Here is a 288,358-nt window from a genome sequence, read left to right on the forward strand (position 1 = left end):
GCCCCAAACCAGAAATCCCATAATGCCCCAAACCAGAAATCTTGGTCCTATGTCTACTCTAAAATGCATCTTCAACCCAGTTCTCAGCTAATCCACCACCTAGTTCAGACTGCCATCGTCTCTCATCTGGATCACCAGGGGACGCACTAAAACCGACGACCCTGATGGGTGAAGAAACAATCTCACAGTGTCGTCCACAACCTGGCTGACTGGGATGATACCTTTTTTTTTTTTTTTTAAATAATGTTTTATTGTGTTTTTGGTGAAAGTTTACACAGGAAATTAGGTTCCCATTTGACAATTTCGGTACAAAATTTTCAGTGATATTAGTTACTTTTTTCACAATGTGTCAACATTCTATTTAATTGCATTCTAGTTGTCCCCGCCCCCTCATCTTCTCATCTTTGCTTTTGAGTGATTGTTGACCTTTTGGTTTCATATAGATGGTTCTTTAATGGAGCACAGCACTTCTGGGTAATAGCCTTCACTTTGTGTGCCACTCTGTTATTTCACTAAAAGGTGACATAAGGGGTTAGTTTTGGTTCAAGGTTTAAAGGGTATCTTAGGGTGATAGTCTCAGGGAGTCCTCTAGTCTCAACTGGTCCAGTATATCTCGACTTTTTTGAGAATCTAAACTCTGTTCCATCTACTGTGGCCCTGATCAGAACAGTCAGTAGTAGTAGCTGGGCACCATGTAGTTCTTCCGGACTCAGGGTAAATGAAGTCTGTATTAGCCCTGTACTTTCGTTTTTTCTCTGGGACTTTGGTTTCTTACTTTCTCTTTTGCTCCTGATGAGTACAGTCCAATAGTTGTGTCTTAGATGGCTGCTGGCAAGCTTTTAAGACCCCAGACGGTACTCACCTCACTAGGATGCAGGACACGAACTTTGTGAACTATATTATGCCAGGTGACTGAGTTGTCCCAAGCCTTCAAACTCAGAAAACCAGTCTCGCGAAGTGTTTGGTTATGTCTGAGAAGTATCTATAACTGTATCCTCTGTGAATATATATGCATACATGCACATATAGATACTTCTATCAGTGCACACACATGTACACATCTGTACCTACCCATACACATATATGCCTATACACTTATATATGTGACCGTAGACTCATTTTTTGGTTATTGTTGGTGTTATTGCCAAATTACAGCATAAACATCTTTTTCTTTCGAGCATTTCTTAGGGACATCATTTACATTGGTCAAGCTGTGTGGAATGATAACTTTTGCAGAGGTCACTTTTCACATTCTAATTAGCCATCATGCTCACCCAGTTTGAAAGATAAGTCTGCATTTTTTAGCTCTGAAGGCTTCTCAGTGTGTCCCTGGAATGAGCAAGCCTGGCTTTATACTCAGCTGATACCCAGGTGGGACAATATCATGAAAGTCTCATAGATTCACGGAGACAGAAAGTACCACTAGGAAGGAATCGCTTTCATCCTCTGCCCCCACAGGCACCTCTTCCCAGGGAGAAATTTTGAAAGAACTTCCTTAATGATTTCAGGGTGAACATCCTGTTAGAAAATTCTGCCTGAACAGAAATCGATTTTGAAGGGTACACCTAATGCACACAAACTCTAGCTCACACACTCAGGATCACTCAAACATTCCAAACTTAACATTAATGACATTTGACTTTTCTACCACGTTTTAGGACACTGGCCACGACTCTCCAAGATGGTACCCTTTGACTGGATGGGTGCCCAAAGTGGAACTGATGATGCGTAGCACGGGGCAGCACACAGAGCTCTGACAAATTTATTCCTACAGAAGCTGAGGGACTAGTGTGTCACACATTCAAAGGAGAGCCTGCGTCTTGGATTCCGTTCCACTAAGGAGAGGGCAATGCCTAAACTCACACAATACCTTCGAAGAGTTCACAGCATTAGTAGAATCAGGGTCTATGCATCCATACAGATGGAAAAAAAAAATTATTCAATACAACCAAAAAGCATGACCTGAGCATAAGAAATACAGCAATGAACAAGACAGACAGGATCCCCGTTTTCTGGAAGCTTCCATCCTGAGGGACGAGACAGCCATCAAACAGATAAATGAACAAGACAATGTTCTACAGAGCTAAGTGAAGTCAATGAAACAAGGCAATTTGATGAAAAGAGCCGGGCAAAGGTTATATCTTGATTGGGGTATTGCTACACAGGTGTATACATTTGACAAAATTCTTCAGACTGTACACTTAATATATGTGCGTCTCATTGTATATAAATTTGTCTTTTAAAAATTCCTTTAAATAATGAAAAGAGGAATCAGGATGGCCTCTTTGCAGAAGAAGCACTTGCGCTGAGGCCTGAAAAATGAGAACGAGCTAGAGTTAGGCGTGTAAGAGCTGATTATTCTTCCTGCAAAACTGCTGCAAGAAGAGGGGGCTATGCATTCAAAGGGCCCAAGGTGGGAACATGCTGAGGGTGCAGGGAGGCAGGTGTGAACAAAGGGAGAAAAAGGGAAGGTGTAGGGGAGGAGGTTGAGGTGGTAGGCAGGGGTCACTGATGAGGGCTTTGAAGGCTGTGTAGTTCTAAATTCATTCTAAGTGCAACTGGAAGCCACTGGGAGACCACATGGAGGAAACATAGGGCTCTCCCACTTGATCAGCCCCAGAGCCAGCTCCAGGCAGGGTCTAGAGAAGAGAGGCTACCTAGGGCTGGTGAAAAAAGTGGCCTGGGAAGCAGGTGGGCAATGGGACCAAGTTATCCAGGGAGGACATTGTGGAAGACACAGCAGGGAGGGCAGGACCTAGAAGGGTTAGGAAGATCTGGGGTCACTAGAAGGACCCCAAGGCCTGGGGTGTTCAGCAAGTGGGTACCAACACATGACCCACCCCACCCCCACCCCAAAATGACCCCTGGGAACACTGCTGCAAAGTGAGTAAGGAAAAGAAGGACAAGTCCAAGTGTCATCAGCAGGAAGGACACTGCCCAGTCACTGGCCCGAGCTCCTTAAATACTCCTTCCTAGAAGTCCACAGGTGGGCCAAGGAAGCTGGGCACTCCCACGAGCAGAATGGCTGGCTGGTCTACACAGTGCATAAGGTAAGCCCTCAGTCTGCAGGGCAAAGGGTTCTATAATATGGACGGGTGGCTGAAAACTTAGCAGTGTGTTCCCAAAATGCCTCTGCTCTCGTTATTTCTATCTGGCCAATACTTTTGGGTTGGAGAACAAAGGGAATAAACTCATTGTTAGCAAAGGCACCCCTAAACACCCAATGGCCTGGACTCCCTAGAGAAGAAATAGTCAAGTTGAATATCTGAGGTGGGGCCATCCTGCCCAATCAGAGAATGGAGACAACTTCAAACAAAGTGAGAAAATGTGGCGCAAATCACTTGGGTAGGGAGCAAGAAAACGGAAGGGCAATTTCAGGGTGTCATTAAGGCTTGCACAGAGTAGGGCTTGGCCATCTAAATAACCAACTGGCCCCTCCCCTGGGACACGCAGTCTTTCCAGAGATGAAAACGCCCTTTCTTGTCTCTCTGTGTTTGGAATCCTAATTGTTTCCAGTGTTAATGAATGGCAGGAGAATAGAACTAAAGTTTCGCCAGTTCACTAACTGCTTGAGGAATTACCCACAGCTATTTTTTTTTTTTATATTGTGGCAGGAGTCCTAGTGGCACAGTGGTTAAAAGCTCAGCTGCTAATCAAAAGGTTGGCACTTTGAATCCACCAGCCACTCCTTGGAAACCCTGTAGGGCAGTTCCACTCTCTCCTATAGGGTCGCTGAGTCTGAATCAACTCAAGGGCAACGGGTTTGGGGTTTTTTTTTTTTTTTTTTTTGCTTTTATGGTGGCATTGAGATGGCTTAGAAAAGAAGAATGACATTGGGAACAATTTTAGTTACCTTTGTGTCTCATGACTGGACAATGTTCCAGCCTTCCATTGTTATGGATTTTCTTGCCTGTTAAACAAGGTCACCCAAATGATCAGGGCGTTCCTTTTTGTCTAACTTTACTTTTCTAAACTAGTTCAGCTCTTCCCTAATGTGGTAGGCTGAAAAATGCTCCCCAAAGACATCAGATCCTAATCCCTGGAACCTGTAAATATTACCTTACATGGAAAAAGAGTCTTTATAGGTATTTTTTTTTTTTTTTTGGATCTTGAGATGAACCCTTTCATGTATGAATTAAATTTTTTTTTTAATTTTTGTTGATACCATGTGTTTTCATTAACGGAAGGCATGCTGAATCAAGGAACATTTCTGAAATTTTGTTTTGAAATATGCATTTGATACATATTATTGGGGTGTGTGTGTCTCTCTGGACTCTGGGTGTAGGTATACAGGACACACTTGTCACACTGGACTCTGGCGGGTAGGATTATTTGGGACCCATACTGCATCAATGTCTAGATCCCTTGACAGGTGCATACAATGTATGGTGCATGAAAATGCAGTATTCGCGTGAACGAGGAATCATCGTGAGAAACGCCACTTCCGAATAACGCAAATGAACCTGATATAGACTTACAAAGCTTATCTCGCTGTACAAAAGCCAAAAAGATACAAAAGTTTTGCACAATCACACTCCTAGGATGCAACACCTCATACAATACCCTGTAAAAACAATAATTTTCAGCACACACATTTTTCTCTCATTTTAAACAGTTACAGGTCCCCACCTGCTGGCCACACGTATTGGCAGTGGTACAGTAAACCCATCGCCATCGAGTGGATTCCAACTTACAGCGATCCTATGGTAGCTTCCTAATAATCCTGAAAGGTGGAAAAGGTAGGTAGGTAGTGTATGTCCCACTGTTCATGAAAGAGATTTATCCTGGATTATCCAGGTGGTTCCTAAATGCAATCACAAGTATCCTTACAAGAGAGAGACAGAGGGAGATTTTACTACAGATAGAGAGGGGCAGGCAACTTGATCATGGAAGCAGAGATTAGAGTGATGCAGCCACAAGCCAATGAATGATGGCAGCAACCAGAAGCTGGAAGAGGCCTGCACAGTGTGGAAACAATTTACTAAAAGAAGCAATTAGACCTTTTGGTCCTGGTTCCAAAGCCCCACCAGTAGTTGACTTTTACAGGGATTGGCTGGGGGCCTGCCAAGTGACAGATAAAAGCCCTAGAAAACAGCAGCTCAGATGGGGCTTCCTGATCAAGGAAAGTCAGGAGAGGAGCTTGTCCTAGGGACATGGGACCCTGTGCTATGAACCTCCCAGACTGTGTAAACCTACAACAGTGATGGAGGCAGCAGCTGCAAAGGTACCAGAAGAAGCAGAGACAATGAGCAGACCCAGAAGAAGTGGTGAGGATGAGCAGACCCAGACTGTGCAAGCAAAGTGTAAAGACCTGCATAATACAGGTTGTTAACAGGTCTTCCTCCAATCCTGATGCCCCATTTTTCTTCATATAGTCCAGCTTCTTGTATTATTTGCTCGGCATACGGATTGAATAGGTATGGTGAAAAGGTGACGCACAGCTTTCCTGACTTTAAGCCATGCAATATCCCCTTGTTCTGTACGAACGACTACCTCTTGGTCTATGTACAGGTTCCTCACGAGCACAATTAAGTGTTTTGGAAGTCCCATTCTTCGAAATGTTTTCCATAATTTATCATGATCCACACAGTGGAATGCCTTTGTATAGTCAATAAAACACAGGTAAACATCCTCCTGGTATTCTCTGCTTTCAGCCAGGACCCATCTGACACCAGCAATGAAATCCCTGGTTCCATGTTCTCTTCTGAATCTGGCTTGAATTTCTGGAAGTCCCCTGTTGATCTACTGCTGCAGCTGCTTTTGAAAGATCTTCAGTAAAAATTTACTTGCCTGTGACATTAATGATATTGTTAGATAATTTCGGCATTCGGTTGGATCACCTTTCTTGGGAATAGGCATAAATATGGATCTCTTCCAGTCGGTTGGCCAGGTAGCTGCCTTCCAATTTCTTGGCATAGTTGAGTGAGCACTTCCCCCACTGCAACTATTTGTTGAAACATCTCAATTGATATTCTGTCAATTCTGGAGCCTTGTTTTTGGCCAATGCCTTCAGAGCAGCTTGGACTTCTTCCTTCAGTACCATCGGTTCCTAATCATATGCTGCCTCCTGAACTTGTTGGACGTTGACCAATTCTTTTTGGTATAATGACTCTGTGTATTCCTTCCATCTTCTTTTGATGCTCCTCACATCATTTCATATTTCCCCCATAGAATCCTTCACTATTGCAACTCAAGGCTTGAATTTTTTCTTCAGTTCTTTCAGCTTGACAAACCCTGGTAGCATAGTGGTTAAGAGCTATGGCTGCTAACCAAAAGGTCAGTAGTTTGAATCCACCAGGTGCTCCTTGGAACCTCTATGGGGCACTTCTATTCTGTCTTATAGGGTCGCTCTGAGTCGGAATCCACTCGACAGCAACAGGTATTTTTTTTTTTTAGTAGTATTTAGGAATTCCAGAGCCATTCATGATCATTTTAATTGTTTACCACGTTTAAATGCATGGGATCATGTTTCATTGTTTTGAGTTGTTTGGATTCATTTAGAATCTCTTAGAATTGTTTGGTGAGGTGGTTCTCAAACTCAGCTGCACACAGGAATTGTAGGAGGGCGGGGGAGCTGGGGAAACAGTGTTAAAAATTCTGCTGCCAGAGCCACAACTCAGAAGAATGAAATCAGAAGCTCTTGGTACGGGGCCAGGCATCAGTGTTTTTAAAACCACCCTCAGGTGACTGCAACGTGCAGCCGAGCTTGCGAACCATTGCAGTAGGATCATTCAGAACAGCTCTACTGATCGGAAGGAAACCCTGGTGGCGTAGTGGTTAGAGCTGCTAACCAAAAGGTAGGCAGTTCGAATCCACCAGGCACTCCTTGGAAACTCTATGGGGCAGTTCTACTCTGTCCCATAGGGTTGCTATGAGTCGGAATCGACTCGACGGCACTGGGTTTGGTTTTTTTTTTTTTTTTTGGTTTAGGGTTGTTTATTTCGACTTAGTGTGCCTCTCCGGGGAGGGCACTGGTAGGCACCTAAGAGTTAATTATTTTTAAATCCAGTGTACTCAATCATGATCTGAGTCAGCCCAGAAATAATCCTCAGTGCCACCAGCCCTGGACATCTTCCTCCCTAAACCCCTCGGAGAGAGTGAGTTTCTCCTCTTAGAGTGTTCCTGAGCTCCCGGCTCAGGCCTCCAGGTGCAGAGGTGGGACTGGGAGCAGCCTGTGTCCATGTGCCCTGGAGGGCGAGGCAAGGCACGCATTTATCTAGAGTCCACACAAAGGGTTTGGTTAGCCAATGGAATGTTGCATCTGAAACCCAGTTCTTAATAAAGAAAACTTCAGAATCTAAGCAACGGAAAGTAGAACAGTGTGACAGAATATTCTGGCTAACTTCAGGCTGCCAGAATTTGTGATTCGTGTTTTTTCTTCTTTGAAAGCCTTTGCTTGTCCAATTTCTGAAAGGGGTATTGAGAGTACAATTACAAAGTGGTTTCGTTTCCAGGGTGACTGAGCCTAAGTGTAGGGAACTCCCCAATTTCTTATGTGGGCACTCCATCCCTCAGGCTCCTGTACCACTCACATGCTCAGGGTAGCTGGTTTTCTCAAAGGCACTAGAACTATTGATGTGATCCTTCTGTCCTGGGGGGGCGGGGGGAGGAGTGCCCATTTGTGAGAGCATGTATATATATAGTTATATCTCTTAACATTCGTTGTCATCTAGTGGGTTCCGACTCAGTACAGTTTTACATACACAAATATATGGCTCACGACTGTGGGGACTGCATTTCAATTGTGGATTGAACCTTCGATCACAACAGGGATTCTGAAGTATGGTGCTAGGAAAAACTAACCCCAGCATGGAAGCAGGTACCTAGCTGGCTTTAATCTTCTAGCCATTGTTTGTTTGGTTTGGGAGTTTTTTGACCCTTTATTTTTTGGACTTATTAACCAGGGAGTTTTTTTTTTTTTTTAATTAAAAAGCCAGTGTAACAGAAGCATGAAGAAAACGTAATTCCACCACTCTAAGGCAACTGTTTTCGTAGGTTTTTACATGTAGGCTGCAATCATGTTATACATGCTATTTTATTCACTTTACATAATAATATTTTCCATGTTTCCATGTAAATTTTATATTTATACTTTCAATGGCTAAATAATATTCCGTTATGGTTACTGATTTTATTTGACCTGTACCATTACTGGAGTCCTGGCGGCATGGTGGCTAAGAGCTTGGCTGCTAACCAAAAGGTCAGCAGTTCAAATCCACCAGCTGCTGCTTGGAAACCCTATGGGGCAGTTCTACTCTGTCCTATAGGGTCGCTGAGTGGGAACGTACTCAACAGCAATGGGTTTTTTGTACCATTATTACAGAAGGAAGAAAGAAAGAAAAACACCCTGCTTGGCTTTTTATTAGGATTACTTGACTCCATAAATCAATTTGGGAAGAACTGCTATTTTTCCAATCCATAAACATGGTATATCTTTGCATTTTTAATTTCATTTTCTACTATTTTGTGGCTGGTACATGGATATACCACAGATTTTTATACATTAAGGTTGTTTTCAAGCAACCTCGCAAAATTCACATATTTCTAATAATTTATAGATTCTTCTGACCAGTTTTAACTCACACTTTACTTGTTGGTTCCTTTTTCCTGGGTCAAACGTATTGTCATTTGTTTGTTTTGTAGTTTGTTCTTTTTCCTTATGTAGCACAAGAGTTTTTGGACAAACTACTTTGATTTTTTTAGTCTATTTTTTATTATTATTATTTTTTATTGTGGTGAAATATATGTAACTTGAAACTTTAACCATTTTTAAGGGTACAATTCAGTGGTATTAATTACATTCACCATGTTCCACAGCCATCACCCCTACCTGTTCCCAAAACCTTTCATCACCCCAAAACAGCAACTCTGCATCCATTGAGCAATAACTCTCTCCCATTCATCCCTCCCCCCTCCAACCCCTGGGAAGCTCTCGTCTACTTTCTGTCTCTGCAATTTGCCTCTTCTAGATGTTTCATGTAAGTGCAATCATACAATATCTGGCCTTTTGTACTTGGCTTATTTCACTTAGCATGTTCTCAAGGTTCATCCATGTTGTAGCATGTATCAGAACTGTATTACTTTTTATGGCTGAATAATATTCCATTCTATGTATGTACAGCATTCTGTTTATTCTTTCATCTGTGGGTTGACAGTTGGGTTGTTTCCACCTTTGGGGTGCTGTGAATCACGCTGCTATGAACATTGGCATACACATGTCTGTTTGAGTTGTCTGTTTGAGTCTTCTTTTTCGATGAGTTTGGGCCTATACTTAGGAGTGGAATTGCTGGGTCATACGGTTATCGTGTTTGACTTTTTGAGGAATCACAAAACTGTTTTCCACAGTGGCTGCACAATTTGACATCCCTACCAGCACTGCAGAGGCGTAACTAGGGTGTGGCAGGTATTGCACTGGCCCTGGGCAGGTGGTGCCGCTGAGCAGTTTCTATTAACCCAGTACAGCCAGTGGCGTAGCTACGAAAAATGGCACCTGTGGCAAGCACTGAAATTGGGCCCCTGTCCCAGCCATCTGACAACTCTCTTTCAGATAACTTTACCGTGATATCAGCTGAAAAACACAAGTCAAGCTCGTTAATCTTTTAATAAACACATTACCATGCCTGAGGAAGGACATTGGGACTTACCAGGCTAATAAAAACTGCTCAGTTGCACCACACGCCCAGGGCCAGTGCAATACTCTAGATATGCCACTGAGTGCTTGAACTGATTTTCTGACATCTGGCATTATAACCAAAATTTGATTAAGGAATTTTTAGCTGAACAATGCATTAGAAAACCAGTTGCCATCATGTCAGCTCTGACTCATGGTAACCCCATGTGTGTCAGAGTAGAACTGTGCTTTATAAGATTTTCAATGGCTGATTTTTCAGAAGTAAGCTGGCAGGCCTTTCTTCCAAGGCACCTCTGGGTGGACCCTAAACCTCCAACCTTTTGGTTATCAGCCAAGCACGTTAACTGTTTGCACCAACCAGGGACCCCTAACAATATATTACATTTCTGTAAATGTGTCCATTACTTTTAGGACTTCATTGTTAAGCCTTTCCTTGGGGTCATTTTGAACTCAAGGCTTTTTATAGCCCCAGACATACAGCTAGTCATTATGCATAGGAGTTCTCATCAGCAATTTTTGTTCCTCAAAATTACACCCCAGACATCTCTAAGACATCACTGCTTTCTGCTACCAAGGCATACTCAGTAGTCCATTGTGTTGTTTCTGCCCCAAGGTTTGGTGGCTGCTACCTTCCCGGGACCTGGGTTTCTCTCAGTGGAAGATACTGTAAGAGACCTAAAACCAGGTGCCGTTGACCCTAGAAGGTTCTGTGGAGCATGGACCGGGAGGTGCCAGCAGCAGCCCAGAGGGCTGGCGATCAGCAGGAGGTGTTCAAAGTCACCAGTTAATGCCAGTGCATCCAAGTTTAAAACTCCACTAAGAAAAATGCATTTCACTGTAATGCAGGAATGTTTAAATCAGGTTTATCAAAACATGGATATATCAAATATCCATATTATATTTTGTATTCTACCAAAACATGCATTTGAATTTCAGTTTTATCCTAAGTTTAAGCTTAAAACTTAAATGCCAATTTATGGCTTCTTATTAAAACCTCATATAAAAATTATGATCAGCTGTTTCTTGACCACTGTGTAAAGGGACCATATTTATCATCTGTGCTGGGACATTTTGAGAACCAAAGGGGGTGCTTGGTGGTACAGTGGTTAAGAGTTTGGCTGTTAAACAAAAAGGTTGGCAGTTCCAATTTATCAGCTGCTCCTTGGAAACCGTATGGGGCAGTTCTACTCTGTCCTACAGGGTTGCTGTGAGTCGGAAGTGACTTGATGGCAACCGGTTTGGTTTTCGAATTAATAATTACACTAAGACAACGGGCATAAACTGGAACTGTCTCAAGCAAACTGGGACTTATGGTCCATTCCAATGGGCCTGTAGTTTTAAAACTGCTAAAGTTAGCTTATATACTTGAATCGAAGTAGTAATTTTTACTTTGGGTAGTTTTAAAATAAAAATAGCAATGCCAATTTTACCCAAGTCCAATTTTCAGTACAAGAGTTTGCTTGTGTCTAAGCAAGCCAGCAACCTACTCAAATATATTCAAAACTTCACAGTAAAGCCTTGTGCTCACAGCAGACTACATTCAGTAATAACTTCGTTACCTAAATAGACACCGCCAGATTATTTCATAAAATCTGTGTCTCCGTAAAGCAAGCCAAGAACGATCTGCTCCTTTGCTGGAAGGCTATGAGTATCCGTTGGGTGAAAGTTGCTGTTAGCTCGGTGCGTTGGCCCCTGACTCATGACAAGTCCATGCACAGTGGAATGAAACGCTGCCTGGGCCTGGGCTATCCCCATGATCTGTTGTGGACCTGACCATTGTGATCCATGGGGTTTTCATTGGCCGGGTCTCCTATGTGGAAGACAGAAATTCTACCACTGCCCCCTGAGTGATATTAAGAAAAAACAAAAACATTGCTGTCAAGTCGATTCCGACTCATAGTGATCGTATAGGACAGAGGACAGCTGCCCCATAAGGTTTCCAAGGAGGTAAATCTTTATGGAAACAGGATGCCACATCGTTCTCCCGCGGAAACATTGTTGGATTTGAACCACCGACTTGTTAATTAGCAGCCAAGTGCTTTAACCAATGCACCAGCAGGGCTCCTGGGTGATATTGGGTGCTCTAATTTCTGTAAGATTTACTGCCTGATTTGGGGCCCCAGGCTGACTGTTTTTTGGTCTACATTGCCTACATCCCTGTGATGTGCAGCCAGAGAAGCCTCACTGTCTAGAAGCATTAACTGCCTGTTCATGTGTTTCACCCAACTTAACGCAACAACAGAAAAAGCCAGAGCTTGGAGTAAAAACTCTTAATACAGGAAACTGAAAGAACACTCAAAAGGGAACAGTGATTTATTCAAATTTTGCTCTGTTTTTTTTGTTTTTGCTAATTTACAAGCACTGTTTTGGGGATTCTTTTCTTGGTTGCCCCCTTTTTCTAGAGGCCAAATTATGTTGGTCATTTATTCCTGCTCCACAACCAGGTATTTGAGGAAGACGACCATCAATCTCATTCAAGCTTTGTGAACCAACCACATAACCCTTCCCCATTCCGTAGGATGGGTCTTGGAAGCAGCTACGAGGGCCCTTAAATCTGGGACTACTGGGCAGCTGCCTCCGACACAGGCAAGCCCAGGTCCCCATGTCAATGCAGGGTGGCTCAGTCATTTTACAGGTGAGGAAACCAAGTCCTTGAAAAAGGTTCAGTGAGATGGTCCCAGGCTCATAAGCAGCCAGGGTGGAGTCAGGACGAAAATCCACTGAACGCTAGTTTCCAGCACTTTCCACCAGAACTCACTAACTCCACCAGGGACACAACTTCCTATTTGGAATATTACAGCCAGGTGTGAGCCTGCTGTGTCTAAGCCTGTTCAAAGAAGCTCGGGGGGAAGAAAAGCAACTGATCTCTTGGATGTCCCTTCACATCCCTGTCCCCAACCTTACAACCACCCTCTTACAATACATAGCTCCTTATCCAGTGGACACACACAAACCCATCGACAGAGGGACTTCTCTCTGAAAAGTGCTTTATTTCAATTACATCTAAGACATGTGCATTAAAACATATCAAAATATTACAAAAATTCATGGCTCCCTATGGAGACCTCGTCAAATTACGTTAAGGTGCCTAAAAGCATCAGTTTACAAGTTCAGAACCAAACATTGAACCAGGTCATGTACCATTGCTGAAAGGCTAGTGATGGTTAAGAACACTTCACAAAACTAAAGGAAGTGGGGAAACCCTTAAGAAACACTAGAATTACACCCAGAAACCATCAGCCAAGGAAAGACGTCTGCCTGCAGCCTGGCTGGCAGTCTTTGGGGGACACTCCAAGGGCAAACTGAGAGCTACCCCTTCACAGCTTGTCCGTCTCTTATGCATGGTTAAGACACAGAGTGCTATAACCTCCCGTGACAGGGCAAACACTTTCACAGCTGAAGGAAGAGGTGCCACATTTGTTTTTATTTTTACCTCTTTAGATCATTTTTATCTCATCTGAATCAAGGAAGGCTTTGTGCGAAACATTTTAAGTAGAGACTTGAAAATGCTTGCTGCCCCATCAGCAAAGTTTAAGGTGATCCTTCTGTCTCCTATCGCTACCCCATGTCACGGGTTGGCCGCCATGAGACACTGAAATCCCCTTGTCCATACAGAAATTTCTGAGATGCATGTATGACACCATGTTCTCTGGGCTATGGAGCCTCAGAAGAAAATTCTACTTTTTTATTTAATTTTTTTAGGACAGCTTCTCTTTTCTCAAGAGAACTCGTTGCCCTTCTGGGTCTATTTTTCCTTCTACCCCCTAACACTCTGAAATAACCACTCAACTCCACAAAAGAGAATTCTTGCCAACATGTTTTTGCACTGAGAACAGATTCTTTTTGTAATTATATGTCAAAGTTTTATCTACACTGACGATAAAACGTCATCATCTGAAGATTTATAGGACAGAGTATTGGTTTCTTTTTAGTAGCAAGGAGACCAAACTCAACCCATGGCTGTCGAGTCGACTCTGAGTCATCACGATCCCATAGAGTTTCCAAGGCTGTAAATCACTATGGAAGCAGACTGCCATCTATTTTCTCCCACAGAGCAGCTGGTGGCTTTGAACTGCCTATCTTTCAGTTAGCAGTCAATTGCTATAACCACTGTGCCACAAGGGCTCCTTGTAGGGAGGAGGGAAGGGTGAAAATCTCTCTCCTTGAAGCATCAGCAAGTCTCTACTTCAAAACTCTGGCACATTTCACTTGGAGGGGTAGCTAATCTTCTGAGATCCTCTCACCTCAACTCAAAGTCATCCAGCCTGGGGACCACTGCGGACAAGACTAAGCACACGAGGGCATGTCGAGTTTGTGCTTTTTAATTTCTCACCCAACTACCCTTTCCTCCACCTCCCACTTAACTCATATTAACTTTTCCACTAATGTGATCACCGTGAACGTGACCTTGTGCTTAATTCCACCACCACCAGGGAAGACTGAGCCCCTTGCCACCAAGGTGTACTCGAGTTTTCCTTCATTTGATCACAAACCTTGTAACATAAGCCTCCGGAGAAAGAAAGCCAGATGTGGCTAGTCTGTTTTCACGAGTTAGGAAAAACCCTATAAATCGGCCTTTTGTGCTTGTCACAATTTCAGGTCCATTGCACATCATTACATAAACCTTCACAAATCAGTCGGCATTCAAAGCTGCATGGCCATGTGATACCAGTGAGAAAATCTGGCTCCACGTGGAGGTAAAGCATTTCTGTTTCATCTGCTATTTAAGAGAACTTTTCCAGAATTCCTGAGCAAGATATCAGGACTTGAGAAATGATCTCTAAACAGGGCAGGTGGAAGTGGAAAGGAGAGGCCTGAATTAGAAGGAAGCGTGTTGTGTAAGGAGTGATCTGCCCTCAGGTCCACACCCTGGTCCCCCATCTTTACAAAGCAAGTCTACCTCAAGAACGCTTTCTCGGAAAGCGATCTGGTGCACTTGACATTTTGCAACATTTCTGTATTTAACACCATCACAGTTACTAGTGCAAATTAAAGAGGATTTTTATAAACTAGAAATAGACACCCAATAAAAGTTACTGGTTAGTCACTTGATTTGTGAAAATTCTTCCCCCAGTCCCCTAAAGAGATATTATTGGGGCCAACAAAGGCTTTGCAAGTTCACTGTAAATGCAAAACTCAGGAGTTGGGTTTGCATTCACAAAACTGCCCTTTCCCATCTGTAACTTGGGAAGCTGTCCCCACCCCTTTTTTTATTTGTTTGCTTAGCCTGGCTCTGTGCATTTGACAGAAGCCCTCTGAGGTGTATAATTGAGAACAATCACCTCTGGGTTTCCACTCCACGCCCCACAGGGCTGATAGAGCTATCCCCTTAGGGGAGGTAGGCCAGCTAAGAAAGCCCTGGAAAGATGTCAGGTGGTGGCATGCCACCATTTCCAAAGTCAACAATAAGACCACAGCTATGAGCCTTCCAAAAAGGCTATGGAGAAGGTCACAGAGGAGGGCAGGACGGTGCCTAGGGAAGGAACGGCTCTGCTGCAAAGGCCCACCTTCCTTTAAAGCACCAACCCGTGGCTCTCCATCCCCCAACTGCCCAGTGCTCCAAACTTTCCTTGAAGATGAGGTGGAGGAGATGAGGAGCACTCCCACTCTTATGCAGCTCAGACCTGCCTGCTGCTAGGAGCTCCTGGTTTTGCTGGGTTGACCTCGACAGCCAGGACCCCTGCCCCAAACATCTCTCGGTCTTTCCTCAAACTGTATCTGCCACACTGGCCCACAGTTAGTTGTGTGGCAATCTCTCTGATCAGGGCTCCAGGGGACAGACTCTGTACCCGCCTATCTTCCAAGTGGTGTCTGCTCTGACCCTCTCTACACACCTTCACAGGGAAGCCCAAAGAGCACCCCCTTGTGTCACATTCAGTCAGTAGCAGGACAGGTCCTCCTTCTTGAAGTCCATCTCCACACACAAGGGCGGGGGTGAGCTGCAAGAATCCAGAGGTTGGAAAGAATAAAGTCTTCACTTCAAACATGGCCATAGTTCAAGTGCAGAAGATTCTAGATGATGTGAAGATGGGCTGGGCTCGCAGCCACCTGTCATTTCTGCCACGAGCCTCCACACGTCCTTTTGGACCTATGGAGTGGACTCAGAAACTTCTTGGCCACCACCTCAGAGCAAGGCTGGGTTCTGGCCAGGCTACCCAGTCAGCATCATGTGCAAACCAGTGAGGCTCTGACTCCACAAGACCTTCCCTTCAGCTCAAGGAAGCATCAAGGCAATGGGGTTTGTGGCTTGACATGCAGAGAGAAATTCTCAGGCTTCCTCCTATCTTCTAGGGGTAGCCATGGGGACAAGGATGGAGGCAGATTCTTCTTTCTAAGCATCCACACAGAACATTCCACATAGTGTTCTTGTTTAACATGAGCAAAGTTTCCAGTGTAAGAAACTGTGGGTTTATTGCATCTACCCCACCAGTGGTTTATCTTTTTCTTTCATTAAACCTGCCCCCAAGGGTATATGGCTGGTATTTTATTAATTTCCAGGAATCTTGCATTCAGTGATCCGTCTAGGCATAGAGGGAGAATCCCTACTAGCACACAAATACCCCACCTAAGCTTGCCAAGCCCCTTCCCCTTCTAAACATGGGCAGGAAAGTGTGGCTGTTCCCTGGCACTTGAGGTGAGAAAACCCTTCAGCCTAAAACCCCTCAGGTCAGGAACCCCTCTTTCCTGCCCATGAGGAGCACATCCGGCAGCCTCACAGCACTTGTGCTGGCTGCTCGGACTATAATTACATGTGAAAAGTATCAGGTAGGCACATGTCTGTGGACACACACACATACACACACACTAGGTCCTCCCTAGAACAAAAATCAAAATCCCTGTGAGTGAAAGAAAGGAGACCGGGGATCCAAGGACACGGATTTGTCTGCTCACTGCTCCATCTCACTCCGGGTAGCAAATGCGGGCTTGGAGGGAGCTGGAGAAGTTGCATTTCAATGTTTCAGTGGAAAGAAAGCTTCTGGCTTCCTGTGGGTCTACTCATGTAAATACCGGTCCCTGTGGGGTCTGGATCCCCTCTTTCTCATGGCTCAGATAGTTTCTGGGGTCTCGGCTATCTCCTCCAGCCTCTGACGAATCATTAGCCGGAGCACGGTGTACCTGGGGACAGAGAAACAGCTTGTGGTGGACATAGTCAGCAGCACACACCTCCTCTGGATCCCTCCCTGACACCCAGGCGACACTACGGGCCAGCTCTCCTGTCCCTTTGCTTCTGTCTTTGACCCACTCTTGAATCACTCTGTTGCTTGTTCATTTCCACAACAGGATGAGAGGAAATACAGAGGCCAAAGGCAAACTAGATTATTTCACTGTGGTTAGAACATCTGGCAAAAGGAGGATGAGAAGGTCAAATACCAACAACAACATTGGCAGTAAGGTTTCCATTAATGGAGTGCTTCCTGTGCCCGGGGAAGCAATAGTCATAGTGCTTTATACGCACGTCCCTGGGTGGTACAAACAGTTAATGCCTTCAACTGCTAACCCAAAGGTTGGCAGTTCAAGTCTACCCAGAGGCACCTCGGAAAAAAGGCCTGATGATCTACTTCTGAAAAATCAGCCATTGAAAACCCTACGGAACACAGTTCTACTCTGACGCATGTGGGGTTGACATGAGTTGGAATTGACTCAACAGCAACTCGTTGAATCATATGATGTCACCATTTTTGTAGGACAGAAAAAAAATGGTCAACTATTGGCAATTTCATATGGTCCAACCTATAAAATCACACCCAAACCAGTCGCTGTCAAGCATGAAAGGGGGAAAATAAGACATCTGTATGTCCCACATCAAAATGGGAAGGTGAGATGAAAAGCAGAGAGACCAAGACACTTCGGCCTCACATCCCCATCTGAGATTCAGGTTTGTCAATAGGCAGCCCCTGAAAAAGGTCCCTAAGGCCCAGGCCCACGCAGCACCGCGGCAAGGCACCTGCACAGAGACCCCTTTATTGAGGCCCCAGGAGAAGCCCAACCAGCTGCCCTGGAGGCCACGCTTACTTGCGCATTAGCTTCTTCACTTCCCGATCTTCTTCCTCTTGGAGCTTCTGAATGAAGCTTTTAAGGACAGGCATCTCGAACTTTATGTACTGGGCCACCTGGGGAGGGAGAAGAGGCCTGGGTGAATGCCCCCTCCCAGCACTAGCCCAAATCCTTTAGCCTCCTCTCTCATGCCAGGGCACAAAGCCTCAGGGAATCTACTGCCCCTCTAATCCAGGGTTTCCTAAAAGGCAGGACCCGAGCCTCGTTCTTCTTGAGGCTGGCATAGAGTCTTCAATGAAGATGGCTTCATTTACATGACACCATCTCGTACCTCCTCATTTTTCATCTTATGTCCCCAATCCTCTCAATTCAGTGATGCAGAGGAAGACAGAAACCTGTGATATTTAATAAGCCTCTCTGCTACTCTAAGGGAATTTAGGGAACCATGGGCTCAGAATGATGGTTTGTGTCTCGAGTCTCAAACAGGCATCCAAATGTGAATTTGCTTCTGAGAGGTTGTGGGAGTGGCTCTCTGGTGCACTAAACTTACACAACTGCCCCCCACCAAAATCCTCACCCTACTCTAGATCAACTCCCCTCCATGGGAGGAAGATCTTTCCCAGCCCTGCTGAAATTGGGCTTGGCTATTAGACATGCTTTGGCCAATGGGATGTGTGTGGACATGACATACCCCAATTCCATGCAAATGAGCTTGCATGGTTTGGCTTGGTTTCTTCCACTCCACCATCCACCATGAGAAGCATACCCTAGTCAAGTAGCCACTTACCCTTAAACCTGGGTCTCTGAATGAACCCAACCTATGGCCAAGAGCAGAGCCACTGCAACCAGCACGCAGAAACATGAGTAAAAAAATTAATGGTTTCTACTGGAAGCTAGTAAGATCTGGGGATGTTTGTTACTGCAGCAAAAGCGGACTAATACATAAGATAAGGTAGAATTACTGCTAGCTTCTTGAAGTTGCTAAGAGATAGTTTGCAGAAATTTCTCAGCCCTCTTACTATACTAAAGAAAGGTTCAGGAAATTTATTCCTTCTATGGAAATCACTTTCTGCCTAAGCATTCCTTCAATTCTCATAGGATGTACCCTCAACCTGGCCTCTGTCTTCATACTACTGGCCCATGGCAATTACTGCTTCAAGAAAACCAAGTATTGAGGAATTGCAGCTAAAGGAAGGCATGGTATTACTCAGCCACAAAGGGAAATGAAGTCCTGACACAGGCCGCAACGTGGATAAACCTTGAAAACATTAGCTGAGTGAAATGAGTCACAAAAGGACAAATACTGTAAGCTTTCACTTATATGAGATATGCAAATATATAGAAACCAAATATTATTAGTGGAATAATTTCATAAAGGATAACGAGAATGGTTGGACAACTTGAAGAATGTAATCAATGTCACTGAATTATACATACAGAAATTATTGAACTGGCAAGTGTTTTGTTGTATATATTTTCACTACAATAAAAAGGGGTGGGGAGGGCATGGACCTTGGCCAAAAAGTCATGCTACACCCTAGTTGCTGGAAACCCAACCTAACGCCCATCCTCCTGAGGACAGACCACCTGACTGAAAGGGAACTTACATCATAGGTGACTTCCTCCACCTGGTCCTTCTCCATGAGGAACACTTTGGAGACCTGCTCACATGGGCCCTGGAGGATTCGGGCAATCAGCGGGTAGTCGGTGTTCTTCAGCTTCTGTTTCTCTGGAACCACAATACAGCCAGGAGCGGCCCTGAGCTTGGCCCTAGGTCTTTCTCACCTTAAGTAATGGTTAACCCAGGGGCCCAAAGGGACCAGGTGCCTTAGAAGATGCAGCCACAAGTGTCAGGAGACTGGTTTCCATAATATTCAACAAGTGTTGTTAAAAGCAACGTCCCACCACTCTTCCCCGCAACATACTGCCAACCTCCAACCCATTGGGAGGTGCTGCTTTGGAGGAATTGCTTTTATCTGTCTCTCGAGAAAAGCCAGCTCCTTTTTAAATAGTCACTCAGGTTTTGGGGTATGATTACTGACCATACATAGGGTCCCCCAGTGGACACATCCAGCAAGCCCACCAGCCTTGGAGGCAAACAACATTTGGAAGTTTCCAAAACCCAAACAACAAGCAAATAAGGCTGAGGTATTTTCTTAACTTGCTATTTTGAGTTAATTAAAATTTGTAAAGTACACCGTGTCCTTCAGACTTACCACCGCTGGTATGGACAACGTACAAAGCAAACTCCTCCGGAGAATTCTCGATCTGAATTAGGAGCAAAAGATATTTGTTCACATGTGTCAGCATCCTAACTGTGACCAATTCCCTCTTCTTTAACATTTCAACGTAAAATAGATTTCAGGCTCTTTTGGGGGGCGGGCTACTTATTTACAGCTCTTAGAAATGATAAGGAAATTGGGCAGGCAGAGAACTTTATCGATAATAATAGATGATAATAGCTCATATTTGTTGCTACCTGCCAGGCACAGTCTGACATACTTAATGTGGTTGAATTCATATGATGCAATATGAATTTTTTCCAGTGAGGAAGTAGAAGCACAAGGAGGTTATATAACTTGCACCACTCACCCAAACGAGGTGATGGAACAGGGATTTGAACCCACGCAATCTGACCAAGAGCTTATGCTCTTAGGCCACAGGCCACACGGGTTTCCATTAAAAACAGAAAATACCTGGTCCCTGAAAGAATTATAAGAAGCTTGCAGAAAACATACAAAGTAGCAGGACTTTAAAAGCTCTCATGCACTAAAACGTATGTATCTATTTAAACATCATTTTTCAAAGTAGATTCCCTGGCTATGGTGCAGACCATCTGCGCAGTGAGCCCAAGACAGTCTTCGAGCCCCAGGGTCCTTTGTTGTTAATTGCCCTCGGAGTCGATTCCAACTCATGGCGACCCCATGTGTGCCGAGTAGAACTGCTCCATAGGGTTTATTTATTTATTTGTATTGTGTTTTAGGTGAAATTTCACAGAGCAAATTAGTGTCTCATTCAACAAACTGCACTCAAGTGTTCCATGACATTGACTGCCATCCCCACACTGTGTCAGCACTCTCCTCGTTTCCACCCTGGGTTCCCCGTTTCCCTTCCTCCGGTTTCCCTTACCCCTTCCTGCCTTCTCGTCTTTACTTTTGGCCAAATGTTGCCCTTTTGGTCTCGTATAATTGTTCTAACGAGCATGTTCTTTTCAGATGTTAGTGTTTATTTTATGGGCCTGTCTATTGCTTGGCTGGTATGTGGTTTCTGGGAACGGCTGCAGTTCCAAGTCAGAGGGGTGTCTTAGGGCCAGAGTCTCTATCAGTTCCTTCAGTCTCTATCAGGCCAGTAAGTCCGGTCTCTTTTTATGAATTTGATTTTTTGTTCTACACTTTTCCCCCGCTCTGTCTGGGAACCCCTATTGTGATTTCAGTCAGAGTTGGCCACAGGGTTTTCAAGGCTGTGACTTTTCAGAAGCAGGTCACCAGGCCTGTCTTCCAAGGAGCCTCTGGGTGGCTGGAATCACCAACCTTTTGTCTAGTAGTCAAGGGCTTAACCAGTCGCACCACCCAGGGACTCCTAGGAGTCCTTAAGTCCCTGAGGGAGAATACCTCTCCAACTTTAGTGGGCATGAAACCAAAAAAAACCAAACCCAGTGCCATCGAGTTGATTCTGACTCATAGCGACCCTATAGGACAGAGTGGAACTGCCTGTAGAGTTTTCAAGGAGTGCCTGGCGGATTTGAACTGCCGACCCTTTGGTTAGCAGCCGTAGCACTTAACCACTACACCACCAGGGTTTCCTAGTGGGCATCAGATCCTGTTAAAACAGAATTCCCTGGCCTTACCCTCAGGGGTTCTGACTCAGCAGGTCTGGGTGGGGCCTGAGAATCTGCTTTTCTAACAAGCATCCAGATGAGGTCAATGCTGCAGGTCAGGGCGCCCGGCCTTGAGTAGTGAGAATCTGAACAACCCAGACCCTCTGCCTGGGGGCCCCTCACCCACACTCTCCACAGCCTCCCCCACTACCCTGCTGGGCCCCCCGAGGCACACAAGCGACCACCTGTGGCCGATAACACAGGGCACTTGCCTTAAATTTGTTGAGCAGCAGCTTCAGGACCTGTGGGGTGGTCATGGTGCTATTGATGCGGACGTTGGTGACGGAGCCGTAGGCCGGGGTGAACACCGATGTCTGTCAACAAAGTGGTCCAGTTCAGGTGGAAGGGGGACAGGAGGGGATGCTAGAACCTAGTGTTCCTACCCTGTACCTGACCAGAGTCACTCAGCAAGTGCCCGGTAGCATGTTAGCTGGGCCTGGAAAATCGGGGTAAGGAGCGCAGTGGCAACGTCCTCAAAATGTGCTCCTGGGAGCTCCGCGCTGCTGACAATCTGGCCAACATCAGACTCTGACATAAACAAAGTCATCAGCATCGCCTAACCCAGGAGCTCACGTCCCTATGGAAGCTCGAGGGGTTTGAGCTCTCTGAGTGGCTGAGTTGGGGGTGGGGGTAGGAACAGATAAAATAAAATGCTCACAAGGACCCCTCCACTGTGCCTTCAAAATGAGAAGGTCTCTGAGCACTCTCCCCAGTACTTCTAGGGCAGGATTTGTATGAAGCAGTAGCACGAGAGGAGGGGTTGGCTAGCTTGGGGTGGTGGGTGCTCTGATACCCCCAGGTCTAAGTTCCAGCAGCTCTGCATTGGGGCAGCCCTTAGCTCACAGGAAAGTCAGCTCACACCCCAAGCTTGAGGCCAAGGGCACAGGAAGAAGATTGACGTGGTGACCCCGACAAGATGTTTATGGGGCTTTCAAAGCTGCAGCAGGGACCACTTTGTCCAGCCCCCTGAATTCACCCACTTTGAGGCAATGCCTATGGGGGCTGCCCAGGTAGGGGGTCTTTGATCCTCCACAGAGCCAGCAAAGCCTACAGCCCACTGACATGACCAAAGACTGCATAGCAAGCACTTGGCTCCCTGAGCGTCCCACCAGGGACCCTGTGCCTGCAGCCCTGGGGTACCAGCTGCCCAGAAAGGGGCCCCCTCTCTTCTCTACCTTATGGTTGTAGAAATGGCCATTGATGGAGAAACGGTGGCGTCTGATTCGGCGCTGGTCGCTGGGCGTCCTCACATTCCCGCGACGACGCACACCAACATCACTCCGGGTGCGCATCAGCTGCGGGGTATCTTCCTGCAGGGGTTTCAGACCCCTGGCCTCTAAGAGGGAAGAGGGAAAGGAGTCCTGTTGGCCAGACCTGGAACATGATAGCCTTGCATGCGGCCTCCTTTCTGTGGGCAAAGCCACAGCACCCACACTCAACCTGAGCAGGCAGTGTCCTCCACAAGCAAGGTCGGGAAATGGTGCCAGGACCCTGTTTCCAAATACACTTGGTTTTTCCTGAGCCAGCTTTGTCCGGGAGCCTAACAAGCTTTAAAAGTAGGCCTTGGACGCTGCAGGCAGCTGGACCCGCTGGGGCACAATTTCTGAGTCGACTGAAGCCCTGAGTCTCTGGGGACCCCTTCTCAGAAGGCTGGTCCTGGGAAAGGAGTGGTCTCTGCTGGTAGTGGGGCCCAGTGGCCACACAGGTGGGCATGGACAAGTCTGCTGGGAGGAAGTGCCAGAAATGGGTAATGAATGCTGACTGCTGCACACCTGTTGCCCTGGACACACCTGTGTCTGGCCCTCCAGCCACCTCTTCCTCCCTGAGCTCACCTGGAGCAACACTGCCTTCCTTGCCAAGTGAAGGGTGCTGGGATCACAGATACCTGATGTTATAGATTGAATGTGTCCTCCCAAAATATGTGTCAACTTGGCTAGGCCATGATTCCCGGTATTGTGTGGTTGTCCACCATTTTGTGATCTGATGTGATTATCCTATGTGTTATAAATCCTAACCTCTATGATGTTAATGGGAGCCCTGGTGGTGAAGTGGTTAAGAGTTAGAGCTGCTAACCAAAAGGTCAGCAGTTTGAATCCACCAGTTGCTCTTTGGAAACCCTATGGGGAAGCTCTACTCTGTCCTGTAGGGTGGCTATGAGTCAAATTTGACTCGAAGGCAACAGTTATGATGTTAAGGATGCAGGATTATAAGCAGTTATGTTAATGAGGCAAGAAGCAATATACAGGGTTAGGTTGTAGCTTGAGTCAATCTCTTTTGACACAGAAAAGAGAGAATCGAGCAGGGAGAACAGGGACCTCATTACTACCAAGCAATAAGAACCAGGAGTGGTGCATGTCCTTTGGACCCAGGGTACTTGTGCTGAGAAAGCTCCTAGACCCGGGGAAGATTGATGACAAGGACCTTCCCCCAGAGCCGAGAGAGAGAGAATGCCTTCCCCTGAAGCTGGTGCACTGAATTCGGACTTCTATCCTTTAGACTGAGAGGGAGTAAATCTCTGTTTGTTAAAGCCATCCACCTGTGGTACTTCAGTTATAACCCAGTCAACTTCAGTTATAGCGGCACTAAATAACTAAGACCCCCATTGACCTTGTTGCAGTTAAGTCGATTCCAACTAATAGCAACCCTATGGGACAGAGCAGAACTGCCCCACAGGGTTTCTAAGGAGTGGCTGGTAGATTTGAACTGCCAACCTTCTGGTTAGCATCCGAGTTCTTAGCCATTGCACCACCAGGACTCCAGATGATTAATACACCTGGGAAACCCAAAGCCACCTCTAGGGGGTGGCATCTCCTGCTGCAGAGACCCCTCCCCATAGCACCACTCTGTGCAGCTCCACCCTAACTCACCCAGGCAGGGACACCACCCCAGTCCTGGGCCAACTGTAGCCAAGAGCCCTCTCCCCCAGGAGAGAGCAGCCCTTCACCTAGACATCAACTCTGGAGAGCGGCCACTGGGCAAGAGACTCTTGGAGGACTTCTCCAGCCTTTGCCCCAGGGGGTCAAAAGTGAGAAGGCATCAGCCCAAAGCCAAGAGGGCTGGGAGTGGCCCCAGCTCTCCAGGGTGCCATCGAGTGTGCATAAGGGCATCTCATAGGATCTAACCTTGGGGATGCGGAAGGTCCCAGAAAACCCACAGATCCCTCATGGATGCCTGAAGCCTCAACACTAAGAAGGCGCTCCATCAATCCAGACACTGTCCTGTCCCTCATCATTCACTCCCATGAAGTCCAAACATTCTGAGGGACCCTCTTCATCCCACTACTTTCCCAGCCTCCAGGCTTGGTAACCTGAGAGCAGCTGAGGGGAAGGAGGAGGAATAGTGCGGTATGGGGAGAGGGGGCTGGGCCAGGGATGGAAAGGGCGGAAAACCCCTTCACACACAAGGCGGGATGGCCTCCTTCTGTCTACCCAGCAGAACTGATTCCCAGGCCAGCAGAAAATGGTCCTGGGTGATGATGTGGGTGAAGGAAGGGAAGGGGCAATTTGCTACAGGTGGGTGGGTACAGAACATAGGTGGCCAGAGGTGTTTCTCACCCTCCACTCCCCTCCAACAGCCTAAGGGACCTCCATGCAAACTCCTTTGCTCCTCAACATGAGATCAACCTTTGCTCTGAACCTACCCTCTCACCACTGCCCCCCAAAAAACCATATTTTACAAAACAGTATTTGACAAGGATGCCCTTTATCACCGCTCTTATTCAACATTGTGCTGGAAGTCCTAGCCAGAGCAATTAGGCTAGATAAAGAAATGAAGGGCATCCAGATTGGCAAGGAAGAAGTAAAAGTATCTCTATCTGCAGATGACATGATCTTACACACAGAAAACCCTAAGGAATCCTCCAGAAAACTACTGAAACTAATAAGAGAGTTCAGCAGAGCATCAAGATACAAGAAAAAAACACAAAAATCCGTTGGATTCCTCTACACCAACAAAAAGAACATCGAAGCGGAAATCAACAAATCAATGCCATTTACAGTAGCCCCCAAGAGGATAAAATACTTAGGAATAAATCTTACCAGAGATGTAAAAGACTTATACAAAGAAAACTACAGTACACTTCTGCAAGAAACCAAAAGAGACTTATGTAAGTGGAAGAACGTACCTTGCTCATGGATAGGAAGACTTAACATTATAAAAATGTCTATCTTCCAAAAGCAAAGAAGTTTCCGGGATAAACTGAATGCTTCAGAGGTCAGCAGAGCAAGGGCGGGGGTTTGGGGACTATGGCTTAAGGGGACTTCTAAGTCAATTGGCAAAATAATTCTATTATGAAAACATTCTGCATTCCACTTTGAAATGTGGCATCTGGGGTCTTAAATGCTAACAAGCGGCCATCTAAGATGCATCAATTGGTCTCAACCTACCTGGATCAAAGAAGAATGAAGAACACCAAGGTCACACGATAACTATGAGCCCAAGAGACAGAAAGGGCCACATGAACCAGAGATTTACATCATCCTGAGACCAGAAGAACTAGATGGTGCCCGGCCACAACCGATGACTGCCCTGACTGGGAGCACAACAGAGAACCCCTGAGGGAGCAGGAGATCAGTGGGATGCAGACCCCAAATTCTCATAAAAAGACCAGACTTAATGGTCTCACTGAGACTAGAGGAATCCCAGCGGTCATGGTTCCCAAACCTTCTGTTGGCCCAGGACAGGAACCATTCCCAAAGACAGCTCATCAGACATGGAAGGGACTGGACAATGGGTTGGAGAGAGATGCTGACGAAGAGTGAGCTACTTGTATCAGGTGGACACTTGAGACTGTGTTGGCTTCTCCTGTCTGGAGGGGAGATAGGAGGGTAGAGAGGGTTAGAAACTGGCAAAATTGTCATGAAAGGAGAGACTGAAAGGAGGGAGCGGGCTGACTCATTAGGGGGAGAATAAGTGGGAGTATGGAGTAAGATGTATATAAGCTTATATGTGAGAGGCTGACTTGATTTGTAAACTTTCACTTAAAGCACAATAAAAATTATTAAAAAAAAAAATGTCTAGTCTACCAGAAGCAATCTATACATTTAATGCAATTCCGATCCAAATCCCAAGGGCATTCTTTAATGAGATGGAGAAACAAATCACCAATTTCATATGGAAGGGAAAGAGGACCCAGATAAATAAGGCATTACTGAAAAAGAAGAACAAAGTGGGAGGCCTTACTCTACCTGATTTTAGAATCTATTATACCATCACAGTAGTCTAAACAGCCTGGTACTGGTACAACAACAGATACATGGACCAATGGAACAGAATTGAGAATCCAGACATAAATCCATCCACATATGAGCAGCTGATATTTGACAAGGGCCCCAAAACAGTTAAATGGGGAAAAGACAGTCTTTTTAACAAATGGTGCTGGCATAACTGGATATCCATCTGCAAAAAAATGAAACAAGACCCATACCTCACTCCATGCACAAAAACTAACTCAAAATGGATCAAAGACCTAAATATAAAATCTAAAACGGTAACGATCCTGGAAGAAAAAATAGGGACAACATTAGGAGCCCTAATACATGGCATAAACAGTATACAAAACATTATAAAGAATGCAGAAGAAAAACTAGATAACTGGGAGCTCCTAAAAATCAAGCACTTATGCTCATCCAAAGACTTCACCAAAAGAGTAAAAAGACTACCTACAGACCGGGAAAAAAGTTTTTAACTGTGACTTCTGATCAGTGCCTGATCTCTAAAATCTACATGATACAGCAAAAACTCAACTACAAAAAGACAAATAACCCAATTAAAAAATGGGCAAAAGATATGAACAGACACTTCACTAAAAAGACATTCAGGCAGCTAACAGATACATGAGGAAATGTTCACAATCATTAGCCATTAGAGAAATGCAGATCAAAACTACAATGAGATTTCATCTCACTCCAACAAGGCTGGCAGTAATCCAAAAAACACAAAATAATAAATGTTGGAGAGATTGTGGAGAGATTAGAACACTTATACACTGCTGGTGGGAATGCCAAATGGTACATCCACTTTGGAAATCGATTTGGCACTTCCTTAAAAAGTTAGAAATAGAACTACCATACTATCCAGCAATCCCACTCCTTCGAATATATCCTACAGAAAAAAGAGCCTTTACAGAAACAGATATATGCACACCCATGTTTATTTCAGCACTGTTTACAATAGCAAAAACATGGAAGCAACCAAGGTGCCCATCAATGGATGAATGGATAAATAAATTATGGTATATTCACACAATGGAATAGTACGCATCGATAAAGAACAGTGAGGAATCTGTGAAACATTTCATAACATGGAGGAACCTGGAAGGCATTATGCTGAGTGAAATTAGTCAGTTGCAAAAGGACAAATATTGTATAAGACCACTATTATAAGAACTTGAGAAACAGTTTAAACTGAGAAGAAAATATTCTTTGATGGCTATGAGAAGGCAGAGGGACGGATGGTGCGAGACGGGTATTCACTAATTAGATAGTAGATAAGAACTACTTAGGTGACCAGAAAGACAACACACAATACAAGCGAGGTACAAACAACTGGACCAAACCAAAAGCAAAGAAAAAAAGAAGTTTCCTGAATAAACTGAATGCTTCGAAGGGCAGCGTAGCAGGGGCAGGGGTCTGGGGGCCATGGTTTCAGGGGACATCTAAGTCAATTGGCATAATAAAATCTATTAAGAAAATGTTCTGCATCCCACTTTGAAGAGTGGCATCTGGGGTCTTAAACGCTAGCAAGCAGCCATCTAAGATGCATCAATCAGTCTAAACCCACCTGGATCAAAGGAGAATGAAGAACATCAAGGACACAAGGTGATTACGAGCCCAAGAGACCGAAAGGGCCACATGAACCAGTGACTACATCATCCTGAGACCAGAAGAACTAGATGGTGCCTGGCTACAACCGATGACTACCCTGACAGGGAACACAACAGAGAACCCCTGAGGGAGCCGGAGAGCAGTGGGATGCAGATCCCAAATTCTCTTAAGACCAGATTTAATGGTCTGACTGAGACTGGAAGGACCCCGGTGGTCATGGCCCCCAGTGGTCATGACCCCCAGACCTTCTGTTGCCCAGGACAGGAACCATTCCCGAAGCCAGTTCTTCAGACATGGATTGGACTGGAAAATGGGTTGGAGAGGGATGCTGGTGAGGAGTGAGCTTCTTGGATCGGGTGGACACTTGAGACTGTGTTGGCATCTCCTGCCTGGAGGGGAGATGAGAGGGTGGAGGGGGTTAGAAGCTGGCGAAAAGGACACGAAAAGAGAGAGTCAAGGGAGAGAGCAGGCTGTCTCATTGTAGGGGAGAGTAATTGGGAGTGTGTAGCAAGGTGTATATGGGTTTTTGTGTGAGAGACTGACTTGATTTGTAAATTTTCACTTAAAAAAAAAATTTTTTTTTTTTACAGTAAAAATTATCTAAAAAAAATGGTATTTGCTGCTGAGGAGAAAACTATAATGTATAATTTACTGAAAGGCAATACAGTGAGGAGGTTAAGAGCACAGACTTCAGAGCCAGATTCCTGGGTTCGAATTCCAGTTCCATCGTTGTCATATACACTTACCTCTCTGCCTCAGTTTGCTCAGCTGTGAAATGGGGCTAATAATAGCACCTGCCTCATAGGATTTTTGTTAGGGGTTACATGAGTTAATACTTGAAGAGCACTTAGAACAGTGCCTGGCCTGGACCAGCATCATATAAAGGCTTGCTACTATTAGAAAGAAGTGGAAGGAGCAAACAGGGACTATTTCACAGAACTATCAATGCCCAAAGCCTCAGATCTAGGAATTCCACTTGAAAGACTCCTACAGACACTGACAGCTGTGTGAAATACATGTGTCCCAGGCCACTGACTGCAACTTTGTCATAGCAAATGACTGGAAACAACTTAAACGTCTATCAACAGGGAGTCACTAAATTGCTCATGGTTTTCCAAACAATTGACTGTAAAGAATGAGGACATTCTTTTGGTTATATATATTTTTACCACTGTTAAAAAAAAAAATCGCTGTGTAAAATGCTACCACTTGGCTATATACATACAATGAAATATTATAGTCATAAAGAGAAATGAAGTCTGGATACGTACTACCACACGGATGAAACTTGAAGTCGAATACAAAAGGACAAATATTGTCTGATTCCACTTATATGAAATATCCAGAATAGGCAAATACACAAAGACAAAAGTTTATTAGTGGTTACTGGGGCTAAAGAGAGGCGAGGATGAGGAGTTAACGATTAATGGGTTCTGAGTTTCTGTTGGAGGTGATGAAACCTTTTTGGAAATGGTTGCACGGTGATGGTTGCGCAACATGGTGAATGAAATTAATGTCACTGAATTGTACACTTACAATGATTAAAATGGCAATTTTTTGTTATATATATTTTACAATAATTTTTTTAAATGCTACCACTTGTATAAAAATGGAAGAAAAGAAACTACACTCAACCACCAAAATATGTTGGTGTTCTACAAGTACCACAGCCTTCACCAGGCTGAGTCCAGCGCAACTAGATGGTGCCCGACTACCACCACAAGCTGCTCTGCCAGGAATCATAATAGAGAGTCCCAGACAGAGCTAGAGAAAAATGTAGAACAAAATTCTAACTCACACGCACACAAAAAAGACCAGATTTACTGGTCTGACAGAGACTGGAGAAACCCCAAGAGTATGTCGCCTGGATACCCTTATAGCTCAGTAATGAAGTCACTCCTGAAGTCCACCCTTCAGCCAAAGATTAGACAGGCCCATAAAACAAAACAAGACTAAGTAGGCACACCAGCCTAGGGACAAGGACAAGAAGGCAGGAGGAGACAAGAAAGCTGGTAATGAGGAACCTAAGGTTGAGAAGAGGAGACTGTTGACACGTCATGGGGCTGGCAACCAGTGCCACAAAACGATATGCATATTAATTGTTTAATGAGAAACTAGTTTGCTCTGTAAACCTTCATCTAAAAACCGAAATCAAAACCCAGTGCCATCGAGTCGATTCCGACTCACAGCGACCCTATAGGACAGAGCAGAACTGCCCCATAGAGTTTCCAAGGAGCGCCTGGCGGATTTGACCTGCCAACCCTTTGGTTCGCAGCTGTAGCACTTAACCACTATGCCACCAGGGTTTCCAAGTACAATTGAAAAAAAAATACATTGGTGTTCTATCAAACACAACTACAAATGCACAAACAACAGAAGACAAATTAGACAACTGGGATCTCCTAAAACTTAAATACTTATGCTCATCAAAAGACTTTACCAAAAGAATAAAAAGAGAACCTACATACTGGAAAAAGTATCTTTGGCAACAACATATCTGATAAGGGTCTAATCTTTAAAATATGCAGAAAACTTCAACAACTCAACAACGAAGAGACAAACAATTCAGTCAAAAAACAGACAAAGAACATGAACAGACGCTTCACCAAAGAGGACATTCAGGTGGGCAACAAATACATGAAAAGATGCTCACGATCATTAGCCATTCCAAACCAAACCAAACCCAGTGCCATCGAGTCAATTCCGACTCATAGCAACCCTAGAGGATAGAGTAGAACCTCCCCATAGAGTTTCCAAGGAGCGCCTGGCGGATTCAAACTGCTGACCCTTTTGTTAGCAGCCGTAGCACTTAACCACTATGCCACCAGGGTTTCTCATTAGCCATTAGAGAGACGTAAATCAAAACTACAGTGAGATACCATCTCATCTCTGCAAAAATGACACTGACCAAAAAAACAGAAAACAACAAATGCTGGCGTGGTTGTGGGGAGATTGGAACTCTTACGCACTGCTGGTGGGATTATAAAATGATACTACCACTTTGAAAAACAGTATGGCACTTCCTCAAAAAGCTAGAAATAGAAATACCGTATGATCCAGCAATCCCACTCCTAGGTATATATCCTAGAGATAGAAGAGCAGTGATATGAATAGACATATGCACACCTATGTTCACTGCAGTATTATTCACAATAGCAAAAAGATGGAAACAACCTAAGTGTGCATCAACGGATGAATGGGTAAACAAATTGTGGTACATACATACAGTGGAATACTACACAACTATGAAGAATAATGAGGAGTCTGTGAAACATCTTACGACATGGATGAATCTGGATAGCACTACGCTGAATGAAATAAGTTAATCACGAAAGGACAAATATTGTATGGTCTCATTTTTGTAAAAAGTCAAGAACACGTACACACACAGGAAGCAACATTCTTCGATGGTTACCAGGGACAGGACAGGGAGGAAGGGGGAGGAACTTCCTAGACAGTAGACACATGTTATTTTTGGTGATGGAAAAGCCACTACCCAATACAGGCGAAGCCTGAACAACTCGACCAAGGTAAATGAAGACACTAAGAAGTACGCAAGAATGGGGATAATTTAGGTAAATGCTAGAACACATACAATTTTGCAACAGTAATAACAACCAAAACATACATGTGGTTACATAGGTAGATGTGTGTACATATGTGTATAGGAAGGCATATGTGAGTACATGTACACGCATGTAGAGGTGTATCCATCCAATAAATTTATTGCTGTCAAGTCAATTCCAGTTCATAGCGACCCTGTAGGACAGAGTGGAACTGCACCATAGGGTTTCCAAGGCTGTAAATCTTTATGGAAGCAGAGACCACCACATCTTTCTCCCATGGTGCAGCTGGTGGGTTCGAACCACTGACCTCCTAGTTAGCAGCCAAGCACTTAATCTCTGTGCCACCACGGCTTCTGGTTTATCTGTAGGCATATGTATATACATGTTTGTGTGTGCTGCATATATATTCATAAACATAAAATAAAGCACACAGCGGGCATAGTTACGGAGACCTTCTAGACATATCCAAACACCTCGTGGGATTGGTTTACTGGTTTAAAAGGCTTGGGACCATAGTCTCGTGGGACAACTCGGTCAATTGGAATAACATGGATCATAAAGATAATGTTCTACATTCTAGGTGAGTATCACTGGGGTCTTAAAAGCTTGCAAACAGCCATCTAAGATACAACGATAGGTCTCTACTCATCTGGAGCAAAAGAGAATGAAGGAAACCAAAGTCTCAAAGCAGAAACTAATCCACAAGACTAACAGCCACACAAAGCGTGGCCTCATCCAGCCTGAGGCCACAAGACTACCTACCACTACTGACCATTGTGACCAAGGACACAATAGAAGGTTCCAAATAGAATGGGAGGAAAATGTAGACAAAACTCAAATTCCTAAAAAAGGCCAGACATACTAGACCGATAGAGACTAGAGAAACCCCTGAGACTATCATCTTAAGCCACCCTTTGAACTTGAAACTGAAGCTACTCCTGGAGGTCACCTTCCAACCAAATAACAGAAAGGCTTATAAGACAAACAATATCACCCCTGAGTACTGTGCTGTGTAAACTTTCACCCAAAACACAGTAAAATTTCATTTTTTTTTTTGTTTAAAAGATACGTTGGTGTGTATTTGTGTGTATTGCGGAGAGTATCTTGGGAAAGAGACACTCTAGAAACCCGATGGCGGGTGAAGGAGGTGAGAGACTTTGAATTTTTTCCTTGCAATACTTTTTGAATCTTGAACCATGTGAATTTTATTTTTTAAAAAAATCAATTACATTTCATAATACTTAACACATCTGTCTTCACACAGCCCCAAACCAAAGGCTCCCCCACCCACCCCCCACACACTACCTGTGGGGCTCAGCGTCTGGTCACTCTCGGGTGGCTCGTCCGCATCGGAGATCTGGATGTTGGGCATGGTGAGGGGCTTCAGGATGGTGCTGGGAACAGAAAACAACCAAAGGGGAGGCCAGCTCAGCCCCTACAGGGTCACGGCTCCCCCTTCACACTGAAGCACGTGGCTTGTGCCTAGGCTGGGTACCAGCCCACACCAGGCGATGAAAGATGCGGTGGGCTGGGCTGAGCATCCTATGAGGCTGGCCCGGCTCCCAGGCTGAGCACGGAGGGTGGAGTTCAGGGGGCTCTGGAGAGAGAAGATGCTCTTTTCCAGCATCTGTGACAACATAAGCACTCAATTCATCAAACTCAGTATACAGAACCCCAAAGAACAAAGCCCATGTGTTGCCCATGCTGACTTTCAGAGCACGTACGGGCTCCATAACTTATTTGAAAAACCCTAATAATGGCCATTTGTTCCTTGGCATAGGATGCCAGCTCAGATTCATTTCTTTTGGAGGAAAACGCAGAAAGTGCTTCTGGCATCTAGAGGAAATGTGCAAAGTACCAGGTTGGCTGCTATGAGGGTCAGGCAGTCTTGGAAGGGACGCTCATGACACTGTTCTCAGAGGTTCAGGGACAGAGTCCTCTGCCAGGCAGAGAAAGGACCACATGGAGGCAGTCTGAGTCAAGATGTGCAAATACCTCCTCAAAGCCAAAAAGAACAATGGGGGAAGCCCAGAGAAACACACCCAATGTCAACATAGGACTTGGCCAGACAGGAAAACCCATATTTGATCAATTAAGATCATCCTATGGTGAGAAGCCACCACCCATCTGTCAGCTTGTTGTACTGTGGTGGCTTGTGTATTGCTGTGATGCTGGAACCTATGCCACTGGTATTGCAAACACCAGCAGGGGTCACCCATGGTGGACAGGTCTCAGCACAGCTTCCAGACTAAGACAGACTAGGAAGAAAGGCCTAGTGATCTAATTTTTGGTACTTCTGATAATTAGCCAATGAAAACCTTGTGGGTCACAGCAGAATATTGTCTAACATGCTTGCTTTGGATACATCATAAGGAGGGGTCAATTGCTACAGAAAGACATCATGTTTAGTGATGCAGAGTGCCAGTGAGGGCATGGGAGACGCTCAGTGAATTGGCGTTATGGATTGAATTGTGTCTTTCAAAAATATGTGTTGTAAATTCTAACATCTATGCCTGTGGTAGGTAACCCTGGTAGCCTAGCAGTTAAGTGCTACAGCTGCTAACCAAGAGGTCGGTAGTTCAAATCCGCCAGGCGCTCCTTGCAAACTCTATGGGGCAGTTCTACTCTGTCCTATGGGGTTGCTATGAGTCGGAATCGACTCGACAGCAGTGAGTTGTTTTTTTTTTTTTTTTTTTATGCCTGCGGTTATAATCCCACTTGGGAATGAGTTGTCTCTGTTATGTTAATAAGATAGGATTAGTGTAGGGTGTATCTTGAGTCAATCTCTTACAAAATATAAAAAAAGCAGATTAGACAATCAGGGACAGGGGGAAGAGAGATGTCAAGCCACAAGAAGATCACCCAGGAGCAGAAGCTCAAAGAGACAAGCACTTTTCTCCGGAGCCAACTGAGAGAGGGCCTTCCCCTAAAGTTGGCACTCTAAGTAAGCCCTGGTGGAGCAGTGGTTAAGAGATTGGCAGCTAACCAAAAGGTCAGCTGTTCGAATCCACCAGCCACTCCATGGAAACGCTTTGGGAGAATCGACTCAATGGTAACTGGCTTGGTTTAAGAAGCTCTGGTGGTACAGTGGTTAAGATCTTGGGCTGCTAACCAAAAGGTCAGCAGTTCGAATCCACCAGCCAGCTCCTTGGAAACCCTATGGTGCAGTTCTACTCTGAATTGCCTCCATGACAATGGGGTTACAGGAAGCCTCTTAAACTCTGAAAAAAAAAAATTTCTGTTTGTTAAAGCTACCTGTTTGTGGTCTTTCTGTTACAGCAGCACTAGAGAACTAAGACAGACGGATAAGCACAAGAGCCACACGGATGGACTCAAACACGTGGGTGATTTTGAGGATGATACAGGACCCGGCAACGTTTCATTCTGTTGTACGTGAAGTCGCTGCGAGTCAGAGCAGACTGGAGAGCAGCTAACGACACCAAGTCAGAAGAGCACGTGTTGACCGGAACACAGTTGAGACAGGCCTCGTGTTAGCTGCCTGGCTGACAGTTTTAAGGGAGACAATTAAAACAGAAAATCTGAAGGGACATATCGCAGTAGAACTTGTAGACTTCTGAGCCTCAGAACAGAACTGGTCATCACCACCCAGGCATTCGCTTTATTGAACCTGGCATCCGGGATGAAATTACTGTTCAGTCAAAGTATTTGGAGGTTTCAAGAGCCAACAAAGACCAGCTTGATGCCACAGGGAAAGGAAAAGAAATAATTATGCAGAGCGAAGGACCCCTTGACAGGCTCAATCAAAGGGCATATGGCCAGAACAGAATTAAAAAATTAAAAAAAAAAACAAAACTCACTTGGGGAACAGAATGTAATCTGGTCTGGGGTCGGAGTAGGGCCGTGGAAAGGGTTTGGCTCATTTGAAATCAAATACAGTGAAAGTATAGAAAGCAAAAGGAAAGAGTGTGAAATTCAGCAAAGCAAGGTGAAACCAAAGAACCTTGACCCTACGTCCCAGTGCCTAAGGGGCTGGGCAAGGACTTTTCTCCTGAAGTTGCCTTGGACGGAAACCAGATCAGCTCCAGGACTTGGCCGCACTGTAGGCTTCTCTCCACATCAGAGAAAGCGATTTGGCTGTGGAGTTCAACAAAACGTTTGATGGGGCCAACAGCGAGGGTTTGGTTCTCATTTAAAATAGCAAAAACATCCCTGTGATTTTGGCCAAGAGATAGGCTCCCTCCACCCAGGTCCTGGCACCAAAGCAGTCAGCACCAGCAACATTAGCACGTTTCAGGCTTGGTCCTAAACACTAACACCCCAGGAAGACATACAATGGGTGTGCCTTGTAGACACACTTGGCTACTGCGTTTGGCTGAGAAAAGAGGGGAGGGCCAGGCTCAGTCTCCATGGACATTCCAGTGGGGACCGGGAGGAGGGGCCTCCCAGGCTCCTGAACATCACCTGGTCCAAGTGCAGCCTGAAAAGAGCAGATGCCTGGCTGACCTCGGCTGGCTGACTCAGACAGGATCTGGCATTCCTTTTCCCCTTCCAGATGCCTCCAAGACAAGGAGAGCTTCGGTTGAAGCGTTCAAGTCCTAAACATTTCCAGAATGGGGCTGTTCTATAAGGAACCAGTTCTATGAGTGTCCCAGTGGGCAAGATGCTGGGGCACCAGGTGTCCTATTAGAAATCTGCAGCTTGGGCTTAGCTGGCCCTTAGCGACAGCCGTGAGACTCCGGAACTCTCCATGAGGGCGGACACTCAGCTCACCCAGGCCTTGGCGCTTCCTCTCTCTGCCTCAGCAACTCCTCTCCTCATTGTGACTCTCCCTCAGTGTCGGAGACACACCACTGTCTGCCCCTTTCTCCCCATCCCAAGCCCCAGGCAGGTGGCAGAGGAGGCGGTGGAACAGAGGCCGGGCCCGGGGCTAGCTGGAAGAAGGTGGTGTTTATCAGCTTGAGAGCACACAGAACCATCCCTCCTCCAACAGTGATCCCCAGACACCCCAGCCCCATCCTTCTCACTCACCCCTGAGCCCCCAGGTTGCAGCCAGAGTGCCAGGAAGAGGAGGAGGGTGGGGGGCGGATCCGCTCATGGTCATCCTGCATCTGCAGACGGATGGGCCGGCGCAGCCCCCAGGAGATGTTCAGCAGCCCCTCCACGATGAATTCATCTTCCTCCTGCCCACAAAGCAATTGGTGCCAAGAGCCCAGAAAAGTCCCCCAGAGGTCAGCGCCACAGCTGGGGACAACTGGCAGCAACCTGGATGTGTCCTAGCTTGGCAGCCTGAGTGACACTCCCCAGTTCCAGGACATACTCTTTTTGTCTCTTTCTTCAGAACAAAAGTTGCCATGAGATGCACATTTACTTGTGCAAATTTAAAAAAAAAAAGAATTTTTTTTTTTTGTTTTTATACTGCCTTTAAAGAAAGCAGGACATATCTTCTAAAATAAGTCAGACTAGCCTTGCCAACAGAAGCCAGAATTGAATTCTTGAGTTTACTATTTCTCCCTCCCCTTCTATAGAAGGTGACATGTCTTTAGCTAGGATGTATGTTTAGCCATCTGACCCATACAATGAAGGCAGATTTAAAGCAGCATTTCCCCCAATTTACTCTGCACGGCACTCACACCTCTAACAGATCAACTGTTACCTTGAAAAAGGTGCCATGAGTGATCATGAGTTGGGAGATGTTGCGATAAACATCATTAATCAGCTGTCTTTCCAGCAGGACTTCCCAGAGTCTATAATAAGCTAACGTGCTATATTATGACTCTCCAAGGGGTGAATAAATCCTGCGAGAGTTCCAAATTTATACTCAAAGGTTATTGACTGATACGAAGCTAAGTGTGAAATCCTCCTAAGGGCATTTACAGGTTCTATCCCCAAAGAAATGGACCTCATTTATGATCATAAAACCCTTCCATCATGGAGCATTCTGACTTGTTCTATAGGACACACTCAAGGAAAGCTGTTTAGGGACCACAGTCTTGCTCATGATCCAGCCACAAATTAACAGAATGTTTGAGAGCTGGGCCTTTCTGCCCATGCTTTATGGGCAGCATCCACAGGTGTCTCACCTGGGCCATGACTACATCTTCAAGGTAAGCCCAATGGGTGAAGATGACAGCTGTCCACTTAGCAACTACCCTGAGTCCCAGGATCATCCTGAGAGAGAGAGAGTGGGAAAGAAATCAGGGCAGGAGAGGACTGGAGCAACTTTAGGACATTTTGGGATCTTGGGGACAAAGACATCATTTATCCACAGGCTATTTACGTGGTCTTCCAGCTAGATAATGCTGACATCACTACTTTATATTACATGAACATAGGACAGAATTTAACCCAAAGTAGGACCTGGCCTAAGTGGAGTGGTTTGAGGGGCATAAAAAAGGCTACTGTATCCCAAACACTATCCCCAACCAGCCTGCAGTTAGTTGAAATTCCACCATTTGATATCTGTTTCTATAGATTAAATCTCCATGGCTTGATAAGCTGAAAATGTGCTTAGAAAGGTATTACACATGCCTTCTTATCAGTCAAGAACACTTGAGTATAAATTACTCTACTGGGCTCCTTTATAACTTGCCATCTATCTGATAACAGGCTCTACAGAAATGGATACAGGATGAGTAAGCTTAGATTCTAGATGGGGGCTGGGGAAAGACAGATGGATAACAAAGGCAACTCCAAAGAAGGCTGCAGTGCGGGGGAAAAACTAAGAATTGCTATCCAGAGCTTACAAAACTTGGCCAGGCCACTGAAGCTATCTGACTTAGGCCCAGATGTGTAAATATAGAGGACTGGGCAGGGTTCCTGGGTTGCCCAAGAAGAGGAAGCCTACTTTGGAGTCATCTGAAAGGGTCCTTTCATGACAGTCTCCCTTTGCGGGATGCCCCCTCTGAGGCTGGTGTTCCTGGCCCAGCACACAGCCACACATGTGTCTCTGGAGCAGAAAAGCTCATCCCTTTTAGAACAAAGCATGGCCTGGGGTTCCCTTCCACAGAAGCCCAGGAACGCCCTCTAACATCCTAAATGAGAGGCCACTCACTGTGGCAGGAGGGGCAGGGGTATCCTGGGATCTCAGGACCCCCTCATACCCAGGACACACAGAGACAAAGAATGGGTTGGCCCACCAGGGAAGGAGCCACACAGACTGCCCTGCCTGGGGCCTCCTTACCTCTCGGTGTCTCAGCTGCAAATTCTGGCCTTCATAGTACAAGTTGTAGGTCTTCAGGTGCAGGAGGAGTTCATTTCTTGGGGGAAAAATACAAGTGGTGTAACATTCTTGGCTGAAGCCACTTATACTGCAGTTGTGGCCTCTTGTTCTCACTTTCAACCTGGACTTTAGTCACTCCACTTGGATGTTTGTGGATGAACACGTGTGTACATGTGCACACACACACGCAGAGTTCTACGACCACTACCCCAGCACCATCTTCCCCCAGGACCAGGGTCAAGAGTAATTACCACTCTGGAACAGACTGAGCTTAAGGAGGAGCTCTAAAAAACCAAGGCAGGCCTCGTCTGCTGACAAAGGCTGGAAGCCCTGACAACATTCCCATGCCCAAGTTAAACAAGCAGGCAGTGTTAATAAGTCACAGGAGCACAGAGGCAAGCACAAGCCAAAGCCCTGTCTCCCCCCAGCCTTACTCCCTCGTACATGCTGTGAGTTAGGACTATCATTACAGGCCTTTACAAGACTCAGAAATTTCCAGACTTTTCCAAAGGTTAAAAGGGTTAGGTCTGGGCCCCACTGACTTATGCCTCATAGACATGACCTTATCATGTGTTCAAAAACTTGCAAACTCCCATCAACAATGGAATAGATAAATAGAGGGAGGTATAGTCACACAAGGAAACCCTGCTGGCATAGTGGTTAAGAGCTACGGCTGCTACCCAAAAGGTTGGCAGTTCAAATCCATCAGGTGCTCCTTGGAAACCCTATGGGGCAGTTCTACTCTGTCCTGTAGGGTCACTATGAGTTGGAATCGACTTGACAGCAACGGGTGGGCTTGGGCATAGTCACACAAAGGGGCCCTGGTGGATCAGTGGTTAAAGCATTCGGCTGCTAACTGCAAGGTCAGCTGTTCAAACTCACCAGCCGCTCTGCGAGAGGAAGATGTGGCAGTCTGCTTCTGTAAAGATTTACTTACTGCCTTGGAAGCCCTATAGGGGAAGTTCTACTCAGCCCTCCAGGGTCACGATGAGTTGAAATTGACTCAGTGGCAATGGGTTTTGTTTTGGTATAGTCATACAATTGAATATTATACCATGATGAGAATATGAACAACTACAACTACACACAACATTGACGAACCCCAAAGATATTATGTTGAGTGAAAGAAGCCAGACACAAGAGCACAAACTGCATGAGTCCGTTTGTATAAAGTTGGACATTCAGGATGTTAGAATGTAGGATGTAGTTCACTTGGGCGGTAATGACCAGAGGTGAGCATGAGGGGGTTCTGGGCCTTGGTAATATTCTACTCTTGATCTAGGTGCTGGTTACACAGGTGGGTTCAGTTTGTGGAAATTCAGAAAAACTTACAAGCTGCCCCTGAAGCCTGGTATCAGGCCTCCTTAGCTGTCAACTACTGGTTCCCAGGTGGGCAGCCAGGGAGCACAGCTCTCCAGGAGATGGTAAGAGATGGATTTCACACATCCTCGCCAAACCCCACCCCACAGGGACACCCTGCCCCAGCCAGGACTCCCCCAAAGACACCACAGACAGGACACGAGCAGCCACCAGCCACCTCTTCCTCCAGGAAGCCCTCCAGGACCCCTCCTCTTTCAAGGTCCCAAGGGTGACATGTCTTACAGCACCCAGTTCCCCTTCACTTCACTCTCTATGGCCAGGCTCTGGGGGCTAGTTTTATCTGTAGCAGTGCCTTGCTGATGCTTTCACTAGCCCGAACCCATCTGCTTAGCTCCTCCCCTCACACAGAAGCCCCAGCTTTCTGACGTACAGAGAAGCCACCTGTCCTGCTGCCATCCACCCACAACGTGCCCAACACAGGACTGGCCCCTGGGGACACAACACTCAAGCATAAAGTCTTACTTGGAAATGTATTTATCTTGTCCGCAAGGGACTAGGGACGTTTGGCAGCTGTAGTCCATTCTTTCTTTCTCTTTTCATCAGAAGGATCAGCCTATATTTGAAAGGAGGAAACAGAGGTTAGCATCAGGTTATGTCCTTATGTACTCAGTGGAACTTGGAGACAGGCATGGGGCTGTGGGGGAACAAAATCGGACAACATGGCTCTCTGTCCCCCTCAAGCCACACTTGGGCTGCCCATGCTGACCCACGGCTGGCGAGACAGCAACCTGCTGGCCACTGCCCCTGGCTGCACAGCCTCTGAGAGCAGCCACCTAAGAGAGAGAGGATAACCCAGGACAGTCAGATGACAAGCAGGGGCAGTCCAAGAACAAATGCTTCAGTCCAGGGAGGCTTTCTGGAGGAAGTGACCTCTACACTGAGGCCTGAGGATGAGATGGAGCTGGCAAAGGGGAGCACAATGCTCCAGGCAGAAGGAACATGCCCTCCTGGAGCTGCACAAGATGGAATGGCGAGTGGAGGCAGCAACCACATTCAGACATTTCAAATTTATCTGGAGGGTCCTGAGGTGCCACGGAGGGATCTAGAGGGGAGGGGTGTGATCTGGCTTGAATTCTGGAAAGATTAACTCACCCTCCTCCCCATTTTGTGGAGAATGGATTGGGGAAGAGAACAGAAGTGGGGAGATAGTTCACAGGAAAATAAATACAAATAGTTGAGAAACCTAAGAAAACATGTTCGACCTCCCTCGTTACAATTTTTTGCTTACCGGACTGGTACAAATTCAGCAGTCTAGTGGCCTCAAATGTGGGAATCCTCCAGGGCTCAGTCACTTTCTACCTGTTGGGTGGTCATACCAATGCTACAGCTATAAACCCAATGTATCTGCTGACGTTGCCTGATCTTTATTTCATAAGCCTGACTTCTCCTCGCCTTTTTTCTTACTTTTACACTTCTTAGGGAAAGAGTGTTAGAAAAATGGTTAGGCAGCCTACCACATTGTTGATTTGAAATTACAGGTAACTGATTCTAGAACCCAATCTCTCCTTTGTCTGCCTCAAGGACATCTGCGTCTCTCTTCACAACTTCGCAACCATCACTACAAATCGCTGGCTACCTCCAGCCAGCTGGAAAAAAAAAAAAACAAGCTAAATTTATATACACTACAGCAAACAGCAGAGCTAACAAAGAGCTGGAAATTTAGAATTGAGTCTGCTATTCCTTAAACATGGCATTGGTCCTCACACAAGGAAGGGTCAGAGGAAGATTGTTTATGGGGCTGGGATGTGAATTCAATTGGATATTTCCTCTGAGGGTGCCTGCCAATATCTCCGGCCTTGGAGAGAGGGATACTCTCAGCTGGCTGGCCGCAACTCCTCCACCTTCTCTGTTATTATTTAGAAATTTATGGAGCACTCCTGGATTCCAAAACGCCTTGTAAGAATCTTTTACAAGCATTGGTTCCCACAACACCTTGCAAATACACACTGGTCCTTACCATCTTTGTAGAAAGGAAAGCAAGGCAGGCAGGAGGAAGGGGCTTCCCACACCAGCCAGCATCTTAGGCACAGAACTGAAGCAGCTCTTATCACACAGAGAAAGAAAGAGAGCAGGGAAGAAAGGGAAGATTTTACACAAATAATTTTTAACACAGAGCCACTTTTTGAGAGTCTAAAAAATATTTATGTCTACTAAACTCCCTCTACCAGTCTCCTACTGCCATCTTGTCAACTCCATTCGCGGCAACCCTGTGTGTGTCAAGAGGAGAACCGTGTTCCATAGGGTTTTCGATGGCTGATTTTGGGGAAGCAGACTGCCAGCCCCATCTTCTGAAGTGCCACTGAGTGGACTCGAACCACCAACCTTTTGTTTAGCAGCTGAGTGTGTTAACTGTATCACCAGGGACTCTGAAACTCCATCTATGAACATGGTTATTTACCCCTCAAGAATTCTAAATTAGTACAACTTCTTTTTAGGAAAACCACTTTAAAACATAAAATGGATATTGATTGTCTACTAACTACAGAGGATGTCTGTTAGAATGTTCCAAGTAAATATTGTTGGGCTTGCCAAGGCGGGACACAAGCTTCCCAGGCCCCAGTCATGTTGGAGGCCTGTTTGGGTCACCAGCCAGCCAGCCCTCCCTACTGGCACTGGCTTTAGGCTTTGGTAGAATGTTCTGGGTTCTCCTCAGCACCACTAAATGCCTGGGCGATGCCACCCAATTTGCCAGTGGAACCTAGCAGGTCCCATGTGGAGACCCAACTATTACTTCCTGCCTGCTTCAAAGGCAACTTGGGAGTAAGCCCTTCCCAGCCACACAGAACTTTCTAGGCCTGGTTTTCATGTTCTGTGTGTTCAGGCCCCTCCCCAGGCCCAAGCAAACTCAAAGGTTCCTTAGGCCCTGACCTAAAACTTACTTCTCCTACGAACTGTCTCCACTACCCTTGGGCAGTATCAGTGGACATGCCCTCATACCTCAGCCTGCCCTGCCTAACAGTACTGATCACCACACAGAAATCATCTGTCTGGTATCTGTTCCCCATCCCGGACTCAGAGCTTCCTCTCCCTGGGCCCCTAGCTCCCAGACTGTGGCTCTCTCCTGCAAATATACCATCACCACTGTTACCTCCTCAAGGGAAGGAGTAGATTCAAGAGCCAGCCCACAGAAAGCTAACTGTTGTCTTAGAACAGGGGCCCCTAGAAACAGAGCTGGAACGAGGATTCCAGTGCACAGAGGGAGGCTCTCTGGAGTCAGCTGTAAGGGAGTGAGGGAGGCAGGATAGCAGGAGAAGGAGCTACAGAAGTTCGTGGGTTCAGCTAAAATCTAGATTCAACCTGATCACATGGGGGTCTCTGTAGTATGAATGCACCACAGAGCTGTCCTATGTCAGTCAGTCCCTGGGTGGTACAAACGGTTAACATGTTCAGCTACTAACCAAAAGGTTGGTGCTTTGAGTCCACCCAGAGGCTCCTCAGAAGAAAGGCCTGGCAACCTACTTCCAAAAAATCAGCTATCGAAAACCTATGGAACACAGTTCTACTCTGACACACAGGGGATTGCCATGAGTTGGAATCAACTCCACAGCAAATGTTTGGGGGTTTGTTTTTGATCAGTCAGCCAATGACTGAGAAGTAGGTGGTAACCTTTGAAGCATTTCCCAACACTCACAGCCAGGATGGATAAAGGAGATCTGGGTGGGTCCCAGCAGCATCTGCTACACGTGCCCACTCGTTTGGACTTGAAGCAGCTGCTGCTTCTGCTAACCTTCTTCCAGCTGGGAGGAAGCAGCTGCCCACGCAGGAGCTGCCAGTGCTGTGCGAGGCTGGACTCCCAACCCCTATGCCCGTCAGGATTCTGGAGCCGCTGCTCAAAGGGTCCTTTCCTCTTTTCACAGCCCCCCACTCACAGGTGCTTCCAGCCCCCACAGGCAGCCTCCCCAGAATAAATGAGAGGACGCCCAAACCCTAGAAATTTTCAGACTTAGTTTCCCACGAGGAGAGCAAACACAAAGTCCTGGACAGCTCTAAGAGTTGGAAAACGCCTGCACAGTTCTCTCCCAAAACAGCAGAATTCCCTCTGCTCTAAGCTCTTGGTTCCCCCAAACGCCAGTGCTCTCATTCCCTGTTGTCAGGTTAACCTGGTCTCAGGGCATCCTAGGACGCTGGCTCATCCCTACAGTCTTCCTTCCAGCCAAAAGACAAGCTTCATTCATCTTATTTATCTACTAGAAAGACCCCAGAGAAGGGGGGCAAGTGCAGAACAGAAAGGTGGGCAGCCCTGGGGATAAGGTCCAGGGTGGATGAAGATTCTCCCTCAGTAGTTTTTTATTGGTTCCTGGTTGGATAGCAGGAGACAGACTCCACACTACTGCTCACCTAAGAGGAGGGACGGGGGAACCGGTAATTTATTGAGCCCAGGCAGCTCTAGCTGAGGGGGAAGACAGGAGGGGACAAGCTCAGGGCTTTCCATGGAGAATGCCCAAAGTGGCAGAGCCAGTGAGAGGGCCAGGCCTCAGCTTAAACCAAGGGAAGTGGGGGAAGGATGAGCAGCCGGCCTTGAGACACAGGACATCTCAGAGGCTCTCAACCCTGGATGCTACTTAGAATCTCCCTGAGCAGGGGTGGGGCAGGAACACTAAAAATCCTGATGCCCAGGCTGCAAGCTAGACCAATTACATCAGACCCTATGGGCAGGGCCCAGCCATCATTTCTCCTTTTTTTAATTGTACTTTAGATGAAGGTTTACAGAGCAAACTACTTTCTTATTAATTAATACACATATTGTTTTGTGACACTGGTTGCCAATCCCACGACATGTCAATACTCTCCCCTTCTCAACCTTGGATTCTCCATTACCGTCTTTCCTGTCCCCTCCTGCCTTCTCGTCCTTGCCCCTGGGCTGGTGTGCCCATTTAGTCTCGTTTTGTTTTATGGGCCTGTCTAATCTTTGGCTGAAGGGTAAACCTCAGGAGTGACCTCATTACTGAGCTATAAGGGTGTCCGAGGGCCATACTCTCAGGGATTCTCCTGTCTCAGTCAGACCGGTAAGTGTGTGTGTGCCTGTGTGTGTCTGTGTGTGTGTGTGTGCGTGTGTGTGTATGTGTGTGTTAGAATTTTGTTCTACATTTTTCTCCAGCTGTCTAGGACCCTTTACTGCGATCCCTGTCAGAACAGCCAGTGGTAGTATGCTGGACTCAGTCTGGTGGAGGCTGTGGTAATTGTGGTCCATTAATCCTTTGGACTAATCTTTCACTTATGTCTCTGGTTTTCCTCATTCTCCCTTGCTCCTGACTGAGTGAGACCAGTGGAGTGTCTAAGATGGCCACTCACAAGCTTTTAAGACCCCAGACGCTACTCACCAAAGCAGGATATAGAACATTTTCTTTATAAACTATGTTATGCCAGTTGAGATAGATGTCACCCGAGACCATGGTTCCCAGCCCTCACCCTAGTAATTCAGTCCCTCAGGGAGTCTGGGTGTGTTTATGGAGCTTCCATGACCTTGCCTTGTACAAGAATGCTGGCTTCCCCAGTACTATGTACTGTCTCACTCTCACCGAAGTTACCACTTACCTATTGTCTATTTAACGTTTTCCTTCCGGATCCCTCCCCTCCCTGTAATCATCAAAGATTGTTTCTTTTTGTGTGTAAACCTTTTCATGAGTTTTTATAGTAGTGGTTTCATACAATATTTGTCCTTTTGTGATTGACTTATTTCACTCAGCATGATACCCTCTGGATTCATCCGTGTTGTGAGATGCTTCACAGATTCTTCATTGTTCTTTATCGTTGCAGAGTATTCCATTGTGTGTACGTACCACAGCTTGTTCATCCATTCATCTGTTGATGGGCACCTAGGTTGTTTCCATCTCATTGCTATTGTGAACAATGCTGCAATGAACATGGGTGTACATATGTCTATTCCTGTAACGACTCTTATTTCTCTAGGATATAATCCTAGGAGTGGGATTTCTGGATCATATGGTATTTCTATTTCTAGCTTGTTAAGGAAGCGCCATATCGTTTTCCAAAATGGCTGTACCATTTTGCATTCCCACCAGCAGTGCATAAGAGTTCCAATCCCCCCGCAGCCTCTCCAATATTTGTTATTTTCTGTTTTTTTTTTTTTTTTTTTTGACTTGTGCCAGTAATGTCGGGGTGAGATGGTATCTCACTGTGGTTTTGATCTGCATTTCTGTAATGGCTAGTGATTGCAAGCATTTCCTCATGTATCTGTTAGCCGCCTGAATGTCTTCTTTGGTGATGAGTCTGTTCATAGCCTTTGCCTATTTTTTAATTGGATTATCCATCAGCATTTGTAAAGCCTCCCCAGGTCATGCCAATGCACAGCCAGGGCTGAGAAGGCTGTGAAGGATGGTAAGGATAGAGCTGTGTAGACTGAGGGCCCCACCAAATGCATCTCCGAGCAGCCTTTCAAGAATGGAAGAAATAGAATTTTCTAAAAGCAAACTAAGTTGGGTACTTAGTGCCCCTCCCCATTACTTTGGCAATTCAAACCCACCCAGAGGTGTCTCAGAAGAAAGGGCTGGCAGCCTGCTTCTGGAAGGTCACAGCCATGAAAACCCTATGAGGGGGTAAGTAGTTCTACTCTGAAACACCTAGGGTCACCATGAGTCGATGGCAATGGGTTTGGCTTTTTTTCCCCCATTTCTGGTATTTCAAAGGGGGAAGGGGACAGTACAGAGTGTCCCAGAGGCCCAGTGTCGGCAGGCACAGAGCTGATGCAAAGTGCCACCTCTCACAAACCACACCACACCACAGAAGCCAGGAAGCCGGCCCTGGGCCCCAGGCCTGACGCAAGGGAAACACTTGCTGGAGGCCTGCAGCTTCTCCTTTCTGGGCCCCTCCCCACCTCTTCTCTGAACTCCTCCCTCTGAGGACAATCCGGGTCCCCAGGTTGGAGGAAAAAGTTATCTGACAAGGCACTTCATACTACACTGCTAAAGATTGACGTGCTAAGTCCTGTACCTTCAGGTCCCTGGTACTGAAGCAGGAAGACGCATCGATGGCAAACAGGAAACCCCAGCCCTATTGCACCATGCGAGGAAGGAGACTTGAGCTGCGAGCTGGGGCCCTGCCAAGATCTGGAGATTACAAGACAGTCCACAAATTCGGGTTGCCTCGGAAGGAAACAAACATATTTCGCTTCCACCTCCACACTTCGTTCAATACAAGGCCTGTTTATGGCCAGGCCTGCGTACCCTATGGGACTGACACTCCCCTCCCAGAACTTACTCCCTTTTCCCACCCAGGTGTTCAGCTCCTGGTGATTCAGTCACTCTGCCCAGGAGAGGGCCCAGCACCAAATACCATCTCAGGGGGAATTAAGGTCAAGCGTCCTGGAGGAGTTTACTCCACTTCCTCAGCTTTATGTTATACCGCGAATAAAAGGCTTTGCCCCCCACGCACCTCCAAAGAATTTTAACACCAGAGAAGAGGGCGAGGAAGGTATTTGGGAGGACAGAAAAATCTCTAGTTGACTTGCCTGGTCTGAGGAGGGACAAGACTCACCTGCAGGCAGGTAGAAAAGGGCTTCCAAAACCAAAAACTAAATCCATTGCCGTGGAGTCAATTCCAGCTCATAGCAACCTTGTGGGACAGAGCAGAACTGCCCCATAAGGCTTCCGAGGAGCAGCTGGTGGATTCAAACTGCTGACCTTTTGGTTAGCAGCCAAGCTCTTAACCACTGTGTCACCTGGGCTCCAGAAGAGGGCTTAGCTCAAGAGAACTGGCAGAAGACTAGACACAGAAGGCTCCTGACAGCTGTTGCCCCCACAAATCAGAAACAGAATGGTCAGGGAGTCTTCTGTGCTGATGGGAGCTCAGCCACTAACCAGCTGCTGCCGAGTCGATTCTGACTTATGGTGACTTCATGTGTGTCATGGGAGAACTGTGCTCCACAGGGCTTTCAACGGCTGCATTTTTGGAAGTAGACCACCAGGCCTTTCTTCCAAGGTGCCTCTGGGTGGACTCATACTTCCAACCTTTCAGCCAGCAGCTAACACCATTAGCCATTTGTACCACCCAAAAACCATGCAAAGAAAGACACCTTATTATCCCATTTGCGAATGCGGCAACTGAGGCACAAAGAAGCTAAATAACTTGTCCAAAGACACAGAGACAGGAAGGCGAAGACTGGGGTTCAAGCCCAGGACTGTCTGGCTGCAAAACAGAAGCTCCTAAACCCTATTCATTACAGTGCCTTTTTTGTGTGTGTGTGTTTCAGATGAAGCTACAGCTCCTCTTGAGGTGAAGGGAAAGAAAGGGCTTTCAGCTACAAATCAGCTGATCTGGCCATATTCTGGAGCAGTGGTTCTCACCCTATAGCTGGAATTAGAATCCCCTAGAGAAGTGGGAGGGGGAATCCACTCTCTAGATAGTAGACATTTGTCATTTTTGGTGACCGGAAAGGTAACACTGAATAAGGGTGAAGTGTACACAGCTGGATCAAGGGAAACAGTGTCACTAAAAAGTATAAAAGAAAAAAAGGCCTGCTGGTAATTGCTATGGCATATATAATTTTGAAACAACAGCAAAAATAACCAAAAAAAAAAAAAAAATGTGTGGGTACATATGTATGCATGTAGGCATACATGTGCATAAAAACAAAAAAAAACATTGCCATCAAGTCGATTCCGACTCATAGCAACCCTACAGGACAGAGGAACTGGCCCATAGGGTTTTCAAGGGTGTCTGGTGGATTGGAACTGCGGACCCTTTGTTTACCAGCTGAGCTGTTAACCACTGTGCCACCAGGGCTCCATACATGGGTATAGTTATGTACATACATGTGTATATATACATATGTGCATTTGTAACTATATACAGCCCTGGTGGCATAGTGGTTAAGAGCTCAGCTTCTGACCAAAAGGTCGGCAATTCATATCCACCAGCTGCTCCTTGGAAACCCTATGGAACAGTTCTCTGTGCTCTAGGGTATCTATGAATTGGAATCGACTTGATGGCACCTAACAACAACAACAATGTAACTGGATGCACATATATTCATATATATAATAAATCACACAGTGGGCACAATTACGGAGACTCCTTAGACACCCTGTGGGACTGGATTTCTAGATCTCAAGGATTAGGACTATAGTCTCATGGGACATCTTGATCAATTGGCATAATATAGTTCATGAAGTTATGTTCTACATCCTAGTCTGGTGAGTAGTGTCTGAGGTCTTAAAAGCTTACAAGCAGCCATCTAAGACACAACTATTGGCCTCTACTCGTTCAGAGCAAAAGAGAAAGAAGGAAACCAAAGATTCAAGGAAGAAACTAGTCTACAGGACAAATAATCTGCACAAACCATGGCCTCACCTACCCTGAGATCAGAAGAGCTAGATAGTGCCCAGCGACCACTACCAACCATTCTAATCAGACCCACAATAGATGAATCCTGATAGAATGGGAGGAAAATGTGGAAGAGAAAACCTCAAATTCCAAAAACAGAAGCCAGACCTACTGGACTGGTTGAGACTGGAGGACTCCCCAAAACTATTGCCCTGAGATGTTCTTCAAACCTTGAACCAAAGCTAACCCCTGAGATCCACTTGTAGCTAAACAGGAAATTGGCTCAGAATATAATGAACATCACCCTTAAAGTACTACGTTTCTTTAAAAAATTACCTATAGGAGACCAAACGGTCAACAATTACTTTAAAACAAAGATAAGAATGTAAGGGGGCCAGGGAAACTAGATTAATGAAAATGGAACAATCAGAATGGAAATAATGAGAATGTTCACGCATTGTGAAGAATGTAACCAACGTCACCGAACAACTTGTGTGGAAGTCGTTGAATGGGAACCCAAACTTCCGTGTAAATCTTCACCAAAAACACAATAAAATACTATTAAAAAAAAAAAAAAAAAACGGAATCCCCTGGAGATCTCATTAAAATTCCCGTTCCACCCCCTCCACCCCCTCCCCCGCCCCTGAGTTTCTGATTCAGTATTTCTGGGGTGGAGTCTGAGAATTTGCATTTCTAACGAGCTCCCAGGGGATGTAATTGCTGCTAGTAGCCAGGCTCTGTATGTTTTTATCTGTTTCTCATAAGAACTCCAGCGAACTACCAAACCCATTGCTGCTGAGTGCATTCTGACTCATAGCAACCCCACAGGACAAAATAGAACTGCCCCATAGGGCTTCCAAGGCTGTAATCTTTACGGAAGCAGACTGCCATACCTTTCTCCCTTGGAGCGGCTGGTGAGTTTGAACCACCAACCTTTCAGTTAGCAGCCAAACGCTTAACCACTGCACCACCAGGGCTCCTTAAGAACCCCATAGGAAAAAAAAAAAAAAAGAGGAGGCTTTATTTCCACCATTTTTACAGATGAGGAAAAAGAAGGTCAGAGAGGTTAGGTGAATTGTCCCAGGTCACACAGCTAAGCCACAGGGCTCCTGAGATGAAGCTCAGTGCTCCTTCTGTGTTGCCCAGCTAAGAGCTGGACACGCAGCCCTCGGTACAGGGAGAGGTGAGCACATGGGAACTCCAGTTTCTCTGTGGGTTGGCAGTCCTAAGGGAGGGAAGTAAGTGGGTGACAATCTGTAGGAAAAGCAGACCCTACAGGGGACCAAGGATAGAAACCCAGAGCACACAGGCCCTTGCCTAGGGACCTGGTCACTTGCAATGTCACAGAGCCATGACCCTCAGCCACATCTCACCCTCTGTCAAAAAGAATGAATTACCCCTCACATACTCACAGGCCCACAAGCCGCTTCCCCAGAAAAATCTTTGGAGCCTGAAAAACCAAGGCACGAGACCCTCCTGATAAGTTAGCTCGCTCGCATCCCAGGAGATGGCCCCTGCCTAGGCTCACTCAGATGAGGAACTGAGAGCCAGCAGGTCGTCAGCCTAGAGTCCCCGAAGTAGGCCGGTCTGGGAAGCCCCTGCTCTCTCACTGCCAACTGGGTCCCAGCCCAGCCCTTCCACAACGCCTTCCCGCACACAAGTCTGAATTCCTGACTGTAAGCAGGGAAGATGGGAGGAAATCCTCCCGGGATTCCCGCCTGAGGAACCTGCCTTCCCTCTCAGCCAGCAGGCTGGTGGCCAAGTCAGCACTGAGAAGGCCACCCCTGGGATTCGCCCAGTCACCTCCTAGGCCCCACGAGCAAGCGGCTTGTTTCCAAGGAAGTCCTACCAGTGTCCACAAGCTTTTGGCCTTTTGGATGGAGGTTTGAAGGAAGCCTTTAATCTCTTAGCAGAGAACCAGGGTGTTGGAACGGGGCAAAAAAAGGCATCAAGGAAGTAAAAACTGCAGAGGGACAGCTGTGTGTGTGTGTGAGTGAGTGTGTAGGTGTGTGTGAGTGTGTGTGAATGCGAGTGTGAGTGAACGTGTGTGTTAGTGAATGCATGTGTGGATGTATAGGTGTGCATGTGAGTGGGTATGTGTACGTGTAGAGGTTAGACTCTGGCTCAGAGAAACCAGAGGCCCACCCTACAAGATCTGTGGACTCCCAGGGAGGGGCCTGGTCATGTCTGCCTCTCTGAAGCAGCACGTCTATCACCTTCAACTAGAGGGGCCCAGCCAAGATACACCCCTTCATAGGCTAAAATTCAACAAAGTGAGAAACTTTCTGAGACTGGGTGGACCCAATGGCACCCAATGGGAGAAGAGGAACTTGTTGGAAGCAATACTGGCCCCAATAAAACAAATAAAGCTGAATGTCCCTGTCATGGATTGAATTGTGTCCTCCCAAAAAACGTGTGTATCAACTTGGCTGGGCCATGATTCCCAGTATTGTGTGCTTTTCCTGTATGTTGTAAATCTTGCCTCTTATGCTGCTAATGAGGGAGGATAAGCAGCAGTTGTGTTAGCGAGGCAGGACTCAGACTACAAGATTGGATTGTGTCTTGAGGCAATCTCTTGAGATATAAAAAAGAAAGAAGTGAGCAGAGAGACAGGGGGAACTCATACCACCAAGAAGGCGGTGTGAGGAGCAGAGCGCATCCTTTGGACCTGGGGTCCCTGCGTGGGGGAAGACTGATGAGAAGGCCAACAGAGAGAGAAAGCCTTCCCCTGGAGCTGACACCCTGAATTTGGACTTTTAGCCTATTTTACTGCGAAGAAATAAATTTTGCTTTCTTACAGCCATCCACTTGTGGTATTTCTGTTATAGTAGCACTAGACGACTGAGACAGTCCCTAACCTGCATTTCTCAAAGCCGAGGGATAACATAGGGTAGTTTTAATGTCCTACCTGAGGAAGGGAGATGGATTAAACAAATTAAGCTCCTCCTGTCTGATAATTACGGGATATAAGTGGAGCTCCCTGCCCAGCCCACCCCCCGGGAGGGCATAAGCATCACCCCATGCTTCCACTCTCCCACCTGTGGGTTAGGATCTCAGCGCTTCAGAGATTACAGACTAATCCATGCAGGTAAGGAGGGGCTGCCTCCAGCCCCTCATTTCCTATAACCCCAGGTTTCTTGCTAGCCACACTTCCTGTTTATTGAGTGGTTTCCAAGTCACAGGCCTCTCTGAGACTCATCTCTGACCTCACATCCCCTTCCTACAGGGAACCCCAGCACTTCTTCCTTTTTTGGCGCTATAGGCTACGAGTCTGGTTTGGTCTGCAGAGATCCTGGGGTTTCCTCCACTAGGTACCTAGGGCCCAGGTTAGAAACCCAAAGTCCAGCAGTGCTGGCCTCCTCCCCACCCAGAGCTGAGCAGTACTTGAGAAGCAGCAAGGAGGCACAGTGAGTGAAGGAAAGATCTAGCACATGCTGAGTCCCGCCCCCCCTCTATGGCAGCTGTTGCGTGGGTATCTTGCATCCACCCCATTTAATCCTTATTAACACACTCAGCAATGTGTCAGGGGAAATTCACCTCACACAGCAGATCTCAGACCCTTCGTAGTGCCAGGAGAGACGCCACAGACGGGGGTTTTCAGAACATTTGCAGGAGGCTGAGGGGAAGGTCCCCATAATACCACGTCCACACCCTCTGCTGTGCCTGCCCTGCTACCCGCTGACTCACCCTAAAGAAAAGTCAGCACCATGAAAAACAGAACTTCTCCTTAATGGTTTTCAAAGGCCCGTCCTAGAAAATCATCTTTACACTTCCCTTTTTAACTGCCTAGGATTCAAAGGGCAACCTCCCACTGGGCAGATGGGAAACTGAGGCACAACCGGGAACACAGACCTCCCCAAGAGCAAGTCTGTCTCTCCCACATCTCACCAGCTCTCTCACTCGTTAGACTACTGGGCAGCCCTTCAGGGAGCTCATGAGGAATTTCCGGCATTTGCCACAGAACAAGGTGTCCCAGAGAAAAGCCACTTCACCCACTCCTGTGACCCCTGGAAGAGAGCCCGGCAACCTGGTTTCCTGGTTCTGGATCCTACAGTTTTGTGGCCTCCTTTCACCTCAGAGGAAACCTGAAGTACGCACCACTTTCCCTGCCTCCCACCCCACTGACAAGGGCCACATTACCACTCCACATACATTCCAGTAATCAACTTTCAGATCCTACACGAAGCTTCAGGAAGAGGACACCAATTATCTGAGGCTACCGCCCATCTCCCCCAGAGGACTTGGGGTCCCTGGGTCCTCACCAGCTGAAAGTCATTCTGCCCCTCCCCGCCACCCGCCAGACAGATCCTGTCGGTTGACAAGGCCTGAACCGCTGCACACATGGCTGCCATGGGATTTAGGAGGCAGAGTCAAACTCAGGGTTTGGAAAACTCAAAGATTGCTTAACATCGAAAGGCTGAGGTTCTCTTTCTCAACTGCTTCCAAAAAGCTGGTCTCAGCAACCCCACTTCAGCCTGGACTTGGATCTGACTCACTGGAGAGCAGCTGTTAGGTCAGAGGCTCAGGGGACCACACCCGCCCTCCCAAGCCCACCACCACAAGCTGAAAACCTGGAATGAGACAATTCAGCAGTAGGGGGCCTAGAGCCCAAAGCCCAGCTGCCAGCAGCCAGCAGGCCACAACTCTGGTCACCTCTGAGGCCAGCAGGGCTGCACTTCTCAACTCTTGACTGCCTGCCTCTGTCCTGCCGGGCTGACATATAGGTCAAATCTAGACCCCTGCCCCAGGTGATGGCAGCATGGGCAGGAAGGATGGCCAGGACCTTATGGCCTGGCCTTGGAGGCCCTGGGTGGTACAAACACTTAAGGCACTCAGCTGCTAATCAAAAGGTTGGAGATTCAAGCCCACCCAGAGGCATCTCAGAAGAAAGCCGGCAATCAACTTCCAAAAAATCACCCACAGAAATCCTGTGGACATTGAGTTTCTGTTAATGGTGGTGGAATAATCTGGAAAAGGATAGCATCGTTGCATAACGTGAAGAATGTAATCAATGTCACTGAATTACTCGGGTAGAAATTGTTGAGATGGTACATGTTTTGTTGTGTATATTTTCACCACAATAAAAAAAAAAAAAAAGCCCCTATGAACCACAGTTCTACTCTGACACACATGGGGTCACCATGAGTCAGCGTCAACTCAGTGGCAACTGGTTTTTTTGTGGCCTGGCTTCAAAGGACACCACCAAAGGCCAAATATCACAACTCTCTCCCCGGGTTTTCTCTTTTCATTTCAAGTAAAACAAACATTTTAAAGATACAGAGAAGAAAAACAGTTGACATGGAAATCTTCCCAAATTCCACTAACCTACAGACAATCACTATGAACATTTTCCATACATCCTTCCAGCTGCAAACACAAATTGGTAAACATCTTTTACAAAAACCGAACACTGCTTGGTAAGCTGCTTTTCAGAAAGACTTTGCTTTTTTTCATGTTAATAAATACACTTCTATATTCTCACATTTTTTGTAGCCGCATGCTATTCCGATGTATAAAAAAACCAAACCAAACCCGTTGCCCTGGAGTCGATTCTGACTCATAGCGACCCCATTGTGACAGAGGAAAACTGCTCCATAAGATTTTCTTGGCTGTGATCTTTAAGGAAGAAGGGTGCCAGACCCTTCTTCCTCAGTGCCACTAGGGGGTTCAAAACACCAACCTCTGAGTTAGTGAGAGAAGCTGAGAGAAAATCCTTTCCTCCACCCAGGAACCTTATTATAGATATACCATAAATAATCAGTTTACTATTGTCAGGCATTAGGCTGTCTTCATTTTTATACATAATGCTGCAAGGGCTATCTCTGTACAGATATTTTTCTACACTTGTCCAATTAGATCCTGAGGATAAGAATTCCTATGGGTGGAATTGCTGAGTTAGGGATTCTCGGGAGAATTTTCAACACAATATTACCAGTAAAACTGTACCAGCGATACTGAGTCCTTTATCCACATGGACCTTTCTTGAATTGCACTTGCGTATCTATGATGTTGGAAACTCTGGTGGCATAGTGGTTAAGTGCTACGGCTGCTAACCAAAGGGTCAGCAGTTTGAATCCGCCAGGTGCTCCTTGGAAACTCTATGGGACAGTTCTACTCTGTCCTATAGCATCGCTATGAGTCAGAATCGACTCGACGGCACTGGGTTTGGTTTTTTGGTTTGGTTTATCTATGATGTTGCATAGTGGTCCAGAAAGATGGGGCGGTCCTCTCTTAAGAAACCAACCTTCTCTCCCCTCCAAGCCTCCTCTAGGAACAAACCATGCCCAGCCATAAAGTCAAACAGTAGTACACAAGGGAGGCAGAATTACACTGGGTCAGTGTCTACTGAACTCCCTGGAACAGCAAAATTCTAGGATAGCCCAGTGCTGGGTATCCCAAGGAGATCAGAAGTGTGGACACAGGAAAGGTTTTCTCTTGTTAAAAGTTCTGTTCTGTGCATGGCCGAAAGGAAGACTCCAAGAACCCTTCCTAAAAGACCAAGGATGTTAGAGCTAGGAAAGATCTGTGGAGTCATCTGATCCCTTGCCTTGAAGATGGGGAAACTGAGGGCCAGGATGACTCACACCATAAACATTTCAATACTTATTGAATGGACTCCAGAAGTGCCTCATCTACAGTGATTCAGCCAGCTCAGAACAAAGCTTGAATCCACCCAAGTCTTGAACACCTAATGCAACATTTATTCTCCCCCATGCACAAAATTAGAATTTGAGATCATTCGGATCACATCCTTAGCTCAATCATGGCGAGATGTATGTTGGAGCTGGCTCTGCTGGCTCTCAAGGGCTGATGGTACACATCTCTTCCCAACTCCGTGTTCAGTGATGCCATGTTGAAAACCTGAAGTCAGCCATGGAAGGAATATTTACACCACGGGAATTGGCATATACAGCAGGGCTTTTCCCCTGGAGAGCCAGTTGTTAAGCATTTACCAGGACATCACTGGTCACAACCTAGGTATGAAAACCAGATTGCAGGTGGCCTCAGTTTCCTCACCTATAGAACACCCAAGGACAGCCTCTCTCTCCATAGTGTTATAATTCTCCATGCTCTGTCCTAAATACACACTCCCAAATCCATCATAGCTCTCTTCTATGTTAATCCATGAGCCAGCCTATGTTTTCCCAAGTGCTTGCTGTGTGCCAGGCCCCCGTCCAAGCACATATGTTAGCTCATTTGATCTTTACAATATCGCTATGAGATAGAGATTCCAATTTCCATCATACAGTCAGAGAAACTGAGGCTCAGAAAGTTTAAATGGCTTACCTGACTCAGGCTGGCATCCCCCAGAAGTAGACCCTGAGACAAGAGTCCAGTAAAAGTGGGAATACTGGGAGGGGAGGAGGTAAGTGAGGCAGGGGAGGGAAGGCAGCCAATGAAGGGTACAAGTTACTACTCTGGGAAACTGGGTCTCAGTCCTGCTAAAGAATTCTGAAAGACAGCTTAGGACATGCCCCAAAGTTATCCCAAAGAGAGAGGTAAGGGAGCTGGGGTATTTATACACCAATTCCATGAGGCCAAGGGAACACGCACAGATGTCTACAGCATCTATTCCAAAGCCCAAATCCATTGCCGTCGAGTCGATTCTGACTCATAGGTACCCTAAACGACACAGTAGAACTGCTCCAAAGGGTTTCCAAGGCTGTAATCTTTACAGAAGCAGACTGGCACATCTTTCTCCCATGGAGCAGCTAGTGGGTTTGAACCGCCAACCTTTCAGTTAGCAGCCGACTCCTTAACCACTGCACCACCACACTGCCCAATACCATACAGTCAGAAAATGGTAAAATGAAATTTAAACTCCAAAGCCAATACTCTTTTCACTACACTTATAGAAATGAGCAGTTAATCAAACAATTACTTAACTGAGTGCCAGCTACAGGTAAAGCATCATGCTGGTGAAATGAACTTTTTGCCAAATCACTTTGCATTGACGCGACTGAAAAAAGGACAAGCTATTTTTTTCTCATTTTTTATCAGTAGAAGGAACAGGAAAAGCCCTTCTACATGGCTTTGCCCATCACACAGCAATTAGCCAAATGCCCTTCCCAGCCCCCTTGCTCTGTAAGAGATCTCTCTCTTGTTCAGCCACTGTTGCCTTGGGCACGAGTTTCACAGCCCCAGGCTGTCATCCTGAACTGCTGCACCAACCTGTGATTACAGGCTCCAGAGGCTCCCATCCAAGGAATGGTCAAAAAATACCCACTGGCTGCTCAGCCAGCTGAGTCTGGAGGATGTCCCTGTTTACGGAGCCCTGCTTCCTCTGTGTCTCTGACCCCCACCCCCAACCTCAAACAGCCACATCCTCAAAGGGAACCCAAAAGCAGGCTAAATAAACAGACCCAGCAATCACGGGGCTGTGGGAACTCACCCTACCTAAGTACTTATTTTAAATTCTTATGGGGAGGTGTTTAAATAGGACAGTGTGTCATTGGGGTAAAGAGCTGAACTGTGTTGTGAAGAGTGGTGGGAGGGGCAGGGAGATGGCAGGAGGGGCTGCTGCCCTAGTTTATAGATCCAGCTGCCGCACTCTGGGCACCTTAGGCTTGAAGAGAGAGACTAGACGGCTTGTTCCATCCCAAGCACAGTGCTGACATCTGCCCTGTTTCTCACTCTAGGGGACAGGAGAAGAAACACAGCAAGTCCTGGAACTGCTCTTGAGATCACCAATCCGTCTTCCAGCCTCTCTGCAGGAGTCTGGCAACCTTCCACACACCCCCTCTCCTAGCCAGCAAGGATACTTCCTGCCAAATATCCCCAAAGAGGTCAGAAAGCAGTAATCAGGCCAAGGTCCTTTTGCACTTTGGTGACCAGGCCACTTTGTGGTATGCCCTACAGTTCAGCCCTGAGGCAGCAGCGGTGCCTCACCGGGCCATTCATACACAGCTCACACACACCAAGCAGACACAAAGCCTCGTTCCAGTGCACCAGGAAATAGAACAAAGATATCAAAGCAAAACTAGTGGGCCACGACCAAGGTAGGCCAGGGCGTCTGAGACTGGTGAGGAGAGCTGAGGAACTGAAAACAAGGTATAGGATCATCTACCATCCTCAACTGACTCCTAAGATAACACAACTGGGGAGACAGCCTGGACCTCCAAACAGAAACCGTGCAGAGATGCAGAGAGGTGGGCTATGGAGCCTCAGGGACAGACTAGAACCATCCTCAGGAAAGTTCGGATGATGCCAGCTGGAGATACAACAGGTGCAGGTACGGCACATGCCCCGGCCCACCCAGTAGGATGCAAAGGCATGCCCCCAACTTCCCCTGGAGAAGTGCCCAAGTGGGGGCTCGCATCCCCTGACCTCCTCTCAGCCAGGCTCCTCAAAGCTGTCCCTCAAGACAGAAAGGGCCACATAACCCAGAGACTCCATCAGCCTGAGACCAGAAGAACTAGATAGTGCCCAGCTACCACCAAATGGCAGGGAACACAACAGAGAATCCCTGATGGAACAGGAGAAAAGTGGAATGCAGACCTCAAATTCTAGTAAAAAGACCAGACTTAACGGTCTGACTGAGATTGGAGGGACCCCAGAGGCCATGGCCCCCGGACTCTCTGTTAGCCCAAAATTAAAACCATTCTCGAAGCCAACTCTTCAGACAAAGATTAGACTGGACTGTAAGACATAAAATGATACTGGTGAGGAGTGTGCTTCTTAGCACAAGTAGACACATGAGACTATGTGGGCAGCTCCTGTCTAGAGGCAAGTTGAGAAGGCAGAGGGGGACAGGAGCTAGCTGAATGGACACAGGAAATACAGGGTGGAGAGAAGGAGTGTGCTGTCACATTGTAGGGAGAGCAACGAGGGTCACATAACAATGTGCATAAAAGTTTTTGTATGAGAAACTGACTTGAATTGTAAACTTTCACTTAAAGCACAATAAAAAATAAAAAGTTTTAAAAAGCTGCCCCTCATCATTCTAACCAGCTTTTTCACCAGCTTAAAAATGAGGGCAGAGGAGCACTTGTGAGATGTGGGAGCTGAACCCCCAAGGATTATCCCGTGTCCCCCAGTACTTCACCTCTGCTCTCCCATCTGATGAAGGAGGAACAGGACTCACTGTCCAGCCTCCCCAGCACAGGGAATCCCAAACCGGACTAGCCGCCACTCTCAGGTACTAGGCAGGCTCTACGCTGTGTCTCATCCTTTTCTCCCAGGACAAGATCTACCCCTCTTTCCAAAACTACCCACCTCTGTGAACCCAGCCGCCTCTTCAGGCCCTCTTCTACCCACCCGAGCCAGCCCCCCTGGCCTGCCACAGCTCCCTGGCATAGGCTGACTTATGAAAAGACAGCTGGGGCCCACACTCATGCCCCCCACTCCAGGGTCTAACCCCAAACGGCTGACTCCACACTTAGTCCTTGGAACACTGCATTTGGTGACAAGTTTTTTTTAAAAAATCGACTCTCTTAAACCAATGTGTTTTAGCCATGAGAAGTTTCATTAATTCTTTAACCACCGGAAGAAAAAGTTTCCAGCAGGTAGAGTGGATTGATAAGTAAAATAGTAAATCCAACTTCAGTTTCCTCATCCTGGGGCTTCTGTCTCCAGCTGTTTAAAAGAATCATGGTTTCTAATTGTCTTCTCCCATTTCACCAAGATCAACTGTGGCAAGAACTCCAGGACAGATTGTTATTTGTCAGTTCATTCATTCATACATGCACTCCTCAAATGTAAGAACTTACTGTGAATCTGGCCCGTGTAGACCGGCCTCTGCCCTCTGGGAGCACGCGATTAAGGACCCGGATTCCGGACACCTGGGAATAGAGCGTTGAGAAGCCTTGCTCAGCTCCTGTCGTCAAGGCGGTGTAGAGGTGCTACAGACGACCCAGGGACCCACGGAGCGCCCCAGAGGTGGACCGGGACCCTTGGCCTCTCTGTTAGGCCGCCCGCCTCTCTGTTGTCCCCGGGGTCTCTTGACTGAGGAGCTGAGTGCAAACTGGGACTCGAAACGGAGAGCACAATTGGCTGGGAGCCTCCAAGGCACCTGTCTGGTTCGGGGCGCCCAGCCCGGACAAGAGATGAGCAAAGCCAAGGTCCCAAAGACACACCAGCTCCGGGGGCGGGATCCGAGACTGCAAAGGGGAAGTGGCGCGAGGGCCAAGGCCCCCGCGCCCGCTGCGCCCTACTTAAGGCACAGGGAGTCGTGGGCGCGCTGCCTCCCCGCGCCGGGGGCTGGACCCCGTCTCTGGGGAACCGTCCTTCCTGCGGGGGTGGTTTGGGGTCGGGCTCCCTGCGGCAGTCGGGCCTGCCCGTCGCTACACCTGCCGCCCGATCCACGTGGCCAGGGAGTCCCAGGGACCCCGGGGGTGGGTTTGGGGCGCCTTTCTGCCGCTGCCCTTGGCGCGGAGAGAAAGAAGGACCCCCAGGGGGCCGGGGAGGAGGACCGGCTTGGAATCGCAACTTTCTGCCGCCAGAAGACAGGCTGGCCCGGGCTCCGCGGCTCTGCGGCCCCCGGGAACCCCCCGCGGCTGGGGGAGGAAGGAGGTGACCAGGGGCTGGAGAGGATTGAGGGGCTGGCCCGGACGCGACAGGGGCCACCGCGGGAAAACTTTCGGCTGGGGGAGGGGGGAGCGGAGGAGACGACCGCTCCGTGCCCGGCACCTTGCGCCCCGCGTCCCGCACCCCATCGCTGGCGCCCCGCGCGGCGCTCGCCTGCGTCCCGGGCCGGCTGCATTGCGCTCGCCGCGGGGACCGTGGAATCGCAAAGTGGGGGGCGCCGCGCCGAGGGCGGCTCCGGCCGGCTCCGGGGTCAGCGCTCGGGGGGCCCCGCTCCATGCGGCCGCGTGACTGGGGGGTCGGGCGCCCCGCCCCTCCTCGCCCTCTCTCCCGCCCCTCTGCCTTTATCTAGCCCTACCGGCTCCGGCCGTCTCGGCTCCTCTCGGCTTTCTCTCGCTCTCCATCTCTCCCCACCCCTCTCTTTCTTCCTCTTCTCCCCTCCCTGTCGGGGGCGGAGCTTTTCCCCTCCCTCCCAGACAATGCCGTGGCTTCGCAGCCCCTTCCCCGCCCGCGAGTCGGGGCCACCGCTGCGAGTGCCTCTTCCGGGCTGGGGGAAGGGGAGGAGTGCAGGGGTGGGGAGGACGAGCCGGCTGCCCTCAGCCCGTTCACCGCGGCCCTCCCCGGGCTGGGTGGCGCCTTGGCCGAGCCCCACGGCTCGCCCCGCGCTGTGACAGCCACTCCCGGGGGTAACCACACTGTCTGGCGGAGCCCACCTCGAGCGCCTCTTTTTCTCCAGGCAGAAGATGTGGGATTTTTTTCTAACACCCAAGCTGATTCCAAAAAGCATTTGAGCTGGGCAGGGACTAAGTAGGCCCCTGCGACTTGGCGGGCTGGCAGACGTGACAGCAATGTGAAGAAGGGCAAGTTTCTTTGTCCACCTCTCACCTCCCCCTGTTCTCCACCCCTGGACCTCCGGGGGCTCTCAGTGCACAGGAAGCCCCTGAGCACCTGCGGCCCGCCTGTCCCCTTCCTTTTGTCAGAATTCTACCCCCCCCCCCCAACACACACCATACCTCCTGCCATGCGGAGTCCTCCCGAAGCCTGTCGAAGGGGCAGGGGGCCCAAAGGTTAATGAATGAGTGGCCAACCCAAGGGTAGAGCTGGACCAGCTCATCCCGCCTAGAGCCAAACATTCTTTACTAAATTCGTTGTTTGGATTTTGGAATGTGTCTCCCTTAGAAACAATGTTATAAATGGTAATCTGCTTCTCAGGCCAGCCACTAAAGCCTGTTAAACCCAAAAAGCAGCTGTGCCCTGGCGCTGAAAACTGTGTCAGCTACCCCAAACAAGGAGGCCACTGATCAGCACTTTTTATGGGGGAAAAAAATTATCTTCTGGTTCGTTCCCAAAGCTCTCCCATTAATTGCTGGAACCCACTATCCTGTAAGAGTTAAGCTTCTTTCCCTTGCAGGTAACGGGAGTCCCCTCAGGGGGGGTATATTCCAAGGACCTTGGGGTTTCTCAATAACCGTGGTGTTGAAACTGCAGGGAGAACTCAGATAATAGACAAAACCAGAGCCTGAAGGGGTTTCTGTAACCCAGGAAGTCTTGCCTTTCCTGCACCCAGGCCCTTGACAACAAGTGGTGATCACTTCCATTACTGGTACTGGAAGCTCTGCTGTTAAAGAGAGCATCCAGGTTCAGATATCATATATCTGATGAGAATAACCAAAGTATATATAAAACTTCAACAACTTAACAACAAGAAGACAAATAACCCAATTATAAAATGAGCAAAGGACTTGAACAGACATTTCACCAAAGAGGACATTCAAATGGCCACCAAACACATGAAGAGATGGTCAGCGTCAGAGATGCAAATCAAAACCACAATGAGATGACATTTCACTCCCACCAGGATGTCTAAGACATATTTAAAAAAATAATAATAATAACAAATGTTGGCAAGAATGTGGGGAAATTGGAATCCTTATCCATTGTTGGAAGGAATGCAAAATGATACAGCTGTTGCGGAAAACAGCGTGGCAGCTCCTCAAAAAACTGAAAATAAAATTACCGGATGACCCAGCAGTTCACTCCTAGGTATATACCGAAAAGGCTTGAAAGCAGAGATGCAAACAGATACTTGTACAACAATGGTCATTGCAGCACTATTCACAATATCCAAAAAGTAGAAACAACCTAAATGCCCATCAACAGATGAATGGATAAACAAAATGTGGTACATACATCCAACGGAATACTACTCAGCCAATAGAAGAAACTGTCTTGATACATGCTACAATATGGATGATGCTTGAACACATTGTACTGAGTGAAATAAGTCAGTCACAAAAACACAAGAAAAGGCAAAAGTCTGAAGACTAAAGTTTGTTAGTGGTTACCGATGGCAGGAGGGACGGGGAAAGCAGGGGTTAATGGTGTTGGAAAAATCGCATGATTAAGGGTAAGGTTGCACTGCCAATTATTGTAATTGCTGTCAATAAGTTGTATACCTGTAAAAGCTGAATTTTCAAAAGTTGTGTAGTAGACATATGTCTTAGTTATTTAGTGCTGCTGTAACAGAAATACCACAAGTAGATGGCTTTAAAAAAGAGAAGTTTATTCTCTCACTGTCTAGTAGCTACAAGTCCAAATTCAGGGTATCAGCTCCAGGGGAAGGCTTTCTCTCTCTTATAGGCTGTGGAGGAAGGTCCTTGTGATGCATCAGTCTTCCCTTGGTCTGGGAGCATCTCGGTGCAAGAACCTCAAGTCCAAAGGAGCCGCTCTGCTCCTGGCACTGCTTTCTTGGTGGTATGAGGTCCCCAACTCTCCTCTTGCTTCCCTTTCCTTTTATCTCTTGAGAGATAAAAGGTGGTGCAGGCCACACCTCAGGGAAACTCCCATTATATTGGATCAGGAAGGTGACCTGAGTAAGGGTGGTGTTACAATCCCACCCTAACCTTCTCAACATAAAATTATAATCACAAAATGGAGGACAACCACACAATACTGGGAATCATGGCCTAACCAAGTTGATACACACGTTTTTGGAGAAACATAATTCAATCCATGACAACATATTTACAACAATAACAAAAAAAAGAGTAGCTGCTAAGGTTGCTTGTGCACAACCAGACACCTCATGATATTTGGTTCCTTGGTCTGGAGGTTCAGGGTCATGTTTCATGGGACATCCAGTAAATTGGCCTAATAACATGTTAATGCTTCTGTTCTACTTCCTAGTTCATCATGTAGTGTCTGATGTCTTGAAAAAGCTTGCAAGTGGCCATCCAAATCATGACCATTGGTCTCTATTTGCCTAGAGTTACAGAGCAAGAAAGAGAGTCAGGAATAGGAGGAAGATATGGAATGTGTGGCTAATTGCTTCCATGAATAACTGCCTCCTTTGCCACGAGACCAGAAAAATTGGTTGGTGCCCGGCTACCATTACTGAACATTATGGTCAAAGATTCTATAGAACAATCCTGATCAAAAGGGGCAAAATGCGGAACAGAATTTCAGATTCTTATAGACTCCAGACTTTCTGGAGCCAAGGTGGCTGGTTGAACCCCTGAAACTATTACCCTGAGGTAACCTTTAAAACTTAAACTCCCAATGACAACAAAAAATTAAATAAACAGAAAAAGATGGGGGGGGCGTACTTAAACCAAAAAACTCCCATGAAATCTTCTTAAAACCAAACAATAGCTTAACTAGTAAAAAATGTCTGTCTTGAGCATTGTGCTCTTTTAAAAACTATCTATATAGGTCAAAGTGACAACAGCAACTGGAAAGATTAGATAGGAAACTTAGGGGTGTCTTAGGCTGGGTTCTTTAAAGAAGCAAGACCAGTAAAGCCTATAAATATATATGTTGTTGCGTTAGGTGCCATCGAGTTGGTTCAAACTCATAGCAACCCTGTGTACAACAGAACAAAACACTGCCCGGTTCTGCATCACCCTCACAGTAGTTGTTACGCTTGAGCCCATTGTTGCAGCCACTGTGTCAGTTCATCTTCTTGAGGATATTCCCCTTTTTCACAGACCCTCTATTCTACCAAGCATGATGTCCTTCTCCAGAGACTGGCCCCTCCTGATAATATGTCCGAAGTACATGACACCAAATCCCGCCATCCTTACTTCTAAGGAGCATTCTGGCTGTACTTCTTCCAAGACAGATTTGTTTATTCTTCTGGTGGTTCATGGTATATTCAATATTCTTCACCAACAACACAATTCATAGGCAGCAACTTTTTGGTCTTCCTTAGTCATTGTCCGGCTTTCCAATGCGTATGAGGCAATCCAAAACACCATAGCTTGGGGCAGGCACACTTTAGTCCTTAAAGTGACATCTTTGCTTTTTAACACTTTAAGGAGATCTTTTGCAGCAGATTTGCCCAATAGTGCATCTTTTGATTTCTTGACTGCCACTTCCATGGGTCTTAATTGTGGATCCAAGTAAAATGAAATTCTTGGCAACTTCAATATTTTCTCCATTTATCGTGATGTTGCTTATTGGTTCAGTTGTGAGGATTTTTGTTTTCTTTATGTTGAGGTGTAGCCCATACTGAAGGCTGTGGTCTTTGATCTTCATCAGTAAGTGCTTCAAATCCTCTTCACTTTCAGCAAGGAAGGTTGTGTCATCACCATATGGCAGGCTGTAAATGAGTCTTCCTCCTATTCTGATGTCTTGTTCTTCTCCAATTAGTCCGGTTTCTCAGATTATTTGCTCAGCATACAGAATGAACAAGTATGGTGAAAGGACACACCCTGACACACATCTTTCCTGTCTTTAAACCATGCACAACCCTTGTTGTGTTCGAACTACTTACTGCCTCTCGTTCTAAGTACAGGTTCCTCATGAGCATGAGTAAGTATTCTGGAATTCCCATTCTTTGCAATGTTACGGATAATTTGTTATGATCCACACAGTCAAATGCCTTTGCACAGTCAATAAAACACAGGTAAACATCCTTCTGGTATTCTCTGCTTTTAGCCAAGATCCACCTGATGTCAGCAATGATATCCCTGGTTCCACGCCCTCTTCGGAATCTGGCTTGAATTTCTGGCAGTTCCTTGTCCGTGCACTGCTGCAACCACTTTTGAACGATCTCTTTGCAGACTTTTACTTGTGTATATTTTTTTTTTATGATATTAATGATATTGTTCAATAATTTCTGCATTCTGTTGGGTCACCTTTCTTTGGAATGGGTACAAAAATGGGTTGGCCAGGTAGCTGTCATGCGAATTTCTTGTCATAGACAAGTGAGCACTTCCAGCACTGCATTTGTTTGTTGAAGCATCTCAGTTGGTATTCCACCCATTCCTGGAGCTTTGTTTTTCACCACTGCCTTCAGTGCAGCTTGGACCTCTTCCCTCACTACCATTGGTTCTTGATCATATGCTACCTCCTGAAATGGTTGAATGTTGGTACAGTGACTCTGTGTATTCCTTCCATCTTCTTTTGATGTTTCCTGCCTCGTTTAGTATTTTCCCTGTAGAATCTTTCAAAATTGCAACTCAAGGCTTGGATTTTTTTCTTTACTTCTTTCAGCTTGAGAAATGCGGAGTGTGTTCTTCCCTTTTGGTTTTCTAATTCCAGGTCTTTGCACATGTCATTATAATACTTTGTCTTCTCGAGCAGACCTTTGAAATCTTGTGTTCAGCTCTTTTACTTCATTTCTTCCTTTCACTTCAGCTACTCTATGTTCAAGAGCAACTTCCAGAGTCTCTTCTGACATCCATTTTGGTTTTTTCTTTCTTTCCTTTCTTTTTAATGACCTCGTGGTTTCTTCATGTATGATGTCCTTGATGTCATTCCACAACTCATCTGGTCTTCAGTCATTAGTGCTCAATGTGTCAAATTTATTTTTGAGTTGGTCTCTAAATTCAGATGGGATATACTCAAGGTTGTACTTTGACTCTCATGGACTTGTTCTCATTTTCAGCTTCAACTTGAATTTGCATATGAGCAATCGATGGTCTTTTCCACAGCTGGCCCCTGGCCTTGTTCTGACTGGTGATACTGAGCTTTTCCATCATCTATTTCCAAGATGCAGTCGGTTTGATTCCTGAGTATTCCATCTGGCAAGGTCCACGTGTTTAGTCGCCATTTACGTTGTTGAAATAAAGTATTTGCAACGAAGAAGTTGTTGGTCTTGTAAAATTCTACCATGCGATCTCCAGAGTCGTTTCTGTCACCAAGGCCATCTTTTCCAGCTACCAATGCTTCTTCTTTGTTTCCCACTTTCACATTTCAATCACCAGTATTATCAATGCATGTTGATTGCATGTTTAATCAATTTCAGACTGAAGAAGGTAAAAATCTTCAATTTCTTCATCTTTGGCCTTAGTTGTTTGGTGCATAAATTCAAATAATAGTCGTATCAACCAGTCTTCCTTGTAGGCATGTGGATATCATCCTATGACTGACAACATTGTACTTCAGGATAGATCTCGAAATGTTCTTTTTGATGATGAACGTGACTACATTTCTCTTCAATTTGTCATTTCCAGCATAGTACACTATAAGATTGTCTGATTCAAAATAGCCAATACCAGTCCATTTCAGCTCACTAATGCCTAAGAAATTGGTGTTTATGTGCTCCATTTCATTTCTGACGATTTCCAGTCTTCCTAGATTCATAATTCATACATTTCCCATTCCGATTATTAATGGATGTTTTCAGTTGGTTTTTCTCTTTATGAGTCATGCCACATCAGCAAATGAAGGTCCCAGAAGCTTCACTCCATCCATGTCACTAAGATTGACTCTACTTTGGGAAGGCAACTCTTCACCAGTCTTAATTGAGCGCCTTTCAATCTGAGGGGCTCATCTTCCAGTACTATATCAGGCAATGTTTCACTGCTAGGCATAAGCTTTTCACTGGCTAGTTTTTTTTCAGAAGTAGACCGCCAGGTCCTTCTTCCTAGTTGGTCTTAGCCTAGAAGCTCAGCCGAAACCTGTCCACCATGGGTGACCCTGCTGTTATTTGAAACACCAGTGGCATAGCTTCCAGCATCACAGCAACATGAAAGCCACCACAGTATAACAAACTGACAGGAGAATGGAGGTGGAATCCAAATATATAATTATAAAGCTTCCCAAAGACAATAAAACTTGAACTTATAGATTGAGCTTATGTCCCAAGGGAAGGGAGGGGGAATATATATATATATATATTTCAAGTTTTTCCCCAGAATGTAAATTCTATGAGGTGTGAGGACAGGGTTGTTTGTTCTTTTTGTTTATTTCCGTATTTCCAATCCTTAAAATAAAGCCTGGTATCTGGGAGGTCCCTGATAAGCACTTGTTGAATGAATTGCTGAATGAACAGGCCAACCCACACCGACATACTCTATTAATGTTGTGTTGTTGTTGTTAGATGCCATCAAGTCAGTTACAACTCATAGCGACCCCAAGTACAACAGAAAGAAACACTGCCTGGTCCTGCGCCATCCTCACAATTGTTGTTATCCTTGAGCCCATTGTTGTAGCCACTGTGTCAATCCATCTCATTGAGGGTCTTCCTCTTTTTTGTTGACCCTCTACTTTACCAAGCATGATGTCCTTCTCCAGGGACTGATCTCTCCTAATAACATGTCCAAAGTATGTGAGACGTAGTTTCGCCATCCATACTTTTAAGGAACATTCTGGTTGTACTTCTTCCAAGGCAGATTTGTTCATTCTTTTGCCAATCCATGGTATATTCAATATTCTTCACCAACACCCCAATTCAAAGGCATAAATACTTCTTTGGTCTTCCTTATTCATTGTACAACTTCTGCATGCATATGAGGCGATGGAAAACATCATGACTTAGGTCAGGTGCACCTTAGTCTTCAAGGTGACATCTTTGCTTTTCAACACTTTGAAGAGGTCTTTTGCAGCAGATTTGCCCAATACAATGTATCTTCTGATCTCTTGACTGCTGCTTCCATGCATGTTGATTGTGGGTCCAAGTAAAATGAAATCCTTGACAACTTCAGCATTTCCTCCTTTTAACATGATGCTGCTTATTGGTCCAGTCGTGAGGATTTTTGTTTTCTTTCCGTCGAGGTGTAATCCATACTGAGGGCTGTAGTGTTTGATCTCCATCAGTAAGTGCTTCAAGTCCTCTTCACTTCCAGCAACCAATGTTGTGCATCTGCATATCGCAGGCTGTTAATGAGTCTTCCTCCAATCCTGATGCCCCGTTCTTCTTCATATAATCCAGCTTCTCCAATTATCTGCTCAGCATACAGATTGAATAAGTATGGTGAAAGGGTACAACCCTGACACACTCCTTTCCTGACTTTAAACCATGCAGAATTCCATTGTTCTATTTGAACAACTGCCTCTTGGTCTATGTACAGGTTCTTCATGAGTGCAATTAAGTGTTCTGAAATTCCCATTCTTCACAATGTTATCCATAATTTGTTACGATCCACACAGTGGAATGCCTTTGCATAGTCAATAAAACACGGGTAAACATCTTTCTTGTATTCTCTCCTTTCAACCAGGATCCATCTAACATCAGGAATGATAGCCTTCATTCCATGTTTTCTTTTGAATCTGGCTTGAATTTCTGGCTGTTCCCTGTTGATCTACCACTGCAACTATTTTCGAATTATCTTCAGCAAAATTTTATTTGCGTGTGATATTAATGATATTGTTGGATGATTTCCACATTTGGTTGGATCACTTTTCTTTAGAATAGGCATAAATGGGGATCTCTTCCCTGTGGTTGGCTAGGTAGCTGTCTTCCAAATTTCTTGGCATAGGTGAGTGAGCACCTCCAGCGCTGCTTCCATTTGTTGAAACATCTCAATTGTTATTACATCAATTCCTGGAACCTTGTTTTTCACCCATGTCTTCAGTGCCTCTTGGATTTCTTCCTTCAGTACCATTGGTTCTTGATCAGATGCTACTAGATAGTCCACGTACTGGGAATAGAAGTAAATTTAAATTTTCGAAGAGTATTTTTTTGGGGAGTTTTTATCCACTAGATGGTGGTTTTCAGGCTGGGGTGGTGCCTGCATCTTTGGTGGTCTTGGAACTTGAGCAGCACTTAGGGTATTTAGTGCATTGGGACCAAAGATAATCAGCAAACTGCAAAGTACTCAGTTGTCTTGCACAAAGAAGACTTGTCTCATACAAACACCCACAGCATGTGTGGAGAAATAAAGCATTAGAACTAATAATAGTAATAACCAACCAAAATGTAATGGAGGAAAGGAGAGAGGTGGGAAGAAGTGGAAGTACACTACAGAGATTAAATTGATACTGTTTTAAGAAATTGAGGATTCAATAAATTTTACAACATTGAGAGTGCTCTTTGTATTATTTGAATTATTTTTTGTAATGTGCGTATATTAACTAGCCAAAACCAAAAAAGAAAGAAAGAAGATCCTGTGGGCTGGGGGAGGGTGAGGTGAGCCGGTGGTGAAACAAGTCAGATGCTGGTGGGGATTTCTGAGAAGGTGCCCAGCATGCTGTCCCCTCTCTGGGAATCTGTCTGGAAGGATGGGGTTGAATAGCGGGGTCCTCATATTTTAGATGAGTTTGGGATCTGAAAGTGGAGAACTGTGCCCAGTTCCCACCAGGCACCTAGAATAACCAGGTATCTGTGGCATGGGGGTTGCCTGGGGCACCTTTAGAAATGGAGTGACTGAGGGAGATCCCGAGAGTTTATGGGAGCTGCAATGGGGGAGTGTGTAGGAGAGCAGCCAACATTTCTACAGCTCAGAGAAGGGCATGAGAGCCAGATGGGAGAAAGCTGGGAGACTTCAGGGTATCCCATGTCTGGAACAAGAGGACTCATGAGAAGACAGTGGTCGTGGCCATGCCAGGAACCACTGGGCACTCAGACATCTCAGAGGAGCCAGGGTGGAAGGATGCTGCACCCAGAACCAGCATAACAACAACCCAGGACCAGATACTTCCACACCTTCCCCCAAATGCCCAGACGTTACACAAAACCCACAGCCCTCCCCAAAGCTGAGATGAGACCCAGTGAGCAATTGTGGAGTGGGCCAGAAAGGGAAATTTCAGAATTAACTGGGCTTTAACCCCAAATGACCAAGTTTGCCAGAAATTGACCACTATGCCTTCAACTACTAGCAGAGTAGGGGGTTGAAGCAAGGCTTTAAGTTGCATTAAAAAAAAAAAAAAATACAGATCTTTACTTCATTTGGCCTGAAATTCCAGTGAGCCAAGGAGACAAATGCTTTAAATCTTTGCTACTCAGCATGTGGCCCATGGACCAGCAGCATCGACATCCCCGGGGTCTGGTTATAAATGCAGAATCCAGCCTCAGGCTATGCGCAATTTTAATAAGATGGCCAGGTGACCCGTGTGCACATTATAGGTGAACACGCCCTGCTTTGTTAGCTATGGTTTCAGGTGCTACGTGGAGGCACGTAGGAAACCAGGGCGAGGTGTATATGGGGAGACCATATGAAGGAGGTGACATCTGGGCCAGGGTCTTGAAGGGTGAGCAGGAGTTCCTCAGATGGGGAAGTACATTCATTCCAGGCAGCGGCAACAGCACGCTCAAAGCCATAAGCCTGGCTAGGTCAGAGAACAGCGTGCGGTCCAGTGTGGCCGGAAGAGAAGGTGGGGGGTGAGAGGTGATTTTATGTTCCACTCAGGCAGCCAAGAAACAAAATTCAAGATGAGTGGAGGTCCCTGTTTCCTGGGGCGTTTCAGAGACACAGCACTCCATTCCCTGATGTGAATGTCATCCAACTGGGAGGTTGGCGGGGCGCCACCACACCTCTTGCGGAGACACAGAACCAGGTGGAGCCGAGCCAGCAGGGAGAAGTTTCTTGGAAGGCAGACGAGCTTCCTGGGCCAAGAAATCTTAGGAAGGAGCCCAGGAGGGGCGAACAGGACAGCCCTGCCAGCAGGACCGGCCCACCGTCCTCTCTCACTCAGCTTGCCCACAAGACACTCCAACCCTCGGCCCAAGCTGGCTAATCTCTGCAATTGAAAGCCAACTTTCAGGGCTTCATGACTCTAAGACCTTGACCAACACCTCCTTCCTGCCCTTGACCCACGCCACCCTCCTTCATGCGCAGATACAAACCATTCCCGTGTTCTCTCCCACACATCAAATTGCTCTTCTACAGAGATTTCCCAGGCCCAGCAAGCAGCCCCACGCCTTCCTGCTCTGCCCCTGATTGAGAACAGGCCTAGGCTGTCCAGGCCCTCCAACAAGCTTAACCTCTTCCTCCCCACACCCGGGCAATCAGGGGAGGAGTGGGAAGAATGCAGCTAAGTGACTAGACAGTATAATTACCAATGTCCAGCCCCCTGCCTGTGGTTCTGAGGAAAGTACGACAACAGTGACCAGGTGAGCAGGGAGGAGGGAGAGGGCACACGACCAGATGGAAGAGGCCAGGTCATGCCTGGTATTGTAGGCTACAGTGGGGAGTTTAGGTTTTGTTCATATTTCAATGGGTGGCCCTTGAGGAATGGCTTCATTATAGGGATTCGATCTTCTGCCATTGTGGGAGAAGCTGGTGAGGTATTGCTTGCAGGAGGACCATTGGAAGATCAGAAAAAATCACAAACCAGGGAGGTGATGATGAAATCTATGGAAAACCGTTGCCTCTGCATCCAGTGATAAGCCTCAGTCAGCAGGGCAGGTGATTGAGAAGAAACGCTGGACACAAAGTGGGGGAAAGCAAAGACAGCCAGAACCCCCAAGGACAGACTGGATCCTGCTTCTGTCTTTCTGTGTCTGGAGGAGAAGCTGGGGCCCTAGGTTCAAAGGTACACAAGGAGGGGTTTCAGGGTGAGGAGGAGGAGCTGGGGTCGGGGACAGGGGTGGCTGCAGTGGCACCTAGACTCTGTACCCACCCTCCTAATGTAGCAGTTACTGCTGTTTTATGTCCCTTTTCACATCTTGCAGACGTTTCCCTTGTGGCCACAACCCTGGCTTGGATCTGTTCGGGGAAGGGAATTCTGGGAAATGTAACTCCAGCTTCGCTTGGGTGACACGCTGCCATGGAGTCCAAAACAGGCCTGGATGTAGCATAAATTGAGGGTTCTATTGTCATGATTGAAGATGCCCTGGTGATGCAGTGGTTGAGCACTCACCTGCTAACCAAAAGGTCCAAGGTTCAAACCCCCCACCTACTCCACAGGAGAAAGACGTAGCAGTCTGCTTCTGTAAAGACTTACAGCCTCGCAAACCCTATGGGGCAGTTCTTCTCTGTGCTATAGGTCATTATGAGTTGGAACCCACTCAAGGGCAATGGGTCACTGTCACGACTTACTACTCTCTGGCTTACTCTTGATGCTCTGCCCATCCCAAAGTGCTTGTTTCTCTCCCTGCGCTCTCTTGCCATGGCTTTGCTCACAGGGTCTCTCAACCCTTTTCCCTCCCACCCAGGGCTGCCACACACAGACGTGAAAGTCAGTTCCCCAACTGCCCCATGCACTGCTCTCTTCTATATTGTTCTTATCCATACAAGCTATCAGCTTCTGTCGTTCAATTTTCACGCTGGATCTCAGCTACTCTGAACCTTTTTCCCAACATCTTATCATGAAAAACGTCAAATATACAGAGAATGTGCAAATTGTGCAGTGAATGTCCGTATGCCCACCATCTTGATTCCACCAGGAACTTTTTCTGTATTTGCTTCATCACATCGATCCACTTATTTTTTTTTATGCATTTCAGATAAATTGTAGGTGTCCACATATTTCTCCCCTTACTCGTCAGCATACATGTTATTAGCTAGAGCTCAGTATTTGTTTACAGTTTGAGTTTTTTAATTCGTTTTTAAGTAAAATTCCAGCTTCTCTTTAAGTCCCACCACAGGGTCAGTTGTTCCAGGAAATCATCTTGCCTTCTCCCAGCCTGGGTCTGTGTTCCTCCTCCGTGCTCCCCAAAATTTTACTCTGTGCCTTATGCTACATCATTGCTAGTAACAGTGTCATAAGTGCCCATGTGTCTGGCCCCGCACCCCACAATGACACCATAGGTACCCACAGGAGAAGCATGGAGCATGGGTGGGAACAGAGTTGTGAGGCCCACTCTGGGGGGTGTCATGACCCAGCCAGAGCCTGAGGGCTCCACAGAGGCAGGAAAGGGGCCTGGTCTGCACAGGCCAGGTACCTCCACCCAGAATGACCATGCACACTTGCACACACAGAAGGGGCGGCATCCCTGGGCCCAGCTGTGCTTCCCTGCTTCTCAGAAGGGAGTTCTCACCTCCTTACACCTTCTTTCTCATCCATCCCTAGAGCTTCATTCAGCTCTCTTTTCCTTCCAGGGAGAGTTCACCCAGCCTTCAAGTGATTTCACAGGCAGGCGTTGGGTCTCTCCAACAGCTTTGTGGGTATTTCAGGAATGGGCCAGTCTTCTATTTTTTTAGCATTTTCCTCTACTTCCTTGTTCCTCAGGGTGTGGTCAGTGGACCAGCTGCACCAGAGCACCTAGGAATTGGTAAGAAATGCAGAGCCTGGGCTCCACCCCAACCCCAGACCTGCTAAATCCAAATCTGCATTTTAACAGGGTCCCCAGGTAATTCAGGTCATCATTGAAAAGTGCTGCACTAGAATTCCTCAGAACAGAGAATCTGGAAACAGACCACATTGTTGTGTGCTCTTGAGTTGTTTCCAACTCATAGCAACCCTATAGGACAGAGTAGAACTGTCCCAAAGGGTTTCCTAGGTTGTAATCTTTATAGGGGCAGATTGACAGGTCTTTTCTCTTGGGAGCGGATGGTAGGTTTGAAATGCTGACCTTTTGGTTAGCAGCAGAGTGCTTAACCATTGTGCCACCAGGGCTAATTTAGTATATGATAAAGATGATATTTCAATGGATGAGGCAAAGAATGGACTAGTCAGTAAATACTGTTAGAACAATGGGCTATCCATGTCAGAGCCGGGTGGAGCATACAGGCCTCACAGTTCACTAAAGAATGATTGCAAACTGGTCAAACATTTAGAAATATCAAGAGATGCTGATAAGTTGTCTGCTTAAATGCATCAAATCTCCCTCCACTCACAGCAACACCTTCAAGCCCTGAGCCAAGTCACTGTGGGGACTGAAGAGGGCTGTGGCAGGCCATCCTCCCACCTGGGCTGGATAAGAGACTAGCGACCAGCCTAGGAGGGCCCCAGGGTAAAGATGTGGATCCCATGGAGACCCCAGTCCCCCATCTTGTTTTCAACCTGTGCCCTAAGGAACTCCCACATGGAGTTGAGCATATGTTGAGCAGTTAAGCAAGGGGGGCCAGGAGCAAAGACAAACTGATTCTCTATCCACCTGCAATTTGGTCCCTCAGGGAGTTAGGATGAGTCTGTGAGCTTTCTTGACGTTGCCTTGGACAAGTTGTGCTGGCTTCCCCAGTATCGTGTACTGTCTTACCCTTCACCAAAGTTACCACTTAGCTATTGTCTATTTAGTGTTTTTCCCTCCCCATTCCTTCCCTCCTTTGTAACCATCAAAGGTTGTTTCTTTTTATCTGTAAACCTTTTCATGAGTTTTTAAAGTAGTGGTCTCATACAATGTTTGTCCTTTTGTGATTGACTTATTTCACTCAGCATAATGCCTTCCAGATTCATCCATGTTGAGATGCTTCACAGATTCATCACGGTTCTTTATCGTTGTGTAATACTCCATTGTGTATACGTACCATAGTTTTTTTTATCCGCTCATCTATTGATGGGCATCTAGGTTTTTCCATCTTTTTGCTATTGTGAACAATGCTGCAGTGAAAATGGGTGTACATATGTCTAGTCATGTGACAGCCCTTATTTCTCTAGGGTATATTTCTAGGAGTGAGATTGCTGGATCCTATAGTATTTCTATTTCTAGCTTTCTAAGGAAGTGTCATATTGTTTCCCAGAATTGTTGTATCATTTTGCATTCCCACCAGTAGTGCATAAGAGTTCCGATCTCTCTGCAGCCTCTCCAACATTTGTTATTTTCTGTTTTTTAACCAGGGTGAGATGGTAACTCATTGTGGTTTTGATTCCCATTTCTCTAATGGCTAGCAATCACAAGCATTTCCTTACGTGTCTCTGAGCTGCTTTAATGTTTTCTTCAGTGAAATGTCTCTTCATTTCCTTTGCCCATTTTTTAATTGGATTATTTGCTTATTGTGTGTAGAGGTGTTGGATTTTCTTGTAGATTTTAGAGATTAGACCTTTGTAGGATTTGTAATAGCCAAACATTTTCTCCCGGTCTGTGAATTCTTTTTACTTTTTGGGTTTTTTTTTTTTAATTGTATTTTAGATGAAGCCTTACAGAACAAACTAGCTTCTCATTAAACAGTTGTTACCCATATTGTTTTATGACATTGGTTAACAACCCCACGTCAACACTCTCCCTTCTCGACCTTGGTTCCCTATTACCAACTTTCCTGTCCCCTCCTACTTTCTAGTCTTTCCCCTGGGCCGGTGTGCCTCTTTAGTCTCATTTTGTTTTATGGGCCTAATTTTTGGCTGAAGGGTAAACCTCAGGAGAGACTTCATTACTGAGTTAAAGGCCATCTGGGGGCCATACTCGGGGTTTCTCCAGTCTCCATAGACCAGTATTTGGTGAAGTCTTTTGATGAGCATAATTGTTTAATTTTTAAAAGATCCTAGTTGTCTAGCTGTTTAGCTTATCTTCTGGAGTTTGTGTGTTGTTAGTTATGATTTGTATCCTGTTAATGCTGTGTATTAGGGCCTCTAGTGTTGACCCTATTTTTTTTTCTGTGATCTTTATAGTTTTTGGCTTCATATTTAGATCCTTGGTCCATTTTGAATTAGTTTTTGTATGAGGCCTATTTCATTTTTTTGCAGATGGACATCCAGTTTTGCCAGCACCATTTGTTAAAAAGAGTGTCTTTTCCCCATTTGATGGACTTTGGGCCCTTGTCGAAGATCAGGTGACTGTAGGTAGACGGATTTACATCTGGGTTCTCAATTCTGTTCCATGGGTCAATGTGTCTGTTGTTGTACCAGTACCAGGCTGTTTTGACTAGAGTAACTGTATAGTAGTTCTGAAGTCAGGTAGTGCTAGTCCTCCTACTTTATTTTTCTTCTTCAGTAGCGCTTTACTTATCTGGGGCTTTTTCCCTTTCCATATACAATTAATGATTAGTTTTTCCATCTCTTTAAAGAATGTTGTTGGCATCTGGATTGGGATTGTATTGTATTTGTAAATTGCTTTGGGTAGAATTGTCATTTCACAATGTTGAGTCTACCTATCCATGAGCATGGTATGTTTTTCCATTTATGTAGATCTCTTTTGGCAAAATTCGAATCCTTAAAAAAGCCTAAACAACGGGACCAGTTGAGATCAGAGGACTCCCTGAGACTATCACCCTGAGATACTCTTTAAACCTTGAGCTGAAACTATTCCCTGACATTATCTTTTAACAAAACAACAAAGTGGCACAGAAAATAAAGGATATTACCCGTAAGTATGGTATTCTACTAAAAAAACATTATATGAGACCAAAGGGTCAATATTTACTCTAAAGAAAAGATGAGAATATAGGGGGCAGGGAAACTAGAGAACTGGAAATGAAACAATCAGAACACAAAGAGAATGTTAACACATTGTGAAAAATGTAACCAATGTCATTGAACAACTTGTATAGAAATTGTCAAAAGGGAATCTAATTTACTGTGTAAACTTTCACCACAAACACAATAAAATATTATTGGAAAAAAACCAGACACTACAACAGGAAAAAGAATCAAACTGGTATTAGGCTTTTAATCTGCAACAAGGAAGCTAAAAGACAGTGAAGAAAATGTACTGATTAAAACAAAACAGCAACCCAAGAATCTTCTACTTGACTAAGATATCACTAAGATACTCAAGGGTAGGAGAGGAATCAGAGACTACAGAATGCACGTACTGTATCTACTGTAGGAAAGCTCTCAAGAAAGTATTCTGCCCAGAGCCAAATAACTCAGAAGACAGGGTTCAAGTTGAAACCAAAAAATCCACTCCTGTTGATTCACGGTGACCCTACAGGACAGAGTAGAACTGCCCCATAGGATTTCCAATGAGTGGCTGGCGGATTTGAACTGCTGACCTTTTGATTAGCAGCCTAGCTCACTGTAGCTCTTAACCACTGTGCCACCAGGGTCCCTTCAAGTTGACAGAGGGTGGAAAAAAAAAGGAAACAGTGGTGAGCAACGGTTCTTTCAAAATGTATACTGTTAAATCTAACGGAATAATGATTAAAAAAAATACTCACTGCCATTGAGTTGATTCTGACTCACAGTGACTCCGTATGTTAGAGTAGAATTGTGCTCCATAGGTTTTCCTTGGCTGTAACCTTTACAGAAACAGAGTAACAGGCCTTTCGTTCCTGGCACTGATGGGTAGGTTCTAACTACCAACTTTGAGGTTAGTAGTCGAGTGCTTAAGAGCCATTGTGCATGGTTAAGCATGCGGACACTCATGCTGTGTTAAGTGAAAAAAAGTACATTGCAGACTGTAGTATGCTACCATACAATTTCAGTAAAAATAAATAAGCAAACACAACCCTTGTATTTGTGTATTTATGGTGGTGTATGCGGAAACAACTCTATGGCACTAGTTTTTTTTTTTTTTTTTATGCAACTGGTATATACAAATGCTCGCTGAACAAAACATTGTGAAAGAATACACCACATCAATTACAATGGTTATTGCATGAGGGGTGGGACTGGTGGGGTGGAGGGGCCTGATGGGAGGTCAGTTTTCACTTTTCACATTGTTGTATTGATTGCATCGTTGCACCTGTCACAATATTACATGTATTACTTTTGTAATTTCAAAACATCAATAGAGGGAAGAAAATCCTAAAAAACTCAATGGTTTTCTTTTTCTCTCATTGTTCCTCCCTGAATATCTGGTTCCAAATGTAGCTCAGTACCCCACCTGCCACCCCATTCTGTCCACCAGACAGGTGTTTGAGTCCCATTCGTGGATGAAATTGAGGTTACCTCCTACAAAAGTCCTGAGTGCTGGTCAAATTCAAGGAATATGTCTGTCTCTTTGGGTCTTTGAATATTCTGGGCCACTTTGACAAAGATTTGGCTAGTCCAGAGGACAAAGAGGAACTAGTGATGGGGGCCCTCCTACTCCACAGATTGGCCTACCCAAGTCAGCTCTGGCCTGGCCAATTCTTCCTGTTAAAGGACACACACCATGAATGTGGCTCCATAAACATATCTGTCTGTGCTTGCAAGACCTAAAGAGGAAGTAAGGAGAAACGGAATCTAATTTGTTGCGGCTCTACATCTCAACCCCTGTAACCTTTTCTACAATTCTGAGACAAGATTCTTTCCATTTTATAGAGAAGAACACAAGATCAAAGTTCAAGTAACACGTCCAAGGCAATATAGCTGGTCAATTGTCTCCAGCATCCTTCTATATAATACCCAATGTGTTTTGTTTTTTTTTTATTTCATCTTTTTACTTTCAATTTTTGTGTGTCCTTCAACAGTGCTTCTCAGCGTATCTGTGGTGAAGGGCCAGTTGTTTTTTTCCCCAATCCGGCACAAACTAAGACCTGTAAATATGAAAAATGAATAAAAGACATGCAAAATATAAGCTCTGATATTTAATAGATTCAAAAGACATAAAATGACTATCAAATTGCTTAGAAATTTTGTAAAGTTTTATAAAGTTTCTAAGACGCTTCTTATCAATTTCTAAATGTATCTTATAGCCTTCAATTGCAGACGTGCCAGGGAACACAGACCACATTTTTGTGCACCAGGGTTGTAACAACATATACCCAGTTTTGTTCTCTGACAGTCTATCATTCAACTGGCAAATTTAGTCCATTTACAGTTTTTGGTATTTGGGTGTGTTTCTAGCTCTCACATCTTTAAGTCACCTCTCCCCCAATCACCGTTGTGTTGGTATGGCCTCAAATTATAATTCAAGGTCATTGTGGAAATTTTTTTTTTCCTTTGGTCCTCACTACTTTTTAATGACTAGGTTTACTAAGGTACTTACTTGCTCACCTTCACCCTCAGTTACCTCCTATAGCAAGTCCTGGATTTGTTCCTCTTTATATTTAAGCACTTCATCCAAAAGTATCTTAAATGTGGGCCTTCGGCTGGCAAACTTTCTGAAACCAGGTATGCCCCTGAGTATTTTTAACCTAGGAGTTGGGATCGACTGAACAGCAACAGGTTTGGTTTTTTGGTTTTGGTACATTTGCATAAGTTGGTGAGACAGACAATTCTAAGTTCAAATGTCTTTTCCTTCAGTCCTTAGAAAATGTTACTCCACAAACAGGGTTGCTGCTGGAAAATCTGGTGTCCCTGTGATTCCAGCCCTGCAGGCTTTAGTTCTCTCCGGAAGCTTTCAGAATCTTTGTTGCTTTAAATTTCACTATCCAGCAGAGAAAATGAAAGAACTGTGTTACAGATGTGTATTAGTATAACAGGGAGCCTGGTGGCACAGTGGTTAAAGCACTCAGCTGCTAACCAAAAGTCGGCAGTTCAAACTCACCAGCCACTCCACAGAAGAAAGATGTGGCAATCTGCTTTTGTAAAGACGTACAGCCTTGGAAACCCTATGGGGCAGTTCTATTCTGTCCTACAGAGTCTCTAATTGACTCAACCGCCATGGGTCTGGTTTTTGTTTGGATTAACGAATTAACAACACTGAGTGAAAAACCACCATATACTTTTATATAATGCTTAAGCCATGTAGAACTAAATAGTACATTGTTTATGGGTGCATAAATATGGCAAAACTGTGAGGAAAACCAAGGAAATGATAAACCCAAAGCCCGGGCTTGTGGCTTTCTCTTAGGGAGGGTGGGGACGCACTAGGAGAGGAGCCCATGGGGTCGCTGAAGTACTGGGAATGTGCTGTTCGAGCTGGGGGGGGGGGCGTGGGCATGAGTGCCCTTTTTATTATTGTCATTGTCAGCTGCTGTTGAGTTGGTCCCGATTCATGGTGACCCCACACACAGTGGGACAGACCACTGTGAGCCATAGGGTTTTCATTGGCCGATTTTTGGAAGCAGATCACCAGGCCTTTGTTCCTAGTCCCTCTTAGTCTGGAAGTTCCATTGAAACCTTCTCAGCATCACAGTAAAACACACAAGCTTCCACTGATGGATGGGTGATGGCTGCACATGAGGTGCACTGGCCAGGTATCACACATAGAAGGTGAGAATTCTACCACTGAACCACCAAAGCCTCATTATTATTTTTAATACCTCACAAATATCCTTCTACATGCATTAAATATTTTATAATTTCAAGTGAAACAGTCCACCTATGACTGGTCCCCAGCAGCAGCTCCCAGGCAGGATCCAGGTTACTGGAGGTGGCAGACTGTATGCCCTACAGGAATAGCTACGCTAGTCACTCGCTTCCCAGATGGCCAGAGAAGAACCGAGGCTGGGGATGGGAACAGGGTAGCTCTCAATTTGCTCTACATTGGAAACTACATTGCAGCCCCTCTGGACCCATCTTTATGTTCCACCCAGGAGTCCCTCCACTGACTCAACTGGGTCGTGTCCCCAGCTGCCCGAAGGAGCCGCTCTGAGCCCTTTCCTGCTGCCCACAGCTCAGCCTGGCCCAGGCTGCCCTGGGGCCCTCTGCTTCCACCACATGGACAGAACAGCCTTTCTGGTCACGCTCCTCAAAACGCCTCCAGCTTCCAGATGTTGCTTACGTGAGACTCTAAACTTCATCCCCACGTCCAGCATGTTGCGTTCTCTAACTCTGTAACATCTCTGAGGTCTCAGTTCCCCCTGTGCATCCTCTCGAGGCCCCCATCCATCACTGGTTCTCGAAGAGTGAGCACTGATGAAACTAGTGCTCCCGTTTCCATCCTCCAAGTCTTCCTGGTGCCTGACAGTGGTAACACCTGCAAACTTGTGGGGCTGGATTTTTATTGGTCAATTTCCCTCCCCTAGGTAATGACCTCTAACTTCATTTATTACAATTCTCTTGAAGACCAGCCAAAAGAAGGAGGCCTGTGAACAGCAAAACTGTGTCCAGGAGAGCTTTTATTTGTACGGAACGGTTTTAAAAATACAGAATAAAATAGCTTTGTCTCTACTATTATTCACAACATCTGGTCCAAATATTATTACATATTTTTAAAATACTTAAACGTTTAATGAAGCCATGTTAGAAAAACAATATGAAAATTCTTTTTAAAAACTCCATAAAAGAATTACACATCTCAAAAAACAAACCCATCCCAAATACCCTCGGTATGCAAAACAAAAAACAAAACAAAAAAAACCCACAAAACAACAAAAACAAAACAAAACTAAATCAAAATCCCAGAAAGGCATATAGCCAAAGTCAGCCACAAAAACACAAGGAAAACATAGGCATCCCTACTGTTTTAAGAACAGTCAGAAATTTATTAGTGTGTCAAACAAAGGTCACAAGCGAACAAAAAAATGTATTAATTGGAACTGTCAGTAAGATGGCAACACTGGTAAGGATACCCTAAGTGCCTGAAAACACACACAGCAATTCTAAGGATGCTGGATGGCGCTGATGTTGAGGGGTGAAGAGGCACAGTCAGGCACAACCTAAAAGGGCAGGAATGTTTGTGAGGCTGCTGAAAAAGGATCCCCAGTGCTAACATGCTTTATGGGGTCATGGGCGGAAGCTGAACGCTGGCAAAACCGGGCGGCCTTCCTGTACTACTCTGGTTGTGACTAAGGATGGGGTGGAGGGTAGGAGATGTCCTATTCTCTGTGTCCAAAGCGTAAGGACAGAGGGCACAACCTACATGTGAAACCCAAGGTTCTTCTCTAAAACCAACAGGCCATTCCCCCGGAGAAGCAAGCTCTGTGGATGTTAGGAACATGTGCTATACACCACCACCACCAACAGGGGTCATAGCTGGCTGTGCACACCGGGCATCTGGCAATAGCTGGGAAAGCAAGCCCGGTGCGGCCACAGCTGCCTGCAGCCGTGTGTACACCCAGCACAGCAGCCTACAGGACACAGAAAGGTTCTGGAATGAAGCCACCACCATTGCTCCTTATTCATCTTCCATCTGGCCTGGCCACCTGTGTGGCATAAACATTACTGAAGATTACACTTGCCAACTTGACGTCTAAGTTGCTAGGACCAATATTTCAGCAGGGACACGAGTTAAAGACATAACAACTTAGCTCTTGGTAATAAAATAGACGTATGGGTAAATAAAGTATACACACATACTAGAGATTCATCAATGGAGAAATTCTATCATCACATGACATTGTCATGAAAATTATATCATTCCCCCCCTGGAAAACTGTGACTATAATCCTGGGCAGAAATGTTATTTTACTATATGGAAATACTGCAATATTCATGCATAAACCAAGTCGTCATCGTGAAAGTCAGTATTCTATAGTATAAAGCGAATCCTGGGTGTGAATTTGTCACCATGAAAAAGGGAAACCTTCGGGGCCTACCCACGATGCTTCACTCTAGCTGGCTTGTTAAAACCTCTTGCCTTGATCGATCACAGAAACCTTGCTGCAAGATGACATTTGAAACCCTCTTAAGAAAGACTCAATATAAATTTTATACCAGTGATTGTTCAGTTGAACTCCCTAGTGAGAATGAAAACTATTTACAAAGACTGGAGCCACTTCCCATTATTCTGTGAATCATGTTAGACAAATATTTACCAAAACCAGCGGTGGGGTCTCCTCCGCCCTCCCACCGTGACCATGGCTGCATCTCCTGCTCAAATAAACAGTTTCTACGGCAGGAGCGCCAACTCAAGTGCTTTCATTCGGGGGCCTGGCAGGTGACCTGTGAAGATGGTGGGTAGGTGGTTACTGTGGAAATTGGAGACTGAATGCCCTGCCCAAGGACATTCCAATTCAATATATTTTGGAACACTCTATTGGCCAAACAAAGCATGGCCGGTATGTGAACCAGAGAAGCAGACCAGCACAGGAAGGGTAGTGTTACAGGCACAGATCACGCATGTCCTCCGCTCCCCTCAAACCTCCCCTTTAGGGGTCTGCTGAAACCCAAGAAACACATGGCTATTTTTTTTTTTTTTTTTCCAGTTATAGACTTTCCTTCTCCAGAATATTCACTAGAATTAGGGGCCACTTCCTAAAATGGCTTGTGTGTGTTGCACGTGCATGACTTATTATTTATTATAAGACTCCAATCTCTCAAGCAAAGGTAAGTTTCACAGGCTGTGCAGAAAGTACCAGACTCAATGATGGTATCTAGTCAGGCTGCCTTCTTCCCTCCCTTCCTTCTGTCCTCTCCCCTTCTTGGACAGAGAATCAAATGTTTGCCCTGATGGATCAATCAACCAGAGGGGTGAAACCTGCTTCCTAATAGTAGGGGAGGATGCAGGGCTTCCCTTCACATTAACATATCCCCTCAGGCCAGCAGCTTGGAAATCTCCCAATAAAACCCGGTCTAAAGAGCATGGGTTTCTGAATGTCTGAAGCATGTAACCAAGTTACCCAATGGGAGGCAAGATGCCCGTTAAGCTGAGTTGAAGAAAACTTGTCTCTGAGTTACTAGGGGTGGGGGGACTTTTACTTGGCTATTTGGCCCTTCTGCTCACCTAGAGAGCTAGAAGACAACAAATTTCTGGGAAGTTTAACAGTTTTCCCCATTTTTCAGAGCAGAGAAATTGGAGATATAAAGCAGACTACAGATAGTAAGAACTGAGACCAACTCAATACAAGAGGGCTGTCGGCCTCAAGGGCTTACCACGTTTGAAGGATGAAAAACGGTTAACCAATGTGCTTCTATGTTTACTTTGTGTCAAATACACATCTTAAAAAAAAAAAAAACAGTACAAAATTAAATGTAATTTAGAATCTATGTTCTTTACTTAACCTGCAATAAGATCTTGGCCAAACAACACAGTGCCACTGAGGTGTTCTTGCGTAATAAACCTCAAAGCTCAAAATTACCAGGACGTGGAGCAGGGGGCGGGGGGGAGTCTGTAGTGATACAAAGGCATCTGAAGGTGGTAAGGCCAAGCCAGCCTCAGATGGCAAGAAGTTCACCATGTCAACGCAAGGGTGACGAGGGCCAGACCCATGTTCTTGGCGCCAGGCAGGAATGCCCATTGCCATCTGAAGCTCAACCAGGTCAGTGACCACTTAAGTCGTACAGCTCCGTGAAGTGAGATCATTACTTTATGTCTCAGGCTTTTCCTCAACCGAAAACTTCCAATCAAATTAATCAGAAGTCTTCATTCTCGCTCCCCCCAGAAAGAATTTAGTGTTATTAATAAGAATTCTTCTTAACAGAAAGAGCCAGCCAGCCACTTTTTTTACCGCCTTCTGCAATAACTTAAAACATGAAAGGCAGCATTTGGCCAGGGAATGTAACCTTCCCCTCTGCCAAATACAGTGGACGTGCAACGTGGCAACCCACAGAAATATGCCTTAAGTCATGACCGCCAGGAATGACTGCCAACAGAAGAGCTTTCACTGGAGTAGGGAATCTACCAGATGACACACCATTCAATATGGCGGCTCTGTTTGATACCTGCCCCAGCTTCCCTTCTTCACAAAACAAATTCACGTATACCTTGACCCACGTTTTCTGGGCTCTGGTCCAGTAGTCAGTTTTGATAAATAGATTAGGCATTACAGTATTTACACTTTCATGGTATCAAGCAATACAAAACACAACCACAATAATGGTTACTGGCTTTCAAAAGCCATTACAACAAGCTTCCCTGATGGTGTCCACAGCTTTACAAATGCTGGTTCTTTTCTTAAAAGGGGTAGGGTTGGGGGACAAGTAATAGGGATGCAGGGTAAGAGGGTCACATGGAAAAACACTGATTTCAAAAATCTGCTATAGTCAATGACATTAAATAGGAATAAAATCTTGTAACTATAGGCGCGCGCAACGATAACTAACATCCACATGACAGCAGAGCCAAGACTCCCGCGAACATCTGACTGGTGCATTTGTGCGGCACACTATACCTGTCACACCAGCCAGTGGTGATAAATGCCAGACAGGGTATCTCAGCTACTAGTAAAGAACAGGCCAACAGGGAGTGTGCTGGTCCAGCCTGGGGCAGGGTGGCAGGAAGAAAGAACAGATGACAATCAGATAGTACTTAAAGGTACTTTCCCTTCCTCTCCAATCCTCCGGATAGACTGCCATTCTAATAATAACACAAGCCTTCCCTGTGTACAGACTGTGGCAAAGGGTGGCCACGTCACTGTTTCCAGTGGGGTGAGTATCCTCCCCCTACAGGAGTATCGGGAAATAGAGTCACAACTGACCAGTCAGCTGTGACAGTGCAAGCACACCTGCTCCTCGGCCACAAGAGGTGTCTGCAGGCACAGGCTGGGGTGAAGACTTGCAAAAATCAAATAAAAAGGAAATAGGTCCAAGTGTGTTCAGGACAGAGAGCCACCGGACCCTGGGGACGGCTGCAGGAAAGCGAGTGCTCAGTGCAGCACAGGCCCTAAACTCGACGCCACCCTCCTTAGGAAGGGGACTGAAAAGGAATCACCACGGATCTCCAACATCCCCTAGCACAGGAGAACTGGGACGTCAAGTTCAGTGACCAAGTGACTATGGCCAGCCATGGACGCTCTCAAAAGGCAATGGGTCAAGGGCTTAATTTAAATAAGGACATAGGCGAGACACCATATTAGACACGATCACCACCTACAACAGAAAAGCTATTTGTAATCAGTCTTAGCTCCAGGTGCAGAATGTAAATGCAGATATACAAACATATTATTTTACTGTTTGTTGCTCAGCAAGAACTATAGAGATGTGCCTCACTGCGGCTGGCCACCGAGCACTCCAAGGCTATACTGTGGCCTGCGAGTCTTCATCTGAATTCCGGCTGTTCCCACTCTTCCTGAGGCCTTTCCACGTGTAGCCCACAAAGGTCGGGCTGATGGGCAAGTAACTGAAGCATCGGTATTTTTTAATAATGTTCATGCCAAATGGCAAATCGTAGGACTCCATGCCTTCGAGCGACTTGTTCCCTTTGCCTATGCCCTTCTTCCATTTCCTGATCCCTCTTTCCTCTGGAGTACCTGTCATGCACACACACAAACCAAACAGAATAACAGAATGTGCAGTTTACCAGCTGACAAAGAACAAGACTCTCCGACATGTTCTTCCACAGTCAGACCTGCCTGGTGACAGCGAAGAAAACCCAAGGAGTTGATGGCACTCAGCTGCCCAACTGTCCCAACCAGAAATCTAGGAACCACTAGCCTGCCTTGTTCCACACTTTAACGGCCTCCTGGTGGCTTTCCTCCTCTGTGTCCTTCCATGGGACCCATATTCTGTACTTTCACTGTTGAGGGCTGGCCTAGGCCAGGTCATTCCTTTCCTGGGGCATCGTGTCAGCCTCCTAACTGGTTGTCCAGTCTGTCCACCTTATCCCCACCCCGCAAATTTTTAACACTGTGCAAAAAATATGCAAATCTGACCTTGCAAAATGCAGCCAAGTCTTTGCTACACCACACAACGCCTTCATCATAGGCCATGCACACTGAGGGTGTTACACTGCTTTGGGGTGTGTGTGTGTGTGTGTGTGTGTGTACACCTGGGTACCCTCCACTTGTTCTGCTCGTGTGTGTGTGTGTGTGTGTGCATACATACTTGGGTACCCCCTCCACTTGTTCTGCTCCTGTGTGTGTGTGTACCCTCCCCTTGTTCTGCTCGTGTGTGTGTGTGTGTGTGTACACACTTGGGTACCCCCACCACTTGTTCTGCTCCTGTGTGTGCGTGTGTGTGTGTGTGTGTGTACACTTGGGTACCCTCCACTTGTTCTGCTCCTCTGTGTGTGTGTGTGTGTGTGTGTGTGTGTGTGTACCCTCCACTTGTTCTGCTCCTGTGAGGGTGGCCTTCCACTGGACTCAGACTCCTGACTACTTGGCACCATGACAGGGGGGTCGGGCAGGAATGCTGGGCACACAAGAGTTGGCAACTCCTAGGCTTCCTCTCACAGCCCCTCCCAGTCAGAGAGGTGTGCTGGATCTGACCTGGCTACACGGGTGCTATGGATTGCATGGTGTCACCCCAAAACATGTCCTGAAGTCCTGGCCTCTGTACTTGTGATGTGATTCTGTTTGGAAACAGAATTTTTCTCTGGTTATGTTAATGCGATTGTGCCAGAGCTGAGTGGTCCTAAACCTAATCACTTCTGTGCTATAAAAAGGGCAGAACAGACACAGAGGCACACACAGGGGAAGACGGAGGGCATGCGAGGGCCTGTCTACAGGCAAAGGAATGCCAAGGACTGCTGGCAGACCCCAGAAACTAGGAGAGGGACCACAGAAGGAACGGACACGGCCAAGACCCTGATTTGAGAAATTAAATGTTTATTCTTTAAAGCCACCGACTGTGGCATCTCTGTGACTGCAGCACCAGGAATCTAAGAGTCCAGCACACCTGACAATATACGTCTGTGCCTGAGCCCAGTGATGAACTAGGTTTTGTGGTGGTGTTTAGGGCACACGTTACTTTCTTGCATCTAAGCTATGTTCACCCATTGGTGTCTGCGTAATAAAAGCTGACTTTTTACTTTCCATCTGTCAGACTCCTGAGCCTCCTTCTCAATTAGTTCCGGCTTAGAAGAGAAAGGGGGCATTGCTTAGGGACTCTTAAATCTAACACCTTCCACCTATTCACACATGTGACATCTTCCATCTGAAGTGTTCACCCCAGCTTGCCCCAGCAAGCTCTTGTCTGAAAGTTTTGCGGGTGAGTTGTTTCAAGGGGAAAATCTCAATCAAACCTTCAAGCCTAAGATTAAGCTTCACCTTTCTTGGGGGAACTGCTCCCACCCTGAGGGCACGTCATCTACTAGCATCTTATAAGGTACTTCACAGCCTCCTCTACAGACTGGGGAGGCCTGAAGGCAGGCCCACATCTCCTTGGTCCACCACTCAGTGCCGGGCACAGAATGCAAGCAGCCAAGAAACAGGGTCCTGAGCTGCCTTTGTCTACCACCCTCCAATGCCTTTTAGTCTTGAGGTTGCCTGGGGGCCTGCCTCAGGAATGACTCACTCAGAGGGTAGACTCCCCAAGGGGCGGAATGCCTCAGGGTGTTAGAGAAGCGATAAGAGTGTTGAACAAGCAGAGGAAAGTAAAATGGCCAGGCTCAGGGCTCAGGTCCTGCAGGCCAGCAGGCCCCCCTGCAGTGCGTGTGAGGCATCCCAACGCCTCTTCACCCTGCACGAGAAATTTACTTGTTTTAACAAGAACTTGGCAAAGAGGAAAAACATACCAACTTATTAGCAAAAAAAAAAAAAAAATTTCATAAAGCGGTTGGGAGTATAATCTCAACCCCTTTAGAAGACAGTTTTAGTCGGTGGATGATTTAATTGATTTACTCCTCCTGTTCTACACTTTCATTTGGCTAAACAGTAACTCACATTATGTAATAAGCATGTTTGGTATCTGCCACATACCTGGGATGGTGTTATCCAAAATAAAAGCCACGCAGCCTCCTACAAACATAGCGGTTGTGAGAAGAACATTCAACACTTGATCAATCCCTGTTATCCCTAGAAATGGAAAACAGTGGTACAGGGTCACTGCACAGCAGCCGGGGGTGCCCACCCCGCCAGTCACTGCCCGCAGCATAAGCTTCCCAGTTCTGTGCGTGTAGATAAGCTACTGCCGTAAATGTCTGAAGCCACGCTGATGACTTGCAACACGATTGAAAGATGTCTCTGTAAGGAAAAGTCCTAACAACAGTGGACACAAGATAAACCTAATAGGGTGAAATTCCCCCTATAATGAATGAACTTTGAAGTCATTAGGGGTGTTGTTCACATACTAAAATAATCCAAAGTAAAAGATGGCTGTTGTAAGGCTAAGAGAAAACCATAAAGTGAATAATGAAATAACAAAAAATATTTTGTTTGACAGTTTATAAAGAAAATGTTCTACATTCTACTGTGGTGAGTAGCGTCTGACTTCTTAAAAGCCTGTGAGCAGCCATCTAGGATATTCTACTGGTCTCACCCCTTCAGGAGCAAGGAAGAATGAAGAAACCTAAAGGTACAAGAGAACGATTAGTCCAAAGGACTAATGGACCACATCTACCATGGCCTCCACCAGACTGAATCCAGTACAACTAGATGGTGCTCGGTTACCACTACCAACTGCTCTGACGGGGATCACAATAGAGGGTCCTGGACAGAGCTGGAGAAAAAAGTAGAAAAAAATTTTAACTCAGAAAGACAGACCAGACTTGCTGACCTGACAGAGACTGGAGAAACTTAGAGTACGGCCCCCGTACACCCTATCACAGCTCAGTAATGAAGTCACTCCTCAGGTTCACCCTTCAGCCAAAGATTGGACATGCCCCCAAAACAAAACTAAAGGGACACACCAGACCAGGGGGCAAGGACTAGAAGGCAGGGAGGGACAGGAAAGCTGGTAATGGGAAACCTAAGGTCAAGAAGGGGGAATGCTGACATGTTGTGGGGTTGTTAGCCAATGTCGTAAAACAATATGTGTACTAACTTTTTAAAGAGAAACTAGTTTGTTCTGTAAACCTTCATCTAAAGTACAATAAAAAAAAAAAAAAATTTCACAAGTTTAAAAAAAATTCATTTGTGGTATCTGCATCAATCAAAGCTTTTCATTATTCTGGGTTAGTATTTTTTAGCTACTTTTAATTAGGAGAAAATGGATTTATAAAGACTTCCCCATATGAATGTGATATAATAAAATTTAAAAAGCAGCAAGTAAAAAAAAAAAAGGCAAGACTGTCCTTGTTATTGGGAAATTTGCGCACTTTCTATGTTTAAAACGTAATGATCCCCCATTCTGCACGTGCTCAACATGCAGTAGCTACTATTCCGTAGGACGGTTCTTCCTTGTTCATTCTCCACGACACTGGGGAACTAAAACTAATGAAAAAGCTAAACAGGCTAATCTGGATTGCTCTTAGCTGTACTCCCAATAGAAAAACATGAATTTCAAGAAATTACACATTTAAATACAGCATCACTTTGAGAAACCCAAAGGTTTTCAAAGAGGCATTTTCCCAAAGAGATTAAAAAAAAAAAAAAAAAACACCCCAGCGCCGTCGAGTCGATTCCGACTCGCAGAGATCCTCTAGGACAGAGTAGAACTGCCCCATAGAGTTTCCAAGGAGCGCCTGGCAGATTAGTACTGCCGACCTTTTGGTTAGCGGCCGTAGCACTTAACCACTACGCCACCAGAGTTTCCCCCAAAGAGATGGTCCTGGTAAAAAGTGGCCGTAACATCCACCTCAGCTCCACACACCTGCCAGTTGCGTGGACGCGAACAGGGCTTGTAGATAAAACTGCGGTAAAGTGACACGTACAAGAAATACCCGGGACAGGGTTTGTCAAGACAATTTCTGAAGCTTCGTGTCCTCTTCAACTAGTGCAGAGTTCTTTGTGAATCAGTGACTATGGCTCCAGCTCCCCTTAGGATTTGAGGCCTGTTTTCCATACCTGTGACGAGAGGGTTCTGTCTGAGGTAACTTGGAAGGACTAGTCCAAAGAAGATTGAAAATCCAAGCACAAAGAGGTTCCGAGAAGAATTTAAATCGATGAACTGCAGGTTAGAGAGCCCGACAGCTGTGATCATCCCTGGAGAGAAAAACACGAGACCACAAAGCTCCTCTGAGCTGACTACTGCCTGCCGCCGAGTCCTCCTGGCTGTGGAAGGCAGACTCCCGACAGTGTCCTTTCTCGTCCCCTCAGGAACAAGCTGGGGACCAGTGCAGTGACAGAGGGGAGGGGTAGGCGTGGTGGGAATGTAACTACCCTAGGTCTCTGTTCCAAGTGGTCTTTGGCCCGTGCACTATTTGGGTTTACACAGGGGCAAAAAGACCATACCAAGTTTTTTTAGATCAGGCAGAAAACAAGGACATTGATTCCCCTTAAAACCTCTACACAAACTTTTCGATTGAGCTGAGAAGCCCACCCTAAAATGTGATGTATGCCCCTGATTTCTACAACTGATTGACAAAGAGATCAAATCTAGAGTCACATCGTAAAAAAACGGCCAGCTTTCAATGGCCCACTCAGAGGGAGAGATTATTCTCATTGTTGGTTCTACTTTGACCATAAATTCAACTTAAGAGGGTAATGTAGGTTTTAGTTTTAGAAAGCATATTCTTTTCTATTTTAGAATAGAAATGTCTTGTTGCTTTCGATCTTAAAAATTGTTGGTTGTTAGTCGCCACTGAGCCCATTCTGACCACCCCATGTGCAGAGCAGAACTGTGTTCCACAGGCTGTGACTGTTTGGAAGCAGATTGCCAGGCCTGTCTCTGAGGTGGGTTTGAACCACCAATATTTCAGCTAGGAGTCAAGCACTTAGCCATTAATGCCACCCAGGGACTCCCTTATTAGAAATTAAAAAAAAAAGAAAAAAAAAAAACGGTTGCCATCGAGTCTGTTCTGACTCACAGCAACCCTATAGGGCAAAGTAGAACTATCCCATAGGGTTTCCAAGGCTGTAACCTTTACGGAAGCAGACTGCCACATCTTTCTCCCACAGAGGGGCTGGGGGTTCGAACTGCTGACCTTTTGGTTAGCAGCCAAGCGCTTAACCACTGTGCCACCAGGGGTCCTTCGATTAAAAATTTCCAAATGTAAAAGAAAGAAAAGGAGCCTGGAGAGGGAAGCCTGGTATCAAGGAAATAAAGTTTTACCAAAGAGGGTGCAGAAGAGGGCGCCAAGCACAGGGTCAGGAAGGGACGCGAAGAGGGCACTGAACTTTCCCACCATGCCCAGGGCCAGCATCAGGGCCGCCCCGTACTGGATCACCCGGCGACTGCCAACCTGGAAGACACAAGCAGAGGGCAGAGAAGGTGTTCACTGGGGGTCTTCCAGCAACGGGAACTTCCACACTGGCCCCCACGGCACTACACAGAGGAGCCGGCTCCCAGGGAGGGTGACCGTCCTCAGACAAAAGCTGTTGTTGGCAGCCGCTAAGTTGGGTAAGTCCATGCAGAACGGGATCAGACCATTGTGATCTGCAGGGTTTTCACTGGCTGATTTTCAGAAGCAGATCACCAGACCTTTCTTCCTAGTCCATTTTAGTCTGGAAGCTCTGCTGAAACCTGTTCAGTGTCATAGCAACACGCGAGCCTCCGCTGACAGGTGGTGGCTGTGCACGAGGGGCATTGCCCAGGAATGGAATTTGGGTCTCCCACACGAACGGTAAGAATCCTACCAGTGAGCCACCAAAATCTAATTATTCTTAACATTTTTAGTTAGCAGGGATCAGTCTTACTTTATAATGAGAGTCAATCTCAACACATAATTACCATAAATCACTATGACGATACCCAGAGTAAAAAGATTCTGCCCATCTTTCTTCATTCCCCTCCCTTCTTTCTCCTCTGAAGCTGCCTCTCTGCTCACTTTGGTCGTGGCCCCAGAGCTTGGCCTTTGTGTCCCCATGCCCTGGGCAGTGCCACCCAGGCCTCCCAGATGGACCTGCTCCTGTATTCAGGTTTCCAGAGGCCTCACACCTCGGCCGGGAAAGCCTCTGGCATCTCTATTGCAGAATGCAAAAGCTACACTTTTCTCATCGTTCACAAGGGAACCCATCCAAAGCACTTCAGCCTCAGCCCCACCTTCCCCTTCCCCGCACCCTAAGTCAATGCTCCAAGATGGCCGGGGAACCTCCTCTCCTAAGTTTAAGTCTTCATGGTCTCTTGCCCATGAGAGGAGGCCAAGAGTAGGGGCCAGAGTGCAGAATTCATGAGTCGGCTCCTGGTTCATGTCTGCTCCACTTCTAGCTGTGTGACCAGGGCAAGTTGCCAAGGCTCTCTGGGCTTCAGGAGGCTCATCTCTAAAATGGATTAACTGCATGGTTTTGCTTTGAAGATTAAATGAGACGATGTGTGTACAATTATTTGAACAGCCTGGCAAACACTACGCTACCTGATAGCCTCCCACGTGGGCTTGCAGCTTCTGGCCTCTCCTCCACACACCTGTCCTGGACAGGCATCTTCCCATCAGTCCTATGGCTCTGGCCACAGATCGGGGAACCCCCAGTCTTCAGAGACTTTTCTGCTCTAAGTTCCACTTCCCTACGTCAAGGCAGCTGTGTACATGGGCTTGATGGTAGCCTTTCTCTCATCTAGCCAGGCTTGGGTGTCAGGGTGATGCAGCACCGATTCCAGGGTTGACACCCCAGGGCTGATACTGTACCCTTGAATAGATGCAGCCTTTGCCACCGGGAAGCAGCTCCAATGGGACTCAGAAGGAAGAACAATTAGCTCATTAAGGGTGCTGGCAGGCTGCCTTTTCAGAATAAGTCAGCACCATTCACATTTTAATAAAGATAATTGTTTCCCAAACCACCTGGGTCACATTTTAGATGGAAACCTGAAGGAGCAACACTTACTGCTCCCTCTGGTGGCCCTGGTTAAGTTACTTGGTGAAGTGTTTTAAAGGAGGGCAGAAAGGGACTGGGCTTGTTAAAGGTTTTTCCCCAAGAGCCTCTCCACCTACAATTTTTGTTGTTAGCTGCCATCGACTTGGCCCCCAACTCCTGGTGACATCACGCACAGCTAAACTCAATGTGTTGCCCTGTCCTGCACCGTCCCCATGATTGGTTGCAGATCGGACCACTGTGATCCACAGGGCTTTCACTGGCTGATTTTTTTGTGTGTGAAAGTGTACACACCAAAAAGGGTTCCCACTCAACAACTTCTACATATAACTAACGTTCAAGGACACCAGTTACATCTTTTTCCCCTCTTATTATTATCGACGGCAATGGTTAACAGGGTGGATTATTGCACAGAGTCTATTTGTATGTTTTTACAAAAGTAGAATAACCACAACAACAACACTAATCTACGGTGGCTGATGTGGTCAGTGCCCCATCCGGATTTCCTGGGATCTCATCATCACTTTTCTGTTTTAATTTTGTTGTTGTTGAGGACACACACAGCAAACATATACCAATTCCACGGTTTCTACATGTACAGTTCAGTGCAAGAATTCTCACCCTCCTTTTCCGAGTTGTTCCTCCCCCATTAACATAAACTCACTGCCCCCTAAGGTTCCTATCTAATCTTTCCAGTTGCCGTTGTCACTTTGATTTCATATAGATAGTTCTTCAAAGGGCATAAATGCTTAAAACAGACATTTTTACTAGTTCAGACAAACTACTGCTTGGTTTTCAGAAGACTCCAGGGGATATTTTTGGTTTAAGTTTTAAAAGTATCTCAGGGCAATATTTTCAGGGGTTCATTCAGCCTCCATGGCTTCAGAAAGTCTGAAGTCGCTGAGAACATGACATTCTGTTCTACATTTTCCCCCTTTTGACCAGGATTCTTCTACAGAATCTTTGATCAAAATGTTCAGTAATGGTAGCTGGGCACCATTCAGTTCTTCTGGTTTCGTGGCAGAGGAGGCAGTGAGCCAGATTCCCTGTCTTCCTCCTATCCCTGGCTCTCCTTCTTCCTCTCCTCTCCGGGCAAACAGAGAGCAATTCTCACGTCTTGGATGCCGCTTTCGTTGGCTGATTTTTGGGAGCTGACCATCAGGCCTTTGTCCCTGGTCTGCCTTAGTCCAGAAGCTCCGCTAAAGCCTGTTTAGCATCACAGCAACATGTAAGTTATCACCAACCGGACAGTAAGCTGGGGGCACATAAGGGGCGCTGGCTGGGAACCAAACCCGAGTCTCCTGCATGAAGGTGGAGCTCTACCACTGAACCGCCAAGGCCTACGACAACATTTGAACTAGTACATATGACTTGGGATTAGTTCCAGGGAGTGGCCCTGCCAATTCCTGGGAAACCAACCAACAAGGCAGGCAAGCAGTGCATGAGTGGGCCGCCCACAGGGATCCACAGTCGAGACGAGCCAAACTTGGCATCTGGTCTCTTTTCATCTGGTTATAGAACCTGGAAGTCCGCGGATTTACTTTCAGAACGTCTTTGACTCATACAGCCACAAAGGTGGGGAACCAAGTAAAACATGATGTATTGTGCAATGTACAACGCCGGTACGCCGAGCTGTATTCCTCAGCGTTCTAGCCCACGGTACCACGTGGCCTAAGGCAACTGGGCTATAAAGTTTATTTGCTAGTAATATATTTGACGAGGCTTGGGAGCAGGCTCCTTCTATGGAAGCTGGATTTGGGGGTGGGGCAGTCCCAGGTCTGTGTGTCTGAGGTTGGGGTGGGGTGGGGAGGAGAGGCTGGTGGGTAGGACTCTGACCCCAGGCGCCTGCTTCAGACTGAGTGATTCACTTTGACTTGTTTTATCCACTAGACTCCCACAACAGATTTCATTTGAAAGAGGGATTCTAATGCTAAGAATTAAAAACCATGTTAACTCTTTAATGTAGGACTGACTGTTTTCTGCAGAGGATAGAATCACCTCTTATCTAGAACCAGTGGCATCTCCTAACAGGTCTCTCTTTCTCCCTCCCCTGCCTTTCCCCATGGTCCACTCCTGTCACAGCAGTCAAAATGATCCTTAAAAAAAAAATCAGATCACTTCCCAGACACTGGTTCCACTCAGCCCCTCTGGTGGCCCGCAGGCCGTGTGACCTGTCCTCAGTCCCCTCGTAGGCCTCGTCTGCTCTGCCTCACTCCTCGCGCTCTCTCTCTGCCCCCACCACACTGGCCTCCTTGTTGTCCTTCAATATGCCAGGCCCACTCCCGTGTCAGGGGTATGCCCTGGCTGCTCTTCCCTAGGGCTCCCTCCCTGGCCTCCTTCAGGCCTCTGCTCAATGTCCTCTCTTGACCAGACCTCCCTATGTGACCCTCACCACCCTCCTCTGTCAACCCCTGTCCCACTCTGTTTCCTTCATAGTATGCGTCACCATCTGACCCGCTGTATCTGTGCTGTTTGTCATCCCCTGCTAGAACGCAAGCTCCATGAAGATAAGGTTATTTTTCTTTTTTATTCACTAATTAAGCCAAGTACTTGCAAGAGCAGCCTGGCCTGACGGCGGTGGTTAATAAATTTCAGGGACAGGGAGCATTTGGGTACCTCCCTACCCAGGCCAGCCAAGGGAAAAGAGACCTCCCAATTTGGCATTCTAAAACCCCTCAGAGGAAAACAGGAGATGGGGAGAAGACCTCAGAATCAGAGACCCTTCCTTTTAGAACTCACAGTGGTCAGACCAATCAAGGCAGTGGACACCTAGAGGCCCAACCATGTAATTAGAAAAATAATTCTACCTTTGTAATTCCCAACACTCCAATGTTGGGACTGGATGAAGTCGAGCCATTCCCAGTACCAAATACGCCATCAAGAACACAGGAGAGGCCCTCCACAAAAATCCCCCTAAAATGTAAAGAAATAGGAGGAAAGAGAAACATTCACTCAGTGGAGCAAACACTGAAATATGCTGTAAATGCTTTAATCAAAACTGTGGCCCATGGGCCTACAGACTCAGCATCCCTGGGAGGAGAGAGAAATGCAGACTCTCAGGCCCCAGCCAGACCTGCTGAATCAGAACCTGCATTTTTACAGGACCCCCGCCCACCGCCACCGCCACCGCCAAGCTCATTCGACCTTGAGAAGCCCCTCTCTAAATCATACATTAGAGACAGGTGTTTTAAAATCATTCCAAATTAAAAGAAAGAATTTTAGCCAGAAAACGGAGCCATCTGTTGGGATCTAAGACAAACACGTGAGTCGGACACCACTTGGTAAGAATGGGTGGGTGGTGGTAAGACGAACACGGGTGTCTACTGAAATAAGACACATTGGTTTGATTCCTTCACTATTAAAGTCTACTTTCATCAGAGAGGAAATGTTTTATAGTTCCACAAACACGAACACTTTTAAAGACTCAATATATAAGCAACTTCATCAGATGCAATAGCTCCATTAGAGACAGATATAAAGTCTAGGGCCCAAACCCCCTAACAGAACCAGGGCAGCCCACGCTAAGAAGCCAGGCCCGTCAGATCTTATCCCACACAACCCGTTTTGGAGGTGCAGCAGCTGGTAGGGAGACTGGGGGTGATCTGGGCCACTTTCTCTGTAACTTCCATAGGGTCTAATTCACTCCCAGCATTCAGGAGCTAAAGACGAGGTGTGTTGGGAGTATAAACCCCACAGGTCATAAACCTCTTGATTCTGCAGAGTTTGTTCATCCCTGCTCTTCCTGCCATATCTGTATGAACTGCAACTGTGAACCGATTATACAGCACCCAACCCTAACAACAGCTGGGAAAACAGGACCAGAGAAAACCAAAGTGGGCATATCCACCACTTGCTGTCAAGTTGACTCTGACTCGTGGCAACCCCACACGTGTCAGAGTAGAACTGTGTTCCATAGGGTTTTCAATGGCTGATTTTTGGGGGAGTAGATAGCCAGGCCTTTCTTCCGAGGTGCCGCTGGGTGGACTCGCATCGCCAACATTTCAGTTAGGGGCTGAGCGTGTTAACTGTTTGCGCCACCCAGGGACTCCAAAGCGGGCATATCATGTCACAATAACAGAAAACTAAGGCAAGAACAATGGCTATATCTGGCATTTATGAGTTGAAGGTTTAAGTGGCCTCGCAGAGAGTTCCCTATTTAATTGTTATTGCAAGGAAAGAAGGGTAGGAATACCGCTCTGTTTTAAGTATGAGAAAAGTGAGACCAGAGTAAGAGAAGTGACTTGTCCCAAGACAAACAGCCACTATACTGCCCTGATGCTTTGTGGTTTTCATGCTGAAACTCATAGCGTCTTCTCCGAGATGATGTGAACCACAGAACAAAGCAATGCAGCCCTGCGCCAATGAGGAGCTCCTTCCTTCTGGAACGTACCTGTTGATGGCATGGATGGGAGGCGGCGGGGCACAGGACAGCCGCGCGCAGGCGTAGTAATCACCGATAGACTCGATGATGCTGGCGACGACCGCGCTGAGCATCCCGATGACGCCGGCGGCAGAGATGGTGGGCAGGCCCCACTGAACTGAGAAAGGGAAGCAACACCAGGTCCTCGTTACTTTTCTGAGAGAGGCAGGCAAGGGTTACCAAGACGTCAAGAAGGGTCATTCGCTGCGTCAGCCAGCTGGCTCCACAGAAGCTCGCGGAGACTATCTTTAAACCTCAGCCCTCAACGCACCAGGCGCCTGGGAATGGTTATTGAGGCAGATGAAGGGGCCGTAATGAGGGTTAATCTGCTGTGCCTACCGAACAAAAAGAGATTGCTTGGCAGCTGCTTCTCTACCTGCTCCAAAGTCACCCTGGGTGCCTACTAAGTTACAATTAAACATGGCTTGCTGCTGCGGTGGGACAGAAAATTGTGTGAGAGGGCTGATAGCCTTGCTCTGCATGGGATGGAAGCAAGTGAAAAATCATTTAAAAAAAAAAACAAAAAAAAAACCCAGCTACGTTTAAATCTCAACATTTAGCAAGGTGCCTAGATGCACGAGCCTTCTCTAATGTAACGCAGTACTTTTTTTAAGTATATGATATTATGGACAATGAAACAGTTTCATTTAAGAAAGCAAACAGAAGGTCTCTGGCCTTATTTTGATAATCCGGGTTTATGTGATTCTTCATTAAATTTTTTTTCCCTTTAAAAGTACATCCATTTTGGCATAGAAAGCCGAAAAACTCACTGAATAAAAACAGCAGGAGGAAATTTCACTGTTACAATGAGGAGAGAGAAGTACCTGTACCTTCTTTCTTTGAATTATTATTTACACGACACCACTAAGTATCAAACGTGGTGGCAAAGAGAAAGATGGATAAAACATACTCTCTCATGCAAGAGCCAACTTTAAATTAGGACATACTGAAATACCTAGTAAGAGTGTAATGGTTAAAGTTCAAATACAGGCAACCCAGGTTACGTCCCAAGAGAGCAGAGGTTATGAATTCAGGAATAGCTGAAGTCAGTGCCTGTGGCTGGAATCTCCAGGGAAGGGTTCGAGGAGGAAGTAGAAATGGAGCTGCCCCTTGAAGGACGAAGGATGGGGAGGGTCTGGAGAGGAGGAGCTAAGTAGAGAGGGAGTCCTGGGTGGCCACCGGCCTGGGGCAGGAGCAGATGGGCAGGGCCAGGGGCAGAGGGAAGGGTGCTATCAGCAGAAGGTGCCAGCTCCGCAGGGGGAGGCAGAGGCCCATGCAGGTGAGGTGGGAGGCAGGTTTAGGAAAGGCCTGATGAGCCCTGAGAGGGGCTTGGCCTTTGCCTCACAGGGAACAGGAAGCAACCACGGGTTTGGGAAGAGACAGATGACATTCAAAGTAAGATGTGCAGAGATGCCTGGTATGTGTCTGAAGGTAGAACTGTTCCTGCCAGGGGCTATTTTGCCAAGTGGGAGCAGTCTGAGGACGAGGAGGCAGCCCTCTGTCAGTGGTGCAGGCCCCCAGCAAGGGGTGAGCAGGCTCTGTGATCACCAGCAACGTGCTTATTCAACATCTTAACTCCAGGTTGATTTGAATGGCCCTTTCTAGTTCAGATGTCTTCCTTATCAAGCACCATTCTGTATTTTCTAAATAACCTTTTATATTGTTACCTTGTAGCACTGTGGTTACATTTTACTGAGTTGATTTTGTTTAAAAAACAAAAAACATTGCCGTCGAGTAGATTCGGACTCATAGTGACCCTACAGGACAGAGTAGAACTGCCCCCATAGAGTTTCCAAGGGGCGCCTGGTGGATTTATACTGCCGACCTTTTGGTTAGCAGCTGTAGCACTTAACCACTATGCCACCAGGGTTTCCTGATTTTGTTAAGGGTCCTTTTTATTCTGTTTTGCCACTTATTATTTTTCATAAATTGCCTTTTATTTTCTGTCTCCTTACTCACGTAGGAAACCCCGGTGGCGCAGTAGATAAGTGCTACAGCTGCTAACCAAAGGGTCCACAGTTCGAATCCACCAGGCGCTCCCTGGAAACTCTATGGGGCAGTTCTACTCTGTCCTTAGGGTCGCTATGAGTTGGAATTGACTCGACGGCACTGGGTTTGGTTTTTTTTTTTTTTTAACTCATGTAATTTTCTTATCTGTAGCTCTTAATTTTGATGTTTGAAATCTTTACCCCAAAGACTTCCACATTTTAAATTTATAATCTTAATATCTGACCCCTTTTCCAACACATTTTTCATTTTATTTTACTGTGCTTTAGGTGAAAATTTACAGAACAAATTAGTTTCTCATTCAAACATTTATACACAAATTGTTCCATGACATTGATTCCCATCCCCGCAATGTGTCAGCACTCTCCCCGCTCTCACCCTATCTTGCCTCTTCCAACACATATTTTTTTACTAAATCTTTTGGCTTCCAACCTTTTACCTTAAAACTGTTACTTCATCTCTCATTTTAATGTGAACTTTTAATTCATTTTTGTTCAATTACAGCAGGGTTTCTCAACCTCAGCACGACTGATCTCTTGCTCCAGCCATCTACATTGTCAAAAACCAACCAGGTAATTCTTAGCACACTACAGGCTAAGAACCACTGCTCTAGATATCTGAAAACCCGTCTCTGGATTAAGGCAAATCCATAGAGACTACACAAGCCCACACCCTTTTGGCTCTCAGGAGGCAGCGTTTTATCAAGTGGAGCTTTGGTGGTACCTCAGCTGGAGGCATTAAGCGTGTCCTGGCCTAAGGCTGCCGCCACCACATCCGCTAGCTATGCCTCCTCCCAGTCAGTCCCGTGAGGCCCCTGGGGGAAGTGTCTCTGGTCTCAGTCACATGAACAGTTGCTTCTCCTGACCACCCACCATGTCCCTATCTGTGCTCAGAGCCCCTGCTGCTAACTCTACAGGCTCAGAAGCCCAGCCTGCACATTTGCATGAGGCATCCTCCTACCTGCCCTCCTGCTGTGCCTCCCTCACTTCCTCCTTGATTTAGTTCTTGTCTCATTTTTTTTATGATGATAAAACACACACAACACAAAACTTGCTGTTTTAACCATTTTCAAGCGTGCAACCCCCTGGCATCAATTGCACTCATAATACTGTTCAGCCATCGCCTGACTTGTTTCCAGAACTGTTCCGCTACCTCAAACAGAATCCTCTCATTTTATCTCGAGTTACATGTTGATGAGCCACCTTAAATCCTTTTTTGGAAAAAAAGGACAGGGGTACATAAATTCGTACTTAGACCACACAATCAGATGAGAACGTTATTTTGGGAAGTCCGAACTTTTTTAAAGCTTTTAAGTGTGTCAGGACCAGGAGGAACAACTGCCAACATCCCCATCATTCAATACATTCAGTCATTCTCTGACCCCACCTTAACTTTCCTGCCTTTTCCCACTCTTCCTCCTCGTCATTATAAAACGTGAAAACATGACTGCTAAACTGGGGAATACACTGGCAGGACCTGACGGAACACAGGCTTCAGTTCTAACAACCCCAAACGCTGGGAACAAGGTCCCCAAGGTCCCCAAGAGAACAACCAAGCACTGGGTTCACGCGAGACACTTTGGGGTTGGGATCTAGAAAGTGACATATGTGAATCCAGGTGACACCTCACCTGGAGATCTTATTCCTCTCCCCCAAGAGTTACCCAACACTTATGTTATAACTTAAGCTCCATCTTCGGCCCATTTGTGAATATCATTTTACCTCTGACAGGTGTGGCCTAATAAAAGAAAGATTATGGCTGCCCATTAAAAGATTATATAAATTTCATCATGCCTGAGCAGTCTGGCTTGCTAATCTCCAGGTCCCTCCCACTTGAGCCTTTCACTTTGGTGGCTCGGGTACCATGCAGTTCTAGCCTTGCCTTTCTAAGCAGCTATCTGCAAATGCTGGCCACCAGTGGTCAACCTTGGCAAGAGATCCCTTGTCCAGGATTCCACCCTAGCGGAGCCGAAAGAGCTCCCTAGTTAGTCTGAGAGGGGGCTGGTGAGTGAGTCTGTGTTACTCCCTGCCCCGCAGGAAAGGGCGTCCCTTTTCTCCTGTCTCATCCTCTAATGACCAGGATGGTGAGACCTTCGGCCAACCTCCAAGCCCTCTGAGTTGGGCCCTCCTGGCCACGAGAATACTCACATGGGTACGGGACCTTGAACCATGGGGCTACCAGAAGCACGCCCTGCCTGGCATCCGTGCGAGCGTAGAAGCCGTACTTTGTGCTGTCGGGAGGGAAGACATCTGTCACCGTGAAGATGAAGCAGAGCAGCCAGGACACGAGGATGGCCAGGATTATCTGAGGTAGTCAAGGAGAAAAGCACAGTCAGGCCGACAGGGCTAGTGGTTATTGGCAAAACACACGCCTTCATGCGATCGGACCATCCCACAACCCACCACCATCAGTACCATGCAGAAAAAACCAGTGACGGAGTTGCTGCAAGCTGTTCCTTGAAGGGAATCACATCTAAAGAGAGCAGCTTCACTTCATGCAGTTTACACAGGTAAATTTACTTTAACCCTTTCAAAGCTTGGCTGGTAAAATAAGAGTAACAGACACCATGTCACCAAAGACACAGGGAGTCAAATCTCACTTAGTCCCTGGGACAACGTTCCCTTTCGTAGACACTGCTAAGGGGATGTGCTCCGCTTTCAGGATGGGAATCTTCCCGATTGTGAGCCCAGGACGGTTTGGCTGGTCATTAGTACACCTTGATGTCCCCACACAGATATGGTCCCTCTAAGAGGGCCTGCTTAAAACCCTCCCTTCATGTAACACTCCACATGTGAACCAAAGGCAATTCTTGTCAGCTGAAGAGCAGTCGACAACTCACAGGGAACATTTTGAAAAGCTGTAGCTTGTATGCTGTCCATCCTTTCTTGGATTTGTAGATTGGGAGAGGGAATTTAACATTTCTTGCATATTGAGAAAACAGTAATACCAGGAAAATTGTCCTGGGAAGAGAAAGAAAATAAATTAGGTTAAAGGGTGCATGTCTGTGTTTTAAAATAATACTGAAAGTTTCCATGGCAAAATTGTTCGTTGACTTAAAATGCCGCGTAGGGTCGCTATGAGTCGGAATCAACTCGACGGCAGTGGGTTTTAGTTCTCTTAACTGCTGTTTGGAAAATCATCTTTTAGAAATACCGTCTTGGGGAAAATGTTAGAACTCTTTTACCTAGCATTTCGTGACACCGAAATGAAAATACAAGATCAATGTTCTGGTTAAATTTTCCTAAAGAGAGTAAGAAATCGCTAAGAATGTAGACACTGATGGGAAAAGCTTATGCTATACTAAGGGAAAAAGACAAGATACCAGATCCAACATGCTGCACCGTATAATTACAACTTTAAGAGAAACAAACCAGGGAATCACAAACACGCACACACACAGGGGACAAGGACATGATCTAAAATGCTCCCAAGGACTGGCTTCAAGTGGTGATAGGATCTATGATCATTTTTCTACTTTTTTACATTTTCTGGTTTACCTACAATGAGCATAATTACTTGGAAAAAGCACAAAGTAAAGCACCCATATCTAAGAAGCCGACGTACAGCAGAATTCAGGATTAATAACATTCTCGGGAGGTGTCTGTGGCAGACATCACGCTCAGGCCTTCACGTACATCATCTCAGCCTTAGGCAGGAACGTCTACAGTCATCCCCAGATGACAGAGACAAAGGTCGTGGTCCAAGACCTCAGGGCTAGCAGTTTACAGAGGGGGCTGAGCTCAGGGTCTCGCTCTAAAGCCTAAGCTACTTCCTTTGGTGCACTCGTCATAAAGGGGGTGCCTGGACTGACCGTCCCCCTTCTAACCCCCGGCATTGAGCGCTACGCAAGGCAGTGGTAGCCGGCACTCCCTGCAGTGTGACCTGACTCCTCCTCACCCACCTGGTGCCCCGCATGGCTGCCAGGTGTGGAAGCACTTTCAGCTCCTGGGTGGCTTTACTTGTCACCAAAATAATCAAGGCGCACAGCCACACGTCTGATTACCCAACCACGTGCTAATCATCCACACAGACTCCCTCTTTCGCTTACAACCTGAGGTATAGTTGGCAGAAAGAGTGGGTTCTCAGGCAAAGCTGAGCTTAATTGTTCCTGGGCACAGTTCCAATCGCTGAGAGGGATTATTAGGTCCGTTGACAGCCGATTAAGTGCAGCCTGAATGTCACGTTACTAATGAGGTACAGACCATGCGTGGCCTGGCAGGAGAGCTGATATGTGTTCTCTACGGGCCAGCCACCCACTCAGGCACTTCAGGGACCTGGTGACCTGTGGTCTGTGTCCTACACAAAGCCACTTGGCCAGTACCAATTCAAGAGGCTGAAAATACACAAGGTGCCCTACTTATTTCATTTCTCTGGAAGACTGAAATTCAATGAAAAGTGATGGGGCATCAAAGAACACTAAAACTAGGGTATTTTAAACTTAGACCCACATAAAATCATGTTCAAAAAAAAGCTACTTATCTCAAAATGAACACCACAAGATCCAAAAAAGCCCGTCTGTTATTTTTGTTATCGTTATTTTAAGCGACACACCCCCACCCCACACCGTTAACACCTGCACTGCCACTATTCACTTTTCAACGTACATTTAAAAAGCAATGGGGAAAGCTATCTACAGACACAATGCAATCCCGATCCAAATTCCAGTGGCATTCTTTAATAAGATGGAGAAACAAATCACCAACTTCATATGGAAAGGAAAGAGGCCCCAGGTAAGTAAAGCATTACTGAAGAACAACAAAGCGGGAGGTCCCGCACTACCTGATTTTAGAACGTATTATACTGCCACGGTAGTCAGAACAGCCTGGTACTGGTACGACAACAGATACATAAACCATGGGAACAGAATTGAGAATCCAGACATAAATTCATTCACTTATGAGTAGGTGATAGTTGACAAAGGCCCAAAGTCTGTTAATTGGGGAAAAGACAGTCTCCTTAACAAATGGTGTTGGCATATGTGGATACCCATCCACAAAAAAATGAAACAAGACCCACACCTCACACCATGCACAAATACTAACTCAAAATCGATCAAAGACCTACCTATAAATCTAAAATGATAAAGATCATGGAAGGAAAAAATAGGGACAACACTAGGAGCTCTAACACATGACATAAACAGAATACAAAACATTACTAATAATACCCAATCACTGGAAGAAAAACTAGATAACTGGGAGCTCCTAAAAATCAAACACACTCATCAAAAGAGTAAAAAGACAACCTACAGACTCAGAAAAAAATTTTGGTACAACATACCTGATCAGGGTCTAATCTCTAAAATCTAAAAGATACTGCAAAACCTCAGCAACAAAATGACAAATAACCCAACTAAAAAATGGGCAAAGGATATGAACAGGCACTTCACCAAAGAAGACGTTCAGGCAGCTAGCAGATACATGAAGAAATGCTCATGATCATTAGCCATTAGAGAAATGTTAATCAAAACTACAATGAGATACAACCTCACACCAACAAGGCTAGCATTAATCCAAAAAACACAAAATAATAAACGTTGGAGAGGTTGTGGAGAGACCAGAACACTTAAATTGCTGGTGGGAATGTAAAATAGTACGACCGCTTTGGAAATCTATTTGGCGCTTCCTTATAAAGCTAGAAATTGAAGTACCATATGATCCAGCAATCCCATTCCTTGGAATATATCCTAGAAAAGTAAGAGCCATCACACGAATAGACATATGCATACCTATGTTCATTGCAGTACTGAAACAACCTAGGTACCCATCAACAGACGAATGGATAAACAAAAGTTGTGGTATAGTCATATAATGGAATACCACATAATGATAAAGAACAATGATGAATCCGAGAAATATCTCATAACATGGATGAATACGGAAGGCATTATGCTGTGCAAAATTAGTCAGTTGCAAGAGGACAAATATTATATAAGACCACTTTTACAAGAACTCAAGAAAAGGTTAAACGCAGAAGAAAACATTCTTTAATGGTTATGTGGAGGGGAGGGAATAGGGTATTCACTAACTAGATAGTAAAAAAAAAAAAAAAAGAATTACCTTAGGTGAAGGGAAGGATAACACACAATACAGGGGAAATCAGCACAACTGGACTAAACCAAAACCTAAGAGGTTTCCTGAATATAATCAAACACTTTGAGGGACAGAGTAGCAGGGGCAAGGGTCTGGGAGCCATGGTTTCAAGGGACATCTAGGTCAATGGGCATAACAAACTTTATTAAGAAAAAGTTTTGCATCCCATTTTGGTGAGTGCTGTCTGGGGTCTTAAAGGAGAAGGAAAATATGAGCCCAAGAGACGGAAAGGGCCACATGAACCAGAGATTTCATCAGGCTGAGACCAGAAGAACTAGATGGTGCCCAGCTACCACCAATGACTGCCCTGACAGAGAACACGACAGAGAGTCCCTGACAGAGCAGGAGAAAAGTAAGGTGCAGAACTCAAATTCGAGTAAAAAGACCAGACTTAATGATCTGACTGAGACTGGAGGGACCCTGGAAGACATGGCCCCCCGATTCTCTGTTAGCCCAGAACTGAAACCATTCCTAAAGCCAACTCTTCAGACAAAGATTAGACTGGACTACAAGACATAAAACGATACTTGTGAAGAGAGTGCTATTTAGCTCGAGAAGACACATGAGGGAAACCCTGGTGGCGCAGTGGTTAAGTGCTATAACTGCTAACCAAAGGGTCAGCAGTTCAAATCCACCAGGTGCTCCTTGGAAACTATATGGGGCAGTTCTCTACCCTATAGGGTTGCTATGAGTTGGAATCGACTCAACGGCAATGGGTTTGGTTTTTTTTTTTTGTTTCAGATACATGAGACTAAACGGGCAGCTCCTCTCTGGAGGCGAGATGAGAAGGCAAAAAGGGACAGGAGCTGGTGAATGGACACGGCAAATCCGGAGTAGAAAGGAGGAGTATGCTGTCACATTGCAGGGAGAGCAACTAGGGTCACATAACAATGTGTGTGTTAATTTTTATATGAGAAACTAACTGGAACTGCAAACTTTCACTTAAAGCACAATTAAAAAAAAAAAAAAAGGGATGGAGTATGTGACATTCTAGAAAAGGCAAAACTATAGTGAACATAAAAAGATCTGAGGTTATCAGGGTTCCAGGAGAAGGGAGGGAGGGATGGACAGGTATACCAAGGGGATTTTAGGGAAGTGAAAAGTTATTCTGTTGGATGCTGTAATGGTGGACACATGAGATTAGTCATTTGTCAAAATCCATAGGGGTGTATGACTCAAAGAGTCAGTCTTAATATAAACTGTGGTCTTTAGTTAATAATAACGCATCGCTATTAGTCCATCAATTATAACAAATTACCATGCTAATATAAGATGTTACTAATAGGGGAAACTATATGGGGGAGAAGACTCATATGGGACCTCTATATACTTTCTGCTCAATTCTTCTGCAAACCCGTAACTGCTCGAAAAAATAAAGTCTATTAATTATTTTTTAAAAAAGGGTGGGGGCGGGGGGATACAGAACTTGAAGCAGAACACCCAGGTCTCAAGCCCAAATCTGGCAAGTCAAAGAAGTGAATTAGGTAGATGAACACTCTGTTTTCTTCCCGCTCCAAAACCTGTACACACTTCTATTTTTATACTCGAATACACCTGTGAGTCAGGCAGGGCAGGCGCCTCCCTTATAAGAAGCAGGAGCAGAAGATGAGGGGCGCCCTCAGTGAGACCGACACGACAGCTGCAACAATGAGCTCGAATACACCAGTAATCCCGAAGATAGCACGGGAGGGCCTGGGGGAGCTCTGTTCTGTTATTCTATAGGGTCGTCCTGAGTGGAACCCGGCTTAAAGGCAACTAGTGACAACTGGTTACTTGTATTCCCTTTTTGTTAAATGGCTGCTTAGGCTATGTCCTTGGTTCATCTGGGAGAATTTCTCTTTTTAAAATTAATTAGCAAAAACCAGAAAACCCCAACCCATTGCCATCAAGTCAATTCCAACTCATGACGACCCCACAGAACAGAGTGGAACTGCCCCATAAGGTTTCCAAACAGTGGCTGGAGGATCTGAACTGCTGACCTTCTAGTTAGCAGCCAGACTCTTAACCACTGCACCACCAGGGGCTGTCTTTATAAATCAGGGTCATCACCTTTACTGCGGAACTTGCTGTAAATATTTTCCCAGATTTCATTAGTAATTTAGTTTTGTTGTTTTTTTTTTTTTTATGAGTTTTAAATGTGTCAGTAGTAAAATCTATTAACGTCTTTATCTGCTTTAAGAAAGACCTTCCCTGCCTTACGATTAAATAAATATTTTTCCAGGTTTTCTTCCAGTGCATTTATGGTTTTATTTTCTGTATTTAAGTCTTTAATTCAACTGAAAGTTAAGCTGATTTAAGCTAGGAATCTAATCTCTTCCCAAATATCCCATTTTTTCTTATGTAACTCTTCCAATATCTATTCCTGTCCCAGAACCACAGTATTACTTATGAATAAGCTCTGGGCATGTCTTTTAATTCCTGTAAGGACAGGTCACCATTCCCTTCTTGCCGACCTTTCTGCTATCGATCCCTATTACTGTATTTGCTGGTCGTATGCACCGACTAGCACATCCAGAACAATGGTAAATGACACCGGTGATCATAAACATGCCTATCTCGGTTCCTGATTTCAACAGGCAGGCCAGATCTAAGTCTTTGGCCGTTAAGGAATGAGGCGTTTTAAAATCTCATTCATGAAAGACCCTTCTATTTCTACCTTATTGGAAGTCTGCATCAGGGATACAGGTTGAACTTGATCAAATGCCTTTCTGGAAAACTGTCATCATGATTGCAATGAATAAAAACTTAAAAATCTACTACGATCCTACAATAGATTTTATTAATAAATTTTCTCAAATTTAAACATTCTTGAATTCCTGGAACAAGACCTACGTATTTTTCTTTTATTGCATTATGTGTAGCAACGTTTTCCCAAACCATGTTCCAAAGACCACTCTTCCAAGATACAGTCACAGATGTGGTGCTAAGAAAAATAAGTATGGGCAGGGCTAGATACGAAGGCCCTTTTCTGGGCAGAGTTTTTTGCATACTTGCATTTTAAAAGGCTGTCCTAGAATAGAGAAAGATGCCGAGCTTCAGCATGTTGCTACCTGCACACATCTGAGCTCAGAACTCTTCACGAGAGGTAGCCAATGAGCACCTATCAGGCCGGAGTTTCACACAGCCCAGGAAGGAAAGGTCCACAGTTCTCCCTTTTGTATTAACTCTGTATTGGCTGGGATGTTTTCCTTCTTTCTCAGTGCTCTAGAACAGGAGAAAACAGTGCAGGAATCCTCTCTTCTTTGAAATTTTAATGCACTTATTCTTTGAGTTGGAATCGACTGGACGGCATTGTTGTTTTTTTTTTATTTATTTAACTAATTGGTCCCAGGGCTTCTTTTAGGGATAAAAGTCCTTTGGCAAGGTTTTTGACTTTTCCTGTGGTCATGGGTTTGCTTGCACCTCCTGCTCCTTCCCTCCCATATTCACAACAGGCTTCCTGGGCACTTATGTTGTAACGGTTGACGAGCGCCAAGCTGACGTTCCAAGTACCCAAGAGGAGTTTTTGGAACCTAGGAAACAGGAGAGCAGAAATGAAAAGCTCAACGGAAGGAATAACAGATAAACCTGAGGAAAACTCCCATGAAATAGGAAAAAAGACAAAGAGATGGAAAAGAGAAGAGGAAATTAGAGGAAGAGTCTAGGGGAAGTTCTAGAAAGAGAGAAGGAACAGAGGAAGGCATCCATGTAATAAGCCAGGATCAGTCTGAATGTCTGACTTTCCAGAGAGAAAGAGCCCCAAGTGCCCAGGCCAAGAGCTAAAAACAGGCCCCCAACAGGGAGAGGGAGAGGTTTCAGGCACCAGGATGAGAAGACCTAGAAACTTCTAGATTTCTAGCACGTGTCTCACTGGAATTCCAGGAGAGGATGGAGGAAGAGGCCTTGAAGGGATAACAACTAAGCATTTTACAGAACTGAGAAATGACTAGAAGAAAGAAAAGCTGGAGACAGGAAGCGATGGCCAAGGGTAAGGCTTTATGAGAGTGGTGGGAGTGAAGGCCCAAAGAGGTGAAGAGATTCAGGATTTATTTTGGAAGTAGAACAGCGATGGGTTGTACGTAAGGAACAAGAGAAAGGGAAGAATCGAGGGCAACTCTAGGGTTTCTGGCTTAAGTAACTTAGTGTGTGGTCGTGCCATTTACTGAAAGAGAAGACAGGAGACAGAAACTGTTTAGAGAGCAGGAGGGAATCTCAAGTTTGGGGCTTTTTTCCTTTGAACTTTGAAGTTGCCTTGGAAATAGGAAGTAGGGAAGGCAGGTAGGGGTTATACCTTTGAGTACGGGGTACACCTGGGCCCACAGGTCTGGGCTCTCATTTTAAATGTGGAAATCACTACCATAAAAGATACTGTTGATGCTGTGGACTGAATGAGATCTCCTGGAGGCAAAGGACATGGAACGCAGGAGGGCCACGGTCAAGTTTTAAGAGCACCAACATTTACAGGGCAGGCTGAGGAGGACTCTTTTGGAAAACCATTCATTTTATTGTTTTTTATTTGTTTTTTTAACTTGGGGGCAAGGAGTATAGATTTGACTCTTTTTAAATCCTGCCTGGATCTGTGGTTTGTCCTGTCTATGTGGGCATACTTTCTCTTTTCATCTTGATTAGCCTTGCCGGGAGTTTGTCTATGTTGGTTTTTAGCAAAAGATCAGCTTTCGGATTTATCACCTCTGTTTGTTTCATATTTTCTGTATCTTTATTAATTCTTTCTCCCAGCTTTCACTAGGTTCATTTTTATCCGTTTGTTTTGCTGCTGGAGGTAAATTCTACATGCACTTTATGAATTTTCTCAGTTAACAACTCTGACGGTTCTGTACGTATAATTGACGCTGTTACTGTCGTCATTTTCTAAAGGATCAGCAATTGAAGTTTCAATTTCCTCTCAAAGAGCTATTTCTAACGGTGTTTTTTAGCTTCTATGCGGTTTGGATTTTTCCTCATCCTTTTGTGCTGGTTTCCAATTTTATTGCGTTGTGGTAAATACAAACTTCTCCTTTTTGGAATTTATTGCAATTCACTGAACCAGCAGTCTTTACGCCATCTAGGCCCCATGCTGGTAAGGAGAATTTTTTTTTTTTTAACCAACTTTTGGTGAAATATGAAAAAGAAGAACAACCTTGGATGTTTTCACATACCTTACTCTAATTTGTAATGATACATGAATTATGGCTATGCTATGCTTCACTTCATTTGTACGCCATGTCCTAACACACAGAGGCAGGACTGAAGGTCGTAAAAGTTAGGCTCCAGTCAGACCACTTGGGTTCTGAAACCCATTCCAACCACTTACCAGCTGTGTGACACTGGGCAAGTAACTCTGCATCGCTGTGTCTCGATTTCTCTAGGTGTTCAATGGGAATAACTAACAGTAGGACCTAACTTAATTTATACTATGTGCAATGAGTGCTACACAGAATAATGGGCTCAACAAATGCCACCCGTTTTAAATTATTGTAGAATATTTCACAAAGCAAAACAGAAACAACTGGAAAGCCTCTTAGGTTATCCCTTGTTTTAGAAATTTTACCAATTCAAAACTAATTTCTTATTTTAGAAATCCCAGAACCTTAGAACCACTTTCCTGTGATATGAACAAGTCTTACAGGACAGAGTAGAACTGCCCTATAGGGTTTCCAAGGAGCGGCTGGTGGATTTGAACCGTCAACCTTTTGGTTAGCAGGTGTAGCTCACTGTAACTCTTAACCACTGCACCACCAGGGCTCCTACATATACCCTAGAGACACACAAAGAGAATGTGAGTTCACACAGAATTCTGGGGCTTTAATAACTAGCCTTACAATTTTCTCCAAGTCCTGTATTTCTTTAGTAATACAAAAAACAGGCATTGCTTTGGGAGGTAGATGACCTGTTTAATGGACTAACTAGCCACTTCTGGCAGGAACCACAGTCTCCTTGGGATACGCAGAGCTCTGCCTGGCCATGGGTAGCTAAGCTGCCTTCGAGGCCAACAGACCTCTGTGCCATCTGTCTCTGGCCAGTCTGGAAGCATTTTTAGTTTCATCTTAAGGATCCAGCTTATCTGATTTTCAACTTCTGTGAGACTTGGCATGACCCCAAGGATCCAGAGCTAATGGTGCCAGCTTCTTGCCCTGCTCCCAAAGTTTGAGGCCTGATGGCCTCCCCTCTTACGCATCACTCCATGGCACTTCCCAACCTCTAGGTCTGAAAAACTATTCCCTGGCATGACACGAACAGTCTTACAGAAAAAACAAAATCTCCTGAAGTCAGAGTGAACACACGTGAGGATGTTCACAGAGGCTGCCCCTCAGTGGTGAGGTGAATTATGGATTTTTACCATTCACTTTTGAGTCAGATTGTGGGGCCAAGTGGAAGTCACACAGTGGTGGCCCATGTAGAGTGGGTTCTAAATCTAATCACTTCTGAGTTATAAAGAGAACAGATCAAACCTAGAGAAGCAGCAGGCACAGAGGGAAGACAGATACTATCTGACCATGGAAGCAGATTCATCTACAAGCCCAGGGCCTCCAGAATTGCCAGCTACTCAAAGTTAAAACAGGCAAAGAAGGATATCCCCCCTAGAGCCACGCCCTGAATTTGGACTTCTAGCCTCCTGAACTGTGAGAAAATTAATTTCTGCTCTTTAAAGACACCCACTTGTGGTATTTCTGCTACAGTGGCGCTAGGTAATTAAAATACCTCTTGACTCCGCTCTGCCCAATCCTTGTTTCAAAATAATTAAGCAGTTCTTCTCCTTTTAGCTAGTCCATAAAACTGAGAAGAAACGTTCCCACTGAATATTCGAACAAAAGGAATGTCCACTTCCTATCTGATTTTCTCTGACAATGTCGATAAGATAATAAAAATAACAAAAAGTCAGAGGGGTTTAAGTGGGGGACACTCACAGCATGGCAATGCCCCAGTGCTTCCCAGCTCGCTCTCCCGCTGCCTGGAAACCCGAGAGGCCAATGAGGGCCACCGTGGGCGTGATGGTCAGTGGACCGATGTACTTCAGCAGAGCCCCGGGCAGGCCTAGGAAGCCGATGACCACCTCTATCAGTGAGGACATGATGATGGCCCCTTGGATCTGGAACAAGAGATGGCAGAGATGCGAGGGTAAGCTGCTTGTCCATCAAACCCGCCAAGTGTCACCTGCAACCACAACTGAGAATTCTTCAGACCAACAAGTTATTATATTAACAGGTATGACACAGCTAGAAAATTCCCTGGGACCCCCCTACCCCGCCAAGAGATTTCAGTGCGGATAACTAAGGCCTCACTAACCAAAGTGTGACGTATCACAGAAATAGGGACAAAACATAAAGCCTACTAGCCTCTTCCATGGATAGAAATGGCCCAGATATAATATATAAAATTCCCACTTAAGATAGCGTAACATTGTAGAAACCGCCCTAGAGAAATGCTGTAGTACAGGGACTCCTGACTCTAAAGTGTGCACTCCCGCAGCGCATTTATCAGAGAACGTTCCCGACAAAAATTCTAGAGGAACGTTTCTTAAGTAAGTTTGGAAGATATGGGTGAGCCACCAGCTTGTGCTTCTTGTCTAGGACAGTCACACGCTGTTCTGCTCCAGTGTACTTGAACAGACAGACAGCTTTAAGTCTTTCAACAGATAAAGGCAAACGGAGGCCAGAACGGACAATTCTGCTGCCCGTCGACAGCCCCGTCACTCTTTCCCTGTGACTGGTGAGTCCTCAGCTAATTACGGTGAAGGGGATAAGAGACAGGTTGTGGGTGCTGAGGCGGAAAGGAGAGAAAGGAGGAGTAAAGAGAAGGTGAGAAACCATATTAGCTGGTTGCACAAAGCAGTCCCAGATCCTCTGTTTTGTAGTGCGTATGGGTAGTGATATGAGGTATGTGGGTAAAACTTATCTAAACTTAAGTTTAACAGCAGAAATAAATGTTTCAGTGCTGAGAAAAGAAAAGAAGGCTTAGTAAAAGCCGCTGGGATTGCTGGGCCACAACCAACCCTGAAGCTGAGGAGAAACACAAAGCCGCGAGCAGAACAAAACTTGTCTTTTACCTCTCGTATCCGCGGATACCACACGTGCTCTGTGTGTAACAGCTCCGTTCCATTGGCAACTGAAATATCTTGAAAACAAAAACAGAAACAAGATTGTTCTTGGTGGGGCACGGTATTTCACAGGACATCCTCATTTTACCCTTTAGCAAGAATTTCCTCCCTGTTTTAAGCATACGTGTATAAACGCCCATCCCTACAATTCACATTATAACAGTACGGCTTACCATACTGAAAGGGAGACCCCCAACGCTAACTTAACCAAATGTCTTCATCGACAGAGAGCTCCCCACCTCGTCAAAAGCTGACTGAAGTGCTGATGCAGGTTACGCGTACCAGCCTCACACAAAAAAACCAACCTTGGCGAGCAACTAACTGAAATGCTCTATGAGCTAGGTTGCCTGACTAAGGTTTTAAAAACCGAGATAAAACAAAGGGCCTTTTCCAGTTCCTAAATCAAGTAAATGGTCACAGAGTTAACCCCTAGGAGCAAGGAAGGAAATGAAGTCTGGAAAATTTTGCTCCTAGAAACCTAAAAATGTTATGGTCTTTTGTTAACTGCAACAGGTTGGGCTCTGATTTTCTCAAATCCCCTATCTTTTTCTGACCTTACTGGGTTACTTAAGGATCTCTGCAATCACTAAGGGGGATGGGGGTTGGGGTGGGGTGTGATGAAAGTCATTTGCAGAAAACCAAAGTAGCCAGATCCTTAAAAAGCAAAGATGTTTCAGAGAAGGGATGCTGACGCAGCAAAGAGAGTGATTACTGGTGGTTCATAAAATCCACTGGAAGAAAGAGGCAGAAAAAAAATAGCACAAATATTTCTCTATTCCATTCCCGTATTTGTCAATTTTGTTAGCATAGAGAACCAAGGTCATTTCTGGTCCTTGCTTGCTCTAGGGCTAGAGATGAACGAGTGGATAGAAAGACAGAAAGAGAAACAATCCACAGGTTGGAGAGTTTTTAAGCTGTTTGTTGGTTTGTGTGTTCTGTGCCTAATTCCAGAAAGGATTTAATGCTGCCAAGAGCAGCCCATCCAGGCCTCCCTTTTAGCACCTGCACTAAAGGACCCCAATGACATATGTGGAAATAACTGCAATTACCTGTGGTGTTACATTTCCATTTATCTAAAGACAGGATGGCTCGAGCAGGGGCCAAAAATGCAAAAGCACTGGCCTGAAACAGGGGTAACCTAAAAGAAACGAGACCAAAACCATGATCACGGCATCGGGAACTACCGAGGTAGTTCACTATTTGACAGCTTAACAGTCTTTTCCATAGATACAGAGCACATGAGTAAATGCAGGCACACCTGGAGAAAGAGCCCCATCTGCAAAGACCTGCACCGAGCAGCCGCCCGCTGGCTTCTGGGCCTCCCCCCTGCTCCTCTCCTCCCAGGCCACTCCAGGGTGGGCACCGGAAAGCCCTGCAGTCACTGCTGGCACCCCAAGACCAGCCCCTGCTTCCACCGCCTTTCATCTTTGGGGTGGGAGACGTTGGCCTTCTGGGCTCCCCTCTTGCCTGGGGAGCTTGCAAGCTCCTTATTAAACACCAGTGTATACCACCCGCCTCCTTTTCCCTTTCAAAGTCTTATTGGTTATCATGGGAAAAAGCCTGTCTCCCCATCTGCTGTTTCATTTCTTAAGCAAAAATCTGCCCTTGTTACGGAGGGTAAACATTAAAATCACATTAGCGATCTGTATCTACAGGGGAAAAGGAAAGCTGCAAGTTACAAAGCGATAGTAGGTACAATAAGTATTTCCCGTGATTGTAAAAAAATACTCAAAGGTGCTCTAACGCTTTTATTAAAGGCCCGGCAAGCTTGCAGATGCTCCATTACATTTCCTGCCGACATTCTCAAACTAAACAGAGACCCTCAAATGCCACCATTCAATTATCATTCAGATACTGCATACTGACTTAAGAACACTTTAATTACTCACATTCTAAAGGCTTTGCCATTATTTATTGGAAGGTACAGCATTTCAGTTATAGTTGTGTTAAGGTGGCTTTATGGGTGAATATGTGAACCCAATCGCTATCTTTCATGTTATTTTGAGGTAAAATCTAAAACTGCCTCCTCATGTTTGCCAGGCTGGGAGCTCCTAGACATTCAGACGCCCCGAGCAGCCTTGTCGGCATCGTGGCCAGTGGGATGGGAACCCAGCAACCTCCCCTCTGAGCTCTCAGGCAGCAGGCCCTGCCTGCGGTGATGCAAGAACTGGACCGAGGGGCAAGGAGCCACCTCCCACGTTCGGCGCCCAGCACACGTCATTCTGAGCCAGACATGGGTCAGGCTTCTTTGTTAACAGATGCTCTCCCAGCCATTCTAATCATGCAATGAAATCAATTGGGAGCGGGAAGGATGCTGGCTTTCCAGACACAGAGACAGGCCACACAGTGCAAACCAGATGCACTACTGAAGACTACTCCCAAGGGCAGGCCCTCTACCAATTGTCCACTTACAATTACCTACCGGAGGCGCCCAGAACATGGTGCCATCATAAGCAAAAGTGGAGGTCACCTGGAGTGGGACTGTACATCGGAGGGAAAACACCATTTGATTGACAAAAATTCCTTCAACGCAGTTTTCATGAATGTACTAGAAGGGTAAAGGGAGGGCAGCGTACGATTAGGTACGCTCCATGGTCCAAATAGCATCTGTGTTACTATGGCTTCAGATTTCAAGCAATGCATCCTAGGACGATGCAAGACAATCTGCTCGTACTTAGAGACCTTTCTTTTCCCTGAGGGACATTACTGCATTGATAACTCACTGGATGTGGGAAAAGTAAAGATGGCTCTGGGTTCCACACCTGCTGACATGAATTATTCTTGACCTTGGCCTGAACCTGAATGGCCCTGAGGCGCTTCATAGTTGAGTATTTTATGGCTCAACTATGACCAGAGGTACCAACAGCACTGCTACAAAGAAGCCCACTCACTCTCAAGACACTGGGACCCTAGGTTCCTTGAAAGTGGGTGGTAACTGAAGATTCCCACGTGTCCTGTCCCCATCAACTCTCCTAAGGTGATCTGGGAAAGCCTAACGTGTAGCACAACCACCTGCCAGCACCTGGAATTCCCAGCAGTGAGTGTGCTCTCTGTAACTGGCAGGGTCAAATCAGTGGCTTGACTGAAATATTCTTAGGGAAAGTTGTGACAAGAGCATAAGACCACTTTAATAAAATGGGAACTTCCCTACGTCAGAATCATTGAAGCCGATTTTCTTGAGAAAAAGAGGGAGGGTGATAAAGCACTTCAGAGCCATATCTGATAACGTGGCTTTTTCAGGCACTTCCCAGCGTGAAGCTCATCAACCCTGCAACTCTTTCCTACGTTCTGGTAGCACAACACCCACCTCAGTGCCTCACAGGCCTCCAGCACGCACTCCTGAATGTGGCCCTCTAAACCTCAGGCATGTGGGTCTCCCAGAGTACAAGACTATCTGGTCTTTTACTTATTTTTACTGACGTCTGGAAAGGAAGCATATTAAACTATGCCTTCCTTTACACCAGGGGTTGGCAAACTGGCCCATGGGCCAAATCTGCTGCCTATTTTTATAAAGTTTTATTGAAATGCAGTGTACTTGCTTATTTTCATATTGCCTATGGTGGTTTTCATGGTACTTCAGCAAAGGTGAGTAGTCTTGACAGAAAGAAATTGTATGGCTTACAAAGTCTAGAATATTTACTACTGGACCTTTACAGACAATGTGTGCTTATCTCTACAGGAAAAATATATTTTAAATTTGTGAGGAGGGGGTGAATCTTTGCAGGTAGCAATTTTTTTTTAAGTTAATAGTGTCACTAGATAGTAATAACATAAATCTGAGTATACAGGTAACTCTGTCATTCCTGACACGAGTACATGCCAGGCTCCAAAGTACTATGTTCTACAGTCTGTTGAATTCTTTTCTCTGTGTGGTTAGCAATTTGATGTATAGTTAGTTTCACTTATTTCTGTTTACATAAAATTGTAGAGTATGCTTTTCTTCGTCCTTTTAGATTTTTTTAATATGTAGAATGGTTGTGCAGCTCAAAAATAAAATCATATAAAAAGATATACATCAGAAAAGCCTTGTTCCCATCCCTATCTCCTCTATCCCACTGTCCACATACCTACCATAGTTAACTACTTTCATGAGTTTCTAACTTATCCTTCTTGTTTCTTCTTTTTGCACAATAAAAGAATATACCATATACTTTTTTACAACTTGGTCTTTCAATACATCCTGGAACTTACTCTGTATCAGTTCACAGAGCTCCTCCTCATTCTTTTTCAGGGCTACCTGGGACTCCGCTGTGTGATGTACCATTCCAGCAGTTTCCTATGGATGGACATTTAGGCTGGGTCCTACATTTTGCCATAATAAATTACACCGCAGTCAATAACCTTGAGTATGCTGTTGTTAGGTGCTGTCGAGTCAATTCTGAATCATAGCGACCCCATGTACGATGGAATGAAACACGGCCTGGTCCTGCTTCATCCTCACAATTGTTTTGAGTCCACTGTTGCAGCCACTGTGTCAATTCATCTCGTTGAGGGTCTTCCTCTTTTTCCCTGGCCCTCTATTTTACCAAGCATGATGTCCTTCTCCAGGGACTGATCCCTCCTGATAACACGTCCAAAGTATGTGAGACGAAGTCTCGCCAGCCTTTCTTCTATGGAACATTCTGGCTGTACTTCTTCCAAGACAGATGTGTTCATTCTTCTGGCAGTCCATGGTATGTTCATATTCTTCGCCAACACCATAGTTCAAAGGCATAAATTCTTCTTTGGTCTTCCTCATTCACTGTCCAGCTTTCACATGCATATGAGGCAACTGAAAACACCATGGCTTGGGTCAGCTGCACCTTAGTCCTTAAAGTGACACCTTTGCTTTTTAACACTTTAAAGAGATCTTTTGCAGCAGATTTGCCCAATGCAATGCGTCCTATGATTTCTTGACTGCTGCTTCTATGGGTGTTGACTGTGGATCCAAGTAGAATGAAATCCTTGACAACTTCAGTATTTTCTCCATTTATCATGATGTTGCTTACTGGTCTAGCTGTGAGGATTTTTATTTTCTTTATGTTGAGATGTAACCCATACTGAAGGCTGTAGTCCTTGATCTTCATCAGTAAGTGCTTCAAGTTCTCTTTGCTTTCAGCAAGAAAGGTTCTGTCACCTATATAACACAAGCAGGTTGTCAATGAGTCTTCCTCCAATCCTGATGCCCCGTTCTTCTTCATATAGTCCAGCTTCTTGGATTATTTGCTCAGCATACAGATTGAATAGGTATAGCGAAAGGATACAACTCTGGCGCACGCCTTTTCTGACTTTAAACCACACAGTATCCCCTTGTTGTGCTCAAACAACTGCCTCTTGGTCTATGTACAGGTTCCTCAGGAGCACAATTAAGTGTTCTAGAATTTCCATTCTTCATAATTGGTTGAGATCACACGGTCAAATGCCTTTGCTTAGTCAATATAACACAGGTAAACATCTTTCTAGTATTCTCTGCTTTCAGCCAAGATCCATCAGGCATCAGCAATGATATCCCTGGTTCTTCGTTCTCTTCTGAATCTGGCTTGAATTTCTGGCAGTTCCCTATCAATGTACTGCTGCAACCATTTTTTAATTATCTTCAGTAAAATTTATATTAATATGGCATTAATGACATCATTCGATAATTTCCACATTCGGTCAGATCAGCTTTCTTTGGAATGGGAATAAATATGGTGCTCTTCCAGTCAATTGGCCAGGAAGCTGTCTTCCAAATTGCTAGTGCACTTTCAGCACTGCATCCGTTTGCCGAAACATCTCAACCGGTAGACCGTGAATTCCTGGAGCCTTGTTTTTCGCCAATACCTTCAGTAAAGCCTGGACTTCTTCCTTCAATACCATCGGTTATTGATCAGAAAAAACTTTTAATATAGTATTTTGCCTTTGTAGGGGTGTATCTTCAGGGTAAATGTCTAAAAGGTGGATTAACTAACTGGTAAATGGCTATGTACTCTTTAAATAAAATTCCCCTCCGTGAGGCTGAACCATTTTTGCTCCTACCAGCAATGTATGAGATGCCTGTCCTTCCAAGGCCTTGCCAACAGTGTGGCTTGTTGAGATTTTTATTTTTTGCCCATCCGTCAAAGGTGAGAAATGGTACCTTAGGGAAGCTTTGGTTTGCATTTCTCTTTTAAGTCAATTTGATGCTTTATGCTTAAGAGTCGTGTGATGGCTTTGGATGAGATATCTGTTTATGTTTTTTGCCCCCCCCCCCTTTTTTTTTTACAAGCTTTTTGTTTTTTACTTCGATTTTAAGAGTTCTGCATATACTAGAGAGATGAGGACTTTATCTGTAATATGTCACAAATACTTTCTCCAGTTTGTTATTTTTCTTTTTTTATGGTACAGTACAGAAATTCTGAGGGGCTAGCTGGAAACAATTTTGGTAACTGCTAACCTTCTCAAAATTTTAACTACTTCATGTCAAGGGTTTATTAAATACATATAAGGTAAAATTTGCCACTTTAATAGCTTTTAGGTACAATTCAGTGGCATTAATTATATTCACAATGTTGTGCTATCATCACCATTATCTACGTCCAAGACTTTTTCATCACCCCAAACAGAAACTCTATTAAGCAATACCTCTCCATCCCTCCCACCCCGCAGCCTGGTAACCTCTATTTTCTGTCTCTATGCATTTACCTAGCCTACATATTTTATGTAAATGAATACACAAACTATTTGTACTTCTGTGCCTGTGGTAGCCTAATATACTTTTATTAAAGATCTAGCTAGGCACAAAGGGGGATTAGGGGAACTCTTTAGGGTGTAGCAACACTCTATATCTTGATTTGTGGTGGTGGTTACATGACTGTATACAAGGTAAAAACTCCTCAGTGTACATTTAAAATAGGAAAACAGGTGGATTTTACTGCATGTCAATTATACCTCAATAGACATGACTTTAAAAATTATGTTTGCAGAGAGTCTTCCTAAGGGAGGGAAAGATGACAGTCACAATATATTCCTTAGAAGCCAGAGTTACACCAAGTAGTTATAAAGCTCCCAAACGTTTAAAAAAAAAGAAGAGAGGACAAAAAAGCTTTCTTCCCAGTGTTTGGTGGCACCCTCTAGCCTCTACTCCTGTAGTATTACTCCATCCACGCAGAGCTTTTGCGTGGGCAATCACCTGCCAAAACAGGAAGGAAAAACCATGAGGGAGAGTGAGGAGCAGTGGGGCCCTGAGGGAGAGAACGAGCATCCAGGGGCCAATGGGAAACACTGAGCAGGCGGGCTCTGACCCCCAGAAGGAAAAGGTACAGAGAGCTGAAATCATTAAACCCACCCTAAGAGGAGGACAAAGTCATCTCCTAGTCCCTTGAAGTATCAGAAATACTAGCAAACAGAGAAAAGAACATATTAACTGAAGGGAGAGAACACCCAGAAAAGCTAGAGCTGAATGAGCAAACTTGGGCAGTCCCAGCCTTGGCGACGGCTCTCTGCTAGGAGGTGGGGGCTGAATGAGGCAGCCATACCATTTTCTCATGGCCTCTGGGACCAATTCAGGGGCTGGGAGGCCCATCCTGGCTAGGTCCTGCTGGCAATATGGCTGAGAGGCACACCAGCCCCCTGCCACATTCATCAGGCGAATGCTGCCTGTTGGTCTTCCCAGTCTTGGTCCATGATGTCCTCCCCCTGCCTCGCCAGAACCTATGTGTGTCCTCTCCTTCCCTTCCTTCAGGCTAAGAGTCACTACAGTAATGACACTAACAGGCGAGTGTGGGCAGGTGCCAAGCACTGCCTCATTCGGCACTCAACAACAATGTTATTATTACTCCTGTTTTACAGACGAGAGAGTGGGGCTTAGAGAGACTAGGACACTTGCCCAATGTCACATGGCTAGTAACTGCGGAAAGGGAGGTGACACTGCCTCTGGGCCCAAGGCTCCCCTCTGCAGCTGGCAATGCTTCCTCTTCCAAGTTCATATTCTCACTGGTCTAGCACTTTAATGTACTACTTAAAACTCTTTGAGTTAAATGGGCAGTAATTTTTTTTACTTGGAGAAAAAAAACCTGTAAGCTGCCATAAAGTGCTCGCTTGACAGGATAGAACCTGAAAGACTTGACATCCCTGACACCGGCATTTTGGCAAAAGCGTTCACCCTGAATCAAGCACGCCGCTGGCCCTGTCTTCCAGTTTACAGCGGGGAAAGGGGACTGCAGAACTAATTAAACGACATCATGAGGACACAGTCAGACAAATCCAGACCATGGGACACTTGACGAGACAACTGTCCTCCCCTCTTTAAAAGGTAACGACATGGGGAGAGAAAACAGGTGTGTGGCACTGTTTATTACTAAGACGCCAAAGAGACACAACAAACCAGGTGCACCTTCATGCATGAACTTGACTGGATCCTGTCAGGGAGACTGCAGGGGAGAACCATAAGAGACATTTTGGGGACAATCGGGGAAACGGAGTAAGAACTGCCTATCAGGTGGGATATGGAATGACTATTCATTTTGTGGGATATGAAAAATAGCACTATGGTTACACAGGAAACCGTCTTCATTCCTAGGAGAGTACTCATGGCTGAACCATCATGATGTCTGCAACTCTTTTAAAGCAGTTCAAAAGTAACCCAAAAACTATACAAACACACCCCATACACAAATACACAAAGAGAATGAGACTCTGAGGGAAAATTCCAATCCCTCCCTCAAAACCTACTCACAGCATCGCCCCATTCTTCTAGGTTTTATTAGTCGTTGTCAGCTCAGAGCCCTAGGCTTGAGACTGTGGTGTGTCCTGGAATTGTCCCCTGTACTCAGTGAGCACATGCTGTGTACAAGGTCCCCTTACAGGGCCCAAGAACCCAATGAGGTTGAAGACAGCAGTGCTTTCTCTCATGCTCAAAGCAGCAATCTGGTTAGATAGACCAGGCTCATGGACCAGGCTAAGATGGACTCCCTTGGCCAAAATCCCACCTTTTCTCAGCCCAGGAATGTCCTGTGTGCATACAGCAGGCCTCTAAAAGGCAGGAGATGCTTTTCAGGGAGGGGCCACCCCACTGCAAAGGTCAGAGTGATGTCTCCCAGAGGCACCTGGGCAAGAGGCTAGAGGTAGCCCCCCAAGCACAGTGGGACTCTCCTCCTGCCACACCCCTGGGAAGGTCAGCAATAGGGTCCTAGAGGGCCCTCATTCACACCCAGGCCTGGACGACATGTGGGCTACGTGGCTGACTACAGGGACCCTGCGAGCATGGAGGTGCCAGGAAGATGCAGGCTCCGTTGGAAACACCCACCAGCAGCCAAGGTGGCGCATCAGGCAGGAAGCTGTCCATGCAGCCAAGGCTGTGTGACTGCTCTGGAGGATGACACAGGTCCGCACAGCATCAGGGTTGGGGACTCCCGGAATAATCCCACCCTGATCTTTCAGGATTGTACAGGCTTTGTGCTAATTCCTGGAACACGCTGTGACTGACAAGTAGCTGTGACTGACATTTCAGAAATCAGCCAGAACAAGGAGACCGGCCATCTCCTCCGTGACCGCCCCTCAAACCCCCACAGGACACCAGCACGGCATCCTGATGGCCCAACCCTCTACACTGTGCGGTGTATACTCGCTCCACTGTCACCTGTGTGCCCCACCATGCCACATCCTCCTCACTGGGCACTTGATACACACACGGTTCACTGAATGTGTGTGGGGTGGAGCCAGCATGCTGTTATTCCTTCGCCCCAGGTTAAGAGCACGGACACCAGTCGAAACCACAGAAAACCCATTTTCCAAGATGAACCACACACCAATGCCCCTCAGCCTCCACCTTATCCCCCGAGAACCACCCCCAGCAGCACACCTGCCCTGATGTGGTTATCAGACGTGGCACCTGCCTCCTCACTTACAACTAGGCAAATAGCTATATGTTATGGAAGGAAGTGAGGAATGGGGCCCACTGCTCCTCACACCACCCACTAAAAGGATTGGGTGGGGCTTTCCTAACGCCTCCCACAAACCAGAGCAAGGAAAGCTGCTTTCACTGACCCTCATGGGCACAGTGCATACAGACACACATACATGAACGTGCATGTACACACGACACCCACCACATGCTTGAGGTAGCCACCGCTCTCCGTTTCGGGTCCCTGAGCCATCCTATGAGGCGTGTCAGATCCTGTTCCTATTCTTCCTCAGCTCAGCCGCTCTTAAGCAGGGGGGAGGCAGGGTGAGCTACACTGGCCCGAGCTATTCTACCAGGTCTTGTGCCCCAACAATGGGCAGGAGTGTCCTGAATGGGCGCCCTCCCAAGGCCTAAGGCACTCACCAGAAGTTCCAAAATGCTCCCTATCAGGTCACCCTTGGGCAACGAGGTCACCACTGCCTTGGCTCAGCTCAGCCAACTGTGGCCTCATTTGAGACCAGGGTAGGGCCACATACGATGCGTATTTCACAGCAACAAAGGCAAATTTCATTCCCTCTTCAGATCAACCACTTTCCACAACTATAGCCACTGCCCAGACTCACAAATGGGTTGTCTCTACCAGAAGGTAACTCTCCTGAGTCAGCCAACAAATGCTTTTCAATCCACTCTAGACTTGCAATACAGAACCTTAGACACCACATCAAAGGAGCGAGATGTCAACTGCTGACTCTACCTGGCTCTGAGACAGCGAACCAAGGCCTCCTTGGAACGGATGTCCTTCCCCTGGCAGGCCAATGCCATCCCCATCCCCTGTCAGGCGAGGGACGCTCCTCCCTTCTGAGGCTAGGGGCCTGCTCGGTTGTGGTGTTACAGGCAGCCTAGCGGGGGCCAGGGGTGAGAACTTCAGGGGCCAGGAGCTTGCCGGCCCCCATGGCCTTTGGTCCCCAGGGCTTCTTTCCATCAGCAGGTCTCTGAGTGACCTCCATCCCTATGACATTGCCTATACTGCCAACCACACACCCAACGCTGTTCACAGCTCTCCCAGTATTCTCTCATTCACCAAAATATGAATAACCCTTTCTGAGGTCCCTGAGGATTCTGACTCATTGAAACACAGTCCATGATTTCAAAGACTGTATTCTGTGCTGTCTCTCTTGTCTCCACAGCCCGCAGCAAGGAAGGCAAAGCGCCCACTCGGACTGCCCCGAATGGAGCAAGAAACCCAACTCTCAAGCTGATCTGTCACGGTGGGCTCGACCCCGGGCAGAGCCCAGGGATAAAGTAAGAGGCTGCCTGGAAAGAGGGAAGAAGATGGGAAAAGTAAGTGTGCTGCAGGAGAAAGGCCACTTCTACTCCTGCCTCTGAGGCCCCATGCCCATGTAAGCTGGGGGCTGGGGGTGCAAAGGGGAACAAGCCAAAATGCTGGCAACGAGGGGCGATCATGATCCAGGGGAAGAAACACGCACAAAAGCAAAAGGTGACAAATGAGGTTAAGAGCCACATTAGAAGACGGTACACAAGACGCACATATGGGGACGCACGGGAGAGAAGAGCGAAGGCTTCGGGGCAGTGCGGGAGGCCTCACAGAGCAGGGAAGGTGGGTGGAAAGTGGAAGACAGAAGGTGGAGCAGGAAGGCACGTTCAGGGCAAGTGAGCTCAGGGGTGGGTTCAGGGAAGGTGGAAGGCAGGGTCAGTGGACAGTAAAGTGCGGCAGAGAGCAAGGGGGCAGAATAGATGACTGGAGCTTCCTGGTCTTTAAACAGGAGTAGAGCTCCAGCCTGGCCAGTGCAGAGACAAGATGGCACTGGGGGAGGGACATAAAGGAGGGCCAAGAAAGGAGCCTTGGAGACAGGAAAGCCAACTGGGACCCTGGTGGCACAGTCCAGGTCTGAACTAACAGAATGGGGGTGGGACTGGGGGCTGGGAAGAGACGTGGAGGCAATGTGACCCGCCAGCTGGTGGGATGGAAAGAGTTGAGAGTGAATCTCAGTGTCCACCTGGCACAGCTGGGCAGGGGTGGTGCCATTCACCAAGAGAAGGAGCAGGAGGAGGGAGGGAGAGAGTCGCCACGAGGAGCCCCCCCCACACACATTCCAGTCGGGCCTGCCGAGCAGCCCCCAGTGTACGGCATCTGTGAGCTGAGCACTACTCCATGCCTGGTGGTGGTTTAGCACCCCAAATGAGTACCCCAATCTCACCTGCATCCAAATGTTGTCTGTAACAAGGTTGTGATTCCCACGCAGAAGAAGATGGTCCCGATGAGTTGGCTGGTGGCCCACTGGTCATACCCCACACACATGGCATCAGCCAGCAGGAAAGGCACCGCGATCGTGCCACTGAAGCAGGTCAGGTAGTGCTGTGGGCGAGAGGAGAGACAGGGGAGAGTCAACAAGCCCTCCCTCAGCGTTTCTGATTTTATCCTAACTTTGCTCCCCCACCGTCTTTAAAACATAGCCCACGTGAAGCAGCTCTTTTCTAGGTATACACTCACATCATGTGCCAAACCGTGTATTTTTTCTTTCTTTTCAGCATTTCGCCTCTTCATTATGTTTTCTTGCCTTATTACGCAATCAAGTTTCTAAAAGAGAACCAGGTAACCCAGGCACAACAAGCAGCATTCCTTCTTGGCTTAGTCTTAGTAGAAAAGGCTTAAATAGTCTACCAAGAAGCTCTTTACTGTGTATTTTGACAGTCTTTATAGTGTTTGGGAATCCCCAGGCGGTGCAAACAGTTAACGCGCTTGGCCACTAATCAAAAGGTTGGAGGTTCAAGTCTCCTCAGAGATGCCTCAGAAGGTCTGCCGATCTACTTCCGAAAAATCAGCCATTGAAAGCCCTAAGGAGCACAGTTATACTCTGACAAACTGATACAGACAGAGTCACCAGAAGTCGAAATCAACCTGATGCCAACTGGGAACCGGTTATAGTGTTTAGATAGCTTCTCTCCGTCTCTAAGAGAATAGGATAATGGAAGAATTCAAAATAGGAGCTCTGGAGTTAAGGCTGCCTGTATCCCAATCCAAACTCTGTTGCTTTCAAGTTCCTTCAAGTATCTCGGGCAAAATACTCAAGATGCCTATCTCTGCGTGCCTCAGCTTCCTTAGCTGTAAAGAGAAATAACAAGAGCGCCTCACCCTGTATGGACATTAGGAGGTTTAAATGAATTGTTGTACCTAAAGTTGCACGGAACAGCGCCAGCACAAAGGAAGCGGCCAACACAAGCTCTGGTGACCTTTTCCTTATATGATTCTTTCTAGGAGTGTTTTCTTATTGTTTTTCAAATGCTTTTTCAGCCTTAATTGCTAAAACCGTATGACCTCTCTCCTCTAATTGTTAACGTGAACGGTGTTGCACCAAGCTAGTCTGGCATTCCTGAAACAAACCCTACCCAGTCACGCCCTGCTTTTCTTCTAGGATTTGATTTGCTAACATTTTATGCAGAATTTGGCATCTATATATTCCTAAAAGAATTGGTCCTTTTTTTTTTTTTTTTTTTAATATTTTCACATCTGGGGATAAAGTTATACCAGCTTCATTGTATGAGGAGTTTTCCGTCTTTTTCTACGGTCTGAGATTGTGGACAAACACACAATTTGTCTGTTCCAACCAGGGAGGGGTGAAGGGGAAACAGTAGGTGTGGCGATCCTCCAGAAAGAACCCCATCCCTCTTTTCCCATGGGGACCTCCCTCTCCCTATTCCTCGTGGCCCTGGTAGGATGGTCTTGGCACTCACTGCTACCCTACCAGAAGCCTGGTCATTCAGTTCTTACATTCTGCAAACTTCCTGCCTTTCTTCCCAATGGCTCCCTGTTGCAGCCAGCCTAAACATGCTGCTTGCAGACCATGATATCAACACAAATAGGCTATTTCATGGGGCTCAGAACGATCCTGCTCAGCACTTCTCAGAGCTGCTCACAAGTCAATGTACATGGTATGTTGTCAAGAAGGACATGACCCATGCAGGGTTTCCCGATCTATTTGACCACAGAAGACTTCTTCCAGAAACATCTATAATAGAAGCATCTCAAAAAGTGTGCTTTCTGAACATGGTTCAGGATACTCAGCCCAAGGTAAGTTATCCTGCAAGGCTGCACCGCTGTTTTGGCAGACTCCTCCAGGTTACCAAGTACTCTGACACCGAGAGAAGAGGGGGCAGGAAATTCAACCAAAGCATCGGCTGTCAGCAGGTAGAGCCCCACCTCCCGGAGTGAATCCACCAGTCTCAGCCACATCTGGCCAATGACCCTGACTTTGAGCATCTGAGATACCTTAGAGTCAGGTGATCACTCAAACTTGAGAAATGAAGGATGGAAAAGTCAGACCTCAGGACACAATCCAAGCTAAAACCACGAAAGCAAATACAGCCAGAGGTGTGCATCTGAGAAAAAACCAACCGCCTTGTCCTCTTTCTCCAAACACCCCACTCTAACCCTGTGGGAGGGGACAGGCTGCAGAGAGAGATGACGGGCATGGCAGAGACACGGTCCTGCCTCCACCGTCACCTCTGCCTGACCCCTCACCACCCTCCCAGTGTTCCTGCTTGGCTCCCCCTGAAAGCTGCAGCAGAGAAAGCAGCCACCAGCACAGCAAAGTTTCCCTGCCTTTAAAAAATAAGACTAAAACCTCTCATTTATATTGCACCCTTAAAAAACAACCAAAATGTCCTATTTACATTCTGGCTACCATGGCACTTTTCACTGCCACCCATATTAGATGGCAGAGCTTTCCATGACTGTGAACGGGATTCAATAAATCCAGGTATTGCTTGTCGGGGGGATGGAAACCACCCATTCATTGCCTCCTCTTCTTTCTAGTCTTGTCCTCCTTCTCTCCTCCCTTCTTCCTACAGCTCCGCTCTTCTATCCTTCCTGTCGCTCCACTTCTCCTATTTATTCCCTGAACATTTTTCTTCTTTCCTTCCCCTGTTAACCTTCTCTTGCTCTTTTCTTCCTTCCACTATTGGAAAACGGATGCTAATCACTCCCATTCATCATTCTTAAAATACCAATGTATGATAAAGTCTCTGAAAAATAAAAATCAAAGTTGAATTAAACAAAACAGCCTGTAGAGCATTCGAGCACCTTACCTGTAACCCCAGGAAGATACACAAGTACCAGGGAGGAACGTCTTCTATGGTGTAAATCATGTCCGATCTCGGGGGGTCTAAGCTGCCGGTGCTGTCCAGGGTCTCCGCCAGAGAGCTCTGTGAGCAAGAGAGAAAGACAGTTACTCAGTAAAGCCGAGTCAGCTCAGGAGACCTCTGTCCTGGCCCTCTCCTGTAAAATTAAGCCTTGAATACCTCTGGAGTCCCTGGAAGGTGCATACGGTTAACATGCTCAACTGCTAACCAAGAGGCTGGAAGTTTGAGTTCACCCAGAGGTACATTTGAAGAAAGGCCTGGCAATCCGCCTCTGAAAAATCAGCCACTAAAAACCCTACGGAGCACAGCTCTACTGTGATACACGTGGGACCACCAAGAGTCAGAGTCAACTCGGTAGCAACTGGTTTTGTTTTGTTTTTTACCTTTGATGTAATGTTCAAAAACACTCAGTATCCCTTGGCATTGACTCCTCTCTGACAGCAACCCAGGGGCTCCAAAGGCAGGCCACAGGGGCCAGCTTGGCACGCGCAGTCCTGGGTAGAGCCCCAGATGGAGAGATGTTATTAAATGCCAACCACTTACAAACAGGAGAGCACGGGTCTGTCCCTCTACCCCACCATCCACTGCAAGGAGACAGGACCCTTCTACCTGAATAAAGTCCTACACCCTCCTATCAAAACACCACTGCCCGGACAACAATTTTGAGTGAGAAGAATAAAATTTAAAAGTCTACAAACATGATGATTCAAGTTTTGTTTAAAAAACAGAGGCCAGAATTGTATTTATAGTTCAGGTGACAATTTTTACTTTCTCCTTCTTCCCTCACCATTTTTTGTGTGTGTGTGTGATTTAGGTGAAAGTTTACCAACAAATTAGTTTCTCATTCAAAAATTTATATACAAATGGTTTCATGGCATGGGCTGCAATCCTGCATTGCGTCAGCACTCTTTCCCTTTCCCTTTCCATCCCAAGTTCACCATGTCCATCCGTCCAGTTTTCCTGTCCCCTCCTACCTTCCTGTCCCCTCCTACCTCTTTGTTCCTGGGCAGGTGTTGTCCACTCGATCTTGCATACTTGACTGATCTAAGAAGCACGATCCTCACGTGTTATTGTTTATCTTATAGGGCTGCCTAATCTTTGGCAGAAAGGTGAACTTCAGGAAATGGCTTCAAGACTGAGTTAGAAGGGTGCCCAGAGGCCATACATAGTCCCAGGGGTTCCTCCAGTCTGTCAGACTAATGATTTTTTTAAAAATGTTCAAACCATGTCAAAATCATCAGGAAGACCAGAACGCTTTAGGTTTTAGCCTAGACATTTCTGGTCAGCTTCAGCATCACTTTCGCTGTTTTTTTTTGTTGTGTTAAGGTGTTCCTTTGCAGCAACCCCATGTGTTTGAGAGTTGAACTGGCTGTAGTCCTTACAGGCCTGTTTATTCCCCAGTGCTGCTGGGTGGGTTCGAACTGCCAACCTTTAGGTTACCAGCAGAGTGCAAGCCGTTTGTGCCATCCAGGGACCTTTCAGCCTAACTTCTCAACTCAGCATCTGAGCCAAGAAGAAAACTCAAGGGAACCCCAAGTGTCCAGCTTAGCCTCACAACCACTCCGGTTCTAAAACCCTAGGAAAAAGTTCTTGCATTCCTCAGAATCTGAGACATGTGTCTTTTTAAAATCTTTTATAACTTAGAGGTCAGTGAAAAAGAGCAAGACCCTCAAAGAGATGGATTAACACAGTGGCTGCACCAACGGGCTCAAGGATAGCAAAGGCTATCCATGAGGATGGCGCAGGACCGGGCAGCGTTTCGCTCTGTTGTACACAGGGTCACTATGAGTTGGAACCTAACAACAGGAAACAAAATTAAAGATATTCCACAAAAACAATAAAGATGATGACATCCTGACCCCTGACCGTAACTAGGCCAGTATCTGCCCTCTCATCTGATGGACGTGATGTGTAGGAAGATGCTGCTCCATATGTTTGTCACTTAATTGTCAAAGCACAGGTCACTCCATTTTCAATGCATAGGGAACTGGGATTTGGGGGCCAAATACCCTTAAACAAAGAAGTGATGTAGTTTAGTCTCACCTTAAAGTCTAAAAGTAAATATCTAATATAAGCTGACATTTGAACTAATCCAAATGTGGGCTGAATATGACCTTTTGGAGAGAACCTTTCTTCCACTCAAACCATGATATTCACAGGTTTGCAATGCTGAATGGGTTAAAAAGGATTATACGTGTCCTTCAAAAAGGTTGGCAGAAACAGTGGAGAAAGTACGTCTGTGAGTGAGGAATTCAATACATGGTGCCTGTTTTGCTGACATACATCTATGGATGTTAAGTTCACCACACAAAGGACAATTCAACACCGTCACGTTGTATCACAGATCAGCAGCGTGTCTGCTCAGGGAGAAAGATCTGAAGACAGTACAGAAATGCTATGATTAGTGACCTGCTACAATAACGTTATAAGGCAACATTACAGTATTCAAACAGCGTTAAGACAGTGAGTTTTAACTATAAAGTCGATGCACAGAATGGAAAAGACTTTGTATCTGTCCTTTGTCAGCCTGGACAGGCTGAGATTAAGGTGTGCATACATACACACATGTGCACACACACATACCTGGAATTACTGCAAATGCCCACAGGTAGTATTAAAATGACACAGAGTAGTGAGCTGTGTGGTTGGGAAGATCAAGAAGCCTGTCAGAAAAATGCTGCCCTGCCCATCTTCGAGGTGGAAGGGATGCGGGTGTGGCGATGGAACCGTGGTTGGCACCACGTTGAGCCATTGCTGCATGAACTATACAAGCCACTTTCCAACAGAAAAAGATGCAAAAACAAAAACCTCCAAACATCAAGATTCCTTTAAAAGATGACTGCATTAACAGTTTAATAACGTCATTTAAAAAAGAGTTCTCCATCTTATGTGATGGTCTGACATAATCTAAAACAACAGCAAATTACTTGCCCTTCAAAGATTAAAGCAAACCCAGAACTCAGCTCTCTGTTTGGAGACTTCTTCTAATCTAATAACCCTTCTGATTATTTCTATGGCTATTTATCTAGTCTGGCATTTCTGGGGCCAGTTTTAGTCTTTTTTTCTTTCATGAAATCATTTCATCTAGAGCAGAAATCCGCAAACTTTTTTTGTAGAGCCATATGGTAAATATTTTAGGCTTCGCAAGCCATACGGTTCTGTCACAGCTACTCAACTCTGCCATCCTAGATTGAAAGCAGCCACTGCAATATGTGGCTGTGTTCCAATAAAACTTTATTTACAAAAACATGCAGTAAGCCAGACTTGGCTTGTAGGTTGTAGTTTGCCAACCCCTGCTGTAGAGTTTCAAACTGATTATCATCAAGCTGCATGTAATACTCTCTTGGATATTGTATCTCCCTTCAAACTGCTAATGTACATTTTGGCAACTCTTTATACTATTTTCAGGTCCTTAAATCTGAAATTATTTCATAATAAAAAATTTAAACATTTTAAAAAATTATATTGTGACAACTTTGTTCACTTAACATATTAGCAAAACTCTTAACGTTTGATAACACATTTTCTGCACAGATGTGGAGAAACAGGTACTCCTGTACCTCCAAGTTGGAGAACAAACTGGTACAATCCCACAGAGGACAATTTGATAATATCTATATAAATCACATATGCATATGCCATTTCCTCCAGCAATTCTATTTCTACGGATTTATTCTAGATTTGTAACTATGTGTGTGGGAAAGGACCTACATATAAAGTCATTCACTATAGCACTGATAGTAGCAAAAAAATGCAAAATAACAACGCAATGCCCATCAGTGGGATACTGGTTAAAGTAATTATGGGGCATCCACACAATGGGCCCCCATGCAGCTTTTAAAAAATATTAATAAAAAGAAGAATGAATCTCTTTATGTAGCAATGGGGAAAGATCTCAAGATATATTGATAACTGAAAAAAATGACGATACAGAAAAGTGTGTATAATCTTTGTAGAAGGTAGAGAGAGCAGAAAGGAGACTATACATTCAAAGTCCCTTTTATATGCATCAACAGCCCCTGGAAAGAAATCCAACAAGCTAATAGCAGTGATTACCTTTTTCTTTCTTTTTGCAATGGGGGAGGTTGGGACTGCATGATAGGCAGGGAGGAAGACAGGCTTAATTATGCATATTCCATATGTTTTGATTTTTTAAATCATGAGACTATATTATCCATTCAAGAAATTAAGTAAAATTAATTTAATTTTTAAAAATAAAAAGAATCTCAAAAATATTTCTTGAGCTGGTGAGGTGTACATTCTGAATGTTGTTGTTAGGTGCCTTCGAGTTGGTTCTGACTCACAGCAACCCTACTTAAAACAGAAGGAAACACTACCGGTCCTGCGCCATCCTCACAATCACTGCTGTTTGAGCCCACTGTTGCAGCCACTGTGTCAATCCATCTCATCGAAGGCCTTCCTCTTTTTTGCTAACCCTCTACGTTACCAAGCATGACGTCCTTCTCCACGGACTGGTCCCTCCTGATAGCATGTCCAAAGTACGTGAGACGAAGTCTCGCCACCCTCGCTTCTAAGGAACATTCTGCCTTCACTTCTTCCAACACACATCACGTATGGGGGAACTAAACAAGTTGTAGCATAATGGGTGCATGTATGTGCGTGCGTGCGTGCATATGCTCGCACGTGTGCAGGCATGGAGAGTATATGAAAGATACATACCAGACTGCCAGTCACTGGAGGCAATCTGGTGAGAATGGTGAGGGTAGATTTTAAACTTTTTCTTTATATATTTTTGGCCTATTTATTATTAAGCAAAATGTTCAAAAGAACTTTATTTTTCCAGAATGGTTAGTACTCCCAACAAAAGGCCACTTAAAAATGAATTAAAGGGGGAAAAAGGTTTCTAACTTAAAACACGGATTGCAAAGTTATGAAGATTTATGTTTAGCAAACCTTGTGATAATAGTAACTGTGCGGCTTCAACACGGGACAGCAAAAGACTCCAGTGGTCAGCAGCGTGGGATATTCAAGTGGAGACTCTTTATAGCTAGTTCCCATACAACTATTTTCACATTATAGCAATCTCTGCTTCCTAACAGCCTCATGCTTTTTTTTTTTTCTTTTTAACTGCAGTGAAAACATACATACGAAAACATTTGCCAATAAAACAACTTCCATGTTTACAATTCCAGCCTCACGCTGCTTTACACTCTCCGTTGTTTATTCCTGGGGTATGTTGTTATGGCCCCATTTTACAGATGAGGAGTTGGAGACTCGGAGAAGTTGAATGGCTCGCCCAGGACCTGAACACAAGCAGGCTGACCCCAAGGGCTGCACTCTCTATCATCATGGTATAGACATGACTCTCACAAAGAAACAGAGATACTTTTTAATTACATGAAACAAACGATCTTCTGAAATTGTGATTAGTCATGATTTTCAGTACCAGCGCAACCATTTCAAGCACTTCTGCAAACGAATTTTGTGAGATACTGTAAAACAATACTGACATTTCAATGACAGCATCTAAGCCGTTCACTTGGTTATTTAATTTACTTTGTTAAAATACCCTCACTATTAAGTTCAATGGAAACCCTGGTGGTGTAGTGGTTAAGTGCTACAGCTGCTAATTAAAAGGTCAGCAGTTCAAATCCACCAGGCGCTTCCTGGCAACTCTACCAGGCAGTGCTACTCTGTCCTATAGGGTCGCTATGAGTTGGAATTGACTTGACGGCAATGGGTTTTGGATGAGGTTCAATTCCCTGTAACATTTCTAATTTAAGAATTCCAGTGATGCTGAGGTCAGGGCTCAGAATGAACGGGGTGTGGGTCACCTTATGAATTCAGGATTCGAAGCATTATCCTTCTGGTCCTTCCAGGAATAAACCCCTTTGGGGAAATTCTAAGATGGGTACCTTGTAGCTAATGTCACATTAAGTAGCATTTACCACAACGGGCATTCCAGAGTATTAACAGAACCCAGAAAAGCCAATTTGGTAATAAAATAAGCAGATTACAAGTACGAAGATGGAAGAGCTCACTGTAATTAGGGAAACAAGCATGAGGAGGGAGGACATAGTACTTCTAGCTCCCAGTCTTGTCTCTGAATGCCCCGTTCTTATGTCACAGTCAGGCAGTGTGGGAGTGAGCCTCTCTTTCAATGTCATCTGAAAAGCAAGACCCCAAAGAGCAGTATCCTCTGGTGTGAAGTTTCCTTTGCACAAATTCAAGACAGGACAGGACCTAAAAAATTCATTTTCTCTCATCTTTAAAACAGGGGTAGTGATAGCAATTTTCTAATCTGGTCGTTGTGAGGACTAAATGTGACAGACAGCACAAGGAATTGAGCCCAAGGTCTGGTGTATAACCACCACTCAACACACGCAGCTCTTCTCATTATACTCCTCATTTCACAGGTAAGAAAATGGCCAGGAAAAAATGAAGCTATTTTATCTCATTAGTATTTGAGGAAAACACAAATGAATCAATGTCAAGACAATGAGGTAATTTTTCACCCAAGCAGGTAAACACACGCCCAGTCTAAAGGGGCTAGACATCTTCTCCTGCAACCACGTCATTATCTGTAAAAGGTACATCCACAGAGGTTAAAAAGCCCCAAAGTGTTAACGCGCCTTACTACCAAGGCAGGAGACAGCCATCATTTCCTGGGCAACAGAGCAGGAAGTTGGTACCCTAGACATTCTTGTGACCCCGTGATTAAAGACCTAGTACCCAAGAGCCAGGTGTGGTCCTGACAAGTGTGTGGAGAAAAGCTTTGCTCCCAAGTGTGCCATGTGAACACTGAGACGCCATCAGGCCATGCGGGGCCCACATCCCATGGTGTGGAGCCAGGCAGTGTGAGGGTCACAGGCAAACTGAAGGCTTCTTACCAGTCCACATGTCAGCCCTCTGCTGCTCTGTGTCTCCGTGCTCTGCAGGGCAGCTTGGAACCTAACACTGCAGAAGTATCGGGATCTCAGCGTGAGTCTACTTTCATTAGCCTACCCCAAATTTACAACAGCGTCAAGCAACGGGAAAAAAACAGCAATATTGGTCAAGAGAGCCAAAATTAATTTCCATCTCCCAGTCTAGAAATGTAGTTTAAAACAACAACAAAAACAAAACACTACCACTACCACTACCACCACCACACACACACACACACACACACACACAAAACAATTTATCCAAACAGTGGTTCAAGAATATAATGTCTCATTATACAGTAATACCTGTGAAAGCCAGAACCTGCCTAAGGTGGAAACCTGTCAGAGAAGGAAAACGCAAAAATATTTTCCACTGAAACGAGCAATAGAAAAGTGGTAAGACTGCACCCCATCAAAGGTGGAAAACTTGTGAGGCCCAGAAAAACAAGGCAGTTTTGCTGAGTTCCAGCTCTCACAGGTTTTACTTTTTAAGTTGTTTAATTAGTAAACTTTCACAGTGAAAATAAAATTTATTTTAAAGGTTTATCAATTGAAACTGCAATGAAATTCAGGGGTTTTAGAGTTGCAGTGCCATCTGGAAATGTCATATTATCAAACTCTCCCTGGATGTCAGGCACAGTGGCAGATACAAAGAAAACAAGGCATCTGACCCCTTTTGAGCAGCTCTGGTTTCATGAATATGGCCACAAAGACTGACCCTTCAAAGACATGGGGTGGGGCAACAAAAATTTCCCCCCACCTCAGTGTGTGATTTCCACTGCTTTGGTCAAAGAGTCTTGTCCGAGCATTTTCATAATCTAAATAAACTACTTACTAGTTTCCTTCTTTGTCTTATTTACTGCACATCTATATATATCAGGCACAGTGCTAGGAACTTCATAGATATTATTGCATTTAATCCTTAAAACAACCCTGAGATAGATGCTTTTATTTTTATTCCCATTTTACAGATGAGGAAACTGATGCCCTCGGAGCTTAAGTATCAGGATCTGAGTCATATCTGCACCCAGACCTCACTTTAGACCTCAAGCTCTTAACCACTTACCTCTGGGGCCCCGGGGGCTGAGGATTTTTTTAATATCTAGATAATTCTACCGACAAGGTTTGTACCTTAATTGCCATTGAGGTAGTTAGAAACTAGTGACTTCTATTCATCGCTCCTTCTGCTATTCATTATTATTCTATTATTCACTAGCAGAGAACACACCCATACACACACCCACTCAGGAGGGGAGAGACTAAGCCCATGTAAGGCAGCAGCCTGGGGTGGCAGGCGGGGCAGTGATGGGAGGGAGTACCTTTTCTGCAATGCCGTTTTCTGTAGTGTAGATTGCCATGAGCTCGGTGTCTTCGTTGTCCTGTTCACCGCTGGATGTGGCACCTCCATTTATCACCACCTGAAAAGAAACATCCCATTTACAGTCTGTCTCAACACACACCACTCTGTGTATAGAAACATTGTTTTTCCCCAAAAGCCCTTGTCAGCTCTATGTTCCGGAGCTGTGAAGCTCCCTTCTACTTCCCTTTGGCCTTGCCCCCGCCCCAGCCTACCCCACCCTCAAAGGGAGGGAAACACGCCCCCTTCTGCCCACAGTTCTGTGCCACCAGGGCTGCAGCTAGGAACCGGAACACACATAGTAGAAGGTTCTGGAGCCCAGGGGGAAATGAAACAAGCTTTTACTGAAGGGACAGGGGGATTCAGCAGAGGGAAGCCAGGCTCTAGGAGGCGTGGGTCCCACGGGGACTGTTCCTGTCTGATCTGCACATCGCTCATGTGTTACATGCCGGGAACTACTAAATGTTATATAAAGATGAAGAGGGCTAGTCAAAATACTCATCTATTTTACTGGTATTTTTTTGCTCTGGTTTGTGGGTTTTGGTTTGTGAAATTAGTCATTTTAATGATCTCCTTTTACAAAAACATGAAATTTAATTTTAAAAATCAAATGTTAAAATCTTTTCTTCAGGAAAGGCATGGAGTTTTTGCTTTTTTTTTTTTTTTTTAAGAGAAAAGGATGGAAATTGCTGTTGACAGTAACAAAACTTCACATTTTTGAACCTCTAAATATTAGTTTAACTGGGAAATAAAACATGCCTTGGTCAGCTTTCTAGACTTAATAAAAGACTGGTTTCTTTTCTGCTATTAATAGCATCACAGATAACAGAGGGGAATCTTGGCAACAGTCATCTCAGGAAATTGATCAAGTTTTTGTAAAAATAACAGCAGATTATTTATAAACACTTTTGGGAACAAGATGTCCTTCCCTCCTCCTTTCAGCCCCAAAACTATTTGAGACCAAACTCACGGCTTTAAATTCTCCTAAACTGTTATTGTATAATCACTCAATCCGCTACAAAAGCAGGTTTTGTCTTCTCTGCCTAAATGCGCCCAGCTCGTTACTTGCTGACTGTCTCTAACACGCAGGGCTGATTAGTGGTGGAGTGGGCGAATGTGTCTGTTGGTCAATAAATGTCTCATTTTTCTTGTTCAAGTGCATCATTTCTGCTAAGCTAAAATAATGATGCTGAAGTCCTTGTTTCGAGACAGTCATCCTGAGATTGTTGAACATGTAGGATGCAGGAGTGACATGAGCAACAGCCTACAAGTATCATATGGAATGTCAGGCCCACAGCAATGCCAGGTTTGAACTGACAGCTCAATTACGTTGATACCAAACAGAAGTTACACTGAATCTCCTGCTTACTGACACCTGTAAGGTGAAGATTACAGGCATCTGTGAAACCCCGGTCTCTGATTCAAGGGTCCAAAACTCTATCACCTATTTAGGATGTGGTGTAACCAGGGCTTCAAACCAGTTGTTTCCAGTTAGACCCCCTGCTGAGATCTTGCCTTTCCACCAGAGATATACTGGATCACGATCTACATTTTAACAAGATTCCCAGGTTTACACGCACACAGGCATTAACAGGGAGAATTACACTTTCCATGAGTATCGCTGGAACCTTTTCCTGACCCTCACCACATTTTCCCATGTGACAACTCCAGCTCCCTCCCGGCCGGTTATGAGAGTTGGGGAGAGGGGACCCCTTTGACCTGGACCTCTTTGGACAGTTTGTTCCTGACCTCTATGAATACAGCCACAACGATGATTCTTAAGGAGACGGGATGGTACAAAATAAGATTCTTCCCCACCTCAGTGTGATTTCCAAAGTTTTGGTCAAAGAGCCTTGTCGAAGTATTTTCACCTTTTAACTACTTAGTTTCTTCTTGCTCACACATCTGTTTGCACATCTCTTTTGCTCTGCTGCAGGTACCATGTTAATCATTTTACACATAGTACTTAATTTAATCCTAGCAACACTCCTAAGATAGACACTAGTTTTACTTTCATTTTCACTTGAGGAAACTGATGCCCAGGGCCCTTACATAATTCTGGATCATATTTGCACCCAGACCTCAAGCTCTTAACCACTTTCCTCTCGGATTCTGGCTGAGGCTTTTAACATATCTCGATAACCACCAAGGTGGTCCTCCCAACCCTCTGTGGCTCAAATACTCCTACAGGTCCTTGAAGAAGCCTAACAGAGCAGTCAGGTATACTAGTTTCTTAGAAAATTTATATTGTCCCCCAGAATGGGTGATATCCTGTACAGCAGCCGATGGCGTTAGCCCCCGTTATGGAGGTACCACTTGCCTGAACATTATCCCTGTTCTCTGGTTTAAAGAGGACATAGTGGAGATGGAAAAAGGGAAGAAGGCGGGCCAAACGTTTATTAATTACCCACTGTGTACACAATCGGTATTGATGTACATGATCTCCTCAACGTCTCAAACACCCCCAGATCCAGACAAGAAAGCTGAGGCTCCAAGGTCAAATCCAAGAACAGGGTATCTCACAGGCAGCAGGGGGTAAACTAAGATTTACCTTTGAGCTCAAGCCCATGGTCTTCCCTCAACAGGAAGCTGCTCTTGATAGAACCAGATATCACTCTACCCTGGGGGCCGTCGGCAAGGACAGGCACACACCTGGCGGCAGCGCTACAGGTTCTACCTCTAATCCCTCAAACAGGGGATTATCCACAACTGTTGACTTCTAATAGCCTGTACCCCATTCAAAGACAGCTGACCTGGTGTCTTTGATCAGTACAGCTCAACAGAGAAAAAGGGGGTGGGTGGGGAAGAACAGACACTTCACGGAGGAAAAATTCTAAGTTGCCAAGGAGCATGGGGGAAAAAAGTTTTTACCTCACTAAAATTCAAAGCTTAAGCAGTGTTTAACTTATCGCTCATCAATTTGTCAATTTTTAAAGTTTTTACCTCACTAAAATTCAAAGCTTAAGCAGTGTTTCACTTATCACTCATCAATTTGTCAATTTTTAAAAGCTAGCAGCTAGTGTTTGTGGGGGTACAGTCTCCCACATCGCTGCTGAGAGTATAAACTATTGCAATTAAGTTAAAATACAAAAGGTTAGCATTTATTACAGCAAAAACTTAGAAACAACCCAAGCTCCCACTGTAAGTGGAAATTCTAAATCCATGATTTGCTATTATGCCTTAATTACAAGTTACATCTTCAATGACATGAGATATGCCAAGACATGAAATGATGTTTTAAAAAACCATGCCAGTTGCCACTGAGTCAGTTCCGACTCATGGTGACCCCAAGTGTTACACGGAAGCAACGCGCCATATGGTTTTCTTGGTTGTAATCTTTACGGAAGCAGATCGCCAGGGCTTTCTTCCATGGAGCTGATCGGTGGGTTCAAATCACTAACCTTGAGGTTAGTGGTTGAGCGCAAACTGTGCCACCAAAGGAATTTCTAAAGTGCCGTGTGTGTGTGTGTCTGTGTGTGTGTGTGTCTGTCTGTGTGTAAAAAGAACACCCAATTATTCGTTTCAAATCTCTGGAAAGAAAGACATCAAAATATTAACATTTTTTTTTTCCTGGCTGATGGGATTTTAAATGAACTATGTTTTCCTCTTATATTGGTCTGTATTTTCTACAGTGAACATATTTTTCTTATCAAGAAATTTATATGAGTACTAAAATGACAGAAAATAAAGATATGTAGACTAAAAAAGGATACAAGAGCATCAGTTTTCTTACTACTTCCATTCACTCTGACAACACATTTTTATACCATGAAGCCTGAGGAGAAATATGGATGCTTTAAAACATGTAAAATGTAAAAGGGGAGGGTTAATTATTGTCGTGCAATGTTCAATATCGTATCTTCCACCTCCAGTACTTTATCAAATCCTGACAGGAAATTAGCTGTTTCTCCAACAAAATGATGGGCTTAGATTATGGTAAAGAAATCAATCTGAAATACCTTGTATCTAACCATTAAAACTGCCTACCTGGCTTAGATGAATAAAGGGTGGAAGTGAATGAGGAACTTAGAGGCAGGGGGTTTGGCATGTGTAAAGATTTAGAGGAAAAAGAAATCATAAGTAGTCCAGGAAATGCAAGAGACATTGGCAGGAATAACAATCAAGGATTGGAAAGGAACAAAGTTGGGAAACAGTGAAACTACATGGAAGCTATCTCAGTGACCCAAACAAGAAGTAATAATGACCCAAAAGCAGTGGCAGGAAGGATGAAGGCAGTTAAGAGAGCTGATGGTGGACTGTATGGGGAAGGGAAGGTAGGCAGCTCAGTCAGCTACTTCTCCTACATGCCCCACCCTGTCTGGTATAGTTTGGAACACAAAGAAACATTTAGAAAGAGTAGAATAGAAAAGAGGCCCTTTTAAGGCCCTTCTCAGGACCAAAATTCTATGCCTCTAGGTGGTCCAAATGGTTAAGCGCTTGACTACTACCCAAAAGGTTGGTGGTTCAAACATACCCAGAGGTGCTTTAGAAGACAGGCCTGGCAATCTGCTTCTGAAAAGTCACAGCCTTCAAAACCCTATGGAGCAATTCTATTCTGCACACACGGAGTCGCCGTGGGTCAGAACTGATTTGAAAGGAATTAACAATGAGCCTCACGCAAAAGAGACAATTAGTCAAAATGATGATAAACCATCAGCTTGTACAAAATTTTGTAAACCTGCCAGAGTAAATGACTGGAGCAAGCCTGCTATTCAGTCCTCCTTTGCTCCAAGTTGTGCGTTCCCCAACTATCAGATGAGCATCTTGCATTACTAACATCTTCTATTTCATCTAAAATTAGCAAAACTCCTTAAAAATAAACTGCCATATAGAAATTATCTGAAACCTCAAAACCAGACCAGATAATTTAGTTTTTAAGAGCACCAAAAACTCTAGAAAGAAAGAAGAGGTAAGGAAAAGAATTTCCTACCATGCATAAAAACGTTCATTTCCACCCTACCTTTTAGATGTTCTCAGTTCAAACATATTGCCATATTTCTTCTCTGTCATTTTTTCAAACTTGTACACATTTTAAGCTGAAAACGTTATCTGTTTGATCTGTTAAGAGTACCCCTTCCTCTAAACCATGGCCACAAGGCAGTAGAGTACAATTCTTTTCTTACGGAAAGAGGGGAATTAAACCAATTCTCCAAGCTGATTCAAGGAAACCTACAAACGTACTCTCTACACTCCCTCCATCCCTTTTCAGAATGACACCCTGTCAATCCCAAGATGTAATTATTTTTACAGAAAGAACATTTTCCAAGACAATTATCACCATTCAACTGAGACTTTGGGTTTTAAGACCTAATAACTCCAAACTCTCTCCTTAGGAGCGTGCAAGAAGAAACCCCACGGCACCTGGTATTAAAGTCTAAACAATGAGGTGTATTCTAGTCTTCCTTGCTAAGTTTTTAAAATAGCACAGTTTGCGCGCGCACACACACACAAACTCCTGCCTTCTTTTCATTGTTGAAAACAGGCATATACAAATCCACCATCACAGGGTCAGGGGGCTTAGAGGAATCAAAGCTGCCACGATTGATGCTTTCACCCACGACTGCCAAGGCCATTTCTCCTAACAGAAAATTAAAGAGATGAGACATAAAGGAAGGAGAGGGGAAGAAAAGAAAAGCGATGGAAAAGAAAGAAGAGAAAGAGTAAAGGCCAAGAAAAGATCAGCATCAGTCTCCCCGGCTGTTCTCTCCCGCTCTTCGGGCTTCCTTAGTCCACAAGCTCTGGGCATCTCCTGGCTCCGCACTGCTCGCCTCCTGCCCACTCAACACACCCATCTGGCCACAGCCCCGCAGGGCTTGGATCTCCTTCCGTGTCCTCCGAGTCTCCTTCCGGTGAGCTCCTCTACCCTACCTTTAGAGCTCCGCCTTGCCCGGCCCGCCTCCAGCTGCCCTGCCCCCTCCCCTTTTGGCTCCTCTCAAACCTCTTTCTCCCCATAGTTTCCTGTGCTGGGAGCAGGGGCGTCTTTCTCTAAATTATGTGCCTTTATCTGCATTTCTCTTTATAGACTTTCTCACAATCAGTCACCTTTTATGAACTAGTTAATGTTTAAACTTTCCTTCCTTCACCTACAATTTGAAATACAGGGACAATGTCTTTACGGATTGCTGACAAAATATCCAAAATGTTCGTGGTGAACAGGGAAAGCTCTCCATGTCTCTGGTTTACTGGATTATAAAAGTAGTCAAATCCAGCATAAAGGTAAACTGAGGAAGAGGAAAAGGCATTCCTAGTAACTTCACGGAACAGGAGGGAGGAGCCACAACCGTTTTCTGATCAAGTCTATAACCCATCCAATTAAAAAATAATCGTCTTTTACATGCTTCACTGTACTTTCCGAACTTCCTACTAGGACTATGTATTACTGTTGTAATGGAGAAGATATATAAGGCTTTTCAAAAAGTTTCTCCTACAGAGCTAAAAATGCTTTTGGCTACTTAATATTCTTGAATTCAATTGTCATTAATGCTGTTGTTGTAGTTAGGTGCTGTCCAGTCGGTTCCAACTCACAGCGACCCCAAGTGCAACAGAACGAAACACTACTCGGTCCTGCGCCATTCTCACCATCACTGCCATGTTTGAGCTCACTGTTTCTGCCACTGCGCCAATCTATCGCATTGAGGGTCTTACTCTTTTTCCCTATCACTGTACTTTATTAAGGAAACCCTGGTGGAGTAGTGGTTAAGTGCTATGGCTGCTAACCAAAGGGTCGGCAGTTCGAATCCGCCAGGTGCTCCTTGGAAACTCTATGGGGCAGTTCTACTCTGTGAGTCGGAACTGACTTGATGGCACTGGGGTTGGTTTTTTTTTTTTTTTTTTGGTTTGTACTTTTATCAAGCATGACTGATGTCCTTCTCCAGGGACTGATCCCTCCTGATAACATGTCCAAAGCAGGGGAGACAAAGTCTTACCATCCTTGCTACCAGGGAGACCTCTGGCTGTACTTCTTCCAAGACAGACTTGTTCCTTCTTCTGGCAGTCCATGGTATATTCAATATTCTTCACCAACACCATAATGCAAAGACATCAATTCTTCTTTGGTCTTCCTTCTTCATTGTCCAGCTTTCACATGCATATAAGGTGACTGAAAACACCATGGCTTGGGTCAGGCGCACCTTAGTCCTCAAAGTGACATCATTGCCTTTAAAAACTTTAAAGAGGTCTCTTACAGCAGATCTGCACAAGGCAATGCGTCATTTGATTTCCTGACTGCTGCTTCTAGGGGCGTTGATTGTGAATCCAAGCAAAATGAAATCCTTGACAACTTCAACATTGTGTCATTAATATGGCCATATAATTTATAATCCAAACCAGGGCCCTCGTAAGAGTAAAGGGGAACTATGTTCATAAATATGCAGGACCAACAGGCATCAACTGGGACTGCCCTAAGCAAACCCACAGGCAGAGTTCCTTTAGTTATAATGCCTGTGTTTGACATTTTTTAAACTTCTTCCTAACTAGTTAATTAGGAAACTCTTTTCTGTGCTAGAAGCTGCCAGTGTAAATGGTGCTCAGATTTTGGCCAGCTCCTTCTCAGGAATAAAATGGGAAGACCTGCTCCCAAATGATTCCAGATTCTCTGCCTTTGGCTGGTAGAAGACAAAAAGGGGGAAAGGACTTCACAGACGCAAAGCAATCAGTACTTTTCTGACTATACACGAACACACAGCACCATGAGAGAGCAGAATCTTCAGTTCTATAGTCCATCAATTCATTACTTCTGCACCAATTTTTTTTTTTAAATACACCTTGTTTTTTGTTTGTTTTCTTATTCCAACATAACTTTGTTCAGCACCATACACCTAGGTACCCAATCCCGACACCTTCAAGTCATTCCTGACTTCTCTTCATACCTCACCATCCACATCAATCCAACACCAAGTCTGGTCAGATTTACCTCTTTACAACCCCCTCAGGCTGTCCACTCTTCGTCTACTTGTTTTTCCTACTTAATTCCCCCCAGGGATCCCAATTCCCACAGGACTCTGACCTCACCAGGCCTGCCAAACCCTAGACCCGACTGCCTGTTCACCATGTTGTCCTCACTGCCTTCCCTACTCCACACAGAGTCATTACAATCACTTTTGCCAAACTTTCAACCCCTTTGCCCTTTGATACTCTGCTGGCAAATGCCCAACCAGCCCTCGTTAAATGGTAGATGCTTATTCCTCATCTAACCTGCTCTCACAAGGCTTTCTTTACTTGCTGCCCTGGTTCCCCGCTCCTACCTCATTAGCCACTCCTCTTGGTCCCCTTTGCTGGTCCTTCCTCAGCCTCCAGACCACTAAACACTGCAGCTCCTCAAAGCTGAGCCCTCAGATCTCCCATCAAAGTCCATGGCTTTGAATACCATCTCTTTGCTGCAAACTCCCAATGGAAAGTTCTAGCCCAGACTTTCTCCCTGAGTGCCACAATCTCAATTTCCTACCCAGTGTCTCCACCTGGATGTCTACACAGCCAACACCAAACTCTTGACTCCCCTCGAACCCAACTTGCTCATCCCAGTCTTCCTCCATCTCAGGACTTGGTAAATCCATCTTTCCAAAATCTCAGAAAAACGCCTAAACTTACCCTTGTCTCTTCTTTTGCTCCCACCTCCACCTGGTCCATCAGCACATCCAGTCAGCTCTCCTTCAGCGCAGACCACTTCTCACCACCTCTATACCAGCAGCACCCTGGCCTGAGCCACCAACATGTCACCCTAGACTATGGCTGACAACTCCTAACTGGTCTCTGGCTTCCCCTCTTCAGTCTGCTCCCCTACTCAGCAGCCTAAAGGATCCTTTTAAAACTAGGCACAGCACGTCACTCCTCTGCTCAAAGCTCTCCAACAGCTTTTCATCCAACCCAGGAAAATCCAAAACCCTTACCAGGGCCCATACCAAAAACCTGTTGCCATCAAGTCGATTCCAACTCATGATGACCCTATAGGACAGAGTAGAACTGCCCCATAGAGTTTCCAAGGAGGACCTGGTAGATTCAAACTGCCAACCTTTTGGTCAGCTGCCGTAGTACTTAACCACTATGCCACCAGGGTTTCCACCAGGACCCAGGAGGCCTACATAATCTCTTTTGACAACTCCCGCCCCACCCCATCTGACACACTGCTGCCTCTTTTCATTTCCTCAGATACACAGGCACACTCCCACCTGCTGCCCACACAACATCCTAACAGGCTTCCTTCAACTTCTGCAGGCCTCTGCTCAAACCCGACCTTCTCAGTGCCAAATTCAGGCTAGTAAGTTAGTTTTCTCTGGACGCCCTTCCACGTTCAGATGATATGATAGCTCCTGACATAAGAGAACTGGGAGCAAACACGTGATTTGTTCCTGGCTGTACATCCCCGCTGATGTTCTCTGGGTATGGCAGTTCTTCAAGACTTCTTGTTATATTTTTCTAGTTTTAATTTCTTGCCACGCTGCATTCACCCCTATGACACATTTCTCGCTGCCTTTAAAAGCGCACACATTTGCCTAACAAGATTCCCACGGGATAGGGGAGAAGTCTTTTGCTATGTTCCTCCTATTTAACATCAACTCTGGTCATATGGTTTAACTTCTATGACTCCCAGACCTGCACATGTCTGTAGTCTCCTGTTCTTACTCTGACCTATTTGATATTCTTGCTCTATGTGTGGACTTATTCTTTCTTTTAATTATTGCAACGAGTGCTTGTTTTATTTTGTTCAAAAAAACTCATTCTCTTTCACCTAAGTTAAAAATCCACACTTATTAATAATATCTTACCAATTGAGTCAATTCCAACCTGTGCGACACTTACTGAGCCCAGGGGGCCCAAGAGAATCTCTAATGATAAGATACCTCCCACATCTCTCTCAGCTGCCCACTCAGCCCACTTGAACCGAAACTAATCCCTGAGGTCACCTTGTAGCTACACAACAAGCTGGCTCACAAAATCATGAACATCACCCATAAGTACTGTGTTCCTTTAAAAAATGGCCTATGTAAGGCCAAACAGTCTTTAAAATAAAGATGAAAATGTAAGGTGGCAGGGAAACTAGATTAATGGAAACTGAACAACCAGAGCAGAAATAATGAGAATATTCACGCGTGGTGAAGAATGAAACCAATGTCATTCAACAACTTGTGTAGAAACTGAACGATGCCCTAAACTACTGTGTAAACCTTCACTGAAAACACAATAAATTATTATTTTAAAAAAAACCTCCTGGGCATCTCTTCGACCAGTTTTGCCTCCATTCTTACTGCCCACTTGAGTTCAGACCTCTGGTGCCTTCTAGGTCCCTCTAACTCTCCCTGTCCTAACCTTCCCCTACTCCAACCAATCACCCTAAAAAAGAATCAAGGGGCCTCCCATGGGCTCCCACCGTACCTCGTAGGAACCCCCACTGCAGCACTTACCCTGCAGTGCTGGAATCACCTGACCACCGCTTCCGGCTTACTTTCTCCTTGAGGGCAGAGAGTAAGTTGTGAAGTTTTATGCACTGATCCTGACACAGCATGTGCTCATAAGTATCTGCTAAACGGTGACACAACAGGTATCTGTTCTCCCTTCTTTTACCTGTACCCTATGCCAGTTCATGCTCTACACTATTCCCAGATCACTCTTCACTGTTCCTAAAGCATGACCTCCCGGGATTTTCCCCTGGTCAAAACCCTTAAAGAGCTTTTAACTGACAGAACAGAAACTTCTAGACTTAGCACCATCATTCAAGAACCATGTAGGATCTAGGCTCTCTGAGCACTGTTCTAAAATCATCCCCACACCCCTCCTGCCAAGCAGAACTTTGCTGCCTCTGACCTGGCTCAGGCCAATGATCCTTTCACTGTCCTCTCCATCATCTTGACAGCTTCCAATGAGGTCCATTTCAGCCGCCACTGCCCCTGGGACCCAGCATCACTGAAAGCCCTCTCCCCACCTCTCCACTCCAGCCTCCACCCACACTTCTCTCTTTCTACAGCAGAATCAATTTTATATGGGACACATATTTCAAAGTCAGTAAAAATCACCTATATTTAAAATTACCTTTGAAAATCCTTTAGGAGTACCATCCTACAATCCAAAATACCCTTTGCCGATATATTGTAAGAAGAAGGAAAAAAATCACCCACACTCAAAGAGATGCACGCACTTACACTGGCTAAAGGGAAATAGAGACCCACCCTGCTCCTGCTGGGACATTAGCTAGAGCAATTAAATCACATGGACTTCAGGGCTAGTTGCCTCCATGAACTATAGCCTCCACTGCCATGAGACCAGGAAAACTGGATGGTGCCCACCTATCGTTATTGAACGTTTTGATCAGGGACTCAATAGATGTATCCTGATCAAAAAGGGAAAAAATTGTGGAACAGAATTTTAAATTTCTTATAGAACCCAGACTTACTAGACCCATTGAGGTTGGTGGAACTCCAGAATCTACTGCCCTGAGAAAATTTTTGAACTTTGAACCAAAACTCTCCCCTGAAGTCATCTTCAAACTAAACAACAGTTTAGATGAATTAGTAAAGAATGTTTGCCTTGAGCACTACATTCTTTTAAAGAATTATCTATATGAGATCAAACTGACAGCAATAACTCTAAAAACATACATGAGTGGTTTATGGGGCGGTGAGTCTAAGTCAATGGTGGTGAGATAATATGGGGAGAGATATGGACAATGTAATACAACGTGAAGAATGTAACCAGTGTCATTGAACTGTACACGTAGAAATTGTTGAACGGGTCTATGATCAGCTGTATATATTTTCACCAAAAATTAAAAGAAGAGTTGAGAGCAAAATACAGTCATTTCCAGATGTACAAAGACTAAGACAATAACCACCCATAGATCCTCAACGTCTTTTAGCAAGAAAAGTGAACTAAAAAGGGAAGGATAAGATGTAAGAACCAAGATGAATATAAAAATTGATAGTATATGTTGGGGACTTTCAATGCTGATTGTAAAAAAAATCACAATTTTGATGCTAAAATGGATAAACTGAAAACTCTGTAGGTAATAATGACAGGATAGGTGGGTAGCTGAAGCATACTTAAGTTCTTGTTGATAATGAGTAATATGCCTGGTCCTGTAAGGCAAAGAAAAGCCACCCTAGAGACAAGTCAATACCCATTTGTGGAACGTCTGTTTTCACTCTTCAAAGCTGATCTAATTGAGATTATACACACTTGAAAAACAGACGAGTGAATAAACTATACTGTCTCTTCCGCTAGAAAATCTGTGTTGGCCTAAGCCTTCAATATTTAAAGAAAATCCTGTTTCAAAATTTCTCTTTACAGGGAAAAACAATCGCAATGCCAGCTGTAAAATTAGTTGAAGGCTTCTCTGTGATTTAAGGTAAAAATCGCAACATGAAGGAAAGTAAAGTCAACCACTGTCCTTGAAGATGCCCTGGTTCACATCTTTCTTATTAAGCAATGCCACAGTAAAGCAAATTCCGAAACCATGCTTTAAGGAATTCTAGAGTGGGATTCTTACCAATAACCTCATTTCCAGGAGAAAAACACCAGGAAGCAAGTTCCCTCTCCTTAAAGAGGCTCTTTTGTTTTTTTCTTTTGGAAACCAACACTTTAGGTAACTTTATACACATCAAATCATAATCCTACATCTGGAAAAAATATTATTATTGAATATAATGAATGTATGCAATCCACCTTATCTGACTGATACCACTTATTCAGATAAACTACCTCTACCTTGGATGCTGCTGCCATAACACAAACCATGGGCATTTGGGTTAAACAGTACAAGTCATTCTTCCTCATTTCTCTGCAACACAAGTCTAAAGTTGGGTTACATCTTTAGGGCATATTTTTGGAGACAAAATTAAGCCTTCAACATTCTCTGAACTACAGTAAGCACCTGGCCAGTTTTAAAACGTTAACAGCAGTACACGCTTCCTTCCTGGAGTTAATCCCAGCAGATGACCCCAGGCTGGGGCTAAAACCAAGGAGTCAGGAGCTCAGCCAGCCAGGATCTCAAAGGTTCCCTCTCATGGGAAAAGCATTTGGTTTTCAAATGCCTTAACCTTTACTGAAAACACAAGTATTAAAGCTAATCCTATGTTGATTCAATACAGAAACGACTTTAGAGGAAGCCAGGGAATATTATTACCGGAAGAGTAAAGAAAGCAGGGTGCTTTGCTTCGTCTTCATATTTGCCTTCTGTTGAACTTCCAGCCTCCATTGACTTGGACGTGGTGTTCTTACCAATACCCATCATTAAGAGAAAAGAAGTGGTTTTGCGTAGCCGTTGGACTGGGATGGCTGGAAGTGAAGGCCTATTCAAGCCAGGAGCCCAGGAGTCAGAGTCGGCTCTTCCAGTGCCGGGGGCACCCAATTCTCAGGCCAGGCTGAGCCCTGCAAGCGCCATCGTTTAGCACCTAAAAAGAAAAAGTGCAGCCAAATTACCTCAAAGTTCACAAACAACACAGGACACAGGTGTCGCACTTGCTGTACAGAGGAAGCCCTGTTATAAGTTATACTCGAAACACCCAAAAACATATTACTTAATTACATTTTTCATGTATGTACCCCACTTCATTTACAGTTTCCCCCTGATTCTGAATTGGCCCCCTGATTACAGTTTCCCCCTGATTCTGAATTGGAATCATCAAAACTATCAGAATACTAGGGAGAAAAAAATAGCAAAGGTATTTCTTTGACATGCGTGTGGTATACATCTTAGAGGCCAACACTATCCAACAGAGCTTTCTGCAACGGATGCAAAGCTCCTACATCAGCACAGTCAATATGGGCATCATTAGCCACATGTGGAACTGGATTTTTTTATTGCATTTAATTGTAATTAATTTAAATTTTAATAGCCACATGTGGTTAGTAGCTACCTTATTGGACAGTGAAGATATAACCAATTTACCATGATGGGATGAATACCAAAATAACTGAAGTCTCTACATGGGTGCAACTAAGCAGAAGGCACACAAAAGCATAAACAAGAGACAAAATCAACCCAGAATTAAATGGCCATACAGAATTTCAGGAAGGTGCAAGAAGAGCTTTACACGGGCTAGAATGCATGAGGAAAAAAGGGTCAAAACATTTGATACCAATCGAATGACAATATAAACCTAAAGAAGAAATCTAACAACAAAAAAGGGGGGAGAGGGAGGTAAGGTAGCCAAGAGAGAGAAGTGGTGGGGGTGTGTAATCAACACTACTAGGCCCAAGATCCACCACCTGTCTGTCAGTTTGTCTTACCGTGGTAGCTTGCCTGTTGTATGATGCTGGAAGCTGTGCCACCGGCATTATAAATACCAACAGAGTAACCCACAGTGGACAGGTTTCAGTAGAGCTTCCAGACTAAGACAGACTAGGAAGGCTTGGTGATCTACTTCTGAAAATTAGCCAATGAAAACCATACGGATCACAACAGAATATTATCTGATATAGTGCTAGGAAGATAAACCCCCTAGGTTGGAAGGCACTCAAAACACACAGTGGCTGCACCAATGGCCTTTACCATACCAACGGTCATGTATTGAATTATGTCCCCCCAAAAAGGTGTGTATCAATTGGGCTGGGCCATGATCCCCAGTATTGTGTGATTTTCCCGTATGTTATAAATCCTACCTCTATGATGTTAATGAGGGAGGATGTACGGCAGTCGTGTTAGTGAGGCAGGACTCAGTCTAGGAGATTAGATTGTGTCTTGAGGCAACCTCTTGAGCTATAAAAAGGAGAAGTGAGCAGAGAGACAGGGGGACCTCATACCACCAAGGAAGCAGTGCCAGAGCCAAACACATCCTTTGTACCCAGGGTCCTTGCGCAGAGAAGCTCATAGTCAGAGGCAAGACTGATGAGAAGGCCAACTGAGAGAGAGCCTTCCCCTGGAGCTGATGCCCTGAATTTGGACTTTTAGCCTACCTTACTGCGAAGAAATAAACTTCTCTTTATTAAAGCCATTCACTTGTGGTATTTCTGTTATAGCAGCACTAGATGACTCAGACACCAACGCTCATGAAAACGGTATAGGACTGGGCAATATTTCATCCTGTTTACAAAATTAACAAACACAGAGGGGATGAAGACAAAAGAAAGTACAGGGTAGTGATGGGGAAAGGCTTCAGGCAGAGGGCTACCACGGCCCAGGAAGGGGTCCAACCACCCTTTGTCAGTAAGGCAGAACTCTAGGGACAAAAACAGCAAAGTTATTTCTCTGACATGCATATGGTATATATTTTATAGCCCACCACTATCCAACAGAACTTTCTGCGGTGATCAAAATGTTCTACATCTGCACTGGCCAATATGGTCAGCACTAGCCACATGTGGCTACTGAGCACTTGAAATGAAAGGGTAGGAAGAAGAGGGCAGGCAATGGATGTTGAACAAAGAATGTACCCTTGGAAGTTGGTCGGTAAAAAGTCCCAAAATGACAGAGCATTCCACACCCAAGTAGATGAAGAAAGTCTCAAGGCCAGAAACTGCGCACTAGCCTGAGATACGGCATTTCATTCCCATAGGCTGGCCTTGCTGTGGGTAAATGCCAAGGTCTAGAGGCAAAAATGCAAAAGATAAAAGGGAAGGGCAGAGTTATTTTAGGGTCTGTGGTAGAATCTGTGTTAAAACCAAGAGGAAAATCACCTAGGGAACCGGGCACCGGATCCTGGGGTTAAATTTGCCAACCCCCGGCCCCCTCCACCTCTCTCCCTTGGTTACCATTCCGAAAACCCCATTGTGCTGCATGGAACTGCTCCACAGGGTTTTCAAGGCTGTGACCTTTCAGAAGCGGATCCCCAGGCCTGTCATCCACAGCGCCTCCGGGTAGGTTTGAACCGCCAACCTTTCACCTAGTCACGGAGCACCACTCAAGGATGACTCCTCTCTCCCTACCCTTTGCAAAGAGAGGAGAGTAATGCAAGGCCACTCACTATCTTTATTCTTAAAAAACAACAACTAAAAAAGTAAATCTGTCCATTTTATCGTCTCATAGTCACTAATATAGTCCAGTAGGAAAGATATTAAAAGGTCTAAAAGGAAATACTTGACATACAAGTTCTGCATAACCAGGAATTTCCAAGAAGGCCAAGAAAGGGCTCCTAGGTCTGCAGTGCCATGAGAACATGACAAAGGGGAAGAAGGGACTGAGGGGGAAAGAGCACGTTTCACCAACAATGAAAAGGATGATGGCGAGAAGGACTGTAGTAACAGCAGTTTTCTATTTAAGTGAGGGCTGAGCGTCAGGCTCATCTCTGACCTCTGATCATATAACTGGCAATTACTTCTCACTAGTAAGCATAATATTGCTTGATTCCCACACTACCCCTACAGAACGGGGAACTGAGCTTCAGAAAGTAACATGCCAAAGGACACACCGCTCTAGGAGGAGGAGCAGGGTTCAAACTGGAATGAGTACTTCAATCTTGCCCTGACTCTGTTGATATAAGCAAGACATAATGCTCTCCCCTAACTTATTATAGTCCTGGCCAGCTGGCCTTTAAGCTCTGTCTCCGCGTGACTCTTGCTGTGTGGTTTCTGCCTTCCTTGTGATTTTGAAGGAAGCTCCTAGGGGCAGACAACTGCCTGGGCTCCTTGTCCAGGGGTGAGACCCATCATGCTCAGATCTGGGACTCCCAAATCTATACACTGCCCCGCCACGGCTACTCCATAGCACAGGTCACCATCATCGTCATCACTGTCACCACGACAGCCTTTTTTCTTTTTCCTTTTTTTGGTTAAAAACTTTTTACTTTCAAGGCAAAGCATTTTAGGCAAAGACCACAACATTTTACAATGCTGGAGTTGTGAAGTTATCTATTGAAATATGTAGGGAGTTCCCCAAGGACAAAAATGAACTCCGAATGAATCGTACAAAGCCAGGCAGAATGTGGGTTTGGCTTGTTTGTGTAATGCTTCAATATTTTTCAAAAACACAAACTGTAGATTTCACCATCTCCGTCATATTTGATTGGTAAAAAAAAAAAAAATTTTTCCTAAAATTATCTGGCCAACATCCATTCTCGGGCAGGTCTTTTGTACACCGGTCACATGTATATAGGGATGATTTTCCAATCACGGGATAAAAGCCTTAACAAGAATTTGGCAATCAGCGGTCGTAAGTGGGGTTGGTCCACCCAGAGCTGCCTCCAAAGATTTCTTGTTTGCATCTATGAAAATAATTGTAAATAATAACTCCTTTAAGTTCCCTGGAAACCTTAGTGGCATAGTGGTTGAGAACTATGGCTGCTAACCAAAAGGTCAGCGGTTCGAATCCACCAGGCGCGCCTTGGAAACTCTATGTGGGCAGTTCCACTCTGTCCTATAGGGACAGAATCGGCTCGGTGGCAACGGTTTTTTTTTTTTTTTTAAGTTCCCTAGTCAAGCCCTGGTGACCCAGCCGTTAAATGCTACAGCTGCTAACCAAAACATCAGCAGTTCAAATCCACCAGCCGCTCTTTAGAACTCCTACGGGGCAGTTTCCTCTGTCCTGTAAGGTTGCTATGAGTCAGAATGCACTCGATGGCAACAAGTTTTTGGTGTTTTGGTTACTTCTCTAGTGAGAAAGCTTTTACTGAAGTGCCCTTAAAAGGTACCTAAAGGTACCTCAATGACTCAGCTCAGCATATTCTCAAAGGATTTATACACCTCGTAACAGTTCAGGGATTTAAGAATGATATGACCCAGGTACTTTTCTCCTCCGGTCATAATGCAATAAAACAATGTGGAAGAGCGGAATTTTCCTGGCACTTACAACGAGTGCCCAATTCATACCTAGCAGACAGAAGAACTAACTCCGTTTTCAAATTCTTTCAGAACAAAACTGGATTCTGTGCATTCAAGATCTGTTTTCCAAAAAAAAAAAAAAAGGCAAAAGTAAAAATACTAGTTAATGCAATTTAAAGGCTAGCAGTTGTTTGTGTAAATTCCATTTTGATGACCTTTTCTCTAGACATATACATGAGTATGCACAGGGCTACGATGACAGTGGCAGTTCCTAGACCTGTAGCTTTTCTTTCCTCTTTTAACAAGTTTTTCTTGCCCATTAGGTGAAAGTTTACAGACCAAATTAGCTTCCCGTTCAACAGTTTGGACATAAAGCGTTCCATGACACTGGTTGTACTCCCCACAATGTGCCCGCGCTCTCCCCATTTCCATCCTAGGTTCCCCACTTCCCTTCATCCTGATTTTCCACCCCTTCCTGCCTTCTCATCTTTGTTGTCCTCTGGATTGTGTATAATTGATTGTTCTAAGGAGAACATCCCTCTCCGGTGTTACTGTTTGTTTTAGGGGCCTGTCTATGGTTTGGCGGAAAGGTAGTCTCCAGGAATGGCTTCAGTTCCGGGTCAGAAGGGTGTCTTAGGGCCATATTCTTGGGAGTTCCTCTAGTCTCCGTCAGACCAGTAAGTCTGGACTTTTTCGTGAATTAGATCTTTTGTTCTACAATTTTTCTCCCGCTCTGTCCGGTGCCCTCTTTCGCAAACCCAGTCAGAGTGGTGGGTGATAAGGGCCTCTGAACTCATTTCTTGTCGTATCCTGACAGTTCTGAAGAGTTGTCCATATTGCAACCAGCAGAAACGGTCAACAGAGACTACCGTGCTCTTTGATAGACTCCTAATCATCCTTACAATGACATCCAGGTTCCTTAACAAGGCTGAAAGGTGACTGAACCTACCCCAGCCTCCCTTCCTACTCTTTCTAAACCCCTACGGTGTTGTCATTTCCTGTCTTTCCAGTCCTTGAAAGTACTGAGCCTTCTTCTAGTCCCCACATCTTTGTATGGGCTGTCCCTCCAAAACAGACACCCTTCCCCTCACCCTCTTCCATTGGGTAACTTCCATTCACGATTCCTCCGCATCATCACCCTCATCACTTGTCTGAGGCCAGGAAGACGGTTACAACACACTGACATAGCGCCTGCCTGTCTGTCCCCAGCCAGACAGCTGCAGAAACAACAGGCAGTATGCAGAGGCTCACCACTGGGTCCCCAGCATCTGGTGTTGGCACACAGATCAAAGCCTCCCCAATATTTCTGGAATGAATAACGTCAAAAGAAAAGGCACCTGCTATAATGCGGTCGTGATTTTTACTTTTAAAACTCTTACTCAATTAGGAAAAGGTTGCTTTTCCCTTGACTTGAAGAGTATCAATCAGAAATTAACAGTCAACATCAAACAACTGATAGACACTTCAATGTCAAGGACAAGTCGGCAAAGCCAGTGTCACTGCTCTCAACGGTACTGACAGAGAAAGATGAAGAAAGTATCTGAAAGGAAAAACCAGATTATAATTATACCAAAAGATAGGAAAATCCGAGAGGATCTATTAGATTGTTAGTTACAAAACACAAGAGCAAAACTCTTTAGACAGCAACTGACTCAGACATTTGTTAAGCACCTTCTCCATTGGGTGTGAGACCGGCTTTCCCAAATACCAGCAGTAAGCGTTTAGACTAGAAGCTGGCAGACTCCTGCTCAGGATGCCGTATAGTCCCCAGTTAAGAACAGTTTTAAAAGATTATGAACAACACCAACAATGAAGAAGAACATGTGACAGAGACCATCTGCCCGCAAAATCTAAAATATTTACAGAAAAAGTTTGCTGACCCCTACAGACAATAAGATGAAGAAATCATGTTTAAAATGGTAGTAACGACATTGAATACTTAAGAATAAATTTACCAAAAAATATGTGACCTATATGAAGAAAACTATAAATTTTTACTGAGGAACATAAAAAATATTTGAATAACCAGACTGTATTTGAATAAACAGACTATATTCCTGGATGGGAAAGCCACTATAAGGATATTCACGTTCCTACAAACACAATCTATATAAATTTAATAAAAATCACTTAATTCCCCAGGGGGGCTAAGCTTGATTCAGTGATGCTGAAAAGTCCTCTGGGAGACTAATAAAAAATAAACCCAAACCACTGATGTCAAGTCGATTCCAACTCATAGTGACCCTACAGGACTGAGCAGAAACTGCCCCATAGGGTTTCCAAGGAGTAGGAGATAGATTCAAACTGCTGACCTTTTAGTTGGCAGCTGAGTGACCCTATAGGACAGAGGAGAACTGCCCCATAGGGTTTCCAAGGAGTAGCTGATAGATTCAAACTGCTGACCTTTTGGTTAGCAGCTGAGCTATTAACCACTGCACCATCAGGGCTCCAATAAAAATACCCCCTAAAAAATGCCAACAATAAGAAGTACCCCCCAAAAGATACCCACAAATATTTGAAAAGAGAGTAAGAGGAGTGTGCTGTGCAGGACAGATACCCTACCTGACACAGTATCTGTACTGAACATGTCAATATGGTACCAAAGCAAACAGCAGACAACAGAAACCCCCAAACGGACGAACACATGGAGATGCAGCATGGTGGCACCTCAAATCACAGGATAATACGTGGATTATTCAATACAAGATGCAAGACAGTTGGTTCACTATTAAGCAGTAAATTTCAGAAAAAGTAAGACATAAGGCTAAAAAAAAAAAGAAAGAAAAACTGCTAAAGGTTATATGATTATAGGGTGGGGACTTTTTTCTTGGTATATCATTAAAAATGAAAGAGAAAGTGGCTGATAATTTTACAATATAGAATATTTTTAGACTTTCGAACGGAGAAAAATCACACAAACAGGCAAAATACAATAGACATAAGATAATGTGTTCGTATCTCTACTATTTGAAAGAACACTTACAAATCAATAAAAAGAAGACAAAATCCTCAATATAAAAATGGGCAAAAAATGAGCTTCTAATCCCAATAAACCCAACCCAGTGCCGTCGAGTCGACCGACTCTAATCCCAATACAAATGGCAAATAAGTGTTCAACCTCGTTTGAAACCAAAGAAAAGTACGTTGAAACGAGGTATCATTTTTCACCTACGCCAGTTATTTTTAACACCCTTATTTGTAAGGGGGTGAATAGGCAAAACCATGAACTCCTAATAAAAAAACCAATCCCCTAATAGGAAGGCAGCTTGGCTATACATATCAAAAGAGTTATAAATATTCATACCACTTCAAATGTTTATCCTGAGGAAACTCTACTTCCAGGAATTCATTCTAAGGTAATAATTAGGACACACAAAGATTTAGCGAAAAAATGTGTAGCTTGGCATTGTTAATAAGAGCAAAAATCAGAAATCATTCAATGTCCAATGTCAGGGGATTAAATGACAAAACTGTGATACGTCCATACACAATGGAATACCACGTAGTTATTAAAAAGATGGCACCGAAATATTTATTAACAGGGAAAGATGTTTACCATATGTTATGTAAAAAAGCAGGTTTAAAAATAGCAGGTACACCAACCCAGGGGCAAGGATGAGAAGACAGGAGGGGACAGGAAAGCTGAGCCAATGCAAACAGGGAATCCCAAGGTCGAGAAGGGGAGAGTGTTGACAGGCCGCGGGGTTGGCAACCAACGTCACAGAACAATATGTGTTATTAATTGTTTAATGAGAAACTAATTTGCTCTGTAAACTTCACCTAAAGCACAATTAAAAAAAAAAAAAAGAATGTACAATAAGAAACAGCACGCTCCAAAAGCAACAACAATATGCAATAAGCAAAAACAGTGAGCACAGCGCAGATCCACTCGCCTTGTAAGTACGGGTGCACGTACACAAACACAGGCTAACGTTAGCAAGGTGTTCGGCACTGGGAAAACGAATGACCTATCTCTTCTTTTTACTCCTCTGTGTTCTCTAAAACGATTAACATAACAACAAAGATGCCTTCTTTCTCCCCCATGAGCCTGAATACAGCCACATCATGGGCTCTTGCCTAGCTCACAATCAAATCCAGGGGAGTGGCCTGGCTCCCCTCACCATATCTATCTTCTCCCTCTTAACATGAAACCAAAGGAATTCGGTCCTTTCTGTTGAGAGGTCAGGACACAGTTCTAGAGTCAAGTTCTCGTGTCTAATTTTTTTTGCGGGGGGGCGCAGAAGAGTGGAGAAAGGCTGAGGTTCTGTCTATTACACATAGAAAGCAAATGGGAAAACGGACAGTACAGGACTGCACCAGTAATGAAGAGGGTCTCAGAGAAATGCCCCTCCACTTGGACTCCAGTGGAACTACCGAAGAAAATGGAAAACACTGACGCCTGGGCACCCCACCCCAAGAGTCTGATCTAATAGGTCAGGGGTATGGCCTCAGCATCTGGATTTTTAAAAGCTGCCCTGCAGTCAGGCTTAAAAATCACCTTCTCAGAGCAAGAAGAAATCATCATAACCTCAAAAAACAAAACAAAGCAAAAAAAAAAAAAAAAAACACAGGTCAACCTCAAAATCAACTAGTGGAAAACCACAATGTGGGAAATTTTGTTTTGGTTGGGTCGAGAAGCGACATATTCAGGTCTTTAACAAATCTTTTCATTCGATAAGGACTAAACCACTAGCTCCCTGGCCCCTAATAATCGTGAACAAATGCAGAATAACAGCTTTTAATTGGTATTAATTTCATCTGCTATTCAGCCAGCCATCATTTCTTTTGAGCGTAATTTTTTCCTTGACCTTTATCCCCCTGTCCGTGATTCAACGTCAACCACTGTGGCTCAGCATGGCCACCTGACTTCAAGTGTAGTACTAACCAGACAGAGTTTAAGGGCTGTACTGCTCCTGGAATTAAATACCAAAACCTTCCATATTTCTTGGAAGAGTAACCAAATCCCAGGGAAACATACTCTCCTGTCACTGGCACCCAGCACAGTCCCTAGCATGTGCCATCTGAAGTGTTCAGTAGCTAGATGAATTAACCACAGAGAGTTCTCCTGAAGGGCAGAATCCCCGTATCTAATTAACCTTTCAATTCCCAGACCTTAGCATAGAAAAGATTTTCAAGAAACGTTAACACAACACACACTGACCTCAAAATATACGGCACTAAATACTACAGTGAAACCACAAATACATGGCAAATTCATCATTTCATCCAGACAAAAACATGTGCAGTTGCTCAAAGCTATACAAGAAGAACTGTTATCAGGTGCCGTCAAGTTGGTTCCGACTCACAGCAACCCTACGTACAACAGAACAAAACACTACCCCATCCTGCGCCATTCTCACAATCGTTGTTATGCTTGAGCCCACTGTTGCAGCAACTGTGCCAATCCATCTCGTTAAGGGTCTTCCTCTTTTTCACTGACCCTCTACCAAGCATGATGTGCTTCACCAGGGACTGGTCCCTCCTGATAACAGGTCCAAAACGTGAGACAAAGTCTTGCCACCTTCTCTACCATGGAGCACTCTGGCTGTACTTCTTCCAAGACAGATTTGTTCGATCTTTTGGCAGTTCATGGTCTATTCAATATCCTTCGCCAACACCATAATTCAAAGGCATCAATTCTTCCATCTTCCTTATTCATTGTCCTGCTTTCACACGCACACAAGGCGACTGAAAACACCATGACTTGAGTCAGGCGTGCCTTAGTCTCCAAGGTGACATCTTTGCTTTTTAATACTTTAAATAGGTCTTTTGCAGCAGATTTGCCCAATGCAACGCGTCCTTTGACTTCTTGACTGCTGCTTACATGGATGTTAATTGTGGATCCAAGCAAAACGAAATCCTTGACAACTTCAATCTTTTCCCCATTCATCATGATGTTGCTTTTTGGTCCACTTGTGAGGATTTTTGTTTTATATTGAGGTGCAATCCATACTGAAGGTTGCAGTCTTTGATCTTCATCAGTAAGTGCTTCAAGTCCTCCTCACTTTCAGCAAGCAAGGTTGTGTTATCTGCGTAACACAGGTTGTTAATGAGTCTTCCACCGATCCTGATGCCTCGCTCTTCATATAGTCCAGCTTCTCGTATTATTTGCTCAGCATACAGACTGAGTAAGTATGATGAAAGGATACAACCCTGATGCACACCTTTCCTGACTTTAAACCATAAGGTGTCCCTTTGTTCTGTTCAAACAACTGCCTCTTGATCTATGTACAGGTTCCTCATGAGCACAATTAATTGTTCTGGAATTCCCATTCTTCCCAATGTTATCCATAATTTTTTATGATTCATACAATCAAATGCCTTTGCATAGTCAATAAAACACAGGTAAACATCTTTTTAGTATTCTCTGTTTTCAGCCAGGATCCTTTAGATGTCAGCAATGATATCTCTCATTCCACGCCCTCTTCTGAATCTGCCCTGAATTTCTGGCAGTTCCCTGTGGATGTACTGCTGCGACCGTTTTTGAATTATCTTCAGCATAACTTTACTTGCGTATGATATTAATGATATTGTTTGATAATTTTCCCATTCTGCTGGATCATCTCTCTTTGTAACATGCACAAATGTGGATCTCTTCCACAGAAAAGGCCACATGAATCAGCGACTACATCATCTTGAGACCAGAAGAACGAGATGGTGCCCGGATACAACTGATGACTGCCCTGACAGAGAACACAACAGAGAACCCACGAAGGAGCAGAAGAGCAGTGGGATGCAGACCCCAAATTCTCCTAAGACCAGACTTAATGGCCTGACTGAGACTAGAAGGACCCCGGTGGTCATGGCCCCCAGACTTTCTGTTGCCCCAGGACAGGAACCATTCCCGAAGCCAACTCTTCAGACATGGATTGGACTGGACAATGGGTAGGAGAGGGATGCTGGTGAGGAGTGAGCTTCTTGGATCAGGTGGACACTTGAGACTATGTTGGCATCTCCTGCCTGGAGGGGAGATGAGAGGTTGGAGGGGGCTAGAAGCTGGTGAAATGGACACAAAAAGAGAGAGTGGAGGGAGAGGGCAGGCTGTCTCATTAGGGGGAGAGTAATTGGGAGTATGTAGCAAGGTGTATATGGGTTTTTGTGTGAGAGACTGACTTGATTTGTAAGCTTTCACTTAAAGCACAATAAAAATCATTAAAAAAAAGAGGAACAATGCAGAGCAGAATTTCAAATTCTCACATAATCCAGAATTTCTGGACCCATGGGGGCTGTTTGAATCCCAGAAACTACTGTTCTAAAATAATCTTTAAACCTTAAACCAAGAATATCCCAAGTCTTCTTAAAACCAAACAGTAACTTTTCTTAATTAGTGAAGAATGTCTGCTTTAAGCATTATGCTCTTTTAAGAACTATCTGTATGGGATCAAATAGACAACAGCAACTAGAAAGATTAGATAGAAACTTAGGGGCTAGTGAGTTAATGGAGAAGAAACAACTCAGAAAAGGATGTAATCAATGGCACTGAATTGTACACATAGAGACTATGGAATTGGTGCACGTTCTGCTGTGTATATTCTCAACGACAATAAAATAAATTTTTTTTTTTTTTTAAACCCAGTGGTCCATATGCTGAAGAATCACTTGGGATGATTCTTTAAATTGCAGGTTTCTTCCATAAAATACTTGTAGACGAATATTCAAAACTGTTTTGTTCATAACAGCTCAAAACTGGGAACAAACCACACACACAGGTCTGTCAGCACACGTATGCATAAACGCTGCTGAATCCACACAGAGGACTGCTACTCAGCAGTTAAAGAGAAGGAAGCAACTACTGATGCACACGACAACATGGATCAGTCGCACAGGTATTATGTGAGTCAAAGAAGGCAGACACAGGACATGTTGTATGATTCCCTTTATGTGCAATTTGAGAACAGGCAGAAGGAATCTATAGTTACAGGAAGTAGGTCAGTGGTTACCGATGACACAGCTGGCGGCAGGGAGGGGCTCCAAGGAAGATGAGGGTACCTTTGGGGTGACAGAAATGCTCTTGTCTCTCTCTCTTTTTTTTTTTTTTTTTTTGGTATTTTTTTCCTTATTTTTTTTTTTTTTTTTTTTTGAGAATATACACAGCAAAACATACACCAATTCAACAGCTCCTACAAGTTAGTGACACTGACTACACTGTCCAAGTTGTACAACCTTTCTCACCCTCCTTTTCTGAATTGTTTCTCCCTCATTAACATAAACTCACTACCCCTGAGGTTCCTATCTAATCTTCCAAGTTTTTGTTGTCAATTTGATCCCAAGTAGATTATTCTTAAAAGAGCATAATGCTCAAGGCAGACCTTTTTACTAATTAAGCAAAATGAACGCTGGGTCTTAAGATGACTTTAGGGGACATTTTTGGCTTAAGGTTTAAAGATTATCTCAGGGCAATAGTTTCAGGGGTTCCTCTACCCTCCATGGCTCCAGAAAGTCTAGAATCCATGAGAATCTTTAATTCCGTACTGCATTTTCCCCCTTTAGATCAGGATTCTTCTACGGAATCTTTGATCAAAATGCTCAGTAATGGTAGCCGGGTACACATCTAGTTCTTCTGGTCTCATGGCAGAGGAGACAGTTACTCATGGCGGCAACTGGCCACACATTCCGTATCTTCTTCCTATTCCTGACTCTCCTTCTTCCTCTGTTGCTCCAGGTGAATAAGCACCAATTGCCGTGTCTTAGACGGGCGCCAGTAAACTTTTAAGGCCCCAGACACTACACAATGAACGAGGAGGCAGAACAAAAGCGCTAAATACATTATTAGGCCAATTAACTAGTATGTTCCATGAAACCATGACCCTAAACCTCCAAGCCAAGGAACCAAATCCCATGAGGTGTTTGGTTGTATATAAGAGGACTCAGCAGCTTTTCTTTCCATAGCTCTGTGTGTGTGTGTGTGTATCACACAACATTTGCCATTCAATTTTTTACAACTTACTGACAGCAATTACAATAATCAGCCATACAACCCTACCCTTACTCAATGCAATTTCAGAAATGTCCTAATCTTGATTGTGATTCTGGTGGCTCCATTTGTATGTATATTCATTTATTGGATGTTTAAGTAATAACTCCATCAAGCAGATTTTGAAAGAATTTTAAAACGTCTGTAATCCCACCAATTTAAGTCATCTTCCCCCCGCCCCCCCCCCCCCCCGATTTCTTTCAGTAGACCTGTGCTGGGACCTGAATATCCACACTTCTAACAAATCCACAAGTGTTCTAATGACAGTGGTCCTCACCCACACCTTGGGCAGGCAACCTGGGGTGGGATAAAGCTACCTTCTCCATTTGTATAAACCTATCTAGACAGGTAAGAGTATGTCTAAGAAGGAAGACTTGGGATAAGGAAACTGAAAAACTCAACTTGCCAGCTCAGGTTCAGTCCTTACCTAGGTACAAACAAGAGCTTTCAGAGCCAGCCAGGCTCAATGATAAAGCACATTTTTAAAAGCCAATCCGTGGCTCTCTGCTTTAATCCCATCATTAGGGGATTAAAATTGAACTGTGGCTGCTCCATTAAATTCTGTAAATGCTAACATTTGACCTAAATGCTTTCAATCTGAAGTTTAAAAAAAAAAAAAGATTATTGGAACAGATGTCCTCAACTTGTAGATGATCAACTCCTTTTAAATTAAATGATTTTAAACGGTTACCTACTTAATACATAGAGTTCTACTTCAGGGAGTTTACAATTCTGACACTGATCCTAGCCACAATTATCCTATTAATGACAACAAGCAGCAATGAATGAACCTACAAGTAGCGGTTACTGTTTAATATTGTGATGACAGCTATGCTCAGAGGATGTGACTGAAAAAAACTCAATCATCCTCTAGCTTTCTCCAAAACACTTCAAAAAAAACTTGCTCTTACATTTCAAACTTTGTCAAACCCCACGGTGGGCTATGAAATTGACTTAGTGGATCTTGACCAGAATTTTTAAAACAATGAAATTAACAGAATGAAAAATTTCAGACTTTATGTCACAAGATAAGGGTAAGACAGAGTTTCAAAGTAAAATCCTTTTCCTGTCAATCAAAAAAGTCTGAACATCACTAGCAATGTAACTAAAGCTCTGCCTAGTGACAGAACGGCATAGTCCAAGTACCCAATATAAATCAGATTGTTTGCTGAGCTTAAACAAACACGTCCACAGAAATAATTTGCCAAGGTAGTACACGACCATGACACTGGTAACAAAAAATCATAGTACCTCCTTCGTCACTGCAGTGGGGAAAGTATCCAGAATTATGGCCTCTGAATGACTTTCTCTATAAAATTAATTATAACAATCTTCTGCAAATGGTTTGCTCTCAGCTACTAACCAAAAGGCTGGTGGTTTGAACCCACCCAGCAGCACTAGTCTGCTTCCACAAAGATTACAGGCAAGAAAACCCAATGGAGCTCAGTTCCAACTCAAGGGGCTGCTATGAGTCGGAATGGACACGGTAGCAACAGGTTTACCAGCGCCCTAAACCAAACTACTTCCATCAACTGCAACTGAGAAAATGTACCTTCCACCCCAAGGAACTGTGTCAGCCTTCTCTCACTGTCTTGATTTGTCTACTTGTTCTCTTAAGGAAAAAAAAAAAAAGAAGAAGAAGAAGAAGAAGCTGGGTAAAACCTGGATTTCTGAAGGGAAACACAGGCTCAGCTGCCAGGCTGCACTTCAGGACCCACCTGCAGAGAATCCCAAAAGGAATGATTCCTTAGAGGCCACGCCCCCAGGACGCACCAGGGACCAGGAAATACTAAGCCATGTTCTGAAGGTGGATGAAAAGGGAGAATGTGGCCAGGAACTACCTAATAATGAAGCCGCGAGTCCTCACACAAAGTCACTGGATGAGAACCGCAGATTTTCCTGGAACATGGATGGGGTGAGGTAGGTCGGGAGAGCATCCCTAATTGAAGCAAATATTTTATGGAGCATAAAGAAAAAATTCACAACAAGAGACACAATGAAAGAGTAGAATAAGGCACATGCCCTGCTGCAGGAGATCTCCAACTGCACCGGGGGTCCTAACGGCTCGCTCTGCCGACAGACTGGGCACACACCTGCGAAGCTCGGGAACTTACCTGTGAAGCTCGGCCTGGGGAGCTCTAGCACAGAACAAGCTCTAGCCCAAACTACATTCTAAATCCGAAAAAAGCTCTTAAAACCAGCCTGAGGCAGACTGTTTTGCTGACATCCATGTGCACACTACCCTGAGCCATGAAAAGTGCCAGTCATTTTATTCGGATGACAAAGCGGCTGCCATCCAAGCAAGTCACCAGACTGACTCCTTCAACTGCCTGGTTAGGGGTGGAAGAGCCACTGTACAGTTAAATGTTAAAGCAGATGACGTTGTTTGTGTGGGGATTTTAAGATACAAAGTCACTAGTGATTGTTACTTTTCTGACTCACAGTTGTAGGCATGGATGCTACAACACTACTCTGCCTGGTACCTTCCAGTAGAAATTTCTCCTCTAAACTTTATTAAATGAAATCATGGTAAGTCTTTCTTAAGACTCGTTATCCTCACTCATCCCTCCCCTGCCCCAGGCATTGTCCACACTGGCTTGTAGCTGCTTTATCTGAGCTCAGAAACCTCCTCCTCCAGGGAGCATTCCTGGGTTAGGCAAGGCTGTCCCTCTTCTGTTTCCATGGCACACAGCTTCCTTGTCCAGCTCCCCTACCAGGCTGAGATAGGGGCAGGGATGAAGTGTGCACCATATAAAAGCACTCAGTATGTGGTGAAAACTTGAATATTTTTCCACAGGCCAGTCAATCATATACCCAGAAACAAATCCTAACCCCTGCGCTCCAGATGCATTTGGGGAAATTTCATGGCTAGGACAGAAAAGGGCAGCAATGGGAAGAAATGCAGCAAAAAGTATAGTCTGTGGGCCTGAGTCCAAATGTAAACATAAACTTGGGGAAACTAAAGCAGTGTCAAGATGAGTTTCACCACATTTCTACTATGGGGCTTAAGAGTGTTGCTTTTTTTCTTAAACACTATTAAATGTATTAATTACCAGTAATTATAAGAGCCACTGAAAAGCTAATTTTATATGGAATTGCAATGACAAGATAAACGTGTAGAATTGACAGCCTATCAAGTACGACATGTTGTTTTTGTTAGCTGCTGTCAAGTTGGCCCCCAAATCATGGGAAACCCTTGCACAATGGAACAAAACACTGCCTGGTCCTGTACCATCCCCACGGTTAGTTGCAGTTCGGACTACTGTAATCCACAGGGTTTCCGGTTAGCTGACTTTCAGAAGGGAATTGCCAGGCCTTTCTTCCTACTTTGTCTTAGTCTAGAGGCTCCACTGAAATCTGTTCAGCATCATAGCAACACACAAGCTGACAGACGGATGGCTGTGCATGAGACGCACTGGCAGGGAATCAGACTTGGGTCTTCCACGTGGAAGGGGAGAGCTACCAGTGAACCTACCAGCGAACCACCACTGCCTTCTCACGCCCAAAATATATGCATCATTTCAGGGAAGCCTTACAAAAAATTCGGGAGGGGTTGTTATTATCTCCATTTCACAGATGAGAAAACTGAGGCACAGACGAAGGGGTTAGTTTACCCCTGTGCAAGAGCAAAGGGCCAAAGGGACAGGCACAATGCCACTTTTGGACTGACTAAGGGAACAGGCCCTAAAGATGAGCAGCCAGAAAAGGCTTGAGAGGCCACGTCTGAAGGAGCACTGGGGAGGCTGAGGAACTGGTCAGAGAGAGTAAGGAAAGCCTGGAGTTGCAGTCAGAGAATTCCAAGAAAAAGGCTTTCCCCTCTTCCGTGTTTCCCAGTGGCCTTTGTCAGTTGATGATTTTCCCCCTTTCCAGTCCACAACCAACCTGGGCCACTAAGGTAACTTCCAGAGGATGGCTCTGCCCTGCTAGCCCTGTACTACCGTGCCCTGCCCAGGTGCCTGCCTAGGTGCCCGCCCAGAGCACCAGCTCTCCCTCCATCCTCCTTTCCCTGGACATCCGATGACTCGGCCTTCTCTCCTCTAGGAGGGACACTCAGTCACCTCTGGCTCCCACCTATAGTGGAGAAGCATTTCAAATAACCATCTCCATCACCCCAAGCTCAATGTACGATTATTAGCACTCTCTCTGAATTACTCTTCGGACCACACCGTTCCTCTTTGGAAGGTTCTCAATCTTTCCTTCTGCCCCATGTGCCAGGACCAAGTTTTCCTCCTTCACCTGCAAAGAGAGGTCTAGCTCCACTTTCTCCTTATTTCCTAACTACCCATGGTACCTGCCCCATTTGGCTGGACTTCAGTACACTACTTAGTTCTCTCAGCCACCTACTTTCTTACTGTCATCCAGAAGAAATTACATTTGCAAATCTCTCGTGAAATATCCTTTTTCTCCTCACCCAGCTGCCCCATAATCCAATCTACCAAGAGTTGCTTCCCCTCCTTCCTGCATTTATACCAATATGCAGCAGGTTTCTACCTGGTCAACTCTCCCAAAATAAGGAAAAGAGCACACCTGAAATTCTGCCTCCCCTGTTGGATTACCTGATGGCTGAATAGCTGGTTTGCCCAAGCTGCAATGCAATTACCTGGGGTGGGGACACTGTGATCTGAGTAGTAACTGCAAAGCTTTTCTTGGACCTTCAATAAAAAGGAGTCTTTAAACAGGCCATGCCTGTGTCTTACAAAAAAATTTTTTTCTGCAAAGGAGCGAGCTCCTCCCAAGTGCTCATAAAAAACATGTCCACGAAACACAGCAGCTGAATAGTCACCTAGGATCCTACGCACAGCTCTACCGCTGTTTTGTTTGTTTTTGTTTTTGGTGTCTGAACCAGGGCTTCCAATCCTTCATTCCGGTGGAACCCCTGCTGAGAATTTGCATTTCTAACAAGTTCCCTGCTGAGAATCCTGTCAAAATATAAATTCTGATTTGGTGGAAAGGCAAATTCTCAGCAGGGGTTCAACCAGAACGAACCGGTTTAAAGCCGGGTCTGGACCTGACACTTTTACAGCCGAAAAACCTTCAACGGATTAACCAAATACAAGTGCTCGGCTATCAGAGAGACTCCAGTCCTCCCTAAAGTTTGTTCCATCTATTTTTTTTCTTTTTCTTTTTATTGTGGTAAATATATAAGTAACAAAACAGTCGCCACTGCTACAACCCCCACCTGCGCAATCCGGTGACGTGAGTTACGTTCTTCGTGTTGCCCAGCCACCACTCTTACCCGTTCCCAAATCTGTCCATCACCCTTTACCGATGCTCAGCGCCCCACGCACTCAGCCCTCCCTTCCCCCGGCCCCTGGTAGCCACGAACACACTTTGGTCTCTGCGTCTTCCTTTTTGTTGGGAACCCACTTTTCATGGAAGCCCTGGAATTCTACAAAAAGGAAAACATAAAACAAAAGAACACACACAGCCTGGGCAGCCCCAGGCCAGGGCCTGACTCAGGATAAACGAGCATCTTGAAAGCAGTGAATCTGACACTCTCATTGCTGCACATCTCATCTGTAGTGTTAGTCTTTCTCACATATTTAACGAAAGGCACTGCCTTCTAAGGGTTGCAGAAATGTTTGTGATCAGTTATTAATATTTAAATAATGACTGGCAGCACTGAGAAAGACTTTGAAGATTTTCGGTAAAGCGGCTGGATGAACACGACCCCTAGGCTCTCATGACCCCAAGGCTCCTCACCCACCTAGACAGACACAGTCACAGTTACACACACAGTCACAGATGCATGTACATGCAAAAACACTCACAGGCATGCGAAAAGCCAGACACACACACACAGTCACACAGTAACCTATACAAACGCACATACCAACCCAGACGCACATGCAGACACATGGGTGCGTGCGCGCGCGCGCACACACACACACACACACATACTGTCCAGACACTCAGATACTGATCAATCCATGCGGCCTCCGCAATTATCCCTCAAAGTAGAGTTTATGTTCCCAAAAGTGGTCTTACCTTCAGAGTAAAAACCTCACTCTTTCCAGAAAAATGTCCTTTAATCAGTGGCCCACCCACCAATTCTGTGCTAGTGTCTGTGCCACGCTGTGATCGTCCTGGTGCTCGGCACAAGACACTTCCAGGTGCTGGAGAAATTTCGGCTTTTATAACCCACACAGGCTTCCCAAAATTGTATAACTGCTCTAACTAATCAGAAATGCTATTGGCATTACACAGCAGCCACCACCCGGTTACCAACAGTTACTGCATGTCTCTGTTACAGTCTACTCCTTTATGTCAATACGCAGCAGGTTTCTACATGGCAGGCTGGATATGCTACTGTAGAAACCAAACAGATGCTGGGGTTACGCTTCTCAAGCCCACACACATAAGGGAAATTAAAACCTATCTTTCCAAACTCTTCAGTTCAGACGAACAAGTCCACCCACACTGCTTCCGGCTTGGTGAAATGGAGGATTAATTTTATTCCCTGGTAATTTTTCATTTCCCCAATTGGGGGCCTAAAGACAGCTGTTTTCAAAGCTCAAAGAACTTCGGAGATCAAAAGTAAATCTCAGGGTATGATCTTCATTAAACGAACAGTAGGCGAAGCCAACAAACAGCTGTATTACTGCAGGGTAACCACCTGAGTCCAGTTCCAGTGGCACCTGGTGGGCTGGCATCTGGTGGCAGGTTCCAGCTGCAGAGGCCTCACTGAACAGAAGTGCCCATGAAGACACAAAAAAGACAAGCACGGACCGACAATCTAAGACCAGAAGGTGGTTGTTGTTAGTTGCCATCGAATCAATTCAAGACCAGCAAGTGGGAGTTATTAATATCAGTAACAGGGAAGAAGCTGCACCTGTAGCTAGCCTTTCTTCCCAGACCTGGTTTGGAGTCAGCTTCTGCTGGACACATGGGCAGTGGGTACTCTCCGCCCCTTGGGATGTGCTGTGCTCTCAGAGGCACATGCCTGCCTCCATCTCCCCGACACCAGACTGCACTTCCCAAATCCAGACAGGGACCCCAAGGCTCAATCAGCTGGGCAGAAAGAGCACCTAGCAGCATTGGGAAGATGCAGTCAGCCAGATAAAGGCAGGTAAGGAACCAGGAAACTCAGGGAAAAGCAGCTGCAAGCATTACTTATTCATGAATAATCTTAGTGAGCTCAGCAGAGGGCAGAAGAGGAAGAGGCTACTTGACTGGAGTAGAAGCCCTCACAGAACCTGCAGGGAAGGCTGACAGTCAAGTACTCCAATTGCTCAAAGGCAGGTGCCCAGCACACAGGTCTACACGAGACACACCAAATCCATCAGGTGCAACATGCCTAGTTAGACCAGGAGGCCCTTGCTCCAGGGCGAGCAAGAGGCAAAACCAGCATGTGACCTATGGAAAAACACTACAGTTTCTGCATCCTGTATACCAGGAATTATATTCAGGATGTCCTGTGGAAGACTCTAACCTCACAGAGGATCTACTGCAGGAGCCAAAAGAAATGTTCAAAAAAGAAACTGGTATTAAAAAATAAAAAAGGAAAAGGATCAGACAGTCATAGGAGAAAAGCAGACTGAGATAAAAAGACAAAGGCTGGGATGGAGACAAACTGTAAGGAAACTAAAAATGCAGAATTAACTTAGAAGCAAGAAAGAGAAGTGAAATTGTAGAAAACGGAAACAGAGGCAGAGAACAGGCTTAAAAAACTCTTAGAAACAAGAAAAAGTACAGAAAGGCAAAAACAATCCAGAGATGAGAGCTATGGAGGAGAAAGAGCAAAGTTGAGACATGAATAATCAATCAGTGCTTCTTAACAAGACTTAAAAACAAAAGGAACAAAGAAGCCAGTCACAAAGGTCACATACTGCATGACTCCATTTATATGAAATGTCCAGAACAGGCAAATCTATAGACATAGAAAGTAGGTTAGTGGCTGCCTGGGGCTAGGGCGGGAATGGAGAGTGACTGCTTCGTGGGATTATGCAAAGGTTATAAGATTAGATTGTGATGATGGTTGCACAAGTCTGTGAATACACTAAGAGCCATTGAACTGTACATTTTAAATGGGTAAATTTTATGGCACGTGAATTATCTCTCAATAAAACTGTTTTTTACAAAATGGAACGGCCTCGATCAAAGCTATACTATGAAACATAAAAAAAAAAACATACAGGATAAAAATCAACCATCAGAAAAATCTGACTATCGAGATTACAAGGGTACACCAAATTCAGGTAAAATCAGAGAAGAAATCCATACTCCTACCCATCCTGCAAAGGATAACTTAACCACAAGGCTGGAGGCACATGAAACACATAGGGAGGAGCACCAATAATTTAGATTAGCCCAGGATCTCCCACAGACTCTCCCACAGGAACATGGAATGCCAGGAGACAACGTACCATGAACATCTATAAGTAAATGAAGAAAAGGTTTTCCTAAAGCTTTTTATACTGAAACAAGTCACCTTTCATGTCTGAAAGCCAAAAAAGGCAGTCTTAGATATGCATGGGGAACAGACGGAGTCAAAAAAAAAAAACTAAAGTTATATTCTAAACACATAACACGTAAAATTCAGAGAGGTCACTAATATATAAGGCTTAATGTATGCCGAAATTGTCAACATTGGGACATGGCTAAATAGGAATGTAAACCTGGTGACAAAACTGACTGTACATATAAAGTTATTCCCTAAACATAAGCTACATAATGTTAAAAAAAATGTCATTAATAACAAGCGTATTGAATGAGATTACACTAATAAAGATGGAACAAAGAGTAAAAAGATACTAAAATCCTTTTCCCATAAACAGGAATAAAAAATATCACGCACTCAACCATGACAACTGGAGAAATGCAGGTTTCTTTTTTACATATTTTTAGAATTCGAAAGAAAACACAGACTAGAACACAAACTAAACCTGTAAATGGGTTGAATTCATTTAATTTTAAAAACACCCTAAAATGATATCAAAAAATGAGTGCCTAACTCCAAAGACAGGCCTTAAACAAAGTGAAACAAAAGTAAACCAGCTGCTATCGACTTGATTCTGAATCATGGTGAACCCATGTGTGTCACGGTAGAACTCTGCTCCACGGGGTTTTCAATGGATGGTTTTTTGGAAACACATCACCAGGACTTTCCACCAAGGCATTTCTGGGTGGACTCGAACCACCAATCTTTCAGCTAGTAGCCTAGCACTTAATCTTTTATACTACCTGTTGTTGTTACTTGCCATTGCGTCATTTCCAACTCATAGTGACCCTGCCCAATCCTAAACCATCCTCACAACCCTTGCTATGCTTCAGCCCATCACTGCAACCACTGTGTCAACCCACCTTGCTGGGAGTCTTCCTTTATTTCGCTGACCCTCTCCTTTACCAAGCATAATGTCCTTCTCCAGGGACTGGTCTCTCCTGATAACATGTCCAGAGTACGTGAGACAAAGTCTCACCCTCCTTGCTACCAAGGAGCACTCTGGCTGTACTTCTTCTAAGACAGACTTTTTCGTCCTTCTGGTAGTCTACAATATATTCAATGTTCATAATTCAAAGGCATCAATTCTTCTTTAGTCTTCCTTATTCACTGTTCTGCTTTCGCATGCATATGAGGCAAGTGAAAATACCATGGCTTGGGTAAGGTGCACCTTAGTCCTCAAGGTGACACCTTTGCTTTTTAATACTTGAAAGATGTCGTTTGCAGCAGATTGGCCCAATGCAATATGTCGTTTAATTTTGTAACTGCTGCTTTCATGAGTGTTGGCTGTGGATCCAAGTAAAATGAAATCCTTGACAACTTCAGTAATTTCTGTTTACCACGATGTTGCTTGTTGAGTCAGTTGAGAGGATTTTTGTTTTCTTTTTGTTGAGGTATAATCCACACTGAAGGCTGTAGTTTTTCATCTTCGCCAGTAAGTGCTTCAAGACCTCTTTACTTTCAGCAGGAAAGGTTGTATAATCTGCGTAACAGGCTGTTAACGAGTCTTCCTCCAATCCTGCTGCCCCGTTCTTCTTCGTATAGTCCAGCTACTCAGATTATTTGCTCAGCAAACATTAAGTATTTTGAAAGGATACAACCCTGAACATACCTTTCCTGACTTTTAAACCACACAGTATTCCCTTGTTCTGTTCGAATGACTTCCTGTTGGTCTATGTACAGGTTCTGTATAAGCACAATTAAGTGTCCTGGAATTCCAATTCTTCTCAATGTTATCCATAATTTGTTACGATCCACGCTGTCAGCTGCCTTTGCACAGGTAATAAAACACAGGTAAACATCTTTCTGGTATTCTCTACTTTCAGCCGAGATCCATATGACATCAGCAATGGCATCCCTCATTCCATGTCCTCTTCTAAATCCGGCTTGAATTTCTGGCAATTCCCTGGGATGTACTTCCGCAACTGCTTTTGAATGCTCTTCAGCAAAATTTTACTTGAGTGTAGTATTAATGATATTGTTTGATAATTTCTGCATTTCATTGGGTCACCTTTCTTTGAAATGAGCACAAATGTGGATCTCTTCCAGTTGGTCGGCCAGGTAGCCGTCTTCCAAATTTCGTGGCATAGACAAGTGAGTGCTGCATCTGTTTGTTGAAATATCTCAATTGGTATCCCGTCAATTCCTGGAGGCTTGTTTTTTGCCAATTCCTTCAGTGCAGCTTGGACTTTTTTCAGTACCATCAGTTCTTGATCATAAGCCAAATCATGAAATGGTTGAATATTGACCAATTTCTTTTGGTACAGTGACTCTGTGTATTCCTTCCATCTTCTTTCGATGCTTCCTGCATTATTCAATATTTTGCCCACAGAATCCTTCAATATTACAACTCACCACTTGTCTGTCAGTCTGTCATACTGTGATGGCTTGCGTGTTCCTGTGATGCTGGAAGCTATGCCACTGGTATTTCGATACCAGCAGGGTCACCCATAGTAGACTGCTTTCAGCAGAGCTTCCTGACTAGACAGACTAGGAAGAAGGACCCGGTAGGTCTATTCCTGAAAAAATTTGCCAGTGAAAAACCTTCTGCTACCTAGAAAAAACCTGTTGCCACTGCCTAGGAACTCAGAAATAAAAACAAAGCAACATTAATGCTGCCTTATCCTTTTTTTAATGTCAGACAGTAGAATTCATATCAGAAAATACTCAATGGAGAAAACAGGGGTCATTTTACATTGTTAACATATAAAATTCACAATATGATGTCAATCTTTATGTTCTAACCATTATTTTACTGAAATAAAAATAAGGCCCATAATGGTTAGAAACGTAGAAGAAATGACCAGCTCTTCATAAATGTATCTCTCTGTCTCCAAGATCAGGTTGGGGAAGGGGAATGAGCACAGGATCAATGTCCATGTTTATTTTATTTTGTATTAATTAGAGATTCTGACCGATATAACAATAGGGCTAACAAAACAGGTATCAAACTTTGCACCCCACAAAAAAAATTGAGCTCTTTTCCGAATGGTTAAAGAGCATTTGTGAGATATGACCATTTATCATACCACAATGAAAATTTCAAACCCCACAAAATGGGAAAATTTGTATTTCTCTTTGACCACAGTGTCAAAAAGATAAAAATGATTATCGACCAGAAAAGTTCAAAACCCTGAAAATTTTTTAATTCTCTCCCACACAACCCTGGGTTCAAAGGTGAGACTGAAACTGTGAAAATAACTTAACAATTAAAGTAGAAGGAAATGTTTTTAAAATAATCAACAAAATACTCCTAAGTAAAAAGAAATTAAATCACAGAAGAAAAATTAGCTAGAAAGCAAGCAAAAGTATTGTTTATAATAGATAAATAATAAATCTGATAAATACATCCAAGAGGACCCTTAAGCAAACCGCTCAAGGCAGACAAAGTTCTTCTGCTCAAAAATTCACCAGGCCCAGGTCATTTCCCAGGCCAGTGTCTCCAGACACCCGTCACTTCTCATGCCACTCAGACAACTCCAAAGTGCTGGAAAAGGATGAAAAGCTTTAATTTCAAATCCTTTAATTTTCAAATCCTTTAGAAATCTAGCAGAACCCTGGTATCAAACTTGACAAAGCATAAGAGAAGAAAAACAGCTGCCATTACAGTGAAACCTGTGAGGGCTGAAACTTGATTGAGACTGCCTTGTTTTTCCAGGTCTTGCAAGTTTTCTGCCTTTGACAGGGTTGCAGTCTTACCACTTTTCTATTGCTCCTTTTAGTTGAAAATATTTGAGTTTTCCTTCTCCGACAGGTTTCTACCTTACACAGTGTAAAATCTAGATAGTAACAGTAGTATCATAAGAACCTAGCTTCAGGTGGGATAAAGCGAACTAAGATCAACTCAAGGCTGATCCTTATGAGGGGGAGGTCACACATATCTCTACCACTCTCCAATATTTTACCAACTCTGACACCAGCCGTCCTTCTCTGGGCCCTCTCTACTTCTCTGCTGGGTTCAATTATCCAATGTGATAGCCACAGAGAACCTACAGACCACATTTGCAGTTAACTGGTTTACTAAAGAACAAGGCACAACTCAAGATCAGGAAGCATGCAGGCAAAGTCTCCCTTCTTCAGTGCAGAACAGCTCTTTCAGCTCCTCTTGGCCATGCAGATTCCTCTCGGCACCCCCAGGACAGGCTCCTCTCAGCACCCCCAGGACAGGCTCCTCTCAGCCCACTCACCACAGGCTCCTCTTGGCCTTGTCACCACCAGCTCTGCCACTGGGCCCCTTCTGGGCCTCTCACTGTCTTCAGTGTTACAGCCCTTGACCTGTTTTACAAGTCTTAGGAGGTTCCTTGCCTCCTCTCTTTCTCTCTCTGCTGCTTCTCTCTTCTTTCTTCCTTCTGCTTCTTCCTGCTGCTTCTCTTCTTTCTGTCTCAAAAGCCTCTGTGAGGCTGGCTGCATATACACACAATATCCACTTCAATATCAAGGCATGGCCCTCCCAACAGTGCCCCAAACTGACTGATCCATCCCCTCTCAGTAGGCCACAGACACTTCACTGCATAGTAGGGCTACAACTCACCTCATTTGCACAGTATACTGACCACTCCCTGGCAAGGTGCATACCAATCACACAGAAGGTTACAGCATAGGGTCACACAAAATTATCAACACCAAGTTATTTATAGCTTACTCAGAATTTGTCAATCAACTTGGACAAAAGTAACAAACCCTCTGGGGTAGAAAACTAGGACAAAGGTAACTAACTCCTCAAGGCTCAGGGGGAAAACCTCTCAAGCTATTTCTCCAAAGAACCAAGGCAAGGGCCACATAAAGGAACTCATTTCACCACACTCAACTTCCAGCTTTCACAGGTTTTACTGTATAACTCACACAAAAAGGCAGAGAAAGGAAAAACTATATGAATCAACAGAAACCAAAAGGCATTTGCTGTTTTCCTGTGTACATTCTTAATGACAACAACAAAATAAATAACTATTTTTAAAAAAAGGCATTTGCTAAAACTCAACATTAATTTTTAAAAACTGTTAGCTCATTAGATAGAGAAGAAAAAAATCCTCAATAACCAACGAGATACTTAACCTGGAAAACCCATTATGGCCAAGAACAGAAGAAAGTCTGAAATGACCACCATTATGTAAGACTGTTTTGCAAGTTCTAACTAACGGAATAAGAAAAAGATTTTCTTATTCTTATGGGAAATGGAAGGCAAAACAATTATTTTACAGGTGATAGGTCTGTGTACCCAGAAAACAAGTTAAACGCTAGAATTAATAAGATTACTCAGAAAGGGAGCCAGTTACAAAATGAACATACAAAAAATATCATATACACTAGCATTAACTCATGTAATCTCTCTCTTTTGAAAGTACTGTAAATGGTAATCTCTGTAAAATAGGATGATAGTTGTTTCTTCTTTGTGTTTAGTAACTCCCTCCCTGCCCCCAGCCATTGTAATAGGAGGAAAAATTAGGAGTAGCTCAAGCCTTGATACCTATGTAAGGCTACTAAATTCAGGAGAGAAAATAAGGCAAAAAAAAAAAAAAAAAGCAAACTACAGGGCTAAGCTTGGACAAATAAATACAGAAAAAAGTTTAATTCTGCAGAAATAATCTTACATTTGAAAATATCTAATTCGATTAATGTAATCTGCTATGTGTTTTGCTTTTAAGGATGAGATCTAAAAAATAAATATATGAAACCTTACATATTTGGTGATTATTTTTTTCTGCCTTTCTAAAATATTATATATTGATATTTCAGTGCCCCTATTGGAAAACTTTTTCTTTTTTTTTTTTATTGTAAAACTGAGGCCCTGGTGGTACAGTGGTTAATAGCACGGCTGCTAACTAAAAGGTCGGCAGTTCGAATCCTCCAGCCACTCCTTGGAAACCCTATGGGGCAGTTCTACTCTGTCCTATAGAGTCACTGTGTGTCGGAATCAACTCAATAGCAATGGGTTTGTTTTACTGTAAAACTAGGAGCCCTGGTGGTGCGACGGTTAAGCGCTCGGCTGCTAACCGAAAAGCCTGGGTTGAACCCATCAACTGGTCCACAGAAAAGACCTGGCCCAATCTGCTCCCATAAAGATTAGAAACCCTGGTGGCATAACCCATAAAGATTACAGCCTGGGAAACCTCATGGGGCAGTTCTACTGTCCTATACTGTCCCTGAGTCAGAATCAACTCAATGACATACAAATGTAGTAAAACAGCAAAAGTAACAGGGTTATCGGCTGGACAAAAACTACTCTGATTTTTGTAGTAAAACAATATGAAAAAAAAATATAGAAACACTGAAAATAAATGCCTTAACTAACAGCACCCTCTAGTGTTATAAGATTTATCAGCACTTGGTAACAACACAAAATTTTAAAAACTAATTTGGAAAATTTCATATACACATAGAAGCAGGTAAAATGAAAACCCATTCTACTTTCATATCAAACTTACTTCCGATCATTCACTGTTTTGTTTCACGTGGCAACTTCTATATTTCATCAGCAGAAGGGTCACAGACCACCAGATGTCTCTAAGAACGCTTCTCTCTCATTCCATTAATAATTTAATGAGTCAAACCCTTGATTTTAAACTGGACATACAACCAACTAAATTATAGCAATATTTCCCAGTCTCCCTGATAGCTAGATGTGGTCGCGTGACTAATTTTTGGCCAGTGGGATGTGAGTGGAGGTGAGCTTGCCCACTCCTTCTCTTCCACCTCCCTCTGGCTGCAGGAGCCATCTTGGATCCTGCCAATGATTCAATGGTGAAAGGTGAAACAGTTTAAGATAAAAGACCCAAATTAAATGAGAAGAAGTTTCAATTTTTGTTATTTTGGATGTGTCAAAGCAGTAAAAACTATACCCTAAAAAAACATGTGTATGGAGAGAAAATCTGAAATGAGCGCTAGCAAGACAACAGATTTGAAACAACCCCATGACTAAGTGTTCAAAAGGAAATGGATCAGTACACATTTCAAACCTGATGGGGGAGAAGCTGCATGTTATTTTCCTTCGGAAGGACCAAATGAAAGGGCCATGATGAAGGGTAAACATCTGGGGGACAGGAATGAATTCACTGTTCACCCGGGCTATCAAGGACTTATTAAGTTGGCTTCACTGGCAGTCATTTAAAGACTGGCCACTCAGCCATAATCTCTAAGCCCAACTCGGAATGTGTGCTGGCTGCACATGCCAGGATTCCAGCAATGTAAGTAAAAAGCTTATCCAGCTCTCAAAGTGGATCCATCGTGAGGACTGCATTCTTGGAACTTAAGATTCCCCTTACGGTATGACCTGGTCAGAACCAAAAAGGACAACACAAGGGTTAGTGGGCCAACAGCACTGCACTGGGAGTCTGGACACCCAGAAACTTAACCCACGCTCACAGATGTAACAGTCATTAACTACTGGGCCTCAAATGTCTTGCTCTATAAAATAAGGATGTTGGCCTACATCTGTGGCTTCTACACTTCTGTTTTTAGTAATGGAACAAGCATCCCCAAATTAAATCCTATTCAAAACCTGGCGGGGGAAAAATCACACAAGTAGGTGGATGGTGCCATTAAAGTGAGGACTCAACACTGTTCGCTGTAAACTTTTAATATGTATTTTCCAGAAATAAAACAAACCAAAAACTTTAACTAGTAAGCCGAAGATTCCCTAACACAATGATTTACCTCCAGCAAGAAAATACATTTATCAAATTTTATAGCAGTACCCTGCAAATGGCATGCTGTACTATATCACTTCTTTATTATTATTTAGTTACTGTAATAAAATGCTCTGATTTTGAATTAAAGAGAAATCATACAAAACCAAGGAGGGCAGCAGCCATCTAAGTAAGATACAACTATTGGTCTCTACTTGAACAAAAAAGAAGGAAACCAAAGACTCAGAGAAGAAAGTAGTCTAGAGGACTAATAGTCTACACAAACCGCAGCCTCATCTACCCTGAGACCAGAATTAGATGGTGCCTGGCTACCACTACCAACCACACTGATCAGGGCCACAACAGATGGATCCTTACAGAATAGAAAAAATGTGAACAGAACTCAAATTCTTAAGAAGTTCAGACTTACTGGGCTGGTTGAAGCTAGAGGACTCTCTGAGACAATTACCCTGAGATACTCTTTCAACCTTCAACCAAAATTATCCCTGAAGTCACCTTTTAGCTAAATAACAGATTGGCTCATAAAATAAAGAACATCACCCATGAGCAACGAGCTCCTTTTAAAAATCATCTATATGAGGCCAAATGGTCAACAATTACTCCAAAGCAAAGATGAGAAGGTAAGGGGTCAGGGAAACCAGAGAACTGCAAATGGTACAACCAGAATGGAACAAATGAGAAGGATGACACACTGTGAAAAATGTAGCCATCATCACTGAATAATTTGTGTATTAATTGTTAAATGGGAACCTAATTTGCTTCATAAACTTTCACTATAAACACAATAAAATATTTTTAAAGGTGGGGGGGAACCAAAGAGGGCAAAATTAATTCTTTAAATCCTTTAAAAATATAATTCTGTTTTGTTTTGTTTTTGCTGTGTATATTCTTAACAACAAAATAAAATTTAAAAAAAGAAGAAAAAATATATAATCTGATTTTTAGATTTAATTCTATGGATAGAATTAAAAATAAGTACACTTTTCAAACCTGATGGGGGGAGAAGCTGGATGTTATTTTCCTTCAGAAGGACGATGATGAAGGGTACACATCTGGCAGAGATAAATGAATTCACTGTTCACCTGGACTATCAAGGACTTATTAAACTGACTCCTTTGGCAGTCATTTAAAGGCTGGCCACTCAGCCATAAGCTCAAAGCCCAACTCAGAACGTGTTTTATAAAAATGTTATTTCTTTAAGAAAATAAACCTATGAAGGGTCGATGGCAATGGGTTTTTACGAAGGGTAGGGCTGCACAGCTGAGGACTTAAGTGCTGTCAGTAAGTTGTACACCTGGAAAAAGTTGTGTGATAGACATATTTACAACCAAACCAAAAACCATATTTACAACAGAGACAGAAAAAAAAAAAAGTAGCTGTTAAGGCAGCTTATGTACAAATTAACACCTCATGGGTATTTGGTTCTTTGGTTTAGAGGTTTAGGGTCCTGGCTTCATGGGATAGCCCTGTAAATTGCCCTAATAACGTGTTCAGCACTTCTGTTCTACCTCCTAGTTCACTGTGTAGTACCTGGACTCTTAAAAGCTTGCAAGCAGCCACCTGAGGCACAACTGACCCCTATTTACCTGCAACAACAAAGGAAGAAGGAGAGTCAGGAATAAGAAGTGGATATGGAATGTGTGGCTAATGGCCTCCGTGAAATTGTCTCCTTTGCCGTGTCACTAGAAGAACTGGACGGTGCCTGGCTACCATTACTGAACATTTTGATCAACTATTCTAGAGAAGAATCCTGATCAAAACAGAGAAAATGCAGAACAGAATTTCAATGTCTCAGGAAATTCAGACTTTCTGGAACCATGGAGGCTGGATGGAGCCCTGAAACTACTGCCCTGAGATAATCTTTAAACCTTACACCAAAAATATCCCCTACAGTCTTAAAACCAAACAATACTTTAGCTTAACCAGTAAAAGTCTGCCTTGAACATTATGCCCTTTTGAGACCTATTTATATGGGATCAAATCAACAACAACAACCCGAAGATTAGATAGGAACTTTAGAAGACAGAGTTTATGATAACGAGGGAGGAACAACTCAGAAAAGGAAGGCAAAAGTGGACGCACAACTCAGAGACCGTAATTGGCATAACTGAATTGTATGTGTAGAAACTGTTGAATTGGTGTATGTTTTGCTTTGTAGATTCTCAACAGCAACAAATTTTTTTTTTTTTTTTTTTCAATTTAAATCTATGGCAGACCTATTAGAATGACTAAAAGGAAAACTGTAAGACAATACCAAGCATTAACAAGCTCACAGAGCAGCTGAAACTCTCAGGCATTCCTGGTAGATAAGTAAAATGGCACAACCTCTTTAGAAAACAGTTTGGCCATTTCTTATCAAGTTCAGCATACACTTACTGTAAGACTCGGTAGGTAATACTGCTCCTGGGTATCTATCCAGAGAAAGCATAACTCATGGTCAGGCCAAAACCTGTACATAAATGTTACAGTGGTTTTATTTATAATATCCCAAAACTGGAAACAACACTCACCTTCAACTAGTGAATGGATAAACAAATGGTGGCACACCCTTGTTAAAATGAGGTATCATTTCACACCTATCAAATAGGGCAGAATCAAGTGTTGGCAAGGCTGTGGATGAACAGGAATTCTCCTACTCTATTGCCAGAAATGTGAACTGGCTCAAGCACTTGGAAAGACAATTTGGTAACATCTAGTAGGTTGAAGAAGTGTGTGCAATATGATCTAGCAACACCACTTCTCAACATATTCCACCCTAGGGAAACACACCCAGTTGAGAATATTCATTCTGTTCATTATGGTTCATTAACAGGAAGCAACCAACACATCAATAGGGTATATAAATGATATTTTTTCATTCCATAAACAGTGGAATGAAAAACGGCAGTCAAAATGAATGAACTCTAGCCACACGAGTCAACATAGCTAAATCATGAACACATATTCCTGAGTCAAAGTAGGATACAGGACACAAACCATACAAGATAGCTTATGTAAGGTTTTAAATCATACAATCACTATTGTATATTGATTTATGAATATACACCTCCTAACCCTCACTATCTCATTATCTGACATTTCACATTTACAATAATAGTAAAAAATCTACTATCCAACTATTTTGTGCGTTATTTATGCACATCTGGCAGTAACGAACACCAAGGTGAGATGGGAGAGTAACGCTGGCTGTGACGGTTACGGTCATGTGTCAACCTGACTGGGCCATGATTTTAAGTGGTTTGGATGTTATATAATGATGTAGTCACCTTCCACTTTATGATATGATGTCACTCTCCATTTTTGCATAATGCCAATTTTCGCATGACGACCTGGTCTTCGGAACCTAACCCTATCAGTAAGTGAGGACAGACTGCGTATTCATGTAAAAACTTAAACTAGAAAGTTACCTCTGGGAGGGAGAGCTAGGAGATTAAGAAAGGGTACCTCCAGATAAAAAGGTACCTGATACAGAACTCAAATTCTAGTAAAAACACCAAACTTAACGGTCTGACTGGGACTGGAGGGACTCCAAGGGACACAGTCCCCGGACTCTCTGTTAGCCCAAAACTAAAACCATTCCTGAAGCCAAACTCTTCAGATGGACAGGGGGAACACAGAGTGGCGAGGAGGAGTGTGCTGTCACATTACAGGGAGAGCAACTAGGGTCACTTAACAATGTGTGTATAAGGTTTTGTATGAGAAGCTGACTTGAATTGTAAACTTTCATTTAAACCACAATTTAAAAGAAAGGGTATTTGAAATGCTTTATATTAAAAAAAAAAAAAAACTGAAGCAGATGCTTAGCTTTATTAACTCTAGGTATGGTATTCATTCTTTGATTTTCTTTATATTTGGAATTTGCCAATTAAAAACAAACTTTTAATCAAAGAATATCTCTAGACGGGCACACAAAAACTAGTAAAAATGGTTGCTTCAAGGGAGGAAAGCTGGGGTCAGACAGAAGGGAGACTGACTTTCCGCACCTGGTATCACCTGTACCTTTTGGCTTTTGTATCATGTACCTAACTACATGCATTAACTATTTTTCACATTACAAACAAATCTGATTCCCTCTTCACCTCCAACTCCACCTTCCCCTGGGAAGAGGGAGACCTAGGTATAGTGTTTTTATTTAAGGTAAGACTACAGAGGACACAATTAAGATTCCAGCCCTGTGTCCTGAATGAACTCTACTATCTTGAGAAGTGAATCAACCTACCCCTCTCCAAGGGCCACACCACTTCCAAAATCCTACCTTCTAAGAAAACATAAACACATCCCCAGTAAACCAGGGATAAGGAGTTCTAATTACGCCACAAGGAGCAGTCATAGCTTCTCGGGTAACTCTGGGAGGAAAACTTTTAGGATTGGTTACAACAGGTCCATAAAGATCATCTGTAGTGATTGCCTCATATTCTCTGTGGAACAAAGTGGGTAGAGATGTACAAAGATAGCTACCAGTACTATTACTCAATACGCGGTGAGGTAGGGGGGCAGGAAGCTGAGGGAGGAATACTTATCTGATGACTCTTATTTTCTTAATGAACTAAGAGGCAGAGGTCATGGTTGAGGGTAAAGAGGCCAAGGATGAGACTGGATTAAAGCTGCTCTGGGTGAAGGGAAAGGATGAATAAACAGATTTGTATTTAAAAAAAAAAAAAAAATTCAAGGGTCCAGCTGAGCACAAAAATGCGTAGTGGAGAAAGTCTCCTTGCTACCTGGTTCTCTCCAGCAGAGTTCGACAGACAAGGAACAGGCACGAAAAAACAAAACAGTGGGACTGAGCCAGCGAGGGACCTTGGCAAGTTATGGGAACAGCACAAAGAGTAAGGAAATCAAGATGTGTGTAAGATCACAACTGCACCAATTATCCGTGGAGTCCACACCAGGTAAAAAGGGCCAGGAAGGCAGGGAGAAGCCAGAGAACACCGCAGAGTCCAAGGGAACTAGGGCCACTGGAGAAGAATTAGACCTATGAAGGTTAGGTCTTCATAGAAGACTCTTCAAGCCTAAAAACCCAAAACATTCTGGGAGATTACCGGGCCCAAGAGAGGTGAAGTGAACAGGAGTAGAAGTCCCTGGACAAGATAAGGTGCAAGGGACAGTGAGGTTTGGAGGCTGGATGAGCCAACAAATTAGAGGCCATCCAACACGATATGAGAAGACAGAGGGAAAGACAAGTAGCAAGCCAGGAGCCAGCACTCTCAAGGAACATAAACAGTGACCAGGAAGCTGGTATGTAATGGTGAAAAGGGTGAAGGGAGGGCGGAATCACAGACTGGTGTGGATTTAAGAACTAAAAAAGCAAGCCAGCTGCAGGCTAGTGGATTCCAGCTCACGGTGACCGCATGTGTGTCGGAGTGTCCTGCTCCACAGGGTCTTCAACGGCTGTTATCTGTTGGAAGTAGATCACCAAAGCTTTCTTCTGAGGTGCCTCTGGGTAGACTTGAACCTCCCGCCTTTCTGGTTAGTAGCCAAGCACTTAACCCTTGTACCACCCACGGACTCCTCAAAACCAATAGCTGATGCTAACTAAAGGCTGGGGAACACATCCTGCTATTCTCTCTATCTGGAATGCTGCAACACCTGGAAAATTCCTATTCGTATTTCGGATCTCAGTTTAAGTATCACGTCCTCAGCAAATCCTATCTCGAGCCTTCAAAACAAATTGCTCACTGCACCCCCTGCAGTTCCTCCCGAGCAATGATCACAACTCGCACCAAGTATCCTTCCTCATCCAAGTCTATGCTCTTCCTGAGTTTGTATGGCAAACTGCTTTGTATAGCAAGGGATCCATGATTTCTGAATCCACTTGGTACCTAAGTTTTGGCAGGCAAAAGAATAAGATTTGAAGAGTGAATGATGTACCTAAAAATTTATCCAGCAACCCACCAGGTCAAGCAGGCAGGTTCTTGGGCATACTGGCTTCATTATAACATAGCCAAACACCCTTAAAAACAGTCCACTTGGCTACAGGAGGAAACTCTGGCGGTGCAGTGGTTAAGAGCTACGTCTGTTAACTGGAAGGTCGGCAGTTCAAATCCACCAGGAGCTCCTTGGAAACTCTATGGGGCACTTCTACTCTGTCCTATAGGGTTGCTATGAGTAGGAATCAACTCGACGGCAATAGGTTTTGGCTACAGGACTTTCTACTACTGTCACGATTCCTTTTTTAAATCTTAATATGATTCTCAATACATGGCTGATGGGAGTATAATCACATATAAGCTTTCTTGTAGAACATGTGAAAAATCCAAAAGAACAGAAATAAAATTGAAATGTATCATTTGTAATTCACTCAAGTCATAAAATTATAAAATAATATTTTTACTGACCCATCAGTAGGCAGACACTTTGAGATACTGCTTAGTCAGAGTTATAATTGGCATAACATTTCCAAATGGTAATTTAGCAATCAAAAATTCTAAAAATACGCATATCCTTTAATCCAGCAATTCTAAAAGAATTTATCCTAAGAAAATAATTAAAGTAGGCTCAAGTTTTTCATTATGAGAGTGTTCAATAAAATAGGTTTCAGAGTAATCTAAAACTGGGGAGAAAAGCCTTAAATGTCTAAAAATAGGAGACTGGTTGATTCCAATATGAGTACGTTCTTATAATAGAATCTCGTGGGGATTCAAAAATTGGCAATAAAAGTACAGGTAGTCCCCAACTTACAACGGGATTCTGTCTGACCACTCTGGAACAAGTAGATTTTGAAGTAAGTCAAATCCCTCTTCTTTTTTTTTTTTTTAGTTTTCATTATTACTGCCTTTCATTATCAGTATCCTTATAAATCCAATCTTCGTCTCTGGGGTTAGGAAACATTACATCTGAGAATGATAACATGAGCAAATCACTCACTGAAATACTGTATGTACTACACACTGCTAACAATAAAACATACACAAAAATTTTTTTTTAAAAAAGGACAGTCATAACTCGAATACGTTGTTTATGTCAGGGACTACCAGTACTCACTGACATAGAAATCTGTCCTGTATGCATCACTGAGTGAGAGGAAATGCAGGTTACAGAACATATATTATACACCCATTTTAGAGTGTCTACCTGTGTTTTACTGACTACACATGGCATTCGATGGTGGATCATAACAAATTGTGCATAACATTGTGAAGAATGAGAATTCCAGAGCACTAAATTGTGCTCACGCAGCACCTGTACATACACCGAGAGGCAGTCCTTTCAACAGAACAATGGGATTGTCATTGTTGTTAGGTGCACACGAGTTGGTTCCAACTCATAGTGACCCTATGTACAATGGAATGAAACACTGCATGGTCCTGTTCCATTCTCATAATCGCTGTTATGTTTGACTCCTTATTATGACTACTGTAACAATCCACCTCACTGAGGGTCTTCTTCTCTTTCTTGACACTCTACCAAGCATGATGCCCTCCAGGGAATGGTCCTTCCTGATAACTTGTCCAAAGTATGTGAGATGAACTCTCGTCATCCTCACTTCTGAGGAGCATCCTGGCTGTACTTCTTCCAAGACAGATTTGTTCATTCTTCTGGCAATCCATGGTATGTTCGATATTCTTCGCCAACACTATTATTCAAAAGCATCAATTCTTCTTCAGCCATCCTTATTTACTGTCCAGCTTTCACATGCATATGAGACAACTGAAAACACCACAGCTTGATCAGGCACACCTTAGTCCTCAAGATGACATCTTTGCTTTTTAATATCTGAAAGACATCTTTTGCAGCAGATTGGCCCAATGCAATATGTCATTTCATTTCTTGACCGCTGCTTTAATGGGCATTGATTGCGGATCCCAGTAAAATGAAATCCTTGACAATTTCAACAATTTCTCCATTTTTCATGATACTGCTTATTGGTACATATGTGAAGATATTGTTTTTTTATGTTAAGGTATAATCCATACTTAAGGCTGTAGTCTTTGATCTTCATGAGGAAGTGCTTCAAGTCATCTTCACTTTCAGCAGGGAAGGTTGTGTCATCTGCATATGGCAGGTTGTTAACGACTCTTCCTCCAGTCCTGACCCTGTGCTCTTCTTCATTTAGTCAAGCTTCTCAGATTATCTGCTCTGCACAGAGATTAATAAGTACGGTGAAAGGAAACAACCCTGATGCACACTCTTCCTAACTTTAAACCATGAAGTATCCCCGTATTCTGTTCAAAAGACTGCCTCTTGGTCTATGTACAGGTTCCACATTAGCACAATGAAGTGTTCTGGAATTCCCATTCTTCTTAATGTTATCCATAATTTGTTATGATCCACAAAGTTGAATGCCTTTGCATAGTCAATGAAACACAGGTAAACACCTTTCTGGTATTCTCTGCTTTCAGTCAAGTCTATCTGACATCAGCAATGATATTCCTCGTTCCACGTCCTCTACTGAATCTGGCTTGAATTTCTCAGCAATTCCCTGTCGATGTACTACTGCAACCATTTTTTAATTATCTTCAGCATCATTTCACTTGTATGTGACATTGACGATATTGTTCAATAATCTCTGCATTCATTGGAGCACCATTCTTTGGAATGGGCATGAATATGGATCTCTTTGAGCGGGTTAACCAGGTAGTTGCTTCCAAATTTCTTGACATAGACAGTTGAGTGCTTCCAGCACAGCATCTGTCTGTTGAAACATTTCAATTGCTATTCCGTCAAGTCCTGGACCCTTGTTCTTCACCAAGGCCTTCAGTGCACCTCGGACTTCCTCCTTCAGTCCCATCAGTTTGTGATCATGTTACCTCTTGAAATAGCTAAATATCAACCAATTCTTTTTGGTATGGTGACTCTGTATTCCCTCCATTTCCGTTAGATGTTTCCAGCATCCCTCAATTTTTTTTGCCCATAGAATCCTTCAACACTGCAGCTCGAGGCTTGAATTTTTTCTTCAGTTCTTTCAGCTTGAGAAATGCCAAGTGTGTTCTTCCCTTTTGGTTTTCTTACTCCAGGGCTTTGCACATATCATTATATAATACTGTACTCTGTCTTCTTAAGCTGCTCTTTGCAATCTTCTGTTCAGCTCTTTTACTTCATCATTTCTTCCTTTCACTTCAGCTACTCTACGATCAAAGGCAAGTTTCAGAGTCTCTTCTGACATTCGTTTTGCTCTTTTCTTTCTTAATTGACTTTTTAATGACCTTTTGCTTTCTTCATGTATGATATCCTCGTCTGGTATTCAGTCATCAGTGTCCAATGCGTCAAATCTACTCTTAAGATAGTCTCAAAATGCAGGAAGAATATACTCAAGGGTTGTACTTTGGTTCTCATGGGCTTGTTTTATTTTTCTTCAGATTCAACTTGAACTCGCATATGAGCAATTGATGGGCTGTTCTGCGGTTAGCCCCTGGCCTTGTTCTAACGGACAATGTTGAGCTTCTCCATCATCTATTTCCATAGATGTACTGTGTTTTCATGCTATTAATCTGCGCCTCCTATGTTTGCTTGCCAATCACTCCCTCCCCATGAGGTATTTTCGTTAGCACCACTGTGCCAATTTTTATCACATTTCTATTAAAAAAAAAAAAATTAGCCTAGCACACTTACGAAAAAACATCATGGGGGAAGGGAGCAGTTGGCAAACAAGTGTAAAGGCGTGCATTATTTCTGTAAAAATACCCTAGTCAATTTGATTCCTGTGTACTTCATTCGGTGAGATCCACGTGCATAAACAAAAACTAAACCTGCTGCCATCGAGTCAATTTTGACTCATGGCGACCCTACAGGACAAAGTAAAACTGCCCCATAGGGTTTCCAACGAGCAGCTGGTGGATCCGAACTGCTGACCTTTTTTTGGTTAGTGTGTGGATATTATGCTATCACTGACAGTGTTGTACTTCAGAATAGATCTTTAAAGGTTCTTTTTGACTTTGAATGCAACACCATTCCTCTTTAATTTGTCCTTCCCACATAGTAGACCATACGACTGTCCAATTCAAAACGGCCAATACCAGTGCATTTCAGCTCACTAATTCCTAGGATGTCAATCTTTGTTTTTTTAATCGAACTTTAGATGAAGGTTTACAGAACAAACTAGATTCTCATGAAACAATTAGTACACATACTATTTTATGACATCGGTTACCAACCCCACGACCTGTCAACACTCTCCATTCTCGACCTTCGGTTTCCTATTACCAGCTTTCCTGTCTCTTCCTGCCTTCTAGTGCTTGTCCCTGGGCTGGTGTGCCTCTTTAGTCTTGTTTTGTTTTATGGGCCTGTCTAATCTTTGGCTGAAGGGTGAAACTCAGGAGTGACTTCATTACTGAGCTAAAAGGGTATCCAGGGGCCACACTCTTAGGGTTTCTCCAGGCTCTGTCAGGCAAGTAAGTCTGGTCTTTTTTTTGTGAGTTAGAATTTTGTTCTACATTTTTCTCCAGCTCTGTCTGGGACCCTCTATTGTGATCCCTGTCAAAGTAGTCACTGGTGGTAGCCAGGCACCATCTAGCTGTGCTGGACTCAGCCTGGTGGAGGCTGTGGTAGTTATAGTCCATTATTCCTTTGGACTAATCTTTCCCTTTTGTCTTTGGTTTTCTTCGTTTTCCCTTGCTCCCAACAGCATGTGACCAATGGAGTATCTTAGATGGCTGCTCACAAGCTTGTAAGACCCCAAACGCTGCTCAGCAAAGTAGAATGTAGAGCGTTTTCTTTATGAACTATGTTATACCGATTGAGCTAGATGTTCCCCACAGCCCTGAGCCCAGTAATTCCGTCTCTCAGGAAGTCTGGATGTGTCTGTAGGGTTTCCATGACCTTGCCTTGGACAAGTTGTGCTGGTTTCCCCAGTATCGTGTACTGCCTTACCCTTCCCCAAAGGATATCAATCTTTATACATTCCGTTTCATTTTTGATGACTTGCAATTTTCCTCGATTTATACTTCTTGGTACATTTCACGTTCCAATTACTAATGGATATTTGCAGCTGTTTCTTCTCATTTTGAGCTATGCCACATCAGTAAATGAGGGTCCTGAAAGCTTAACTCCACCCATGTCATTAAGATCGACTCTACTTCTGAGGAGGCAGCTCTTCTCCCAGTTGTATTTGAAGTCTCTTCCAACCTAAGGGGCTCATCTTCTGGCACTGTATCAGACAATGTTCCACTGCTATCCATGACGTTTTCATTGGCCAGTTTTTCCAGAATTAGAACACCAGGTCCTTCTGCTCAGTTTGTCTTAGTCTGGAAGGTCTGCTGAAACCTGTCCACCATGGGTGACTCTGCTAGTATTTGAAATATCAGTGGCATCACTTCCAGCATCCCAGCAACACGTGAATAGTACAACAGACAGACGAGTGGTGGCGATGCTGCATGACTTAATGTCCGAAAAGGTATGTGTCAGGGTAGTAGCCTTTCACTGTGCTTACTCAATCTCTATGCTGAGCAAATAATCCAAAAAGCTGGACTATATGAAGAACAGGGCATCAGGATTGAAGGAAGACTCATTAACAACCTGTGATAGATGACACAACCTCGCTTGCTGAAAGTGAAAAGGAATGAAGCACTTAAGATGAAGATCAAAGACTACAGCCATTAGTATGGATTACACCTCAACATAAAGAAAACAAAAATCCTTACAAATGAACCAATAAGTTACATTATGATAAACAGACAAAAGACAGGAGTTGTCAAGGATTTCATTTTACTTGAATCCACAATCAATGCCCCTGGAGGCAGTAGTCAAGAAATCAAACAACGTATTGCATTGGGCAAATCTGCTGCAAAAGAGCTCTTTTAAATGTGAAAAAGCAAAGATGTCACCTTGAGGACTAAGGTGCATCTGTGTCCTCAATCGCCCTATATACATGGGAAAGACGGACTATGAATAAGGAAGAATGAAGAAGAAATGATGCATTTAAACTACGGTGTTGGCGAAGAATATTGACTCTACCATCGACTGCTGGCAGAGGAACAAACAAATCTGTCTTGGAAGAAGGACAGCCAGAATGCTCCTTAGAAGCGAGGATGGCGAGACTTCATCTCACATACCCTGGACGTGTTATCAGGAGGGATCAGTCCCTACAGAAGGACATCAAGCTTGGTAAAGCAGAGGGTCAGCAAAAAAGAGGTAAACAGTCCATGAGACAGACTTCACAGTGGCTGCAAAGATGTGCTCTAACATATCAACAATTGTGAGGATGGTGCAGCATTGGACAGTGTTTTGTTCAGCTGTATATGGGGTCACTATGAATCAGAACCAACTCAATGGCACCTAACAACAGCAACAAAAGCATACATACACAGAGACAAAATGAAGGATAAACACTAAAAGAGTAAATTTTTACCTCCAGATAGGATTTTAAGTGATTCAGGGTTCTTATTTTTCTACAATGTATATGTATCACTTGTATAATTTTAAAAACCTCAAGTCATTGTCTAGTGGCAGTGCTAAATACGCAGGAAAAACCTAAACTGCAAAAGAGAAACTTAGGTATTCAAAACTAGTGCCGATATGGTTATCCATATTGATATGGTTAATGTGTTCCCCCAAACAGCAGCAGGGCATCTCAGTGTTTCTCTTGTAACTAGACCCATAACCCCCTCATTTCTAAGGAACCGCTAAGGGCACCTGAGTAACTAAGAAAACCAAAGAGTAGTCAGAGGGTCGGCATTCTAACGTTCCGTAAACCCACAGCTGGGAAATTCCTGACTTTCCCATATTTGCTCAAACCCTTCTACTCTCAAATGTCAACTCTTGCAAAGGTCATTTTTATCTCACATCGGTTCCTGTTCTTCACATTCCCCAAGGTCATCAATTCTGTATTTTACAAGAAATGAAAAACATTCATTGGACCCTGAATTTTAACTTGTCTCTAAAGTTATAAGCTGTGGAAAATATTTGTGATTCTAGAGTAAAAGAGAAAATTGATTTATTTATATATACATGTATATACATATATATATAAATTTTCTCTTTTACTCTAGAATCGCTGGTGGCCCAGTGGTTCAAGAGCTTGGCTGCAAACCAGGTCAGCAGTTCGAATCCACCAGTTGCTGCTTAGAAACCCTGCAGGGCAGTTCTTCTCTGTCCTATCGGGTTGCTGTGAGTCAGAGTCAACTGGACAGGAATGGGTTTGGTTTTGATTTTTTTGTTTTATATATACACTGCATGTGCATATGTACATATATAGTAATTTATAACTGTCAGGAGTGTATGTGTATACACAGTAATTTATAAATGTCAAGAATTTTCCCGTTACTTGAACCAGGGAATAAATGAATTAACAGCAACACTGCTTATCAATCCAACTGACGTTTAAACTGGTTCGGAAGCATTTTCCAGGCAATGGGAAATCTCTAAATTTAATAGGAAAAAAAACCGAAAGGGGAAGGTGCCAGAAACATCATTCAACTATGAGTATGTGTTATCACAGGGTCCCTGAAATGGAAGTGGCTTACATTATGAAATACAAAAAAATAAATAAATAAAAATACACACAACTTATGTTAATGAGGAAGTAACTACTCCGAGACAGAGGGTGAGAATGGTTGCTCAACTCGCAGAATGGAATCAATGTCACCAAACCGTACACGTAGAAACTGTTGAATTGGTGTATGTTTTACTGTGTATATTTATTCTCAATGACAACACCAAAATGAATAAAATTTAGAAGGAAAAACTACATGTTACTGAGTGGCAGATAAAGCAGTGTGGGGCTAGGCTGGTGCCATCTAAGCAGGAGCCACCAGCCCTGTGTGCCAACCAAGCACTTGAAATGTGGCAAATCCAAACAGGATGTGCTGCAGGTATAAAACACACACCAGACCTCAAAGAATTACTACATGTCTTAGGCTGGGTTCTCTAGAGGAGCAAATCCAGTGAGGCGTGTATCTATACACAAATAGAGAGAGAAATTTCAAGGAAACAGCTCACGCAATTGTGGAGGCTGGCAAGTCCCCAATCCACCAGTCAGGCATCAGGCTGCCTGACTCATGTGGTTGCAGGGACTGACAAACCCAAAATCAGCAGGTCAGACAGCAGGCTGCTGGTTCACGGGGCTAAGGGAGCTGGCGAATCTCAAGGAACGCAGATCAGATGACGACCAGTCGGATGCGGGATTCAGAGAGAGAGCTTTGCCAGAACGCCCATACGTACTGGATGGATGCAGACCACATCTCCAAGGAAACTTCCCTTACATCAGATCACAAAATGGAGGATAATTACATAACACTGAGAATCACTGCCTAGCCAAGCTGACACATAACATTAACCATCACTCCACGAAACAAAAGAACGCAAAACAGTTCATTAATAATTTTTATATTGATTACACGTTGAAATGATAATTTTCTTCCATATAGGTTTATAAACTATATTATGAAAATTAATTTCACCTGTCTTATTTTACATTTTTTTAATGTGGCAAGTGGCTCTCATCATAATTCTATGGGTCAGCACCGGCCTAAAGAAAAAAGATGCTGGGGAGAGAGAAAAGTAAGCATCACCTCAGAGCACAACCACGGTGATCAAGACCAGACTCCATCCGAAGAGCATAAAAGCCTCTGGTGCTTTGATTTCACAAACACACACACACAGAGGCATGGCCTTCTGGCTTAGTCCAAACATCAGAACAAACCCTATATTAACACCCCACACAATCAGCTCTGCAGCCTGCACGGTAATGGAGGGGAACGGTAATGGAGGGGAACGGTAATGGAGGGAAACTGAGTGCCTCATCCTAGTTTCTCTCACTCACAGCAGAAGGAGGAGGAGGGAGGGAGCCAGATATAAGAAATGATGGAGCAGAAATCCACGTGCTAACAACAAGCACAAGCTGAAAGGTCAACAGGCGAGTTGGGGGCTCTGAAAGCCCAGAACCAGGACAAAAAAAAACTAAACAAAACACAGGACCCATCCCACAGTAAACACTACTCAAATCCAGAAAGGCTTTGTAACCACGGAATTAAAGGTTCTGATTTCGTAAGCCAAACCTAAATTTAAATGTTATCTATTATTTCAAAAGAATATCATTAGAAGTAATGGGACAAATGGACTGATAAGATTTTTTTTCATGCTGAACAGAAAGTCAGAAAACAATTCAGACGATTTTACAAATAGCTGTTCTTAGTCTAACACTAACAAGTTGATTTTTAAAAATGTCTGACTGAAAAGGCTAGAGTTCTAATCTGCTTGGGACCTCTTTCATAGTAACTGCTCCACTACTATCTTCCCTCCGAACCTTCTTATGTAAGCTCAGTAATCACCACCAGTGTTTACATAGGTTTTTGAAACTGTCTAATTTCTCCAGTAAATATTTAACTCTCTTGTTTCTACTGACCTAACTACAAACAGCCACATTTTTATATAATGTGTATGGTAATGAGAAAGCAAAACACTGATGTCAATAGCACAGAGTCCATAAACCAAAAAACACCAGAATTACCAGACACAGAGAGGCCTCTCAGAAATCAACTGCCAATAAAATAGAAATTTCTCCTCTCTGCTCAAAGTTGTTGATCCAGTTTATACCTGAGTCCCTCAGTGTCTACTGCATTTCCATCGAACTGCTAAAGCGCACCTGAATCAGAACCCAGCATCCCGTCTGCAGGCTTTAGACACCAAGGACAGCTGGTACTCCCAGCTATGAAAGCCCAGGCAGTGAACTATGACCTGCATATTCTTGATGACAAAGACAAAAGGTACTAAAAACCTCTCTCTTTTCTCAGTGTAATAAGATTATACTATTTAAGGTCTTTACCAAGTCTCAAAGAAAATAAAATAGGGTAACCGTTCCACTAATCTCCTGAATCGCTAAAATGCTCTGAGCCAACCAAAAAAAAAAAATCAACTGCCATCAAGTCAGCTCCGACTAATGGTGATCCCACGCGTGTCAGAGTAGAACTGTGTTCCACAGGGTTTTCAACGGCTGATTCTTCAGAACTAGATCATCAGGCCTTTCTTCCAAGGTGCCATGGGTAGGCTCGAAGCCTCGAGCTTTCAGTTAGTAGCCAAGCGTGTTAATCGTATGCATCACCCAGGGACTCTGAGCACCAAGACAGAAATGAAACTGGAGAGGCTGGAACAACCAGTGAACGAGAGAAGAAACACGTAATTACCAAACTATCAATCCTAAAGACCAAGAGAGCTCAGAGAAACAGAAACTCAATAAGGCTTGAGATGGTCAGAAATGGCTTTTGGAAAGTAGGGCCTGGGATGGGCCTTGGAAGACGGAGAGGGTCCAGAGAGACAGGGCGTCACAGATGTCCAGAGGTAGGCACCAGTGTGATGAGTCTCTAAAACCAAAAAAAAAAAAAAACCAAACCCAGTGCCACTGAGTCGATTCCAACTCATAGCGACCCTACAGGACAGAGCAGAACTGCCCCATAGAGTTTCCAAGGAGCGCCTGGCGGATTCAAACTGCCAACCCTTTGGTTAGCAGCTGTAACACTTAACCACTACGCCACCAGGGTTTCCGATGAGTCTCTAGGGCACCGAAAACACCAGCCTAACCACAGCACACTCTGTGAAGTGGAGCAAAGAAACCTCTTACATAAGGGTCAAGAGAGCCTCAGAAGTCAAATGTAAATATGAAACACTGAGTTGCTAAGCAGGTAATGAAAGTAGAAATAGTCTACCCCAGGATGAATCTCAAGATGGAAGATCAGAAGTTACAGTGTTAATAATCCAAATATAAGGGTCTAGCAACTAGGTCAATGGAAGTGACAACGAGAAAAAGAAATGAATAGAGGGAGCAATCTCAAAGAAAAAATTGAAGACTTGGTGTCAAAGATGACCTCTAGGAGGAGAACGAGAGCATCCCTTTCAGAAGCAATTAAGGAAATAGGCTTGCCAAAGCAAAATAATGAAACAGGCTCGACATGCTGAATGTGAAATAATGGTGGCATGTACGTTTGACATCATGGTATCATCAGAATATGTTCTTCTTCCTAATTTTTGGAATTTCCCGAGTTTTTTTTTTTTTTATACATATAACAGTATAAGAATGGACTGCTTTTATTAGAGAATTAAGATATTTTTCAAAAAGGAATGATTCCCTCTACGCATCTGTAAAAACTCTTAGGACTGTACACCTAAACTAAAAATAAATAAAAATCACGATACATTTTACACCAATGATACTGGATACACTAAGTCTGACAATACAAAGTACTTGAGAAAATGTATCAAAAGGAGTATAAATTTTTGTAGCCTCTGCAGGACAATCTGCAATACCTAACAAAATTTTAAAATGAAAAAAAAATTATGTACTTCGCCCAGCAATTTACCTCTAGCAAATTTACCTATGGCTATTCTCCCAAAAATATGTACAAGAAATTTAACTGCAGTATTGTTTATTATAGCAAAAAATAAAAGTAACCAAAATGCCCCTCAAGAGGATATATTAGCTTTGAGATGAGAGAAGGTAGGAGGAAAGAAGGGCTGGGGGTGGGGGAAATGTTTCTTAATAAATGTATATGTGTTTAGTCTCACTAATTAAATTATAGGATGCTTGAATAAGGTGAAGGAGCAGGTCTGAAGTCTCTCTAGCCTCAGGCCCATGATCCTGACTAAGGGCCATAACAGCAGTCAGCACTCAACAAGTGCTTGCTGATGGAAAAAAAAAAAGACAACTCAATGGAAAGAAAAACTAAAATATTTACCTCCTACCTTGTAATTATAAATGGCAAGACTGTGCCTGTTTATTTTCTGGTTTTATCTACTTACGCAGATTTAGCCTAAACAGAAGTCCATTACCTTATCATTAGCATTAGCCCAACAAGTCATTCCCAGGACTGTGCACTGAGACCCTTCCAGACATGTGCAAAGGGCGAAAGGTCAAGTAAAAAAAAGTTCCAGCACCATCAAGAGCTGTCAGAGCAATTCTATGGTGAAGCCCAGGACTAGACAGGTTTTGTTTGACGCACCTAAATGGCGTGGCGTAGGCCTGTCCATACGCTTCCGTTACAAGTCGCTGATCTACATTTCCTTGCGCTGCGTGAGGTCCCAGCTCAAGGCCAAGTGGGGAGTCCCGGTTAGTGGCGTCAAGACAGCTAGAGAAAAACAAATTGTAAATTAAAATAAAAAGTAGTAATAAGTCTAGCAGGAGGCAGTCTACGTCTATCTTCACTCGGCCAAACCCAATCCTTGAGCTTGTTCTAGCACTTCCTTTACTCTTAAATACTGCCTTGGAGGCCCAGCCCACCCCCGAACAGGGTCACAAACCAAACTCTCAGTCTCTTAAAAAACCAACTCTCCACTTGCACAAGATATTTCAGAAAAAAGTATTTTAGAACACCTGTAAAAAGCGATTTTGCACTCAGCTGGGCTTTCTTCATTGACAATTTTTTAACTCTGTATTCCCTAGCACAGGACCTTGATTTAAAAAAATAAGATTTTTTTTTTTTCTCACTATGTGCTAGGCACTGCACTAAGCATCATACAAATGTAATTTAATCTTGCCGTCAACCCTCGGGACCAGGAACCAACTTAGTCCACGCTTTACAGGTAAGAAAACTCAAGAGGGGTGAAGTGTCCCCGTCAAGATTACAGAGCTCACAAGAGACGTCAGGGGGCAGGGGTTGGAACCCAGGTCTGTGACAGCAGACAGAAAAAAACCCACAGCTCTCCTTTAATTACGACTCTGTTGTTATCTGAGTGGGCCCTGACCAATGGCAACCCCAAGAACAGAACAAAATGCTCTCCATTCCTCTGCCACCCCCATGATCAGCTGGGGGTCGGACCATTGTGATCCATAGGGTTTTCACTGGCTCATTTTTAAAAGTTGATTCCCAGGCCTTTCTTCCTGGTCTTAGTCTAGACGCTCCACTGAAACCTGTTCAGCATCACAGCAACACACAAGCCTCTTCTGACAGACAGGTGGTGGCTACACATGAGGTGTACCGGCCAGGAATCAAACCCAGGTCTCTCACATGTAAGGCAAGAACTCTACCACTGAACCAGTGATGACCTCCATATATTACCACACTACATTGCCTTAAATACAGCCATTAAAATAAACCGAAATTACTATAGTAAAACCTGTGAATGCCGGAACCTGTGTAAGGCAGAAACCTATCAGAGAAGGAAAACACAAATATTTTCCACTAAGAGAAAGTAACAGAGAAGCGGCAAGACCGCATCCTGTCAACGGCAAAAAATGCAAGACCCGGAAAAGCAAGGCAGTCTTGCCAAGTTCTAGCTTCCACAGGTTTCTCTGTATATTTGTCAGGGGATTAAGATGATTTAATTATTCAAAAACCACCATCTTGTAAAGCCTCTTAAAAATGTATTAATGCACTGGGAGGGTGCTTCTCAAAAACTGAGTCACGTTCTATTTTCTAAGTTAGGTTACTGACAGGTACATGGGTGTTCATTTTATTAAGCATTGAATGAGCATGTTTTATACACTCGTACCTCTGAACATATTTTACAACAACAACAAAAAAAAAAACCCACAGAGCCTGACTCAGGTGGCTGCCTCAGAGCCGCCAGTGTTGCCCCAGCCACGAGCCTGGTGCTCCATAAAGAAAACGCACAAAGCAACCGACAGTTCAGCAGGACACACTGACAAGTTCCTTGTTGGAAAATACTTGTTCTGAGAATCCTGCAGCTCTATCGCTTGTTCTAGGGTGAGCTAGTGTCCATACATGAACGGCCCCACAGTAAATACGCACATAACTGGTATACCAGACAAGCCTTCATCGAGCCTTTAGTGTCCCTGTATTTCTTATGTCAAATTTCAGAAACTAAACATTGGCCTTTTGTTCTTTGGGACAAAAAAGTATTACTCATTTTAAGTGATGAGAATATGAATAGAGAAACTGACGTTCTTCCCTTCCTAAAACATACTTTACTTACAAGGCAAAAAAAAAAAAAAGGGTACTTTAGTTCCACAAATAAAATCTTCAAAGCCATATTAAACTATGTTTATTAAAAGTTTACAAAGTAAAAAAAAAAAAAAAACTCTTAGAGTGAAGTGACAGAATCACTGATTATTTCTATCTTTTTCGTTTGTTTATCAGCATTTTCTGTACTTCCTACAGTTATTTTTTATTTCTTCTAATAATAAAAGTGATAAAAAAAAAAAATGTTTACAAAGTCAGAAGGGCGTCGGGAAGGCAGCATCCATCCATGAGGAGGAGCTGAGAAGGGGAATAATGGGAAGAACACGAAAACAAGTAACAAAAGAAGCTTTTAAAGAATTGCTTGTTTTAGGTTAAATAGAGAGTTTAATCACGTATATTCTCTGAAAAATGCAGGTTACCTAATAGGTATAGCACAATCCTGCTTTTATTAAGGATATAATTATATAGTCCGTATCTGCGCGCACACGAAAGGAGCCAAGAGGATAAACGTCAAGCCGTTTGGAAGTGCGGGGGACGGAGGGGAAGGTATTAAGAGGTTGTGTAACTTTCATAATTTGCTTTATACAATTTCCAACATGTACATTCTTCTTTTGTAAATCCTTTAAAAAAAAAAAAACTAATGATATTAATTTAAAAGAAAAGTTTCCATGAGAGGAAAGATGCAAATTAACAGAATGCCATTTTAGGTACAAATCATAGAAAAAAGCTGAAAGGGCAAGTGAAAGTCCTATAACCCCAGGAAGACTTATTTTCGGCAAGTGTTTTTTTTTTTTTTTTCTTTTTTTTTTTAAGCTGATTGGTAAGATAAGTGTTTGGAAGGCCTGGCTCTCTACTCCACTGGACAAACGTCTCAGATAAAAATACAGAATCGGGTCGGAAGTTTAATACCGGAAAAACGCAAATGCATTTCCGAGTCTTGGAGAAGGAACTGCTCGGATGAATAAAAACGCTGCAGAGTTATCGGCGAGCATCCTTGAACCTCTGTCAGCGTCAGCCAACACCCTCCCCCATCAGGAAGCATGAAAAGGTACCTTCAGACACAGGCTACAGGAGTGAAATCAGAGACAAAGCACATGCGTGCAAGTGACAGGAAACATCACCTCTGGGCACAATTACAGGCACCTGACTCTCCCCGACGAAGGCCACTTGGAACTTGCAAAAAAAAAAAAAGAAACAAAAACCGTTCACAGATTTCTGCTGTTTTCAGTGGGGGCTTATAAAAGTAACATATGCTGTGATTTCATAAAGAGAAAAAGATTTATCAAAAATTTGAGGGGGAAATAATACAGAATTGACACCTCTGTATTTTACCCTGTTATTTAATATCTACCACCAACTTGCCTCATTATTTCCTTAAAAAAGGATGTTAGGACTTCAAAAGCAGGAAGGATATAACCCCAGGGCCAAACCATCCACAGGCCAGAAACTTTGAGGAGCTAAATCGTAATGTCAATCCAGTATATGCCAAGAAGGCTGACAAAACACCTGATTTTAAGGGAAAAAAAAAGGATACTTCCTGAATATGACAAAGGCTATCTTCAGGGAACAGGAGCAAACACAAAACACTGTACACTTCATCCTTTTACACTTGCTTTGTATCTTTAAGGATTTACATGTGTTGGAAAATCCTGAAGAAATAGGCAATTTTTTTTAGCAAGTAATTTGTAGAAAACCCAAACAAGTAACAATGAAAGAATGGAGAAAATGACGAAAATCAAAGAGTCATCCTCAAAACAGGTGTTAAGCTCAGACAAATTCGCAGGTTGGTCATTTATCGGCCTCCACGTTAAGAGATGGGAAATGGGAAAGTTTCCCAACTCCCTTTCGGAAAATATGACAAAGCCCAAGAGAATAAAACTGTATGTTAACCTCAGTAGCTATTCCTCAATTTTTTTTATTTTTATATGCAAAAAATGACATCTGGGTTCAATCTTCATTTCTTTGATCCATGTGTCTATCGTTCTTTTACACACTATAAAGGCCTTTTGCCCATTTTTTTCACTAGATTTTTTTTTTAATTCATCTGCAACATAATTTAAGGACATTAAGCCTCCTTTGTCACATTGCAAACATTTTTCCCAGAAAAAACAAATGACTGTTTTTCCATTTCGTTTATACTGCTTAAAATAAAGGGCTTTTTTTCCCCCTCTGACATCAGATCTAGTATCTCTACAATTTCTTCTATCGTTTTCATGCTTAGGAAGTCCCTTCCCATTCCAAGGTCAGAGAAATATTCGCCATGATTTGCAGCAATGCGTTTTTGGTCAAATTCATTTTAAAACGTGTAACACCCAATCCTTTATCCAGGGACAGATTAACCAGTAAGCAAAGTATGTATGGGCTTACTTGCGCTTACTTACTAATCTGTAGTGCACAATGTCACCAATTTTTTACATATGAAATTGTACACTACAGATTAGAAAGTAAGCACAAGTAAGCCTGTACATACCTTGCTTATTGGGTAAGCCATCCCTGCCTTTTATATGACAAAATCAGTGTGCTAGGAAAATAACCAGATGAGTATAATTACGCTCATTTTAGTTGTAGGACAAGTGAATCTCCAATTTTTAAAACCCGTTGCCGTCTAATTGAATTCTGACTCATCCCACCATACAGGACAGAGAACTGCCTAGGGTTTCCAGGGCTGTAATCTTTACAGAAGTGGACTGTCACATCTTTCTTCTGTGAAGTAGCTGGTGAGTTCAAACCACCAACCTTTCAGTTCACACCCGCGTGCTTAACCACTGCACCAAAACATCTAGGAGTGATCAATCACAATTACGTAATAATTAGATGAGGTGACTCTGGTTAGAATTTGAACACAGAACCAGGGAAAACCTGGAGTTGGTCATACCCAGGTCCCGGACAGGCTGCTTGGTACTGTGTTCCCAAAATGTCAAACCCCACACCCTGCCCAGAGGTGGTGCGCACTGAACTGGGGGAACGAATGAGCAGACTGGGCTTAGAAATCCGCAGTCCCATCCTCCATTGGCAGTGGAGGGCACCGCTGTGAAGCCAACTCAACAGGCCTCTCACACCCCTTTGGTGGAGGCAGCACCAGAACTAGAACCCAGATGGGTCTCATTTCTCATCAGAAGCCGTGCAGGGTTGTACAGACTAGGACATGCACACAGGGCACTTGGTCCAGCATGTTGGTGCCCACCCTATGCTGCCAGTCGCTGACAAACTAGAAACATTACTAAAGTTCCCTTCCACAACCTCCAGGAGTTAGTTAATAGGATTAAAGAGCCTTTAAGAGCCAGTTGGAGCCCTAGCGGTGCAGTGGTTAAGAGCATGGCTGCTAACCAAAAGGTCAGCAATTCGAATCCATTAACCACTCCTGGGAAACCCTATGGGGCAGTTCTGCTCTGTCCTACAGGGTCACTGTGAGTCGCGATCAACTCAACGGCAATAGGTTTCTGGTTTTATGTGCCAGAAGGACCCTGGTGGTGCAGTGGTTAAGGTACTTGGCTACTAACCAAAAGATCAGCAGTTGCAACTCACCAGCCGCTCTGCCAGACTTCTGTAAACACAGCCTTGGAAACCCTGTGGGGCAGTTCTACTCTGTCCAATAGGGTCGCTATGAGTCGGAATCAATTCAGCCGCAATGAGTTTAGTAAGAGCTAGTTAGGACTAGTGTTTACAGAGACCTGAATACAAAGAGAAGCCCATTTTTTAAATAAAAAGCCTAAAAGATATACTGTAAGTAGAGTTACAAAGGCTGTTACGGAAGTATGATGTAAAAGTCCCAATTTTGCTTTTTAATACTATTGCAATAAAATGAAAGAATTAAGGCAAAAGAGCTCCATCAGGTCAAAATAGACATCGTATGTGGTTAAAGGGCCAGGTACTAAATCCTGGAAGTGCCCAAATTTAACATGTGAAACCCTGTATGGTTGCCTCCCATCCCTTTCTGGCTGTTAGGAATGAAGCCTCCAGCCCCCAGGCCACAAGTTTATTACAACAATGATTTTGAAAAAATCTTCAAACACACATTTTACTTTTTCTTTTTTAAAGGTGGAAGCCTTCAAAGTGAAAAAAAAAAAAAAGTAACCTGTCACTCAATCTTCGAAAACTGCCTGAAATAAAGCTGAATAAACTATCTTTGTACAAAACAGTACTTTAAACAGGGTAATTTTCTGCAATATGTTTCCAACCCTCTTGAGTTAATATAAAAACAAGTTGTTTTTCAAAGGTGGTAGCTTATTATGCCAAAAATATTTGAGTAGACAAATTTGAAATCCAGAAATATTTTAAACAAAATCACATTCTGGTAGATTTTTATTCTTCTTTAAGAAAAATGCTTCCTTCAAAACTTTAAAGTCTGAAAAATCAGATTTTTTTAATTTGAAAACTAAACTAATGGAAAAATGATCTACAAGTAAAATTTACTTCAATATTATCACAAAACAAAATTAAAATACAGAATGGGAAAAATTCATATAACATCTATTAAAGTACTAATATTCTTGATATAAAAAGAACTGCTATAAATCAATAGAAAAAAGACAAATACCAGCCTAGAAAAACCGGTAAAGGAAACGAATAAGCCAAATAAAATACAAACAGCCAAAAAAAAAAAAAAAAGGCGTCCAAACTCGCTCATTATCAAAGAAAAGCAAAATAGACATGGTAATTCTATTCTTAACCCAAATCAGCAAAAAAAGTTTAAATTTAGTAATAACTCCCAGTGTTAACCTGTACGCAGGAGGTATCTGACATGTATGTTTTGAGTGCATCAAAGCCACAAAAACAAAAAATGTGCCTTCCAAAAACTAAGCCTAAGGAAATACTCAGAAAAATGCACATAGATTAATTTACAAGGCTCTTTAACATGGCACTGTGTTCACCACTGCAAAAACAGGCTCATAAGCTAAACGCACAACAATAGAAGGATTTGTCTAACAAAACATGCAGCATTCAGCACAATGAGCTGTTAAAATGCTGTTTTAAAGGACTATTTAATGACTTAGTCATACGCCTAAGATATGCTGCGAAGTAAAAACCAGGCTAAAAAGCCCCATACAATCTATATTTGAAACAAATACATACATGTGTATACCCAAACAACCAAACCAAACCCACCGCCCTCAAGTCGATTCCAACTCATAGTGACCCTATAGGACAGAGTAGAACTGCCCCATAGGGTTTCCAAGGCTGTAATCCGTATGGAAGCAGCCACATCTTGCTCCCGCAGAGTGGCTGGTGGGTTTGAACCTCCGACCTTTAGGTTAACAGCCAAGCACTTCAACCACTGTGCCACCAATTCTAATATTTCTTACAATCTTTAAAACAGGACACCAGTTCCACTTCCAAATATTTTTGCAGTAATCCTGATCTTAACCAACAACTTCAATGTTCTCTATAACAACAGTTCATAAAATAGCTGTGAATTTCCTGCATATTCTTCTCAAATCATTCTATTTTCTATGTGGAAAAGCAAAGGGCACAAAAATTCCGGAGAAATAACACTCTCCGGAATTCTGCTCTACAGCTTGGTCTCTATGCAGACTAGGGACAGTCATACACTATGCCCACTGGGAAGTTGTCTTAGGCTGAGTTCTCTAGAGAAGCAAAACCAGTGAAATGCATCTAGATAGAGAGATTTATCGCACGGAAAACGGCTCACAGGCTCACACGGTTGTAGAGGCTGGCAAGTCCCAAGTCCGTGGGCCAGGTATCAGGCTAGAGGCTTTTCCTGACACACTCAGCTGCAGGGGTGGACAGATCAGCTGGTAAGAAGGCAGGCTGCTGACTCACAGGCTGGAGGCCAGTGAATCCCAAGATCAGCAGACAATATGGTAGGCCACTGGCTCAAGCCCAAAGAACCGGAGGACAGATGATGATGACAAGCCGGATGCAGGGTCCAGAGCATGCAAACGCCAGAGAGCTTTGCCAGGAAATCCATACATATACTGGATGCAGGCCACACATCCGAGGGAACTCCCCTTACAACTGATTGGCTGATCCCATCAGATCACATCATGGAGGTAATTACATTCTATCACAAACTGGAGGATAACTATATCATTACATAACTACCAAACTTCATCATTACATAACTGCCAAACTTCATCATTACATACTGCCAAAGCGCTGAGAATCATGGCCCACCCAGTCACGCTGACACACAACCTTAACCATCGCAGAAGTCAACAGCAAATCATTTTCTATCTTGGGAGAACATCAAGATCATATTAAGAGAAAACACACAAACAGACCTCTCTAATATGTACACTCTTCAGCAAAATGACCCAATGCTTCCACCCACCTGAGGCTCTATGAAGTATGTACATTTCCATCCCACAGTATGTTCAGTCAACTATGCTAAGGCTTTGAAAGAGGTAAAAAATCTCAGTTTTTTAGTTCATATAATTTATAGCAGCAGTTCTCAACCCCACCAGTACACTGGAATCACCCAACACCCAGGATGCACTCCTGATCAACTGTATTCCAGTCTTTGGGGAGGGGACCAGGCATCAGACATTTTTTAAAGTTCCCCAGATGATTTCCAATTTGCAGTTGACACTGAAGACTACTGATCTGAGGCATGTTTTACAAACAATAGATTGTGATCAATGAGAGAGAGAAGAAAAATCAACTTAGTAGGCTAGGGTCAGCAACTTTTTTTAACTAAAAAAATGGAGAAAATGAAGAGTAGATTAGACTAGAAGAAAACATCACCATGCATTGCTCCTAGTGGGGATAAACATTGTCTCATAAAATTTTTCAGTTAAAACCATACGTTATTCATGGCATTAATACTCAACCTGATTTACCAATCCAACAAAAACTCTACCAAAATCCCATCTGCCTTTTTGGCAGAAATTGACAAGCTGATCTTAAAATTCATATGGAAACGCAAAGGATCAAGAATAGTCAAAATAATCTTGAAAAACAAAATTGAAGGATTTACACTTTTCTATGTCAAAACTAAGGTGAAAGAATACAACCCTGACGCACTCCTTCCCTGACTTTAAACCCATCAGTATCCCCTTGTTCTGTCCGAACAACTGCCTCTTGATCTATGTAAAGCTTCCTCATAAGCACAATTAAGTGTTTTGGAATTCCCATTCTTCGCAATATTATCCATAGTCTTATATGATCCACAGAGTCGAATGCCTTTGAATAGTCAATAAAACACAGGCAAACATCCTTCTGGTATTCTCTGCTTTCAGCCAGGATCCATCTGACATCAGCAATATCCCTGGTTCCATGTCCTCTTCTGAAACCAGCTTGAATTTCTGGCAGTTCCCTGTCGATATACTGCTGAAGCCGTTTTTGAACGATCTTCAGCAGAATTTTGCTTGCGTGTGATATTAATGATATTGTTATATAATTTCCACATTCGGTTGGATCACCTTTCTCGGGAATAGACATAAATATGGATCTCTTCCAGTCAGTTGGCCAGGAAGCTGTCTTCAATATTTTTTGACATAGATGAATGAGCACCTCCAGCGCTGCATCTGTTTGTTGAAACATCTCAATTGATATTCCATCGATTCCTGGAGCCTTGTTTTTTGCCAGTGCCTTCAGAGCAGCTTGGACTTCTTCCTTCAGTACCATCGGTTCCTGATCATATGCCACCTCTTGAAATGGCTGAACATTGACTAGTTCTTTTTCGTATAATGACTCTGTGTGTTCCTTACATCTTCTTTTGATGCTTCCTGCATCGTTTAATATTTTCCCCATAGAATCCTTCACTATTGCAACTTAAGGCTTGAATTTTTTCTTCAGTTCTTTCAGCTTGAAAAACGCCGAGCGTGTTCTTCGCTTTTGGTTTTCCATCTCCAGCTCTTTGCATATGTTATTATAATACTTTACTTTGTCTTCTCGAGAGGCCCTTTGAAATCTTCCCTTCAATTCTTTTACTTCATCAATTCTTCCTTTTGCTTTAGCTGCTCAAAGCTCAAGAGCAAGTTTCAGAGTCTCCTCTGACATCCATCTTGGTCTTTTCTTTCTTTCCTGTCTTTTCAGTGACCTCTTGCTTTCTTCATGGATGATGTCCTTGATGTCATTCCACAACTCGTCTGGTCTTTGGTCACTAGTGTTCAATGTGTCAAATCTATTCTTGAGATGGTCTCTAAATTCAAGTGGGATATACTCAAGGTCATATTTTGGCTCTCATAGACTTGCTCTGATTTTCTTCAGTTTCAGCTTGAACTTGCATATGAGCAATTGATGGTCTGTTCCACAGTCGGCTGCTGGCCTTGTCCTGACTGATGATATTGAGCTTCTCCATCGTCTCTTTCCACAGATGTAGTCAATTTGATTTCTGTGTGTTCCATCTGGCAAGGTCCATGTGTATACTCGCTGTTTATGTTGGTGAAAGAAGGTATCTTCAATGAAGAAGTTGTTGCTCTTGCAAAATTCTATCATTCGACCTCCGGCATTGTATCTATCACCAAGGCTGTAATTTCCAACTACTGATCCTTCTTCTTTGTTTCCAACTTTCGCATTCCAATCGCCAGTAACTATCAATGCATCTGCATGCTGAGCAAATAATACAAGAAGCTGGACTATATGAAGAAGAATGGGGCATCAGGATTGGAGGAAGACTCATTAACAGCCTGCGTTATGCAGATGACACAACCTTGCTTGCTGAAAGTGAAGAGGACTTGAAGCACTTACTAATGAAGATCAAAGACCACACCCTTCAGTATGGATTGCACCTCAACATAAAGAAAACAAAAATCCTCACAACTGGACCAATGAGCAACATCATGATAGACGGAGAAAAGATTGAAGTTGTCAAGGATTTCATTTACTTGGATCCACAATCAACAGCCATGGAAGCAGCAGTCAAGAAATCAAAAGACGCACTACACTGGGTAAATCTGCTGCAGAGGACCTCTTCAAAGTGTTGAAGAGCAAAGGTGTCACCCTGAAGGCTAAGGTGCACCTGACCCAAGCCATGGTATTTTCAATCACATCATATGCATGTGAAAGCTGGACAATGAATAAGGAAGACCGAAGAAGAGTTGACACCTTTGAATTGTGTTGTTGATGAAGAATATTGAATATGCCATGGACTGCCAAAAGAAGGAACAAATCTGTCTTGGAAGAAGTACAACCAGAATGCTCCTTAGTGGCAAGGATGGCGAGAATGCGCCTTACATACTTTGGACATGTTGTCAGGAGGGATCAGTCCCTGGAGAAGGAAATCATGCTTGGCAGAGTACAGGATCAGTGGAAAAGAGGAAGACCCTCAACGAGGTGGACTGACACAGTGGCTGCAACAATGAGCTAAAATATAACAATGATTGTAAGGATGGCACAGGACTGGGCAGTGTTCCGTTGTCACGCATAAGGTCGCTATGAGTCGGAACTGACTCGACAGCACCTAGCAGCAACAAGGTCAAAACTATAGTAATCAAGACAGTGTGGTACTGGCATAAGGACAGACATATAGATCAATGGAAGAGAATATGAAGTCCAGAAACAAACCCTACCATTTATGGTCAAATGACTTTCAACAAAGGTAATGAGATAACTGAAAATCCACATGTAAAAGAATGAAGTTTAATCCCTACCTCACACCATATACAAAAATTAATTCAACATGGATCACAGACTTATATCTAGAAGGAAACACAGAGGTAAATATTCATGACCTTGTTAGGTAATGGCTTCTTATATGACAGCAAAAACAGAAGCAAAAATAGAAAAAAATAGCTAAATGGGATTTTATAAAAAGGCAACCCAATTAAAAAGTGGGCAAAGAGAATCCAAACTTTCTGAAGCCATAACAGATGGATGAACCCCTGAATCCACTGCTCTGATATAATCTTTAAACCTTAAACCAAAAATATCCTTTGAAGTCTTCTTAAAACCAAACAACAATTTAGCTTAACTAGTAAAAATATCTGCCTTGAGCATTATGCTCTTTTAAGGTTTATCTATGTAGGATCAAACTGACAAAAGCAACTCAAAAGATGAGACAGGAAACTTAGGGGACACTGAGTTTATGTTAACAGGAGGAACAACTCAGAAAAAAGATGAGAATAATTTTATAACTCAAAGAATATAATCATTGTTACTGAACTGTACATGTAGAAATTGTTGAACTGGTGTTACGTTCTGCTGTGTATAGTCTCAACGAACAGAAATAAATTATTTTTTTTTAATGGGCAAAGAATCTGAGTAGACATTTCTCCAAAGAAGACATACAAAGTGGCCAGTAAGTCCAAGAACAGATGCTCAGGATCATTAGTCATTAGGAAAATGTAAATCAAAGCCACAATGAGATACCACCTCAGACCCATTAGAATGGCTAGAATCAAAAGGACAATTACAAGTGTTGGTGAGAATGTGAAGAAATTGGTCCATACATTGCTGGTACACCCAATTTGGAAAACGGTTTTTGGGCAGTTCCTCAAAATGTTAAACACAGAATTACCATGTGACCCAGTAATTCTACTCCTAGGTGAAGCGAAAGCGTATGTTCACACGAAAACTTACACACAAATGTTCACAGCAGCATCATTCATAACAGCCAAAAAGGAGACACAACCCGAATGTCCATCAACCGACAAATGGATAAACAAATGTAATATACCCATACAATGGAATATCACTCAGTAATAGAAAGGAATGAAGTCCTGATACATGCTACTACATGGATGAACCTTGAAAAGATCATGCTAAGTAAAAGAAGCTAGTCACTAAAGACCACACACTCGATGACTCCAATCATGTGAAATGTCCAGAAAAGCCAAGTCCACAGGAACAGAGTGTAGATAGTACTATCCAGGGGTTGCGGAGACGGAGAAAATGAGGAGGTGACTGCTAATGGGTACGAGCTTCTTTTGGGGATGGTGAAAATGTTCTGAAATTATACAGCATTATGTTGTACGACTCTGTAAACACACTAAAAGCAACGGAATTATATAATTTTAAAGGGTGAATCTCATGGTATGTCAATTTATCCAAAAAGGCTTTTTTCTTTTTTTTTTTAATGTTATTCTGAGTGTCAGGAGCCCCTCCCTGCCATTCCCAAAGAAGGAAAGTAGTTCCTTGACCACTCGCTGAATGAATAAATTAAAGCATTCTATCTCAAAGGCCCTACTTCTCAGAGCCACACATGTCATGCCAAGATCACAAAATCAGTTTAGGGGTAAGGGCCACTGAGATCAGAAGAACTAAACGGTGCCTGGCTGTAACTGATGACTGCCCTGACAGGGAACAGAACAAAGAACCCCTGGAGCAGGAGAGCAGTGGGATGCAGACCTCAAATTCTCATAAAAAGACCAGACTTACTGGGCTGACTGAAATTAGAAGGACCCTGGTGGTCATGGCCCCCAGACCTTCTGTTGGCCCAGGACAGGAACCATTCCCAAAGTCAATTCGTCAGACATGGATTGGACTCGACGATGGGTTGGAGAGGGATGCTGGTGAGGCGTGAGCTACTTGCATCAGGTGAACACTTGACACTATGTTGGCATCTCCTGCCTGGAGGGTAGAGGTCTGGCTTAGAAGCTGGCAAAATGGACACGAAAAGAGAGAGTGGAAGGCGGGAGCGGGCTATCTCACGGTGGGGGCGGGGGGAGTAATCAGGAATATGCAGCAAGGTGCATGTAAGTTTTTATGTGAGAGACTGACTTGATTGGTAAACTTTCACTTAAAGCACAATAAAAATTATTTTAAAAAAAAAAATCAGTTTAGGGGCTATAACCAAGTTTTGTTTTTTGCTTTTTTTCCGTGAAATCAAAATAGAAAATATCAGAATACACAGCATTAAGGTCAACTGCCATTTTGTGGAACTTTTAAGATACATACACACACACGCACACACTGCTCCACAGAGAGAGAGCCCTGGTGGCATAGCGGTTACGGGCTCAGCTGCTAACCAAAAGGTCAGCAGTTCAAATCCACCTGCTACTCCTTAGGAACCCTATGAGCAGTTCTACTCTGACCTATAGGGTAGCTATGAGTCAGACTTAACTGAACAGCAACAGGTTTGAGTTGTTATATATATGCTTATGCATATATATATATACACACACATACACATACATATGAAAATTCTATCTACTACGGAATTGACTCGACGGCGCTGGGTTTTTTTTTTATGGTCGGTCAAAACAAAAATTCTGGAAAATATGTATTTAGGAACTGATTGACACTGATTCAAGAAATAAAAAAATAAGTGGGAGATCCCTAAGTCAAAAAACAGAAACTGAAAAAAAAGTTGAAGCCACTCAGGAGCAGTGCCCTAAGCACTGAACTAAACACTAGAAAAAGTGAATCTGACTTGATGTTTTCACTGGCCAAAGGAAGTGATAAAAGAGATTCTTTCTCCCACTGACCACCCAGGCTTCCGAGAAGGGTTCAGAGGAGATTCCTGAACCACCTAAATTCAGGGCCCTGCCAGGGGGTCTACAGCAGCTCCAACAGGGAAATCGGAAAGCATGGCTACCAACGCCCCACTCTGTGTCAAGCTTTAGAAAAAGCAGTTGCTGCAGAGTTGATTCCGACTCACGGCGACGTTCTGTGTATGGAGTAGAACTGTGCTCCAAGGGGTTTTCAGGGGCTGATTTTTTGGGAGTCAACTGCCAGGCCTTTCTTCCAAGGCAACTCTGGATAGACTTGAACCTCCAACCTTTCGGTTAGCAGCCCAGCTCATTAACCGTTTGCAATACCCAGAGATTCCAATCATTAGAAACCAGTAGGAAAATGCAAGGCCCGAACTCACACTGGGTGTTAAAAAGCAGGTGCAGTAGAACAAAATTCAAATTCACAAAGACCAGACTTACTGGTCTGACAGAGAGTGGAGGAACCCCACAGACTATGGCCCTAGGACACTCTGCTAACTCAGAACTGAAGCCACTCCGGACGTCCACCTTTCAGCCAAAGATTAGCCAGGCCTATAAAACGAACAATAACATGCATGAGGAATGTGCTTCTTAGTTCAATCAAGTATATGAGACCAAACAGGCAACATCTGCCCAAAAGCAAAGACGAAAAGGCAGGAAGGGACAGGAGACCTGGACGAATGGATGCTGAGAACCCAGGGTGCAAAGGGAAAGGGGGAGAGTGCTGACACATTGTGGGAATTGGAACCAATGTCACAAAACAATCTGTGTATAAATTTTTGAATGAAAAACTAATTTGCACTGTAAACTTTCACCTAAAACACAAGAAATATTTTTTTATTGTGCTTTAAGTGAAAGTTTACAAGTCAAGTCAGTCTCTCATACAAAATTTATATATACCCCTTGCTACATGCTCCTAGCTGCTCTCCCCCTAATGAGATAGCACACTCCTCCTCTCCACCCTGTATTCCCCATGTCCATTCAACCAGCTTCTGCCCCCTCTACCGTGTCACCTCGATTCCAAACAGGAGCTGCCCACATAGTCTCACATGTCTACCTGAGCGAAGAAGCTCACTCCTCACCAGTATCATTTTCTGTCTTATAGCCCAGTCCAATCCCTGTCTGAAGAGTTGACTTTGGGAATGGTTCCTGTCTTGGGCTAACAGAAGCTCTGGGGACCACGACCTCTGGGGTCCCACTAGTCTCAGTCAGACCATTAACTCTGGACTTTTTAATAGAAGTTGAGGTCTGCATCCCACAGCTCTCCTGCTCCCTCGGGGATTCTCTGTTGTGTTCCCTGTCAGGGCAGCCATCAGTTGTAGCCAGGGACCATCTAGTTCTTCTCGTCTCAGGCTAACGTAGTCTCTGATTTATGTGGCCCTTTCTGTCTCTTGGAAAACCCTGGTGGCATAGTGCTACGGCTGCTAATCAAAAGGTCAGCAATTTGAGTCCACCAGGCGCTCCTTGGAAACTCTATGGGGGCAGTTCTACCCTGTCCTATAGGGTCGCTATGAATCCGAATTGACTCAACAGCAATGGGTTTGGTTTGGTTTGGTTCTGTCTCTTGGGCTTATATTTACCTGTGTCTTTGGTGCTCTTCATTCTCCTTTGCTCCAGGTGGGTTGAGTAAAACACAATAAAATTAAAAAAAAAAAAAAAAACAGAAGAACTTAGGCCCTGGTGGTACAATGGTTTAAGTGCTCAGCAGTGCGAACCTACCCAGTGGCTCTGCGGGAGAAAGACCCGGCAATCTGCTCCCATAAAGATTACAGCCAAGAAAATCCTATAAAGTCATTCTACTCTGTCACATGTGGTTGCTATGAGTCAAAACTGACTCAACAGCACCCACCAACAAACACCATTCAGGCTGGTGGGTAGGAGGACTGAAGGAAGGAAGAGCCAAGTCGCTACTGCCAGCACATCCGGTTCATCCTCAGAGAGGCTGAAGAGTAAAGAGAAACAAAAACCCAGTGAACTTCTTTGACAGAAAGCATTTTCAAAGGAAGTCCACAGGTAAGGCTCACTCACACAAAAGACACACGCAGCTGCACAATTTGACGGCATGGTCTATAAAACAGAAACCCCTGGGACGAACCCCAAGGAACGGGCTCAAATCCTTGTGGCAAGAATTTGGGGTCATCCTCAAATCAAGAGGGAAACTGAGCTTATTTGGAGAATCACCACAATAAAAGGGCCATATTCTACCAAAAATGTGGCGATTCCAGGGTCAAAGCCAAGCTAATAAGTTTTGTTCATTACAAAACACTACATAGGGCCACAACAGATGGGCCCTGACAGAATGGGAGAAAAATGTGAAACAGAACCTCAAATTCCAAAAAAACAAAAACAGACTTACTGGAATGGTTGAGACTGGAGGACTCCCCAGGACGACTGCCCTGCTATTGAGATACTCTTCATACTAACGCCTGAGGTCACCTTGTAGCTAAATAAGACTGACTAACAAAACAATATCACTTGTAACAGAAAAAAAAAAAATCACCTATATGAGACAGAAACCATCAACAATTACTTTAAAACAAAAATGAGAATGTAAGCGGGGGGCAAGGAAACTAGATTAATGGAAACAGAGCATCCAGAAGGAAAAAACAATGAGAACATTCATGCATTATGAAGAATGTAACCAATGTCACTGAACAATCAGTGTAGAAATTATTTAATGGGAACTTAACTGCTGTGTAAACCTTCACCAAAAATACAATAAAGCATTTAAAGGAAAAAAAAAATCTTCTATGTAGAATATTGTCATTTAGTGAAAAAAGCGACTGAGAAGAAGATATTTCTTTAATACCATGAAAGATTATATGCTTCCAATAAAAGTCAAGAAGAAAAGAATGACTACTAGCCTACCATTTAAACCTGTTTTGGGAGTACTCTACAATTCATTTCGAAAAAGAAACTTAAATCTCTGTTTTGGAAGTACTCTGCAATTCACTACGAAAAAGAAACTTAAAACTAAAGGAAAGTAAAATAAAAACATTTGCAGCTGTTATGACTAACCAGTTGCCAACGAACAGACCCCAACTCACGGCAACTCCAGGTGTGTCAGAGTAAAACAGTGCTCCATAAGGGTTCAATGGCCGATTTTTTTAGAAGTAGATCACCGGGCGTCTGGAAAAGACTGGAACCACCAACCTTTCTGTTAGCAGCATATCACTTAACTACTTCCACCACACAGGAATTCCTACTATGAATGAAATTTCTATTGAATGAAAAGCTAATTTGCGCTGTAAACATTCACCTAAAACACAAGAAATTTTTTGTCTGTGTGCTTTAAGTGAAAGTTTACAAATCAAGTCAGCCTCTCATCCAGTCTTGGGCTAACAGAAGGTCTGGGGACCATGGCCTCTGGGGTCCTTCTAGTCTCAGTCAGACCAGTAAGTCTTGTCTTTTTACAAGAATTTGAGGTCTGCATCCCACTGCTCAAGACAATCAACTGAAAAATAAGAACAACAGGATTCAGACAGGTACTACAGCAGACTCAAAGCTATTTCCCTCATGAGGACACAGAAAGAGCCCATTTCCCAGCCCCCTTGCATCTAGGCTAGAACCAACAGACAATGGGAAAAAAAAATACTACTTCCAAGCTTTGCCCGTAAAAAAAAATCTTCTATGCATGATATTCCACGGCAACCTTGGAAGCCACAACTTGAAGTCAGTTGTGTGATCACACAGAAGGAGGCTAGATCCCCAAGTCACCACATAGGGGAGAAAAACAACCTAGAAAAACACGAGCAAGAAATTCAAACCTCCTGATAATAGAGTCAAAAGACCTTTATACTCTGTAAGACCTGCCTCCCCTCCCCACACTCCCAGCCTCCAGCTATCCTGATGCACTCAATCACTGCCCTCTCAATGCCTCTCCGCCTCTGTTCATGCTGTTCCCTGTCTGGAATGCGGCTCCCACCTTTTCCCGCCCAACCCTACTGTCAATCCTAAATCCTCGAAAAGCATCTTGGATCACAGTGAGGCACAGCTCAATCGCAGTCTAACTTCAAACCTTGCAATCAGACCAGCTCAGGGCCAAACCCTGACTCTGCCACTTGGCAGCACTATGACCCTGGTCGAGGAGGTTGCCTCCCACCAAAGCTCAGCAGCCACAGCTGTAAAATGAAAATAATAATGGCTATCCCACAAGACTGCTGTGAGTAAATGGCATTAGTGAACACACAAAAGTGCCGGCAGAGCACCTGGCACTCAACTGAGGCTGCCTTCTCTACTGTCTCCTATGGTAACAGGAACTTAGGAACTCAGACCTTTAGGCAAGATACAGGAATAGCATTCAGTCATGGAAAGGCTGCATGGTTTAGTGGAGCACTAAGACCAGAATTCAAGTCCCAGGGGTTAACTTGTAGACGTTCCCTGAGCTCCAGTTCCTTCACTGATAAAACACAGTCCAGAAGCACCTTGCCTAGTGGTTGTTAGGACTAGAGAAAATGACCTCATGTGCCCCGCACACAGGCAATGGCCAACAACACTATCATTACTGCATCAGCCCCATCACATGAGGCTGCCTTACGTGGGCCCCCTCTATTGCTTGCAGAGGCTCCTAGAGAGGAGAAGCACGTCTTATCACACCTGCACCCTCACATTCAACTTAGAAGATGGAAGGATACAACTCTGTAAGAGTCACGCTCATACAATAGAGAAAGGGGTAACTCGGTAAGATGCCCAAGGACAATGGACGCAAGGAAGGCTGAATGATCAGCTGCTGTTGGCAAAACCTATGGAACGAACACATCAGTGAAGAAGGTTTTCCTGACCACTAACCATGGTTTGGGGCAGCCAAGTATAGTGGATGCCAAGGCAACCTTGACCTCGTCATTGAAGTACAAACCTGATGAATTAATTGAGGCTGCAGAGAATCAACGACTAAGAACTAGTCAAGAGGATGACCAACAAGAAGTGGCTGCAAGCTGTAATCTAAAGTTGCTGAAAAGTTCACAGCAGTGAGAACACTGGATCTGAGTCCTGAATGTGATCCTCTATGAAATTACACACTGTTCACTACTGTATTTGCTACATACTTGAATACTTAAGACATTTCTGTATAGGGTGCATATGCAAAACATGTCTACCACACCTTCTGGGATTAAAGAAATTTTCATGGGTCATTTTTGACAAATGCAGAGTTTTGCCTCCTGTACTGTCTTTAGGTCCCTGGGTGGAGCAAATGGTTTGCACTGAGCTACTAACCGAAAGGTTGGCAATTCAAACCCACCCAATGGCACCACAGAAGAAAGGCCTGGTGGTCTGCTTCCATAAAGATAACAGCCATGAAAACTCCGTGGAGCTCAAGTCTACCCTGTAACACATGGGGTCGCCATGAGTCAGAATCAACTCAATGACAACAGGTTTGGTGTTTTATGTGTGTGTGTGTGTGTGTGTATACTGTCTTTAGACTCCAGGCCTATGTAAGATGCAACCCCACTGAAGTAGCGCAAGAAAAAAAATGGTTAATAAATGAGTGTATGAAACTCTCCTGCGTGGAGGGCTGTAGAGGCCACCTAGACCTGAGAACATGGCCTTGCCTGAGGTCTAGAGGAGAGAATTAACACAGAGGACAATGAAAAGTTCCCAAGAAGATTTATATCTCCAGCAAGGACCTACTCACAAATGTCCACCAACTGCTTTTCTGCTCCATTTGCGTGTGTCAAGAGGGCATCACAACTAAACATGTCCTAAAACAACTTCTCTGGTACGTCAGTCAATGGCTGCTTTCTTTCTAGGTGCTCAGGCCAGAGACACTGAAGTCCCCTTGACTCCCTCTCTCACCTCCCACATCTAATCCATGAGCCAATCTCCTCAGCCCCACCTCAGAATCCAACCGCCTCACGCTGCTGTGACCCCCACCACTCTGGTCTGACCCCACCGTCTGTCCCGCACCAGCTTTCTGGCTGACCTCCCTTGTTGCTCTGCCCGGCCCTTCCAAGCTTCCACCTATTCTCACACAGCAACAGCCAGAGTGTCCCTGTTAAAAAGTCAGTCCAAAGATCTTCCACGTTCATGGAATGGAAGACTTAATATCGTTAAACTGTCAGTACTATGTAAAATGATCTATAGAGTCCATGCAATCCCGACCAAAATCCCAACAGCCTTCTTTACAGAACTAGAAAAACCAATCCTCAACTTTATAAGGAATGAGCAAGAGGCCGAATAGCTAAAGCAATGTTGAAAGAGAAGAACAAAGTAGGAGGACTCACATTTCCTGGTTTTAAAACATTGAGTACAGCCACAGTAATCAAAATGGCCTAGTACTGGTATAACAACAGAAACAGAGACCACAGGAATAGAACTGAGAGTTCAGAAATAAACTCACATATGTGTGGTGAACCAATTCTTGACAAGGGTGCTAAGTCCATTTGATGGAAAAAGAACAGTGTCTTCAATAAATGGTGCTGGGAACACTGAATTGCCACATGCAGAAAAACGAACCAGGATTCATGTCTCATACCATACACAAAAACAAATACAAAATGAATTAAGGACCTAAATATACAACTTAAAACAATAAAATTCTTGGACGAAAAAAGCAGGGGCAACAGTATCAGGCCTAGCTTTCAACAATGGATTAATCTAATATGATAACAAAAGCACAAATAGCAAAGGCAAAATAAATAAATGGGACCTCATAAAAATTTAAAACTTTTGTTCATCAAAAGGCTTTACCCAAAAAGTGAAGAGACGTTACTGACTGGGAAAATATCTTCAAAACCATATACCTGACAAGAATTTAATAACCAAAACATACACAAAACTTGAACAACAAAAAGACAACGTAATCAAAAAACGGGCAATGGACTTGAATAGAAATTTCACCGAAGAGGACATTCAAATGGCCACCAAATACATGAAAAAGATGTTCAGTGTCATTAGCCATCAGAGAGATGCAAATTAAACCACAATGAGATACCATATTTCACTCCCACTAAACCAAACCCATTGCCTTTGAGTCAATTCCAACTCATAGCAACCCTACAGGACAGAGTAGAACCGCCCCATAGGGTTTCCAAGGAGTGCCTGGTGGATTCAAACTACCAACCTTTTGGTTGGCAGCTGAGCTCTTAATCACTACCACCAGGTTTCCTTACTCCCGCTAGGATGGCTATTACCTGCGAGAAATTCAGGCTGGATTCAGAAGAGGACGTAGATTCAGGGAGGTATCACTGCTGATGTCAGACGGATCTTGGCTGAAAGCAGAGAATACCAAAAAGATGTTTACCTGTGTAAGGTACTGGACTGTGTGGATCATAACAAATTATGGGTAACAGTGCAAAGAATGGGAATTCCAGAAAACTTGATTGTGCTCACATGAAACTTGTACGTACAGCAAGAGGCAGTTGTTCAAACAGAACAAGGGGATACTGTGTGGTTTAAAATCAGGAAAGGTGTGTGTCAGGGTTGTATCCTTTCATCATCCTTATTCAATCTGTGAGCTAAGCAAATAATCCAAGAAGCTGGACTGTATGAAGAAGAACTGGGCATCAGGATTGGAGGAAGACTCATCAACAACCTGTGATAGGCAGATGACACAACCTTGCTTGCTGAAAGAGAAGAAGACTTGAAGCACTTACTGATGAAGATCAAAGACTACACCCTTCAGTATGGATTGCACCTCAAAGAAATGTGAAAACTAAAAATACAGAAAACTAAAATCCTCACAACTGGACCAATAAGCAACATCATGATAAACAAAGAGTTTGAAGTTGTCAAGGATTTCATTTTACTTGGACCCACAATCAATGCCCACGGAAGCAGCAGTCAAGAAATCAAACAGCGTGTTGCACTGGACAAGTCTGCTGCAACGGACAAAAGTATTAAAAAGCAAATATATCATTTTGAGAACTAAGGTGCGCCTGACCGAAGCTTTGGTATTTTCAATCACCTCATATGCATGTGAAAGCTGGACAATGAATAAGGAAGATCAAAGAAGAATTGACGCCTTAGAATTAAGGGGTTGGCAAAAAATACTGACTATACCATGGACTGCCAGAAGAACCAACAAATCTGTCTTGAAGTACAGCCAGAACGCTCCTTAGAAGCAAAGATGGTGAGACTTTGTCTCACATACCTTGGACACGTTATCAGGAGGGACTAGTCCCTGGAGAAGGACATGAAGCTTGGTAAAGTAGAGGGTCAGCAAAAAAGAGGAAGACCCCATACAAGATGGATTGACACAGTGGCTGCAACAATGGGCTCAAACAGCACAATCGTGAGGGTGGTACAGGACCGGGCACTGGTTCGTTCTGCTCGAGGTCACTGTGAGTCAGAACTGACTCAACAGCACCTAACAACAGGATGGCTAAGATTAAAAAAGATAACAACAAATTGGGACCCTTATTCATTGCTGGTGAGGATGCAAAGCAGTACAGCCACTGTGGAAAACAGTGTAGCAGTTCCTCAAAAAACTAAAAATAGAGCTACCACAAAGAAAAAAAAAACAAACAAATCCATTACTGTTAAGTTGAGTCTGACTCATAGCAACCCTATCTATAGAACAGAGTAGAGCTGCCCCATAGGGTTTCCAAGGAGCGACTGGTGGATTCAAACTGCCAACCTTCCAGTTAGCAGCCAAGCTCTTAACCACTGTGCCACAAATGCTCCAGAACCATAAAACCAAAACACCAAACCCACTGCCGACGAGTCAATTCCGACTCATATCGGCCCTACAGGACGGAGTAAAACTGCCCCATAGAATTCCCAAGGAGCACCTGGTAGATTCGAACTGCTGACCTCTTGGTTAGCAGCCATAGCACTTAACCACTAAGCCACCAGGGTTTCCAGAACCATATGACCCAGCAATTCCACTCCTAGGTATATGCTCAAAAGACTTGAAAACAGACACTCAAACACCGACTTGTACACAAATGTTCACTGCAGCACTATCCACAATAGCCAAAAGGTAGCAACAACCTATCGACAGATGAATGGATAAACATACATACATACATACAACACATACACATACATACAATGGAATACTATTCAGCCAGTAGGAGAAATGAAGTCTCGATACATGCTACCATAAGCATAGAGCTGGAAGACATTATGCTGAGTGAAACAAGTCAATCGCAAAAGGACAAATATCGTATGGCCTCACTTACGTAAAAAGTTAAGAAAAACCAAATATATAGAGGCCGAAATTTATTAGTGGTTATCAGAGGCAGGGGAGCACAGAGGCAAAGGAAGGGTTAACGGTGGTGGAAAAATTGTACTGAATAATGGTAGGGTTGCACAGTTGATCACTATAAATTGCTTTCAATAAGTTGTATGCCTGTAAAAAGTTGAACTGGCAAAAAATGTGACAGATATATTTACAACAATGCCAAAAAAAAAAGTCAGTCCACATCTCTCCTCTGCTCAAAACTCTCCAATGGCCCCCTCCCCAGTCAGAGTAAAATTCACAGGCCTTACTATGTCCCAGAAACCCCGGTGGCGCAGCGGTTAAGTGCTATGGCTGCTAACCAACCAAAGGGTTGGCAGTTCGAATCCGCCAGGCGCTCCTTGGAAACTCTATGGGGCAGTTCTACTCTGTCCTATAGGGTCGCTATGAGTCGGAATCAACTCGACGGCACTGGGTTTGGTTATTTTTTGGGTTTTACTATGTCCCACACGGCCTGATATGATCAGGCCCCCATTGTCTCTCTGACCTCAAACCCAAATTCTTTTGTCCTCCTGCCTCAGGACCTTTGCACCGGTTTTTCACTCCACTGGAATATTCTTTCCCAAGATGTCCACACAGTTCGCTTCCTTCACATTTTTACTCGAAGATGATTCAAGCCCTCCCCATCTATCCTTCCTAAAATTTCAGCTCCCACCCCAACAGTTAACACCCCCAATCCTGCTTTCTTCTTCTTCACAGCACTAGTGTCGCTGTCTGCCTTCCCACTGGACTGTGAGCTCCCTGTGGACAGAGGGTCTCTCTGCAGCATCCTCAGTACCAAGGACAATGGCTGACACACAGTAGGTGTTGAATAAATGTGTTAAATGTGTGAAAAGCCTATGAAAAGCATAAGCTGCAAGTAGACCTCAATTATGGGAGAGCCAACAACCTGGGACCTGCGATAGAATAACAGGCTAGAAACAGCAAAGCCAAGGAAGCAAGAAGAGGAAGGCACCAAGGGCTCGCCTACACCCGGCAGCAGTAACCCACAGCCTAACCTGGAGCAGGAACGTTCTCTAATGAAAGAATAAAAGAGAAGCCAGACACCAGTTCTCTCAGGAGAGAATAACTGGAAGAACAGCAGGGCATGAAAATGAATTAACGAGGTTATCGGGCTTCTGGAACTGACTGCCGTGTGAGAGTTTTACAGGCAAGGCCTGGAAACAAGTCAGGGAAGGGCTGTAAAATGCTTACATTAAAAAAGCCTAAGAGGATTAAATAAAAAAAAGTTCTCAAAAATCTTTCACTTATAAGTATGAGGCACCATATAACTGCAAATTCTTACTGCTGACTTCTAATTCCTTTGACCAACATGGCAAAATTCCTCAAGCTACCAGCAGTACCAGAAAGTGGTCCCCAGATCCATCCCAGGTTTGTCATTGGAGCCACTGAAGAAGACGTGCAACAGTCAACTCAGGATTTCTCACAAACTAGACATCAGGCTCCTGGAGGGCAAGAACTGGGTTTTATTCACCAGTGATGCGTGCAACACCAGTGACTAGTGCCAAATGCATGAACGGATGGACAGACGGATGATGGTTGGATAGATGGACAACTACCTGGGCATGCTCCTGAGACGCATAACCTAAGGCCACAAATGAAATGGGCAGTTAGCGTGAAACACAGAAACATTTTTCCACTTAATTGACTGTGTCACAGTCAGAAAATACAACTGCCAAGCAACCATATGTGGAAAAAAAACTGTCAAAACAAAAAGTTCTTGATAAACCTATATTCATGAAAAGCACTCCGCCCTCGCCCCTACCCCCCACCCATCCCCACCCCCCAGCCAAGAAACCAAAAGAGAAATGTCCTCCTAGTCAGAGAGCAGTTGGTCGCCATTTTGGCAAAGGAAATAGTCTAGAAAGCAGATGCCTCATGGTCAGGTTGTCAGGTGGAAAAGGTAGCCGCCAGGACACGGCCACAGCTTCCTTTTAACTAAAAGGTGTGCCAAAAGGGCTTTACAGAACACTCCTTTTAAAAGGCCGGGGCGGGGCAGAAGCTATTAAATTTTGGATGAGTAAAAAGAGAACAGTAGTGATAAGTTCACAAACGACCTTAAAAGAGTCAACCACAACCCTGTACAAAAGTCAGAATGTTTAAGCTGAAAGAGCTTTTTTATAAATCTCCCAGGGTCAAACACCTTCAGGGGCCAGGCAGGCAAAGTCATGTTCAAAGAAGAAAAGGCAGTTAGTCGCAAAGGCAGGAGTAGATAACTGGAAATTGTGAGGCTTGAGGCCCTAGCCCCCAAAAAACCAAACCCGTTGCCTAGAGTCGATGCCGGCTCACAGCGACCCTTAGGACTGAGCAGAACTGCCCCATAGGGTTTCCAAGGAGCAGCTAGTGGATTCCAACTGCCAATCTTTTGGTTAGCAGCCGAGCTCTTAACCAGCCCAACAGCATTCAAACACAAAAAGATAAAAACAGAAATGCCCCAGCCGCTTCAGATTCTAGCCTCTCATCTCAGGAAGAAACTGGGCTGACACAGGTCACATGGCCAATTAATGACAGTTCAACCCAGACAGTCTCGGGACTCCTGGTCCCACGTCCTCGTGCATCCCCAGCCTTCCCCCGCCACTGATGACCCAAATGTCAGCAGGGGCGGCATCTTCCTCCTCCCATCTCCCAGCACTGCAAGAATAAAAGAAGTAACAGCTACTGCAAATGCCCTTATGGATGACTTTCTTCCACCTGCTCGCTCTCATTTACCCATTAGTCCTGCTTGAAACCCCAGCCTGTAGGCCAAGATCCTATCAGACACCCATCCAAGGGAACATCTAGGGCCAAAGGGAAGGCGAAAGTCTACGCCCTTAAAGTAGTCACACAGGAAAACGTCAATTTCTCTTTCCAGAAAGGTGGCAACATGGGGGAACCGTGACCCCCGGAGGGCAGGACATAGAGAAAGGCCCCGGGGTAAGAGAAGCCGCTTCTAAAATTAGTTGGTACAGCCTTTGTAAGAGGCAAGAAGGCAAGAATGTAAAAGACACCCCCTCCCTCGCCGCCCCTTTTGATGGCCCTGAATTCCGGGGGCACAGGGATGCCCGCGCGCACCTCCTGAGGAGAGGCAAGGGGAAAGCGACCCCATGAGCCGCGGGCGGAGAGGCCGGAGGTGGCGGCGGCGGCCACCAGGTCCCGGGGGGACCCCACTTGCCTCCCCGTGGCGCGGCCTGAGGGCCCGGGCGTGCTTCGGCCCCCACGGCGGGCAGCGATGGGCGTCCCCAGGATCCGGCCGGTCCCGAGGGGCAGCAGGGGCCGGGGAGCCGCCACGCATCCACGGGCCCCCGGGCCAGCCTGGCCCGCGGGCGCGGGACCCGGGGCGCGGTGGGGGGCGCAGGCCGCGCCGCGGGGCTGGTGACAGCGCGCGGGGGCCGTGCCAGGCCGACCTCGTGGGCGCGGCAGGCACCTCGCGGCCCGCCGGGCAGGTGCTGCCCGCGGCCCGGCCGGGGAACGCGGCGGCCCGGGTCTCACCTGGCTGCAGCTCGCCGGCCTCCCGTCCTGCCCCCGCTCCTCGGCGCCGCAGTGCCCGCCGCCGCCGCCGCCTCCGGTCCCCGCGACAGCCGCCTGCAAAATGGCGCCTCGGAGGGGCGGGCCGGGGGCGGGGAGCCGCGGAGCCGCCCGCCCCCGCGCCGGCCGCGGGCCCACCTCCCTCTCCGCCCCCGACCCCGGCCCTCGTGCCTCCCCGCTGGGGAAAGGCTGGCCCCTCTCTCCCGGGGACACTCCACGCGGGTGCCCCCGACCGCGGCATCGCTCTCTGAGGCCCCCCACCCTGTTCCTTTTATTTCTCTGGCCCCTCCTGGCCCCTTCCGTCACACCTGCTCCTGGGGACCCACCTGGGATGCAGAGCGCTCGCCTCCGAATCTCCCTCAGGATGCCCCCTTTTTATTCCCTACTTGACACTTATCGCTCCACTATGATAAGCAAGCTGTTGGCACTCACTGCATAGGGATTAATGGGTTGGACGTTAAACAGTTCCAGCATATCGCCAGTGAGGCGGTCAGGTTTTTGAACTTGCAAGAGAAGAGGTCCTTGTTGATTTAGGCAGGCACGAAGTGTGGACCGAGGCTTCTCAGACTCGAATCCCCTGGGTGTCGTGTTTAAATGCGGGTCCTGAATCAATGGGTCTGGGCTGTAGCCCGAGATTCTGCCTTCCTAGTTTTTTTTTTAATAAGCCCCCGGGATCCCTCGGCGGCACAGTGCTAACCAAGAGGTCGGCAGTTTGAATCCACCAGCCGTTCCTTGGAAACCCTAACGCGCGGTAGTTCTACTCTGTCCTATAGGGTCGCTATGTTTCGGAACCCAGTCGATAGCAACCGCGTTTGTTTGTTTGTTTGGGGCAGGGAGGTGCTTAATAAGCCCCCAGGTGATGCTTGTGCTATGCCTCAGGCCGCACTGAGAGCGCCAAGACTATGTGTAAATCAATGGAATCAGCCTTTAGAGCACAGCAACACCTCCTGGTGGGCTTCGTTAAGACACAGCTTGCTGGGTCCCACCCCAGGGTTGCTGAGTCAGGAGATTTGAGATGAAGCCTGATAATATGCATTTCTGCCAAGTTCCCAGGTGGCGCTGATGCTGCTGATCTGGGGACCACAGTTTGAGAACCACTGCTGAAGACTAAATGCGTGGTTTACAACAAAAAAAATTCAATAGAGCTTTCTGTTAAAAAAAAAAAAAACTGTTGCCTTAGAGTCCATTCTTACTCATGGTGACTCCGTGTGTTACATAGTAGAACTGAGCTCCGTAGGATTTTCTTGGCTGTCATCTTTACAGAAGCAGACCACCAGGCCTTTCTTCCCCAGTGCCTTTTGGTGGGTTCAAGCCACAAACCCTTCTGTTAGCCCTGAGCAAATTGTTTGCACCACCTAAGGGCCTTAGCACCTTTCCCTTTTGAAACCACTATCATGGTTGCTCTTACTAACCAAATGATAACTGAATAATTCCCTAACTCTTGAGAGAGGTAAAGAATTGTGCATTGGTTTGGGGACCGTGGTTTCAGGGGACATCTAGGTCAATCGGCATAATGAAATCTATTAAGAAAACATTCTGCATCCCACTTTGGAGAGTGGCATCTGAGATCTTAAATGCTAGCAAGAGGCCATCTAAGATACATCAATTGGCCTCAACCCACCTGGAGCAAAGGAGAATAAAAAACACCAAAGACACAAGGTAATTATGAGCCCAAGAGACAGAAAGCCCAGAACCCAGTGCCGTCGAGTGGATTCCGACTCATAGCGACCCTATGGGACAGAGTAGAACTGCCCCATAGAGACAGAAAGGGGCACATAAATCGGAGACTGCATCAGCCTGAGACCAGAAGAACTAGATGGTGCCCAGCTACCACCTATGACTGCGTTGACAGGGAACACGACAGAGAATCCCTGATGGAGCAGGGGAGTAGTGGGATGCAGACCTCAAATTCTTGTAAAAATACCAGACTTAATGGTCTGACTGAGACTAGAATGACCCCGGAGGTCATGGTCCCCAGACCTTCTGTTAGCACAAGATAGGAACCATTCCCAAAGCCAACTCTTTGGACAGGGATTGGGCTGAACTATAAGATAGAAACTTATACTGGTCAGGAGTGAGGTTCTTAGATCAAGTAGACACACAAGACTATGTGGTCAGCTCCTGTCTGGAGGGGAGATTAGAAAGTAGGAGGGGGACAGAAGCTGGCTGAATGGACACAGAAATACAGGGTGGAGAGGAATGTGCGGTCTCACTCCAGGGAGAGCAACTAGGAGTACATAAACCCAAAAAAACCAAACCCACTGCCATCGAGTGGATTCCAACTCATACCGACTCTATAGCAAGGTGTATATAAATTTTTGTACGACAGACTGACTTGATTTGTAAACTTTCACTTAAAGCACAATAAAATTTTTTTTTAAAAAAAGGAATTGTGCATAGGGTCTGACGTCACATAGTAAGGAGCAGATTTTATAATAGGAATTTTGTGTGTGTGCCGAACCATTTCGGGGACTCAGTGTTGTAGGTATCACACAATCAATGGCAGAGGGATGAAAACAACAACTGTGAAGATTTTATAAAATATGGAGATGTGGTCTATGTCTTTGAGAACTAAAAATGCACCACCCGTTCATTTCTTTAATAACTTGTATTTTTAAAAAGTAAAAGTCGGCTTGTAAAATTTGGCACTGATGGGAGGCTAGGTGTTTTAATCCCCATTGAAGATGGAGAAAATTAAGGGAGGAAGATTCTGTGACCGGCACCCAGAGGAAGATTTACCCTGCCTTGTACATTCCCACCATCCTTCTACATCAGTGAGAAGATTTTCAATCCAGCTTTTTTTTTCTTTTATCCTGCTACCTCCCTGGTTGGTGCAAGCAATTTGCGACTGACTGCTGACCTAAAGATTGGTAGTTCGAACCCACCCAGAGGCCCTGTGAAAGAAAGCCCTGGTGATTACGGCCAAGAAAACCCTGTGGAGAAGTTTTACTCCAGAACACATGGGGTCGCCATGTGTCAGAATCCACTCTACGGCAACAAGTTTGTTTTGTTTTTTAATGGTGGCTGCTAACCAAAAAGTCCACAGTTCGAATCCACCAGCCACTCTTTGGAAACTCTATGGGGCAGTTCTACTCTGTCTGATAGGGTTGCTAGGAGTCCTAACGGCTGGACATCAACAGGTTTGGTTTTTTGGTTTCTTCAGGGATAGATGTGTAGTCTTCTGGGATAGAAGAAGGGGAGTTTCAAGGACAAGACTCCTCAAACTTCTTAATCAAAAACTATCCCTCCCCATTTTTATTCCATTAATTGTGGCATTTTCAGTGTGTGTGTCTCTCTCTTTCTCCCTAGACATTTACACGTTTTCTCTAACCTAAAAAAATCTTCCACTGTGCCAGCCTCCCCACCTCCACCTCCCACCCGCCCCTTTCTTCCTTTCCCCGTCCATCATTACTCAGGTGCTGTCACTCCCAGCTTTCTCAGACGTCACCAATGACCTTCTGATTGTCAAATCCAATTGCATATTTACAGTCCTTTTCTTTCTTGATGGCTCTGTAACATTTCATTGACTGCTCTGTCCTTGAAACTCTTTTCTTGTGATAATGCTACTAGGTCTTGCTAAGGGCCCTACACTTCCCCTCTCATCCTTCTCAAATTCAGAAATGTCAGTTTTCCCTAAAATCTCCTTTCTCCCCTACTCTTCCTGTTCTCTCCTGCTCCAACCTCCTCTGAAGGTGATTAGTCTCCTCCCAGTTCCCAAATTTGTCCCTCCAGACCAGACAGTCGATTTTCTGAATTTCTAGATTCACATTTTCAATTGCTTTTTGACAACATTCCACAAAATTATAAATACTACAACCTCTCCACTACTCATTATTCTCCTCCCACAAACTTGTTTCTCTGGGGGAGTTTTTGTTTGGAGACATTGAGTTTATATTAAGGAGTATTTTGGAAAAGGATGCCAATAATGGTGGCACAACACGAAAAATGTAATCAATGTCCTTGAATTGTAAATGTGGAAGTTGTTGTGTTGGCCAATGTTTTGGCGTATATATGTTCACACAATAAAAATTAAAACAGAAACTTGTTTCTCATATAGGGTCTCTCATTTCACCAACGGAAACTTTGAAGTCATCTTTGACTCATTATCCCTCAGCCCCCGTGTCCGGTCTGCCAGCTATGGTCAATTAGAGCAGGGAAGCGTTTCTGGAATTCTCTTCTCCCCAAGTCCAGTCCACCATCCCAGCACAGGAAGGGGCCCTCACTTTCTCTTACTTGGACTGTTGACAAAGCTTCTCTCTGGCCTCTTGACCTCAGGAGTTAGCTCCCAAAGCCATCCCTGTTATCATCTCAAAACACAGAACTGACCGCCTCACATTCCTCCAGAAAATCCTTCAGGGCCTTCCAGTCTACAAAACAACCTGGTAAAAAGCAGAATATAGGCAATTTCCCTCATAGCCTCTCAGGTCCTTCACCATCTAGCCTCAACTTTTTTTCTGGACAAAGTACTACTTTTAACTGCCAGCAGGCTGGAATTGGTGTCAGGAGATAATGAATTCAGCCTTGCAGGAGATAATGGATGGAAAGTGCTTAGTCAGTGTTTGGGTACAGTAGGTGTTCAGTAAATGTCATTATTTTTATACACTTATTTTTGTCCTTATCAATTCAAAAAGCACGTTAACATTTTCTTATTCATTTCCTTTGAGATTACAGCTGAAACAGGGTTTTTTCTTCACCCCTAAACTAAATTAGTAGACTATCTCAAGAACGTTTCATGACCTGGTTACTAATTTGATTAAAATTTCCGTCATTTCCAGGCTATGTTATTTTGAGAGGTAATTGTAGCTGGGGGCTATTCCATCTTCTACAGTGCTTCTTTTTACAATATTTATTTCCAACATCTTTCTAGGGGATTGGCAAACTGTTTCAGTAACAGGCCAGATAGTAAATAGACAGTTTTCGGGCAAAGAGGCAAAATTGAGGATATTGTATAGGTGCTTATATAACAAGAGAGAAAAAAATTTTCCACAAAATTTTTATTGATGAAATTATAATAAGTATAATCTCTCTGTGATGGAGGTCTACTAATAAGAAGAATGAAGTTTTTTGTTTTTTTTTTTTTTTTTGAGAGGAGGACTAACATTTGGCTTACTGTAATTGGGATTTCAAAATTAGGTTTATCTGTCATCAAATCAATTGCAAATGTTCATCTGTAAAAACCGTTTTTAGCTTGTGGACAATACAGAAACATGGTGAGCTGTAGTTTCCTGAGCCTGGTCATGACCACAGCTCCCCTCACTTCGAGTTGTGTATTCGGAGTAATAAAGGACCAATACAATTTCTAATAGGTATTCAATGTTAAAGGAAAGGAAAACAGGGTTTCTCAAGGTCCCATCTCATAGCTCTGAGCAAGTGCTGGGAGTAGAAGGTAGGCACTCCTCACCACCCCTTGGTGTCAGAGAGACCGACACTTTCTACCTCAGTTTCCTACTGGGGCGTGCCCAGGTACAGAGAGTATGGGAGAGTTCAAAATCTGAAATGACATCTTTATTTTTTTCTTTTTTGCACATTCAATAATATGTATTGCAGCAGTGCTTCAAATAACAAAAAATTGAAAACAATTCAAATATCCATCAATTGGAGAACGGCTGAATGAACTAAGGTGGAATCAAACCCAAACCAAATTGTTGCCATCAAGTCCACTCCAACTCATAGTGACCCTATAGAACAGAGTAGAACTTCCCCAGAGGGTTTCCAAGGAGCAGCTGGTGGATTTGAACCTCTGACCTTTATAGTTAGCAGCCAAGCTCTTAACCACTGTGTCACCAGGCCTCTGAGGTAAAACCAGTGTATGGAATACCAGTTAGCCCTCTCCCTGCCTGCTATTCTTTTTTTTTTTTTCTTTTCTTGAGCTCTAATTCACATACCATGATATTCATCCTTTTAAAGTATATAATTTAGTGACTTCCAATATATTCACAAAGTGCCGCAACCATCACCACTAACCCCAGAACATTTTCATCACCCCAGAAAGAAACTCCTGTACCCATTAAGCAGCCATTCCCTATTCCAGCTTTCCCCCCACTCCTAGCAACTGCTGTTCTTTTTGTCTGTATGTGTTTACCTCTTCCAAACACTTCATAAGGAGCCCTCGTGGCACAGTGGTTAAGCACTTGTCTGCTAACCGAGAGGTTGGCAGTTTGAACCCATCAGCCACTCCAAGGGAGAAAAATGTGGCAGTCTGCCTCTGTAAAGATTACAGCCTTGGAAACTCTCTGGGGTCTCTATGAGTCAGATCTGACCTTATACCAGTGGGTTTGGCTTGGGATCACATAAACTGTGGTCTTTTGTGACTGGCTTCTTTCACTCAGCATAACGTTCTCAAGGTTCATCCATGTTGTAGCATGTATCAGGACTTCATTCCTTTTATCACTGAATAAAATGTCACTGTCTGGTTATGCCATGAAATGACATCTTGACCACCAGACTAGGCGCCAGCAGAGACCCAAATGTGGGTGCCAACAGTCAGGAAGCCGTGTACTCAGGGGACCAGCATTGGCTAGGAGTGTGGGTGAGAATCTGCGTGAAGGAGCCACCACACACGAGGTAAGGAGGGAAGGGCACAGGGGTCCAGGCTATAAGCAAATGGGGACGAGTTGGCCTTAAGCCAGGAGGGACTTAGCACTCAGGGGTTGATCACTACAAAGACAAGCCCTGGGACCACTCTGAGGGCTGAGGGCTCTATCCTCCCCCAAAAGGAACAAAATTGTGGTCATCAATACATCATTTTCCACCTATCAGGTTGGCAAAGTTAATAATATCCATGGTTGGTGAAGGTGAAGTGAAATGGATCCTCTCAGAATTGGGAGGGAGTCTAAATTTCTCTGCCTTTTTGGAATATGATTTGGCAATATCTATCAAAGTTTCAAAGGAGCTCCACTATCACACTGGTTAAAAGTGCTTCATTGCTAACTGAAAGATCAGCAGTTTGAACCTACCGGCTTCTCCTCTGGAGAACGATGTGGCAGTCTGCTTCCATAAAGATTTACAGCCTTGGAAAACCTGTGGGGCAATTCTACCCAGTCCTATAGGGTCACTATGAGTTGGAATCAACTCAATGACAACAGGATCAAAGTTTTAGGTGCACATACCCTTGACTCAGCAATACCAGTTCTGGGAATCTGTCTGGCACAAAACGAGTCCCTGGGTGGTACCAGTGTTAAGCACTGGACTACTACTAACCAAAAGGTTGGTGGTTTAAACGCACCCAGAAGCACCTCGGAAGTAAGGCCAGGAGATTTGCTTACAAGAGGTCACAGCCTTGAAAACCCTATGGGGCAGCTCTATTCTGCACACATGGGGTCACCACGAGTTGGAATCGACTTGACGACAACCAACAACAACATCTGTCACAAAAATGCACTGGAGGGTACAGGGATGTGTGCACAGGGGGCTCACCAGAGCATTGCTTCCTGACCCTTCAGCTTCCTCTGCCACCCCCCACTTTCCCTTGCCAGCCCCTCCTGGCCCCACATCCCTCCCTTTTGCCCTTCCTCCCCAGTCCTCTTTCTACCACTCTATCCAACCACCACACCTAGAACCTGTGCCATGACCATGCGGGGTCTCCCACCTGGGCAGGCCTAGCCCTTCATTTTTCCTTCAGCAGTGACGTTTCTACTCTCAAATACCCTGCCTAATCTTGCTTCCTGCTTCCAGAGACAGTTCATGAGACCTGCATACCCTCACCCCTACCTCCCATTGTCTACAACCCTGCCCGCCCTTGAAGGTCTCTGTTCCTAGCTCCTTGGACTGAAGATCCCTCCTAGTGCTGCCTCCCATGGGTCTCCCTCTTCTCTGCAGCTCAGCTCTGACCACGCTTTGCTAACACCTGCACTCTCCCAGTACCTGCACCTCTCTGTCCTTCCTCGTGCTTCTGGGAACAGCCAGCTCTTCTCCCCTTCCCTTTCTCTTCACTCCTGGGCAATCTGGCTTCTGTCCCCATATTCCTCTAAAACTGCCCAGGCAAATTAGCTGTTTCCTCTGAATTGCACAATCTAAGAGATCTTTTCTGTCTACATCTTTACTGGAAATTTCTGGAGGCATTTGGCACAGCTGGTGCTGAGTTTTCTCAGCAAAACCTGTCCTCTTTTGGCTTTGTGGCTGCTGATCCTACTGGCTCTTCTCCGACTTCTCTGACTGGGCTTTTTCTGTCTCCTCAGACTCCTCTTCCTCCCCAGCGTTGGGGTAGTGTGTCTGTGTCCATTTCTGTTTTTCCCTCAAAAGCCTTCAGGGGTGTACCTGTTTCTTCCACCTAGATCACCTTAACCCCTCTTCTGTAGGTCACTTGGGTTCATTCTTCAAGTCCCACTTTATCCCCTCCTGGAAGCCTCCCCCTGAGTCCCTAGGCTGATATAAGCACACCCCCATGTACTTCAGAGCATTTAGGATGAAATCATATGGGAATGATTTGTTTTGGGTCTCCCTCCTCCTCACTAATCATGAGCTCCTGCAGGGCAGAGATCTGGGTTTATGTAGCCCTGTATCTTGTTCTTCACATACTGCCTATCACATAGTAGGTACTCAGTAAGCATTCAATAATTTCAGCTGTCGAACTGAACTTACTGGACCTGATCACTGACGGAAGGCATCTTAGTGCTGCTATAACAGAAATACTACAAGTGGATGGCTTTAAAAAACAGATATTTATTCTCTCACAGTCTAGTAAGCTAGAAGTCCAAATTCGGAGCACCAGCTCCAGGGGAAGACTTTCTCTCTGTGTTTGACGCTGGAGGAAGGTCCTTGTCATCAATTTTCCCGTGGTCTAGGAGCTTCTCAGGAGCAGGAACCCCTGGGTCTGAAGGACGTGTTCTGCTCCCAGAACTGCTTTCCTGATGGTCTGAGGTTACCATATCTCTCTGCTCCCTTCTCTTTTATATCTCAAAGAAGATTGGCTCAAAACACAATGCAATCTTGTAGATTGAGTCCTGCCTCATTAACATAACTGCCCCTAATCCCATCTCGTTAACATCATACAGATAGGGTTTACAACGCATGGGAAAATCACATCAGGTGACAAAGTGGTGGACAATCACAAAATATGGGAATCATGGCCTGGCCAAATTGACATATATTTTGGGGGGACATAATTCAATCCCTGACAGAAGGTGAAGGCTGGAAAGAGCAAAGGACTCAGGGCTAAGTTGCAGGGTCCTGGAGAACTGGAAGGCAAGACTGAAACGTAGGTTGAAGGCAGAACATGGAAGGCCTCAAAAGCCAGGATAAAGAAACTGGGCTTTGTTCAACAAGGGAGTCATTTGAACCTTTGAACCTAGACTCTCATGGACAATCTTTAGGGGAGGAAAAAACGGAAAAAGAACAAAATCCACCAGCGGTTACGTAAAGTACAAAAGAGGCAAAATGAACCTAAGCTGTTGGAATTCAGGATGGTATTACCCTATGGGGGATAGTGACTAAGCAGAGGCTCAAGGGGGGCTTCTGAAGGGCTGAGCATGTTGTTTGTGTTGGTCTAGGTGCTAGGCACCTCGGTGTATCCACTTTGTGGGATCTCACTGAGCTGCACACTTGTAATAGGTCCATTTTTCTATATGTATATTATAACAGGAGTCCCTGGGTAATACAAACCATTAACACACTTGGCTGCTAAACTAACAGTTGGAGGTTTTATGGGTTGGATACTTGAGTTTGCCCAGAGGTACCTTAGAAGAAAGGTCTGGCAATCTACCTCTAAAACATCAGCCACTGAAAACCTTATGGAACACAGTTCTACTCTGACACACAAGGGGCCACCATGGGTCAGAGTCAACTTGGCAGCAACAGGTTTTTATACCATAACAGGTTTTTATTAAGTAAATTCAATAAGCAGACTTGAAGAAAGAAAAGGAAAAAAAAAGCCTGGTTTATGTTCAATAAATTGGGTGTCTCCCATTTTTAAATAATATGGTATATCTCCAGAAGAGAACAGGGGCACAGCTCCTGTCCAGGGTGGGCCCTAGGGCAAAAGGTCAGGCCCAGAGAAAAGAAATGGTCCACTCTATTTTCTCCAGGTTTGTGTGCTTTAGTGAACAGGAATGTGAAGGTTTGAATTTGAATATTCCTCTGACTCCAAGATAAAATCATGCAGCCTTGGAGAGAAAGGCACAGGGTCCCTGCCTCTCCTCTGCTTTGCTGGGTGACCCTGGGGAAATCATTTAACCATTCTACGTGTAGGTTTCCTGCTATGCAAACTTGAGATGATTGAGATAATTTTGTCTGTCCCCATTTACCACCTACTTGGTGTTCAGATTAAATGAGATAACCAGTGTGAATGTGCTTTCTGCAAATGCTTTGTATAATCCTCTACAAACATAAGACACTAATATTAGTATAAGAGGCCTAATCTCATGATAGAACTGAGCCCACACTGATTTTGAATGATAATATCACATATTCAGTCTATGTTTGCACTCTATCTACATTAAACTTCATTCTCTTTGCTTTCGATAAGTTCTCCAAGTATGTAAGGTCACTTGGAATTCAGCAACTCTGTGCCCAGGTTGTTAATTGTACCACTCACTTTGGTATAAGTTAGTAGAGCCCCTCTGCGTTGGTCACGTGCTACCTGCCAGGCACTGGACTAGACTCTATTGATAAAATGATGACTAAGAAACTCATCTGCCCCCAGTGAGCCTGCATGCTGGAATGCCTGGGAGCACAAAAGAGAAATCACAGCATTCTCAGCATATGGCTGGGCTCCTGGTACTCAGTAGACTGGTATGCTAAGACATAAGATAGGAACCAAAATAATAATGATAATAATGTTTATGGCATGTGCTTAGAAGGAATAATAAAAGGGGCTGGCTATGATCAAGGTTGGGGGACCACTTTAGATAAGGTGGTAAACAAAGACTAAGGAAGGGACATGATTGCTGAGACTTCAAGAAGCCACTTATGCAAACAGCTGGGGAAAGAATATTCCAGGAAGAGAGAATAGCAAGTCCAAACGTCCCGAGGCAGGAAAAAAATGTGTCATATTTGAAGAACTGAAAAGAGGTCAGTGTGATTGAAGCAGAGGAGGGAAGAGGGAGAATGCGTTGAAATGAGGTTGAAGAAGAGCTGTGTAACAAGGAGGCAGATTGAGCAGGGCTTCTAAGTATGATGGGAGTCACTAGAAGATTTGAGCAGAGGAATAACGTGATCTCGTTTCTGCTTTAAGATCACTCCGACTGTTGTGTGGAGAATGGGTTGGAGCGGCCAAGCGTAAAACAAATAGAACAGGTAGAGTGGGGCAGGTGGAAGATGATTGGTTGAACTGGGATGAGAGCAGTGGAGATGGAGATAAGTGAAATAAGGGGGCAGGTTCAAAATAAACTTTGAAGATAAAACGGATGGAACTTTGTAAAAATGGCATGGGGGATGGTGTCTAACCTCCTGTAACTTCACAAGGGGGAAGGAGAATCAAAATCAACAGCCCAAGGTTGATTCCTATGAGGCATGTCTGTCAGATATGCCTCCTCTCTCCACCATCTTTACCAATTCTGGCACCAACCATCCTTCCCATGGCACTCTCTTACTTCTCTGCTAAGTTTGAGAATTCATTGCTATAGCCACAAAGAACTCACAGACTATACTCATGATTATGGCGTTTATTAGGGAAGTAACAGGTTACAGTTCAGGTTCAGGAGCACTCAGGATACAATTCTTCCATCAGGACAGCCTCTTCTCAGCCATGCACACAGGCACAGCTGTCTCTGACACCTTGGCCTCTGCCCTGCTTGGGCAAGTGTTACAAAGCTCTTTTAGCTCTGCCAGTTAAGTGCCTAGAGGCACCCCACTCAGCCAGTAAGCCTCGACCCAAAGGCGCTCAGCTTTAGCTCTGAGGGTCAGCAAACCTAGCTCCACCAAGTGCCTGGAGGCACCCTCCTCCTCCAGCAAGCCTCCTGCCCAAGGGCACTCAGCTTTTTTACTTCATGGACTGGGAAGCTCTGTGCACCATCTTCTGCCAGTTTCTCCTGCCGCTGTTTCTCTGCCGCTGCTTCTCGCTGTCCTCAGTGTTACAGTGTTCTCTCTCTCTTTCCCTCTCGGTACCTGGTTCCAGGATCTTCTCAGAGCAGGGGTCCTGGGTCCAAAGGAAGCACGCACTCTGCTCTTGGCTCTTCGTCCTTGGTGGTCGTGAGATCCTCTCCTTCCTACCGACCTCTGGGATGGCTCATTTTAAGCCTAGTGGGATGACAAAACTAATCAATTCCTTTGTTAGGGTTCCATAGACCTTATTTACATGGTTCTGCCCCCACATGGGTGCCATGAACTTTATTTGCATTATTAGCAAGCTATCCAGTCCCCTTGGTGGGCTACAATTATCCTGTTTGTATATTCTCAGCAAATCACTTGGGTGGGAGTTTACAAGACCATGGTGAAAAAAGCCATACAAAAGTGATCCATCACGCAGAAGACTTGCTAATAATGGGCTGTATGTGGAGACTGAAGGAAAGGGAGGAACTACAGATGGCTTCTCTGTTGGGAGCTTGGGCAGCCAGGTGAATGAGGTGCCATTCCAGAGACCAGGAGTCGGGGTACTAAAGAAGGAAAGTTGGCTTCGGTGGGGTGGAGGGGAAACTAGAAGACTCTGTCTGAGACACCTCAGAGAAAATGTCCAGAAGGCAGTTGAATACCTCAGTCCAGATTCATTTATGCAGGCTCTGGGAGGAGGCTTAGGCTGGGGTTATACGCTCGGGAATCTTCGACACTACATGCTATTTAAAGCCTAAGGATTCCATAGGATATCTAGAGAGAAGGTGTAGTCAATGGAAAGGCTTAAGTTCCCAGGAATGAGCTCTAGGGTCTCCTCCAGCAGGAGACTGAGGTTCAAGGAAACTTGGGCACAGTGGCACGGAAGCAGAGAGAAAAAGCAGCGGGTGAACCAGGGCAATGAATGCTGCAGAACGTCATCTCAGTAATTGACAGGGACCCTTCAGCAAATACACATCCCAGAGAAATCAGTACTTATGGAGGAGAGAGGAAAATCGTGGTGTGAAAATGGGCTCATGCACAAAATTGACCAGGAAAGAACCAGAGATCCTGGTCTGGAGGGGAGGTGGTGATAGAAAAAATAATTACATACCCTCTCCCCTTTTTTTAATTAAGGTATAACATACTTACAATAAAGCGTAAGACCCAGTAAGACCCAGATCAAGATACAGCCTATTCTCAGTGTCCTAGAAAATTCCCTTATGCCCCTTCCCAGTCGTTATCCACCTCTCCCATGGAAACCACTATTTTATCACCTTCAGTTGGTTTTACCTATTTTTTAACTTCATATCACAGAATCATGATAAATGGAGAAAAGATTGAAGTTGTCAAGGATTTCATTTTACTTGGATCCACAATCAACAGTCATGGAAGCAACAATCAAGGAATCAAAAGACGCATTGCATTGGGCAAATCTGCTGCAAAGGACCTCTTCAAAGTGTTGAAGAGCAAAGATGTCACCCTGAAGACTAAGGTGCGCCTGACCCAAGCCATGGTATTTTCAATCACATCATATGCACTTGAAAGCTGGACAATGAATAAGGAAGACCAAAGAAGAGTTGACGCCTTTGAATTGTGGTGTTGGTGAAGAATATTGAATATGCCATGGACTGCCAAAAGAATGAACAAATCTGTCTTGGAGGAAGTACGGCCAGAATGCTCCCTAGAGGCAAGGATGGCGAGAGTCCATCTTACATACTTTGGACATGCTGTCAGGAGGAATCAGTCCCTGGAGAAGGACATCATGCTTGGCAGAGTACAAGGTCAGCGGAAAAGAGGGAGACACTCAACGAGGTGCATTGACACAGTGGCTGCAACAATGAGCTCAAGCATAACAACGATTGTAAGGATAGCTCAGGACCGGGCAGTGTTTCGTTCTGTTGTCCATAGGGTCACTATGAGTCGGAACCGACTTGACAGCACCTAATAACAACAACAGCAACAACACAGAATCATTCAGCATGTACTTTATTGTGTCTGGCTTCTTTCACTCAGCATTGTGTCTGTGAGATTCATCCATGTTGTTGCAAGTAGCAGTAATCCATTCATTTTCACTCCTGTGTAGGGTTCCACTGCAGGAAGACTACCATTTATTTATCTATTCCTTTATTGATGAGTACTTAGGCTGCTTACAGTTTGAGACTATCATATCCTATAAGCATTCTTGGACAAGTCTTTAGTAAACAGGTTGCATTTTGTTTTCATTTGTTTCCAAGAACAATCTCAGAGTACAAGACAATATTGTTAAAGTCAAAGAGAGAAAAAGAACCCATTAGTAGGATCCTGCCACCATTCCCAGATAGGGTTGCCAGATAAAATACAGGATGCCCAGTTGCATTTGAATTCATATAAACAAATACTTTCTTGTCGTTAAAAAAACCAACCCATAGCCATAGAGTCAATTTAGCATTAAAGAAACAAAAAAAGTCCTAGAGTCAATTCCAATCCATAGTGACCCTATAGGACAGAGTAGAACTACCCCATAGGGTTTCCAAGGCTGTAATCTTTTTTTTTTTTTTTAATAATTTTTATTGTGCTTTAAGTGAAAGTTTACAAAGCAAGTCAGTCTGTCACATATAAGCTTATATACACCTTACTACATACTCCCATTTACTCTCCCCCTAATGAGTCTTCCAGTCTCTCCTTTCGTGACCGTCTTGCCAGTTTCTAACCCTCTCTACCCTCTCATCTCACCTCCAGACAGGAGATGCCAATACTGTCTCAAGTGTCCACCTGATACAAGTAGCTCACTCTTCATCAGCATCTCTCTCCAGCCCATTGTCCAGTCCCTTCCATGTCTGATGAGTAGTCTTCGGGAATGGTTCCTGTCCTGGGCCAACAGAAGGTTTGGGGGCCATGACTGCCAGGATTCTTCTAGTCTCAGTCAGACCATTAAGTCTGGTCTTTTTTTGAGAATTTGGGGTCTGCATCCCACTGTTCTCCTGCTCCCTCAGGAGTTCTCTGTTGTGTTCCCCGTCAGGGCAGCCATCAGTTGTGGCCGGGCACCATCTAGTTCTTCTGGTCTCAGGATGATGTAAGTTTCTAGTTCATGTGGCCCTTTCTGTCTCGGGCTCATAGTTATCGTGTGACCTTGGTGTTCTTCATTCCCCTTTGATCCAGATGGGTTGAGACCAATTGATGCATCTTAGATGGCCACTTGTTGGCATTTAAGACCCCAGATGCCACTCTTCAAAGTGGGATGCAGAATGTTTTCATAATAGAGTTTATTATGCCAATTGACTTAGAAGTCCCCTTAAGCCATAGTCCCCAAACCCCCGCCCTTGCTCCACTGACCTTCGAAGCATTCAGTTTATCCTGGAAACTTCTTTGCTTTTGGTCCAGTCCAGTTGAGCTGACCCTCCCTGTATTGAGTATTGTCCTTCCCTTCACCTAAAGTAGTTCTTATCTACTAACTAATAAGTACATAACCCTCTCCCACCCTCCCTCTCTCCTGCCTCTCGTAACCACAAAAGAATGTGTTCTTCTCAGTTTATACTATTTCTCAAGAACTTATAATAGTGGTCTTATACAGTGTTTGTCCTTTTGCATCTGACTAATTTCACTCCAAGGCTGTAATCTTTATGGAAGCAGACTGCCACATGGATCGGCTGATGGGTTCCAACTGCCGACCTTTTAGTTAGCAGCCGAGCGCTTAATCACTGTGCCACCAGGGCTCCCTTTTTTTTTTTTAAGCAAAAGTATGTTCCAAATCATTCATCATTTAACTGAAATTCAAATTCAACTGGGTATCCTGTACTTTTATTTGCTAAATCTGGCAACCCTATCAGAGCTGGCCCCGCTCTTGCAGACGGTGGCCTTTTAGTAATGTATTTTTGAATACGTGAGAATGCACCTGGATATACTGCTTCTCCCTCAGCTCATGCCACATAGGTGGTCAGCGGAGAAAAGCCTCCCGAGGCATTGCATGTGGCATTCTTCATCCCCCAACCAAGTGGGTAGTGCCTCCCCTGTGAACCCGAGTTAACCATTTTCTGTCACTGGTTGCTGTCAGTCAATCTATATTTATATATTTGTTCTGAAATCTTTTTCCTTCATTTGTTTTATTGTGGTAAATATATATATAAGAAAACATTTGCCAACTCAACATGTTTTACATGTACAATTCAGTCCCATTGATTATGTTCATCACGGGGCAACCATCACCCCATCTGTTTCCAAGATTTTCCAGCACCCTTAACCAAACTCAGTACCCCACAAGCAGACTCCCCTTTTCCACTGTTTTTTGTTTTTTTTAAAATAATGAATTTATTCTAGAATCTAGATTCAACAGATAAAACCCGTTGCCATACAGTCAATTCCGACTCATAGCTACCCTACAGGACAGAGTAGAACTGCCCCATAGGGTTTCCAAGGAGCGTCTGGTGGATTAGAACTGCCGACCTTTTGGTTAGCACCTGTAGCTCTTAACCACTACACCACCAGGGTTTCCAATGAATCAGTTAGTCAGTGCATAAAAACTGTCCACAACTAGATTTTTTAAATACAGTTTTAAAGTACTCTAGAAAGTTAAAGTTAAAAAAATTTTTTGATACTTAACTTTTATCACAACAAATATTGGTCATAAGAAAATGTAAATTGAAACAAAATTCTAAAAGCATAATACCCAATGTTGGTGAAGATGTGAGGAGATGGAAAGTCTCCTGTATTCTTAGTGGGAGTGTTAAAGTGCTAGGCTTTTAACCAAGAGGTTGGCAGTTCAAATCCGCCAGGCGCTCCTTGGAAACTCTGTGGGGCAGTTCTACTCTGTCCTATAGGGTCGCTATGATCGGAATCGACTCGACGGCAGTGGGGGTGGGTTTTCTGGAAAACGTAGTAATACATATCATAAAACTTTAAAAAGTTCTTACCTTCTAATCTAACAAGTCTACTTCTAGAATTCATCCTAAGGAAAGCATTATGGGCGTGCTCAAAGATTTATGAACATGGATATTTAATATATAATAATTTGTAATAATAAAAAATTGGAAATCTCCTAAATGTCTAGTAACAGGGAGTTGTTAAATAAACTTCAGCGTATTCATAAGCTAAAGCATTATGAACTCATTTTATTTGGTGATGAGGAAAAATATCAAATGATGTGGAAAGGTATTCATGAAATGTAAGTCAAAACAGATTATGAAGTACTTAGATTACTTTTGGCTAAATTTAACGAAGAAACCTGAATCAACTAGCATAAATAAAGAAAATGTATTCTCTCTGTTAATAAGACTCCCAGAGATAAGGTGCATCCAGATTTGGTTAATAGCTTCATGACATCTTCAAAGGCCCAAGCCCTTTTCATTTTTCGATTTTCCCCTCAGTGTTGCAAGATGGATGCCATGGTTCCAGGTGTAACGTGCCTTGACAGCAATGCCCAACTGAAGAAGAGGTACTATTTTTCCTACGCATCTCTTCTCGTGAGCAAGGAAACCTTTTCCAGCGCCCTCATCAGGAACTTGCCGCTCAGCTCTGTTGACCAGAAAGGGCTCCTGTACCCACCCTAAACCAATCACTGACAAGGTGTGTTTCTGCTATGAACGGTTTACAATGTGTCAAGATATTGATTCCCGCAGTCCTCAGGTAGGCTGAGTGGGCTTCGAGCCTGTCACTCCTGGGCAGGACCATCCATTTGCCCAGGTGAGGCAGGATGTGAAAAAGGTGAGAAAGCAATGACTTAGACCAGTTGCATCAACATCAACTGGGAGCTTTTTTTTTTTTTTCGTTGTGCTTTACGTGAAAGTTTACAGCTCAAGTTAGTTTCTCATACAAAAATTCATACATACATTGTTATGTGATCCTAGTTGCTCTCCCTATAATGCGGCCTCACATTCTTCCCCCCTCCCCCCCGCCCCGGATTTCCCGTGTCCATTCACAAGCTCCTATTCCATCCTGCCTTTTCATCTCGCCTCCGGACAGAAGCTGCCCATTTAGTCTCGTGTATCTACTTAAAGGAAACCCTTGTGGCGTAGTGGTTAGGTGCCACGGCTGCTAACCTAAAGGTCTGCAGTTCAAATTCACCAGGCGCTCCTTGGAAACTTAATGGGGCAGTTCTACTCTGTCCTATACGGTCGCTATGAGTCGGAATCGACTGGACAGCAACAGGTTTGGTTTTTTGGTTTTATCTACTTGAACTAAGAAGCACACTCTTCACATGTATCATTTTATGGCTTATAGTCTATTCTTTGAAGAGTTGCCTTCAGAAATTGTTTTAGTTCAGGGTTAACAAAGAGTCCAGGGGCCATGTGTTCCGGGCTTCCTCCAGTCTCAGTCACACCGTTAAATCTGGTATTTTTACTAGAACTTGAGTTCTGCACCCGATTTTTTTCCTGCACTGTCAGGAACTATCTGTTGCGTTCCCTGTCAGGGCCATCATTGGTGGTGGCCAAGCACCATCCAGCTCTTCTAGTCTCAGGCTGTTGGAGTCTCTGGTTTACGTGGCCCCTTTTGTCTTGGGCTAATATTTTCCTTGTGCCTTTGATGCTCTTTATTCTTCTTTGCTCCGGGTGGGTTGGGACCAATTGATGCATCTTAGATGGCTACTCACTAGCTTTTAAGACCCCAGACGTCAACTGGGAACTTTTTAAAAGGTAAATTCTTGGATCCTACCCCAGACTTCCTAAATCGAAGATTCTGAGTGTGGGGCCCAGGGATCTGAGTTTTAAAAACTCTCCAGATAGGGGAGATGAGAGGGTAGAGGGGGTTAGAAGCTGGCAAAATGGACACAAAAAGAGAGAGTGGAGGAAGGGAGCGGGCTGTCTCGTTAGGGGGAGAGTAATTGGGAGTATGTAGCAAGGTGTATATAAGTTTTTGTGTGAGAGACTGACTTGATTTGTAAACTTTCACTTAAAGCACAATAAAAATTATATTAAAAAAATCTCCAGGTGATTATGATGTTTAAGATGTACTTATTGACTTAGACTATTCAGGACTCGCCCTTATATTGGGAATACCTGAAAAGGTGACCTTAGCACATGAATAGAGGGAAGGTGGAGGACAGTTATGGTTGATACTGGGGTTAGTCTTCTAGCATGTCTTCCTGGACTGCAGGGGCTGGAAGCTAAAACTGCATTTCCACCCATCAAAACACTCATGGGAGCTCATGAATGAAAGCGAAATCTCATGGAGGATGTGACGGAACATAGGCCTGCTAGTGTGAACACAGCGAAGGGATTGAGGTTCTGGAGGTTGTAGCTGTGGCAACAGCTTCCTCATTTACAACATCCTGATTGCAGTGGAGGCAACAGTGGCCCTGGCATTCCCGTTTTACTGTGTGGTTTGTGGAGTCATCCTGTGCCTTGTTATTAAAGGGCCAGGTAGTAAATATTTTAGGCTCTTTGGGCTCTGTCACAATTACTTTACTCTGCATTGTAGTGTGAAAGCAACTGTAGACAATATGTAAATGTTTGGACAAGGCTGTGCTCCAGTAAAACTTTATTTATAAAACCTGGTGACAAGCCTGCAGGTTGTGGTTTTCCCCATGGCATAAACTGTGTTTCTTCAGCCCTCCTGATGATTCTGTGAGCAATAGACATCCCTTTCTGCTTTGACCAGCTATAGTAGATGGTGTTGTCTGCAAATAAGAATTTTTATGTTAATTAGACCATACCCATGAAGACGGGAACAATATAAAATCTGAACAGAATTGGCACTCTGTTAAGAAAAAAGAGGAAATTGCAGTTGGGTAAGCAACCAACATTATTTTCTACACAGCCTGTACAGTAAAAGAGAGAAAGAGAAAGCAAGAGAGGCCATCGGGAAAGGGTTGTGACAGCCAGCCTCCGGGATGGATCCTGTGATATTTCACTTCCTGGCATTCTTGCCCTTGTGCACTTCTCTCCCACAATGAACAGGGCTGACCTGTTATGACCAAAGAATATTGCAGAAATGACAGTGTGCAATTTCTGAGGTTAAAATAGAAGAGATTACAGCTTTTAGCTTGCTGTCTCTTGGATGTCTCACTTAGGTGGAAGCTATCTGCCATGTCCTGACGACACTCGAGCAGCCCTATGGAGAGGTTCATATGGCAAGAAACCAAGGCCTCCTACCGAGAGCCATGTGAGCTACCTTGGAAGAGCATCCTCCAATCTTAGTCAAGCCTCTAGATGACTGTAGACCCAACCAATATCTTAAACTGCAACCTCATGAGACCTCAAGCCTGAAGTACCCAGTTAAGCTGCTCCTTCATTCCTGACCCACAGAAACTACCATGTTTTTATGCAAATAACACATTCCCTCCGGTTTGTTTGCTGGCCACTCCCGCCCTCACAAGGCACCCTCACAAGCGCTGCCATGTCAGTCCTCTTCCACATGTTACTGTAAAAAAAAAAATAGCATAGCTGCTTACGAAAATACCTTGTGAGGGGAAGGCATAGCTGGCAAACGAACTCAGAAGGGGTGTAAAATATAGTATGTAAGAAATCAATGCTTATTGTTGTAGGCTGCTAAGTTTTTTAATAATAGATAACTAATAGGGATACATAGTTGTTTTTTTTTAATAGGGATACAGTAAAATATTAGTAACAGCAATGGCAATTACCTATGGATGGTAGGATTATAAGTGACTATTAGTCACTTCGTTGTATTTTGCTGTATCATTATATTTGGCTATTTTTTATTTTGCTGTGTCTTAGTTACCTAGTGATGTTGTAACACAAATACCACAAGTAGGTGGCTTTAAAGAACAGAAGTTCGTTTTCTCACAGTTCTGGAGGCTAAAGTCCAAATCAGGGTCTTAACTGTGTCACTTTCTCCCTTATCAGTAGCTCCGGGTGTTTCCTTGGCGATCCTCACCTGGTGTCTGTCTTTTCCTGTGTGTGTGTGTGTGTGTGTGTGTGTGTGTGTGTGTACCTCTGAGTCTGTTGTCATTGTTGTTACTTGCTGTTAAGTCCATTCTGACTAATAGTGACCCCAAGTATTCAAAGAAAAACTGCTCCATAGGGTTTTCAAGGCTGCGAGCTTTCAGAGGCAGATCACCAAGCCTTATTTCCAAGGCTTCTCTGGGTGGATTTGAACCGCCAACCTTTCGGTTAGTAGTCCAAAACTTAACAATTTATGTCACCCAGGGACTTTCCCTCTGTATCTAATCTACTCTTTTTATAACTCAGGAGTGATTAGATTTAGAACCCACACTTCTTAGGCATGATCTAATTAACATGACAAAAAACCCTATTTCCAAACAGGATTACATTCACAGGTATAGGGGTTAGGATTCCAATACATATTTTGGGGGGATACAATTTAATCCATAACACCGTATTTTGCTGAAGTGTGAACACGTACTAGAATTTTCACAGTACCCTTTTCTCTCTGGGCATTTCTTACCACCCACATTTCCACAACACTCAGCAGAGTCCTTTGCACCTTGGCTGGCATACACTGTAATGTCTCATTTAGTAGTCAAATCCCTCTTCTCCCATAATCCATAAGGCTAATACATACATAGGTCATTCACAGAAGCCAAGCACCATGAAACCCAAGAGAGGGGCTAGACCAGACTGCTGAGAGCCTTGTATATCATTCAAGAATATTCTAAGACCATGTATGTTAGATTGAGTTTCCCAGAAGCAGATCCTGAGACAAGGATTTCTTTGCAAGTGATATATGCAGGAAAAGCTCCCCAGGGGAAACTAGTAGGGAAATGGAGAAAGCAAAATAGGAAGGAGCGACCTAACCAAGGGGGGTGATTTCAGGAAGGTGCCACCCTCAGCCCTATCCCACAGGGAAGTTCTGGAGGATAATTTTATCTCCAAGTTTGTTTCTACTCAAGGCAAGGGAGCTGGGTGCTCATGGTTCTGCAGTTGTCAGTCAAACCTTAACCTCCTAGGCTCTCAGAGCTTCTAGGAGAGCAGTTCCAGTAGGCCAAGGACGGTTCTCTAAAGAGAGTCATAGGGATAGACCACTGGGAGCAAAAGCATACAGAAGGCCAGATTTACTGGTCTGAAAGAAACTGAAGGAACTGCCAAGACTGTAGCTCTTAGGTGCCCTTCTAACTTGGAACTGAAGCCATTCCTGGAAAGCATCTTTCAGCCAAATAATAGATAGGCCTATAAATAAACAGTAACACACATGAGGAAACTGCTCCTTAGAAGAATCATCTACTTGAGACCAAAAGGGCAACATCTGCCCAAAAGCAAAGATGAGAAGGCAGGGAAAAAAATCCGATGAACAGAAATGAAGAACTCAGGATGGTAATGGGGAGAGGGCTGACATACTGTGGGGTGTGCAACCTATGTCATCGAACAATTTGTGTACAAACTATTGAATGGAAAACTAATTTGCTCTGTGAATCTTCACCTAAACACAATTAAACGCACACACATACACAAAAAATGAAACAAACAAAACATAGAGAAGGCACAGGAGGACCTACAGAAATGGTAAAAGAGTCATTGGACATCTGGGTGGAGCACCGACAGTGTCTGCTAACACCCCACGTAGGTGTTTAGGATGTTTCTTGGGAAGCTAGCTGTCAGTGAGTGTGGGGAATGGCGTGATCTGAGACCAATGGAAAGATAACTACTTAGAAGGTGATTGTTATGGATTGAATTGTGACTCCCCCAAATATGGGTTGGAATCCTAACCCCTATACCTGTGGATGTATTTCTGTTTGTGAATGTTGGTGTTCCCTCACCTTTGTTGGCCCTTCCCTTTGCCAAATATGATGTCCTCCTCCAGCAATTGATCTTTCCTGATGACGTGTTCAAAGCAAACCAAGTCAGTCAATGTTCTGTTGTGCTCCAGAAGGTTTTCACTGGCCAATTTTCAGAAGCAGATCACCAGGGCTTTCTTCCTGGTTTGTCTTAGTTTGGAAGGTCTGCTGAAGCCTGTCCATCATGTGTGACCCTGCTGGTATTTGAAATACCAGTGACATAGCTTCCAGCACCATAAGCAATGTGCAACCCAAAACATTAGAACAAACTGACAGATGGTTGGTGGCCTTGCTCTTTAGGAATTTGTAATTTAAATGTAGTCTCTAACAAATCAACAAATAACAAGGAAGAGCTTATTTCCAGACCTTTACTTATGAATTGAATGAAGCAGAATGAGGGTGAGAAGTGGTGGGCGCCATATTAGACAAGGCATTCAGAGAAGGCCTCTGGAGGAGACATGTTGGCCCTGGGACCAAGAGAAGACAGGGGTGTGAAGAACAGAGCAGAAGTATAAGCCCAAAACCCTAAAGGCTTAATTAAGTACAAGGTTCCCAGCCCAGTGCTGGGGCTTTCCACACAACTCTTCCTTCGGGTAAGTTCCTTTCCTTCAAGCAAGTTCCTTCCTTTCTATGACTCAAAATTTCCTTTAAATCTTGGCTCTTCCCTCCACCTGTAAGTGAAATACCATTGAATAGCTGCCCCAGCCCCAGAAGGCCAGTCCTAACCTGTCTCTAAAAGTAGAACACCATCTTCTTTTGAGCGTTGATACATCTAGACAGAGGGTATGTGGATGTTAGGCCATCAGGGAGAAGAAGGTGCCTGAGGACCAAAGCCTCCTGTTGAGGAATAATTTACATGTAGTGAAGTGTACACATCTTAAGTATTCCTCTGAATGAGTTTTTACTCCTGAGTACATCCATGTAACCAACACCCAGTTCAAGGTATGGAATGTTTCCATCACCCCAGAAAGTTTCCCTCATCCTTCTTCTCAGTTAGTTGTTGTTAGCTGCTGTCCAGTCTGCCCAGCTCATGGTGACCCACGCACAGAATGATACACTGTCTAGTCCCAAGCCATCCTCACGATTGGTTGTGGATTGCATTTTTGTAATCCATAGGATTTTCATTGGCTAATTTTCAGAAGTAGATGGCCAGTTAGTGCCCTCCCACTTTTTCTAACCACTTTTTGGTTTTTTTGTTTTGTTTTGTTTTTACCATCAAATAGTTTTGCCATGTAAATGAAATCATACAGCATATGAGTGGTATAAATGCTCTTCTGTGCCTGGCTTATTTCAGTCAGCATACTGTTTTTGAGGCTTACAAGTTGTCACATGTATGAATAGTTCATTTTTTATTATAACAGAGAGGTGTTCCACTGTGTGTCCAATCTTGAGTTAAGGCCCATTTGGGGTTATTTTTTAGTTTTTGGCTCTTCTGACTAAGACTACGAATAACACTCATGTGCAAGTCTTTTTATGGGTATGTCTTTTCCTTTCTCATTTCCTTTCTCCAGTACCCAGTGTTTCAGGTTAGGTGTATGTTTAGTTATATCAGCAACTGCCAAACAGCTCTCCAAAGTGGCTGCAGAGTTTTACACTCCCACCAGCAGTGTGTGGGGTCCAGCTGCTTCGCAACATCCCCAACATTAGGTATTGCCAGGCTTTTGAATTCAGCCGTTCTGGTAGGTGTAATGTGATATCTCATTAACTTGTACTTTCCTGATGACAATGATGTGTGTGCTTGTTGGCCACTTGGATATGTTCTTTTGGGAAGTGTTGATATCTTTTGCCCATTTTTCATTATTTATCTAATTTTATTAATTTATAAAAGTACAACATGGATTAACCTTGAAAACATCATGCTAAGTGAAATAACTCAGTCACAAAAGGATAAATATTCTACAATCCCACTTAAATATCTAAAATAGACAAATGCATAGAGACCAAAGTTTATTAGTCTCTATGGGGTGCGAGAGAGGGGGAGAGGCGGAGTCCTTGCTTAAGGGGTTCTGAGCCTACTGTTAAGGATGATGGAAGAATTGGAAATGGATAGTGGCGATGGATACACAACAATGATGAAAGTAATTAATGCCATTTAATTGTTTAAGTAAAAAATGTTGAGATGGCAAATGTTTTACGTATATGTATATGAATAGATAGATACACAGGTAGATAGCAATCACACACACACACACAAAAAAGCCAAGTTATCATATTGTCATGAATTGCATTGTGTCCCCAAAAATATACGTCAACTTGGTTAGGCCATGATTCCCAGTATTATGTGGTTGTCCTCCGTTTTGTGATTGATGTAGTTTTCCTGTGTTGTAAATCCTAATCTCCACCTAAGGTTAATGGGGCAAGATTAGATTATGTTAAAGAGGATTAGGGTGGGATGTAACATCCTTACTGAGGTCACATCCCTCATCCAATGTAAAGGAAGTTTCGCTGGGGTGTGGCCTAGACCACCTTTTATCTTCCAAGAGATAAAAGGAAAGAGAAGCTAGCAGAAAGTTGGGGCTCTCGTACCACTAAGAAAGAAGAGGAGAAGCACACATCCTTTGGACCCAGGGTCCCTGCACAGAGAAGCTCCTCGAACAGGGGAAGATCGATGACAAGGGCCTTCCTCCAGAACCTTCAGAGAGAGAAAGTCTTCCCCTGGAGCCGATGCCCTGAATTTGGACTTGTAGTCTACTAGACTATGAGAGAATAAACTTCTCTTTTTCAAAGCCGTCCACTTGTGGTATTTCTGTCAGAGCAGTACAAGATGACTAAGACGCATACTTCCCGTGCAAAACCCCAGGGCCCTAAGCACAAGTACAAGTAGTACAACAGGTTTCAAATAAAAACTTAAACAGAACGCAACAAAAATAAGTAAATTATATGCATGTGAAGTAATCAGAACAGTACGTGCTCAATAAATGTTAGTTCTTACTTGTTAGTTCACAGATTGCATTAGATAACCCACGTAGAGCTTTTGTAACCCACAAGACCTGTTACAAAATTAATGTTTAATAATTTCACCATTATTATGTTTTCTACTAATCATCTTAGGAGTTTCTGTTAGAACTAAAAATAATTCAGTTTCCAATTAAAATGATATGCTCTTATTCAATAAATAAATATTTAAAGGATAAAGATGTTAATTTTAAAAAAGTAAAATAACCAACAGGTAATTTAATACATGAAACTTTGTACTCTGGGCCTACAGACAAGTAATAAGTACTTTTAAATTATATTCAACAGCGTTTTATCATAAAAAAAAAAGAGAGCCCATATATTCTTAATAGTCTGAATACTGAATCTTTTGTAGATATATTGTATTATATATGTATTGCAAGCGCTGCCCTAAGGCAAAAATGTGAAATCGAAGTTCAAGTTTACATGTATGTCTACCAGATTCCAGGTGCTCCATGCACAGTATCTCCCTTACCCTCACACTGTAGGGAGGGCATTATTTCCTCCATTTTTACTCTGAGATAATTGAGCCCAAAGAGGTTCATTAACTTGTCAATGCTGCACAGCTTTAAAGTGAAGAGTTTCGATTCAGGGATCTCTCTAAATTCTGCTGCTTGAAGAAAAGCACACTTACATTGGTGGCCTCCCACTCCCCCTTTTCCCCACTTCTGAAATCCTCATCTCCCCTAACCCTCAGCTAGCTTGTCTTGCTCCCCATTTCCCAGGTTAATGTCCTCAGAGGAGTCTTCCCTGGCTGCTTCCCTCCACCAGTTCAGGTTAAGGGGCCCTTCCAAATCATATCACACCACTTCCTTGTTTGTCTTCCAGACTGGACTCTGGACTGTGTGAGGCAAGAGAACCACATCAGTGTTGCTCATTTTTGTATCCTGGGAATAGATTCTAAACACCTACTGGTGTAATGAGGTAGGTATGGAATCACTTTGCAGAAAGCAATCTGGCCTTTGCTCTCTGTTCCTCAAGCCATACCAACACCTGAGGCTAATGAATGGAAGTTGACTAAACCAAGAGGGACCACCTGGGGCCCTGATGCTGACTAAGCCTTGGGAAGTATGATGTATGGTAATCTATCACAGACATTTGGTGAGGTTGATAAAGGTTCTGAGCCCTAAGGCTCAGAGGAGATTCCTGGTTGGTGACCACACATGGGAGAGGGTCGCCTGTCCCTCTTTGGGACCTGGAAGCTCCATACTGTGACCACTCCCAGACCTTACCCTATGTGTTTCTTCATTCGTATCCTTTGTGGTTGTAATATTTGGTTGTGGTTGTAATAAATCTGTGGTAAGTACGGTATGCTGTCTGTGAATCATTCCAGTGAATTAACAAACCCACAGGAGCAGTGAGAGCCAGCAGGGGCTGGTGTCTGTGTGGCAGTCTAAAAGAAGGCGCCCTGACCTACCTCTGGGCAGCTGGAGCTAAGAGAGAGAGATTTGCATGAGCAGCTGGTGACAAAAATGGAGAAGTGGGAAGGTGAGGACTGAATCCATTTCCACACTTTGGGAACTGGATTCATGCTGATCCTTACCAAGCAGTTAGCATTGAAGATGGGATTTGGCCACTGTGCCCCTGGTTTAGAACAGTGTATTTAGTGGGAGGCTTAAACATGTAAAACAATGTTTCTCTTTTGGTGGACTGTTAGGTACTGTGGTGGGAGTGGCAGAGATGTTTTTGAGCAGAAGATCCCTCTCACAAACCAAGACTGAAAATCACACGCTTGGATTTCTTTCCTTGACTCTGCATCTCTACCAGTCAGCCCACAGGCCTCCTTCTCCTCCCAGGCCTGCCCCTTGGTAGGCCAGGAGCCTGGCCCGTATCTGCCTGCTCCACTGTAGTGCCAAGTGGGTCTGGCCTTTCTGCTCACCTCTGCTCCCTTCTAGAAAACTAAGAGGCAAGGCACTCATCCTCTTGAGCCCACAGCTTCCAGATTTGTATCTCCATAGTGGTTTTCACCTACTGGGACAGTTCCTTTTTAACCTCCGACTTTGGTTCTATTTTGTTTTTCATCCCCAACTTCTTATTTTGAAAATGTCAAACCCTCAAGGAAAGTTGCAAAAGTGGGACAATGAGCACCCATAAAACCTTCACCAAGATTTTTTAATTGTGTGCTCTCTCTCTCTCTTGCTCCTTTTTTTTTTTTTTTTTTTGCTGAAGCATTTGGGAATTATTGAAGACACTGTGAATTTTACTTCTAAACACTTCACCATAAGTTTCTCAAGAACAAAGACGTTCTCCTACACAGCCACAATATTACACTTGGGAAATTCAACACTGTCGTAATACTTGAATATTCAATCTACATTAAACTTCCCTAATTCTCCCAAAAACGTCCTTTGTAGATTTTTTTCTTTTTGATCCTGGATCCAATCAAGGATCACATGTTGGAGTTAGTTGTCAGGCCCCTTTAATCTCTTTAATCTGGAGAAGTTCCTTTGCCTTGCTTTGTCTTTTATGATATTGATGTTTTTGAAGCATCCAAGTCACTTGTTTTGCAGGATGTTCTTTAATTCGGGTTTGTCTGATATTTCCTCAGTATTCTATTTAGGTTAAATTTTTTTTGGCCCAAATCACAGATGTGATTGTGTGTCCTTCTGTGTTTCACGTCAGAATGTATTGTTGTAGTTTCGTCTCATTATTGATGGTGCAGGGCAGTTACTTTTTTAAATAAGACTCTTGGTGACTCCATTACACATGCTAGGAAGTTAACGGTTAATGCTTACACATGGTAGGAAGAATGTTGGCTGCTGTTGGGCTGCCCTTAAATCCCAGCTCATGTGTTGTTGGCTTTACACTCTTTACCAAAAAGTAGAATGCATAGTCTGACAAAGATAAAAGCATTAAATTCCATTTAACTACACTGTGTTAGTTATCTAGTGCGGCTATAACAGAAATACCGTAAGTGGATGGCTTTCACAAAAAGTTTATTCTCTTACAGTCCAGTAGACTAGAAGTCCGAATTCAGGGCACTGGCTCCAGGGGAAGGCTTTCTCTCTCTGTCAGCTCTGGAGGAAGGTCCTTGTGATGCATCAGTCTTCCCTTGGTCTGGGAGTATCTCAGCGCAGGAACCTCAGGTCCAAGGGGCGCACTCTGCTCCCAGCACTGCTTTCTTGGTGGTGTGAAGTTCCCATGTCCCTCTGCTTGCTTCTCTCTTTTATATCTCAAAAGAGATTGGCTTAAGACACTATCTAATTTTCAGACCTCATCAATATAACTGCCTCTAATTGACCTTATTACATCATAGTGACAGGATTTACAACATATAAGGAAATCACATCAGATGTTAAAATGGTAGACGGTCATACAAAGGAATCATGAACTAACCAAGGTGACAGATATTTTGGGGGAACACAATTCAATCCATGACATACACATTTATTTTATTAAAATGTATAAAACAGCGTGGAATCAGAAATCTGAGCGGTCTGTCCCTGTATACACACATCACTTTGGTCCATACAAGCACCTGCCTCACCTGCCTTTCTGCTAACTATTCTCCATCTCTCCTGACCCACCTCCTGCCTCCTTTCCTTGCATTCAGGTGCCACAAGCAAGTAACTTATAATCTGTTTTATCCTTTTCTCTTTCTTCAGGTCACTTTTTAAAACTATCTGTTTTAATTGTATTTATCCATTTTTTAACTTATTTTTAGAAATACATTCTCCTTGTTCAAAATCAAAAGGTAAGTCTCAAATACTTTGGACATGTTATCAGGAGGCGCCAGTCCCTGGAGAAGGACATCATGCTTGGTAAAATGGGGAGGCGGGGGAAGCATTGCCATCGAGTTGATTCTGACTCATAGTGACCCTATAGGACAGAGTAGAACTGCCCCATAGGGCTTCCAAGGAGCACCTGGTGAATTTGAACTGCCGACCTTTGGGTTAGCAGCCTTAGCTCTTACCCACTAGGCCACCAGGGTTTCCTGATAAAGTAGAGGGTCAGTGAAAAAGAGGAGGACCCTCAACGAGATGGATTGACACAGTGGCTTCAACAATGGACTCAAGCCTAGCAATGATTGTGAGGATGGCACAGGACCAGGCAGTGTTTTGTTCTGTTGTACACAGGGTCACTAGGAGTCAGAAGCAACTTGACAGCACCTAACAACAACAGTTCAAAATTCAAAAGGTAAGTCTCCATGGCACCCCTGTTCCTCCACCCAGTTCCCCTCCCCAGCAGCAACCATTCTTACTGCTTGTGTTTTCCTCCAGACACATGTGCACACACATACACACACATATATACCACACAAACACCACACATATACACCACACATACCCCACACACAGCACACCACACACATACATACACAATCATCAGTATTCACGGATTCTGTATTTGTGAATCCATCTACTCCCTAAAATGTAGTTGTAACTCCGAAATCAATACTTGCAGGGCTTTCGTGTTCATTCATGGACATGTACTGAAGTGGCAAGAAATTTGAGTCACCTGACAGCCACATTCCCAGCTGAGGCCAAACCAGGTGGAGCTCTAGCCTCTTGTCTCAGCTCTTGTACTATAAATGTGTCCTCTTTGTGGTCTAGTTAGTGCCACGTTTTTGGCATTTCTGTGCTTTTGTTGGTTATTTCTCTGTTTAAGAAGGCTCCTAAGGCACTGAACTTCTGTTAAGGGTGATAAAAAAATTTAGAAACAGATAGTGGTGATGGTCACACAACATGATGGAAGCAATTGATGTCACTGAATTGTACACGTAAAAAATGTTGAGATGGAAAATGTTTTGTTATGTGTCTATATATACTTACCACAATTTACAAAACGGCCCCCAAGCGTAGTGCTGACATGCTGTCTAGCGTTCCTAAGTTTGAAAGGCTGTGATGTGCTTTTTTGGAGAAAAGTATTTTAGATAAGCTTTGTTTAGGGATGAGTTAGAGGGCTATTGGTCACAGGTTCAATGTTAATGAATCAACAATATATATTAAATAAGTTATATTTAAACAGAATCACCCATAAAACAACTTTATGTACAGTACTGATCAGTTGACAAAAAAGTTGTGACCAGAGGCTCATAGGAACCTAACCCTGTGCCTGTATTTCCCCTAGGGGCAATGGTTCAGTGTTTGTTAATTCAGTGTGGTTCACAGTAACTTTACAGAACATAACTACTGTGGATAGCTAGGGTTGACGGTACACACACACACATTCTATGCACAGGCAAATGAAAAGAACTCCCTCACACAAGCTGCTGTGCAGCAGGCGCTATCAGTGCCCTGCCTCATCCGTGCGTCTCAGCTTTTCAGAGGGCCCCTACATATAGCCTTTTACCTGCGAATGACGGCATTTCTCTGCCTGAGGGAAAGCTGCTGGCAGAACTTACAGCAGGCTGTGCATGCAGGGGAATTACAACCACCCAGGAGCTGCACCACCCAAGATTCTCAGGAGCTGTCATTAACATCCCAGCTCTCTTGCCCATCTCTCTGATGCGACGCAAGCTCTGCACTGCACCCTTGAGCTTCTAGGCAGGGTGGGCTCCAGCTGTCCACAATAGTGATTTGTTGGATAACCCACACATTACTGGCTGCATTCCCTTCCCTGTCTCACTTCCCCACTCCTTCCCTAGTGTTTCCCGAGCTCATTTCCCAGATTAACTACTTGCACTCAAACTCCTATGTTCGAGTTCACTTTGGAGGGAACCCCAAGTAAGACCAACATTCTACCACATACACTGCTTCATACCCTGCTTTGTTACTTCATATAATGTCTCACCACACTAAATGCTTCTTCATTCCGAGGACAACACAGTATCCCCTTTCACAGATGTGGAGCCAGACAACCTATAAGTCATTCATTGTGCCTAAAATCGAACTAGCCCACTTTCCGCAGAGGCCTGCTCTCCCTCCAACCTTCCCTACTTCTGTGATCACCCAGGAAGTCCATCCTGAAATCTGGATGGCATCCTGGGAAATTTGTAAGAAATGCAGAATTTCAAGCCCATCTCAAACCTGTGGAATTAGAATCTGCATTTCGTACAAGCTTCTAGGTGATGCTGATATTGCTGGTCTACAGACCACACCTTGAGTGGCCAGGCACAGCCCTGGTGGCGTGATGGTCAAGAGGTCCTCTGGTAGAGAGAGCGGATGGAGAGAGCGGGCTGTCTCATTAGGGGAGAGCAATGGGGAGTGTGTAGCCAGGTGTATAGAAGTTTTTGTGTGAGAGACTGACTTGATTTGTAAACTTTCACTTAAACCACAATAAAAAATTATTAAAAAAAAAAAAAAAAGGAGTTCCTCTGCTAGAAGAGAATATCCTTTGATGGTTATGAGAGGGGGGAGGGAGGCAGAGAGGGAGAGGGGTTCTCACTAATTAGAGAGTAAACCAAAACCAAAAACCAAACCCAGTGCCGTTGAGTCAATTCCGACTCATAGCGACCGTATAGGACAGAGTAGAACTACCCCATAGAAGTTTCCAAGGAGCGCCTAGTAGATTCGAACTGCCGACCCTTTGGTTAGCAGCCATAGCACTTAACCACTACACCACCAGGGTTTCCAATTAGATAGTAGATAAGAACTATCTTAGGTGAAGGGAAAGACAACACACAATACAGGAGAGGTCAGCACAACTGGACTAAACCAAAAGCAAAGAAGTTTCCTAAATAAACTGAACACTTTGAAGGCCACCGCAGCAGGGGCGGGGGTTTCGGGACCATGGTTTCACGGGACATCTAAGTCAATTGGCGTAATAAAATCTATTAAGAAAACATTCTGCATCCCACTTTGAGAGTGGCGTCTGGGGTCTTAAACGCTAGCAAGTGGCCATCTAAGATGCATCAATTGATCTCAACCCACCTGGAGCAAAGGAGAATGAAGAACACCAAAGACACAAGGTAATTATGAGCCCAAGAGACAGAAAGGGCCACATAAACCAGAGACTACATCAGCCCGAGACCAGAAGAACTGGATGGTGCCCAGCTACAACAGATGACTGCCCTTACAGGGAACAGGAGAAGGAGAGCAGTGGGATGCAGACCCCAAATTCTTGTAAAAAACACTAGGCTAAATAGTTTGACTGAGACTAGAATGACCTCGGAGGTCATGGTCCCCAGACCTGTTAGCCCAAGACAGGAACCATTCCTAAAGCTAACTCTTCAGTCAGGGATTGGACAAGACTATGGGATAGACAATGATACTGGTAAAGAATGAAATTCTTGGATCAAGTAGACACGAGACTATGTTGACATTTCCTGTCTAAAGGGGAGATGAGAGGGTAGAGAGGGTCAGAAGCTGGCCGAACTGTCTCAAAAAGAAATAGAGGAGGGAAGGAGTGTGCTGCCTCATTGGGGGAGAGCAGTTAGGAGTATATAGCAAGGTCTTTATAAATTTTTGTATGAGAGTCTGACTTGATTTGTAAACTTTAACTTAAAGCACAATAAAAATTAAAAACAAACAAACAAACAGTTCCTCTGCTAACCAAAAGTCAGCAGTTCAAATCCACCTTGCAGTCGCTCTTTGGAAACCCTATGGGTTAGTTCTACTCTGTCTTATAGGGTCGCTATAAGCCGGAATTGACTATATGGCAATGCCTTCAGGTTCAGCCTCTCCCCTGCCCAATCTGTTTTGTGAATTTATTGCTCTAGAGTGCTTTGTTTACTGTTTTAAAAATCCCAGTGGTTGTCAAATATCCATGGCAGATACTCTTTACTATTTAATTTTTTAAACCACAGCATTTTTGGTTTCCCAAACACAGATGGTATTGCTCAGAACCCCAGAGTGCAGTACACAAAGGAGATATAACAGGGGAGGTGCTAAGATTGAAGAGGGGACCTTGGGATCCTGAGGTTCCCCCCACCCCTCCGATACCCAGGTTCCTTTGGCCAAGCCACGGGAATGTAAAACTACATGGAATTCAGTTGAAAACCAAAGACCTCATGCTGGTATCCCAAGGCTCTGGGGGTTAAGTAACTCGCCCAAGGTCATCCAAACTACAAAGCTCTAGATCTCCTAATCCCCCAGTACATTCTTGTCCCAAGGCCACAATCGCACACTTCATTCCAAGCCTAGCCCAAAGCCTCCACTTTATTGCTGGCTTTTTGTGCTGTTCTTACCTGAGAACCAACACCTCGAGGGTTATTCTTAACTCCTAGCATTCCTCCCCTACCTCCTTATCCTCATCACTCCTTCACATCAAGCCATCTTTTAAGACAAGGCTTAAAAGTAGTAAGAAAAGGAGGTTTGTGTCCTTTTTCCTCTCCTGCCCCTGCAATTATCTCCAAAATGGTGCATTTGGCAAAAGGCTGAAGACCAGGTGACTACAATATAAAGCTCTACCTTCTTGACTTGGCCTCTGGACCTCCATCATGTGGCCATGGCCGCTGTGCCAGGTGGCCTCCTTGCCTTTTCTCCTGTACGTGCCCCAGCAAAGTCACAACCAAGTTGGTGCTCACCTTCTCCTGAAATCACCTATTGCTTTCCTGCCTGGCTTGTGGATCCCCAGAATGTCCTCTGTTAATTAATCAGATTTTTAAAGTTAGGGCGAAAAGTCTTCAATGAGTGTACTTGGGAGTAGTGAGAAATTAATTAATTCTTCCCCATTTCTTTTTGTGGTTGTAGCTCATCAGAGATGAATAAAAGTATCTTTTTTTTCTTTGCCTCCTTTCCTTGTTCTCCCAACTACGGCAAGGAAGATCTGAACACTGTATCTTAAGCTGTACATGTAAAAAATTAGATAAAGTGGATAAGTATCTGGAAAAACATGTTACCAAGCCCTGGCGGTCTCATGGCATTCTTATAAACTTCAAGGAGCAGAAAACCTCCATAATAGTCAAACCTAAGAAACAAGATTCAACAACTTTTATATAGATACAATTATGAGTAAAACATGAGCTAACCAAATGCATCAATGTGTAAAACATATATTACAACGTGTCATAGATTGAACTGTGTCCCCCCAAAATGTGTGTCAACTTGGTTAACCCATGATTCCCAGTATTTTGTGATTGTCCTCCATTTTGTGATTGTAATTTTCCTATCTGTTGTAAATCCTAATCTCTGCCTATGTTTAATGAGGCAAGATTAGATTATGTTAAAGAGGATGGGATGTGACACCCTTACTTAGGTCACCTCCCTTATCCAATGTAAAGGGAGTTTCCCTGGGGTGTGGCCTGCATCACCTTTTACCTTACAAGAGATAAAAGGAAAAGGAAATGAGCAGAGACTGGGGGGACATCACACCACCAAGAAAGCAGCACCAGGAGCAGAGTGCATCCTTTGGACCTGGGTTCCTGCAGGGAGAAGCTCCTAGTCCAGGGGAAGCTTAATGGCAAGACATTCTCCAGAGCCCACAGAGAAAGCCTTCCCCTGGAGCTAATGCTCTGAATTTGGACTTCTAGCCTATTAGCCTGTGAGAAAATAAATTTCCCTTTGTTAAAGCCATTCATTTGTGGTATTTCTGTTATAGCAACACTAGATGACTGAGACACAATGCAACAATTATGAGTAACCTCAACAATTATGAGTAACCACAGAACGCATATTAAAGCATGATAAGATACCATTTTACATCCTTCACATTGGCAAAAATTAAAAAGCCTGGCTGCATTAGTTAGGAATGCATTTGGCTACAAGTAACAGAATATCTAACTAACAATAATTCAGAAAAATAAGAGGTTATTTTTTCACAAAGTCCCTGGGTGGTGCAAATGGTTAACACGCTCCAATGCTAACCAAAAGGTTGGAGGTGTGAGTCTCCCCAGAGGTGCCTCAGAAGAAAAGCCTGGCAATCTACTTCTGGGACATAAGCGGCTGAAAACCCTGTGAATTTTGGGGATGGGAAAAGTAGCACCCTGAGATTCTCTTTAAACTTTGAATTGAAACTATCTCCTGAGGTCACCTTTTAACAAAATAACAGATTGGCACAGAAAATAAAGGATATGACCTGTGAGTATGGTGTCCTGTTACAAAACCATCTATATGAGACCAAAAGGTCAACAATTACTCTAAAGCAAAGAGTAGCAGATAAAGGGGTAGGGAAACTAGAGCACCGGAAACAGAGCAACCAGAACGCAATTAAACAGAATGTTGACACATCGTGAAAATCATAACTAATGTCACTGAACAATTTGTATAGAAATTGTCAAGTGAGAACCTAATCTGCTGTGTAAACTTTTACCAAAAACATAATACAATATTATTAAAAAAAAAAAAAAACCCCTATGGAGCACAGTTCTACTCTGACACAGGGGGTCGCCATGAGATGGAGTTGGCTCAGTGGTAACTGGAGCTAGGTTTTCTCGTGTAACAAGAAGCCTGGAGGTAAGTGACTGTGGGTGTTGGTTCATAGGCACAATGCTCTTGATTGCAAGGTAGCTGGTCTGCCCCCATGCACCTCGCCTGGATTTAAGGCCAGAATGAGAGAAGAAAGGGTTGAACTAATGACATGGATCCTCCTTTTATCAGATAAGCAAATGTTTTAAAAGCATTCCAGCTGACTTCTGCTATATGAAGTATTTTGAACATCAAGAAAAGTGCAGAAAGAGTAACATAACCAACACTTATGTATCTACGAGCGAGTCTTTACAAGTGTTGAAATTTTGCCAATTTTGTTTCTGATTTTTTTTCTGTAATAAACCACGTGAACTCTTATCTCACACCATATATAAATATTAACTCAAAATGGTTTAAAGTCCTAAATGTAAGAGCTAAAACAGAGGGGTAAATCTTCATGACCTTGGATTTAATAAAGGATTCTTAGATATGACACAAAAAGCTCAAGCAATGAAAGAAAAAATGATAAACTGGATATCATCAAAATTAAAAACTCTTGTTCCTCAAAAAGGATACCATAAAGTGAAAAGACAACCCACAGAATGGGACGAAATATTCACAGATCAGATATCTGATAAGGGACTTGTATTCAGAAAAATTAAAAAAAAAAAATTTTTTTTTTTTTTTTTTTACTATTCAGCAATAAAAAGGCAACACAATTTAAAAACGGGCAGAGAATCTGAACAGACATGTACAACATCTTTAGTCATCAGGGAAATGCAAATCAACACGAAAACAAGATACCACTTCACAACCACTAACCCTTTGCCTTCAAGCTGATTCTGACTCATAGCAACCCTATAGGACAGAGGACAACTGCCCCACAGGGTTTCTAAGGAACGCCTGGTAGATTGGAACTGCCAACCTTTTGGTTAGCAGATGAGCTCTTAACTACTGTGCCACCAGGGCTGCTCACAGCCACTGGGGTGGCTAGAATCAGCCACTTTGGAAAGCCGCTTTTGGAAAGTCCGGCAGTTCCTCAAACGAGTAAACATAGTTACCATGCAACTCAGCAATTCCACTCCTAGGTAAAGCCTGAAAACATCTGTCCACACAAAAAACTTGTATACAAATGTTTATAGCAGCATTATTCATAATAGCTAAAAAGTGTAAACAACACAAATGTCCATCGATGAATAAATGAATATACAAAATGTGGTACATCCATACAGTGGAATATTACTCAGCGATAAAAAGGAATGAAGGCTGATATATGTTAAAACTTGGATGAACCTTGAAAACATTATACTAAATGAAAGAAGCCAGTCACAAAAACCAACATATGATATGACTCCATTCACATGAAAAGTCCAGAATAGAGAAATTTTTAGAGACAGAAAATAGAATAGTTGCTTAGGGCTGAGTGATGGTGGTGGCAATGGTGGAATGTAGGATAAAGGACCTAATTTGACCCTAAGTAAGGTGGCCTTTCTCCTTGGCTCCAGAAAAATAATCCTTGCAGTCACTGGGGTGCCTTGTTCTGGGATATCCAGGCCGTACATGAGGATGTGCTGGGGACTGGAGACTGGCTAGACTAGAAAACACTTACCCAGGAGGCTTTTATCAACTAGCCTCGGGAGGCATGATTTATTCTATCATGCAGGACTGACCAATAAAATCCTGGAACATTAAGGCTGGAGAGCTTCCTGGTTGGTGAAGGGAGGGTGACATGCCCTCTTTGAGACACAGCAGCTCCACACTGGGAACCTTCCCAGACCTCGCCCATGCATCCTTCCTTATGACAATCCTGGTTTATATCCTTTTAGTACAACAAAACTGGTAGTTGTGAGTTGATTTAGTAAATAATATTAGAGTCATTATTTATTCCCTGTCCTTGAGCATAGAGAATATGACCCAGCTGGAGCTTGGCTCACAAAGACTCACAAGGACACATCAACTAGGCCATGAGGTATAAAGACAATAGATGGGACAATCTTGGAAAATATCTTTTGGGGAACGTTTCACATAAGGCAGAACACAAAAGACTTTCCACTCCTATCTTTTTCTATTAACATTTAGTGAACAGAAATTTGTTGGACCAACGAAGACTCTCCTGACTCTCATTACTGAAACCTGTACCAATGATCATTAAGAAAGGCAATTCAAAATGTAAGATCACAGTTTCTAGCCAATCTATGAAAAGGTAAAGCTTTCAGTGGTTTTGCCCATTTGTAATGTTAATATATACTGGTGACTCTGTAACCTTCCTTGGACTCAGGCAGACATGGCTGTGGCAGCAAGCTTGTCCTTTTTCCCACTTTTGTCTATTCTGTAACGTTCCTTGGACTCGGGCAGACCTTGCTTTGAAACGTGCTTGTCCATTTTCCCATTCTTGCTTACTCTGTAATATTTCCTTGGATTCGGGCAGACATGGCTTTAGTAGCATGCCTGTCCACTTCTCACTTTTGTCTTTTTGAATATATGCCGAATAAAACTTTCTTTTTGCTTTGCTAAACTTTGTGATGTTTTTCCTCTACAACAGAGTATAATATCTTCTGTGAGTTCTTCGAGTCACTCCAGTGAATTAACTAACCCAAGAATGGTGTTCTCTTAACTGGTAAGGTCTGACCTGGGTGGCTACAGTCAGAGAGAGAGTATGCCATGTGGGTGGCTGGTGTCAGAAATGATAGAGAAGCGGAAAGGCAGGGATACAACTGATCTCCCACCTTCCGGGAATTGATTCTGATCTATGAAGCTATTGACATAGTGAGTCATAGCTAAAAGGCATGGGATTTTTTTTTTGAGGTGACGAAAATACTCTCAAATTGACTGTGGTGATGGATGGTTGCCCATAAGAGTCAATATACTAAAAACCATTGAATTGTAGACTTTAAATGAGTGAATTGTATAATATGCAAATTACATCTTAATAAAGTTATTAAAAAAATAAAATGTGAGGGATACAGTGTCCAAAACTCTGTTACATGGGCACCCCAGATGAAAAGGAGATAAAAATTTAGCTTTCTATACTAGTTTTCTATACTAGCTACAGGCAAGGCAGAAAGGGTTAGACAAGACAGGGTGTTAGGTTAGCCAGCTCACAGTGTCTAAAACACCAATGAAGTCAAATGTTGGTGAGACTTTGAATATAAAGGAATGCTCACACATGGCTGACAGACGTATAAATTGGTTCAACCCCTTTGGAGAGTAATTTGACAATATCCAATAAAATATAAAGATCTAAATACGGGCTAACTCAGAAAATCATCTTCTGCATTTGCAGTTGTGAAGCTCTTGTCAAGTGTGCACAAAGACAGCTGAAAATCTTAATTTCAGCTTTTTAAAATTTTTTTATAATAGCAAAAAATTGGAAGCAACTTAAATGTCCCTGTCATGGATTGTATTGTATCCCAAAAAAATATGTGTCAACTTGGCTAAGCCATGATTCTCATTATTGTGCGGTTGTCCACCGTTTTGGCATCTGATGTGATTTTCCTGTGGGTTGTAAATCCTACCTCTATATGATGTTAATGAGGCAGGAGCAGAGGCAGTTATGTTAACGACGCAGGACTCAGTCTACAAGATTGGGTTGTATCTTGAGTCAATCTCTTTTGACATATAAAAGAGAAGTGAGCAGAGAGACCTGGGGACCCGTACCACCAAGAATGCAGCACTGAGAGCAGAGTCCGTCCTTTGGACCTGGGGTCCCTGCACCTGAGAAGCTCCTAAACCAGGGGAAGATTGATGACAAGGACCTTCCTCCAGAGCTGACAGAGAGAAACCCTTCCCCTGGAGCTGGCCCCCTGAATTTGGACTTCTAGCCTACTAGACTGTGAGAGAATAAGCTTCTGTTATAGCAGCACTAGGTAACCAAGCAGATCCCCAGCCCTTTGGGTGGGTTTGAACTGCCAACATTTAGGTTGGTAGCTGATTGCAAACCACCTGAACCACCCAGAGACTGTAAGTAAAATGCAGGGAAGGAAACACGCTAACTCACAGAGGCAGCTATCTTCAGAGAGAGAAAGAGAAAAATGTGATGGTGAGAGGGGGGCTATATGCTAACATTTTAATAAGAAAAAAAATACATAGATCAGAAGCAATTCTCAAACTTCAATGTACAGGAATCACCTGGGGGTCTTGTTGAAAATCAGCTGCTGGTCTCGCGAGTCTGGGATTGCGTCTGAGAGTCTGCATTTCTAACACGCTTGGGCGACGTGATGCTGCTGGCTCATGTATCTCATTTTGAGAAGCAGCATTCTGGAAAGCTCTGCCCAGGCCTCCTGAGTGGAAGGAAAGGGCCTCAGCCCAGAGGACCACACGTGGGACCCAGAGGGCTGGCTGCAGATCAGGTGCCTGCCTGCCACTTTCCTGCCTATTTTAGGACACGCAAAAAGCTTGGAGTGTCCTAAAAACCCTCTTTCAGCTTCTCCCTGACTGCCTCTAGCAAGTTGTTTTTTTTTCAATAACCTATGGTTTTTTAGGTAAGGAGCCCTGGTGGCACAATGGTTAACTGCTTGGCTACTAACCAAAAGGTCCGCGATTGGAACCCACCCAGCAGTTCCCTGGGAGAAAGACCCAGCTATCTGCTCCCATAAAGATGACAGCCTAGAAAATCCTATGAGGCAGTTCTACTCGGTCATATGGCGTGGCTATGAGTTGGAATCAACTCACTGGCACCCAACAACAACAACAGCCTTTTTAGGAGTCCCTGAGTGGTGCAGTGGTTCCCCTGATAACTGGAAGGTTGGAGGTTCCAGTCCACCCAGAGGCACCTTGGAAGAAAAGCCTGGCAATCTACCTCTGCAAAATCAGTCACCGAAAACCCTATGGGTTACGGTTCTACTCTGACACATATGGGGTCACCATGAGTCTGAGTTGACCCACTGGCAACATTTTAAAACTTTTATCTTTTTAAGCTCCTCACTGATTAAATTTTTATTCATAACTTTTTTTTTATTGTGCTTTAAGTGAATACAAATCAAGTCAGTCTCTCACACAAAAACTTGTATACACCTTGCTACGTACTCCCAACTGCTCTCCGCCTAATGAGACAGCCCGCTCCCTCCCTCCACTCTCTCTTTTCATGTCCATTTCACCAGCTTCTAACCCCCTCTACCCTCTCATCTCCCCTCCAGGGAGGAAATCCCAACATAGTCTCAAGTGTCCACCTGATCCAAGGAGCTTACTCCTTACCAGTATCATTTTCTGTCTTATAGTCCAGTCCAATCCCTGCCTGAAGAGTTGACTTTGGGAATGGTTCCTGTCCTGGGCCAACAGAAGGTCTGGGGGCCATGACCACTGGGGTCCTTCTAGTCTCGATCAGACCATTGAGTCTGGTCTTTTTGCGAGAATTTGGGGTCTGCATCCCACTGTTGTTCGTAACTTTTTATCACATGGGTTTGGCTTCAGTTTATATCTTTAAAATCTTTGTAAAGATTTCCTTCATTGTCCTTTAGTTTTGTGCTTCATCCTTTATGGTTCTTTTTAAAACTCTTCACTGTTCTTTGGGGAATGTTAAGCTATAATCTTATCCTGCCTTTTTTCTTCTCTTGCCTGCTATAGCTCCAATTTTAAATCATTACCGTTTTATTGATTTATCTTATGCCTTTACTTTCACTGGCTTTTTTCACCTCACCCTACCTACCCCTGGACTTTTTTTTTTTTTTTACCCTGTTCTACTTTTAAATTTCCCTATCTTCTTCCTAACTCATTTGATTTCTTCTGCATTGTTTTAATTCTCATTGATTTAGTGCTTCACTGAGGCAGTGGGTTGTCCTGAGTGACAGCAGGACTTTGGTATCAGGTCACCTGAGTCAAATTCTGTCTCCACCTCTACCGGCTGGGGAGGCTTGGGCTAGTTGTTGGACTTTTCTGTGCCTCAGTTTCTTCATCCATAAAATAAGAATAAGAACAGTACCTAATTCATAGGGTTGTTGTTAGCACTGTTGAGTCTACTCCAACTCGTAATAACCTTAGGTACAATAGAACAAAATGTTGCCGGGTCCTGCTTCACCTTCACAATTGCCCAGCATGTTCGAGTCCATTGTTGTAGTTACTGTGCCAGTCTGTTACTGGAATAAGGTTCTTGCCTCTCACTGGTCAAGAACGAAGAGGTAAGGCACGCAGAATTTTCCACATGAGCAAAGCTTTATTGAAGAGGCTTGCAAGCGGAGACGAGGAGGGCCTAAAGCAACGCATACCCCCATCTCACAGAACAAAAGACGAGCCTGGGTTTTTAAAAGTTCTAGGGCTCGAAAAGATTCATGTTTATTTATAGGCACAGGCGGGGATATGTTAACTAAGGTGCACACACAGTAGCTTTCCAAGAGGGCTCCTGTCCCTGAGGCCTCTGGGATTCATAGCACTACTTACTACAGGATGTCGCTCCTGCACAGTCTCCCAGCTGCTGCTGCAGGCCCTCACTGCCCCTGGTGGAAGGTCACACAGTGGTCACAGGTGGATGTTCTGTGCACATCCATGGGGCTGGTTTTCTCCAGCTGCTTCTGAAAGACAACTTTAAAGAAGTTTGCAAGCTATTTTCTGATACCCTACCCCATTGTTCTGGGGAATGGCTTTGTTTCTGCACCCTGACCCATATCTTGTTACTTTGTTTGCAGATTTGGGGGCTCCTCTGATCCCTGTCTTAAATCCACCTCACTGAGTTTCTCCCATGCTTTTCTTGGCCCTCTGCTTTATCAAACATGATGTCTTTCTCTAGGGATTGATCTCTCCTGATGAAATATCCAAAGCAAGGGAGTCAAACAATGTTCTGTTGTGATCCATAGCGTTTTCATTGGCTAGTCTTTGGAAGTAGATCGCCAGGCCTTTCTTCCTAGTTTGTCTCAGTCTGGAAGTTCTGCTGAAACCTATCCACCATGGGTGACCCTGCTGGTACTTGAAATACCAGTGGCATAGCTTCTCCAGCATTTCAGCAACATGGAAGCTATCACTGTACGAGAAACTGACAGGTGGTAGCATGATGTTACAGGGAGAATTAAAGGTATGAGCATATGAGGACAGTGCTTGCTCAAAGTAAGCACTACTCATCTTGGTATTTTTATTTATGTAGGGTGGTATTGAGTCTCCAAGTAGGACCCCAGAGATCCTCACCTCCTGGTATTCACCTCTGTGGAGTCCTCTCTCATGTGGAATGGGGAAGCATGACTTGTGTAACGAATAGGACATTGGCAGGAATGATGGTGAGTGCTTTTGGGACTTGTGTCACCTTGGACACTCTCTGGAGGAAGCCAGCTGCCATGTCATAGGAACTGAGACCTTGTGCCAATAGCAATGTGAGTCAGCCATCTTGGACGGGAATCCTCCAGTCCCATCAAGGCTTCAGACGACGGCAGCCCCGATGGACATCTCGACTGCAACCTCATGAAAGACTGAGGCAGAACTGCCCAGCTAGTCTGCCTCCGAATTCCTGCCCCACCCACAGAAACTGTGTGAGGTAATAAATGTTTCCTATAGTGTTAAGCTGCTAAATTTTGAGTTAATGTATTACGCATTTATAGATAACTAAAACATACAGCTTTTTAAGTTTCTTTCACTGGACTTGTTTTTTAATAAAAATAATCATTTTCTGAACTCACATTTTACTTATTTAGGCCTTCTTTTTTTTTTTTTTAAACTTCTTCCACTTTCATTGTGATTTCTACCCCCTTTTCCTTTTAGAAATCCTTGGGTGGTAGATGTACGTGGCTGCTAACCAAAAGGTTGGAGGTTTGAGTCCACCCAAACATGCCTCAGAAGAAAGGCCTGGTTATCTGGTTCTGAAAAATCAGCCACTGAAAACCCAATCGAGCACAGTTCTACTCTGACGCACATGGGGTAGCCATGAGTTGAGAACAACTCCAAGAAAACTGATTCCTTTTAGGCTTATTTTCTTAACAGCAGGGCAAGGTACTGGGGAAAGAAACTTTCATTCCCAGCTTCCCTCTGGCTCCCCAGGACTCCTCAGCTAGGGTGAGGATGACTCCTACATATCTCCCAGCAGACTGAGAAAACTTCCTGCTTCAATTTGCCACGGGACCACAGGCCTGAGCCAGTACATTGGATTGGGTTGGATTGGGTTGGGTTGGGTTGGGTTGGGTCGGGTTGGGTTGGGTTGGGTTGGGTCGGGTTGGGTTGGATTGGGTTGGGTTGGGTTGGGTCGACATCTTCCACCCACGAGCCTCAGGTAAGGACCTACACGCTGTGAAACCCTCACACGTTTTGGATTGGGAGGGAGCCAATAGTGACGAGAATCAGAAGGGGCTGGAGAAGAATCAGGTGGCCTGCAGTCAGCTCAGATGTCTCTGGTAGGCAGGTGAATCAGGGTTTGTGGTTAGTCTCAGGAGGGTCTATGAAGGAGTCGTTTCCTTCTTGGTGAGTCTTTTGTGTCCATCAATTCCACCTCTGGCACCAGGCAGACTAGTTGGGGTGGAGATGCTCCTGCCCTTTCAGATTATCTTTCCTCCTCAGGGGCATCAGGGGGCAGGAATTGGCTGCAATCCTTGGCAGCACAGCATTACAACTCTGAAGTTCAAGTAGAGAACTGTGTAACCTTGGTGCGTACTTAACTTCTTTATGCCTCAGTGGCCCCTCTGTGTATAGGAAAACAACAGCCCTATACATAACCTTATTGAGAGGTTTAAAGGGGCAAACAAGTGGATTAGGCCCTGGCACAGGGTAAGCTCTCAATAAACATCAGCTCTTCCAGGGCAAAGTCATAGAAGCCTCACAGACAAATCCAAACACCCTGAGAGATCAATTACTGGTCTGAGGGCTGGGGTTCATGGTCTTGGAGGACATCTAGCTCAATTGGCATAACATAGTCTATAAAGAAATTGTTCTACAGCTGACTGTGCTGAGTAGCATCTGGGATCTTAAAAGCCTGCAAGCGGCCATCTGAGCCACATCTACTGGTCCCATCCCATCTGGAACAAAGGAAAATGAAGAAGACCAAAGACACAGGGAAGAGATTAGTCCAAAGAACTAATGGACCACAACTACCATAACCTCCACCAGACTGAGCCCAGAACAACTAGATGGTGCCCAGTTACTGCCACCGACTGCTCTGACAGGGATCACAATAGAGGGTCCCAAGCAGAGCGGGAGAAAAATACAGGAAAAAATTCAAAACACTTCCACCCCCCAAAAAATACCAAGCTTACTGATCTGACAGAGACTAGAGAAACACCCAAAATATGGCCCCCAGACATCTTTTTAACTCAGTACTGAAGTCACTCCTGAGGTTCACCCCTCAGCCAAAGATGAGACAGGTCTATACGGCCATCAATAACACATGTGAGAAACAGGCTTCATAGTTCAATTTATGCATAGGAGACTAATGGATATACCAACCCAAAAGCAAAGGCTAGAAGGCAAGAGGGAACAGGAAAACTGGACAAAATGGAAACAGGGAACCCAGGGTGAAGAAGGAGAGAGTGCTGACACATCGCCAGGTTGGCAACTAATGTCACAAAACAATTTATATATTAACTGTTTAATGAGAAACTAATTTGCTTGGTAAACTTTCACCTAAATCACAATTTTAAAAAAAAGCAAAGGAAAAAAAAAAAAGGCAAAGAGATTTGGATTGTCAGCATTTACTGACTCAGCCTTGGCTGCACATTGGAAGTACTTGTGTATGTTTTAAAAATCCTCAGGTGAGCTTCTGCTAAGGGTGATGGAAGAATTGGGGAACAGTCAATGGTAATGGGTGAAAAACATATGAACATAATTAATGCCATTGAACTACACAAATGAAGATTGTAGAAACAGCAAATGTTCTGATATCCGTATAAGACAAAAGTTCCTAGCTGTGGAAAATTCCACTGCCTCAAGCAGCTTGCTTGGCATAACCCATAGCTTTACATTAATATCCCAGTTCCTTTGTTTGACACACCCCATAGCTTTACATTAAATTTCTGGTTCCCCTCTCCTTAACTGCTGCCCAAAACTAGAGGAAATTGGTAGAAACCGGTTTAGGTGCCATGTTGACGTTCAGGATAACCTTTTAAACCTCATACATGGTAACTTTCTTGCCTCTGGGTGGAGTTTAACTGCCATTTTCTGAACATGTGATGTATGAAGTTATATGTAAACCCCATTGTGCCTGTGTTGTATGATTAAGAATGTTGCTGATGTAACTCGTATGAACTTCCTACTTCTAAACCCCTTAAAAGTAACCTTCAGCATTGCCTTTGCTGAGTAGTATTGGTGGCAGCAGCCCCAACTGTTTCCTTTCCTTGCGCAATGAAATAAAGGTAGCTTTCCACTCTCCCACCTCAGTCTCTCATTTATTGGCTAAGATGAGTTGTGCTGAGCAGAACCTGGGGTTTCCGCAGGACAACGTATATACTTTGCACAATAATAATCATAATAAATCCCTAAGACTGGGCTGGACCTAAGATCACTTCGCTCAGAACCTCTGAAGGTGGAGCCCAGGCTTCAGTGTGTTTTTAAAGCTCCCCCAGGAGATTCCACCGTGGCGCTAGGGCTGAGAACCATTGCCTTAGGGGGACAGGTGCCAGCCATCCCTCAAGGCCTGGTTCACACCAGGATTTTCCTGACTCAATAGAATTTTTCCTTCCAAGTCTCTGTAGGGCCCCTGAAGGGGAGCTTTTTGCCTTGAGGGTGTCTGAACCATCTCCTCCCCTCTCTCTAGCCCCCCTTCAGATCGCAAACCCTACCCAGCTTCAGGAGAAAATAGCTTCCTGAATTTTGTGCTGATAGAGGAAAAGTTCTCACTGACTCACCCCTGCTTTCTCCCCCACTCCCTCCTCAGTGGAGGCCCCTTCCTGGGTGAAGTTCCTGAAAAATCCTCCTTTGATGTTTCTCTGGGAACTCAACTCTTAAAGGCAGTGACAACAATGTATGAATTCACTTATTCCTAGGGACTGGTTATGATGTATGATATAAAATTATTTCAAACAAGGAACCATAACTCAATATTATTTATCCTAAACATGGTTTAAAAAAAAAAACTATAGGGTCGCTATGAGTTGGAATTGACTCGATGGCACTGGGTTTTTGGATTTTTAAACATGGTTTAATAGCTGGGAATTTATTCATATTATACCTTTTTCCTAAACGCGTGGAGAGGTAAAAGGCCTAATACTGAGTATGGGTGGAGAGATGAATGCTTTAAAATCAGCCCTAGAGAGAACATATATTAAAAATTGACTTTTTGTGAATAATGTAAAAGGAGAAATTAAATATTTTTCTCCCCCAATTACTGGTCAATTACCCTAATACGATTTATTGAGTAGTCCTTCCCTGTTTTTTTGTGTTGTTTTGTTAACATTGTATTCCCTTAAACTTAAAAAAAAATTATTTGAATCTGTGGATTCCATTATAATTCCCTAAATCCTACAAAAAAAAAAAATTTTTAATTCTAATAATTCCTAAAATCTTGGAAATTCATATGTTCATTCCTGAATGAAAGACTTGTCAGAGACTTGTTCATTTTACTGATCTTTTTAAAGAATGAATTTTTTAAAATGTTTATGTAGCAAAGTTTCATGATTTATTTTTAAAAATAAGAAGAGTCTGGCTTGAACAGAGCTTCTAGCCCTAATTCAGGCTACAGTGTGAGGTAAGGGATACTAATTAGGTGTATCTAGGTGACCTTGGGTCATATCACTGTTGCCAGAGCCCCTAAAAAGTTATAATACCATCATAATAAATATTATTCAACTGGGGCAAAGTGTGATTTTTCCTTAAAAAAATAAAAGAAGTGTATTTAGTCTTTTACCAATTTATTGGTTGATGCTTTTATCTGATTTCTTCTATTTATGTTTCCTGGATTCATCTCATTGCTATTTTCTCAACTTCTGAGTTGGATAATTAGTTATTGTACTTTAATTTGATAAACTGTTTTAATTCTCCTGGAATCTAGATTTCTGGCTTCCATGGACACTGGTGTAACCCACATAGGTCATTGCCCTTAGGTATCCTTTTGAACCTTGAGCCTTGAAAAAAATTGGTTTCTAAAAGCCACCATTGAGTCAAACAATGGTCTAAGTAAACTAACAAGACCGTATGCCTTGGGCATTGCCTTATTTGAAGAACTCAGTTTTGGAAAACAGACTCCAAGGGTCAGACTGGGAGGTATGTTTAGGGTAAATTGTTAGTTAATTGCTCTTCAAGACAATTCTGTATGAAAATCTTTCCTGACCACAAATTGTTTATCAATTCAGTTCAGACCCTTTTTTCCTTGGCAATGCTGATAATATTTGGTATAAGTATTTTGAAGTTCTCTCATCTTCCAAATATTTTACATATTCTATTTGAAATGTTACCCTTATTTACAAATCATATATTCAATAAACTTCAGTTTCTATTATTGGCTTAATACATTTTTTGTTTTAACACATTGTATATTGTTAAACTGAAAACTTTTTAAGCTATGAATTCTCCTCTCAAGTACAGTTTTGGTCCACTGCATAAATTTTGATATATAATTTGTCATTTTTATTTTCTGAAGAGTTGTGGTTTTGATTTTTTTTTTTTTCGTCTTTATCTCAAATGTTATTTAGAAGGGTAATTTTTTAAGTTTCCAAGTAGTTAATTTTTATTTTTAAATCTCATTTAACTAATTACTTTTGTTAATTATTAAGATTCTCTGTCATGTTATTTATGTGTCTTCCCTGATAGGTCGATACTTAGTGATATTGAATTAAATCTTTTTGATGACTATGTTTTACTTAGTTTCTCTTAAGATTTCAAACAGTTTTTTGTTTTAAATATTTTAATGTAATACAATTCATTGCAAAAGGAACACGTAAATCTTTAGTGTGAATTTTATTAATGTGACAAGGCCTTGAATTCTACCTGACTGGTTGTAATCTACTACCTTGATTTCTTTTTATTTCTACTTCCCTGGTATCATTTTTACTTTTCTTAAATTTTTAACTTTTTTGGTTACTTCATTATACATGTAGCTTGTGAATAGCATACGGTTATGATTTTGTGTCCTAATCTGCAGTGTTGTCTTTTAATAATAGTTTAATCACCTTACACTTATCATTACAATTGATATAGTTCTTACATACGCATTTAGTTTTTTGTTTTTTCTTTATTTTCTAACTTTTGCTATATGGGCTGCATTTTCTATACCTTTATAATCTCCAGTAATGTAGAATGTATGCATCCTATTTTTAACCATACTGGTGATTGGCTTTAAAATTTTTCCCAAAAACATTCTTTAATCTATGATTCTTTTTCAGAACTAACAGCAAAACTCTCTTTGGAGCTATCCTGAAATTGATAATATAATCCAAGATTTTAGATCAACATTATTATTAATAAATTACATTATAAAGTAAATTACTAATTATTACTAAACTATTATATTTGATATTGCATGTATTCTTTCAAGAATCATTTTTTTCCCCAATGTTATTGAAATCTGCTCTACAATAATTACGAGGATTTTCTACTTTCAACTGTATATTCCAACCCACTCTTATACCACACCCCCATGTGTCCATCAGTTTGTCGTACTGTGGGGGCTTGTGTGTTGCTGTGACGCTGGAAGCTATGCCATCGGTATTCAGATACCAGCAGGATGACTCAGGTTTCAGCTGAGCTTCCAGACTAAGACAGACTAGGAAGAAGGACTTGGCAGTCTACTTCTGAAAAGCATTAGCCAGTGAAAACCTTATGAATAGCAGCGGAACATTGTCTGATATAGTGCAGGAAGATGAGCCCTCCAGGTTGGAAGGCACTCAAAAGATGACTGGGGAAGAGCTGCCTTCTCAAAGTAGAGTCAACCTTAATGACGTGGGTGGAGTAAAGCTTTCAGGACCTTCATCTGCTGATGTGGCACGACTCAAAACGAGAAGAAACAGCTGCAAACATCCATTAGTAATTGGAACCTGGAATGTATGAAGTACGAATCTAGGAAAATTGGAAATCGTCCAAAATGAAATGGAACACATAAACATCGATATCCTAGGCATCAGTGAGCTGAAATGGACTGGTATTGGCCATTTTGAATCGGATAATCATATAGTCTACTATGCTGGGAATGACAACTCAAGGAGGAATGGTGTTGCATTCATCGTCAAAAAGAACGTTTCAAGATCTATCCCAAAGTACAATGCTGTCAGTAATAGGATAATATCCATTCGCCTACAAGGAAGACCAGTTAATACGACTATTATTCAAATTTACGCACCAACCACTAGGGCCAAAGATGAAGAAATAGAAGATTTTTATCAGCTGCTGCAGTCTGAAATTGATCGAACATGCAATCAAGATGCATTGATAATTACTGGTGATTGGAATGCAAAAGTTGGAAACAAAGAAGAAGGATCAGTAGTTGGAAAATATGGCCTTGGTGATAGTAACAATGCCGGACATTGAATGATAGAATTTTGCAAGACCAACAACTTCTTCATCGAAAATACCTTCTTTCACCAACATAAACGGCAACTATACAAATCAAATTGACTACATCTGTGGAAAGAGACAGTGGAAAAGCTCAATATCATCAGTCGGAACAAGGCCAGGGGCCGACTGGAACAGACCATCCATTGCTCATATGCAAGTTCAAGCTGAAACTGAAGAAAATCAGAGCAAGTCCACAAGAGCCAAAATATGACCTTGAGTATATCCCACCTGAATTTAGAGACCATCTCAAGAATAGATTTGATGCATTGAACACTAGTGACCGAAGACCATGGGAGTTGTGGAATGATATCAAGGACATCATCCATGAAGAAAGCAAGAGGTCACTGAAAAGACAGGAAAGAAAGAAAAGACCAAGATGGATGTCAGAGGACTCAAACCTGCTCTTGAGCGTCGAGCAGCTACAGCAAAAGGAAGAATTGATGAAGTAAAAGAACTGAACAGAAGATTTCAAAGGGCCTCTCGAGAAGACAAAGTATTATAATAACATGTGCAAAGAGCTGGAGATAGAAAACCAAAAGGGAAGAACATGCTCAGCGTTTCTCAAGCTGAAAGAACTGAAGAAAAAATTCAAGCCTTGAGTTGCAATAGTGAAGGATTCCATGGGGAAAATGTTAAATGACCCAGGAAGCATCAAAAGAAGATGGAAAGAACACACAGAGTCATTATACCAAAAAGAATTAGTCGATGTTCAACCATTTCAAGAGGTAGCATAGGATCAGGAACCGATGGTACTGAAGGAAGAAGTCCAAGCTGCTCTGAAGGCATTGGCGAAAAACAAGGCTCCAGGAATTGATGCAATATCAATTGAGATGTTTCAACAAACAGATGCAGCGCTGGAGGTGCTCACTCGCCTATGCCAAGAAATATGGAAGACAGCTTCCTGGCCAACTGACTGGAAGAGATCCATATTTATGTCTATTCCCAAGAAAGGTGATCCAACCAAATGTGGAAATTATAGAACAATATCATTAATATCACATGCAAGCAAAATTTTGCTGAAGATCATTCAAAAACGGCTTCAGCAGTATATTGACAGGGAACTGCCAGACATTCAGGCCAGTTTCAGAAGAGGATGTGGAACCAGGGATATCATTGCTGATGTCAGATGGATCCTGGCTGAAAGCAGAGAATGCCAGAAGGATGTTTACCTGTGTTTTATTGACTATGCAAAGGCACTCAACTGTGTGGATCATAACAAACTATGGATAACACTGTAAAGAATGGGAATTCCAAAACACTTAATTGTGCTCATGAGGAACCTTTACATAGATCAAGAGGCAGTTGTTTGGACAGAACAAGGGGATACTGATGGGTTTAAAGTCAGGAAAGGTGTGCATCAGGGTTGTATTCTTTCACCATACCTATTTAATCTGTATGCTGAACAAATAATATGAGAAGCTGGATTATATGAAGAAGAACGCGGCATCAGGATTGGAGGAAGACTCATTAACAACCTGCGTTATGCAGATGACACAACCTTGCTTGCTGAAAGTGAAGAGGACTTGAAGCACTCACTAATAAAGATCAAAAACCACAGCCTTCAGTATGGATTGCACCTCAACATGAAGAAAACAAAAATCCTCACAACAGGACCAATGAGCAACATCATGATAAATGGAGAAAAGACTGAGGTTGTCAAGGATTTCATTTTACTTGGATCCACAATCAACAGCCATGGAAGCAGCAGTCAAAAAATCAAAAGATGCGTTGCATTGGGTAAATCTGCTGCAAAGGGCCTCTTCAAAGTATTGAAGAGCAAAGATGTCACCCTGAAGACTAAGGTGCGCCTGACCCAAGCCATGGTATTTTCAATTGCATCATATCCACTTGAAAGCTGGACAATGAATAAGGAAGACCGAAGAAGAGTTGATGCCTTTGAATTGTGGTGTTGGCAAAGAATATTGAATATACCATGGACTGCCAAAAGAATGAACAAACCTGTCTTAGAAGAAGTGCAGCCAGAATGCTCCTTAGAGGCAAGGATGGCGAGACTGCATTTTACATACTTGGGAAATGTTGTCAGGAGGGATCAGTCCCTGGAGAAGGACATGATGCTTGGCAGAGTACAGGGTCAGCGGAAAAGAGGGAGACCCTCAACGAGGTGGATTGACACAGTGGCTGCAACAATGAGCTCAAGCATAACAACGATTGTAAGGATGGCGCAGGACGGGGCAGTGTTTCGTTCTGTTTTTCATAGGGTCGCTATGAGTCGGAGCCGACTCGAGGACAGCTAACAACAACAACATCTTATACCACAACTTCTGCGTTCCCGGGGTTTGAATTTTGCTTTCTTCTTCTGCCAGCTGGTATATATCTTTAAAGTACTAAAGCAGATGTTAAATACATATGTAAGGTGAAGCAATTTGGCCTTTTGTTCTTGGTCCTGAGAGCCAGACCACCTGGGGATCTGATATTGGCAGCCTCAAGAGCATGATGTAATTTTCCTTTATATGTGATTTTTTTTTTTTTTTATGTGATTAGGCCATGTGATAAAGGCTTTGAAGATGGGCGTTTAGTGGAGCTTCTGGTTTGGAAAGAGTGAACATTCTGATCTTGGGAGAATGTGTTCCCTGGGGGCATGGAAGTTCTGCTCTGGGGCCCTCCCCCACCTCACTCTATGTGTCTCTTCATTTATATCCTTTCTGGTTATAATAAATCGGTATTGTACTCTCCATGAACTCTGTGAGTCGTCCCAGGGAATTATGGAAACCCACAGGAGCACGGAAAGCCAGCAGGAGCTGGGTCTGCCTATTGGCAGCGTGAAGGACTTTGTCCTTTAACTTGTGTCCCCTGGCCTAGCCCTTGGTGATTAGATGAGAGAGAGAAAGCATTGGCTGGTCTAAAATGAAGGGAACCATGTGGTTTTCTGAGCTTGTGGCAGGTGCCCCCTGGCCTACCCGTGGATGGGCAAGAACGAAAGAGAGTGCCCCTTGGGGCAGCTGGTGATGAGGATAGAGAAGTGGAAAGATATGGACTGGATCCATTTTCAGGTATGTATTGGAGTCCTGCTGATCTTTACCATGCAGTTATCAGTGAAGGTGGGGTTTGCCCACAACGACCCTTGTTTAGAGCGGTTAGTGCAACATAGTATGTCCCTCTCTCTCTATTTCTCTCTCTCTTTATATATATACATATTACCAGTTTGCTTTGGTAAAGATTTACAGCCTTGGTAAGCCTTCACGGGTTAGTTCTACTCTGTCCTACAGGGTTGCTGTGAGTTGGACTCAACTTGACAGCAATGGGTTTTTGTTTTTCTTTATATATATTGTATATTATTTTTAGGTTTAAAATACAGTATTTTAAGTTTAAATTTTTGAATGGGTAGTACTGTCACATGATTCAAAAACCAAACCAAAGCATGTGAAAAATTACTCATTCTCTTCCCCTGTCTTCTCAGTATAACTTCCTCTAACAACCATTAGCCACAGTTTCTAGTTTCTCATGTTTCCCTTCATGTCTTTGCGAATAAACAAGCCAACACTAATTTAGATTCTCATATTTCCTACATGTTAATCCTTAAGGTAGAATATTACACACACTGGTCTGTAACTTGCTTCTTTCATGTAACAATTTATCTTGGTGATCTTTCCACAAAACTACATAAAAAGCTTCCATGTTCTTTTTTTTAAATAACTGCATGGTATTTTATTGTATGTTAGGTAGGATATATTTTTTTGAGATCTTGCATGTCTGAAAACGTTCTTATTTCTCCCTCACACATAAAAGACACACTGGTTGTGAAATCCTTGGGTCACAGCATTGTTCCCCTTAAAACTCTGTGGGGGTTGCTATTAAAGCCAGCCTGATTTTTGCTCCTTTGTTATCCTTTTTCTACCTGGATCCCACCTTTTTTACTCAAAGTTTAGATGCTTTGCTGAGATATCTTTAAATGTTATTAGATGTAGATCTTTTCATTGATTTTATTCAGGAGACAATATGCTTCTTCAATCTGCATATTTCTCCATCTCAGGATAATTTTATTCTCTTATAGATTCAATGTTTAGGTCTACCCATTTGTTCTGGTCTCTTCCTGAGGAACACTAATTATATGTATGCTAGCACATCAATTAAGGATTTTGAGTTCATCTTTATGTTTCAGAAAACCCAGATATCGGTATCTTAAACAAAATAGGGATTTATTTTGATCATATAATGGAATGTCCAGGGATACGCAATTTCTGGTCTCAGTCAAATGGTCTAAGGATATTTGAGCCCAGGGCCCCGATTCCGTTGGCTTTTCCCCCTCATGGTCAAAATACGGCTGCTCCAGCAGCAGCTATCACATCTATGATCCAAGGAGAAGGAAGAGGCCAGAGGGAGGAAGGGTTGGCACCTATATCAGGAAGCGATGCTATTCCAGCAATACCCACTAAACTTCAGTTTATGTCTCGTTGGGAAGAAATATGCCACATGTTCACACTTGGCTGCAAGGGAGATGGTAAAATGTTTTTAATGCCATCTCCAACAAAACTAGGATTATGTCAGTAAGGCAAACAGAGAATGGGTATTTCCACTGTGTCTCTGACACAGTTATGTGTTCTCTGTATTCCATAATCCTTTAGAACTATCAACTTCTCTGTTCTTTTTCTCTGCATTTAAGGAGAACTTTTAAAGGTCATCATGCAAAATGAATTTTAATTCTATTCTTGAGGTTTAGTTTTCTTGCAGTATCTTTTTTTTTTTTTTTGCTTCAAATCTTTTTTTTTAATAAAATAGAATTACAAATAAAGTCTTCAGTGTCCATGTCCCTGATCCCATTCCCCCCCTCCCATTGGTAGAAATGATCCTTACCTTGGACTTGCCCATTCCCAAGCACATTTTTCTACTTTTACTCTATGTAATAAATGTAAAACGTTATTGTTTTTGCAATGTCTTCAGATTTTATCTGTCCTTGGCTTTCTAACTTACCCTATTGTCTTTCCATCCCAACCATATCTTTCTACATGGTTTTTTGCTCACTTTTCAAAGAAGCCATAGCTGCTTCTTGTATACTGAGTGTGTCACAGTAGACATTTTTGGAATGTCCCCTCGACCCATTGCACACTCCTTTTCTCTAATAGCCTCCTTGGCTTTGGGGGAAGACTTGAATTCTATGTGATCTTGCCTTCTTGGCTATAGGCGACTGAACCAAAGTCAGCCAATTGACTCAAGACAGAAGATTGGATTATCTCCACTGGAAATTTGGAATTAGAATTTAAAGACAATGTGTTACCCTGATTGGAAATTGGCGACAAGTTATTTAGGGAATGTTAGACAGCACTAGTGTGCTGCTAGATGTTTATTAATCAACTCTCCAGGAAAAATATATGTGCTGTCTTTCTTTAAAAAATATGGGTGAAAAAGTGTGGGGCCAGTACTCCCTGAAGGTATGGTTTTCAGTTTTCTCTCTGGTCCAGTCTTTGGGTCTCTAAACTTTTTACTATGAAAAATTTCAATCATACACACAAGCAGAAAAAGTACAATGAACCCCCGTGCACCTGTCACTCAGCTTCAACAATTATCAACTCTCAACCAATCTTGTTTTATCTCAACCGCACCTACCTTCTCCTGCCCCTCCCTCCATCATTAGATTAACTTAAAGCAATTCCCAGGCAAATAATTTCATCCATAAATACTTCAGCAGGTATATAAAAAAGGACTTGTTTTTTAATAATCCCTCCTTCATGGATTGAATTGTGCCCCCCAAAATACGTGTCAATTTGGTTAGGATGATTTCCAGTATTCTGCGGTTGTCCTCCATTTTGTGATTGATATAATTTTCCTATATGTTGTAAATCCTAATCTCTGTCTGTGGTTAATGAGGCAAGATTAGATAATGTTAAAGAGGATTAGAGTAGAATGTAAACCCTTGCTCAGGTCACATCCCTGATCAAATGTAAAGGGAGTTTGGCTGCATCACCTTTTATCTTACGAGAGATAAAAAGAAAAGGAAGGGAGCGGAGAGTGGGGGGCGCTCAAACCACCAAGAAACAAGAGCCAGGAAACAATAGCCCATCCTTTGAACCTGGGGCCCCTGCACTGAGAAGCTCCTCAACCAGAGGAAGATTGATAACAAGGACCTTCCTCCAGAGCCAAGAGAGAGAGAAAGACTTCCCCTAGAACTAATATCCTGAATTTGGACTTGTAGCTCCTAGACTATGAGAGAATAAATTTCTGCTTGTTAAAGCCATCCACTTGTGGTATTTCTGTTACAGCAGCACTAGATAACTATGATGCCCTCAAAATCACCATCACACTTCAAAATTAGCAATAATTCCTAAATATCAAATATTTAGTTCAAATTGCCCAGTTGTCTCATAAATGTTTAAAAAAAAATTTTTTTTTACTCATAAATGTTTATGTGTGTGTCAAATATATCTGTACCAAAATATTTGCCATTTCAACATTCTTCCTGTGTACAGTTCAGTGACATTAACTTACGTTCATCATGTTATTCAATCATCACCCTTATCTGTTCCCCAATTGTTCCATCATCATAAATGTTTTTAACGCCAGAATTAGGTCTACACATTACATTTGGTTGCTTAAGTTTCTTTTAATCTATTGGTTCTTCCCTTCCACCTTTTCATTGCCACATACATGTTTGAGAAACTCAGTCCTTTGCCCTGTGTAATTTCCTACAGTCTACATTTCCCTCATTGCACCCCATGTTGTTGTTTAAGATGTTGCGTTCCTCTTTTCCCAGTGTGTCCTGTAAACTCAGAGTTACATCAAGTCTCAGTCAGGCTAAATTTTTGTAAAGAATATCTTGAATGTAGCACTGTATACTCCTTATTGCATCTTACAATTTTCTTTTTTTTATTGTGCTTTAAGTGAAAGTTTACAAATCAAGTCAATCTCTCATACAAAAACTTATACACACCTTGCTATGTTCTCCTAGCTGCTCTCCCCCTAATGAGACAGCACACTCCTCTTCACCCTGTATTTCCCATGTCCATTCAACCAACTCCTGTCCTCCTCTGGCTTTTCATCTCGCCTCCAGACAGGAGCTGCCCACATAGTCTCATGTGTCTACTTGAGCCAAGAGGCTCACTCCTCATCAGTATCATTTTCTGTCTTATAGTCCAGTCCAATCCCTGTCTGAAGGGTTGGCTTTGGGAATGGTTCCAGTCTTGGGCTAAGAGAGGGTCCAGGGACCATGACCTCTGGGATCCGTCTAGTCTCAGTCAGACCATTAAGTCTGGTCTTTTTATAAGAATTTGAGATCTGCATCCCACTGTTCTCCTGCTCCATCAGGGATTTACTACTGTGTCCCTTTCAGGGCAGTCATCAGCTGTAGCCAGGCACCGTCTAGTTCTTTCCGGTCTCAGGCTGATATAGTCTCTGGTTTATGCGGCCCTTTCTGTCTCTTGGGCTCATAATTACCTTTTGTCTTTGGTGTTCTTCATTCTCCTTTGCTCCTGGTGAGTTGAGACCAATTGATGCATCTCAGATGGCCACTTGCTAGCATTGAAGACCCCAGACGCCACTCACCAAGGTGGGATGCAGAACATTTTCTTAATACATTTTCTTATGCCAATTGACCTAGATGTCCCTTAACGCCGTGGTCCCCACACCATGATCCCTGCTACTCTGGCCTTCGAAGTGTTCAGTTGTACTCAGGAAACTTCTTTGCTTTTGGTTTAGTCCAGTTGTGCTGACTTATCCTGTATCATGTGTTGTCTTTCCCTTCATCTAAAATAGTTCTTGTCTACTATCTAATAATTTTCTTTCTTTTTTAAAGGCAGTATCTGTTTTTCTTGAAGTGACATTTAGGTATGTTATGCAGTAAATCTTGAGTCCAGCCTCTTTCCCTCTCTTACTTTATTCTTCCTTTCCATCTTCCTTCTTTCCACTTCCATTCACTCTCCTCTTTTTTTTCTTTATTTAAATTTTTTGTGTTTTTGGTGAAAGTTTACAATGCAAATGGGTTTCTCATTAAAAAAATTATACACAAAGTGTTTTGTGACATTGGTTGAAATCCCCACAATGTGTCAGCACTCTCCCCCTTTACCTTTACACCCGGTTCCCCATGTCCATTAGTTCAATTTTCCTGTCCTTCCTGCCTTCTCGTCTTTGCTTTTTGGTCTCATACACTTGACTGAACTAAGAAGCACATTCCTCACATGTGTTATTATTTATTTTATAGGCCTGTCTAGTCTTTGGCTGAAAGATGGACTTTGGAAGTGGCTTCAGTTCTGAGTTAGTAGGACATCCGGGGGCCATAGTCTCGGGGGTTCCTTCAGTCTCTGTCAGACCAGTAAGTCTGGTCTTTTTTTGTGTGAATTTTAATTTTGTTCTACATTTTTCTCCCTCTATGTCCAGGACCCTCTATTGTGATCCCTGTCAGAGCTGTCGATAGTGGTAGCCAGGAACCATCTAGTTCTTCTGGACTCAGGCTGGTGGAGATTGTAGTTCATGTGGCTAATATTTCCCTTGTGTCTTTGGTTTTCTTCATTTTCCTTTTTTTTTTCCAGGTGGGATGAGACCAATAAATGTATCTTAGATGACTGCTCGCAAGCTTTTAAGACCCCAAGCTACTCCCTGAAGTAAGACGAAGAACATTTTCTTTATGAACTATGTTATGCCAATTGACCAAGATGTCCCCCAAGACCATAGTCCCCAGCTATCAACCCCAGGTAACTCAGTCCCTCAAAATGTTTGGCTATGTCTAGGAAGCTTCTATGACTTTGCCCTTCATCAAGTTGTGCTGACTTCCCCTGTATTGTGTGTTGTCTTTCCCTTCACCAAAGTTAGCACTAGATAGTTAATGATTTCTCCTCCCTACCCCTCCCCTCTCTTGTAACCATCAATGATTGTTTTTTTCTGTGTGTAAACCTTTTTTTGGGTTTTTGTAACAGTGGTCTCATACAATATTTTGCCATTTGTGATTGACTTATTTCACTTAGGATGATGCCCTCCACATCTATCCATGTTGTGAGATGGTTCACGGATTTATCATCATTCTTTACTGTTGTGTAGTATTCTATTGTGTGTATGTACCATAATTTGTTATCCATTCATCTGTTGATGGGCACTTAGGTTCTTTTCATCTTTTTGCTATTGTGAATAATGTTGCAATAAACATGGGTATGCATACGTCCATTCGTGTGATGCCTCCTATTTCTTTAAGATATGTACCTAGGAGTGGGATTGCTGGATCATATGGTATTTCTACTTCTAGCTTTTTAAGGAAGCAGCATATTGTTTTCCATAGTGGTTGTACCATTTTACATTCCTACCTGCAGTGTATAAGAGTTCCAATCTCCCCATAACCTCTCCAACATTTCTTTTCTTTTTTATTAATGCCAGTAAAGTTGGGGTTAGATGGTATCTCATTGTCATTTTGATTTGTATTTCTGTAATGGCTTATGATCACAGGCATTTCCTATGTGTCTGTTAGCCACCGGAATGTTATCTGGTGAAATGTCTCTTAATGTTTTTGCCTATTTTTAAAATGGATTGTCTTTTTGTTGTTGAGGTGTTGAAGTATTCTATAGATTTGAGAGAGTAGATCCTTGTCGGATATGTTGTAGCCAAAAATTTTTCCCAGTCTATAGGTTCTGTCTTTACTCTTTTGGTGAAATCTTTTGATGAGCATAAGTGTTTAATTTTTAGGATCTCCCAGTTATCTAGTTTATCTTCTGGTGTTTGTGCACTGTTAGTTACGGTTTGCATTGCATTTATGCCATGTATTAGGACCCTCTTTCTTTTCTTTCTAAATAAAACCAGTTGCCATTGAATCAATCCTGACTCATGGAGACCCCACGTGTTACAGAGCAGAACTACTTCATAGGGTTTTCTTGGCTGTAGTTTTAAAGGAAGCAGATTACCAGGCCTTTTTTCTGCCATGCTACTGAATGGGCTCAAACTGCCAATCTTTAGGTTACTAGCTAAGTCGTCTAGTGCTGGCATAGAGGAAATACTACAAGTGGATGCCTTTAACAAAGAGAAATTTATTCTCTCACAATCTAGGAGGATAGAAGTCTGAATTCAGGGTGCTAGCTCCAGGGGAAGGTTTTCTCTCTGTCAGCTCTGGGGAAGGTCCTGTCATAAACCTTCCCCTGGTCCAGAAACTTCTCAGTGCAGGAACCCTGGGTCCAAAGGACATGCTATTCTCATGGCTCTTATTTCTTGGTGGTATGAGGTTCTCAACTCTCTGTTTGCTTCCCTTTCCTTTTATCTCTTGTAAGATAAAAGATGATAACAGGCCACACCCCAGGGAAACTCCCTTTACATTGGATCCGGGATATGACCTGAGTAAGGGTGTTACATCCCACCTTAATCATCTTAAACATAATCTAACCTTGCCTCATTAGCCACTGGCAGAGGTTAGGGTTTTCAACGCATGGGAAAATTACATCAATCACAAAATAAAGGACAACCACACAATACCGGGAGTCATGGCCTAACCAAGTTGACACATATTTTTGGAGGGCACAATTCAAATCATGACAGTAGTTGGGCACAAACCATTTGCACCACCTAGGGAACTGCTGTTTCTAAATGCTGTTATTGTTAGCTGTTATCATAGAGAGCTGCAAAAGAGAATATTTTTTAAAAAGAGCAATACCTCCCTGCCCAGATACTTCTTGGTGATGCGCATATTTTTAATGTATTAGACACATAAGATGGGCTTGATGGTATGGAGGTCTCCACCTTTCATTCTACCCATCCAAGTCATGCGTTCCTTCTAGTTGGCAAAAAGGAAAACAATTTCCACACAGAAGATCAGATGGGTTTGAGGGCCCAAAATCCCCAGAAGGGGGCTTGATTCAATTCCTGAGTCCATAAGTTACGTGTTTGCCCCCAGCCAGTCATTCATGAGCCATTATTTCCTGTGCTCATATTTCCATAGATGTAAGAATACATTTAAAGTATTAAAAAGCAAAGATGTCACTTTAAGGACTAAGATGCACCTGACCCAAGTCATGGCATTTTCAGTCACCTCATAGGCATGTGAAAGCTGGACAATGAAGGAAAACCAAAGAAGAATTGATGCCTTTCAGTTATGGTGTTGGCAGAGAATATTGACTATACCATGGACTGTCAGCAGAACGAACAAATCTGTCTTGTAAGAAGTACAGCCAGAGTGCCCCTTGGAAGTGAGAATAGCGAGAGATTTCTTCTCACATGATTTGGACATGCTATCAGGAAGAACCAGTCCCTGGAGGACATCACGCTTGGTAAAGTAGAGGGTCAGCAAAAGAGAGGGAGACCCTCATTGAGATGAACTGACACAGTGGCTGCAACAACGGCCTCAAACATAGCAACAGTGGTGAGGGTGGCGCACGATCAGGTGGTATTTCATTCTATTATACACGGGGTCACTGTGAGTCAGAGCTGACTTGACACAGCACCTAGCAACAACAACCAAGAATACAGATTAAAGTGTTTCCCAGACTGGCCTGATTATAAAAATCCTGAGAGCTTTTTAAAAAGATTCCTAGGCCTCTGCCCAGGAGATTCTGATTTATTAGGTTCAGGATAAGTCTGTATTTTTAATAATCATCTGAGTAATTCTTACCAAGGTCCCAGGGTGGTGCAAACAGTTTGTGCTCAACTACTAACCTAAGGGTTTGTGGTTCAAACCCACCCAGTGGCATCAGGGAAGAAAGTCCTGTCAACCTGCGTCAGTAAAGATCACAGCCAAGAAAACCCTACGGAGCTCAGTTCTACTCTGAAGCATACGGGGTTGCCATGAGGGAGAAGCAACTCAATGGCGATGGATAATTCTTACCAACTGATAAGTCTGAAAAATACTGAGTTGGGAGATCATTAGGTCTCTGAGCCACAGAAATGGACCTCACCCAGCCTTCTGAAGAACTCTCAAGGTTCTCTCTCTCACACCCTACGTCTAGTCCATCAGCAAATTGTCTTGGCTACATCTTCAAAATGTATTCAGGATCTGATCCTTTTTTCACCCTCTCCACTGCGACCACCCTAGTCAAGCCCCATGCTCTCTCTTCTGGATTATTGCAGGAGCCTCCTAATGGGCTCACTCTTCCACCCTTGCTTCCTTGCTTGCCCATTGTCCATACAACAGCCAGAGTGGTCCTTTAAAAAAAAAAAGTCAGATGCCCTCTCCGTCCTGCTCAAAACCTTCCAGTGGCCCCCCATCTAACTCAGTGAAAAAAAACACCAAAATTCTTACTCAAACCTACAAAGTCCCAATTGATAAACTTACCAGACTTGGTATCTATCTGCTCCTTAAAAGTGCTTAAACTGCTTCATCAGATTAGGAAATTGAAGATTTGCCATTGTTTCATGGAAACTGGATCAACAAAGCT

General features: G+C 43.9%; 2 protein-coding genes across 11 annotated transcripts; both read right to left on the reverse strand.

The window, feature by feature from the left end:
* Positions 1-12,601: 12,601 nt before the first annotated feature.
* Positions 12,602-61,712, reverse strand: RASSF2 (Ras association domain family member 2). 4 transcript variants are annotated; one of them, XM_049869072.1, is made up of 12 exons: positions 61,617-61,712; positions 60,445-60,516; positions 40,916-41,006; positions 39,035-39,110; positions 36,883-37,034; positions 33,199-33,287; positions 22,679-22,839; positions 21,716-21,817; positions 19,843-19,894; positions 19,234-19,355; positions 17,645-17,742; positions 12,602-16,747 (listed from the first exon to the last, which is right to left on the reverse strand). In XM_049869072.1, exons 3-12 carry the CDS (start codon positions 40,972-40,974, stop codon positions 16,678-16,680), a joined length of 981 nt encoding a protein of 326 aa, XP_049725029.1. In that variant the 5' UTR covers positions 40,975-41,006; positions 60,445-60,516; positions 61,617-61,712; the 3' UTR covers positions 12,602-16,677. The 4 variants fall into 4 exon arrangements, with proteins under 4 accessions (XP_049725029.1, XP_049725030.1, XP_049725031.1 ...); XM_049869073.1 differs by lacking the exon at positions 61,617-61,712 and adding an exon at positions 61,364-61,562; XM_049869074.1 differs by lacking the exons at positions 60,445-60,516; positions 61,617-61,712 and adding an exon at positions 57,908-60,438.
* Positions 61,713-82,138: 20,426 nt separating this feature from the next.
* On the reverse strand, positions 82,139-225,944 carry SLC23A2 (solute carrier family 23 member 2). 7 transcript variants are annotated; one of them, XM_049868806.1, is made up of 18 exons: positions 225,837-225,940; positions 220,318-220,395; positions 198,933-199,058; positions 151,441-151,708; positions 138,292-138,390; positions 130,032-130,148; positions 127,145-127,302; positions 116,137-116,225; positions 115,037-115,104; positions 113,898-114,079; positions 103,761-103,881; positions 103,069-103,225; positions 98,885-99,032; positions 97,302-97,407; positions 92,801-92,930; positions 91,594-91,731; positions 89,569-89,664; positions 82,139-87,180 (listed from the first exon to the last, which is right to left on the reverse strand). In XM_049868806.1, the coding sequence occupies exons 4-18, from the start codon at positions 151,546-151,548 to the stop codon at positions 86,948-86,950; spliced, it is 1,950 nt and encodes a 649-aa protein (XP_049724763.1). In that variant the 5' UTR covers positions 151,549-151,708; positions 198,933-199,058; positions 220,318-220,395; positions 225,837-225,940; the 3' UTR covers positions 82,139-86,947. The 7 variants fall into 7 exon arrangements, with proteins under 7 accessions (XP_049724763.1, XP_049724762.1, XP_049724765.1 ...); XM_049868805.1 differs by lacking the exon at positions 220,318-220,395 and having other exon boundaries at positions 225,837-225,944; XM_049868808.1 differs by lacking the exon at positions 198,933-199,058.
* Positions 225,945-288,358: the final 62,414 nt, after the last annotated feature.

The sequence above is a fragment of the Elephas maximus genome, chromosome 25, assembly GCF_024166365.1.
Source record: "Elephas maximus indicus isolate mEleMax1 chromosome 25, mEleMax1 primary haplotype, whole genome shotgun sequence".
Classification (NCBI taxonomy): domain Eukaryota; kingdom Metazoa; phylum Chordata; class Mammalia; order Proboscidea; family Elephantidae; genus Elephas; species Elephas maximus.

Coding starts and splice junctions, on each gene's coding strand:
- RASSF2 (XM_049869072.1), bottom strand. CDS start 40,974: ATGGACTACAGCTGCCAAACGTCCCTAGTCCCTTGCGGACAAGATAAA. Junction 37,035..39,034: donor TGCAGCTGAGACACCGAGAG/GTAAGGAGGCCC, acceptor CTTTGTGGGCAG/GAGGAAGATGAATTCATCGT. Junction 33,288..36,882: donor TGCAACCTGGGGGCTCAGGG/GTGAGTGAGAAG, acceptor TTCTGTTCCCAG/CACCATCCTGAAGCCCCTCA.
- SLC23A2 (XM_049868805.1), bottom strand. CDS start 151,548: ATGATGGGTATTGGTAAGAACACCACGTCCAAGTCAATGGAGGCTGGA. Junction 114,080..115,036: donor GGTATCCGCGGATACGAGAG/GTAAAAGACAAG, acceptor CTCTTGTTCCAG/ATCCAAGGGGCCATCATCAT. Junction 103,226..103,760: donor AGCTTTTCAAAATGTTCCCT/GTGAGTTGTCGA, acceptor TGACTACCTCAG/ATAATCCTGGCCATCCTCGT.